Raw genomic sequence first — 238984 nt, 5'->3', positions numbered from 1 at the left:
AGAGTTTTCACTTCTTATTTCACACATTTTACAAAAAAAATTGAGAATTAACTCAGCAGATTAATCAATAATAAAAAAAAGAATTTGTTCAAATGGTTAAAAAATAAGCTCCACCTCAACAAACAAAAATACTGCTTTCATATTAATGCACAATAAAGAATAATTAAATTATATAATATATAACACTGTGTGTGTTATTATTATGGTGTTATTAACACAATAACAGGAGTCATGTTAGCAAATGTTCTTGATTAAACTTCAAACTGTTCTATGTAATACACATCACAGCCATACGGGGTCGCTAGTGCAGCTGCAATCATATAGGTGTGTTATGTCACATTATGGTCTATGCTTTGTTAGAGTGACCTACATATTTTGGAACTAAACTGAATTGTAACGGCAGAGATTTGTTGTTGCAGGAAGCAGAATGCGTTGTAATGGACTTACTAAGAGGAAATGATTTGTTATGTCAGGTGACATTGAAGACAATGTTTATGCTTTATTGCTTATTATATATTGATAAAGGGGTCCTGTGCTTTTTTCAAAATAATGTCCTCAATTATCGATTCATTCTTCCTGTCTACTGATTTCAAACCAAGACTACAGCAAAGCTGCTCTATAAAGCTGTACTTTGGCACATCGGTACTTAAGCTAAATGCTACATGCACACAATGAGCACATTATACAACATTTTTGGAGTTAAACAGGTTGAATGGCTTTAATGTTTACCATGTGCACCATGTTAGCCAGTTAGCATGCTGACAGTTGATCATTAGCAATATTTGCATGTAGTCTACAGCCGAGGCTGATGGGAATGTAATTCGTTTTGCAGGAATATACTCATATTAAATAAAAAGCTTGACCTGATGATGGCGCTAGATGCAAATCCAAGGGACCATAAAGTGATTACAATCCATGCTAAGGAGGACTTGAATGTGATCCACACACAGTTAAAATGTTTTACTAAAATGTGACACTCTTAAGGGCATTACAGTTAAAGACACATAGTCAACAAAGTAAGTTATTGTCTGGGGAGAATACAAGAGCCCGATAATTAATGCATTCATTTTTTGTTGTGATATTCAATTCTGGACAAAAGACTAAATTATATTGACTTAACACTTGTTATGTGTTTAAGGAAGGGAAGGCTTTTTGTGAGACAGTTAATTTGCAGCCAGAACATAACGTTCTTTGTTTGTAATTGTGCTCACCACTGCAACAGTCATTTCCACTGTCTTATAAGTCCATAGTTGGGTTGGGTACTTGTGTGTGTATGACACAATAACTAACTTCTGTGACTGTTATTTTAGTGAGTGCCCCTGTGCTGCTGCTTGTTGTTGCTGTACAGTGTTGCTGTTGTCAGAGGGGCGGGCAGTAACAGCAGCAGCTGTGGATCAGATTTCAGCTGCTAAAACTGAAGCGGAGTGAACCATCCTGCTGCAGGGAGCAGCTTAAAGCTCATCACAACGACACAACCCAACCGTACACACATGCAGACAAACATACATGTTCGAATATGTTGCATATATAACTATAAGTAATATTGTGTTAACAATCTATCATATTATCATGTTATTATTTGGAAGTGGAACAATCTTCTAACCTTGCACCCCTCCCTCTGTTAAACCTCTGAATGGACTCTCCCAGCTCTTTATCCAGGCTCTGAGGAGGAGGCAGAGCCACAGTCAGTGCTTGTTGTCTGAACTGAGTACACTGCACTTGCTGGCCTTAAACAGAGAAAAAATAGCTTAAAATCAGCTAGACAGCGCCTAAAACCCCTTTATCAGCTCATTATAGATCAATAATCAGAGCTGTAAGAAGCAAATTTGACTTTCAGATCATTGAAAAAAGAGAAATCAGATAAATAGAGGAGGGCGTGACAAGCAGACAGCCGAGCAGGCAAGCTGCTGCTGCAAGGAGAGGAAGAGCCGGCGATGCATCAGCCAAAGCCAGAGGTCAAGAAAAAAAGTGAAAGGATAGTGAAAAGGTAGACACTGAGAGAGGAGGGTCCTTTGTGATCTGAGCCAGAAAAACAGAAACCAGCCTCTCTTTGTTGTTGTGTGGGCCACCGAGCAGGGATGTGAAGGAGGGCAGCAGGGAGGAAGGGAGGCAACGGCAAGAAAGACTGCAAGAAAATGCTCTCAGAGATGATGTGCAGGAGGAGCTGCCAGCAGCAGCAGGATGGCAAAGAGGCTCCGCAGAGGGACCCTTCCAGCCGCAGGAAGCACGGCTGGTCCAAGGGCTGCAGGGGGCGCATGCAGGGGCGGAGAACTGGAGTGGGAGGGTGGCCAAGAGGGCGCAATCACCAGCAGCCCCCTCAACGACACCATCCTCATCCCAGACACTTCCAGAGGCCAGCAATGTCACTCCGGCCCGTTAACATTAAAGGGAACAGAGCGAGGGGGATGCGAGCCCCCAAGAACACAAACCAGTTTTTGATGCACGAGAAGTACCAGATGCTACACATGCGCTCCGACTCAGTGGGGAGTGACAGTGGGAGCAGCTCGGATAGCGAGGTGGAGCTCACAGACATGGACTCATACCTGTGCGTCCTGGAAAATGCAAGAGGAGCCCTGTTGGACAGTCCCAACCCACACAGCTCAACAGCGCCCCCTGGACAGATCGTGGTTCTGCATGAGGACAGTCTGCGTCTGCAGGAGGACAGCATGCAGTATTTCCCCTCTGAAGACGACCTGATGCAGAGCCAGAACTTCATGCAGAGAGACTTTGTTGAGTTCTGTGACATCCTGACACCCTGAAAAGAAACTCTCATGAGACTATTTTGTTCTCGACAGTGTGAAACTCTAACCTCGGGGACAGGTTTGTTCTGCTTCATGTTCACTGAAAAAAAATCTCATCATCTTGTCAACTCATTAAGCCTTAAAATGTTAGGAATATGCTTGCAAGGTGAGATGATTCCATCAGTTTACAGCAGATACTTTTTTTGAAGTGTCATTGTTTTAATACTCATGCAGTGGTCTGCCTTAGTTCATGTGAAGATGCTTAAAATAATTGAAATTATCTCACCATGTTGGTATTTGTATATGTTTAAGAAAAAAAGCTTAAATGAATGCAAGATTAAAGGAAAACATTTTGACGGATGATTTTTTTTTACGGTTTACATTTTGTTCATGTTTGGTAATGTACAATGTGCTGTAATGTGCTGCCTTTCTGTTGTTATTGTTGCACACAAAGGGAGATGGGATCGGTGGTGGGAGTGAGCCTGAACAGCCAATCGGCATCGAGTTGGCTGGATTAGGCTGCAGATGATTGGCCGATGCAGACTGTCATTGAAAAAAAAATATATTAACTGTGAAGAAGAACAGAAGAAAAAAATCAGAAATAAATATCGGATTGATGCAACTTGTGCTTCTTTATTGTGTTTGTTGATATGAATTAGTGTGATGGTGAGTTTTTTGTCAAATTTATCCGGGTCAGTGTGTCACTTTTCTGAGCAAATAATGCATATTTAACCATGTAAAAGTAAATATGGAGTGCTGAACACATGAATTCAATTAACAAGTCGGTCACATGACATCATGTTAGTGGAACAGCAACAATGGGGATTCAAGAAATCATGAAATATAACATTAAATGCATGTGTCTGCATTAAACATGCAGACACTTTTATGGGTTGCAATACTGTAAAATGAATAGATACAGATGACTTAATTTAGTTTTTTCCACACACCCATAACTGACGTCTGTTGACGTGCAGATTTATCATACTTTTAGATCTTATAATCATACATAGGCTTTTCTAATGCATCCTATGATCTCACAAGTAAAATCATTTTAACTAACATGAGACGTATAATGTTCCTATTCAGACATTGTAGACAGGCTTTAAAGCAGGAAGTAGGGACCTGCATGGAGAGCAGCTGAAGAGGATTACATAAAGTGCAGTGAGCAGGGAGGTTTAAGCCTCTTTGTGTCATTAACTAATAATGTTAACGGGTCAAAGACTGAGAAACAGCAGGTAATCGATGTTTCCTACTTTAATATAGTATCTGTTTTATCCTTCAAAGTGACAGAGCAGCAACTGCAAACACTAAACATGAGAACAAGTTTTTCAGGCTGAAATGCATACCGATTAACACATCTTTTTTTGTGTGTTTGGCTTTTTTGCCCTCTCTGAACTAGTACAAATAAATTGGTTTGATGATTTAAAACAAACATCTGTTCTCTATTTTGACTAGATTTAGCAACAGGATGACATGCTATCACATAAAAACGTTTAAAGAAGGTGAAGTCCCATATTCCATTTAACAAATTGTTAACAAAAAACGGTATATAATCAATACTAGACAACTTAATCACTAATTCCTTCTCTGCTTTCATTGCTAACTGTAAGTCTGCTCTTTGGGCATCATACGTCACATTACATAACAATATTTTTATTCCAAAAACATAATATGTAAAAGAAGCGGGGGGGGGGTTAATGGCCAGGTACTTCCAGCACTCATGTATTTCTTGTTCAGCACGTCCTGTCCAGGCAGAGATGAGATCAGAGGCCTGTACTATGAAGCCGGATTTTCGCTTAGCCGGCTAACTTCAGGGAAAACTCGGGCTTTCCGGTCCTAAGACGCTGGTTCTCTTTTTAGCAGGCTAGATCTCCATGGTAACTTATGCTGAGCGGCTAGCCTGCTCCGGAGCAGGATAGGTTCCAGGATAAGAGATCAACTCAGTGAAAGCACCGCCTGCTGACCAATCAGAGCTCAGTGTGCGGAGGAAATACAGTTTAAACTGCTGTTGCAGGAAAGACAAAATCATCGACTGTGTGAACGTGAAAATGAATAGAATATCACCTCCCATCTTCAGAGCAATCTGACTATTAGCCTATAACTATTATACTATTATGTTAAGAAAGCTTAATTAAATATCTGCCACAACATAAGTAACCGGATCAAAGTAACATTACGTAGCCTACAGTCCGCGGCACTGTGAGTGCAGACGTCGATGTGTCCCATTATCATTCATATCACATCATATCACATCATAATGTATCATATATTTCCTTATTTGAGTCAGCTTCTTGAGTCGTATCTGGCCGTGCAACACTTACAGTGTCACATACTGTATGCAGAAGTATTATTTTAAGCAACACATTAAGTTGACGAAACACTCGAGTCAAATGTAATTAAAGTCAGATCCACTCGTGTCTTGGACGGGGCAGTGATATCATAAACCTGTTAATGGACGCATTCAAACGCTTTTTCTTTTACCAGCTGTATTCACCTTGCAGGTGCAGCTATGTGGCTTTTATCCTGGATAAAGTGTTTAAGTCATGGATGTTTAAAGTTTAACTTCTTCATATTTGATTAATATTAAAGTTCACTTTTCATTCAGGAAGTATGACGCTGCGCTGTCAGTGTGCTTGTCCATGTTTGTGATTGGTCGAATGCTCCAAATACCACCCCTTTCATGTGAACGCGCACCTAACTAGATAGGGCACGGCTGGCTTGAGCGATCCACTTGATAACCAGCGTCGTAGGACCGCTTAGCGAGAGCGCGTATGTGTTGGATTAGGCCAACCGGCTAACTCAAACATATCCAGGTTAGGTTGAACCAGCTTCGTAGTACAGGCCTCAGGTCTGGAAATACAAGCCGAGTGTTCCTGGGGCAGATATGGAGCATCGGCCCCCTCTACACCCATGTTTGTCCGAATACCTGTGGAATGTGTATGTATTACCGTAGTTAGAAATACACGTCCTGTAAGCACAATAATATGTAAAAATAAAGGCGTTACAAGTATTTTTTGACCTGGGAACAGCAGGCTAGTTTGCACAGTGGCCGACAGGAGCCAACTCATTACAATGGCCCAAAACGTTTCCATTAGGAGAAACGCACTGCCAGAGTAAGCCTGTTTCATAATTGTGTTAAAAGGGTTTTGTCAGTATATTTGAAATGACTAGGTTATCTACGTTAGCTTGCTAGCTTACAGCAGATCTGGAATAATATTAGTAAACCATGCGAATGTTTCGTCAAGTGGGTGAAATGTATGTTTTTATATTTGCATGTTTTTGAGAGTGCAGCGCATTTCTCCCAATGACAGTGTTTTGGGTCTTTGTAGCTCATTTGCACCTGTCGGCCACCATACACCACATCCCTAAATTCTCTCCCACACATGTGCTGTATCAGTAAAGCATGTAAATAAATAAAAATAAAGCATAGTAGATATAGTAATATAAATACTGAGATAAAGTTGAAACGTTTTTTCCTAAAAGAAATGAGGGAGAAAAAATACATCAATGTGTTTTTATCTTATTTTCCCTGCTCATTTATAAAAACAAATATCTAAATATAGCCAACAAGCATAGCAACCTCTTACATACTTACGTCATCCTGTACTAAAAAGAAGAGGCTCTTTGCATGCCCTTTTGTTGTCCGATTATTATTGGCGACTAGGCTCAGTCCTTCAATACAGATAATACCTAATAAATCTTCTAAAATATAGAGTTTTGGAATTAATACAAAACGATTCACATGGGCCTTCATTTACCGTGAACGTCCATTGTATATCAGATCCTACATTTAATTCAGAATGTTTTAAACAAATTATCTGTTTAAAGATTAGAAAACATTAAACACTATTGCCATTGCACATAGCACAACGAAATGCAGTTTGCATCAAACCAGAAGTGCTAAGAGTAGTCAACGTTAAAGCATTCACGGATAAGGGGCAGGGTTTAAGGCATACATAAGTTTAAAGAAGTATGAAAGGGAGGTGTGGTGGTGCTAGTTCTGTAGTTTGAAGGTCATGTATTGGGAGTGGAGTATAGTGCTGAGTTTGTGAGAGTTCAGCAAGGTTATGGTGTGGTGGAAGAAACTGTTCCTGAGCCTGCTGGTGCGGGATCAAAGGCTCCTGTACTGACTTCCTAATGAGAGGCAAACAGTCCATGGTTGGGGTGTGAGGGTTCCTTGATGATGCTGTGAGCCCGTTGAGACACGCAGAGGTCAGCAATGGCAGGGTGCGGGGCTCTGATGATGTGCTGGCCATTTTTCACTACCCGTTGCAGGGCTTTCCTGTCAGCTAAAATGGTTTTCGGACAATATTCAAAAGTTCCTACAGATTTGATAATGTTCACATTATCAAAACCACAGTCAGTGAGAGGTTCAGTAACCCTCTTTGTTTGGTGAGTTAATGCACCCTTGGATGATTTAATCCACTCACATAACAGTAGCTCATACAATCTTATGCTAATAAAATCTTGTGGAACAAAATGAAGACAGAGTGAACATTTGTGTTAAGAAGGGACGTGATGCCAAATAGACAGCCTCCTCAGACTGCCCTTTGACCTGCAGATCAGACGAGTTCTGTTATTATCTAATAAAACAGAGCGTTCAGTGCCTTGCTCAAGGACACTTCTGTTTGGGCTGTCCTGTCTCTATTGTATCTACTGCAGCTCCTGTTTTTAGTTTCACAGCTGTTGACATCAGCTACTACTTTTAAGTCTGAGTTGTTGTTTTGCAATGCTGCTGCCGTTGGGGGAGTGAGCTGGCATACACAGGCACACACACACACACAAACACACACACACAGCAAAGGGGTGTGGTGTGCTCCTTCGCTAATGCTAACCTAGTCTAGTTAGACTCAAATAAACATGTATCTTTACTTGTGAGATCCCTCTCTGACATTTCAACCCAAACCTTTATAACTCTGTAAAGCACTTTGGGCTGCGTCAAGCATGAAAGGTGCTATATAAATAAAGTTTATTATTATTATTATTATTACATAAACCTAATTCTTACCTTAAATTGAGTTTTAACAAGTTTTAAGTAATATAAACAAGATTTCAAAACCAATCTTAAACATTAGTTCATTTGATTAACTTTACTTATACTTTGTAAAAAATGTCCTCAAAAAGACATAAAAGAGCACACACACGAGAAGTGTGAATTGTTGGTTGAAGGGGCAGACGCCAAACAACAAGTACAGACAGTTACAGAATGAATGACGGTTAGAAATATCGCAGACACACCTACACAAACACACACACAAACACACACAGTTGAGGTGGATGGAGCTTAACTCTAATCTGACATGGTGAAGGTCAGAAAAACAGATATGTATTAAACATAATAAAACTGAATATATGTACAGTACATATGCAGTGTACTGTACACTACATGGGGAAAAGCATGTTGACAGCTTGATAAATGAATAGTTGTTTTACTTTGTAAAGATCAGTGTAACTCAAGTAGAGTCTTTTATCAATGTAAGTAATGCATATCATAAATTCTCATTATTGTCTCGAGTCTGACGTGATAGTAAAGTAATGAGACTTTCATCCGCAACAATAAAGTATAAATTATAAAAGATATGAACATCAAACATACTATTTATCCTATATAAAAAAAGATTGCTAGTTTATTATTGCTTTCTCTAGGGCAGCGGTTCCCAACCTGTGGGCCGCGGCCCTCTAGTGGTCCGTGAAGGCATTGCAAGTGGGCCGCCAAATATATTTATATATATATATTATTTTTTTTTAATTATAACATATAGGAGATGACATTCCCATCTCAGACAAAAACAAAACAAAAACAGAAGAAATAAAGATACAGTCAGTAGGATCACTTCAACATTTCAGAAACAAAAATAGGTTGACAACCAAATACCACCAAAAACACAACATGGCAAGCATATTTATTGTTTCTTTAATCCCACTCTTCGTTAGAGCTCATTATTTCCCATTTCATGGCGTGGTTATTCTCCATGTCCACTTGTTGCTGATGGTTGTGGTAGAGGAGCTGTAGATTTTGCACTAAAATCTGTATCATGGTCAGTAGCGTCTGGAGCACGAACGCAACCCTGTGATCCGCCTGTTGTTGGCGAAACGCATCAGCAATGATGCGGGGTGAGCAGGAGAAGTGGGGAGAGGCGGGGCTATGGCGTCATCGATTCAGGAAATTATTGTATAGGGCGTACACATGGAGCCGCAAGCGTTTCGTCTCCAGACTTACCCACTTTGGGAGCCGTTTTCAAAGTGTATCGGTTTCGGGTTCCGAAGCCGCTGCTCCGTTTCGGCTTCGTGTGGACGAACTGTCTATACCAGGGTTTGTACTTGTTTAACTTTTGTCTAGTTTCTGAACATATATGAGGAGCTGTGAGCTCTGAGTGCTAACAGCTAACGGCTGTGTTGTTTTTCTGGGGTTCTCATTGAAGATGACGTCACGGCTCCGCCTACACTGCGTTACTATAGATACTACCCCAGTTCCTAAACTGTAATGGAAATGCGCCATAAAGTGAGCCAGTCCTAACAAGGCCTAGCCATACCGAGCGAGGCCGTGCGAGGCCGTGTAGTGGAAATGCGCCATAAGTGCCGGCACTAAGTACGGCAAAGTACTTGGTGTGAAAGCGGCTAATGCGGAAAACCCGCTCTCACACAGGTAGGCGGAGGTGAAGGGAATAAGCAGTTATACAGCCTTTTTGGCGAGGTGGGGGAACTCGGTCTCCACAGACAGCCAAAAGTGTGCAAGTGACGTTTTCTGCCAGACGCTGTCTCCTCTCTCACTTTAGGTAACTTCACTAAAAATCGATCCATGTTGCCGCTCGCATAAAGTTAGCTGAAGTTAAGTAGCTAGATTTCACTGTTTCTCGTTATTTTTTTCTCACGCTGCGCCTCCCCTGAAGCTCTCTGGCGCCCCCCCCCCCCCCCCCCCCCCCCCCCCCGGGGAGGCGCGCCTCACACTTTGAAAACCGCTGGTCTATACGATAAAGAACCTTAGCAGATACAACTGAAATCGTCTCCGTGTGGACGGGGCCTTAGAGTCGCTCTCGCCCCTTAGCCCAGTGGTTCTCAAATGGGGGTACGCGGACCCCTAGGGGTACGTTGGAGTACTGCAGGGGGTACGTGAGATGTATTTTATGTTAATGAAAAAACAACATAAGTAATGCATTTAAACAAACTACTAATAGTAGATTAACTACTTTATTCAAAAGTTTACAGTAATTCTGGATAATAAAATGGGAAAAATAAACGGGGTGCTCTCTTTTCCTCTCCCTCTCTCTCTCTCTCTTTCCCTCTCCTGACAGCCCGTCAGTCTCGTGCAGCTCGCTGAACCTGTACTAAGTGACCCGACAGTAAAGAATACATATATTTATAACTAGTTTAGCTAGTTCCAGAGTAGATAAACTAGCTAAGTGTGTTAGGTCTAACTCTTATGGCGCATTTCCACTACACGGTCGGCCTCGGCCACACTCGGTACGGCTCGGTACGGCTTGGCCGCGTTGGGCCTTAACAGGGCCGACTCACTTCATGCTGCGCTTCCATTACAGTTTAGGAACTGGGGTAGTTACTATAGTAACGCAGTGTAGGCGGAGCCGTGACGTCATCTTCAATGAGAAGTCCAGAAACACAACACAGCCGTTAGCTGTTAGCACTCAGAGCTCACAGCTCCTTATATATGTTCAGAAACTCGACAAAAGTTAAACAAGTACACACCACAGACTGCCTGTGTCATGGTGAATACAGTCGCTGCTTTATTTATGTCTGTATAGGCCGTTGTTGTGAGTGTGGACGGTCAGAGCATATACTGCGTTAGCTTAGCCAATCTCCATCTAGAAAAACACGCATTTTAAAAGGTTTTTCGCCTGCCGTCTGACTGCAGACTTGACAAAGCATTAATTCATGGTTTTTACTAACCGGTATCAGTATGTTGTTACTTCGGCATCATTTTGAAACGTGTATTACAATTAAATCACGGTCAAATATGTCCATCTTGTTTGTAGTTCTAGCCCTCTTGCCAGCGCTCCTCTCTCTAGTTTAGCATACTCAGCCCGACTCAGCCCTGTTTGTTGGCCCCGATAGAACCACAATTTTCTAGGGCCAGAAAAGAGGTGAAAAAGTGGCCCCGCGCCGTGCTGCGCCGGAACTAGGCCTAGTGGAAGCACAACCAAAAAAGGGGACGGCACGACACGGCACGCTTAAAGCGAGCTCCGCGCTGCAGTGGAACTGCGCCATTAGTGTATTTTGCTCTGCTCACCGGTCCGTCACAGCGGGGGAGCTGTGATCCGGAAGAGCTGCGTGTTCTCCGTCAGCAGCAGCTGATCTGATCTCTGATCTCTCTCTCGTGTCCGGTTATACTTCACTCGGGTTTATGTCCAAATCTATCAGATCTAGCTACTTCTAGTTAATTATATGACTGCCTGCTTATCAAAGGACCTAAACAATAAGCGATGCTTGGCAACGGCGTGTGACCGCAAAGTATAGTGCAGCATTATGCATATGTTTATATGAGGGGTCAAAATCCCATGCTCATAAAATGCTCATATATTTTTTTCTCTTCATTCCCCACGCTCCAAATAAATAAATATACCAATTTTAGGAAAAATAACGAAGTTTGAGCAGTGTGGGTTTTATATTAACAGAGTTACACATATTTCAAAACGCGAAGTGTAATAATAACTGCAGTTTGCCTCCCTGTCAGAATGACAAAGATCCTCAGCGAAGCACAAGCCCATGTTTCTCACTAAATTGTAAGTACAACTTATTAAAAAGATCAGTTCAATGCAACTAATGTCGTCTTAGCGTTATTGCATGATGTTAAAATTGGTTTGCCATGAATTTAGTGATGGATTGTAAACATTTGAAATGTAGCATTTAAGTGTTACAAGGTTGTTGTTTTAATAAATCAGACACTGATGGTGCAGCGCCCTACTGTACCTCTTTATATAGGCTTTTTTCCCTAAAAAATTGTTTTTGCGCTGACCAGGGGGTACTTGGCTGAATTTTCTTTTCAGAGGGGGTACATTATTGAAAAAAGTTTGAGAACCACTGCCTTAGCCTATCACGTACAATGTGTTGGAGCACTAGTCAATAGAAGCCCAAGTGTTACAGTGATGTCATTATGTTACAGAAGTAAACAAAGGAGTCCAAAGGATGTGTTTCAGGCAGAGGGGGGGGGGGGGGGGGGGGGGGGGCAGTGTGTGGGAGAGAAACACCCTTTGGAGGGAACTTTGGGATTTTGGCCTTTGCAGACCATTTACATGCACAAAAACCTATATAACACAAAAAAGGAAATGGGAAACACAACAGGCATAATAGGGCCCCGTTAATTGCAAACAAAAAATAATATAAATGATGACTGTAATGCGTTGAATAGATGTGTTATGGGGCAGCAGTAGAAATAAAGTTTAGATTCATTTAAATGTCCTAACTCAAAGGAGCCAATACTGTGAAGTACCTTCAAAAAGTCGGTTGCATGTCACTTTTTCCCTCAAAGGTCACATGACATGATAGATTTCCAGAAAACCAATTAATATTGATGCTAAAGTCAAATGACATAATTATTTTTTTAACACAATATTAAAACAGTGAGTGCTGCATCAAGTTTTCCTACCAGAAGGTTACTCAGAGTGTAACCTCTGTAGTTGTTGTGGTTTTAAATTCAACCAAAAAACTCAGGAATAAACCTCTGTTACCTCAGTGTGTGTGTGTGTGTGTGTGTGTGTGTGGTGTGTGTGTGTGTGTGTGTGTGTGTGTGTGTGTGTGTGTGTGTGTGTGTGAGATTGGGTAGGGGGAGGTGTATGTTATGAATAGATGAGGTGAAGGAGGAGGAGTGGATAGAGTTGGATGCTGAAACTCAGTTTGGAGTGGAAAAGTACAGCCGTGTGCTCCGGAGGCGGAGACCCCTCTGTTGAGTACACAAGCCAGCCAATCAGAGCTCAGAAAAACACTTTGATTGACAACATGGCTCAGCAGTAAGACAGAACTGCAGTGAGGCTCCATTTCTGAACTCTGCATCTTCATATAAAGTTTCTGCGAGGCTTCATCCTTTAAAATTCAACTGAGTACAGTATTCAATGTAAACAACAAAAAAGGTTTCTATTTCTGCAAAGATGTTGAAGCAACTCAACCTAAACAGTTAAACAGTGCTGGGAAGTTACTCAGTACATTTACTAAAGTAGTTACATTTTGAGGAGGGCTATCTGCTTTTTACTTGAGTATTTCCCTTTTTTGCTACTTTATACTTTTACTTAACTAATAGGGAAATATTTCCACTTACTCCTATTGCTTTAGTCACTTTACATATTGTATTTAGATAGATGGATAGATACTTTTTTCATCCCAAATTGGGAAATTATTTTTGTTACGGCAGCAATGTGTTCAGGCATTAAAATAATTCAAATTAAAATGTGTAAAAGTATAACCATAATTCATTAAATAAAAAATAAAACAATAAACACCAAGTACAGTATATACAGTATACATATATATATATATATATATATATATATATATATATATATATATATATATATATATATATCTACAGTACAATGGACATTAACAACAAAGAAAACTCAATATTAAATGTTCAAGATGAGTTAGACTGCTCTATAAAAGATTATACTACAGCAACTGAATTAAGTAAACTTAAGCTACCCAGCATATGGAGTAATCAAAATTACTTTTCCAGGAGCAATATTAAGTGATTAATATAAATATAATAACATATTGTTTTGAAATGAGACACTGCATAATTCGTTTTGTTACTTTTTAACCTGTTTAGCCCGAGAGACCCCGGTACCGGGGCCCTCCCGCAACATCTTGCAGGAAACAGTGTCTGAGGGCATGTTCATTTAATAAACTATGAATGTTTTATATCCATGTAACGGGAAGAAACTCATCTAACTGATCATTTTTATTTTTTTCTTCAAAATAAAACCCACAATGCTAACGCTGAGCCTCTGAATTAGCAACGAGCGAAAAATGCTAACAGATTACTGCACAGAGAATCACTCATAAAACCTTATTATTTATCTTTTCTGCACATCCAACACATCGATTCACATCGTGAGATGACACAGAATCGATGGGTACATACATTATCACTCTATGATACGAACTCGCGACTTTATAAACAAAAACAGACATCAAAACATGTGGCGCTAGGTAGCTAAAAACGTTAACATGGCTTACCTGTGTCGTAGTCTGGTCAAAAGTGGTCTTCAATGGCATTAAAACGATAAAAACGCTGCTGAAGTTAATCCATAGGTTAATCCAATGTGTCTGGGTCCCTTTGAAATGATTTCTGATAATCCATAAGCAATAAAACTGCTTTTCCGTTTCCAGATGTCAGAGCTAGAGTATAGGTTCGCTCTGATGCAAAACTGCATGCGCGAAGCCCCCACCTTTTTTTTGGACCATGTGTGTGTGTGGGGGACTCCCCCTTCGATTCTATTGGCTCTAACGGTCAGAAAGAGGTGTCAACCATCAAAATCGAGCAAGGGGGGCCAGAGATATGGAAAATCCACCCAAATGACCCCAGAAGTGGTTTCTTTTTGATTAAACCTCTCTAAAAAGGTCAAATGTCACTTGTTTTGCATCAATCTTGATACAGGGTACTTATTATATGTTGTACTTTGGATTCCTAAAGCTTTTAGTCTACTAAGCCATCATCCAAGGGTAGTTTTCACTATAAGTAAAAAAGAATATTTGGACGGACACTATAATTTACAGTTTTTTACTATGTTCAATCTGAATTTTCTTTAAAATAAAAAACATCTATATTGATTCTGACTTTTCTACATCCAACTCACAGGTTTATCATTACTTTGAGAAAAAAGATTATTAATTTAACCCTTTTAGAAGGGAAGATATGGTAATTTGTTCTGGGAATGTCATTTTCGAGCCTGAGACCTGAAAAACAGGCTCAGGGCTTAACAGGTTTAACATATATTTAGATTATAATGCTTTTTTACTTGAACTTAAGTAAAGTGTTGAACTTTTACTTATAACCGCATAGTACAAATACTTTTACAGAAGTAAAATATCTGAGTTCTTTCACCACTGTCACTGTTAAAAATGTGAAAACAATATTCACAAGTAATTGTTAAATTGTGTTATTGAAGGAATTATTATGTTAGTCAATGACTTGTAGATAAAAGTTTTTGAGGTTCACTCCCCCACAGCCAACCGATTGTAGCTAAGCAACTGTAACCACGGTAACTAAGTACAGTTACGTATTTTTTGAAGTACATTTATTTTACTGCATAAGACAAGTTAAAGTGAAGTTACCCTGCAGTTTCACTGCAGGGTAACTTCACTTAAACATTGCTTAAACATTAATGCATAAATATTGATGTTCCAGTTATATAATATGTTTTAGCTCAAAATAGCTAAATAAGCCCTTTTACTTTTGGCACTTTAAGTTTTTTTTTTTTTTAATTAGCTTATGCCTAAACTTGTAATACTTTGAATGTATGTCCGTTGTGTTTACACTTTCATGTTTGGCTACATTTACAAAAGGTTTTGAATCCAACTTGTAAAAGAGGCACCAATATCTATTTTGTAATCAAGCAGCGTGAAATCTACTTCTGATGCTCCACTGACACACACATGCACGCACACACACACAAAGAGGAGCTCAATTCAAAGTGAAAGAGGAGTGATATCCTTTCAGCAGTGTGGTGAATGTTTCACTGGTCTGACAATCCCCTCAAAGTACAAACACAAACACACACACACACACACACACACACACACACACACACACACACACACACACACACACACACACACACACACACACACACACACCACACACACACACACACACACACACACACACACACCACACACACACACAGATTCCACTGGCTGTGTGTGATCAGACGGAGTTGAGAGAACAGCAGGCGAGAGACGTTGGACTCAGAAGAAATGTGTAAGATGTCTTATCAGAATGATAAGAAGACAGAAGATTTGCTGTTCTCTTTTTAGACAAGTGGCATGTCATTGGTGTCTAAGTCAAAGTCTAGTTGAATGTATACTTTTTTATGTTGTTCAGCCTCAAAATGTCACAAATGACAAGTCATTTTCTCCCTACAACTCTGGCATCTATTATATTTTAAGATAAGACACTTTAATAATCCAGAGGAGAGAGACGTGGTGTTATCAGTTCTGCATAATTAGCAATATTTTAATTGATGCAAATACTTTTTTGTTTTTAATTAAATAAGATTTAAAATGCAGGGCTTTTACTTGTAAAAGTCCTTTCTACACATGATATGACTGTATATTCAAGTAAAAGATCAGAGTACTTCTCCCATCACTGCTTGAGTTTATTCTTAAGTACTATATAGCCTACTAAATATATACATGTACAAATAAGCACACAATAAGAATAGAGCCACTCAATACAAAAAAACACAATGCACACATTATATCCTTCAAAACACTGGGACACAAATCATTACATCTTTGGTAACTTCTATAAATAAAGACAACATGTCACCTGAGGAATTTAAAGTGAGGTAGTTTGAACATGAAGTCATTGCTCTTGTATTCGTGTGTGAAGTCACGGCAGTGGTGCTGTCAGTAGTGAAGGAAGCAGTCAATGATAGTAGATAAAATAGAGTGACATTTGCATTATAACTCATGACCTTAACATGTTTTTGCATGGGAAGCTTATCTTTAGTTCAATGTTTTCAGATACATGTGTAGGAACGGTAAATGTTCAAGGCTGCAAAGAAAGTGTGTCAAGACAGAATAACAACAGCCGTTGGTGTGTAGGACATGTCTGGCACGTACTGTGGCCCTTTCTAATTTCTCTAATTCCCCTCCTCGACTCCTATCCTCGTGTCTTAGTCCCGCCCACAGGAGATGCGAACGGAGGAGTCGAGGAGGGGAAGCAACAGGCGGTTAGAGAAATGAGAAATCCTCTCCTCTGAGCAGTCATTTTAAAGAGACGTCCATTGATGACAGGAGGCACAGCCCTCTGTCTGATGGACAGAACTGTGTTCATGATGACTTATATATTTACTTTTAATTCATTCACAGTGCGGTATAATGAGACAATAACCGGCTATATATGCGGGGTCGGACATATATAGCCTACTGCCTACACACACACACACATCGGTATATATTTATACCCCCCCCTCTCTGGTCGCTACAATGAGGAAATGAAATTACGGGCCAAAAGTTGTATTTACAAGTAAGCATAGGACACCAAACCAACTGAGATCCGTCTGTCCGCTGCATCTACGCGCGCGCGCGCACACACACACACACACACACACACACACACACACACACACACACACACACACACACACACACACACACACACACACACACACACACACACACGCACACACACACACACACACACACACACACGGATACAGCCGTTGTGTATTTTATTATGTGAAGCACTAAATGGTTTTAGACAAATATCGACTCTTGTTTGTAGATATCTACTAAACTAAAGCATACAAATAGAGAGAGTAATGTAGGCCTGTTATACTGAGTGATATATATTATACACACTGCTCTGCTTTCTGCACGTTCTCACTGTAAACATCGCGTCGCGATTCAAACAGTTAATAAAATAATATCCAGGGGATGCATGCAGAGCTGTCATTGGCTGAGATAAGTCCGGCCGTGCGTCACGACTCTTTTAAACATCACTGTTGCCGGAAATACATCCGCGGAGGACCCATCAGTGTATCCTCGATTATAGCTCCTCCAGAGAGCCTCCTCGATGCTCGAGGAGGAAATTAGTGAAATGAGAAAGGCCCTGTGTGTGCGTGTGTGTGTTTTGGGGATACACATGAGGAAGTGAAAACAGGAAACCTGAGCATCTGATTGGCTGTCGGGACACACAGTTCCATAGCTGCTTCAGTGACGTCGTGTGCAACAGAAGTCTTCTTTCTTTTCCTTCCTGTCTTCACCCTCCAATGAACACAAAAATGCAGCAGTGTGTTACGTCCCAACATGTACTATGATTCAAGAGCAGCCCAACTGCATTCTCATTACTAACACTAAATAACCTGTTGCTTTTGCATAGACTTTGTTGGAGTTATTGATAAGGAATGACCCAAAGCAGCTAATCCTGAGGCTGAATGTAGAGTGAATTACTCCTCAAAGACAACATTTAACATGGATAAAGCACTAATACATACTTATAAGCTTTGAGAAAGCTACGCAGTTCTGTTTGGAGGTGTTTCTCTTTTCTTTTTCACAGATAAAAGGAAGAATAACATTCTACTCAGGGTTATTAATAACCACGAACTCTAGAAGGAACAAAAATGTTTCAAATACCAAAGCTAAACGTCTCTTGTTCCTTCTCCATGTATGATCTAAGTAATATGTTTCAGAGTGAAGGAGTCCATTTCCTGTAGTAGTCTGGATCTGACCTTGTGTTGATGTGGAAAAACCCACCGAGACGCTGATAAAGAAACACCTGATCAGCATGCAAACACACACTTTTCCATATACTGAAAGAAAGAAGATAAGCAACGGCAAAATGTTCCTCTATACCTGCACTAAAGATAATATGCTTAAAGGAACAAAAATCATTATAATTCCGTACATGTGAGGATCTTTATTTTTAATACAGTAACCCTATTCTCTTGCCCCTAAAGTGAACCTAAACCTATATGCAGGAAGTGAGGACTGGACAAAATGTCCTCCATTTCAAAAAAAGGTCTTAAAAAATGTTGTCACTTTTCCACAGTGTGTCCACTTTTAATAACTTTCTTAAAAGTCTCCTCACTTTCCCCACTTTACTTTTCAGAAAATGTTTTCTGTCTGAAATGGTTTAAACTCAAACTGGTCCTCACAAGTACAGAGAAAAAAGGACATGCAGAGTTGAGTTCTAGTTCCTGGTTTTATCTAGTCTCACTCGTGTAAAGGTTAACGTGTACTGCTCTCTTCTCCCTGCTCACACTTTTTATGTGTTGTTCAAATCATGTGAATGAGGATTCTGACACATAAAACTACAAAACAAAACATGACTTCCACTTACTAGGTGAACATCTTCTGACTGTATGACTTGCTATTGAGTCACATCGTGAGGAGCTTTAATAATTCTTACATTTCACTCTGTTTATTTTCAAGTTAAAGATAAACCTCCGCAGAGGAGAGCAGTGGAGCAGTTAACGGGTTTATCATCAATGTTAGTGTAGAAAAAAGGACTCCGACACCCCCTGCTGGTCATCCCTGTACTTTAAAATATCCTTCAGAGGAGTAACAACTGTCCTGACGTTTGGTGAAAATCTGACCACAAATCAGTGTGAGGCTTTTCGTGTCAGAGCTTCCAAAGATGTGCTTAAAGATGTGTAAAACATTTCTATTTGAGGAAATGTGTCATATCATTTATGTGTAAATGTCATTTAGATTCAAGGTAAAGCTTGAAGATCATGGCAGTTTGATACTGTCACAAAGAGGTGGTATAAAAATGACTTTTCCTAAACGTATAACCTACTTAAAATGCAAATGAAAGAAGTTAGGGATCAAACAGCCATCCCAAGAGTGGAGATCTCCATACTGAGCAAGCCGACACCCCCCCCCCCCCCCCCCCCCCATTACGTAGTGTTAACAATTCACATGGGTCTTTGAAACCATTGTAATACAGTCATCATTCCTGCTAATAATAATAATAATAATAATAATAATAATAATAATAATAATAATAATAAAAACAGATTATTAAACACAACAAAATGGAAGATTAGTGATTTTTATGTTTAAAGACTTTCCTAATGTCACATCCAACTGTAGAAAATGTTTCCGCCCTTGTTATGTGGGACAGTGAAGAAAAAACTTTAAAATAATTGTAATAGTGATTAAAATCACTAATATATGATGAAACCGATTCACTGTGAGAAGCAGAGCGCGTGTCCCTCGTGGAGCTACAACTAAAAACACCTTTTATTAGTATTTATTCTGACCAGTATTTACTACATGAAGTTTTTTACTATAAATGTCAGAAAGCATGGAAAACATCCATCCTAGGTTCTAAAAGCCCAAGCTGTTGTCAGTCTACAACACAACAGAAACACAGGAAATCTCCACATTTGAGATGGCAATTTTTGCTTGAAAAATGATTGAAAAACCATGATTACGTTTTTTTTGTTAAACGTCTAATAGATAAGTCGGGTAAGTTGCAGCTCTAACCGCTCATGCTCACAATATTATTTAAAGGCTTTCAAGAGAAAAATAAATGTTAAAATCCAACACTCTTCTTTTTTATATCATTACGGTACTTACTTTACATTTTCAACTCTAGTTGAGCCCTGCAGCAGTGATAAGTCCTCTGTGGAGCTGAGGATGAACCACAGTGGCTCTCTCAGAGTCCTGTAATGTCTGAATAAAGCTGTAATAAACATTTAACTGTCTGAATGTCAAAAAGCCGTTGCTTAAATAGATGCAGTGGATGAAACCACGTCTGAAAGCTTCATCGTATCAGTCCAGCCTCCTGTTCTTTTTCCGCCCCCTCTGTGTCACTCCTCTTTTTCTTCTCCTCTTCCTCCTCCTGTTTCATCCTCTCCTGCTCCTTCTCCAGCTCCTCCTGTTCTCTGGCGTCTGCCTTCGTCAGTTTCTCCTCCACCTCTTCAGGAATGTCCACCTCCAACAGGTTCTCCATCCCCGGCTCCGGCTCGTCTCCTATCAGCACCTGCAGGGAGGGAGACAGAGGGGAGACAGAGGGGAGATCATGAGACACGGGCATACAGAACCAGAACACTTTAATATCCCGGGGGGAAAGAGGGGTTAGTTACAGTTGCTCCTCTATGATACAAATATGCACATAAACAAAATAAGTTAAAGTAATAACGTGCAATAAAAGATCAAATTAAATAGAATAACAAAATGTATAAAAAAAAAATAGGAAATACAATTATATATGTGCAATCAAAGGATAACATAAAATGGAATAACAATATATTATATAAACATAACAAATTAAGATATTAATGTGCAATAAAAGGATAAAATAAAATAAGATAAACTTATTGTATAACACAAAAAGGGAAAGTAAAAAAAGTGTATTATATTTAGGGATTTTTTTTAAGTGGAACAGAACAAGTTTTAATTATTTTATTGAACAATTATTTGTTTCATTGAAGAACGAAAACAGGAATGTTGAGTTAAATATTACTCGTCTGTGCATGTGATGGAGGAATGCACAGTGCCTGTAGGGGGTGTGGTCTCAATAGCCATGCAGTAAGCAGTGTGCTATGGCATGGATATTCAAGTGTACTGTTTGTTTTAGTCAAGATTATGCTAAAATATACTTTCCCCAACTATATTTAAGTTCCCTATGAAGAGCCAACCTTCAATTTTGAAAATTCCCAGTTTATTCCCATAAATTCCCGTTAATTCCCATGGAAAGTTTCCATCTTTGAAAATTCCCGGAATTTTGCAACCCTAATTATATTATATGTAGTGGTGTGTTAGTATAAAATATACTTAGTTAAAAAAGTATAAAAAAAAAAAGTTCAACTGTCACAAACGTAACGGGAGGGCTATCTCTGTATAAGTTATGCTTTCTGCCCTCCAGCTTCTATTAATTTTGTTTGTTTTTCGGATGTATAAACTGTCTAATTGTTGAAATAGTAGAATAAATAATAAAAAAATTTAAAAAACGTAATTTACACCAGGATACATTTGTATTTTGACTCTTATTCAAAAGAGATTACAAAAAACACACAATAGTCAATTTAGAATGAGGTACACCCATAGACTGTATATATAAAGGTACACCCATAGACTGTATATATAAAAGGTACACCCATAGACTGTATATATAAAGGTACTAGGGATGGGAATTTGAAAGCAAATGTATATTCGAATATTCGACCCCCCCAAAAAACGGTTAACCGAAATGTACATATCCTATAAAAAAAAAAGTTGGGTAAAAAAAAAATGCTAACATTCTTTTTCGAAAAAAAAAAGTTCAATAACTTTTGGAAATAAATACATGTTCAAATAAGTATAGAAACCAAGTCGAATTTGTCAAATGTATTGAACTGCTGATCACAGTTTGACAGCTATAGGCCTACAGCTTTCATGTGCGGAGGCGATTCACAATCAGGCCAGCTGTAGAGAAGACCCTCTCAGCTGGAACGGAGGTTGCGGGTATAGCAAGGTATAGTATGTATATATATAAGTTTAATTTGGCATAGTTTGCACTCTACACCGCACTCACTAACCTGGTCGGAATATTTCCACACATTACTCCTTTTTGACGCCATGTCTGTTGTGTAGGACTCTTCTTAGAGTGTAAATAATTACCGGACTATGACTGGTAAATATGTTGAATACCGGCAAAACTAAATCTCTCCTATCAAAATGTCTATGTACTTTGCCGCCACACACGGTTGCCAAGCAGCGCTTATTGATGTTTAGGCTGGCCACTCATGTGACGCGAGTGTTGACAGGGGGCGGGGGAGCACGCTCATGAACTGTTAGCGCCAGAACCTCGCAACGGCTGCGGAGCGCATTTGCGGCGCATTTGGGCATAAGATGAGGTTTGAGTCTGCGTGATCTGCGTGTAGGGAGGGGCAGCAGCCATATCATTAGCTAGAACTAGCTAGATCTGATGGATTTGGACATAAACGCGAGTGAAGTACCGGACGCGAGAGAGAGAGAGATCAGCACCTGCAGCTCTGCCCGCTGTGAGGGACCGGTGAGCGGAGCAAAACACACCTTTAGACGTCACCTAACACATTTAGCTATGGCACTGTCGTATACATTGAATTATTCAATTTGATAATATGTAATCAACTTAAGCATCCCTCCCAAAAAAAAAAAAAAAAAAAAAAAAAAAATATTCATAACTCATATTCGAATACCTGAATAATTATTCGAATACCTGAATAATTTCGAATATTCGATTAATCGTTCCCATCCCTAAAAGGTACACCCATAGACTGTATATATAAAGGTACACCTATAGACTGTATATATAAAGGTACACCTATAGACTGTATATATAAAGGTATACCTATAGACTGTATATATAAAGGTATACCTATAGACTGTATATATAAAGGTACACCTAGGTAACGCAGCGTAATCCACCACTTTCAAGAATACCTCTTTAACTCATGAGAGTTTGAGGGGAAACTGATTTAGAGAGATGTTGATTTAATTTTACGGTCATTAAAAAAATTAAGTTCTCGCTGCTGTTGAATACAGCTTTTAATAGCAGGCATTTAAACTTGTCATAGAAGGGAAAGCAGGGGAGGATCGAGGGATACAACAAATCTAATTTGGGTGCCAACTTTTTCTAAATAAAGGACATAGAGAAACATTTCAAGAGATTATTCGTTACATGGCATTTTGTATTCTCGTTAATGTATTTGATAGTAAAAACAAGATGATTAACTCTTTCCTACCTCCACAAGTTTCTCACAGGCCGCTGTAACGTGGACATCCGTCTCCCATTTGTGGAACTCCCTCATGATAGGATAAACGCTCTTCTTCTCAAATATGTCCCGACCCGCTTTGGTCGCTGTCAGCTGTAAAAGAGAAGAACAGTGAAACACCAAACATAAAAACATGAGTCTATATGTGCTGTTGTCTTTGTCGTGTTGTACCAGTAGAAGAGTCTCCAGCAGCATCTTCCTGATGTCAGGGTCTTCTTCTCTCTTCTTGTCCTCGGGGAGGTACTGCAGGTCCACAGGCAGACCTGAACAACACCTCTGTTAGAGTCAGTGAGTCTCAAACTGTCTCGCCTGCCTGCCCACTCAGCCCCAAGCCCATTGGTGCAAACTGAACACACAACATGGTAATAGACATTCACAAAAAAAGGGCTCGGTGGTTTAAGAAATGAAAACAACTTTGCACACTTGTCTAATGTAGATATCATTGTTATCCTACGTTAACATTGTAGCTGTAGTAGCATATTAAAGTGTATTCAAATTTTTTATTTTATGTATTCTATAGACTTTATAGAAATACGTTTTTGTAATGTTGATATGTACAGTATATATTTCTTGTGTATTTTGTTTCACTTACTTTCTATGCCTTGATAACTTGCTGTTGTAAAACAAGAGTTTTCAACTTTAGGGTCCATCCATAAACCCTTTGTAAACTTTAGTAAGCGTAACTCTAACAGCTTGAAATACTGCGTTTGTCTGGGACTATTTTCAGCGGCGGATTAATCCCCATTTGGTGTAATAGTATGTAATTGGGACAGCACAAAACAGTGTTAAACATGAGTTTTTTTTTGTATTTGGACAACATTGAGCTCTATGGCACAGAGGAAGAAGATATATCAGGATTTAGATCAGGGGTCTCCAACACGTCGATCGCGAGCTACCGGTTGCTCGCAAGCACTCAATAAGTAGCTCGCCAAGCAAATCCAAAATGTAAAAGATACACACAAAAAAAAAAGGAAATGTAATTTAAAGAATCTACCCTATGCATAAACGAAACCTCAATCATAGCGAACTCTATCTACTTACTACAACTCTATCTATCTAACACCCCTCCTCCCCCCACCCCACAATGAATATCGACCAATCACGTTCTTGCTTGATTTGCGGGACCAACGTTGCAGTCGGGAAGAAAAGCAATGTGGAGCGGCAGCTCACCGCTTCATAAGGAGTTTGACCTTTCCTTCTGGCAGAATCTACACAACACATCAGCCCCATTGAACAGCCTATACAGCACATGAGGGGCAGAGCTTTACTGTGTGTGTGTTGCAACTTGCATATATATGTATTGCACTTGACGCACACACGCATGGCGTCATTTCCACTGGGGACAGGGGGGACATGTCCCCCGCTCTTTTCAAAATCCCGTTTGTGTCCCCCCACTTTACAAATATGTTTATTATTATTTTTTAACGCAAGCCGTCATCGCCACGGAGGAGCACACAGCCTCTGTGAGCGAGACAGACAGACAGACAGACAGATATATAGATAGATAGATAGACAGACAGACAGACAGACAGACAGATAGATAGATAGATAGATAGATAGACAGACAGACAGACAGACAGACAGACAGACAGACAGACAGATAGATAGACAGATAGATAGATAGATAGACAGATAGATAGATAGATAGATAGATAGACAGACAGACAGACAGACAGACAGATAGATAGATAGACAGATAGATAGATAGATAGACAGACAGACAGACAGACAGATAGATAGATAGATAGATAGACAGACAGATAGATAGATAGGAGAGAGAGAGAGAGCTAGGGAGAGCACACCTTTATCTATTTAATATAGATAAAGTAAGAAATCATTCCAATGTGTTGAAAGGGGAGTGATTAGTAAAATATGCATAAATAAAAAGAAAGAATGCTAACTAGGTAACATAAGATAAGAATAAACAAGTTTAAATGATTTGTTATTGGTTGTGATCATATTCTAAAGATGTTTGGATTATTGAAAAGTATACAGCTCCCTTTCATATGAGTGTTGAGAGCTGTATCCATAAATTCATTTTGTGCTCAAAGTGCTCCAGATTGATGCATTTCACTTCAACATTTAAAAAAATATCTTCCCGGGGGTGCATGCCCCCCCGACCCCCCTAGAGGATGTGAGGTCCACCCCCAAATAAAGCAGGTTAAAATAATTAGATTGCATACATTTTCTTTTAGTAAACACTGCAAACGGGTCCCACAGACCCAAACAGCACACAAAGGTTAAAGGTCAGCATATCATAATGTTAAAATGTGCTAAATATATACACTGCAAAAAAAAAAAAAAAGGAGTAAAAGTAGCTTCCGACTTGTTTTATTTTTTGAAAGTAGCCCTCATCCTAAAAAAGGTTGGAGACCCCTGATTTAGATACATACACAATCATTTTTTGTTGTTGGGATTTGTAGAAATAAATATCACCAGACTTGTTCTACGCATAAATGGTAACCTAAATGGACCAGAACAGTTTTCTAATGAGAGCCTCACCGTCGTTTTCTTTCTCCGTCAGCTCCTCTGGTCCGGCCAGCGGCAGCATCAGGAAGGGCAGGATGTCCACATCGTCGCTTAGCAACCACTCATGATGGGCTGCCAGATGACAGAAAGCAATGTTTAATACAGAGCTGTTTAAACGAATGTAAAGAACATTCCCTACATGTGTTCCTGATATATTTTCTTAGAAGCATTTCACTTTTTATATTAGGTAGCTATCAGATCTGCCAGTAATTCTTAATGACGTCTCTCTGTGTCTCACCGTGGTCAAAGCAGCAGTTGCGCAGGGTCCCAACGACCCCCCCCCTCCTCACCACTGATGCCTGGTACTGAGTGTAGGAAAACAACCTCTGGATCACACACCTGCAAAGCAAACACACACAGCTAATTATGACATGCTGCAGCAGCTGTGAGGACAAATGATGTCATTATGGGTACATTTCATTAAATGTACTGTGAATATTAGCGGATTAACGACTCGACTGTCATGAAGCTCTTTGGTTCAGTATGACCCATCAACCAAATGAAAATGATATTTCAGAACTGTGTCTATTTACACATGATGCATTCAAGCACATGTTTAGATGTGGTTCACCTCATGTGTTTGGGTCTTGCAGAGCACAGACCCAAACACACATTTCACTCCAGAAGAAAATAGACTACTGCCTTGTAGCCCATTAACACATCCCTCAACTGTCTACTAGTAGCAGAAAAACATATGAAGTGCATTTATTGGTTAAGCATTTATGAACAAATATATTAGTTTTTGATGAGGACTACATTAAATCCTTTGAAAGGTTTTCACAGAAAGTCATTCCTATTGGATGTTTACTGAGGATTTAAAGAGATTTAATCTCAAATGCTTTCTGGATCTATTGACCTTATGTGGCCCAACCACTTGGACCCATTTCTGTTTCTTTTTCTCAGGTTTTATTTTACATAGTAAACACATAGTAAGCAAATAAAAAGTCGTAACATCCTCATTGATAAAATAAATATCAATCGCATAGCAAGCTTTGTTGGTGGTATATGACAATTTAAATGAGAAACCAAAGCTCACACCAGCTGAAGCTTCAAAACATTTTGGTCTCATCCGTTTCTTCTACACATTTTTTTCGAACCCTAAATTCCCGGCCACAGGTCCTCCTCTGTCAGACCCTCAGTGCTCGTCCTGAGATCACTCACCGGTCCTTGTCCATCATGAAGCTCCGGGCCTCGGGCAGCTGCGTCAGGTTGGACAGCAGAGGACCCAGGTGGTGGAACTTCGCCTTCTTGTTGAAACTTTCAGCGCAGAAGATCTCCACCAGCTTCGCTACACCCACATCCTCCTGCAGGACCTGAGACAGAGAGGAAACACCCGTCAGCACCCTGCAGGGCTCAACCAGGAGCGCTTCATTTGATGACCTGAGAGACTCTGTGGACCTGTACGGGAACAGCTCACTAGGGATGGGTATCGTTAAGGTTTTAACGGTACTACTACTTTTATCGATACAGCTTATTGATCCGGTCCTTTAACGGAACTCTTATCGGTTCTTTTGGAGAGAAAAAACGAGGTAAACTAATTAAACAAATTGTCCCGATTGTGTAGCAATAATACATATGACGTATTTTTTAGATGTCTCTAGTACCGATAAAAAGACCGATAACGTCGGAGCTTAACGGTACCACGGTCTTTAATAATTCAGCCCCAGGGGCCGTTTAATACCGGGGCTCGGTACCCATCCCTACAGTTCACTGCAATATGATAAGTGCATTTACAATGTCCACACTAACAGACAAAGAGGCCTTAAAGCTGTGAAATGTGAGGGTGTTGTTTGGACATTTTAAACCCCTTTGCGCACACTTTCCATACATCCCCATTTACGCAGACTTTGCCTGATTTAACTACCCATAGTTCATAGCGCTGTGATGTTTTAAAACCAGCCATAAAAACAAAAACAATAGACACATTAACTGATGTTTTGATACATATTGTGCATTTAAAAAATATTGCTCCCCTGATTTGAACATTTTAAACGTTTAATCAACAAACCTTGAACATGATCTTGCAGGTCTTGAGATGGCGGGTCAGGTTGGACAGGATGCTGCAGATCTGATCTGAAAACACAAACTCAGGATCCAGAACCTTCTTCAACATCACCTGAAGAACTTTGATATCTGTCAACAAAACCTGCGAGAAACACAAACAGAAACACACACCTGTAAGACCGCACATATCACAGCTCAGTTAATACATGTGCATTGTTATATCCTGCACACATTGTTTCTTTTATCAAACAGTTGAGCTACTTATGAATAATTCATCACTAATAGGTGAATTTAGACCGGGCTCTGCTGATCACCTGGTGCAGAGTCTCGTCAGCAGACAGGTTGATGAGGGTGAAGTAACAGTCTTTCGCAATAGCAATAGAGGGGTCAGAGGTCAGAGCAAACAGGGCAGTAATGATGTCCGGTTTGGTGCGGAGGAAGCGGCAGCCATCCCTGAAAACAAACATCAAAAAAGAAAAGATGGAGAAATCAGCAATATAAAGTATAAAGTATATATATATATATATATATATATATATATATATATATATATATAAAGTTTTATATAAAGTATTTTATGTCATATTTAGTCAGGGTGATCCTACTTTCTTTATATTTCCTTTCCTTTATATTACATACTGTGATGACATACCACACATCTGTAATGTGCGTCATGCTCATAGTTAAGTAATGAAATGGTAACACACCGTGAAGCATCTCTCCTGTGACAGTGGAATGCAGTAGACAAGCTGTGCTGAGTCTTGTCTGGAATCATTTAGTGTTACAACGAAGTGGCCAAAATAAGAATCACCCACCATTGATGAATGGATAGAAATATATATATTGAATAAATATTATGGAAAGTTTTTCCTTTTCCTGCAAGTCCAAGAAGATTTTTGTTTTCTGAATTTAAATAAATTAGATTAAGTGCAATAAAGACTTTTTCTGAGTTTGTCAAACATAAACAAGTGAGAATTTAATGCGAGTCATATTTGTTTTTTTATATTTTTGGATATATAATCGATAAAAAGAAAGTAATTTAAATAATACAAATCTAATATTATAAAAACATTTGAGCTAGACTGTAAAATGGAATTAAATGCATTTAAAAAAAAAGATGTAATATGTGAAATGACTGTGTAATAGATTATATTCAAAATATAAAAGAACATTTAAAAAAGAAAACATGAATCATTGATATCATCATCATCATCATTATCATCATCATCATCAGCCTCCTACCGGTTTCCAGAGAGTCCCAGGATGTAGCTGGTGGTGTGACCTTTGACATCGGGACGTGCTTCAGGGGTGAGGAAGGAGAGCAGCTCTGCAGCCTCAAAATCACTCAGCATCTTCAAACGGTTTCTGATTTAAGACACAAAACCAACACCAGCCATCAGCTTGGACAACACTGCAGCATAGAGTTACACAACTAATGACAGCACTTATTAAAACCAAACTCCTCAGTTTAGAAATCTATAACATTAGATCTTCAGATCCTTGACACAACAATGTCAAAGTACTGCTGGGTCGGGCTGATATGCCCAACATGTATAGATATGTCATTTCATATCTCAAAAACAATACAAACGGGCTCTCGGGATAGAGGTTCGTTAGTCCTGTTGGATACATACAATGTTACCTACAGCAGCTTGTGTTTAATCATTTAATAACGTTTTGATAAAGTCGTGTGCTCTCTTCTACGCTGAAAATAATAAAGACGTTTTTAAAATAAATAAAACTATCTTACCTTTAACCAGCTATAGTACTTATCGACTGTTGATATGGCAGTTTAAACTCATTTATATCACTTAACTAACATTACAAATGTTTACAGTGGTGATACATGTGGACACCACAGACATTCTCTTCCGGGTTATCTTGCTCGGTTTCCCTTTCCAGCAGTTTAAATAGCACTGAGGACGCTGCTGCCCCCTCGTGTTGAATACAGGTAACTACAGGTAACTACAGGTGGTGCTCTTCCACGTGTTCATAATGTACAAAGAAACCCATAAATAAAAAAAAACAATAAGAAAGACACAAAAGAAGGAACAATTACACTTTACATGGATTACATTGTACAGTTATTATATATAATAACTTACATGTTTTGCTGAATTCCCTTCTTTCTTGTCTTGAATGTTTTTCCTTGTTGATGTTGCAAATGGAGTAGCAAAAAAAAACAAATTCACACTTCATCCAACAAAGAAGTATTGTATCGTATCATATTCATATGTCATAATAGTTTTTCTTGTTTTCAACATAAGTTAAGATGCTGCTTTGTTGATTTAATTGATAATTAAGTGCAGGAAAGTTGGTTTGGTTTCAGACCGTTTTTTGTAGGAATATTGAATTATCCAAAAAGAATCAAATGTGCTCTTTGGTTAAACATCCACAGCTGGAGTTCTATGATTCTGGATAACATTCCAAATGTTCCTCTAAAGCAGGATGAGCTAAAAGAGAAGGGGAAGGGACTCTTTACAGTGTGTATAAACAAGTTGAGCTGAATATTAAGTCAAAGTCAAAGTCAACTTTATTGTCAATCTCAAAATATGTTTGTACACACAGAAAGATCGAAATACTGTTTCCCACAGTCCCGAGGTATAAAATAAAATAAAGGATATACAATATAAATAAAATATGTATATACATACCTATACCCCAACCTATTTACACAAATAGCATAGGGGTGTTAAAGTCTCGGTCCAGTGGGGGCAGGGTGGCGAGGTGATATGAACAAATTAACAAATTAACAAAGATAATACGATGTAGCAAAATGGATCATTACAACAAATTATTGGAAGATAACAAAAATAATATTAAAAACACATGGAATGTATTAAATACCATTATTAAAAAAGGAAATGGAAAAGCACAGCACCCAAACAGTTTTCTGTCAAAAGACAATACAGTCATTTATGACATGACCTTAGTTGCTGAACAGTTTAATGAGTATTTTGTTAATGTTGGTCCTTGTCTAGCTGGGGAAATTCCAAATACTGGTAGTAGTGAAGGTGTAGAAAGTAAAGATATAAATGTGAAGGAAACTATATTCTTAAGAGGGACTGATGAAAATGAAATTATTGACACAGTTAAAAAACTAAAGAGTAAAAGGTCTACAGACTGTCATGATATTGACATGTATACAGTTAAAAACATTATTGAATGTATAGCCAAACCACTAACTCACATCTGTAATCAGTCAATACAAACCGGTGTATTTCCAAATAAAATGAAAACTGCTAAAGTCATACCGATACATAAATCTGGAGATAAACATGTACTGTCAAACTATAGACCAATTTCATTGCTCCCACAGTTTTCTAAAATACTGGAAAAAATCTACTATGTAAGACTAAATGACTTCTTCACCAAACATAACATACTCTATGAACAACAATATGGTTTCAGAGCAAACAGAACCACATCATTTGCAGTTATAGAATTTATGGAACACATTACTAAGGCAATAGAAAAGAAAGAATATGCAATAGGGATATTTCTGGACCTTAAAAAAGCATTTGACACGGTTGACCATGAACTATTATTAAAAAAACTACAGAGATATGGAATTAGAGGTGTTGCACTATCATGGCTATCCAGCTACCTACATAACAGGAATCAGTACGTTGAAATACAAAGTCATACATCACAACTACTACAGGTTACATGGGGGTGCCTCAAGGCTCTGTCTTGGGGCCATTATTATTTATTCTGTATATTAACAACATATGTGAAGTATCAAAAACTGTTAAAACCATTCTTTTTGCAGATGACACAAGTCTACTCTGCTGTGGGGACAATCTAGAACAGCTATTGGTCACAATGGAAAAGGAACTGAGCAGGATGAAGATCTGGTTTGACCAAAATAAATTAACATTGAACGCAAGCAAAACCAAACTCATAATATTTGGGAATCGGTCGACCAATACAGAGAAGAAACTCACTATAAATGGCGTCCAACTAGAAAGAGTAACGGAAATAAAATTCCTTGGAGTAATCATAGACAATAAATTAAGTTGGAAACCACATATAAGCTATATCAAAGCCAAAATATCCAAATCAATAGCAATTCTGAATAAAGCCAAATACCTAATTAATCAAGCTTCCTTGTTTATGCTGTACTGCTCCTTCATACTTCCATACATGATGTATTGTGTGGAGGTTTGGGGGAACACATACAAAACAAATACACATCCTATCTTCATCCTGCAAAAAAGAGCAATACGAGTTATACACAAAACTTCGTACAGAGAACCAACAAATAAATTATTTATCAAACTAAAAACACTAAAACTACAAGACCTGGTTGACTATAAAACCATTCAAATTATGTACAAGGCCGCAAATCATCATTTGCCTCATGGTGTCCAGGGACTTTTTACACGGAGAGAAGGCATGCACATGTTGAGAGGAAACTGCATTTTCAAAAAACCACCCGTACGTACAAATGCCAAACTTCATTGCATCTCATCAAAAGGTGTTAGTCTGTGGAATAAATGTAGTGATGCACTGAAAAATTGTACAACTTTATATAAAATGAAAGTATTATTCAAGAGCCAAACCATTAGTGGTTATGAACAGTACCTGTAAAAATTCTTTTTGTTATTTCCTGTAATTGTAAAAGTAATTACTTCCTGATTGTTTTTGTAAAAAAGTATCAAGACAAACATGTCGCTGATGACGATGACCTAATTACTTCATTTATACTGCAAGGAAAATGTACGCTAGAAGGGGTAGGACCAGAAAAGTTTTTTAAGCTTCTTCTTGCCCCTGTTGAACACGACAGAGACTAATTTAAGATTTATTGTTGTTGTTTCTTTTTATTTCTTTTTTTTTTTGCATTATCATTATTATTTATTTTATTGTACTTTGGTATAATTATTATTATGAGTGAGAAGGAAGAAAAGGAAGAAGCAATATATATTATTATTAGTATTGATGTATGTTTTGTTTCTGACATGTTCAATAAATTGACATAAAAAAAATATAGAGGGGAGAGAAGGGAGAGGTGGGAGAGAGGGGAGAGAGAGTTCAGCCTCCCGACAGCCTGGTGGACGAAGCTGTTTTTCAGTCTGGTTCTGCTCGACCTCAGGCTGCGGAACCTCATCCCTGAAGGCAGGAGGGTGAAGAGGCAGTTGGAGGGATGGAAGAGGTCACCCACAATGCTGAGTGCTGAGTGCTTTGTGGGTGAGGCGGGTGTTATAAATGTCCAGGAGTGATGGGAGTGAGGCACCAATCATCCTCTCAGCAGTGTTCACAATGCGCTGCAGGGTCTTGCAGTTCGATGCGGTGCAGCTTCCGAACCACACCGTGATGCAGCTGCTGAGGATGCTCTCGATGGCGCCTCGGTAGAAGGAGAGCATGATGGGTGGGGAAGCTCCTGCTTTCTTCAGTTTTCGGACGAAGTAAAGGCGCTGCTGGGCTTTCCTGGTGATTGACGTGGTGTTGTTGCAATGATTCAATTATATAAATATTTGTTGATATAATTTAAGTGTAGACAACTAATCTATTAATCAATCAAATATTGAAGAAAAAATAATATAGAATACTATTCACATTTCAGAAGCTAACATTTGAGAATTTTAATGTGTTTTTCTTTAAGTGCATATCAAAATAGTCAAATATTCAATTTAACTTTGCAACTCTAGTTGTATGAGAAAGAAAATAAATAACAAACTATTCACATTTAAGAAGCTGGAATTAGAGATTTTTCTCTACAAATAACTCAAATACATTTCAATTAAAGTTACCAATAAATAAAATAGTGGACCTCTAATCAACTTAACTATGCAGCTCAAAATGTATGAGAAAGAAATACACCCCACACAAACTTCACAGAGCAGCTTTAAACTTTGAAACTACTTTATTGATATATTGGGAAAACAAAACACATACAAGACATTCACATTGTTCACTCCCATCAGCAACAGCTCCCATTCACTCCACATGTTGCATTGAAATGCTGATATTGCATATACACGTTCACGCATGTTGCCTGCACCACAGTTCCTGATTAAAGGCACAGTTCACGGAATGAGAAGTTCAGACAACACTGGGAAATGTTTCCTCTCAAATAAACATTTAGTGATCAAATGCTGCTGAATGTTTCCTTAAAGTCAACTTTTCATGGTCCAACACATAACAAACATGTCAACAATGTATATATCTGTGGAAACGACCTGAGCCACACGCTGGTGTGCTTGATTGTATCTACAGTCAAATGTTTCGGCAGAGAGAAACTCCGCCCAGGGCTCCTGCGGAGGATTAAAGGACACAGTGAAGCCTGCAGCCTGAACATCTGCTGATCCCTCGCTGCAAAAACACTGAAACATTTTCATTGTTATCAACACACAAATTTCAAAAGTACTTCAAAAGCTTAGAATCAGCATCTTAATTCAGAAGAATATCACTAAATATATGTAAAGAGAAGAAAAGAGGACAGCATCAGTCGATTGGATTGCAAACAGATACAAATATTCATGAAGGCATCCACCACGTGTTGAAGTCCATGTGATCTGCCTGGAGCAAAATAATCACTTCCAGGCATACAGAGCCCGCTCGATGTGGAGTTCTGTATTAAGTGTTTTCAGTGAGTTTTATGGGTTGCCATGTTATCGTTGAACTGCTGAATGTCTCGGTGCTGAGTAGTGTGTTGGCATGAAAGTCTGGATCATGTTCAAGCCAGAGAAAGGCGTCAGAAGGCACAGAGAAGTTTGATTGGCAGACAGAGATCAGCTGACAGTATCTCTCTGTTGGCTCAGGGCGGGGCAAGTCTATCATCATCATCATCTTCATCATCATCATCATCTTCATCACTCCGCCTTGTCTTTCCTCTTGGCTGTGAAGGGGACTTTGCTGGCGACCGTCGAGCCCATCGAGGACACGCCCCCGGCCACGGCAGACACCCCGCCCTTCACCAGCCCCACCCCCATGGAGGGCACGGTGGTCACGGCTGTCTTGGTGAGCTCCAGGCTCTTTCCGCCCACCCAGACCACCCCGCCCACCGCTGCACCCACCACCCCCTTAGTGACATTGAAGAGGCCGCCGGTCACCCGCCACATCATCCCAGGAGCAGCAACCACGTGGTCCTTACCGGGATCTGAAGACAAGAAAACATACATGAAGCATCAATACCAAAGTCTCTGCTAACACACATTGGATACTTAGTTTGTTGGAGTATTATGTTGCTTTATTCGACCAATGCTCAAACTATAACTTTAAAACTCTTAATGCAGAATCTTTTGGAAACAGGATTTTTGGTATTGGTTTTTATTTGAGTGAGATCGACTAATCATGTTTGTCTGAGTTTTGGTTCCAAGCGGTTAAAAGTCAGTGTTGTGATTGAATTGGGCTAAAAACCAGACTTTAAAAAAAAGAAGATTGGTTGCGTCTCTGTGATGTCACCCATTAGTTTGTTGTGAAGCTGGAGTGTAACTCCTGAATAATCTAAAAACAGGCCCCATCAACATGAGACAGCATCCAGAGGCCCCAACCCTACCAATGCATGAGTTTAGGCTTTAATGTATTTAAAAAAAAAAGAATCACACCATTGAACAGTTGTCATAAACAGGGATATTAGCTATAGTTAGCTATATATATAAGATAAAGAGACCAAACCTGTTTTTGGAGCAGTCTGTAAATGTGTAAACTTCTGCTGTAAAGTTGGCCATGAAACATCTATGAAGACTCTTTTGGAGCCGGCCTGAAGTGACCATTGGAGGAAATGCAGGTTTCAATCATTGAATGTTCAAGACTCCTGCAATACTCCTGGTTAAATCAAATGTTAAGAAAGTATAAAATATCTCTTAGAAGTATTACAGTACCAATAAGAAAGCATGGTCTCAGAATACTCATTCTAAAAGATTGCTAAGACCTGTCTTTGCGGTTTGAATAGCAAAAAAACCTCAGGGAGCAACGTTTCAAATGCAGTCTGAAAGATACAAATCTGTTCAGCAACTGTCAAGATATTGCTGTCAAAGTCAAGAAAACTATCTTGGCCCCAAATCTGACAGAGAAGGTTCTCTCACCATCAGTTGGCTATATGCTGGGAAGATAAACTTAAATATATGGTTAATATGTCTCATTACGGGGACATTAAACATGGGATATATTATCATTTAATATAAATAAAAGCGGTTACATTTTATCAGGTAAAATATTTGATGTGCCAAATAACAAAACAAAACTAACAACATTTCCTTCAGCCGCACCAAACTTTGTGTTTAGAGTTAGTTAGCATATTTGAGCATGCTTACATGCTAAACTAATATGGTGAACAGAGTAAACGTTAAACCTCCTGAGCATCAACATGTAGCTAATGTCTCACAGAGCTGCTATGATGGCTGTAGTATGAACAAACAGTACATGACATAGAACCATAACAATAGCAGCATTCATTAAGAGGACATGTGCAATTAGTGGTCACAGTTTGTCTGGGATTTTTCAACAACTCCCCAGATGATTTGATCTCTAAACTCACCAGGTGAGTAAGCTGTCCTCAGACACTGAAAACACAACACTCCATGAACAGCAGAGGTGTTTACTGAGAGAGGCATCAGGGAATAAAGAGGAGCAGAGGGTCTCTCGTTGGGACACTAATAGCAGGTTTGGAGCTGCAGCCGCTCACACGCAAACAGAAATACTCCCCTGTGATAAACCCTCAGTTTCTGAAATAGCAGCGTGAAAACAGATTGGAGCATGTTCCCAGCGGTGGGGGGGTGATCTGCTTACCCTCTGCAGGCTGACTGTCAGCGGGTTCAGCCTCGTCGGGGGCCGCTGTGGTCCCTGGTTGAGGCTCCACGTTAACGGTGTTCACATTCTGCAAAACAAAGAAAAACCCAGGATTCAGGTTTTTTTTGGCCATTTCATTTTTTTTACAGAGCATGGTTCAAACTTAAAATACAAAATCTGAGTAAAAAAAAAAAAAGGGTAAAAATAAACAATAAAATAAATGTTCCCAGGATCATCAGTATCGTAAAGAGAAAAGAAACACCAGGCTTATATATTTTTTTGCATTTGAGGAGATTATGTTGTTACAGGGCTTACCAAACAACATAACATATGGCTTAAACTCCCATGCAATTAAATCATCACAGAATCAGGAGAAAAGAGTTTTAGGGTTCATTTTATTTAACACATACTTTATTGAGAATCAAAAACAGTCATATACTGACATTTCAAATAAATGTATTTTTTGGGAAGATACAGTAAGACTAATGGGCAAGAAATAGAGATCAATGTTCCTAGAAAGGAATGAGTTATACGAGTTATGCTTTTAGATAGTTCTGAAAATTAATAAGTTCACATTCATTTTGGTATTTGGTATTATTTATCTTGAAAAATGTATACTTTTTTAAATAAAGAAATACTGTTATAATCTCAAACTAAAATCCCATATCTCCTTTTATATTTATATATAAGATAATGAAATATGTTTTTAAAATAATTTAAAATAAATGGAAATGAGCATTGACACTTCCAAAAGTGGTATGTATAATCGTCTTTTTCAAAAAATTATTATTAAAGGTAGGGTAGGTAAGTTTGAGAAACCGGCTCGAGTGCGCTAGAATTTGAAAATACACAGCCGGAAGAAATCTGCCACTTCCTTAGAGAGCCCCTCCTCCAACACACACGAACGCGCACATGACCAATGAGGGCACGAGATAAGTTTGTGCACAGATGGAAGGCTGACGGGCAGGTAGGCCATCCAGTTATTTTAGCCGGGCCGGCTAAAATGATTGGTCGTGCTTTTTACAGTACTACGGCTTCCACAGATGACATTTTTTTTATGGATTTTTTGTCAAAGCACTTAAGATATTCATTGCTATCGGGATGTTAAGAGCATTCCATGGAATATAACAAAAAGTGTATCTCGAGCCGGTTTCTCAAACTTACCTACCCCACCTTTAAATAAAAGTTGAGTCATATTCATTACCATGATTATTCCTTGATCAGATAGTTCTTGACTTCAATATTTTATTAATTTAGACAACATTTAAAAAAGGAGCACTCCAACAGCTTCACATGTAACGCATTTAGTCCTGTGGACACGGTTTTATAAAGTTCTCCAGTGGTAATTCTTTCAGTGATGTCGTGCAACACCAAATGTTTAACTGTCAATTTAACGTTAAAAGATTATGTTCCTTTTGTTTAAGTAAAGTAAATGTTTCGATTTATTTTAAGTATGGTATCGAATAGAGGCAACATGCTGGCATTGGTGTCAGCACTACACCAAACTCAGCTCTACTTACATTTATTTGAAGTCTCTTAAGTAAATGAATACAGTGTGTGAATATTCCCGAGTCAGTGCTGTGTGTTCATGGTAAACCCCTTTAATTAAGTCCTTAACCAAAACTACACACTGGTCACCTCACACATTGTTTTTCATGTTAAGTCTTGTCTGTCATGCTGTTAAAGAAAGCTGTACATTTCACTGAATCAGTCATATTTGGATAGATAGAAATGTAGGGCCCGTTTTTTAAAATTTTATTCTGCCTTATTTGTTTGACAAGATTTAGTTGTATTGTTATGGGTACATATTTAGTTTATTAAATAATTGTCTTTGTATCTTGTTGAATCACTGATAGTTAGAGCTGCAATGATTAGTAGAGTAATCGGTACAAAATAATGAACTTGTTTTTCAACTACAGAAATGCCTTTCATATATGGAGCTTTCTCTTTTTACATCCTATTCTACTGAATATTTCTGGGTTTTTGACAGACAAAACAATTTAAATTTAGAGATATTTAACGACATAACCTTGGACTTTGAGAAACTGAAAATTAGTTTTTCTATTTTTGACATCTAGAAAGTAATCAGCAGGTGAACAGATGGTGAACATAACCGTTAGTTGCAGCCTAACTGATCATACATTTTGATGTAAAAGAAATGGCTGCCACACATAACATAAGCAGGAGATACGAACATAAGCAGGAGATTGACCTAACTGGTGCCATGTCACTATGGGTCAGTGGTCTTAACCTTTTTGACTTGTGGCCCTTTAAATGAACCCTCTTTTTACAGGCGAGAAGCTGAATTGAAACCATGACTCCTTGATGAGAAAATGACACGTAGAGGCTTCAAATCAATGCATAATTTCATGTGCTTAAAAACAGAAGTGCTATATCCTATAATATGAATAATTTCTCAAACCATCACCCCACCCCCTTAATTGTCTTCTTCTTGGAAGCCACAAAAAATGGTCCAGATCCAAAAAGGTTAGGAAACAGGGCTGCAAGTCTTCTGAAAAATGTTGTTGAGTCTGGAAGAATCTAACTAATGTAAAAAAAGGGGAGTTTTAAAATAGGATTTGTCACTGCTGGTTAAGAGTTTGATGAGTAAAATGAGCAGCAAGCTGTGAGGCCTCACTTTAATAATGCTAGACATAAATAAATACACTTTTCGGAAGGGAAGAGGCCACATTTCCTGAAGGGGAGAAAACTAATAAAAAGAGCTCTTGTCATTTTGTATTTCCACATCATTACGCATGTAGCTTGCTGCTAAAAAAAACTACAGTCACATAGCTCGCATGCTGTTACACGTAGCCTCGTATTTTTGACACGTTTCCAGATATTTAACCGTTAATAAAGATGCTGGTTAGTCCTTACCTTCACCATTGTTCCCAGTGCTTCTCCCACTAACACACCTGGCAGAGAAACTTGAGAGAGGAGCAGCTTCTGTTTCAGCCTCCGAGACAAACTCTGAGGAAATAAATGTGTTTTCGGTGTGTGAGTGTGTGCTGCTCTGGCTGTTTAACGATCTCTTCTTCTTTGGTTTTTCTTCTTCACGCCTTTATCGCATTAAAATATGCTGCTCTCTAACTTCTCCTCTCACACACACAGTTACAGGCTGTGCTACGCAGCTCTCTTTTCACCCTGCTGGTTCTGCCGACGTGGCGTCTTCACCGCGCGTGCACACAAACACACACACGCACACACACACACACACACACACACACACACACACACACACACACACACACACACACACCGCACTGTACTTCCGTTCAAACCCTTCAAATTAAAACCTGTAGCAGTGATGAGGTGGACTATCTTATGCAATGTACAAATACTTACATTTTACTTCTCTGTTTGAACGTGATTTTGTTTCCATTAGTTTATTGACTTATGATTTTAAATGTTTTACTATTTATTTTGGATTAATCTGTTGATTGTTTTGTCGAAAAAAAGCCATTAATTGTTTGTTTTGTTAATTTTCATAATCGTAGTTGAAGTACCCTTAAATATGTACTACTTATGAGTATGTATTAATCGTGCTGAACAAACTAGAGTCGTTCCTAACGTGGCCTTCAATGCAGCAGCAGGTGTGTTCAGACAGGGATCAGGATCTCGTTTGTTATCCCCCCCTCACACACACACACACACACACACACACACACACACACACACACACACACACACACACACACACACACACACACACACACACACACACACACATTTCATTAGCTTTGAAATGACAGTTAGACAGCAAATACTAAAATACTGGTTGGATGCTGATAGTTTGTAGCGGCCATAATTGATCCTAGTTGAACAGCAGACCTTGTGAAATACACAGAAACACTAAAGTCATACAGAAATAAAATAAATCTCTATTTGACTGATTTGAATAGTCAGTTTTCTTTTTTTCTTTTTCTCTTTGTAAGAATTGTTTTCATCCAGAATTGTTCAGGTAGCCACAGAAAAACCTTAAGTACAGCAGATATCTGCAGATGTCAGATAGCAGATGGTTGCCCTTTTTGGATTTTTTTTTCAAACAAAACGTTTACTTTCATCTTGATATAGTTGTAAAAAGGTTGTGGCTGAATATGATGATATATTTGCGCCTGATTTGTACAATACAGGACGAATAGAAATGTGTTTGTGTGTTAGAGAATAAAAGAAAGTAACATTAATATAGACACATACATTATTATATATATCTTTCCAACTAACATTCATTTATAAATGCAGCTTTATTTTCATTAAAATAAATACATAATCAGAAATAGGAATTTTTAGGACTTTACTTATGCAATCACATTTTGCCCTGCTCACTGCACATTGACTCAATGTGTCCATGTTCCTAGATGAACTCAACTTAACTGTTATTTGACTAATATTGCTGAATAAATTAAAAACCCTATATCATTTAGGTATAGATAAATATAATTACATTATAATAGTAATGCATATTTTCAGAAAACTATGCTGATTGAGATAAGAGTCAAAAGTGAATTAAATCTAAAGTGTGTTTTAACTTCACACTGATTGTTTTGAAACTGTCTGTGCTGGGATAAGTTGGAACATCTGACTTCTTCCATTCAAATACATATTGTAAACGATGTTTCACATATAACTGTCTAGTTGTATAATTAGCAACCGATCCCAGTCCCCCCATAAGAAAATTAACTGCAACAGTCATGTTCTTTAACCAAAGAACCTATATTCTCCTATTTATCCAGTAATATCGTAATATGCATCAAGTTGTATCAAGTGTCTTTTGGGGGGTTTTCAATTGTATAATACAGTGTGTTTTCATCACCGAGGAGGGCACATTTATTTCGAGCTTTCATTGTGAAAACAGGAAGTCCATTGTGGGCGGTTGTTGATGAAGCCCCGGATCCTGAATCAGCAGCAGTTACAACTGGTTCTTTCAGTGTGAGAGACTTACATATGCTAGACAAACACACACACACACACACACACACACACACACACACACACACACACACACACACACACACACACACACACACACACACACACACACACACACACACACACACACACACACACACACACACACACACAATTACATGCAGGCCTGTATAGAGTCACATATAGAAGGTAGTGTACAGATAAGAGTCAAGGGCAAGTGCTGCATGTTGATGTTGGCAGCAACTTTTATTCACTCATAAGAACAGATTAGAATGAACAGGTCACCTCTACCCATAGATACAGAAAACATACATTGATGCCTGTATCACTTTAATGTTGTAGCAAGTAAAAGTTGAGGTCATTTAAGTTACTTTAGATTTTAATGTGCAGCTTAAACAATAACAATATATCCCAAATTCATTCGCTGTTTTATATTTTGTAATAATATTTGTAATATGCAAAGTAACTAGCAATCAGTAATTTAAGTTGTCAAATGTAGTGAGTAGAAGTAGCCTATGAAGTAGTATACATTGGAAACATGTAAAAACAGTAAAAAGCACATCAAAATTGTATTTGATTCGTCTTTTTTATTCGATGTGTGGTCGATAATGCAACTTACATTGGTTTTACCAGAACATTTTTGTTTTTTATTGTATCTATTTTAAACCAGTTAACAACCCAATGGTACAACAAAAATATATACATATATACGTCTACGAATTCAACAGATATACAGTTACATATATATCAATGGAAATGATTGGATGAACAAAAATAAAATACAACATGCCAGGGCTTGACATAAATAAAAGGTAAAGTAGTCATCACATTTGGAGTTGAGATTAACCATTTAACAGCTCTTTTTCACTTGCTGATCTTATATTATTTATGTTTTAGTTATTATCTCAATGCAAAGCTCCTTCTCTTTCTTGAAAACGTGTAAGTGAGGTATTTACTTTAACAAATGTACAGTGATGGATGTTACGCTTGTAATAATGACATTTTGTTCAGGCATGTTTTACGACGCATTGTTTGGGGTCCTCACTGGAGGCTCGGCGCCAGTCTCTCCGTTACTAGCATCAGAAATAAATACGAGTGAACTTTATTAAAATATTCTGTGAAGTAAAGTATTGAAAGACATTGGGATCCTCTGTCGTCCAACAATGAATCTAGAGCTGCTTGGTAAATACCACTTTTTGTTTTTGTTTTAAATAGATCTCACATTTCTTTGATCGGTGTCGCTGTAATGCTACTTGTTATGGTTAGCATTGTACGTTAGCCTAGCATGCTAACATCAACCCAAAAGAGGCAAATAGAAATACATTTGTTAATATAATAAACCCGCTTAGGTGTGTTAAATATGTGTATAACGTATATCTTTTTAAACTATATGCATTGTAATACGTTTACATCAATGTAAACGCTGCTTTAAAAGATAGTAGCAGCTACATGTTGTTGCAAGCTAACATTAGCCTAGGTACATTGTCTCTTATTGTGTTTGAATTAAATGTTTCTTCATGTGATAGTAACAGACCGTTCCCTTACCTTGTAATCATAATAATTATATCTAATATTATTTTTTCCTCCACGGCTTCCAAGCTCTTACAGTTATTAGAATGATGAGGAAACAAACAATGCACAGCTGCTCCATCTGACAGGACGTTACCATTCAGAAAGAGTATACGCAGGGAGGGGAAACAATGTAAACAATCCATATTGAGATACAAACAGGAGAAATAAGTGCAAATTGCATAAATACATTTTGTTATTGAATCAAAGACCACATTTTACATACATGAATAACTACACTAAACAGAAAACGTCTTCAGCTTTAGTGTCTTTTGAGGAGAGGGTCAGTTTTGTATTCATTACTTTAACAAAGATTGATTAGCCAATATGAGCACAGTAACTGATTGCAGTGCTCTTGTTTTAAATGGCAAATAAGTGCACTTAAATATCTATTCAAAAAAATCCAACTCTTCCTCTTGTTCACACTCCTGTATGATCATTCTAAAGTTATGTTGTAAATTGGTTGTTTCACCGTTTAAAAAAAACTTTAATGCTAATATTGGGTACATTTTTTTTCTCTTGTAAATGTCCATCCATACAGTTCTTTCTTATTAATAACTGGCTCAGACTTTGGATAAAACTTGAAGAATTCTCTCTTTACTCATGGATAACTTCCTGCTTCTTTCTGGTGAATATGACATACTCATTACTTGATGCATATGTAATGAATATCTGTCTTTAATCCCATGCGTATGAAAGTGATCTCTGTTCTAATAAATACATCCTATTCCAAGGCTCTGCTGTAGCACACAGAATATGTGTGTTGTGTTTCTGAGCCAGCTGGCACTTCCTGGAGGACTGTTGCTCTGTTTTTTGAAATCCTTTTCTTTTTCCTTTCGTAGAATCCTTCGGGCAGAACTACCCGGAGGTAAGCCACCAGCAGCTCCTAATGTACACACTGCATGAGCTCAAAATAAATCCTGGTTATATTTGTGCAATAAAATCAATCAAAACAATAATACACATGGAACCCCTAGACTAATGCAAACACTATGGTTGTGTTTCATTGTGTGTGTTGTTAGGAGGCAGATGGCACCCTGGACTGCATCAGTATGGCCCTCACCTGCACCTTCAACCGCTGGGGAACCCTGCTGGCTGTGGGCTGCAACGACGGCCGCATCGTCATCTGGGACTTCCTCACACGGGGCATCGCCAAAATCATCAGCGCACACATCCACCCGGTCTGCTCTTTATGGTGAGACACATACACTCACACACACATCCACTCTCTACCTGCTTTGCCAGCTCCATCATGTACCCAAATGTTATGGGCCGTAATATTTGAATGAGGAACTAATTATGGTATTTGTCTGTGTGTGAGCAGCTGGAGTCGAGACGGCCACAAGCTGGTGAGTGCCTCCACAGACAACATCGTCTCGCAGTGGGACGTCCTGACTGGAGACTGTGACCAGAGGTTCCGCTTCCCCTCACCCATCCTCAAGCTGCAGTGCCACCCCAGAGACATGTGAGTGAGCCGACAGCATCTGAGTGACAGTGATGTAAATACATCGACATACCCCAGACTGTGAAGCAAAGTTATTTCGTTTTGTTAATTAAAAACTGATAAAGTAATATTAGTATAAATATCATTTTTGCATTTTAGAAGTTTAAGAAAGTCTTCTAAACTAAAAAGTTGGAATTTTATTTATTTATAATTTACAATCTTAAAGGTGGGGAAGGTAAGTTTGAGAAACCGGCTTGAGATCGCTAGAATTTGAAAATACACAGCCGGAAGAAATCTGCCACTTCCTTAGAGAGCCCCTCCTCCAACACACACGAATGCGCACATGACCAATGAGGGCACGAGATAAGTTTGTGCACAGATGGAAAGCTGACAGGCAGGCAGTCCATCCAGTTATTTTAGACGGGCCGGCTAAAATGATTGGTCGTACTTTTTACAGTACTACGGCTTCCACAGATGACATTTTTGTATGGATTTTTTGTCAAAGCACTTAAGATATTCATTGCTATCGGGATGTTAAGAGCATTCCATGGAATATAACAAAAAGTGTATCTCGAGCCGGTTTCTCAAACTTACCTACCCCACCTTTAACCTGCACAAAAATAAACTGTCATAATCTTTTACATATCCCAGACTGTGAAAACATCGAATTCCCTTAGTATTTAATTTACAGAATGTGAATTAAACTCAATTTATATTGTTATATTTGTCCTTTAAGGACATTTGAGCAACTTTTGCACAAGGGTTAATACACCTTGCTATAACAAGAATCTGTGTGTGTGTTTTAGGGACAAAGTGCTGGTGTGTCCCATGAAGTCAGCGCCGGTCCTGCTGACGCTCTCAGACTCCAAACACGTCGTCCTGCCAGTGGACGACGACTCAGACCTCAATGTAGTGGCTGCCTTCGACAGGCGGGGGCAGTACATCTACACAGGCAACGCCAAAGGAAAGGTCAGACAAACGTTATTTTGAATATTGAGAGAAAAAAGCTCAGTGCTTGAATAAGTACATGTAGAATCAAGCAGATATCAATGCAGGCCAGAGATTTCTCCTGAATTGTTATTCCGTTCTTCAGAATAAATAAATTAATCCCAACTTTATATATTTTTCTCCAATTAAATGTTTAACCATAAGCTGTTCCTTTGTTTTGTGAGTGCTGTCCAGTGGTTTTTGCTGGTTTCCTTCACCATCATGTCCCTGTTGTTGCAGATCCTGGTTTTGAAAACAACCAATCAGGAGCTGGTGGCTTCCTTCAGAGTTACGACAGGCACCAGCAACACCACCGCCATCAAATCCATTGAATTTGCACGCAAGGGCAGGTGAGAGGCAGCAGAAGGTCTTTCAGTGTGTCGAGCTGGCTGGATACACAAAATGTGGATTACACAGATTTGGTTCATAGTTACTGTTCTAAAATACATCTAAAACTAAAACAAAAAGGTTCAGGTTATATTATTATAAACTGAAAATAGAGGAATATGATATCCTTTCAGAACATTTAAGACTAAACTGAAACAATTAAAGATTCATAAAAATGATCGTATATTCTTTCAGTTTTTGTTTGTTTGCAATGAAATGTCCCGACCACAAAATCATAAACGATGGCCAATTGAACCTAGAAATAGTTTAGACTTGATATTCCAGGAGATGGGGCTGTGCTGTTGTTTCCCACATGCAGTCTAGTCTTATACAGTTACATAATATTGAAATAATGTACTTATTGTAGTAGATTAAATGCCATTTAACCAACTAGTTCAGGTGTTATGTTAATTGTAAAGACGAAGTTTAATCCCGAAATGTAAAGATTTAAACATGGCCACAGTTCTCCACAAATATTTGTTGTAAGAATATGTGGCTAAATACTCCTGAGACATTATACATGACCATAACAAAACCAAACTAAAATAAATACATAAAAAACATAACCTTCCTGTAAAAACACAACATAATAAAACTAGCAAACAGACTCTGAAAACACATAAAGCTAATACAAAATAAAAGACTCGGTGTATCTAATTCCACATTGATTTATGTACAGATTCATATAGCAGTATGTTCACGGGATACATAGGTAATAGCTAAGAATCTCTATAGAGTGGCGAAGTCCCTCCCACTTACTTCCGTGGTATGGGACCTTATTTCGAAAAAATTATGCATTGAAATCAATGGGGAGAGAAAACTTATCTTTCGATCCCGTTTGAATTGTGCCATGAGTTACACATATGATGTTTGTCAATCTTAAAAAATCATTTCCATGTCAAAAAAGTCACAGTTTGTCTTAAAACTGTTGAAATATAAGACTTTGAAAAATACGAAACTAGAAAGACTACAAATCCCAGAGTAAGTGATGTCACAATTGAGACACTACGATACACGTATAATACCGTATATATACGATCAGCGCCATATAGATAGAATCTATCTATATGGCGCTGGCTAAGATAAGATAACTTTGTGCCTGTGTGCTTAGTACCAGGTTGTTATTATACCAGCAATGGGTCTTGCTCGTTCTTTCGCTTCCCGTCTGATGAAAGAGGAGTGTGTGGATCAAGTTAGCTACCTAGCTAGTAGCTAGCACGTTAGTTAGCATTACAGCCTTGTCATTTTTATTAGCCTTAACATGAAGTAACATTAAGTAACCCAAAATGTTAAACAGTAAGAGTAGTAGTCATATTTCGTGAACCCTTTGAAGAGTACTGTCACCGGTGTGATCATTCTATAATACACCATTTAAGCCCGGGGGAGAAATGCTAACGCTAACGTTAGCATCGGCGATCTTCTCTACTTCATGCTATCTGCACAAATGGTTGACATTAAACATTAAAACGACCAGACAGTTCAGAGAGAATCAAAGGAAGGCAGGCAGGCAGCTTTGCATGACATTCTTCAGGACGTGTTTCATTGTGGTGATAGTGAGGGTCGTTGTGTTGACAAGACAGTAGTGACGGCCATCTTGGTGACGTGTGTTGTAATGTTGACCAGAGATGTAGTTCATTGAGCATTTCACACAAACAAATGTGTTACTTCACAGTTTTACGACACATTTCTTTTTTTTTTACTTGCAAAATTATCTTTTAAATTGACAAACATCATATGTGTAATTCGTGGCACAATTCAAACGGGATCGAAAGATAATCTTTCTCTCTCCATTGACTTCAATGCATAACTTTTCCGAAATAAGGTCCCATGGGGCTCAACCGGAAGGGGAGGGACTTCGCCACTCTATTAAAAAAATGCGCTGTTTCTTCCTGTCTTCTTCGCTGCTTTTGTGGCAGGAGTACAGCGCCACTTACAGGCCCGGCATATGTACTACAGCGTCTCCAGCGCTTTCGAGCGGTCTTGTGTGAACAGACACGTTTCTGGTGCCTATTGCGTGTGGACGGAAGACTTTTTTGATATCGATTTCGGTCCATTTGCGTTATCGTCCTTGTGTGGCTCCAGCCTTATTCTACATCTTATTTCGTTGTCCTGTTTTCTGCAGTTGCTTCCTCATAAACACAGCAGACCGGATCATCAGGGTGTATGACGGCAGGGAGATTCTGACCTGTGGCCGTGACGGAGAGCCTGAACCCATGCAGAAGCTGCAGGACCTGGTCAACAGGTAGGTCAACTTTTTATCCAGTTTCACAGGTATGTGTATAAAAATGCATGAACAAAAACATTTTTAAGCTCTTGCAAATATTCTGAATTTCACTGCATATAACAGGGTTCGTACAAAGTCTTCAACATGTAGAAAAGGCCTATTTTTTTATTTTGAAGGCTGTTATTTATTTTTAAAGTTAGGAATATACTTGAATCTCAATATATATCTTGAAACAAACGCTTAATTTCGACATCAATTGGTGTTACAATAACTGGTGTAAAAAACAAAAGTTTATTTATATAGCACATATCAACATAAGGCAATTCAAAGTGCTTTACAAAAAACGAAAATAGTTATTTTCTTGTAACAATATGCATCGATAGCTGTGGGTAGAAATTAATTCTGTAAACTTTAATTTTCCTAATTGCATTTATAGTAACAATTAAGATGTAATGATTTGTATTATTTTACCTTGAAATTGATTTAATTTAACTCGATAATCTTAGCGTGTTTTCCTCCGATCTATTTGCTTATGTACTCTATCTGTTTATTCTGCATTCAGGACTCCGTGGAAGCGTTGCTGTTTCTCCGGCGATGGCGAGTACATCGTGGCCGGTTCTGCCCGGCAGCACGCGCTCTACATCTGGGAGAAGAGCATCGGCAACCTGGTGAAGATCCTTCATGGAACCAGAGGAGAGCTGCTGCTGGATGTGGCGGTAAGGATCTCAAAAACTGGCTCACTGTTCGGAGATATAAACCTTGACAAACTATGTTTCCATGGAATTTTAATAACATTGTGACACAATGTTGTTTAAAATCTGACAATTTACCCATCTCACCTTTGACCTCTGTCCAGTGGCATCCTGTCCGTCCAATTATCGCTTCCATCTCCAGTGGAGTGGTGTCCATCTGGGCTCAGAACCAAGTGGTAAGTAGACAGTGACAGTAAAGGAAAATGAACATGGTCACAGATGGATTATTAAACAAGGACCATTCATAAAAAATCTGCAGTCGCATAACAATCAACAGACACTAAAACATGGCAATATTTCAGTGTCAATCTGTCATGTTTCTGATTTGGTTCCTATTCCATACTATGGTAAACATTTAAGCACCACTATTACAGTATTATGGTGTGATGGATGTGACTGATTGTTTTGTGTGCAGGAAAACTGGAGCGCTTTTGCTCCAGACTTTAAAGAGCTGGATGAGAATGTGGAGTACGAGGAGCGAGAGTCTGAATTCGACATTGAAGACGAAGATAAGAGTGAACCTGAGCAGACAGGTAAATCACACAAACACTAAACACTGGGTTGTAAGTATGCAGTGGACTTGCATCAAAAAATGAATGACTAAATGTTTAGTACAATTAAGTTTTGTATGGTGCCTTCCTGAAAACAGCAGTCACTTGATTATTCCCAATGTCACACACAATCTCAATATTTATATATTTAATTTTCCCCATTAAAAATGTGACCTGCCCCGGTTTGGCTGTCAGCTGCACTGGTCTTACTGATTTTACAGATTTTACTGGTCTTATTGGTTTTATTGGTCTTATTGGTTTTATTGGTCTTATTGGTTGGCCTCGGACATTAACTCCTTTGTGTTACAGGTGCAGATGCTGCGGAGGATGAAGAGGTGGATGTCACCACTGTCGACCCCATCGTTGCCTTTTGCAGCAGGTGAGAAACAGAAATACAGGTTCCTACGTCAGGGAGAACAATGTTTCCTCCCCTCATCTCATCCTCATTCTTACCTATCATGCAAAATCCACTTTTTCGTGTCTTTTATACATAAACATGTGTCCCCTCTGTGTAACGAGATTCTGAAAGTTTCAGGAAAAAAACCCATTGTGTTATTTTTAACCAAATATCTCTCAGAGGGGCGTGGTTCCTTATTTTCATCTAAAGTAACAGACAGAGAATCAGCACTTTTGAAACAGGGCTGAAACAGAGGGGATTATTGGATGTTACAATGCATGATCTGTTTGGTATTTGGAGCCAAACACTTCAGAGACATGTTTTGTATATATCTGAGACCTATAATATATTGATGAAAAACAGTATAATAGGGGACCTTTAAGTTTAAGTTGTATTACCACACAGTGAACATTTTCTGTTAGTAAAAAGTAGTTGTCAGACAAAGAAAGTGGAGTAAATATTACTTTCTCCCTTTCCCCTGTATTTTACTTGGAGAGAAATAATTTGGATACACTGAGATGTAGTGAAGTAGAAAGAGGCATTAGAATAAAATCTTGTGTTCAGATCTTCATGAGTTTGTGTGTTTGTGTGCTGCAGTGATGAGGAGCTGGAGGACTATAAGGCCCTGCTGTACCTGCCCATTGCTCCTGAGGTGGAGGACCCTGAGGAAAACCCCTTCGGCCCCCCGCCGGAGTCCGCGGCTCAGACCGGGGCCCCGGAGGAGGCGCTGGCTGCCGGCGACAAGAAGCAGCGACAGCCGTCATCTGAAGGCCCGGCCAAGAAGAAGGCGCGCACCACCACCATCGAACTGCAGGGGGTGCCCAGTGACGGTGAGAGAGTAAACACAACATGAGTAACAAGATACAACAACGGGGTCAGGTCTATATCAAGGAAATGAGCCGGGCGTTAAAGTTACATTTATTTGTGGAAAAACAGTGGAATGATTGTTCTATAAATCAGCGTATGATTTTCTTTTAGCTGACTCTTTTATCCAAAGCAACTTACCCCTAGTTTCCACCGGGTCCGTCTGTGTCGCGTTACGGCTGCGCCGCGGTTTTGGTCCGGCCTCCTCTAGCGTCATAACCCACCGGGCGCGTTCCAGAAGCATTTCAGAAGCGGAGCATCTTGCCTGCCGGCTCACAGTTTTTGTTGATTTGGGCATATTTCCTGGACAGGCTACTTTGTACAGACAAAGTTAATAATAACTGTAATATTCCAGTTATAAACGACATGAATCAAAGATGTGTTGCTGTATTTTAGTGGTAAAAAAATGCATTCATCATCATAATTATTCTATATATATATATAATTTACACAGTGCCTGTAAACCGGAGGAGAACGCTGGCAATTCTCCTCCTACTTGAAAGACTACGGAGGGATAGGGTCTGCAAAATTAGTTTGTGTGTGTGTGTGTGTGTATGTATATATATATATATATACATATGCTAGGCCAGTGGTTCTCAAACTTTTTTCAATAATGTACCCCCTTTGAAAAGAAAATTCAGCCAAGTACCCCCTGATCAGCTCAAAAACAATTTGTTAGGGAAGAAATGACTATATAAAGAGGTACAGTATAGCGCTGCACCATCGGTGTTTGATTTATTAAAACAACAACCTTGTAACTGAGAAACACTTAAATGCTACATTTCAAATGTTTACAATCCATCACTAAATTCATGGCAAGCCAATTTCAACATCATGCAATAACACTAAGACGACATTAGTTGCATTGAACTGATCTTTTTAACAAGTTGTACTTACAATATAGTGAGAAACATGGGCTTGTGCTTCACTGAGGATCTTTGTCATTCTGACAGGGAGGCAAACTGCAGTTATTATTACACTTCGCGTTTTGAAATATGTGTAACTGTTAATATAAAACCCACACTGCTCAAACTTCGTTATTTTCCTAAAATTGGTATATTTATTTATTTTGGAGCGTGGGGAATGAAGAGAGAAAAATATATGAGCAGTTTATGAGCACGGGATTTTGACCCCTCATATAAACATATGCATAATGCTGCGCTATACTTTGCGGCCACACGCCGTTGCCAAGCAACGCTTATTGTTTAGGTCCTTTGATAAGCAGGCAGTCATATAATTAACTAGAAGTAGCTAGATCTGATAGATTTGGACATAAACGCGAGTGAAGTATAACCGGACACGAGAGAGAGATCAGAGATCAGATCAGCTGCTGCTGACGGAGAACACGCAGCTCTTCCGGATCACAGCTCCCCCGCTGTGACGGACCGGTGAGCAGAGCAAAATACACTAAGAGTTATACCTAACACACTTACTGTAGCTAGTTTATCTACTCTGGAACTAGCTAAACTAGTTATAAATATATGTATTCTTTACTGTCACTTATGACAGGTTCAGCGAGCTGCACGAGACTGACCGGCTGTCAGGAGAGGGAGAGGAAAAGAGAGCACCCCGTTTATTTTTCCCATTTTATTATCCAGAATTACTGTAAACTTTTGAATAAAGTAGTTAATCTACTATTAGTAGTTTGTTTAAATGCATTACTTATGTTTTTTTTTCTTCATTAACATAAAATAAATCTCACGTACCCCCTGCAGTACTCCAACGTACCCCTAGGGGTCCGCGTACCCCCATTTGAGAACCACTGTGCTAGGCTATATATGCTCTGAACGTTCCACTTCCTGCCTGCCCGACATGAGCTTACGGCTGCGTCGCGTCAAAAATAGGATTCATCCTAATTTTAGAGGAGCCCTGCGCCGAGACGCTTCTGGGACGCTTCTGGGACGCTTCTGGGACGCTTCTGAGCCGTAACGCGCCGCGTGTGGTGGAATAGCACCCATTGACTAGAGTGGCCGCGATCTTTGCGAACGCTGCGGCGCAACCGTAACGCGGCCGTAACGCGGCCGTAACGCGGCCGTCACGCGGCCGTAACGCGGCCGTAACGCGACGCAGATGGACCTGGTGGAAATTAGGGGTTACACTTCAATAAGGCAGACATGTCTACAGGGGCATTTTGGAGTAATTATCTCCCCAAGAAAACTTCAACATGTTGACTCCAGAGGCTAGAAATCAATCCAGTGACTCTCTGATTGGTGGACGCCTATTTTTTCCTGAGCAACAGCCATGCCAAAGCTGCCCTAAATCAAGCTTCCCTAAATCAAACATTTGAGCTGTTAAATAAATAATTTGGTCATTAAGTTTTCAAACATGCTATCGCTGAATCCAGAGCTAATTTCGCTCTTCATTAATTTGACTGAGTCCAGACCGGTCTTGTATTTGTATTGGCATGGATGCGTGGTTTAAGGGAAACGCAAGTCTGATACTCTATTGGCCCATAGATCCTGGTATTTTTTTACTTTCTGATCTGTCAGTTCACTGCTTTGATACATAACGTAATATCTCAGCAGTTATTGGCCGAATCTGTCTGTTTTTGACAAGGTTAGGTTATTACTATGATAAGCTCATAGGTATACATCTATGGAACAAAAAAGTTCAAACGTAATGATTTTTAGATTTTTCAGTATATGCTGTCTGCCATCTTGGATTTTTCCACTGGCCACAAATGAAAAAATTGGAAACAGGTTGTTTTGTGTTCAGTGTGATCCTAGAAAGTAAAAAAACACAAGTTTCCAGATTCTATATGACTGACCTATACTATAAACAGGCATGCCCTCAGGCAGTGGTTAAATGCATGTTACACAGATACAGGAAATTGCTTCTCGGGGCGCCGTCTGAACTCTACAAAACGTATCCTCATTTTAAAATGTCTGTCTCTTGTCTTATTGTGAAAATCGGAACTTTGACCCCGAGTCTGTCCTCTCTCTCCTCAGAGGTGCACCCCCTGCTGGGAGTGAAGGGCGACGGCAAGTCCAAGAAGAAGACAGCAGGCCGGCCCAAAGGCTCCAAAGGTAAAGACAAAGACTTCCCCTTCAGGCCCAAGCCCCACAGGGGGGAGCGGCCCTCCTTCGCTGGGGAGGCCCTGGGCAGCTCAGGCCCAGGAGGAGGAGGAGGAGGAGGAGGGATGAAGGGCAGAGCAGAGGGGGGCCTGGCCTCAGGTAAGCACGCCACCGCCCCTACGGCTGCTCACCTGGCCTGACTGAAGCCTCACCAGCCCCGACTGTCTCCAAGGCAACCCTCCACCCCCCTTCCCTGTACTGCTTAAGGCCCTGACACACAAACCAGCGTCAAAGAACAGAGCAGGCTGTCGTGTCGCCCTCTGTGGCCCAAAAGTTCAACTTGAACACAAAGACTACAGCAAACAGCCAACCATCATGTCCGCTCTGTGCCGGTAGAGAGGAGATGACTCTCATTAACAGCAGGCGGCCGTAATCTGTATTAGTCTAGCCGTAGTTAACATACACATGTTAAAATAAAGAAGCGTTTGCTGAATTACTTTTTTACACCACTCTCACTGCCGTCTGTTTCTCTTCCCCTTCACTGATTCAACGGCCAATCAAAGTGATTTATTTTGCCTACGGCTAAATAAATATGTCCCGCTCAGAGTTTCCGTTAGAATTTTTTTTTGCCGGTGTTCGGGGTCCGTTACGCTTACCAATGACGTCACGCATTGGCTGTACGGCAACCCAAGAGGACATTTTACACGGCCAAATTCAGCAAAGAATATTAAAAAATAACAATCGACAGTGAATGTATGTTAGTGGAAAGTGAAGTGTTAATTAAGGAATGTTAATGAAGAACTGAAATGCATAAAATAGAAAGTTAATATGTAGCATATCCCTCCGAAATATGGTTGTAGACTTTACTGACGATTTAGAATTTATTGAAACTCCAGACTGAACGTAAGAGCTTGTGTCATTTTATTTATGAATATGGAATTATAACACTGGAGTTTGTTATTATTTACTATAACTTGATCATTCTATTTCAGTTTGTGGGCTACAGCCAGTTTATGGTAGAAGCACGTTAACAGCTTCATCCTCTGAACGTGTGTACTGTCTGTTCAAAAAACTGCAGGAACCCAGAACACAGACAAAACACATGACCCCCTTCACATCTATTGTAAATGTTAGGGGTCCCCGATATGACCACAGTAGCAGTGATGATACCTGTATTAAGCAGGTGAAACAGGAGCATGAGGACACGGTGTGCTATGTTTCCTTGCAGATCGCTTCTCTGGTTGTTTTATTGCACAACAAAATCATGTAAATAACCCAATTTGTGGCGGCAAAAGAATAGCGCAGCATTAAGCATTTGTTTACATGAGGGATCAAAATTTCCTCTTCAGGAGGATAAATCTCTTTCTCCACATTAAGGCCACATTTACACGGATACGATAACGAAAACGAACCTTAGTCGATATCAAAAAAGTCTTCCGTCCACACGGTATCGGCTAAAGAAACGTGTCCGTCCACACGAGACCGCTCGACCCGCTGGAGATGCTGTAGTACATATGCCGGGCCTGTAAGTGGCGCTGTACATCCGCCACAAAATACACCAAAAGCAGCGAAGAAGACCCCCCGAGCATGGTTGCCATGGTTGCCTGGTTGCCCTTCTGTTTATGCCCCGCGGTGTATTTAGCAACATGTAGTTCATGTAGTTCTCCATGTCCACTTGTTGCTGATGGTTGTGGTAGAGGAGCAGTAGATTTTGCACTAACATCTGTAGCATGGTCAGTAGCAGTAGCATTAGCAGTAGCTACTGACAGTAGCTACTGACCATGCTACAGCAGTGAGCAGCAGAGGTTTTGGCGAAAACACATCAGCAATGACGTGGGGGTGAGCGGGAGAGGCGGGGCTATGGCGTTGTCGTTATCAGGAAATTATCGTATAGGACGCACACACGGAGCCGTTAGGCCCCCCAGAGCGTTTCGTCCGCAGATCGACCCACCTTGGGACCCGTTACCATTTGAGGGCTCCGTTTCCGCGGTTCCGTTACAGCCTCGTGTGAACGAACCGTCCATACGATAGAGAACTGTAGCGGATACAACCCGTTTCGTCTCCTTGTAAACGTGGCCTAAATGTCAGACATTAGAAAGGAAGTGACTGTGCATGTAGCGTATTGACTCTTCTTGTCTGTCACATAAGTGGCGCAACTGATGCGGTATTGCGCTAAGGGGAAATTATTTTGACCGGACATTTTGACCGGAGAGATTTAGATTTGCCGGTCTTCAGCATATTTTACTGGTCATAGTCCGGTAATTACCGGGTAACGGAAACTCTGATCCCGCTCCTGACATCCTTGGATTGATCCTACTCAACAGATTCGACATGCTTAAAAGTGGCGGCGGAGGATTAAGCGAAGGATGTCAGGAGATGGAGGCTGCACAAAAACATGGCCAACCTAAAAGTTGTAAAACATGCTATAAGAACAACGAGTAAGACCACATTGACATCTTGAGCAACGGCCAATAATCAGCTTGGTGTGTCAGGGCCTTTACACCCAACACCTCCCCCTCCCCCCCACCACCAGAGCTCGTTGACAGAGTGCCACATATTGTAAAGCCACATTCTGGAGTTAAACACAGAATCAGATTAAATCTGGTGCAGTCTAAATAGATGAATGGATCACAAATGTTTTTAGGTGACATAGTTAACCAAGAAATTATGAGAATATGAGTTACTTGTCTTTAACTGGAGTTAAAGACAAGAAACTCAATAAAATAGATTTTTGATACTTGCAGTCCACTATCATTTATTTATAGAGTCTGATTCATTGTGGTAAAGTAATAATTAATACGAATATTCTTTATCTTTATTTGAGATAGACATCCTGCAGTAGCTGGTTTAAGATATAGAAAATATGCTCTGTTGAAAGCACATTCCCAGCCTTCAAGTTGTATAATTACAGTGATAAAAACCGGGCCAGCCTTTCCACTGCAGATGTTTCATGCTCAAATTATAGCTTAGAGTTCTATAAGTTTTATGGCTAAATACTCTTTTGCAATGGATGAGCATTAGAGTGCAAACTGTACACAGACACTCCACAGGCTTCTTAAGAAGTGCTAATCAGGATTTACTAAAATTATACTAAAATGAAGATATAATGTAATCAGACAAGTAGAAAAATATTTAGCAGAAACACATTATGCTTCTCTTAGCTGAATATTTCATCCAATCTTCAACTAATAGTATATATAACATTTATAGATGACCCATAACGAAATGAATGAGTTAGTTTTCTTAAGCCACGTTTACACGGAGACGAAAAACGAACCGATGTCGATATCACACAGAATCGGCTCAAGAAACGTGTCCGTCCACACGAGACCGCTCGACCCGCTGGAGACGCTGTAGTGCATATGCCGGGCCTGTAAGTGGCGCTGTACTTCCGCCGCAAAATACACCGAAAGCAGCAAAGAAGACCCCCCGAGCATGGTTGCCATGGTTGCCTGGTTGCCCTTCTGTTTATTCTCCGCGGTGGATTTAGCAACATGTAGTTCATGTAGTTCTCCATGTCCACTTGTTGCTGATGGTTGTGGTAGAGGAGCTGTAGATTTTTTTGTAGAGCGTTTCGTCCGCAGATCTACCCACCTTGGGAGCCGTTATCGTTTGAGGGCTCCGTTTCCGCGGTTCCGTTACGGCCTTGTGTGGACGAACCGTCCATACGATAGAGAACTGTAGCGGATACAAACCCGTTTCGTCTCTGTGTAAACGTGCCTTAGCATGGATGTATAATAAGAACTGGATACAGCGTGGGAGGCGGGGCCTCGTTCATTCCTATGAGAGTTGCTCATTGGCGCATGAAGACAAAATGGCCCAACTTTTGAGAGAGCGAAACGTCACGAAAGTATTCATATAATCATATAATCCGTTCTTATTGTGCATCCATGGGTAAAGGTAAAACTCATGTAGTACTGAACACGTCACATAAACGTGCCGGGCTGCGCAGTCCCGTGAGTTAGATCCGCGTTCATAATGCCAAGGAAAATAACTCTCAGAATAACGTTATTAGCACATTTTACAACTTGAGGACCGAATGTTTTTAATAAGGGCTATACAAATGTTCATACTGGGTAGTTTATTTAGTTTAAAAAAAATTATCCAACGATTTACAGACGTCTCTTTCCCAATGTAAGTCAATGGGAAAAAGTGTTTCCGGGCCCAGCGACTGATACGGAAGTGTAGTACCGCCGTTTGGCCACAACGACTATTTTCCTCAGAGTCCGGCGCACTTCCTGGGGGCTTGGGCCTTAGTCAGTTACTTTTGAAGGCGCGGCCTGATGTCCTTATGGGCCGTAGCCAAGCCCCCAGGAAGTGCGCCGGACTCAGATGAAAATATTCGTGCTGGCCAAACGGCGGTACTACACTTCCTTTTGGTTGCCAGGCCCGGAAACACTTTTTCCCATTGACTTACATGGGGAAAGAGTGGTCTGTAAATCGTTGGATAATTTTTTTTAAACTAAATAAACTACCCAGTATGAACACTTGTATAGCCCTTATTAAAAACATTCGTTCCTCAAGTTGTAAAAATGTGCTAATAACGTTATTCTGAGAGTTATTTCCCTCTGCATTATGAACGCGCATCTAACCCATGGGACCGCGCTGCCCGGCACGTTCATGTTACGTGTTCAGCACTACATGCGTTTATCTTTACCCATGGATGCACAATAAGAACGGACCCATATCGCCTTACTGCCAGCCCACGGAGCTGTAATAATGGATATATTGCACATGTTTTCTGTAATTCATCATTTGTAAAATATTATACTACATGGGCTGTATGATTAAATCTTGTACCGTAAATGTTGTATTAAATAAAGTTAATATTACCGACGTAGATTAACGTCCCTGTAGCTTCTTATTGCACTAAGAAGCTTATTGCACTGTATATATATATATACACATATATATATATATATATATATATATATACACATATATATATATATATATATATATATAATATATATATATATAATATATATATATATAGTAATATATATCTAATATAGAGAGATATATATATATATATATCTATATAGATATATATATATATATATATATATATATAATATATTATATATATATATATATATATATATATATATATATAATATATATATATCTATATATATATACACACAGTGCAATAATTCTTTCATGCTAAATGAAGCTCTGTTGCTTGGATATCACTAGATACTGTTACAGCGTAATATAAAAGTACATAACGATTGATGTGTAAATTAGCATAATTACTAGCTAACTGCTAGCTGCTAACTGCCGCCTCGTTAATATCAAATCTATCATAACAAACCATTACCATGCTGTCATGAACGTGCGGTGCTGTTACGTGTACGCAAATTGACGTGCTTGATGTGAACGAGCATTTTGGGGGGCATGGTTAAAGTTGCGCATGCGCTATGAGCGCACATACGGGTACTTCTCAGGCATGCCGGGTAATCTGTGACGTTTCGCTCTCTCAAAGTTGGGCCATTTTATCATCATGCGCGAATGAGCAACTCTCATAGGAATGAATGAGGCCCCGCCTCCCACGCTGTATCCAGTTCTTATTATACATCCATGGCCGTAGCTCTTTAATGTTAAATTCGACTTCAGACAATGAGCCTCATTGCAAAGGTGTGTAACATCTCATTTCTATCCACATGGGGCGCTACAGTTACATTAAAACCTAATATTTCTACAATTCTTTTGACTTTAAAGAGGCCCTATTATGTTGTTTGGGGTTTCCCCTTTACTGTATTGTTTTATAGTTTTTTGTTCATCTAAATCAGTGCTTCTCAAAGTGTGGTCCGAGAGCGCCCCCTAGTGGTCCATGAGTATATTGGTAACATTTCACATTTGAAATAAATAAATACATTTAAGTTTTCCGCACTCTCGCAGGAATATCTCCGCAATGGAGCGAGCTTAAGTTTCTTTTGATTGCATGATATAGCCCAGCGCAACACCTTCGTCACACATGTTGCCACCTGTTTGTACCATTTTCAGGCGATTTGTAATCTGTTCTAGAAAAGCGATGTGTTTTTGGATATTTGTGGAGTTAGGTGGTCCGCGAGTGTTTTTTTATTGGTTAAGTGGTCCTTGGTATGAAAAAGTCTGAGAAACACTGATCTAAATGGTCTGCAAAGGCTAAAATCCATGTGTTGCACCTCTATTGGATAGAATGCCAACACATTTAACATGATAGGCTAAGGGGTGGGACATCTCTAAGCTGTAGACCAATCACAACAGAGCCGGCCAGCTAACCAATCAGAGCAGACTGGGCTCTGGTTTCAGACAGAGAGTGAAAAGAGGTGCTGCAGCACAGGCCGTATGAGAAAAATAAGAAATGTTTCAACATTAAAGTAAACATGTCACAGCAGAGGCACCAAATACAAATATGAACCTGAAAATTAGAACAATAGGGCCCTTTAATACAATTACATCTTAAAAACAAGTTCTCCACGAACAGAACTCTAAATTAGGATTGCTAAATTTTAGAATAACATAAGATCAAATCAATATTTAAATCAAACTGAGGAAGGTCCAACTAAATGATTAGTTGAAAACCCCTTGTCATGATATCAGCACTGTTCAACTCAGGTAATTCATAAGAGAACTAACAACTCTAATTTTTGAAGACTTTCTCTGCCAGTTTTCCACTTATAGGCTGAACAGCTGTATGATTAGAACATGCTGTTTCTCCTGCTAGATTAATCTACAGTGACTCCTCTTGTACCTTCAGAGATCCTTCCAGACTGTGGCTTTATGACCGTATAACCTCTGCTAACCTCAGCCGCATTCTGACTAATAATTCATCATTAAACTTTGGTGAAGTTGGACTGTAGTGGCAGGTGGGTGTTGACGTGGCTAAAGCTGCGGCTTGTTGGGGTACATCTACTTCCTGCTTGGCCTTTGACCCTCCTGCTCCCACCTCGCTCCCCGGGCTTGTCATGTGACATCGACGTGTGTCTATAGCAGCGCTGCTCAGGTCTTTCCTGTTTCTGTGTGTGTGTCAGAGATGTGAGGCAACAGTTTTACTTGAAACTTTCATCAAAAAATCTGGTTTCCAACCGCTATATAAAATAATACCATATCACATCCATATTGAGCACACTTGTGTTTCTCAGTATCCAATGAAGAAATACATATAAATCAATTATATTATTATATTTAATAATCACAAATTAGATTTTATTTCCTCTAAAATTAGTCTTTCATTTTTTATGTAACCCCTTACTGAGAAATTTAAACAAGCAAAAAAACTATGAAACCTAATCTTATGATTAGATTATATAAGAAATAGTTCAATTTTCTTTTAAATCAGATTATTTTTTTAAATGTAAAAAAGGAAAGATCTAGGGTGAGTTTAGTGTTGGATCTCTTCACTGTGTTTCTTCACTGTGTCTCAGGTTGCCAGATCAGTGAGCACAGGTTTTGTGCTGCGTGCAAATCGTCAAAATAACGTCCTATGTATTTTCCTAAGCACTTTTTCTTGACCTCAATAAAAAACATAAGGTCAAGAAGAATTCAAAAGGACTTAGTTATAACACTATGGCAGATGTTTTTTATTTTCCTTCACTCAAATGATCCTTTTACTCTTCTCTAACTTATCTGCCTTTCTTTCTTTCACTGTTATTCTGTTATCGATAAAACAACTCTTCCTTCACAGATATTTCACATTGAAAGCATTCAACTGCAGGAATTGTTAAGTTATATTTATATATATATACGATACGATAATACTTTATTGGTCAGATCAAGTCTGAAATTTGACTTGCATCACAGCAGCTCCATGTGTAACATCAACATAGACAAATGTCAAGACACAATACATGAAAAACAAACAACAAACATTTAACTGATGCAAACAGAATTAGTTTAAAAAGATGTTTCAGCCGAGTGTTAAGTATGACATTCATCTGTTATTGTACTAATGGAATGAAACATTTTGGTTAATTTATTTATTAGGCTACAACAAATTCCTCCCTTCTTCCGACATTTCTAACTGGCCTTTATTTTCGGTATATGGCTAATAATTTGAATATATTTGATCATTATTTGTATTTTCTTTTAGAGTTCACAGTTGGACAGCTAAGTAGAATATTGTGTAAACAGTGTCTTATTGTCATGTTTGTCTGTCTGACGGTATTTTTTCCTTCTGCAGGGAGTCTGCTCTCACAGTCGTACAAACAACACGATATTGGAGGGATGGACTGATCACTGTTAGTGAAGCAGCCACCAACAGACTCAAACAAAGAGACAAAGCCTGATGTCATAAAACAGACTGTGAGCGAGCAGTTTGACATGCAGACTGTTTTCGCTCCAAACCAGGGCTCACTTCACAGAAAAACTCCTGAGCCCAGATCTCTTGACAGGAGCCGACAAAGAGAGCGTGAAGCAGTGGAGTCACAGTGAAATGTCCTCTGTCTATGTAGGGTTCATCATGTATAGATCACGTGCGTCCTGATAGTGTGTGTGTCATCTTTCTTGTTGTTTTTATACGTATTAAAACATTTTGATTTGTAAATAATTTGCTGCGGTGTGGTTCTCTGTGCAAGCCTTAACCCAGCTGTAGAGCCTGACAGATTTCAGAGAGCTGGACAAATATTTGCAAAACATATTCAAAGGGATCTTAAACCAAAAAAACACAAACACTTGTGTTACAGGTAAGATATGCATTTTTGATTTTGGGGTGAACTGTCCCTAGTAAATGTTTGCAATTTAGACAAGTGGAGCTTGTTTTTACTATTCTTTATGCTGTTAGGAAGTTCTGTGTTCAACAATGCATCATATGTTATAAGCTCATCATATGTTTAGTATGAAAGTCTTAACAATAGCTTTCAAAGCTGACAAATAAATGTAGATACTACATTAAAAACTGCTGAACTTTAAAGTAAAGTGGAGTACATGTAAAAGTAGCATATAATAATGGAGTAAAGTACATGTAGGAGACCTTGAACTTTTACTTAGGAAGGTTAAAGTATTTGGGAAATACATCTAGCTTAGTCTACTTATTTTACGCCAATACTTACAGGTGGTTTGAGAAATTAAGCTTTTTCTCAAAATATAGTTTCTATACAATAACAGATATACACTAAATTGTCATTTTCGTGGTTGCTGGGTGAGAAATTCTTCTGTGATTAAAATACCATCATCATTACTCATATGATCTACTGTACGTTTCCACTTCTGGATCCTCTTACGGCATGCCTGTCATATTTTCCAACTGTCAACACTGACCAATCACAGTGGAGTAGGCGGGGCTTCAGTGAACTACTATAACAGGGAGTGAGAAACCAGCTTGAGTAAGATTGTGGGTGTTTCTCAATCTCGAGTACGCTTGCTTGGTAGCACATGTCTTCCGAGCGTCTTGCTTCAGAAGCGAGGCAAGAATACTTCCTGGCATTCGGAAAACTTTGGGTGTTTCTCAATCGCGAGTAAAGCTGCTTCAGAGCCACTATTTCAAGCATACTACGTCATCGAGTGCCGCCGAAGTACTGTTCCAATCTCCAGCATACTTGGAAATCTACCGAGCCCGGCGTACTCCGTTTGGAGAAATATCGAGTCTGCACATGAGTAGACTTCGCGGTCTTAAAATCCCCACAATGCTTTGCGCACGGACCAATTTCCCCAAATCTGTGGCGGAAGATGTAAGGCGGGGCCTCTCATATGACGCACACCTGCACACTTGCTAGCGTGTTCCACACTTCGTTTTCCGAATGGCAGGAAGTATTCTTGACTCGCTTCTGAAGCAAGATGCTCGGCAGACATGTGCTACCAAGCAAGCGTACTCGCGATTGAGAAACACCCAAAGAGTGGAACAGGCTAGCAAGTGTGCAGGTGTGCATCACATGAGAAGCCCCGCCTTATGGTGCGTTCACACCGGACGCAATGCGATGTTTGGGGGCGGCGCGATTACATGTAAAGTCAATGCAGAGACGCGGACAGACGCGAATTCGCTCCGACGGCGCGCATGAAGCGGTGGACGCGGCGCGAATCACGCAATTGAGGCAATTGAACGGTGCCGCGTCAAATTCACGTGACGCGTTCTCGCGGAAGCCAATCAGCGGTGAGGATCTCAGCCTGCCGTCACTGACGTTCAACCAGAAAACATCAGCCGTTAGCTGTTAGCAGTTAGCACACAGAGCTCACAGCTCCTCATATCTGTTCAGAAACTGGACAAAAGTTAAAGGGGACCTATTATGCAAAATGCACTTTTGTACGTCTTTTATACATGAATATGTGTCCCCGGTGTTCCAGGGAACTCACCAAGTGTCAGAAAACACAACCCTCTCTATTTTCCTCCATACCCAAATCTCTAAAAAAGGGGCTGCAACGGATCTGATAAAAACTGATCCAGATTTGAACACTGTCCTGACATCAGGACGGTGGTGCTACGGCTATTGGGCCAACTCTCCACCTATCAGGGGAATGTGGGGTTGGGCCACGGCCGGCCATTGCCGCTCGAAAGCGCTGGAGACGCTGTAGTACATATGCCAGGCCTGTAAGTGGCGCTGTAGTCTGCCACAAAAGCAGCGAAGAAGACTTCCCGCGCATGGTTACCATGGTTACCATGGTTACCCTTCTGTTTATTCTCCGCTGTGGCTTTTTTTCTCCCTCCACGAGGCAAGCGTTTGCTCCTGCTGCTTTAATTCAATGCAATCCCTCCCCGTCGAGGCAAGCACTGTAATTCTCTCCGGTTAGTCCACCAGCAGATGACAAACACCCACCTCTCCGCCTCTTCCAAGGAACGAGGGGACCGTGCGGCAGAGTTTCAGTTAGGTTTTCTTTCGCCGGTCAAGATGTCCGTTAAAGTTTAAATTTTCCGGACAAAATTTGAAAAGTGCTGGTCAAAGGTCTTCTTTGTTATTTATTGAGCTTTAAAACAAATGAATAACGACTCTATATAATAATAGGCTATAATAAAACACGGAGGACGGAGATCTATTTTTCTCCCCCTCTTCTGACTTGATCAGAGCGGCTCCCCTCTCCTCAGTGGCGGCGCCAGAGCATTTTTGTTGGGTAATCTATGGTAGGGCTAACCCATACAGTGGTGGTGCTCAAGTCAGTATTTGCAATGTAATTACATACACGCTATATCGCCCCCCTTGACAGTGAAACGCCACGCGTGAGGTTTAGATTATTTCCCTGTCTCAATCAAAATGGAACTGTATGAAATAAAACGGCACATTTGTCTTGTTGTAAATAAAAAGGGATCACTGTGAACGTGATGTATGATAGTACACGTTGAAGATCCAATGGGGATACTGAATGGCGGTTTCGATTGATCTCAATCAGTAAGGCATGACGCAGACCCAACGTTTCGTTGCTCTGATTGGCTGTAGGTCTATTCAAATTGCATTCGGAGGCATTTTGATCTGACCGCGGCCGCGCTGATATTATAACGCCAGAGAATTTCCACACCTTTAGTGTATAAAACTCCCCCACTACTTAGACTATTCCTTGCACCCCTCTTATAGCATAAGCCCGAATGGTCTCAACCATATTGCATCAGTAACGTGCACTTGTTGTTACAGCAGGATCAGTTTGTGTGCTGTGGACACGACCCGTATATTTTCGCAATCCGTGTTCTCAACATTTAGCATTTCGCTTATTATTTAATTGAATTTGCATCACTTTTCATGGTGGGGCTAAGGTGGGGCTAAGCCATTTCTTGGTATGGCTGTAGCCTACCCCAGCCATACCCTGGCGCCGCCACTGCCTCTCCTGCAGGGGGGCGTGGTCAGCTGCAGCTCACAGAATCAGCCCCCTGCAAAAACAGGGCTGGAGAACAGCAAATAGAGCGAAATGAGGCATGGCTAAAATGCATGATCTGTTTGGTATTTTGAAAACAGAAACGTATAAATATACCTTATATAGGTATGGCCCTACAATATATATCATTTAAATATAGTATGATAGGTCCACTTTAAGGCATGATAAAATAAATTAGTACAATAAACTAGTGCAAGAGAAATAACGGTGCGAATAAATAGCAGGACATACATAACATGTAATAACATGGAACAGATTGTAAAACCAAACACTGTACAGTAGAATAAATACTGTATACAGTAATAATATATAGATAGGCCTATGTGGATATGTGTAATGAACATATTTGTGTATTATAAACACACATTAGATATCACATATTATGTATTTACCCACTGTTGATATGTATATATTTACTGTTTTTCTATTAATTATTATTCATGTGCAACGCCTTGTTACAATATGTAGTGGTACTTTATCAGCTCGGGATGTGTTCTGATTATTATTATATAGTATTATTTTCATAATACAATATTTCCCCTACCTAATTAGGAAGACATGCAATGTTTCTCAAAATATTTAAACTTTACTTTCCGAAATCTGAATTGTTCTTCTTAAGATTCTTAACTTTCCACTCAATAGAGCTTTTATTTCGAAGTCTTAACAGGAAGTGTTATTTTGGTAGGTAACTGCCGGGGCCGGGCAGTATAAGTAAGTCTGTGGTACTTCAGAGTTATTGCTAGCAGACTAGTGCCAGTTGGACAACTTGTATGTGTCCGTGCAGTCGTGTGTAACTTTCTGGCCGTTAACGGGAGCTCTAGTTGTCGTGGTTGGTGTGATGGAATTGGACAAGATGGACGAGAACGAGTGGAGGTATCACGGCGAGGGGAACAAGAGCCTGGTGGTCTCACACGTACAGGTGAGCAGCTAGCACCAAGCTAACCGAAGTTCAGATAAAAGCAGCAGGAGTGTTTGCATTTAGCTTCAACAGCACACACTTTTCTAACGTTACATGTGCTTAATCTCAGTGTCGTTGGCGATGGAAACTTTAAGCAACTATCTGGAAAAATCTGTTTATAAGTGAAGGGTGAAAGGTCAGCTGCCAGTTTTTTTTTATTTAGCCATCCTCATTACCATTAGCTTGTTTGCTAGCTTAGCCGGCTAGCTAGTCAAGAGTTCAAATGACTCTAACTAATAAAACAATATTAAACAGTGACAACAACGCTTAAAACAAACACTAAATATTATAAATGACCTATAAAGTAATGTGCAGTTAGAGTGACTGACTGTCTAGTTTGGGAAGGGTCTTAACTGTTAGGATACTAACGAGCTACTTTAGCCGCTAGCAACTTCCCAGTTTCTGTTGGGAGTCCGTTCTGTCTAACGGGACTTGCTGTTAGTCTGAGGCGGACCGCTGAGACTTTAAAGTTCAGTTCCATGCGGGTGAATCCTGCGCTGACAGACAGACGCTGCTGTGACCCGGGCAGGGTCGGGGGGACCCAGGGACAGGACGGTGGGAGAGCCTCATTCACGGGACTGGTCTGGTCATGTTGTTATTGAGCAACCGGTGACATGTTAATATAGGAGTGTGACATTACGGCAGCAGTGTTGTAATCCGCTCAGTTAACTTGTATATTGATTTATATCTCAAGAATATAATCTTTCTCTACTGCTTGGCAAAAAATAAATGATGCTGTTAACTGACTTTACATGTACGGCTGCTTGTGTTCAGAAAATAATTAACAATCAAATTCTTCAGTGAGTTTTTTTTAATGTATTTTATTACCAGCTAAATCAATATCTTATAACTAATATATATATTTCATTTCAGCTATAACAGAACCAAATGACTCTAGGAGTATTTGATGTTGTAAACTTAGGCAACACCCAGCAGTGTTTACTATGCTATCTTTTTCTGTCTTATCATTGAAAAGAATAAAGATTTTCTGATTCCTCTAACCGCAGGTTGTGATTACTTGGAAATAAAGTTTTAGTCATAATACCTAAACGGTACAGTTCTACACCTTACTTTGAAACCTATTAACATATTGTCACAAAATTATTTTTGTGTTAGTGATTTGTATTTATTTGAGCCCCACCCTTTTGTCAGTTCTCTACTTTGTTGGTGCTAATACAATACGCTGGTTTGAGGTTGAAAGTGTGAGAGGAAGCCAATTCAAATTGTGGGAGTTTGGCCATATGAGTGTTTTCTTTTTTCTTCTAAATTAAGTGTGTTTCTAAGGTCCCTAAACCACATCTCTGTGACGGGCTATTTCAATAGCATAAGGAGAAGCTGTTTCTTTGCAATGATGAGAGTATAGCACCAGAAACATTGCTGGGTATTGCTTGATTTTATAACATTATCAGATACTTATAGCATCATTTAGTTCTGTTTCTAGCTGGATCTAAAGTCATTTAGATAATAATTGTAGATATTGACTCATTGAATCTTTACAAATCTTTGCACTGAACAACCAAAGTCTTGTACAATAACAAAAAAACCAACCTGCATGCATAGTGGTATTGTTCGCTTATTATAAACATTCCCATTCTGAATTTATCTCATTGATAGTTATTACAAGTTGTTGCATAACAAAAACTGAAACCGTTTTAAGCGTTCTGCAATTCACAGTCGTCGGTTTAGTGCTTGCATGTTGTCTTTACTTTGAGCTCTACCTATTTACATATTATTACTTTTACATATTAAAATTCCTCTTTCTTGTTAAATATGTTGCCTTGTTTGGTTTAACAAATGTTTTTGATGCATTTGTTTGACTCTTAAGTCTTGTTTTAAGCAGGTTAGGGACACACTGCTTAGACAGGGAGGGTAGGGATGGGTATCGTTTGAAATGTATCGATTCCGGTTCTTATCAACCCCCCGTTTCGATTCCAAAATTGTAAAAGAAAGAGGTCAAACGTTTAGATAACAAAAATATCTTTATTCTTTTAAGCTTTAACTGACATTTTTACAAGTAAAAAATATACATGCATTACAAATGTATTGCACAATAGCTGTGCTTTATTTTAACTGAGCTATGCCTGTGGCAAGCTATTGACAGGCATTACACTGTGCCTTGTCTTTTTCTTTTTTAGTGTAGTGGAGCCTCACTTTAGAGCGTTTACCACGATCAATCTTTGGTGTTATGAAGTGACTGAGCTCGTGAACTGTCTACGGGAGGGCGGGGGGAGCCTCGCTGCGGGGCAACTGTGGACCTCTGTCGCCTGTCAGCGCAACTTACATGATGCCGTTTAAAAAAATGAAGGGCGGTGCCGGCCGTCAGCAAACCGAGCCAGCCTTCAACGGCCCGCTGACAACCGGCCGTTCTGTGATTCTCCAGAACACACAGATGGCCAGTCCGCCCTTACCCTGTATTCCACCGGGTCACCGCGGCTCAGACGGACCCGGTGGAATACAGGGTCTACCGCGTTTAGGAACCGTTAAGCAGAACCGAAATTGTATTTTGTATGGGTACCCGGTACCCGGCATTTTCTTATCGGTTCTCATCTGGAACAGAGTTTCGGTTCCCAACCCTAAGGGAGAGTGTCACTGACAGCAGGAGCGAAGGACAGGAAATAGATAAATACGTGTAAAGAAACATCCTCTAATTTAAAATAATTCAATTCAAAGTCTGAATTAGAGTGAAACTAAGTTGCCCATAGAAGTCTTAGTTTAGTCGCTCCCACTGAACATTTGACTGTTTGTAAAGTTTAGACACAATTGAGCTGTGAGGACACACCCTTCTTCCCACAAAGTGTCACCAATACACTCATAATTGAGACTTTTAGAAATGTGGTTACCAACCTGAGGCATGTGAATACTATGGTGTAAACAGGTTCCTCGCACTACCCGATTTCTATGAGCAATTTGGTTTTTTTGGGTGCACACTCACTGCTGAAATATTAGAGCTGCACCGAGTACCGTAGTTTAAAGATTCATTCATAATGTTGGAATTTAAAATGTGAGTCACCATTTGAACATTGTGCAGCTTTGTTTTTGTGAATGTCTTTCTTCTTAAACCCAGTTTTTTTGCACAGTTACTTATCAAAATAAGACTACATTTTGAATACTGTTATTATATATCTGTACATTTCATTTCCAGAAGCTGCCTAAGATCTTATACATAACACAATATTCTGCTTCAATCCATTATTGTTTTGTGTAATGAGCAACACGATTATTACGTCATTTCATATGACATCAGCCTTTTACAGGTTTTTTGAAAAGTTTCAATAGAACATTTTAATGTCATTTTCCTCAAATAGGTACGGCCCTTTTTAAGATGATCTGTCATCATATTCCTAGGTTTATGGATTTTCTTCACTTAAAAACACCCATGTGCTGACAGACAGTCATTGTTGTGTACTGTTACCGTAAATATACAGTCAGTGTTGTGTTTGTACAGTAAGTACATAGAAAGAAACACTTGTCCAGACTTATGCTGGACTTACTGTTTGTGCTGCACTGTGGGAACGCTGCATCAGTATTTTAACCCACCTCAGGAATCTCTGGGAGATGTTCCTGGATTTTCCTCAGATCTTAACCAAGCTCCTCTTCTGTTCTTGCAGCTTTCCATAGTTCTCCGCCTGCTCAAGTATCCAGCCGAGGACTCAGAAAACCCACCACAGGTAAATAAAAGTCAGAATGTGTCTCAGGTCTTTTCAGAACATAAAGCATCGTCCATATTACTGCCCGGAAAAAAACATCTTGATGCATATCCAAAGAAAGTTGTGGGTATCACTAAGTTGAATGTGTGCTTGTTGATTCCAATGTATTTATTGCATTGTGAACCTCTGGTATTTCAACATTTTACAATAAACACCCAATTTGTGTAGTGTACTGTACTGATACTGTCAGATCGAGTCTGACTTTTTATTGCATCACAGCAGCTCCATTTGCAACAAGGACAAATATAAGATCGCCGGACCTTGTATCTCTGATTTGATGGGAACAATTCATATTATCTATTAAGGACATGGTTGGGGTCAGAGATGCTGTTGCTGGCCAGCCTCACTATGTTGTTATGTTAGGCTGATTCATAGAGTCTCTAAAGGTTGTCCAATCGTTGTGAGCTCCCATTTCCCGTCAAATTATAAAAATGTGTCCAAGATTGATCAGATCATACAGCAACTGCTCTGTTAAGTTGATGAAAACGGGGCCGGTGGTGTTTCTGTAATCCTGCTGAAAACATAGGGCTGGGCAATATTGACAAATGTTACATCCCAAAATGTTTTAATCAAATAAAGAACTCGGTTAAAAATGTTCCATGGCTGCACAGGGCGATCCCACACTGCACCTGAAAGCACACACCAAACTGGTTTTATGGTAAATATTGCAGCTGTCAGCTGGACTCTGTGGTGTGAGAGCTCATGTTTTTCTGAGAAAATAATGCCTGTTGGGCTGATGGATACATGGCTGAGAGGAGAAACATGTGTTGGATGTCCTGAGGCCTGGGTGACAGTAAATACCCGTCAGCACGAAACTGAAGTTTAGTTTAGTGTAGTGATTTAGCCTTTCAGTACATTTTAGAGCCAGTTGTATTTACTGTCGGCAGAGGATCTTACATCCTGGTCAGGTTAAAGGCACAGTCCCTGATCCAAATGTAAACTACTGTGGAGCCCTGCCCAACCCTGACATTCAAATGAGCTGAGCTGCTCCGAAGCTCATAGACTTTCCTCACAGGGACTCGCAGTAGCTAAAGTTATCAACATTTTCTAATGCAGTTTAAGATTGTTTTACATATCTTTTTTTTGTGTCGACACAGCAGGACAACTGTATTTGTTTATTTAATTAATCTATGACTCCTTATACAAGGCAACTATAATAATACTACTAACTTAAATGTATGTAGAGCCTTTCAGGGGACCCAAGGTCAGTCACCTTAAATAACGTTTGGAGGGTTGCTCTACTTCTGAGAAAAAAAAAAAAAAAAAAAAGGCCTGGTCAGTTTTACAAACCAGTGAACTACCTAACCTCTTTATTTATTCATGATTTCAGTATGGACGAAATATGTGTATATATAAAATGTATACTTGAGTGCTATTTGGACATTTTGTACTTTTGTTTACATTTTATGCTACTTTATAACCCTACAACTTTCAGAGGCAAATATCCAACTTTTAATCTAATTTATTTATTTCACATTTATAAAAACACTTTGATAATCTTATATGATGCAGTACTTGACTTCGTGAAACACTGGGTTGATTTGAAGTACCCAACATTGTCAAAACAACACAATTGAAATGCTCTTGCATGTATTTGTTAGTGATGAAACAGGATAATATAATAACATATAACTGAAAAGTTCCGCTCTACATAATACTTCTGCACCTTTTTACTTTATAAACATTTTGTTTCAGGACTTTTACTTGTATTGGAGTATTTTAAGACCATAGTATTGCTACTTTAACTTAAGTAAAGGATCCGAGTACTTTTTTAATCCTCTGCATCTGCCAATACAGTTTAAATAAGTACAACATGATGTATCAAGCCTGTGATCAGGATCCAGTCTAGAAAGGAAATGAGTTCTTCATGGGACCATGCTACACCCTTCCACCAGTTTCCCCCCAATCCTGCTAAAAAACAACCCAAACAAACAAACAAACATGACCTATTTCATTGAGGCGATGAGCTGAACAATTTGAATAAATGAAAGAATTGCAGCATTGTCCCAGAGCTCAGACGACTTCCACAATGTAAGAGAGAACAGAGTCCAATAGTGATCAGCTCTGTGCGGCTGGTCATCCACAATCACATGTTTGTGAAAACGGATGATAAGTGAGGTGACCTCCTGATCCTCATAGTGCCCCAGAGATGTCAAATAACTGCCCTGACAACAAGTCTCAGAACCGGTTCTAACTTGTAATTTACCCGCCGGTGTGTTTTCCTGCAGACGGTGGAGCAGGCCTTCAGGCAGGTGCAGAACATTGTTGACTTCAGCTCCAACGTGATGAGCTGCCTGCTGGGAGAGAAGTTCGTCCACAGCGGGGTATGACACTGTTCAGAATCCAATACTAACCTACTGCAGACTGAAGAATGACATCTTTCAGCAAATGTCCAAACTTTTGCTAAGACAGACTCCATACAAATGTAATAAATGTGCAATACTGGAGATTTTAAACCAGGTTTAAATCTGTGAATATCTCGCTGTCTGAAAAGACGCAATGCATTGTGGGGCAGTTGAACATTTCCAGTAAAATTGATTAGATTTATTGATGTGAAATGGTTTTATTACAGCAGCATTATAACAAGGCATTCTGAACAGTATTATTCCCTTTTGGAATAAATGCTCCCATGAGAGTTGGGCGATAAACCAGACTGACTTCTAGCAGCAGACATTTTACAACAATAAGTTACAGTGTGGATGTCCGGAGGCTTTAAGCACATGAACAACATTCCCTGGGTCAGCTGGTGCTTGATTTTAGATTGAATTACACGATGAATGTTCAACAGCTCCATTTATTTGTCTGTTAAAATTGCACTGTCAACACGATTTCTATTAATTTGTGGGAAATATTGTACAGAGCCACTGCCAACAAATCACTGGTTTTTCTACAGAAGAAAACGGAACCGAGATCATAAACTTTAACATTATAATAACTTTTAGTAATAAAAGGGATTGTGCTCATTTCTTTACAGGAAGTGGTCAAACTGCCACTAGAGTTTGTTCGACAGCTGTCAATCAAAGTTCAACATCAAAGACCAGGTACAAACATTTGTATTCATATTTCTATGGCAACTGGTATTGAAATATGTTAAAGGAATATACCACTCTCATATTTACACAGTGCATCTCTGGTGAATACAAAGACATTCAGGTTTACTTACACAACATGCCTCTCTTTGTGTGTCAGCGTGGCGCTGTGATAAGGTGATGGACATCTACAGCGGCTGTGCCCTCTGTCTGCCCAACCTGACCTCTCCAACCCTCCACCAGCCAACACACACTCCTACACTCTGCATCGAGATCAAGGTACACACACACACACACACACACACACACACACACACCCACACCTACCTATTTCTTGTTTGAAGGCATGCCATTTTTTTTCTCCCTTTCTTTAATATTGGCACTGTAGTGTTTCATAAAAGAAGAAAACAAAATTCAAACAAATCATGAAAAAAAGAAGTATACACAAAAACAAAGTTTATTCAATTAAATGTTAAATAATATTGTTTTTTTTAGCCTGATTTCAGTTGTATCACTCAATCAAGCTGAGGCTCTTGTTAAACATAATGTTCCCCCTGCTTAAAAGCAACCACCTCTTCAGATATTTACCCTATACATAATTCTCACTCAGACAAACTCATTAAAAACAGAACATATTCCATGAGTGTGACTAGTGTGTATGTGCTACTCAGCTGCTGTTTTTGTGTTTGTTTTTAGCCTAAATGTGGTTTCCTGCCGTACTCCAAACATGTCAGCCAAGATATCAAGACCAAAGTGTGCCGCTTCTGCATGCACCAACACTACAAGGTAACTACAGCTGTGTTACAGTACAACGACACACACTACAGCGCAGCACCTCCTCATTTTTAATGGTTGCTGAAAGTCACTTTCACAAACATCGTCGGAGGCATTTCATTTCAGCTGCCAACATAAAATCTGTCAGTTAGTTGGCGACCGACTGAAGTACACTTGTCTGTGTTCTTCCTGCGGCAGTTGTAATTGGTCAAAGATTGTTAAGGAGGAAAGACCCTTCACCTCAGTGTTTTACTCCTACCATTACCATTGGTCCTTACTGAAAGGAATAACATATATTATTTAACCAATTTTGGTCTTTACTGCGTTTGATGTCATTAACCGTCACACGGTTTTCTCTCTGCGTTTCCCTTATGGTGCGGTAGAGGGCAGAGAGAGAAGCCATTCAAAGCCTACCAGTTGTAGCTCTCTCTACTTGGATAGATATATATATACTTTATTTATCCAATGCTGGGAAATTGTTTTGTCACAGCAGCATTATGACAGTAGATGTAGAAGAATTACAATTTAAAAAAAACAAACAAAAAAAACAAACAACAAACAATATCCATACATGTTCTCAGTAGAAAATACATATATTCAGAGGAGTATATACACATTATAAAATATACAGAATAAATTAGAATACTCTCTAATATATCAATCTACTCAATATGTAGTAGTGTAAATTGTGTTTATCTTCTCTCTTACTATCATCCTGGGCGCAAGTGTGAAATTCAACGGTGGTGTTCCTTCTAGGCTAATTTAAGCAGTGTCAAATGACAATGGCATATAGCACTATTAGCTAATAGTGGTGACTAGCCCAGCTCGACCAACAGGTCTCTCCGCCCCCTCAAAACAGCCAACCCTGGGGAACAATGCCGTCTGTAACTCAGAGTGGACTGAGTGTTTCTGTTACAACTCAAACAGTCATACATTGTTGTCTTTAGTCGCAAACTTCAGCCTAACTTTCCTTAAATCATATCAACAATTTAAACGTATAGACCGAATAGTTTTGAATCTGGAATTTCAATTTTGGGATCGATTAGCTTATGAAAATAAGCTGTGCCATATGTTATGTTCGACAGCTGCTTCAGTTCAATGTCCCCTATTTAATCAATAATTAGATATAAAACTGTTGATTGGATGCCCAAGATTGAGGATGTGGATGTCGATCTGGGCCAAAAGAGTACAGGGCCACACACTTTGTTGCTGTTTCTAATACTTCTATCACTCCTAATATTTCTCCCTTTGTCACTTTGTATCCTCTCTCTCTCCAGGTGGCCATGGGGACGTGGAAGAGACGCAGTCGGTACTGTCCTCTTGATCTGTTCTCAGGGTGAGATGGCCAACACTACTGCACTTACAATATGATCAGTAATACTGTCATAAACTGTATTTAACAATAACCCATCATCAGTGTTTTGCAGCTAAACTTGATGTTCTCTGGTTTCTCTCGTGTTGTTCAGGAACAGACAGAGAATGCACTTTGCCATCAGACAACTGATAGACGAACCTCAGAACAACTTGAAAATCTTCAAGGTGAGACACAACAACAACCAGGGTTGGACTGGTTTAAGAAATAAATAATAGTGATTGTAATAAGTCCCACCATTCGGTATCACACTTCATTAAGCAGGGGCTCCTGAGTGGAACATCATTAGGGCTGCATTAGTCGCAGCTCTTTTTCCAGCACTATTTCTAGTATACAAATATTTACAGAAATGTAACTCCTTCCTGTGGCCAGCCTCAGGAGTAAACTGGTGTGACCTTTTTCAAGATGCTGAAAATGTAACTACTAAGATAATCTGTTTTGTCTTTGAAGCAAAGCTGTGACAAATATTCTGAGAAGTGTGTGTGTGTGTGTGTTTGTCAGGGGGGTCGGTGTATATTCAGCAGTATGGATGGCATTGAAGACTCGATGGACCTGAACTCTCTGCTGCATCATCTCAGACCGTACTTCCAGTACGGAAACAACCGAATCAACAGTCACATGACCAGCAAAGCTCTCCTGACCGACTTCATCCAGGTATCACCAACACACACACACATATATTCTGCTCATTTTCAGGTTCATATTTGTATTCTGTGACATGTCTCCATTCTTTAATGTTCAAAAAGCTCTTTATTTTTCTCATACTGCCTGTGCTGCAGCACCTCTTTTCACCCTCTGTCTGAAACCAGAGCCCAGTCTGCTCTGATTGGTTAGCTGGCCGGCTCTGTTGTGATTGGTCAACCGCTTAGAGATGTCCTGCCACTTAGCTTATCACGCAGGCCTTCCGCTTAAAATAAGAACCTTTCACCAAAGTATAGATGTTAGAAGTGGACTTCCTTTGTCCAGTCTTATTCATTTTTTAAATAATTTTTCGGGCAACCTCTGCCTTTATCAAGTGAAAGTGTTGGAAGGATGCGACGGAGGGAATGACGATTCAGAAATGGTCCAAGGGTGGAATCGATCCCAGGTCCTTTGCGTGGGGGCCGAGCCCCAGTACATGGGCCCCCAGCTCTAGAGACTGATCTGTACGACTGCCCTAACAGTCTTTGACTGAGTGAAGTCTCTACCGTCAGACACTCACAGGGCTCTCTCTCTTCCTTCAGGTCGTGGTGAACGCCCTGCTGAGTGCTGGAGGAGGAGATGGAGGCGTGGGGACGGACAGACGAGGAGAAGGACGGAGCATCTGTGAAGCGAGTCTGTTCAACAAGGAGAGGACTCGCCACGGTGAGAACCTGCTGCTGGTTTCTGTCTTTAAACAGTTTAGACCGGCTACAGCTCAAAGGGTCTGTAGGCTGAATACATGTCTTCTACTAGCACACAATGTGCACTGTTGGATCAAACATTATCGGCACTAATTTATTTATTATCCTTATTAGAGCTACAGAAAATTATCGGACTGTTTTGAAATATTATTAAACGCTTTCAAGTAATTTATTATACATTATTATATTTTCTGGTTCCAACTTTTACTTCTTTGCCTCGTAAACTGACTATTTCTTATGTTTTTCTTTTCTTGTGGTTAAAAATGATTTGACTGAAAATACGTGACCTTGCACCCATTCACTATTTTCTTTATTGACAAATCAATTCATTTAGAAAATAATCTGCCTTTTTTTTTTTTTTACATTGTTATAAAATGTTCCTGCTTCTCTTTTTTTCTCTTCACTAGAAACATTTAAACAGATTGAAACACTCCCTGACATAAATCAATAAGTGAACATTTTTAACACAATTGAAAAATAAAAAGAGTTTGTATGAGCAAGTTTTGCACGATATCTCTGTTTCTGGTATAAATTGTACCTCTGGTCCAGTCTAACAGATTTGTGCCTCTCCTCTCTTACAAAGGTTTTTCTTGTGCAGCAGCCTCCCTCCGAAGTGTTTGAGCTATGAAAGAAGCACTTGTTCCTTTTTAAACACAAACATTTTGCCCATAACATCTGAATCTAATAAATCTGACCTGAAGAAGTGGATGAGAGCTAAAAGATGACCTCTCTCTGTCCGTGTTGTTCTCAGGCTCTCAGGGTTCACCCAGCGACAGTGTTTTGTACAGAGTTCGTCAGACGCAGATGTTGGACACTTTGGACATCGAAGGTCTTTACCCTCTGTACCGCCGCGTGGAGCAGCACCTGCAGGACTTCCCCAAGGAGAGGTAATGCACTAAGAAAGCCATAGTTACAGTGTCTATTCAGATACCCGTCTGGTGTCTTGCCTCACCTTCTTTCTGTCTCTGCTCAGAACTCGTCTTCAGATGGACGGGCCGTACAACGAGGCCTTCCTGGAGAAGCTGCATAAATGTCCCAGTGAGGACGACGGCTCTCTGGAGTACGCCGTCTCCAAGGTGAGGCGGAGAGCTGAACCTTGATCAGGTTCTCAGTGAAAGTCCAGCTTTCCATGTGGAGCATTTCTCCCAAAGTCAGCTGGAGCATTAGTCACTGGTTTAATCAACAGTACATAACACTTTTTTGAAATAGAAAAACAATTCAAACTTAAACGTTTCGTGCAACAAATGTAAGTGTTTTTATGCTTCACGCTTATTTTTCAAAAAGGTGCACGCATAAGTATGAGGGTGGTGACAATTACAAACTACTTCTTCACTACGTTAAACCAATGTACTACATGTGTAAGGGTTTTATCTTTGTTGTCTTACCTTTGACCAGACGCTTCAGTGTTGCAAGAATGTTGTCATCATGCAAGCCTGATTCTGATTTGACCTTTGTGTTTTCAGCAGAGGGAGAATGTCACTGAAAAGAAACCCTTTCGCTCAGTAATGATATTGCAGTTCCAAGTCAGAAAATACTGTTTATTAAAGAGTGAGACCTTTCTCACTAATAGCGTCACCAATTAAGGATGACATGCAGAGACAGCTGAAGCATTTTGCTGACTCATTAACGGCAACTTTGTGAATCTGTTTCTGAATGGGGCAGTTTTCCTGCTGAACACCCACTGGTCTAACAAGAGTGTGTGTTTACCTGTCCTGTGTTTTCACTTCAGGTTCATCAGTACCGAGTTGCCATGACAGCCAAGGACAGCCAAATCATGGTTGCCCTGGTGCCCAGCTGTGAGGAAGAAGAGGAAGATGAAGGGTAAGGGTTGAGCTCTGTTGATCACTTGGAGAGTGTCATTAACTGTCAGGGGACTCGTGAGAACTAGACAGATTTTCACAGATAACCTCAGCTGACTTGGACCCCGTTTACACGAGGACGAAACGGGTTGTATCCGCATAGTTTCTCTTGCATATAGCCCTTTCATTCACACGAGGCCGTAACAAAACGATAGAAACGGACCCCGCAAACGATAACGGGTCCCAAGGTGGATAGATCTGCAAACGGAACGCTCTGGGGGGGGGTCAAACGGCTCCGTGTAATCGCCTCTATACGATCATTTTCTGATAACGAGGAAATAGCCCCGCCTCCCTCTCCCCCAGTCTCCCTCTCCCCACGTCTCCCTCTCCCTCTCCCCACGTCTCCCTCTCCCCACGTCTCCCTCTCCCCACGTCTCCCTCTCCCCACGTCTCCCTCTCCCCACGTCTCCCTCTCCCCACGTCTCCCTCTCCCCACGTCTCCCTCTCCCCACGTCTCCTGCTCAGAGATCAGCTGCTGGGCTGTAAGAAGAGGGGGAGGAAAAGAGAGGCTCCGTTTATTATTCTTATATTATTATATCGTTATCAATTTGTTTTAAAGCTCAATAAATAACAAAGAAGACCTCTGACTGGCACTTTTCTAATTTTGTACGGAAGATTTAAACTTTAACGGACATGTTGACCGGCGGAAACGAATGTTAACTGAAACTCTGCCGCACGGTTCCCTCGTCCCTTGGAAGAGGCAGAGAGGTGGGTGTTTTTCATCTGCTGGTGGGCTACCGGAGAGATATACAGCAGGAGAACACGCCGTCCACCGCGGAGAATAAACAGAAGGGCAACCATGGCAACCATGCTCCGGGGTCTTCTTCGCTGCTTTTGGTGTATTTTGTGGTGGCAGCAGCGCCACTTACAGGCCCGGCATATGTACTACAGCGTTTCCAGCGGTGTCGTGTGAACGGACACGTTAAATGAATCGAATGTGTGTGAATGGAAGACTTTTTTTGCAAACGTTCCCGTGCTAATGGGGTCTTAAAGTTGCCCTCTGAAGTTGTAAACGGATAGTTTCTGTTTACATTCAGAGTTTCTCACCAAAGTATGATTTACATCATGTTGGCTGCTGTCCTCTTCTGCCACAGGGATTGAAGAAGTATTCAGATATATTACTAAAGTTAAATTAAAAAGTAGGATTGTACTGTTTTTCTGAATCGGTGTGTAGTACCTGATGGAGTCCAGCAGGGTGCGCCAGACCTCAGCATATTTCAACTGAAACATAACTTCCTGTGTTTTCCTCCAGTCTCCCCGGTCAGAGGCAGCACAGGGACTTCCTCTCCTCCAGACCTCCCGCCTTCTCTTACGCCGTCTCCATCTTGGATCTGGACCCCAAGCCGTTCGACAACATCCCCCGCCAGCTGCGCCTGGACCAGAATATCGTCTCCTGCTACCTGAGGAGTAGCTGTGCCTTGCCAAAGGGCGCTCTGCCCTCGCACTCTGGCATCTTCACTGCTGCAGAGAGGGAGGACTGCACGCTGCTCTTCCACCCCGTGTGAACGCCCGATAAAAGACAGACGACCCTGAAGACTAACTGACGCTGCTGCTTCACACGGAGACGCCATGTTGATGCAGAGGTCTGAAATCACTTTAGACCACAGCTGTTTATCTGGAAAACTTTACTGCAACACTTTCTCTTTACTCAGCTCATGTTAAGCAACATTGTAATCTCCAGGAAGTCACCACTAACTCGCCAAACAGTTTAAGCGACTTCCGGATATTTCTGTTACTGATTCTGGAGTTTTTTTCTCCAGAAACTTCTGGATCCTGTCAGGAGGGGAATCTGAAATGTCTCTGTTCTGTCATGATTCATATTTATTAGAAAACTTACAGGGGGCTTCGTTTTTTCCGCTTTGGTGACAAAGGGTTCGGATCAGCCTCCTGACAGCGCTTTTACAGTTGTCATGAGAACAACATGATAGTTTACGTTCCCCATGGCAACACTCTGAGAGAGAAAGAAGAGGAGAGTTAAAGCGATGGAGAGCAAATCAGGTAGTTGACGTACGTATGATGTCATTTCCTGAATGTAGGCGGGGCCTCTGGTAGAGGCAGAGCCAATATGAATGTCCAGGTTGAACTGTAGCATCACAAAGTGCTGCAGGGATGACGTATTTTTTTAGGCCAACCCAGAAGTTAACAATTGCATGGTTCCCTCGTCAAAAGGCCAATAGGATGTTTCCATTGGCTTTTTTTATATTATTGCACAAAATAAGCTATGTGGTTAAAAATGTTAAGTTCAGCAGGATAACCTTCACAAATGTGCACCAATTTATGAATTCTTAAAGAAAAATGCAATCGGCAGACGTTTACCGTTTTAACACAAGCCTTAACCCTTGGTGTGATAAATCAAGTACAAACACCATCTCTAGTCCCATTGAGCCACTTTTTAGCAACCGCTTTTTTTTTTTTATAGGACGGGTAAAATCGCAGATACTCACCAGTGAAGTATTCATTTACACATCCAATGTTGATGAACAAAAAGTGTAAATCTCTTAAACTCTTAACCACAGACCTTATTTTGGGCATCAGACCTAAACCTATTCATCAAATCCATTGACTTTAAGATGAGGGAACCAGCAACTCACTTCCTGGTTTTCAGATTCATTACTGTTGCTCCATGGTAACAGAAGCACTGGTTACCATGGCTACAGCCACAGAGGAAGCGGCTAAGAGGTTTCAGTCCTGAGCTGGACTCCATAAAAGTTTTCAGTCAAACTCCTCTCTCCGACCCCCCTTTTTATTGGAGAGGTGATGCATTAACTGGCTGTATTGAAACCTTCATGAAGCCGGTGGGAGGAGGAGCGTCACCTCCATGTTTGTTGTTTTCCTTTGACTCCTTTTGTTGGCGGCTAGCTAATATGTTCTTTAATCACGCATTTGTGCCGCAATGTTTTGGGAGTTGAGTGTCATTAAAGGGTCAGTTCACCCAAATGTAATCACAACTTGGGTGAAATCAGTTTTAGTTGTATTTGTCCAGGAGATTTCCCCCTTTACTGCAAAAGAATGAAGATTATGATTCTCACAGCTTTTTATGAATCACTTAATCAGTGTCATTGATAATCTTAGGGATGATACTGGAGACAGTTTTGACACACTAACATGATTAATCCGAAGGAAAATAGTTTGAATAAAACTAGAACACAGTTTCGTTTTGTGGTGAAGGCCGAAATCTTAATCTCATATTTGAACCTGGACAAATAAAAAAACACTCTGCATGGAGAGAAGAGAGAAAACACTCTTTATAAGGTACACCTGTACGATATACAGCTATATCAGCCCTGTTATACATTATACTTTTATGAAACCTAATGGTTATTCTTTGAGGTTAAACGGCTGTATTTTTCATGAGAGCTGCAATGATAAGTTTGATTGATACATTCGTTGGTAAATTCGTTTTTTACATCCAAAATGCAGTAAGAGCCGATCACGTGGTGATTTTCTGGTTTATATTTAAGTGAATATATTTCAAACTTTTCCCTGAAAAACATGGCATTTAAAGAGATCACCTTCACATTTTAAGAAAGTTGGATATTTCTCACCATTTTCTCACCTTTTATAGAGACCAAATTTGGCAGATTAATAGATAATGGTAACAATCATTAGCTGTAGTCTTTTATTTGAGTGTACATATTGAATTCATTTGGGTAAACTGACCTCTGACCTCCCAGCTCTTGTACTGTTCTTCAAACGAAGATGTTTGTGTCCAGCTGCCGTTTTGATCCGCTTTGACTTTAAACCTCTTTTTGTGTTTGAGAAAAAGCACATTATTTTTTAACTCTTTGTTGGAAAAAAACCCAGCAAATAAGTAATTTGTCTAACACTCCTGTGTTTAGTTACCTGGTGATGTAGCTTTGCGAAGGTACGGTTGCATTACACTTCTGTGCTGCGGATATTTCCATCATCTCTTATTCACAATTTGAGCAGAAATGATAACCACAAATGTGCTATTTGGGTGCAGACTGACCGGTCAGAATTCACCGTTTGCCCTGTGCGCTGACAGCGGGCCAATCAGAAACACGAATGCAATGTGACCGTACGCTTGCAGAGCAGGAAGTGGAGCAGAGGACGGTAACGCTGCTGGCTAACACAGTTTCCTTCACGCTGCTGCTCTGCTGGTTTTTGTGCCATAAGTGGCTTGTTGTGCGTTCGTCCATGTGCCTAAATGTTCTGGTAGGACTGGAGTGGGGGGGGGATGGTGCTGGTGGTGTGTGTGTGTGTGTGTGTGTGTCTTTGTTACAGGCTGCGTCCACACATAGCGAAACAAATCTGTGTTAGTTTGTTCACACTGACATAAGATCAGTTCTGCTGTGGACGCAGCCGTGGACTCTCAGTACCTCAAACTCCTGACGACCCGAAACCAAGCTCAACAGGGTCGTCTGATGTTTGCAAAATGATGCGTTCAGGGGCGCTGGGAGGTTTCTGAGGGCGTGTTGATGACTTCACGGGGAGATGAGACTTAAGCGGCTGAGTGCTGATGTTTGTGTTCAGATTATCTCAGGTCTTTTGTCTCCTGGTGATGTCACCGCCCTCTCCAACCAGCAGCGCTCAGGGAGGCTTGAAAATAAACTGGTAACACTTGACTTCAGTTCCTAGTTACAGGGTCCACTCTCCAACGCCTCCATCAGCCAATCACACATCTGAAACAAATCGCACTACAAGACTGAAACTTCAGACGGAAGAAAAACACTCCACCCTTTTAACATCACTCTGACATGGAGCAGAAATTCAGTTTAATCCAGACACTAAAAGGGTTTAAAATGGATGTCATTCAGAGTTGCCTTCAACACTTCTTTTTCTAGACGCTTTGATTTTTAACCAATCACATAACCCCTTATTGTTTGACACCTCCGATGGTTGTCGGAGGAGTTTACGTTGGAGAGTGGACCGCAGTGAACTGAACCAACCACTGATCGTTCCAACTGTTGAACTGAAGACGCAACAGGCAGCATGACGGGAACGCAGAGGCTCATGGGAGTTAAGAGTGAGGAGGGCGGGATGTTTCTCGAAATGAAACTTGATGCTATTTTGATTGGATTCATTTTGAAACTTCAAAACTGTATAACAAATATACAAACTTTATGCCAAAGCATCTGATCACAACAGATAATTGTTATGATCTCGTCAGTGTGATTGTGAGGAAAAAGGAGCCACAGTTTGTGTCTCTTACCAGCCAACGACTATAGAGTGTCCCCGACTATAGATTGCCAACCATTTTCATAATCGATTAATGCAAAAAAATCTAACTCAAATATAGAGTTCCTATTTTATATCATATTAAACTGATATATTATTGCTTTGTTAAAACAAGAAAAACATCTTAGGTTTTGAGAAACAGGGACAGAATAGTTGTTTACATCTTCTGACATTGACCAAACAATCTAGAAAATAATTAGCAAATATGACTGACAGGTTGGGTAGGTCAGAATTATTTAGTTTGATGTTTCAGAACTTTGAGATAAAAGGTTTTTAATTTGTGAACTGTAATTATAATTTCAGTTTCCGTAGCATAAATATAGACTTATCAATTTCAGCAACCATATTAAGTGTGCTTCAGAACCCTCAACTATGCTTCAAATCTCTTCTGTCAGGAACAACAATGCCAAGATACCAAACAGACACAAACTGGGGCTCGAGAGCGTAGAGCTGCTATATTGCAGAATATTTTCCTTCTTAGATTACTGAAGAGTTTTTGATGCAGGTGAGCTGCCGTGTGATTGGCCGGCTGCCTCCGCCTGCTGCCTGAGCGTCGCCTGAGCGTCGCCTGCAGACTCATCACCGCACTGTGATACTTACAGACTTCTAATAACTGCGTGTGTGTGTGTGTGTGTGTGTGTGTAAATAGCTGAGAGAAGAAAAACTATTTGAAAATACAAAGGCACCACGGCTGTCTTGCATTTTGTATTTAAATTATTTATTTTTGTAGATTTTGACCAATGAGCTTGGCTGTTACAACTGTCGAGCTCTTTCTATTGAATAAAGATTTCTAAGGGACTAAAACATTGCTGAGTGTGCGTTTACTTATTTGTATTTACATATAAAAGGTTCTTGTAGGTATAACAGAAGAAAGATGTCATTGTGGTGAAGGTGTGAGTTATGTGTCCGGTGAAAGGCTGACCGCCATGATGACGGCCTCTATGGCGGCTTCGAATCCCAGAACCCTCAGCAGGCTCTGGAAGGCCTCCGCAGCGCCCCCTACCGCCTGAGAGGGAAACAGCTTCAGGGCTGAAGAGAGACGCAGGGGGAGAAAAATAGTTAGTTTGACGTGATGTCATAAAAAGTTTGCATTTAATGTTTTGCCAACACTTTTAAAAGTAGTTTTGCAATTTTGAAGTCACAATTCTTGAAAAAATTATAATAAAGACGAGAAATAGAGAATGGTCATTTTGAAAACAAAGCAATTACATTCAAATAATTGCTAGAGGAGCTTTACTGATTCATCTGATTTAGAAAAAAAAAAAAAAAAATTGTATTTTTATAGTAATTATTCGATTTTTTTTAAGCAAATAAGGTCTAATAGATCAGCTGCTTCCGAGCTGTAAAATATGTTGCTAACTGATATTTAATTAAACAGTGTTTTTTTTAATAATTTCGAGTTGAATAGTGTTACAGCTGTTTCAAGTTGACTACATGCCCATCTAACCTACTGATTTTTTTTTTTTTATTTGTTATTTATCTGTTACACTCAGAGAAAATGCTGGTAGTTTCAAAGGTTTATTTACAGACTTTAAAAAAAGCACCACTAAAAAACCACATTCTCTACATGTTTTTTGTTCTACTTACAGAACTCAAATTAACTATATTTTGACCAACAAGTTTCATTAAATACACAACTGAGCATCAGTAATAAATAAAGCATTAACGGACGGTTCTGTTTTATACAATTCATAAATTGTCTAATAGATTATCTGGTCTTTTGCTACATTGATGATGTATATATGACTTCACTGTTTGTCTCAATTTTAAGAGAAAACCTAAATCATGGTTTCGGTTGAGCTTTGTGTCTGTACTGTAGTCGAGTGACAGGTCTCACCTTTCTCAGGGATCTTTGTCAGCAGCTCCATCTTTGGAGTAACTCCTCCCTCTCTACAGACCTCCACTGACCAATGCAGGATCAAGACACAGCTGCAACAGAAACACACAGGGAGAGGTCAGAGGTCACATGCCTGTGTTACTCTGCTCCATCAGTACGAGTGTGTGTTCACTACAGACTGGCCGTGTCTCAATGTCGAGTATACCTGCTGCAGAGCCACTATTTCAAGTATTCTACGTCATCAAGTGGCGCCGAATGCTAGGCATTTAACATGCATTTAAACAGTCCTTCGGTGCCACTCGATGATGTAGTATACTTGAAATAGGGACTCTGCAGCAGGTTTACTCGACATTGAGAAACGGCCCCTGTATAAATATATAAAGGTATTTACCCAGGAAGCTCGGGGTGATTCAGGGTCATGACCTCTGAGCCGCTGCCTGCAGGAAGAGAGACGACGGAGGGATACTTCTCCTGCAGAGACAAACAGACAGCTCGTGAACTGTCAACGGGGGGGGGGGGAGCCTCGCTGAACGGACCTCTGTCGCCTGTCAGCGCAACTTAAATGATGCAGTTTGAAAACATAAAAAATTAAGGGCGCTGCCGGCTGTCAGCGAACCGAGCCGGCCTGCTGACGACCCGCTGACGACCGGCCGTTCTGTGATTCTCCAGAACACACAGATGGCCAGTCCGCCCCTGGGTGGAGGTGAAGGGAATGAGCACTTTTACAGCCTTTTTGGCGAGGTGAGGAACTCGGTCTCCACAGACCGCCAAAAGTGTGCAAGTGACACTTTACTCATCTTTTTCTCGTTATTTTTTTCTCACGCTGCGCCTCCCCTGAAGCTCTCTGGCGCCCCCCCAGGGAGGCGCGCCTCACATTTTGAAAACCGCTGGTCTAGGACATGGAGACACCTGTCCTGTCTGTGGTACTCATCAACAGCATTATGATGAGTTTATTGTGTGTTATAGAGGTTTGGGTGCATGTAAATGGTCTGCAAAGGCTAAAATCCCTGTGTTTCCTCCAGAGCGAGTTTCTCTCCCACACACTCCCCCCTACACTAAAGCACGGAAACGTCATGAAAACCTGAAATTGAGCAGAATACAGGGTTCCTTTAAACCAGGGGTCTCCAACCTTTCTTCATCTGAGAGCTACTTTGAAAAAATGAAAGTGGCCAAGAGCTACTTGCATCACATCGCTTACATTTATTCACATAGCCCTCATCAGTTGAATTAAGCTATACTTTTGTACACGTATGACATTTCAATACCTAAAGCTTATCAAAAATCTTAACTTCAAGTTCCAAGAAAACGAACATTTCTCACATATTATTATGGCCCACGTAAGTACATCACTGAACATTCACATAAGTGTCCTTAATCACCACCTTACAAGCATTTTATGGCACATGTGTAAAATAAGTGCATTCACTCTTTTTCACAGTTGGTGAGATGAATGGCACTGCATGGAGTCCACCATAGAGGTGTATGCTGGAGTGTACCCACTTAGGTTCACTCTAATAGAGTCATTTATATGTTCTTCAGTCATTCTTGTTCTGTATTTAGATTTCATGACATTCATGTCAGAAAAAGCTGCTTCACAAAGTAGAGCCAAATAAAGCAGACATTTTCAGTGCTGCTTGGTGAATGTTCTTATAGTTTTCTGGGTCTACAAGGCTCCAGAAATGTTGTGAGTTTTGCTGAGACTTAAGCTGAACATTATTTTGGAGATTTATAACCTCCATCTTCGTCTCCACAGGATTGACACTGAACAGTTCAGCCATCTTTTTCTTCTTCTTCTTCGTCTTGACATGAAATTATAAACCATAATAAATCAATTGTATAGGTCTAGCCTCCCTATATCTGTGTGAGTGTGTGTGAAATTGTTCCATCCTTAAAAACAAAAAACTAATACTTCTGCAGTCTAGCTGCAGCTTCTAGCAACGGTCTTCTGTTAAAAAAAAGACACTGAATGTCCTGAATGTGGCATCACACACACGACTTGAGTCTGAACACAGCAGACAACAGGAGTATTTACAACAGCATTATAAAAACAAAAATAGTGCATGTGGGTGCACACTTACATTCTCTGTCTTACGGTTACATAAATCCCATGAATGTATGAGATTAAGTTAGCTTCATTATATCTCAATCAGTGATTAAGTGATTAATAAAGTTTCTATCGGGTCACTATCAGCCTGTCACTCATTATTTTCAGGGAGGGGGCCTGACATGACGATAACGAGTGTTTTTCAAAAAACACAAATCCCTCGTGTGTCTCTGAGCCGCAGCGACATGGGCCTGATTCAGAGCCGAGCGGGTCATTCTGCTGTTAGTTCTGGACTGGTGTTGGTGGAGAAAGCAGACTGCTCCGTGTGTGGTGTCGCTGTGCCGCTGTCACGTCTGTTCCTTGATCTCTGCGTCACCGACCAATTTGATATTCGTGTGACGGAACAAATTCTAAAATAAAAAAACGTTATTGTCCAGCCGCGGCCGAAAAATGCTATAATCGATAATCGAGCGGCGAGCAACTGAAAAGCTGCCCGCGAGCTACTCGACGTGTTGGAGAGCCCTGCTTTAAACAGTCAGAGAATTGTTGATTCACTGACTTTTTCAGCATACATGAAAAGTCATTTATCTTTTTATTTAAAAAGATATTTAACTTCTGTTAGACTATTTCATGTGACACTTTTTACGCTGCTATGGACAATCTCGCACAAATGCACATTCTATGGACAGTCTTGCACTAATGTACATTTCTCAAAATATTGAAGTAACTGTTATTTTGTATATATTGATTGTTGTGTTTTTATTTAGGTCTTAATGTGTGCACATGTAAAAATGTGTCTTTGACTGTGTATATATATATACATATTTGCGCACATATTTGTATATACTTTTGTTTTTATATTAGGGATTGTGGGAAACGGTATTTCAATCTCTCTGTCTGTACGTCTGTACACACAAACTAGAAGATTGACAATAAAATTGACTTTGACTTTGATTAATATGGGCTCAGAACAGTCTCATATTACACACATGCACACTGAAGGATTCACACTTGTATTTCATGATCCGCAAAAGGATCCACACTTGTGTTTGTCAATGCACACACAAATGTGTTCCGTTTCATATACATGTAAATAAAATCCAAATACAGAAAAAAGTTTTACATATGTATTTTTGATCCTCACATATTTGTTTTCCGTTTAAAACCTCTGCACCTACAAACACAAACCGCTTTCTGTGCATGGATCGCGGTGCATTCGTGTGTGGGTTTTTTGAGACTCCCCTGACGGTCACCCGATTCGTACTTGTAATTTTGTCTATCTATAGCCAATCAGATTTCTCCTCAATTCTAAGCCAATCACATGAGCGCGCCCCCACGAGGGTAGATTTATTGCGTTCATGACGTAGCGCTTCATGTACGCGTTTTGCGCTGTCCGGAGCTGACAGGTCCATGGAGCCTGCCTGCAGGCGCTAATCTCAGGACACTTCCACTCTCAGTACATTGCCACTTTCCGAGCAGGAAATGCACGCAAATACAAGCCTTTATATTATTAAGGTACACAGTGCCACTTTCCGAACCATTAATGAATGCTTGTGTACATAAAAACGGCAGGCAAAACCGTTTTAAATGTGTGTTTCCTGTATGGCGAATACAGCTGCTTTATTTATGTCTGTATGAAGTTGTTGTGAGTGTGGAGGGAGCAGCTACAGGTTAGCTTAGCCTAATCGATCAGTGTACTACGAAGCCAGTGCTAGACAGTGAACTGTCAAAGGGGGGAGCCCCGCCGGTCATTATCGGCCGATATTCACTCTTAGGCGCCGTTTACACGAGGAGAAAACTGCTTGTATCTGCATAGTTTCGCGTGCGTATAGCCCTATTATTTACACGAGGCCGATAGAAACTGACCCCACAAACGATAACGGGTCCCAAGGTGGATAGATTTGCAAACGAAACGCTCTGGGGGGTCAACCGAGTCCGTGTAATCACCTCTATACGAATATTTCCTGAAAAAATAACGATAGCCCCACCTCTCCTGCTCACTGCTGTAGCAACTATCAAAAATAGCTGTGTTCATTAAACGCACAAGGGGTTCTTGAATGAAATAATATTATAAAAGGCAAACCAGAATTGTTAACGCCCAATATACTATATTGTAGAGAATATCTCTCTTTCTGAGCGCGTCCTCTCCACAGAGACGTGCTTCTTGGTCGGTCGATGCAATATCCACAGATTCGGTTTCTTTCAGTTAACTTCCCCGTTGCATTTATCCATATGCTGAGGAAATTACTATATCCCGCTGAATACCAGCAATCGCCACACACACTTCCTCCTGTCAGTAGCTACTGCTAGTGCTACTGCTACTGACCATGCTACAGATATTAGTGCAAAATCTACAGCTCCTCTACCACAACCATCAGCAACAAGTGGACATGGAGAATTACATGAACTACATGTTGCTAAATACACCGCGGGGCATAACAGGAGGGTTGCCATGGCAACATTGCTCCGGGCTGCTCTTCTTCGCTGCTTTTGGTGTATTTTGGCGGAAGTTACAGCGCAACTTACAGTCCCGGCATATGTACTACAGCGTTTCCAGCGGTCTCGTTTGAACAGACACGTTAAATGAAACGAATGCATGTGAACAGAAGACTTTTTTGAATACGCATACTGTGCATAAACGCAAACGTTAATAGTTTGATCGGGGGTCTCTATAAAGGCCGATCAGGAGAGCTGGATCTGAGAGCTGGATCTGATCGATATGGATATAAACGCGAGTGAAGTTTTAGCGAGCTGCATGAGAAACTGACGGGCTGTCAGGAGAGAGGGAGGGAGAAAGGAAAAAAGAGATGATCCTTACTCCCGTGTTATTAGCCATATTCGGTCATAGTCCGGTAATTACCTGCTAACGGAAACGCTGCTACACAATTCTTCTTCTTCTTATTATGATTGAAACATGACCGGTAAGTTTCAAATTTGTCCGGTAAAATAAATTCTGTCTGTGGAAACCCTGCTCCGGACAGGCTACGCAAAATGCGTATATGAAGTGTCATGAACGCAATAAATCATACCCTCGTGGGGACGCGCTCATGTGATTGGCTTAGAATGAAGGAGACATCTGATTGGCTATAGATAGACAAAATTACAAGTACGAAACGGGTGACCGTCGGGGGAGTCTCAAAAAACCCACACACGAATGCACCGCGATCCATGCACAGAAAGCGGGTTGTGTTTGCAGGTTCAGGAGATTTAAACGGAAAACAAATATGTGAGGATCAAAAATACATATGTAAAACTTTTTTCTGTATTTGGATTTTATTTACATGTATATGAAACGGAACACATTTGTGTGTGCATTGAAAAACACAAGTGTGGATCCGGAAATACAAGTGTGAATCCTTTTGTGGATCATGAAATACAAGTGTGAATCCTTCTGTGTGCATGTGTGTATTATGAGACTGTTCTGAGTCCATAGATTACAGCTCTTTTCAAACATTTTCAAAGTTGTCTCAGTTGGCCTGCAGGGGGCGCAACAACACCTGTATAGTAACCTGAACACTGGGCCTCATTTGACAGGCGAGAGGAAACAGGACTACATACTTTGAGTGTGAGGTCGACTTTGCAGCTGAAATGTTGATAAATCGAAGTTGTCTCAGTTCCAGTGAAAACTTCTTAAAGTTTTGATGGAACCGAGATATCAAATATATAGACTTTAGAAACATCCTGGTGTTTCTTTAGTGACATCTTATAATGAACTCTTTTCTTTAACAGCCGCTCCCCTCTCTCGAACACACACACATTAACAAGGCTGTTGGGTTTGGTTAGGGGTGTGTCCAGGTGTCTCTACCCAGAGGTATGTGTACCCGTGTGTGCATTGTCCATCATATTTGTGTCTTTATTTAAAACCTTTAATCTGTCCTTAACGCACAACCCCCTTACCTCTTTTTCAGCACAATATGTATGATTTTCTCATTTTGGCGAATGAGCAAAAAGCATATCAAGCTGCTGGGACAGCAAGTCTCTCGCGGCAGCTCTCCAGCTGCAGACAAGCCGAGACAGAATCACCTCACCTCACATCTGCCGCTTTGACTGACTTGCAGGGTCTTGCTCTCCTAAAGTGTTTTTCTGACTTATCGTACAGGTTGGATGAATGTTGGTGTTAAAGCTGGTGTAAAGTGAACTAAATGATGAAGTGTCTGGATACAAATCACAGGAATGTCCTATGTGGCAGTAAAGTAGAGAACTTCCTGTCGTCTCTACCTGTCTCACTCATCTCACTCATTCTGGTTGCAGCTTCTCCAATGTGAGGGTTAACTGCTTTTCTTTTTGGAAAGTTCCTTCAGTTCCATCTGAACAGACGTTTGCAATAGAACATTGTGGTTAAACAATTACTGAACTATTTGTTCTTGTTATTTCTTTTTGTGACAGCCATTGTTATGTCGCAGTGATGTTATGGTTTAGTAAAGTAAACTACCAGCTGTGAGTCTGGATAATAACATGGTTAGTTTCCTCTTTAACTATTTCATGCAAAGTCTTTCTCATCATATTCCCTCATTTTTAAATAACATTTTTTACAATCCTTTAGTTGTTTTTTGTGTGTCTTTAGGACTTTTCCTCGATGTGTGTTGTGTGGTTTTATTTATACACTGCTGCCGAACAGAGAAAAGTCTTTCACATGAAGTCTTTCTCTCGGCATTGAAGTGGCTTCTTTTATTCACTCCACAGAAGAGAACCAGCATTCGTGTTTAATAAACCTGTCTATCTCATTTTCTCTGATCAACTTGATAATATTGAACTTCTTTCAGCCTGTTTTACTGTCCTTCTTCACTATCCTGCGGCATGTTGGCAGTGTCTTCCCTTAGACAGTGAGACAGGTCTGTCTCACTCTCTTTTTATTTATTTATTACTCTCTCCCACTCCCTCTCTCTTTTTTGTCCCAGCTGCAGAACAAATCCTGGCTTTCCCTCACAGCTCTGTTAGCCTGTTCTGCTCAACACAACTGCCCTACGATCTGAGAGACACAGAGAAATAAAACAGACACACACACACTTTGAGTTTCATCACACAGCACACACACACACACACACACACACACACACACACACACACACACAACTCTCCTGGAGCTCCTGCAGAACCGGAGGAGAAAAAAGGGAGGAAGAATTTGGCCTCAAATCCTGCCGCCGCCTGCAAACTGCTGGTAAAGTAGAGCTAATGTCCGTCTGTCTGTCGCTTTAGCTCCTCCCCTCTCTGTCTGTCTGTCTGCCTGTCTGTCTGCCATGCAGCGGTTTGTAAACAGTTGTTACAGTTCCTGTAGATGATCTTCTTAAAATAAGCTAACTTGAAGGATAACGTAAGAGCGTCTGTGCTCTTCCTGGTTTTGATACAGCACTCTCTGACTTTCCTTTCAGCTCACTGATGATGTTCTGTGTTCAAAAATAACTCTTTGGGAAGTTTTTAAACTAAACATGGTAGCCCACTTCTGCTCAGGTTTTTTAATTTATTTTTGTAAACCTTGCTTTCAATTTAAAGAATTTAAATAGGAAGATACACAAAAACATAATCACTTACGAGATTGTTGAATGTGATTCACAACAGCAGAGTTATGCACGAGCCAACAACCGAGTTAGAACATGGTCTGTAGCTGTTTCTACGAGACACGATGAGACACAAACCCAGGGCCTTAAGCCTAATGTTAAAGAGGACATATGATACATGTCAGGTTCATATCAGTATGTAGTGTCTCTCCTGTGACATGTCTCCATGCTTTAATGTTCAAAAAGCTCTTTATTTTCTCACACTGCACCTCTTTTCACCCTCTGTCTGAAACCAGAGCCCAGTCTGCTCTGATTGGTTAGCTGGCCGGCTCTGTTGGGATTAGCTAACTGCTTAGAGATGTCCCACCCCTTAGACAATCATGTACAATGTTTTGGAGCGTTAGCTTACGTAGTGATGTCATTATGTTACGGAAGTAAACAAAGGAGTCCAATGGAGGCGTGTCAGGCAGGGGGGAGAGTGTGGGAGAGAAACTCCCTCTGGAGGGAACACAGGAATTGTAGCCTTTGAAGACCATTTACATGCACACAGATCTATACAGGAAAGAAAAACCCCATAAGCATAATGTTAGCAGAACTCCCTCAGAAGCACAGAACACAAACTTCATGAAGCTGAACTTATAAGCTCTTTTCCACTCAATAAGTGTATCCATTGTATCTGGCCCTTCTTTTGTTTTTGGACTCTGCTCAGGAGGTGAAACTAAATGCAGGTTGCAGGTATTTAAGAAATTGGCGACACGGTTGTTGATCATGAATTTTTCTGCAGATTTGACTCCACATCACAGCAAGAAAGAAAACAGTTGTACTACTCCTGTATTCATACTGTAGAGAGCAGAATGAACAATACTTTAAACAACATGAAGCGTTCGTCCAACAAATACCACTTGTTTATCAAACAGCGGAGGATTTCTAAGAGAAACAACGCAGTTGTTTATCAGAGCACGATTTAAACAAAGAAAAGAAAAGTAAATCAATATGCTGCAACCACGACCATCTATGTAGTAGTTTGATGCTCTGGATCTCTGAAGATACTAAATGGCTCAGTATTCTGTAGTAAGAACTCATTATACAGAAAAAGAGGGCCGATTAATTTATAGATACAAAAACCAAACAGCTGAAGTGATTTAGTGAAGATAATTGTTAGTAGACACGTGTTTGCTGTGCACCAGCCCACAGTGAAGGTGAGGCTGTGGACGGTTAGGCATCATTAGTAATATCTTCACATTTGTGTGGAATCAAACTTTATCTTTAGTGTAAAGGAAATGTAATTTATTGGAAAACGTTTGGGAGGTTTTGTGACTGAAAAAACAAAGTGTAAGGCGGTCATAAAACCTTCTTAAATGTGTCTTTTTCCCATCTTCATTTCCTGAAACTCTGCTCAGATATTGTGTTTAAATGTGAGAGGTTGACAGACTTTTGTCTTTTAAAGGTCTTCTATTGTATGGTAGACATAAAGGAAGTCCATTGTCTTTGAAAGTAACTTTAAGAGTTTCAGAAAAGCCCAGTTATTAAGTGAAATACTTAATAATCAAGGGGATCAATCAGAACACAACTTAGGCTTAAACTTCACACAAACAGCTTCAGGTTGTTTTGATCCTCTGCTGTTTCTGCTGGACGTCTCTCCGTCTGAGCCTGCTCATCCAGAAACTGAACGGCTGAATATTTTCCATTTCTCCCCCCCTCCCTCCTGCTTTCTCTATGTAGATCTCTCTCTCTCTCTTCTTACTCTCTTTGTGACCCAGTCTGCACTGAACTCTGGTTTCTTATTGGCCTATTAGAGTTGAGGTAGGAGGGTCTCAAAGCGTCCATGCTCAGATCTCCAGTCTGTGGAGCTGCAGACCTAAGTTTTGCTTTACTCTAAAGGAAAATGTGAATGATTAAAAGAGAGCATGAGAGTATGCTAGTCTAGTGGATAAGAAAGACCCACTTATTATAATGGTTCATTTGTGTGCTGCAGACTTGGAAATACATATTTTGAACTATAATATATATATATTCTTTTTAGAATCACAAAGGTTCATGTTCTGTTATTTAAGTCATTCATATTAGGCCCCATTTAAACTTTTCATCTTATCAAACACTCTTGTCTCCCTACTAACAATGTAGAACCTTATTTACCCTCATCACCACAAGTGTTTACATTTTTAAAACATAATGCCCCCCAAAAATTCAGCAATAATATTTGAGACATTTTCTTAGTGTAAAACATTAGATTTGTACTGCTTGTGCTCATTAAACTGCCTCTTTAGAGAATGAATGAGAACAAAGGGAAGAAGTGACTCTTCTTTCTGGTAGAAAGGTTGCGCAGACACAGAGAAAGTGCCACAAAAGGTTAGCAAACAACTGTCTATGGTTTTTAACTGATGTAGTGATTGTGTCCATCTGATGAATATAGGTCCAAATATTCATGCTATTTTTTATCTCTGGTTTGGTCTTCACCAACTGTTTGGGCTCCATCCAAACAAATCAAAAGCTCCTACGGTTTAACAGCACTAACAACTCCCATCATGCATTGGGGCACAGCTACCACACATTTATTATTGTTATTCAGGCTTATACACAGAACTAGTTAAATCTGCTGCAACTATCAGGTGTGTGAAGGTGTGTGTTTGAATCAGATAACTGCTTTAATAATGACAGGACTGCTGTGTATAGACTAGTCATTACACACACACTCACACACACACACACACGTACAAAGGGAACCGGCCATTAGGACCCCAGCAGAGGGCTATATGAGGGCAAGCATCCGCACTGACAGGTCTTTTCGTCCAAGAAGCTGCTGCAGGTAAAAACCTCTGTCTCGCGTTTGTCTTTTTTCTGCGAGTGGAAAAACAACATTGACTGTTTTCAACCTTAGCCATTGAGCGAATCAAATGTTTTTTTTTTGTACCTTTGTCTGGTTACCTTTTGTCTTTTGTAAATCTTAACCTGCAAAGGAATTATTGAAGTCAGCGGCTGGGTATAAATCCCATTTCTTTTTTGAAACAGGTATGGAAAACTGTATGGCTGCTTCTGTTAAGACTACAACTTAATATTTAAGAATTTTGCCTTTTTTAATACACAAAAAAGGGCTTTGTAGCTTTGTCAAAGTAAGGCTTTGACACGTTAGGTATGAACACAAGAATATAAAATGTCCTTCTTTATCCAGACATAGTGAAGAAAAAAGCGAGTTAAGGTTCTTGTGAGGAAACCTGAATGTGGTCTGTGCTGCTCTGCAGGGATGAGGTGGTGGCTGGTGGCGGCCTTCTTGTGGCTGCTTGTGATCCTTACCCTCTCAGAAGGACAAGCCACGAAAAAACCTCGTAATGTGGACCGCCGGGCAAAGAAGAAGAGGGACGGACACGGTAAGACTCTGCCTCATAAAGAAAAGCAATGATATCGGTTGCAAGATCAAAAGATTGGTAACAGTTATGTGCGTCCAGTCCAGTGCTACCCTAGGTAACTTAGGTTAAAGACTGGAAGGAGGAGAATATGCAAACCTAAAATAACCTTCCAAAAACGTTGAAACTGTCTTATTAAATGTTGCATCTTGTCCTTTTATCAATGGCAGAAGTAGAACTGTAAAAAGGAGGGATTGCGGTTAAACTAGCAGTAAACATTAGACCAACAGCTGTACTTTGTGACTGTATGCATGCAGCATCTTAAAAGTCCAGCTCAATGTGGGGTCACAAGGTTTGAGCTCATCTTGTTTCTCTTCCATCACAAGTCAAATGTCAGTCTTGTTTTCTGATGTAAAATGCCTCTAATGACACAAGAACAAACAGCTGTTCAAGTTATAACACATGGAGTCCCACAGGGAAGCATCTTGGGCCCCCTACAGTAATACAAATAAAGCCGGTATTTGAAAGATCAATAGCTTGCTCATTGACAACAAGTTGTCTATTGATATGTCTTAAACATCATTTTTTTTCCATTTTTTTTTTATATCTGCTTTCTAAATTGACATGACCATGTGTTGCAGGTCCTGGGCGGGCCAGATCGGGCCCCTCTAAACCACAGAAGATCAGACTGCTTCCTGGTCCTACTGTCCCAGAGGAGCCTGGAGTACAACAAGGAAACACAGTATTCCTGGACTCCTACAAGAACCTACAGGAACAGCACTCCAGCTACAACGTTATCCCAGGTCAGTTAGTAACACCACCTTAACCGTTAGTAACACCACCTTAACCGAACAAACTACTACAATGCACTAATTACACCTTTATGGTAAATATTATTTATGATTAATAGTAATTGTACTTCTGCAAATATACATACTAATGGTTTAAAAGATCTAGGATGATATGGGTAACACACCTATCAAATAGATATGAAACATTAATTTATTATTTTCATGATACATTTTATTTTAGTTTACACTTAAATCAGCGAAAACATTTTCCCTGACCAAGGTCAAATGGCTCAACTCTTTTGTTGTGTCATTAAAAGTCTGAAAACCCAAGTATTCATTCATCAATCATATGTAAAAACTAAGAAAGAAAATAATAACATGCAAGTTTCAACCTTACGAAGATTTTCAGTAGACTAGCAGGTTTCAATTTGAAACAGCTATGTCACTGTTTATTTGTCTCAGTGTTTAAGATTAGGTGTAAACCATCATGGAAACAGGTATCTTTAGTAGATAACAAAAGTGTTTTAGTCAATAAAAAGGGATGAAAGACTGTGCAGTGAGTCTTCATCCTGTTCTCATAATGAAGCTGCCGGTATTACAGCTCAGTAATTAAATGACAAATCATCACATTCCAACATGAACAGAAGGGAACACCATGTGTGGGAAAAGAGCTTGACAGAAAATAAGTCTCACACAGAGATGAGGAAAGAGTCTTTAAAGAAGAACCTCAAAGCCACGTAGAAGCCCCTCAGTTTAAAACAATGAAGTCAGCATTATGTAATTAGAAGGGACGCTGGTGTGGTATGTTGCTGTTGTTTGTGATCTGACTACATCTGAGGTGTCTCAGTAACAAGCGGACACAACTCAATGAGATGGAACAACAACAAAATAGATCAGACTGCAGGGAATAACAGACGAGTTAATTAAACATTTAAAGATGAGTTATTGATCTTGGGAACAGAAGCTTAGTGAAATAAGCAGATCTCAAGATTAACCTCCAAGATTGTATAGTGGAGGTGATCATAACCCAAGTAACAGAGGAAAACATTTGAACATTGTCAAGTTACTAGGTACATTTATATCTGTTCTTGAAAAGCAAATCAATCCAATTACGTTATTTATACTTTTCCGATATTCTGAAGAGGACTGTACGAATGAACCCTGGTGGTACATTGTGCCAATGCATCTTTTTTGCACCAGCCTTTCCTGATTTGTTCCCCAGTTTAGTTTAAAAAGAGTGTTTCTCAACAAAAATTGTAACATTTACTTTTATGTTACATATTCTAATGCACGGACAAGAAATAACATGTTGGGACTTTGGGGCTCCTTAGTTTCACAAGTGTCTTGTTTTGTCCCACCAATACTCTTAAATCCAAATATATTCAATTTGCAATGATATAAAACAGAGGAACGCAGAAGATCATCCAACTAGAGAATCAGAAAAACATAAAGTTATTTATATTTTTGTTTAAACTGTATTTCGGCAATCTGTGAATCAACTATTTGTTTCACTCCTAGTAAAAACCTAAAAACATGCACTGGACACCAGAGCATGATCGAGCTCAGGGTCTGATGGTTGCTATATTATTTACTCAAAACCCTGCAATTTACTAGGATGATAAAGATATTCAATGACAGCAAGACAATATTTGACAGGTAAAAGAAAAGCTCTAAAGTATGAGTACTCCAGCAGAGATGACAGGGTGACAGTCGCACTGCTCTCAGTAGAAAGGACAGAGATATGAGAGACAGTATTTAGGAGAAATAACCTGAGCCTCTTAACTACCTGTGTTTCTATGGACGTAACAAAGAGCATACCATTAGAAAGGATAGATGACAGACAGGACAGACACAAAGAGCCTCTTCCTGCTGTATCATAGTGGTTTACAGTCTCTTCTACTGACTCACTGCCTCAGCCTGTCCCAGGTCTGCTGCTGAAAGGTGGAGTTAAATCAGAGGGAGGAGTGGAAATGCTACAAATCACTGCTTTGTCTGGTTCTGATGGTAAAGTACAGGCTTTACATTTGACTAGACGTATAGCAATTACTGCAGGGTCGGTTAGGATAAAGATGTGACCACCAAGATTTAGATCGGCCTTGTTCTAGACCACTGAATCACGCATTTACATTTTGTTCATTGATATAATGATGTCTGCTGATGGGCTCATTAACAGCTATTCCCTCATTGACAAAGAATAAGAATGTCATCCTTCTTCAAAACGGCCACAAGAAACACAATTGGCATTAGATGTTTGAAGCTTTGCATGTTTTTGCAAATCATATTTACTTTTTATAAACACAAAAAAAGATTCTATTCGTTTACCTTCCAACCCGATCAGACAATCTATCAAAATCAGATCATTCTTGTTTAGAAGACATTTGAAGTGTTGTTCTGTTCGTGTGTACTGTCAAACATGTTTTCAATAAATGGTGCTGTGTGTAAAGTGTTACATCAAAAAGTTGAGTCAGGACGCACAATTGTGTGGGAATATAAAGTGGACGTTTTTTTTTGTGCGCTGGACTCCACTGCACCATTAGTGATGTTATTTGTTTTGCATTTTGTGCTTATAGACTGAAAGAGAAGATTTATCTTGCAAACTGAAAACTGTCATAATTGAACAATAATCAGATTACATTTGCTTCTTTGATATTTCACCCACTGTATGAACTGCTGATAAAGATTGTAACTAAAATAGTAACTACTGAACTGACCGAGATGATGTGTGTGTTGTTACAGGTAAGCAGGGCCACAGGTGTGTGTTTCAGGGTCTGACCATGTTCGACCAGGCCGCCTGGTCTCCAAAGCCCTGTGTCACATGTCTGTGTACCGGAGGCCGGGTGCTTTGTGACGAGATCACCTGTCCCATAGTGCACTGCCACTTCCCCTTCACCCCCGCCGGGGAGTGCTGCCCCGTCTGCATGGAGTCAGGTAGAAACATAACATGTGGCAACGCCATGGTGCACCATCAAGAGGCAACAGAGATGAGAAATGTTATAATAATAATAATAACAATAACACAAGGGATTTTTATAGCGCTTTTCCTAATGCTTAAAGACGCTTAATGTTATCAGAACTTTACATCTTAGAAACTCAAGTTTTACTGAAAAATGTTTGTACAACATAATCATAAGCAGTTATACCCTCAGATTTCAACCATTTTTTAAATTTGTCTACCAATTGTTTACCAGTTTTCATCTCTGAGGCCTCAGCATGCTGCTTCCTGTTTCCATCATGGCTTTAAAAATGTGTTTTTCACATTTTGAGTTAGTCCAACACACATGTCTGTATTGTATGAAGATATCACATTTTGTAAACATACTCATTGCTCACAGTCATACATTGCATAGTCATTGTGTGCATGTATGAAGGTGAAGCAAGAGAAAACCTCTCAAAGTCATTTTCTCGACAGTATGACTTATCACTGTGTGTAGATGTAGGTAGAATACAGCATTAACATGATGTCAATAGCAATATAGACATGTACCTATCTGTATAAGTACATTTTATATAATTGATGTTTGCTGTGTTTGGGGTTACCTATCAAGGACAACAACACTAAAAGCTGTTTCAAAATAGCTGATTCATTCACACTGAGGTATTCTCGGGCAAAGTGCCAGACATCTTACATTCATCCCACTCAATCAGCTTATCTTAGTCAGAATTATTTTGGCCTATATACAGTAGGGTTGTTTAAATAAAAAATGAAAAATCCCTACCACATTCAGTCAAGATACAGAAACCGATACCTGGGCTTTGAGTATCTGCAGTCACTATGGTTTAATTATCAAGCTGTATGCCTCACTGTGTGGAAGTGATTGGGATCATTGTTGTTACGTGAAAGACGACACCAGGTCCTTTAAACATTGCTTTCCTATCTTTGTACAACAAAATGTAAAACCCTCAAAAATGTAAATTATAGTATACCTCATCCACCTATCCGAATCAGTATCAACCCATTAAATGTTATTTAGCTGACGTTGTATTTAGATCGACTTACAGTAAGTGCAATCACCCATGAGGATATAAATTCAGAACAGCAAGAATCCTACAAGTACATTAGCTTCGAATAAGCCAGACCTTCTTAAGTCCTACACAGATTTATTTTTGTTTTTTGGGACCACTATCAGTATTGGTTTGGTACACCCTACACTACCACTACGTTACTTGCTTGTTATAAAAACATATTTCATAGATTTAATTTATATTCTGCACCAGTTCACACCAACACTGACCAACACAAAAAGACCAACTTTACCTCACTGTGGTCATACCAGAATAGTGTAATAGTTCAGACTGGTCTACAGCAGCCGTCTGCTCTGTAGCGACAACAAGCTGGTCTGTCTGTCTGTGTTATGACACTAACACACAGCCGTCTGTCTGTCCACCTCCTGTCTGTCTGTCCTCTCCATCATGTAGCATTCTCTTTTAGTTTTCTTTATTTTTTCCTCCCCTTTTCTTTTCCTCTACTTTCACCTTTTTATTTCCTCCGCGCCACTTCCTGTCCTATGATTGGCTGCCCCGCACCTCCCTACACCCACCGAAGACTATGTGCTCAGCCTTGACCTATCTGGTGACTCCCCAGTTCCCAACGACCCAGAGGACCCTGTGACCCCGCTGACCCAGGAGGAGATTCAGAAAATCATCTGGCGGGAAGAAAAGGAGCACCGAGAGGAAGAGCAGCGCCTGAAGAAGAAGGATGAGGCGAGGAAGATGAGGAGAAAGCAGAGGAAGGGGCAGGCGGAGAAGCAAAGGAAGATAGTGGAGGAGAAGAGGAGGGAAGAGGAGGAGGCGCTGAGGCTGCAGGTGGAGAGAGAAGAGGCGGAGTGGAGGAGGCTGTTGGAGGAGGAGGATAGGAGGAGGCAGGAGAAGAGGAGACAGGATGAGGAGGACAGGAAGCAGAAGGAGGCAGCAGAGAGAGAAGCTAGGGAGGCAGAAAGGAAGCTAGAGGAGGAAAGGAGGTGGCAGGAGGAGAGGCTGAGGGAGGAACTACTGGCTTTCGTTCGGGGGGAGGAAGAGGAGCTGCATGAGGAGGTAGAGGAGGAGGTGTGGCTGAGAGGAGATGTGTTTGTGATGCCCGATAAAGAAGCTGAAGAAGAACCAGACCTCCTCCCTGCTCCGATCCCAAGACCTCCTGCTGCGACAGAGGATGAGCTGGAGGAGGCTGAGGAGGCAGAAGAGGAAGGGGAGGAGAAGGAGGTGTTGGTGAACAGAGCAGACCTCCCCCCAGGCTGCGACATCTCTGACGTCACGCTGACATGTGACAACGCCAAACTCACCTACTTCCCCCCTCTGTCTATCCCTGAGCTCAAGTCTCTCAGTCTGGAGGGTAAGTCTGCACCACGACAAGACGAGGAATGTAGAGCCAGATAGCTTCATGGAGAAAGATCTAAAACTCGTTCACAGACACACTGGTAATGGGGGTCAGAATTTAATTTGAAAACTTAAAATGTGTAACAGGATTTAAAAATAACAAAACTGTTGATCAGGTTTAGCCTAATCAGTGCATAAAGGCTAATGTTGGCATGGTTTATTTTCTTAACTATCATCAAATCCTATAAATGACCAAAACCTACATTATGTTGGTTCAATCGTCAACACTTGTTAACCTCCTGCCTAACCCCCTGACACAAATGTGTACTTTGTGATATTGGGCTACATAGATCAAATCTGATTGAATGATGCATTACTCTGTCTGTGGCAATGTCCCAATGTCATTAGGTCCTACTACTTTTTTTTTTAAAGACTGCCTTGGCACTGTATACATGTTTTTTGCATTTGTATTTGAATGACTGCAGCTTAGATGGCAGCCCTGTGGCCTGTACGACGAAGCCAGTTCAACTAACCCTGGATATGTTTGAGTTATCTGGCTTAACTAACCCTAACAAACAAGATCTCGCTAAGCGGTCCTACGACGCTGGTTATCAACTCGGTAACTCTACCCCAGGTTTCTCTGTCCGGCTGAGAGCGCGCTCACGTGAAAGGAGCGGGGTTATCAACATTTGACCAATCACAAACATGGACAAGCGTACTGACAGCGCAGCGTCATACTTCCTGATTGAATAGTAAACTATCATGTTAGACAAATATGAAGAAGTTTAACTTTAAACATCCATGACTTAAACACTTAATCCAGGATAAAAGCAAGGTGAATACAGAACAGCTGGTAAAAAAAATTAAAAGTGTTTGAATTCGTACATTTTGATGATATCACTGCCCCATCTAAGACACGAGTGGATCTGACTTTAATTACATTTGACTCGAGTGTTTCATCAACTTAATGTGTTGTTTTAAATAATACTTCTGCCTACAGTAGCTATGTGACATTAAGTGTTGCACATACAGGTAGCCTATGGCTCGAGAAGCTGACTCAGATAAGGAAATATATGATACATTATGATGTGATATGATGTGATTGATGATTTGATATGAATGATAATGAGACACATCGACGCCTGCACTCACAGTGTCGCGGACTGTAGGCCGACGTAATGTTACTTTGCTCCGGTTACATATGTTAACTTGTGGCAGATATTTAAGTAAGCTTTCTTAATGCTAATGTTATAAAAGTCATGTTGCTCTGAAGATGGGAGGGGATATTCTATTAATGTTCATGTTCACACAGTCAGTGATTTTTGCCGGACCTCTTTCCTGCAACGGCAGTTTAAACTGTATTTCCAATATGACTTGATAGCTTTAAACTCCGCACACTGAGCTCTGATTGGTCAGCAGGCAGTGCTTTCACTGAGTTGATCTCTTATCCTGGAACCAAACCTGCTCCGGAGCAGGTTTGCCATTCAGCATAAGTTACCATGGAGATCTGCCCCGGTAAGAAGTGAACCAGCGTCGTAGGACCGGAAACCCAGAGTTAACCCTGAAGTTACTTCGCTAAGCGGAAATCCTGCTTCGTAGTACAGGCCAAGGGTCTGCACATGGGGTTTGTCGTTAAATTACAAAAAGAAAACAATTATTTCAAAAGACTTTATATTATACATCTAAAATAATGGAAGATTAAGATGTCTGATTATTTAATCAGAAAACACCATTCAACCAAAAATACATAGTCCACTAACAGAGGTGTATCTTTTACCTCTGTTAGTGGTAAGTTAAATGTTAAATGAAACTTGACTGAGATTAGTTTCACTGTGAGCCTATAACACAGCGTATGAGAAAATGAGCGAGGAGAGACACAATAATCAGTAAATATTTGTAAGACTTACAACTTAGTCTGGAATCAGAATTAAATAGTATCGGAACCCAATGTTATATATTGCATTTAGGAACAATATCAATACCTCACGCATCAATTTGAGAAATACAAAGACAACCTGCTTATTTCCCTGCTCTCAGTAGGCAGTGACTCTCGTTAACACTCTTCTGACCTGCAGGCAACAACATCCCCAGCATCCCAGCAGAAGCCTTCAACGGCATCCCCAACCTGGAATGGATCAACCTGAAGACAAACAAACTCACCTCTGACAGCATTGATCCCAAAGCCTTTAAAGTAAGACGCTAAACCATTGCAGCCCTTCAGAATAAAACCACACTTGTTTTCATTCCAACCATCTACCTAAGTTTCAAATGCAGCTTTTTTAATCAGAGAAAAGTATAATTTAAAGTAATGATCAACAATCAACCAGAAACCAAATAAATATGGTAACATTTCTGCTATGAAAGCGCGACAATATTCACAAAGACCTTTAGGCTTCACATAAATAAACAAGAAAAGTAACTTAAACACAAAACAGTTGATGCATTTAAACACTTCGGAGCTTGAAAATGATTTTCATGAAAAATGTAAATAAGGCAAACAAAAGCTTATTTTTAAATGTGCATCAACAGTATGTGTGTGTGTGTGTGTGTGTTTCAGGGTCTAAAGATGCTAAGGCGTCTGTACTTGGACGGTAACCTCCTAGAAGCCGTGCCCGCTAACCTCCCCCCCACCCTGCAGGAGCTGAAGATCAGTGAGAACAAACTGAGAGGAATCCAAGAAAACAGCTTGGAGGGTAAGTGCCACTGTATCCCATAAGCTTCAAATGTCACTACCCATCAAGCAGCTATCTAATGCCTGTTAAAATGAACTTTGATCTAATGCCTGTTAAAATGAACTTTGATCTAATGCCTGTTAAAATGAACTTTGATCTAATGCCTGTTAAAATGAACTTTGATCTAATGCCTGTTAAAATGAACTTTTAAGCTGAAAATGTTGCACTTGTGTGTGGGGGACCTTTTGAATGCAAAACCTTTGAGACGGCTCTGTGACGTAACATGCAGGAGACCCTTGATGGATTGAGCCCTCCCGAGTGCCATGCTTTCAACATAATTCAGAAATGGTTGGTTAATCTTGGCTAGACTTTGCATCTGCTTTCTGCAGTGTAACACAGCTCCCACCAATGATCATTTTAGGGGGTCTTAATTGTTTAGCCCTTTGACATTTTGATAAGCTGTAATGGCAAAGTAATGCAAGAAATGTTTGTTATATTAAATGAAATAACTATTTGCTTTTCTGTTGTGCAAAGTAACTGTGTGACTATTATCGTCTGACAGATGTTTCCTTACTGCACTGATTCCAAGACACATTTCCAGTATCATTTATTTCCATCTGCAGATCTGAGCAGCCTGGTGATTCTGGAGTTGGAGGGAAATCTGCTGAGTGAGGGGAATGTAAATCCTCTTGCCTTCGCTCCTCTCACCCAGCTCTCCTACCTCCGGCTGGGCAGAAATCACTTCCGCACCGTACCACAAGGCCTCCCCAAATCACTGCTGGTATGAAGTAATATCTGTTGACATAACGTCTGTATCTCTGCACTTACATATTCATTCCCAACACTGGAATTCCAAAAGGGGCAGCATATTTAAAAGCTTTTTTGCCTAGTTCTGTTCCAACCTTGAGGACCAACAGCAGTTGAATATTGTGTGAGTGCAATAACCATTTATTATGGTTCAATATTTTCCGAAAAACGTTATTTAAAAAAATATTCACAAAGGACACTCAAAGTAGAGCTCAATAAATGTATAAATAAACCCACCAGCAGCATATGGTTTTAAGTCTATCTGGTCCCATTTCCTGAGGCCTCCTTAAAAGCTGCTGCAGTCAGTTCATCCTTTGGGAGTTGAGATTTGCTGATGCATCAGTATTTTCTTTTTGGCTCTAAAGTGTAGGACTCCTTTACTGAGTAAACTCAGCTTCTACCTGTGGGAAACCAGTCCACCCAACGTGTAATTATGGGCTCTGGTTAACCACAACCTGCAAAATACCAGCCACATGCTGCTGATGTAAATCCACCCTAAAACTAGCCTCATGTGGAGTTTCTACAAAATCCCAAAACCTAGTACTTTGGAGGTGTTAGTCCTAGAGATCATGGGTTTCCTGTAGTTATCACACTAATAGCTCTTTATAGTAAAGTGTGATTTTGATAACGATTTAAGAATGATGTAGAATTACTAAGCAGCAGTCATCCAGAGTGTCTGGTATTCATTTCTTAGCTTGGTAGATTATGTATTTATAACCCAACAAACCACAGACCAAACCGAAAGCACAATTAACATAATAGTTTAAAGACTAAGTGGTAACTCATTAAAAACTAGAAAACCTTTAACATTTTGGGATCCTAACTTGACTCAGAAACTAAATTCCATGAATTTGAAAGCAAATTTCCACTAATCTATCAATTTTACTTTCCAACCTTGATGTGAAACCTTTTTACCGTCTTTCAGGAGCTTTACTTGGAGAACAACCTGATCGAGGAAATCTCAGAGACAGTTTTCAATCAGACTCAAAATCTGAACGTGGTTTCTCTGAGACACAACAGGCTGGATGAGACCAAGATTGCCCCGCTGGCCTGGTTCAGCCACAGGTCGGACAAAAAGAGACCCATTATTGTAAATTGCTAATGTTTGTCCATCATTTGCTGACACACCATTTCTCCCTTCATATTTATCTTTCTCTGCAGAAATCTGGAGTCCATTGACCTTTCTCATAATGACTTCTACCTGGTTCCATCATACCTGCCCAGATGTCTGGTCCACTTAGTGCTGTTGGGAAATAAGATCGAGAGGATACCTGGTAAGTGGACAGTGTTGATAAAACACCTGGCTGACAAACCTGACACACAGCAGATATGAGAGGTTTAACTGTCGGACTGAGGACTAGGGTTGCAAAGGGGCGGAACATTTCCCGTAAATTTCCATGGGGAATTTTGGAAATATTCCATATTGGAAACTTTCCATGGGAATAATGGGAATTTATGGGAATTGATGGGAACTAATTGGGAATTGAGGGTAATGTAATCGAATTGTATCATATCCAAGTATAAATATAAACATTTTGTTTTGTCATAAGAAAACATCCATGCAAAATGGATGAAAAACATGACATTTCAACAGATTATTTGTAAGTAGAACAGAACAAGTTTTAATTATTTTATTGAACAATAATTTGTTTCATTGAAGAACAAAAACATGAATATTGAGTTAAATATTACTTGTAGAAATCATCTGTACATGTGATGGAGGAATGCACAGTGCCTGTAGGGGGTGTGGTCTCAATAGCCATGCAGTAAGCAGTGTGCTATGTGCATGTGATTGAGGAATGGCATGGATATTCAAGTGTACTCGAATGGCATCTGTTTGTTTTAGTCAGATAGATTATGCTAAAATATACTTTCCCCAACTATATTTAAGTTCCCTATGAAGAGCCAACCTTCAATTTAGAAAATTCCCAGTTTATTCCCAGTTTATTCCCATAAATTCCTGTTTATTCCCATAAATTCCCGTTTATTTCTCATGTCGCCAATAGATTTAAGGAAAACAATTGAAACAAAGGCAAATGGCCTGACATTACCCGGCCAATACATCAAGTGATAGTATCTCGAAACGATTTTCTACTGCAGGAACTCACTGAAACATTACCCTTCATTAAATCTGAATTTTTCCAGGTAGTGCTTTCCTTTCCACTGCACTCTGCCATTGTTACTGGATGAGCTGAAGAAGGACAGACTACACTGTTTAAAAAAATAAGATCAATATTCATGGAGCTGAGCAAACAGCTACCATACATGAATATATAAAATCAACAGCGATCCTCTGATAATGATGATACACTATCTCCTCCCAACACCTCCACAGGTTACGTGTTCGCCCACATGGACCCGGGTTTAGAGTACCTCTACCTCTCGTACAACAGACTAGACGGGGAAGCGATCGAGCCAGAGTCATTCTTCGGCTCGTACCACTCCATGGTGGAACTGTGTCTGGATCACAACCAGCTGATGTCTGTCCCGTCTGGCATCAACGAAATGACCAACTTACATTTCCTCAGTCTCAACAACAACAACATCAGGTATGAAGCCATCGTCCACCAATATCCATCGATTAGGGTTAAAGATTTGTATCTTTAAAAGGATAACTTCCTTGGAAGATATTGCCCTTTTTACCAGGATTTGTGTGATTTCTCTCTTTCTTTTTTTTTTATGGAAGAAACAACCGAATTTCACTAACTTATTTTCCCATCAGATCCCATTAGAGGTTGTAATTATTAAGTGTGAGAGGTGTGTGATAGGCTGATTTGTGCTTTGCTGTAACAATCTGATTTGTGATTTTGGGTAATGACTTGACAAAGTTAACATAATGTCTTCCTAAATGTCAGCTATTTACTATACATCAGGACTGGTAGAAATGATGGATACAACTATAGAAATGACTATTAGAAGAAGAAGAAGACAGAAAACCAAAACCGGGTGAGTGAAGATAGAGTAAGGAAAAAAAATGTCAATATAGTCCTAAAAGATCAACAACACAGAGTCCTACAACAGGCCTGAGCGTGACCAGACGACTGACTCACTTCTCTCAGCCTGCCAGACAATATTAAAGCTAAGACGTTCACTGAACGGAGAGTCGTCTTGACGACAAGAAACAAAACAAGTTGAAGTTTCCACCTGAGGGTCACCCTGAATAACCTCATTATACTCACACATTGGTCCACGCAAGATACACACAGCTAGTCCAGGCTGTCCATGGCTTTATATACAAGTAACCATTTCAACACTACACAATTCAGCAAATGTACTGCCAAGATGGTACTTCAGGTGTGAAAGTATATTAGGCCTCCAAGCAAATATTGCTAATTATTTTTAACATGTTGTACAATAAAAAACCCACATCAATAACTTAAAGTAGAAAACTTTTTTAGTAAGTTCAAATCTTGGCTGCAGCATTCTAAATAAATTATTTTTTCTATAGATGTTTTAGATAACTTGGTAAAAGAAGGCAATTTATAATAAAACATCAGCATCATACAAACTTAAATGTGGTCTCCTTTTTGGCTATACTCTGAAGATGAAAAACGTATATATATTACCTTTATAGATTTGGAACTGTCGGTCCGACAAAACAGGTCTAAGATAGTAGTGATGGTCATTTTTCTAAATGTTTTCTCATATTTAAAAAATATTTGATTGGCGATTATTCTAAAAAAGAATTTATCATCATATGAATCGCTAATTGCTACATTAGTTGCAGCTTCAGCCCTAGACGTACCAAAAAGTGCATTTAACTAACTGTTCTAACTGCATCCTGACACTGTCTTCCAGGAGTATCCCTGACGAAGGCATCTGCGACCCAAACCACAGCGGAGACTCCACTATGGTGGCCCTGAGACTGGAATACAACTTCATCGACCCCCAGAGGATGTCGCCGACAGCCTTCTCCTGTGTACGCTCCTCTTCCAGTGTGGTCTTAAAACCCCAGAAAACCAAATGACCACACAAAGGCAAAAAGACAATTGTGTAAAACCCCAGAAACACTGGGGAAAAGATTTTGTTTTTTATTTGTCCCATAAGAAGTCAAACCTAAAATAAGATACATTTCCCCTCCCTAGCTTCCTCTGATGCTGTGTTATTGAAATGACACCCAAAATCATAAGAAATCACATGATGTACAGGTAGAAAATGGAAACATATACAGTATAATTCAACTCGGTTACTGCTGATGTAGTTTTCATGTCCTGTCCTGTCATATCCTTGGACTGAATCCTTACAAGCTGCAAACAAACCCAACTGATTTGACCTCTCCTTTGGCCCTAATCCACTAATATGTTTTATGGTAAGTTGTTTTTCACATGGCTCACCTAAACCTGCTATCGAAATGCCAGAACACCTTCAAACTTTCTAAATCTAACACATCTGTCTGCTTTACTAAAATGTCAAACTCTCTAAAATGGAAAGACCTTCTGCACCATACACCGTAAAATGAAAATGCTAATAAAGAGAAATGGAAAGAATTCAATGGAAGGAGACCACAAGCCAAACACATTATTTTTTAACGACCTCACCACCTTCATGTTCCATTTCTCAGCTCTATTTCTTCCAATGCCTTCTTTCATAAAAACTCTGACATGGAAAGGAGGAGTGGGATCACATGTGTGCCACATACTTTGAGCTCTTTGTGTAAAAGATGAAGAGCAGCCATAAAGGATTAATTTAAAGTAAGTGCTGATGGGGAGATAATCCTGCAGACGGATAAAAAAAGACAGAAGATGTTCAGTCACTCTTTATGTGCACTTAAGTGGATAGAGGCAGAAGGACAGTAACTTCCTCTTCCTCTTGATTAATACTACATCATCAGACACATCACACATGTACTATCAGAATCTGTTGTGCTTTAATTATATTCACCGCATTTTTTATTAACCATGTGATATAAGAGACATTCGATGGTGCACACTACATCTTGTATTTCACCGTGTCTCATCATTGAAAAGGAGACTATTAAATGCAGTTGTGGTGTTTATCAAGCACCCAGGAAGTGTGTTTGACATTGAAGCAAATGTTCCTAGTGGCCAAACGGTTGAACTACAACTTCAGTGTCAGTCCGTGATGTCATTGGGCCCAAAAATACTTTTTCCCATCGACTAACAATGGGAAGGAGACGACTGTAAAAAATTAAAAATAATATATATTTAAAAAAACCTAAATCAACTACCCAGTACAAACACTTTTTGAGCCCTTATTTAAATGATTACAGTCTAAAATATGTAAAATGCGCTAAAAGGCGAATCCAGACTTATTTCTCTCTCCATTCATTTGACTGGGCTCAGATCAGTGGTGCCAGTGCGGATTGGAGGCGGGGTTTAAAGAAGAAACAAGTGCCATGCTCTATCTCTCAAATGCTGTATGGGGTTCTCTTTACACATCCATGGTGTTTATGCCATCTCAGCAGGTTTTCTATTCACTTTAATGGAGATAAGTCTAGCTATATGGTCTGAGGAAACAACCTTCTAATGCATGTGTTTAAGATGTAGGAGGATCTAGTGGCTCCAGAAGTTTTACTGTAAATTACAATTCTAAAGTTTTCTTTGAATGACGTCCTCAGTGTTCTATGTGTATGCTTCAACCTTCAACCTGTGTAACTGCAGTATACTGTATTCATTACTCAGCACTGATCATGAATAAAAAAGGCTTCTGCTGGTTTAAAGAGATGTCATTGTGTATAAAAGAATATATAATAGCACAACTATGACAGAAAGAGCAGCTGGTAGCGATGTTCTTTTAATGTGCAATATCTTATAAATAACGAGAATATAAAGCAACACATATTTTTCGTAGCCTTGAGGATCTGCAAGGGTCGCTGTGATAGCAATATCAAATACTGACTCTTTGAGGCTGGATCATATTTCTAAAAAACCCTAATAATGACCCGTCAGCTAATATGACAAATTGTAGTGGCAACAGATTACTATGACAAATATGTGCAGTATATCTGTATAAAATGTAAAATAGGTAAAACTAAGAAATGTTATAAAAACTGTTGTAAAAAACTATAACAAAATTTAAACACTGACAAAAAATATAAAAATATAAAATATATAGGACAAATTACTGTGAAAAAATAGGAAGAGTATATCTGTATATAATAAAAACATTTAGCGAATATAGAAATGTTTTAAAACATTGTTTTAAAAAAACTATAATAAAACCAAAACAATTATAGAAATAATATAGATATACAAAAGAGGAATTATAATACGTAAATGACAAATGAACTGTGAACAAAATAAATACAGTACAACTGAATTAAAAGTGGAAAAGTACTGTGCAAAATAGTCATAGACTATACAGCCTCTTGATCTGAAAGCAGACTTTTTAGATGAAAACAATCTGAGCAGTGATTCAGAGGTCTGGAACGAGGCTGAGCCTCATGTTTCCATCTGGAAGTCTGTAGAGGTTTTCTTTTCAGAATGAGAAGCATGTTGACACTGAATGCAAATACTCAACCTGCCTGAAGTCACAACAAGATTATATTCCATTGAATATCCTGAGCCCATTTACAGTCTGACTCTGCACATCCAGTACCTTGAGGATAGTATTCATTTATTTTCTTGTTACCAAATTTACACCTCAGTCCTTTGGGAGGAGATGGAGCCATGCTGACTATTGAGAATGATTCATGATAAAATGTGGTTATCTGGACATCATTTTCCCTCTGCCCTCCTGCAATAAGTATTCAATGGAAGCTGCAATTATCAGAACTGAAAGCCAACTTTATCATAATATTTTCCTCTGGAAGCCTGAGGTTGAGGATCAGTTACTTCAGTAGCAGACAGATCTGAAGGACGATTGGAACAGAAAAGTTAAACTGTTAAACTGTGTTAAACCTCAGCTCCTTCTTTGTTAATGTATATCTAGACAATAATACTTTATAAACTAAAAGAAGAAAAGCAATAAAACAAAAACTATCAGTAATGTCTGGTCACTTTCTAGATATTGGCAGCAGACATCTCATCCTTCTTCAGCTGGAAAATGTTCTTGCAATGAGCCAGAGCTCAAAGATCAAACGTTTTCCTGGTCGAAAAGAGAAAGTTCTTCTTGTTTGCCAATGTGAACAGCTGCTGCATCCATCAGCATCACATATCAAACACATGAAGAATCCATCTAATGCTCATTAGTCACATAACCTCTCCAATGCTTCTCAGGGTGAAGGCTTAAGGCTCAAGGTAATAACGAGGTTATGTACTCAGCAGACATTTCATCAGGTCAAAATAATTAAAAAAAGGTTTGGACCCTCATTCACCTCTATAGCAGGATGAATTCCTTAAAGGATGAATTTGGTTTATTGTAACGTGGGACTTATTTAGACTTGTTTGTTTACTTCTGTTACATAGTGACATGTAACAGTGTGACATCACTATTTTACACTTGCATTTCCTTTGGCTAGTGCTCCAAGGCATTGTAAGTGATAGGCTAAGCGACGGCACCTCTTTAAGCGGTTGACCAATCACAACAGAGCCGGCCAGCTAACCAATCAGAGCAGACTGGGCTCTGGTTTCAGACAGAGGGTGAAAAGAGGTGCTGCAGCACAGGCAGTATGAGAACAATAAAAAGCTTTTTGAACATTAAAGCATGGAGACATGTCACAGGAGAGACAAGAAATACAAATGTGAATCTAATATTTAGCATAATTGAGCCCATTTAAAGAAGTTAAAGCCTCCAAGCAGAAAGATATGAAATATTTAAAATGCCTTCAGTAAAATAAATCAAGTTAAAGTGTTTTATCCATTCCAATACTTTCACTCGTTTATTTGATAATTTAGATAATCCTACCTTTGCCGCCCTTTTAAAGTTAGTCAAATACAACTGAAAATAATACTCTTTAATGGACACGGTCATCATCTATAAATGCAAATATCCACTGACAATGGGCTACGACTACTACTCATTTTAAGAGGTAGCATGCCACACACTTTGGAAACCATTGATCTCAACTAATTATGTCAAACAAAGTGGGGGCTACATACAATGAATTGTTAAAAATGTCTCATCTAAAAATCTAACTATTTTTAAACTGTTGCATAGCAAATCATTAAATACAGTGTGTGAAAGTATTTGTTGTTAACACTTAAACCTATATGTAGGTTTATTGTCCATGGGCTGAATAAAGGCCCTGGTGGCCCAAAACATACTGTACCTAAAATCTAAAAAACATATAGGTCTGTAAGTTTAAAATCGTATTTTAATACGTTTACTGAATAAGCACATCATGTGCTTCTGGAATCTAAGCTTGTGCACAATATTTTTTATCACGATCATGATCTTTACGTGGACTCATGTTGAGTTAACGTCATGGTAAAGTCGACCTGAAGGCTGTGTAACACTCTCAGCAGTAGGTAACACGCCCTGAGTTATGACCGTGTCACTGCTCTAACAAAATGTTTCCTGGCAAAAAGAGGCTACAAAAAAGCACTAACGCACACCAGTGCTGAGGCAACTCCTTGGCACGGTTGCTCTGCAAGTTGCTCTGTGACTAACAGCATTTAAAGGGTTCAGATGGAGGAACATCTTTTTCTCAACATAAGAAGCTCCATGACAGATGTCTGAAGGGTTGGAAAGTATGATATCCTGACCGCCTCCCATCAAGAGCGCAGACCATCTCCCATCAGGAAATAATCTCTAAATTGTAATATGCCGTTTGAATACTGTGACTCCAACAATTACGCCATATATTATTTCAGTACCACAAACCAGTTTCCGTCTTTAGACTATTGAAGCTACAGTTTGAGGTTTCCATTCACAAGATTCTTGAGAACAGAGAATGAGAGCACAACAAAAATCATGAGCAAAAACAAAAGTTCAACCATTCAAAGTTTACTTTTGTACCTTTTTGTTTGGACAGACTATAAAGATGTCCAGGCAAATCAAATCACAGGAAATACTTATGGGCTATTGGTCCTTGAAGTGTAGAACAAAGCCTGTGTCCTGTCACGCTGCATAGAAAGCAGAAAACTGTACGGTGGCTTACATCATGCTACAATTATATTCCTGCAACATTTGGGAAAATGGTTCCTTTTATCTTGAAATCTGGCTCATAGCAGGCTATTGTTTAAGCACGACTACAACTAAAGCTCTGAAAATGAGGGATTGACCCTGAGGTTTTAACAGGGAATAAAAGTAAACTTTGTAATATCAGATAACAGTACTTTGCAGTGGACTTTTGAAACGTGACGTAGACGGACTGTCCATTACTGGTGCCTTCAATTATTCATTATTGATGCTTTTCATTTGAATCAGAAATGTATATATTTTAAGCTTTTTAACAGATACCAGTAAAGACTAATTTAGAGTTAAGTCAATCAATACTTCCCTAATAATCAAATAATAATAATTTTCTAGTTGCAACAAAGCCTGGACTCAAATCTCAGAATCAAACCAAAAACCTTTGATTACAAAATACATTTATACTGAAGACAAATGGCAATCTCTATGAGGTTAATTAAGAGTGACAGCAAAATAGTTTGTTGTGTTGTATGATTTATTCAGTCTTCTAAAACTAGAAAACTAGAACACTAAAGAAAAAAAAATCTAAAGATACTTTTGCTTAAGATCCTCTATGTTTATGAATTTTTCTTCAAAGAGTATGTTAAACACGAGATGATCATTTAACCAGATCTCTCCGATGGATTGGAAAATATGGTTTCTCCAAGAAGATGCACTGAAACCAGAACACAATCCATTTGGGTTTGTCTGACTGCCAGACCAGGGCATATTTAGATCAGCTCAGCAGAAAATAGCAGCACCAAATGGAAAAAGGAATAGTATACGGATAAACCCCTGAGGAAACAAGCTCCTGTTAGCTTTTCCATTCCTGGGAGGTCTTTTTTGCCTCAAATGTAAAGATTTAGGCTCTCATGTTGTGCCTTGTTAAGACTCATCATGCAGAACATATGATGTGGACTGCATGTTGCAAGCATCATCTCAGTTTGTCTTCTGCTATTCCTTTCCAGTTAAGAAAGATATGTATACAAAGACAAAAAAAGCCACTCACTGTTAGGGTAACTTGAAGAACCTTATGTCGGAAGACTTATTAGCTTTATGTATTGGTTAAAGTAAAGTCACAGCTTTATGGAGACGTGAGGAGAGCATTACAGATTGATTAGCAGTGCGTGGTGATATTAGTTGGTGTTGATGTGAATGCTTTGCTTGAACTACAAAAGGTTGAATCTGACTTAATTGTCTCTATTGGCTCCCTTACAGGGAAAAACAGTTGTTTATTCATCTCCAATCTTGCCTTACTTCAGTGGATCATAACATATGGGGTACTGAATCACTCTGGAAATAGTTTCAATGACAAACAGACAAACCTTTCTATGGATATCAGTTTCTGAGCCACAACAAAGGCCAAAATGTGGTCTGCAACAGGCTAGGGTGGTTGTTTTTGTGGATTGCAGATTATGCTCTGAAATGTCTATATTTGTTTCCTCACTTTGATTGGATCATTGTTTTTACAGAGTGTTGCAGTTTCTTTGTATGTTGACATTTTAGAATATATTTTCGCAGTAATTTTTTTGGATAAATAAAAAAAAAGGGTTAATTATTCCATCCTCTTAACCGTAAATATATTCTGCTACCTGATGACAAGCATCACTACATCTCAAACATTCCCCTCCTGCTAGTTGCTTCACAATGCTAATTTAGATGAATTAAATATGAATTCCCACTCTCCCTGTTTGCCCCAGTGCCAACAGGCCTTAGTGTAGGAACCGTTCATGTTGAGGTAAAATATTTTATGTGGCACCAAGCTGTGAGGGTGGCGACAGACCTACCAGTTTGTCCTATATAAAGACTTCAAAAGTCTGAAGCTAATGATCCTGGCATCACTTCAAAGCTCCTGAAGAAAAGCACATGAGTGAAATCCTAACATTGGCATTTCAGCTGTAGACCCAGAGATGTACAGACGGTGTGATCACTGAGTCACAAGCTCTTCACGGAAACGCAACCTCTCACCCCAACAGCGTGGGTTTTCCATCAGTGGGGGTGTTCAGTTTAAAAAAAAAATCCTAGTGAGAGAGGGTGATGCTGTTCTCCGTTCACTGGGAATGTATTGACTGAGGATCCAAAGCTCAGCCTTCCAGCTGGACCCTGCTGCTGCTGCTCTGCTCACTGCGCGGGGTTTAAACCAGGACACGAACAACTGAGGTAGGACACTCCTGGATTTAATAACAACATAAGTGACCTAATCTTTTTGATAAATACGTTTTAGTGAAGTTTTATTTACTAAGAATGTATAATCTCCAATGTGTATACACGTTTTACTTCTGCTGTGTGCCTTAAAGGTGATGGAGTCGTTACAGAGGAGCCACTAGGATGCAACATTTATACAATTGTTTTTATTTAACCAACTGATCTGTGTCTGTATTGTAGGAAAAATGTATCTATATTAAGATAATATTTTAGGTTTATTTATTTTACAGGAATGTTTTGTGGATCACCTTTTAAGTAAACCATCATTGATATCTGAAGGGAAGATGAGAATTGATTAAGTGCTGTGGTCTTTCATGTGTTACTTGCCCGGAGTCTCAGTTCAAGTAGATTTAATTTTCCAAGGGAAAACAAGTTCATTCCAAATGGTAAATACAAACACATGATGGAAATCTGCCAGAAACAGCTCAGATTTCTAAAAGTGGTACAAAGCAGATAGCTCTTATACTAGTATGAAGAGTGCTGAAACTATGAATCAATTAGTCAATCAACAGAATCCTATCTAGTAATAGTTTTGAATCAATTGAACATAAGCATATTTTAAAGCAACTATTTTTGCCATGGCACATATTCGCTAATTCCAGCTTTCTTAATGTGAGATATAACTATTTTTCTCTGCTTTATATCATTGTAAACATTAATATTCTGGGATTTTGGACTGTTGGTTAAACATATACAATGGGTGACTAGAGCTTCCTTTTCTTTTTACATTTAATTGACTTAAATATACTACTATCCCAATAATCATAACAATTGACTTTTTGATCATTGGGACAAATACTGTATCCGAGTCCTGATGGAGACAGCAGGGATCAGAGGAGGATAGAGGGTGACTACACTCTGTTTGGATGTTTTTATTAACTTCAAACCTCTAGAAAAATAATTCAGACTGTGAACAAAAGCTCTTTACTTTCACCAGTCCGACTGGAGAGAAGACAGGTTTAATGTATTGGTTGGGGCTTGTTTGATTAGGAGACAGGAAAACACAATAAACAGCATAATTATCTCCAACTCCGTGCCAAGTTGTAAAATAAATAACCATGTTGCACACATCAAGAAATTAAATGTGCACATGTGGAAGAAAAGGGAGTCTGAGTGCAGAGGAAGGGTCTACGCTGAGCGGTATGTGCTGATGCAGCAGGACGCTCGACCACCAACACATAGTTGTGGGAGGACTGACTCCTCAACTGAAGAATCTTAGAATCCATTGAGATTACTAAAAGCACGCAACCAGACAACCTCTCTCTGCTGACTGTATGAATGTGTAACAGAGGAACATATATAAATCATTTTGTGAATCACCAAAGATGCTGAATAGGTGAGAGCTGCAGAAACATTTATGTTGGCTGCAAGAACTTGTTTCCAGTGGAAGTTCTCAGAAATTCATGGAAACACTAATAGAAAAAGCAGCATTTACTGAAACTGATCACTTAGGGAAAACAGAGCCATTTCCCACCACACACTGTTTTAGTAATACATTCCTAAATCAGGATTATTGGAGGGCTGTAACTCAACTAGAGCACTAAAACAGTTTTAGTGGATATGAGGTGACATTTGCACTGGGGAGAAAACGGTTCATATACAATATGGCTCCGATACCCAAGAGTGTTGCTACCTGCTACCTACTTTAGTACAGTTCTAAGATACTTGTACTTTATATACATTTATTGATACTTTTTCTCGTTCTCCAAAAGAAAAAAGTTTTACTTTTAACTGTATTTGGAAAGTAAAGTTTCTTGTTTACTATTTAGTAGGGCTAAACAATAATTCAATATGATAACTATAAAGCTTTCAAAGAAATCATATCGTAATGAAATCGTGTATCAAGATATTATGATGAATTATTATGCCGTTTAAATTGATAACATGTACAAACTAACATATATACTTTCATAATAGAAACTGGATTTAAGGATGCAAAATATAGTGACAGCAATTAAGTAATGTACTCAAGGGAGTTGCTTTCTTTCTTTGGGTGTGTCAATGTGATATTATTATCACAAACATCTGTGTTATTCTGCCAAAATGTCAGCACTTTCACAAGGGAATAACTGTTTAATATAACAGTAACATTTTAATATATTTTCTGGCCTTATAAAACCGTGATTTTTGGCAGGTACGGTACAGTTCGTAATACAGTTACTTTCTGTTTAAATAGTTGATTTTTAACTAAATACCTTAGGAAGGACTAAACACACAAACTTAGGGATGTGCCGGTCCAAATACAACCCTTCCCTCAAAACAGCATGCAGTGATTATCAAATTGTTTTAAATTTAAATGTAAATATTTTTCAAAGACCAGTAGATTTTAATTTATCTAGTACTTAAAACAGCATCAATTAGACTTAAAGCCCCTGACACACCAACCCGATTTTGGGAGTCAGAGGCCGTCAGAGGCAGTCGGGCATTCGCGGCGCCCTACTCAGGTTGGTGTGTCGCGCACCGTCGTCTCTTTACGGCACATTTTCACACCTCCCGCGGCCGATTCAACATGTCGGCCAAAGAAAGTCGGCCAAAGAAATCACTCTGATTGGCTGTTCAGCTTAGCGAATCAGTGCATGAGAAGCGAAGCGGAAGTGAGGGACCAAAACAAACGATTAAGAAGGCACACACAGACACACAGAGCTACTGTCTACCACTGTTCATTGTTCATTTACCTATTGTGAGCATCACATGGAAATGTACATTTTGCAAGAAGTGGCCATTATTCAGATGGGTGTTTCTGTCTGCCCCTCTATTCTTTCTCCCATTATCCTCCACAATCTGCCTGGAAGTATTTTAACGTTGTAGCTGTTCAAGATGGTCATTTTAAAATGTGTTAAAAATATACTGTTAGTAGTTAAACCAATAATAATGTACGGCTGCAACTGACAGTTATGTAGGCACATTTTCTTTTTTTTATTAACGCTGTGTGATTATAAGAATAAACACAAATAGCAGGATAGGCAATACAAAACTTTATTTCGTACCTTGATACTACAGCCATTGATAACACAGCATTAGACATATTTGGCAAACCTTTTATTGTATTACACACTATTTTTATCGTATTGTATTTTTGTCGATTGTTTACATTGTACAGTTCTTTAGACATATTTGCTATATCTTATCCCACTGAAAAGGCACTGCACCGACACCGTTAAAATATTGGCATAGTTCATCCCTGTGCTGCTTGGCTCGAGCTGGAATATTGGTGCCGTGTGGCAGGGTGGCCAGCCGTAGTTCAGGGTCTTGTCTCCATCTTCCTGGGACAGCTCTCGACACAGGTTCGGGAAAGCCCCCTGAGCTTCTCGCTGTAGTATCCATGTTTTCACCTATTTAGTGCGGTTTCTCCTGATTGTTCGCTTCCGCTTCTTAATCTCTGCAGCCGCAAGCAACACTCCAATTGCTGATAACGCCAGTACCGTACGATACATGTTTTCGATCGACGAGAGAGAGAGTGAAAATGGAACCCAGACGCTATTTGTTGTTTGTTTATATCACGCAGTCTGTTCTTCTTCTCTCGGTTATCACGCAGTCTGTCTTCCGGTTGTTGCCTCTTTTGAATGACGAATACACACTACCGCTGCCTGCTGGCAAGGACAGTTATTGCCACTCGTCGACTGAAGTCTTTGCGGTGTGTTCGTAGGCAGGTGGCGTAGGCGGGCGGCGTAGCCGACGCAGGCGATGTAGCGGACGTAAAAGTCGGGACGCCTTCGGTACGCGTTCTTTGGTCTCAGGTTGGTGTGTAGCGGCCTTAAGTCCAAAAAAGTCAGGAACAAACCCTTTTGTGTGTAGCACGATTAAATGTTGCTCTTTCCAATCTTTTTTAAATCTTAAAAATAAGAGTATCAGATTTCCAAATAATCTGCATCTAAATGGAACTGTGTGTTCGAGTTTTGGACATGGAGCCATCTGGAGTGGAGTGCACCAGCTGGGCATAACTCTAACGTCGGGCTTAGCTACGTCCGACTTAGTGATTTTAATTTACACCGAGTGCACCAAACCTGACTAGTCACGGTCGTAGCTGCGCCTAGTCTTAAGATGCGCCTAGTCTTAAGATGCGCGTCCACGTCAATACACGCGAAACAGTCATTGTTGCCAAGCAACACGCGTCTACATAATTTAACACTCAAACTTCTCCATTCAAAGCAAGCTGTACACTTTTAAAATCTGAGCACAATCAGCACCTGCAAGGTTGGGGAGAGCGCAGCGTTTCTGTCTGATACATGCTGGAGTTGAGGAGATCTCCTCGATTAATTCTAAAAGGGCTTGTGTGCCGAAACGAAACCTCTCTATCAGCTAGATGTCCAGTGGGTTTGTTCGATCACGGACGACTCTTTCTCGTCTTAATGCCCTTCCGTTGTTAAACCTGTAAACAAGACGCACTGCCATTGTTATTTTCCTTCTTACCTGTTTTACGTTACTATGGATACTAGTCTGTCTTTCAGATTTACGCCTGCTCCATACTAGGCGTAAAAGTTACACCCAGGCGCAATGCATACAGGGCTTAAGTCTTAGTGGTGCACTAGTCATAACTTTAGTTTGGTCTTAACCTTCGGTTCTACGTCGGACGTAGAGTTACGCCCAGGTTACGCCCAGCTGGTGCACTCCACTCCGTATACAACAACGGTTTGCTCCAAGTAACTACGATTGACCCAAGACTCGAGTTTGGCTGTGTCCAAATGACTTTCAATCTAGTTGGGTTGGGTCCACTTGTATTGCTGCTAAATTCTGCACTTATAGAGACCTCTTAAGACAATATGGGTTTAGATCCTGTGAAACTCTTCCTTGTTCTTTTTACAAACATTGTATATAGTTGGTTGATTGCTGTATGCATTTCATAACTATCCTGAGAAAGATGGAGAGGTAGCAGACAAGTTCCCTGATAACGCTTATTATAAAATGCCATTTACACATGCCTGCTAGTGAAACAGTCATTCAATAATTGATCAAGGTTTTCTGTAACTGTTTTAACTTTAAACAAGGCCAAAGCCTGTACTGTGGTCCAGTTAGTGTTTACTTCCTGTCTGTCATCTTCTGTTGATTCCTCTGATGTCCAGCGCTCTATCTTTTTCTTTTCTTTACTGTGGACAGTTTAGCCATCTTCAACCCAACGTTTGGTGCTCATTATATCCACAATGCAGAAGATTATTTTTCAAATAAAATGTTGTACCAATATTCAATGATAGGACCACATTTCTACAATAAGGTATACAATATCAAAATATCGTGATATATGATTTTCTGTTTGTTGGAATAAAACTGATGGAAAAAAGAAACAAAAACATTTCCCTTCCTAGCGAGGTTATTTCCTCAGTGTCTCGTCCTGCCTCTCACTTTAGAGCTAACCTGACCTCCTTCTTATCCCCAGCTCTCCCTGGTTGCTGTATCTCGGACCCGCCCTCCAAAATAAAGCCATGAGGGTCTTTCTCCTGTTTTGCCTGCTGGCGATAGGCAACGCCAAACCCTACGAGCCAATCAATGTCATGGAATTTATGAAAAACTATGACATCATGATGGCTGATTCAGCAGATGAAGAGAGCGATGAAGACGATGATGATGATAACGACGATGATTATGAAGATGGGAACTGTCCCTCTGACTGCCGTTGCTCACCAAGAGTGGTGCAGTGCTCCGACAAAAGTGAGAGAACACCGCTATTGATATAAATGGCTTGTGTTTTTGTTTGGTATCACTGTTGTATTGCCTTGTATCCTGCTTTAGCGTTCAAAGCACTTTATACAACTGGTGTCATTGGTGCTTCATAGATAGTTTATATTATTTTAACTTTACTATTTTATGTCAGAAAGTGACAAGATGAGTAATAAATACTGCTGATCGTTTTATCCATCTTGCATCAATGAAAATGTTAACTTTAACTGAGATGGTAGCGTTTGAGTCAAAAACACAACAATGACTTCTTCACCTGTACATCTCAGTATTGTATTGCACACATTGTTGTAGAATGAGCTCTCTCATCACTTTTAGTCCAACTCTGGTCTTCAATAAGGCATTTCTTTCTGCCAACAGGACATATCTCTATTCCTGAGAAGATTGCTGAGGACACTGTGATACTTGACCTCCAGAACAATGACATCACCGAGATCAAGGAGCACGACTTTAAGGGCCTCAACAAACTTCATGTAAGAGGAACCTTGAGCACAGGTTTAACCCGCACACAGTGATGAACACCACAACCACTCTCTGTTAATATTAGACAGATGTAAACAAAAGACATGTCCGGAGTTCAAGACGTAATGAATGAAAAAATCCATCCGATCAATTCAAGCCAAATCTCCTGCACGCATCTAAAGCAGAAATATGCTGCAGGAAATGTTGTTAAATTACCATATACATCTGTAAATAGGAACGCCAATGTCTTTCCTACTGAAAATAAAAGAAATATACAATAAATTGAAGAGTGTGTTTGGAGCAAGTGCAATGCAAGCCATTACGCTTTCTGTATAGACTTGCTTGCTTTTTTTCAGGCGAACATACAATTTAACAATGTTTTAAAATAATTTTTAGAATTGGTCAATTGATCCAGAGTAGTAGAAGTATAGCATTTATTATTTGAAAATATTTCCCCCCGACTCCTACAACCAACATTTTTTCATTTAATTGTTTATTTGAACCGGGACAATGCACATTAATGAACATTTTAAACAAAATAATGTTTTTAAATGTAAATGAGCCGGATTTTAGCTTTGAGCTAGTTTCCATCCGTAGTCCCGTCACATACAACATTTATGAACATAACATTTATATACATGGCAAAAATAAATACATGATATGCAGAAAGAGCATGAGCAGCATACAAGCATTTACCACAAGGCAGTGCAATGTAGCAGCTACGACATATAAAGTGCAGGAGGAGATAAAAGTGCTACATAAAGTGCAAAAAAAGAGCTACATAAAGTGCAAGAGGAGTTACCCGTGTATTAAAGTGCATCTAGCGGTGATTGCACGTCTGTTTGTTTCTCAACCATTCTTTGAGTTGACCTTTAAAACTATTGAGAGTGAAACAATCCCGTATCTCAGTTGGGAGGCTGTTCCACAATGAGCTGCCTTTAATGGAGAGGACATTTTGTCCAAAAGTGGTCCGTCTATGGTGGACTTCACAGTCTCCTCTGGTTTCTGACCTAGTGCAGCGTCCAGTGGGTTTTCTGTGGATGAATTCCCCTAAGGGAGGGAGGGGGGGCAGTCCATGTAAACATTTATGAAAAAAACACATACTTTTAAAAGATTTAAAATTGTCAAAACTCAAGAAATTGTGTTTTTCTAGGATGGTACAGTGGTGGTATGAATAAGGCTTTCTGTCAAACACCTTGATAGCTCTCTTGTACAGCTGTTCTATGGGTTTCAGGTTTGTGGCACAAGCAAACGACCAGTTTGTAAAACAGTATTCAAAATGTGCATCTCTTGAGCCAAAATCAACTAAATAAGCCCGAGACATATTAGAAACAGAACCAATGACTTCCTATTACTTCCCTCTACAAAATGCCAAGATTTGGTTCAGATCTTCAATCACTCCCAATCAGACTCACGAAATGACAGCTTTCAAAGTTACCAGATAAAAAGAAACGGCTCTCTAATATCAGTCAGAATGTAGCCTGCAGCCTGACATATTACAGTTCCTTTGCATGAAACTCATTAGAAAATATGAGGTCTACCAACAGGTCTGTCTTTGATTTAACAAATGTTTTTTCAGCTGAGAATAAACCACATTAAGGCCTAAAGTTGAATAATACTCTGCTGTATCAAAGCAAACTAAGTAAGGACAGTATGACGTTCTGTGGTCATGCATTGGCTTGTCATCAAGAGTTGAGTGGCGCAGCTGACCTGAACCTGAATAGGGTTGAGTTCCCTTTAAATGTGATTAATTTAGATTTTGTACAAAACAAAGAAACTAGAGTATTTTCGAAGCTAACAAACAGCTTTGAAGTAAGCCGAGTTTGACTGTCAAACATTTGTCAAAAATGAGAAGACATCTTCTTTTCATATAACATGACAGACAAACATTTCTTTTTAGGAATAAGAGATTACTTGGGGCTCCGTATACTCAATATATACTGTATACTGTAAAAAGTAATATTGAATGTACTACATTTTATTTTTCCTTTCTCCTACATCAGGGCCTGTTTCTGATCCACAATAAGATTTCCAAGATTCACCCCAAGGCCTTCATAAACATGGAACACCTCAGACTGCTGTACCTCTCCTACAACCATCTAACTGAGATCCCCGCAAACCTGCCTCCCAACGTCATCGAGCTCCGCTTCCACGAAAACAAGATTAATAAAATCCAGAAGGAGGCGTTCAAAGGCCTGAGGAAACTGCATGTGCTGGGTAAGACCTGACTTTAGCTTCCTGTATTAATCAACTCAATTTTTTATTTTGATTTTTTTATTTAACCTTTATTTAACCAGATAAAAGCATTGAGATAAAATCTCATTTTCAATGCTGACCTGGCCAAGAAGGCAGCAACGTTACACATAACACATAACACAAACATATAAAATACAGAGAACATAACTAAGAAAACAAAAGACGAAAAAGCAGTCACTACATTGTGCACATTAGGACAGTAAGAAAAGTACACTACTTGTTACTGCAAGAGCAGCTGGTGGTGAGGACTTCAGACAACTTCAATTTAAAGCATGCTATAGAGACAAATAACCTCAGTTTTAGGCGTGATTGAAGGTCATTCCAAGACCAAGGACCATAATAAAAAAGACTCCTTTTTCCAGCCTCAGTCCGCACAGCAGGTACCTGGAACCGTATCCAGGCACTGGATCTGAGGTTGTACGAGTCGCAAACTGGGGCAAATCTGGCACATATGTACAGTGGAAGCTTACCTAAAATGGCTTTATAGATTAATAAAAACCAGTGCTGCATCCTACGCATAGTAAGTGAGGACCATCAAGTTAGGCTATACAGTGTGCAATGATGAGTCCTATAGGGTGCATTTGATATATATTGCAGTGCAGCATGGTAGAGTGGGTCAAGTTTGGCCAAAACAGTGGGACAGGCAAATCTATAAATGGTATCACCGTAGTCCAGCTGGGACAGGAATAAGCCAGAGACCAACCTTTTACGGGATGAAATTGAAAAACAACATTTAAGTCTGAAAAGGAAGCCAAGAGTGAATTTCAATTTCTTTGTTAAAACTTCAATATGGTGTTTGAAGTTCAGATTACTGTCCCAGATATTTGTAGGTATCAACAAACTCAACAGAAACGCCATCAAGGGTGTCAATGGAGAGGCAAGAGGACGCTGACTTGGGAGCAAAAAGCATTGCTTTGGTTTTCTTACTGTTCAATAGCAGTTTGGAATCAAGAAGTGCATGCTGCAGCGTGATAAAATCTGATTTTAAATTGGAAACGGCCATATCCAGAGAAGGAGCACATGAGTATACAATACTGTCATCAGCATACATATGATAGGTAGAAAATTGCATCTGATTACAAATATTGTTTACATATAATAAAAAGAGCAAGGGCCCCAAAATAGAGCCCTGTGGAACTCCCTTCTCCAAGGTGACAGGGTCAGAGACAGTACTACCCAACCTGACGCATTGAGTACGGTCGGTTAGATAACTCTGAAACCAGCAAATGGCATTGTGACCGAAACGAGACACCAACATAACATTAGACATAATGTGGTGATCTACAGTGTCAAATGCTTTGGCTAGGTCAATAAACAATGCAACACAAACTGATTTCTTATCCAAAGCAGCCTTAATATCGTCTAAGACTTTCAGACTGGCAGTCACAGTACTGTGCTTTGAACTGAATCCAGATTGCATAGGATGTCAATGTATCTGATATAATCGATATTGCAATTTGGACTTTGCAATATTAAAATCGCAGCAAGCAGAATACTTGTTAAAGGATAATGTTTTGAATAAAGTATTGTAGAGCTGTAGAAGTAATGAGTCCTTCAAAAAGTACTCTAAAGACTAAACAAAACATATGCTATATCCTCTTAACACAATTTTCTTTACAGCCTAATCATTTTGATTTAATTTTCAATGTTTATTTGAAGAACGAATCCAAAATGATCAATCCCTCCTATATCGTATTCGCAATGTCAGTCAAAATAATGCTAACTAGGTTTTTATCATATAATGCAGACCTAGATCAGGTCATTGCCAAGGAGAAGTTGGCAGCTTTCTATTCAACCCAAAGACTGCAGCAAATCATTTCATGATTCATATCTGTTGTGCAATCAACCATGTGTGTGCACTTTTTTTTTAACACATGTTCTTGTCTCTTAATTGAATATGTTAGAAACACTTATTTATCCTTTTTAAAATTAGGTCTGGGACAGTTGCTCCATTTCAGAATGAAATAAAAGACGCTATAGTAAAAAGGTGCAATAAGAAGATAACATAAAATAGAATAAAAATATATATACAACAATAATAAATTACAATTTAAAATGTGCACATTGTACTACAATATTTAACAATAACAAATATGTAAAAACATGTATATTACGATATAACAGTGGTGTATAAATGTTAATAAATATATTATTTTGCTCTGAATATACAATGTAATTAAGTATTGCACAGTTAAAACACATTTTTACAGGTTATGCAGGTTATTATGCCCAATTAATTTGTTTTTACCTTTCATCTGCATGGTCCCATCTGTTGTTACAGATTGTACCATTTATCTCATTTAATGAAGCGTTAACTAGGAAAAGAAAAACCTTCTTCAGTAGTATTTGATTTTGATTGGTAAACTGGAGACATATTGAGGACTAACAAGCCCTCAAAATATATTTTCTTGAATGGAATCAGGAGAAATATGGGATCATTGAAAAATGTAGCAGATCTTCTCTTTGTTTTTTCCAACAGAGCTGGGCGCCAACCCTCTGGCTAACGCTGGGATTGAGTTTGGAGCTTTTGACGGCTTGTCCACCCTGTACATCGGTATTGCAGAGGCCAAACTAACCGCCGTACCAAAAGGTAGAATATCACTGATCTCACATACAGTACTATACACAGAGTACACCTCAATTAGGCTTAAACACTGCTTAAGACTGTTGATATGATGCTTTATTTTAATAAGTTTAAAAAATAAGTAATTCATTGAGTATACAGTATGCTTGTCTTGTTCTGCTCTTTATATTGGTTATGTTTGATTTTCTCCCAGACCTCCCTTCTTCCATCACAGAGCTGAGCTTAGACTACAACAAGATCACTAAGGTGGAAATAGAAGACTTCAAACGATACAAAAACCTGCAGAGGTAAAAAAAAAAAACAAGCCTCATATTATGCCGGAAACTCACTTTTTTTCATCACTTCATTTCTGGAGAGTCGAGGATTTCTATTAACAAGGGGTGATAATGAATTGTACCTTTCAACTATCTTTTGACATTTCTGCAGGCTAGGACTGGGCTTTAACCAGATCAAGTTTGTAGAAAACGGAAGCTTTGCCAGCATCCCGAGCATCCGTCAGATCCACCTGGACCACAACCGTCTGAAAAAGGTTCCACCGAACCTTGGCTCCATGCGCTACCTCCAGGTGAGATACAGACACTTTGGTCAGTATCAGTAGACTAAAGTGCGAGCCACAAACTGAAGTCATCTAGGTTTAGCTGACTGTGGAGTTAGGACAGGGCTATAAGCTGGCAAACCCGCTATCAGGGCAGGATTTCTGAGATGCTGTATGTAGTCACGATGGTTGGTCAACAAATAGCTCCAAAACTAACTCCGTTTTACATTTCTTTAGAAGATAAACATGATCTTGACATATCTTTGTATTGGATGCTTAGAGATGGAAAATATGTAATCCAAATGTAGCAGCATCTGAAGGCAAAGCAGGCATGTTGCCAAGACTTCGTACTCAAAGGCCATGTCCTCCAGCTCATTCAAAAGAATCCTACGTTTCCAATGTATGAGATCAAAAAAATCCACAGGGTGACATGCAGGTCAAGTAACTTCTCCTAATAAATCCTTCTCTCACTGTGAAGGAGCATATTACCGAGCCCAGACATCCCACATAGTAAACTTATTTTGGAACATAAATCCATAGTTAGATCAGGTCAGTTTCCTTTGTACTACAATAGCAGTTTCCTTCAACTCAGCAACCTGGAGCGATGAAAATAAGAACTTTCTGACTCAGACTTTCTTTCCTGGTCAATACATTGTGATCTTGAGTTCAGGGAACATAACTCATGGTGGTTTACTGCACAAAAACAACTGTTTAAAAAAACAAATCTCTGTCTGTTTAGATGATTTACCTCCACGGCAACAAAATCAACAGTGTGGGAGTCAACGACTTCTGTCCGATGGAGCCCAGTTTCAAGAAGAACCTGTACACAGGCATCAGTCTGTTTGCCAACCCTGTGAAATACTGGGACATCCAGCCAGCCACCTTCCGCTGTGTGAGCGGACGGAGAGGCGTTCAGCTCGGAAACTTCAGAAAATAGTTTGGAATGAAAGCAATGCGCTCAAGAGAGAACTAGCAATATCCTAGTGTCCAAATCAAGAAGTAGTTGAAAACTAATCTGATAGATAAAACAAGATAAAAACTGGATTCTTAAAGTATTCTGAAAATGAATTTTGCGTATAAATCAAGAAATGTATTAAAAAGTGTTGCACATGTTGGTTAAGCTGCATTCTTCTGAACAAGTAAAACATGTTTTTGTAGCTGAAGATCAAATACAGGGGGAGGACGTTATAACTTGCAGTACATTATAATCACATTCAACACAAGTGCCCGGTGAGGTTTCTGTGAGGGGATCCTTAGTTTTTGTCACTTGACTTTTCTGTGTAAACCTTTCCAGGAATAAAGCGCCTCCCTCTGGTCACTTTTAGAGCACAACGACAGAATCTACTGGCTTTTAATGGGTTTAAGCTATTTTCTTTCAAGTTTTAAATTAGACAACATTTAGAATTCAAAAGCTTGAGTTGTTTTCTAAACCACAACAAACATACTAATTGTCTGTCTTATGCCATATCTTTGCATATTATATTCATGTATTTTTTAAGTTAAAGGTGGGGTAGGTAAGTTTGAGAAACCGGCTCGAGATACACTTTTTGTTACAGTATATTCCATGGAATGCTCTTAACATCCCGATAGCAATGAATATCTTAAGTGCTTTGACAAAAAATTCATAAAAAAATGTCATCTGTGGAAGCCGTAGTACTGTAAAAAGCACGACCAATCATTTTAGCCGGGCCGGCTAAAATGATTGGATGGCCTACCTGCCTGTCAGCCTTCCATCTGTGCACAAACTTATCTCGTGCCTTCATTGGTCACGTGTGCGTTCGTGTGTGTTGGAGGAGGGGCTCTGTAAGGAACTGGCAGATTTTTTCCGGTTGTGTATTTTCAAATTCCAGCGCACTCGAGCTGGTTTCTCCAAAATCACCTACCCCACCTTTAAGATATATTAATCATCATAGAAGAGTCACTATAAGGCCAGAGCATTACATGACCCTAAAAACCACTTTCACTTTTTCCTTCCAGCAGAAGTCTGTACTGGCATTTTTATTTAGTGCAATATGTCAATTTGAAGCTGTCTGTATGTGGATGTTTTATATTATCTCGCTGCATGTCTGTATTGTCTTTATTTAGAAGCGGAATTCTTCATGTCAGGCTGGATCATACAAGTCTTAGAAACCTAAAAGGTCATTTTGTTTTATTGAACTATAGCAACCAAGTGAACTAGAGTTATTAAAAAAATGATAAGCAGGTAATGTAATTCCCAAGCTGAGAGCATCTTCCTTTTAAACTGTTTGTTTCTTTAAATGCTTCTACTCTTAAATGGTGCTATATTTATTGAGTTTGCGATCTAATAAACCAGGATACCCCCCCCTTGTATTTTGTAATTTCTTTTTTAAAGGGAAGTGGGTTTGAGTTGTAATGTAAACATTTCATTTTGTTCTTTAGGCAAGTTATGTCATATCCTTTAAACTTTTGATTTCAGGCTATTTAAATGACAGAGCTGAATATAAAATAACGTTTCTGCCTAAATCAGTGGGCAAGATACTGGTTAAGATAATAGTGAAGAAAAAGGTTGATTATGATGAGGAATGATCAACACTTTTCAAATAACTTGATCCTTAACTGAATAAAGAGAGTCCTATGTGGATTGTATTCTTAGAGGGGCTGAAACTCATAATTGTATTTATTTGATTAATGCTTATAAATAATTTGATTTAATCAAATCATCAATAGTCTACTATAAAATGTCAGAAAACAGCTAATTATGTCCACATAGAGAGGGATAATTCCCTAAATGGTGTGTCCAAAAATATTCCAAAACCACAATATATTCATTTTATAGCGATACAGACAAAGAGCAAATCCTCACATTGTAGTAGCTTGAAACTCAAATAGAAAAGACTGAATCCAATACATTTTAATTATTGGGAATTGTGTGGTTTTGATTGAATAATAAATGAATGAGTTTCAGCACAAAAATGAAGTTTCCTGACTTCTACCTGCTGGAGGGGTACAGCTGTATTATTTGCCGTAAGGAATACCTTTGTTAGTTTGTTACGAAATAGTATAGGTTGAGCCAATGTCATTCCTGGCCGTGGATTCTGCAACAGCAGGCTCAGGAACAGCCTTTTCCACAACACCATAACCCTGCTGAACTATCAAACTCAGACCTAGCCCACTCTCCCTCCCCCGCCATGATCCTCGAACTACAGTACAAACACACCACCACATTCCCCTTTGAATGTCATGGGGCTCCAACCCACAGCGCCTCACACTCGGGGACATTTCACTCCTTGTGATACAAATTTACAATTTACAACATCTATATTTGATGTTCATTACAACTGTATTTAACTTTGATATGCCTAAACCCCGCACCTTATATGTAAATGCTTCTAAATATGCAAAGATATTTATTAATATTTATAGATTTATGTACATTACTACAACATCGTTGTTGTATAATTTATTGTAACCACAAGCACTTAAATCTTTGCACCTTCTAGTTGGATGCAAATGCATGTCGTTGTACTCAATTCATTTTCATTTTATTTAATCGTTTATTTGAATAGGGACAATGCACATTGATGAACACTTTAAACAAATAATGCTTCAAATGTAAATATGCCGGATTTCAGCTCTGAGCTAATTTCCATCCGTAGTCCCGTCACATACAACATTTAAGAACATGACATTTATAAACATAGCAAAAATAAATACATGATATGCAGAAAGAGCATGAGCAGCATACACAAGCATTTACCACAAGGCAGTGCAATGTAGCAGCAACGACATATAAAGTGCGGTGATTGCACGTATGTTTGTTTCTCAACCATTCTTTGAGTTGACCTTTGAAGCTATCGAGAGTGGGACAATCCCGTATCTCAGTAGGGAGGCTATTCCACAATGAGCTGCCTTTAATGGAGAGGACATTTTGTCCAAAAGTGGTCCGTCTACGGTGGACTTCACAGTCTCCTCTGGTTTCTGACCTAGTGCAGCGTCCAGTGGGTTTTCTGTGGATGAATTCCCCTAAGGGAGGGGGGGGCAGTCCATGTAAACATTTATAAAAAAGCACATACTTTTAAAAGACTTAAAATTGTCAAAACTCAAGAAATTGTGTTTTTCAAGGATGGTACAGTGGTGGTATGAATAAGGCTTTCTGTCAAACACCTTGATAGCTCTCTTGTACAGCTGTTCTATGGGTTTCAGGTTTGTGGCACAAGCAAACGACCAGTTTGTAAAACAGTATTCAATGTGGGATAGAATCATACAGTGGAGGTATGCCTTTGCAGCACTGACAGTTAAGAAAGGTCTAATTTTGCGAGTTGAATTTAATAGTATTTGATACTTTCTTAATGTGTTTCTTAAAAGTCAAGTTCGAGTCCAGTATGACTCCAAGATACTTGAAGTGGGAGACTAGTTCTAATTCTGCTCCGTTTAAAAACACATTGGATCCTTCAATTTTGACTGGTCGTTGACTGAACATCATGCATACTGTTTTGTTTACATTTAACTGTAAGCAAATGTTGTTCAGCCAGTGTTGAACCTTGTCCAAAGCAATTGAGAGACAGGATGTGATTATTTCAGTATTTTTCCCGTGTACAAAGATGACCGCATCATCGGCATACATTTGTACATTCAACTCAGGACATACATTAGGCAAGTCATTAATGTACAGTGAAAAAAGTAACGGTCCAAGAATGGAACCTTGTGGAACCCCAACAGGGTTCACAAGGTAGGGGGATTTGGCACCGTTGACCAAAACACACTGTTTTCTGTTCGATAAGTAAGACTTAAACCAATGTATCGAAACTGCCGAAAAATTGGTGGTCAACAGTGTCAAAAGCCTTCCTGAGATCAAGGAAGACAGCACCTACATATGGGCTTGTGTCTAACATACATTTAACCTTTTCCACAAACACACAGTTAGCTGTCTCAGTGGAGTGGTGAGCACGAAAACCAAACTGCATTGGGTGGAGTGGAGCGAAACCTTTGTCTAAATGTTTGCAATTACAATAAAGTTGAATCTAATCTTATCTAAAAAGTGAGTTCTCTCAGTCTCCCTCCAGCTAAATACTGAAGACGGTACCAGTAGTGGTTTTCCTGGTAGGAGGCTTATGAAGACCAGGGTGTTCCTTTATACACCAGCAGAGGTCACAACACACTCAATAGTTTAATCTAGTTCCCCTGGTGTGAGTGGAGGTCTGGAGATTGGTCCAGAAGAATAAGGGAAACAAGGAGGGGATTTGTCTACATTTCAATTCTAAATTGTTGCGAAACTGTTGCATCCTGGGAGACCCTTTGGACTTAAATGTTGCTTAAGTTTTTCTATCTTAAATACCACTATTTCTAAGACAATGAACTCTGAAGCCAGACATTCAGAAAATAAAGAAAACATGAAGCACTATAAATGCCACAACAATTCATCAATACAGTACTTATAGAGACTATTCATGCCAAAGAGTTTTGAAAATGTCTTGTACAAAGCCTTGGGATCAGATTTGGGATCTGAGGAAATGTTGGGATCTCCACTAGAACTTAAAAAAATGTACATGTACATTTTTTTAAGGTTAACAGAAGCCCTGAGCTTACTGTAGTCTTTTATATTAGAGACCTGCATTGCCACGGAATGAGGATTAATCTTTGAAAAACCTGTTGACCCCACAAGACACTGCGTAGAAGTTTTTCCATTAGATTGGAAAGACACAGGAAAAGGTGTTGCTATCTCAATGATGTGTTAGAAGTGGATGTTTCCCAAACTGCAGAAAGTGGGGTCACGTATTTTCAAACGTTTCCCTTAATAAAGTTGTTGGCACACAGGACTTACCTCAACCACATGAGAGATTTTGATAAAAATGTATTTATTTTCTTTAGAATGCACTGAACATTATATTTATCTACTTCATGAAAAGGTATAGGCTGCTGCAAATATACAGATGCAAAAGTACTGTAGGTTTCGTTTTGATAAATTCTAAGGATAATGTTAGTTCATCTTTATTTCTTTGTGGCTTTTTGTTTAATAATTAATAATATAAAGCCAATCTTAGGCAAGGCAAGGCAAGGCAAGTTTATTTATATAGCACCTTTCAACACAAGGTAATTCAAAGTGCTTTACAAAAATGGAAGACATTTTAAAAATGGCATTTAAAATCAGTCATTAAAAAGGAAAGATAATAAAATAAACATTAAAAGAAAAAATACATGGATAAAAGTTAAAAGTTACAGTGCAGTTTAAGATGTGAATAGTTCAATTAAAAGCAGCGGCAAAAAGAAAAGTCTTCAGCCTGGATTTAAAAGTAGTAAGAGTTGCAGCGGACCTGCAGGTTTCTGGGAGTTTGTTCCAGATATTCGGAGCATAATAACTGAATGCTGCTTTACCATGTTTAGTTCTGACTCTGGGGACAGAAAGTTGACCAGTCCCTGAAGACCTGAGGGTTCTGGATGGTTCATAATTTAGCAGTAGGTCAGACATGTATTTTGGGCCTAAACCATTCAAAGCTTTATAAACCAGCAACAATATTTTGAAATCTATTCTTTGACACACAGGAAGCCAGTGTAAAGACTTCAGAACAGGAGTGATGTGATCCACTTTCTTAGTGTTAGTGAGGACTCGAGCAGCGGCATTCTGAATTAGCTGCAGCTTTCTAATAGATTTTTTAGTGAGGCCTGTAAAGACACCATTGCAGTAGTCGAGTCTACTGAAGATAAAAGCATGGACAAGTTTTTCCAAATCCTGCTGTGACATTAGTCCTTTAATCCTAGATATGTTCTTTAGGTGATAGTAGGCTGATTTAGTAACTGTTTTAATGTGACTGTTGAAACTCAGGTCAGAGTCCATGACTACACCTAGATTTCTGGCTTTATCTGTTGTTTTGAACATTGCAGACTGAAGCTCAGCGCTAACTTTTATACGTTCTGCCTTGGCTCCAAAAACCATTACCTCAGTTTTATCTTTGTTTAATTGGAGAAAGTTCTGACACATCCAGTCATTGATTTGTTCAATGCACTTACTCAGTGTTTGAATTGGAGCATAATCTCCTGGTGAAATTGTTACGTAAATTTGTGTGTCATCCGCATAGCTATGGTAACTTATTTTGTTGTTTTTCATTATCTGAGCCAGTGGTAGCATGTAGATGTTAAAGAGAAGAGGCCCCAAGATGGAGCCTTGAGGTACCCCACATGTCATATTTGTCAACTCAGATGTGTATTTACCTATAGAAATAAAGTTTTTTCTGTCCTTTAAGTAGGACTCAAACCAATTTAGAACTGTTGCCGAAAGTCCCACCCAGTTTTCTAGTCGGTCTAGTAATATGTTGTGGTCAACAGTGTCAAATGCAGCACTGAGATCTAATAATACTAACACTGAAGTTCTGCCACTGTCTGTGTTTAAGTGGATGTCATTGAAGACCTTTACAAGAGCAGTCTCAGTGCTGTGGTTTGGACGAAATCCTGACTGGAACACATCCAAACAGTTATTTAAATGCAAGAAGTTACTCAACTGTTGAAATACTACTTTTTCAATGATTTTACCTAGAAATGGCAGGTTTGATATTGGTCTGTAATTGTTCATTACTGAGGCATCTAGATTATTCTTTTTTAAGAGCGGTTTAATGACTGCAGTTTTCAGGGCCTCTGGAAAAATACCTGAGTGAAGAGATGTGTTTACTATATGAAGTAGATCTGAGGCCATGCAAGGAAAAACATCTTTGAAAAATCCTGTTGGAATAATATCAAGGCAGCAGGAGGAGGATTTCAGAAGTTGAATAATGTCCTCTAAGTTTTTACCATTAATCTGATGGAATTGTGTCATGGTGTTTGAATTGATATTAGGTGGACATAGGGACAAAACATTTGCTGTACCTGATGTACTGTAGAGGCACTGACTGCTTGTCTAATTTTCTGAATTTTGTCAGTGAAGAAGGAGGCAAAATCATTGCACTTAGCTGAGATTTTGCTTGATTTGTATTGATGTATGTTGATGTTAACTGAAAAGTAATGTTATAGGTGATAATACAAAACAATAAGCAGAAACAGACTGAAACCACTTTTTGGAACTGACTGGAAAACAGAGTTGGTGATAAGGCTCTGTCGGGACAAGCAGCATGAGGCGTCAGTACTAATATGATGTTGCTTTTGAAAAAGGCTGTTTGTGTTTTATACACTGTGAGAGATCTTGTGTAGGCCAATCAGCTGTCAGTTATTGATGTAAGGTGTCTTTTAGTAAATGTATTATATACCATTTACAATATATTTTAAGAAAGAATAACAATTCTTCTTCTCTGTACTCGCAGACCAAAACTACTGAAACTGTCTCATTTGCATACCTCTGTACTTAAATTTGCCATTTTGTGTGTTCTAAAGCCAAGTATGTCAAATTGTAGTGTTCATGAGTATTCACTCGTAACGGTCAAAAAGTTGAGTGTGGAATGCTGTACACTTTTCACACCCAACAACCGACATCTTTGCTAGGTAACGGAAGTTACACGACCAGCCATCATTGCTGTTGCTCTGGTAATCACAGCACAAAAGAGATAAAAGTTATACATGTGGTTTGTTTTCACTAATTACTATGGTGGTTTTGAAAACAAGGCAGTCTGTAATGATTTGATACTGTGAACAACACCATTGCTAGTTTACTAGCTAGCTAACAGCAGCGATTGTCACTTATAGCGAGGGCACAGCAGCCATGTGTGAACACTTACCAGTCGTAATTTACACACACACACACCAATGTGAAAACGTGATGGGGAGTGTTTTCTTTACCCTCTGCGTCTCACTGGGAGGCCCCTGTCAAACAGCGGCCAGCTCCCTGCTGATTCCCAGAAACACAACACCTGCCAAATGCCTTTCTCAGATACACCTCTACCTGGAACTGATATCTACAGTCCACAGGAATCCGGGCCGAGCTGCAGCACAGTACAAACGGTGTAGAACTGTTGATAGTTTGCTTCTCGACTGTTTTGTCTTTCTAAATGAAGATTTGTGCAGTGGGTGGGGTAGAGGGGAGCTGCCTCTCGCTCTTTCTCCAGGAAACATATGGAAAAGATCTGCCGGTTGGCCAGGCCTCATTCTGCCACGACACACACACACACACACACACACACACACACACACACACACACACACACACACACACACACACACACACACACACACACACACACACACACACACCACACACACACACACACACACACACACACACACACACACACACACACACACACACACACGTCCTAACTTCAGAGCTTTTACCTCTACTCACCAACTGTTTTGACTCCTCTCTACCTTCTTTACTCTAGTCATCTATTCATTTTTTAAACAACATTTTTAACCGAGCCATGTTGAGCTGAAAATGAAAACGGATAGATTTTGAGTGTATCATTGCGCAGAACAAAGCTCATCGTGTACTGCAGGTCAGACTTGAGGCTTTAAGGTATACTCATTATCACCAGCTGTTTTAGAGCCTTCAAATGTGCTAGTGACATACTATAAATGGATTATGATCAATTTATTATGTGAACCTAATTAAAGAATCATTTTACCACTCAAACTTCCAATGTATCAAATGTTTGAAAACACAGGATATTAATCATATTTGTGATACTTGTTTAGTCTTCATCTTTCAGCCATGTGCCATATTTCTCTACCCAATGATGTGTTGTCATTATGCAATATTCCCACAAAGGCGACAAAAGTATTTTTGGCGGTTTCCTGTTTTAGTTGACTCCTTATCGAAAATAGTGTCAGTTGAAAAGCTAAATCTAAAAACCACAAAGTTGGTTGAATGTTTCCAGCTTCTATCCTTGCCTCCCATTTCCTTCTTTTCAACCTCCCTTACCTATCAAACGCTAATCAAACTTTTTCCTAATCTAGGACCGCTTCATGTGAAAGAATATGAATAATTAGGACCAACTTTGAAACTTCATAACTTTTACAGTCACATTGCATCAAAGAAACAAACGTATGTTAAATATTACCTTTTTAACATTTAAAGCGTTAAACCTTGATTAGTGTCAGATCTGACAGTCGTAAAGTTCATAATCCAATCTTAATTGTCATAATGAATTATCTTTACACTGACAGTTGACATGGTTTCATTTTCAAACTTTGGCTTGGAGGAAAATAGACTCAAACTAGCTGAACTGCAGTTTGATGATTAGGCATTTGATGCCCAGAGTGTCAGAGATATTTTCCATCAAACACATTTGCAGAAACTTTTGGATTTTATGGTTTGTCATTTTAAACATCATCTTTGACATGTTTGTCTTTGGACTAGGATTAGTCTTTCGGTTAGAGGGCAAGGAAAGGGGAGAGGAGGCACTGAGAGGGATCAGGTTTCCAGAGCATGAACTGAGGACAAAGTGGCCGATGGTAAGGTCATTAAGCGGGAGAGGGCCACTGCTGTGGTTTAGGTCCCAAAAAGCCTCATCAATCCTTTCCCCACTTCCTGATGAATCAAAAGGCGCTTTCACACCGGAGTACTTTTCCCCGTACTTTTCCCTTTTAGTTCCGATAATTCCTGGGATTTTGCGTTCACACCAAAAAGAGAACTTAGTTCATGAGAACTTTCCCCCCCTTTTCAGTCCCTGCTAGAGAGCAGGTACTTTCCTAGGGAGAAAAAAGTTCCAATTTCTGATTGGCTGGGCGAATTGCAAACCACGCCCCGTAAAACTCGGAAAGGTTTTGTGAAGCCGCCATTTTATTTGGTGGCATTAGCATTATTAGAATTAGCATTAGCCCACCGCACCAACGGAGAGAGACTAATTTATGGCAACACAAAAAAAAACATGGGAGCGGTGGAGTGATGAGGAGGTGTCGGCGTTCTGGCGATTTACTCGGAAGGCTTCAGTAGAAGCTGCTGGGAGACCCAGCAGCTTCTACTGAAGCCAGTCCCCAACTCCGGGGACTTCCGGCCGGGGACTTCGGGTGGCAGTATACGCCGTGAAGTTGTTTGCTGCCTGCCAGTAAACCCAAAGCAGAAGAAGAAGAAGTGATGTCAGCGGCTTCATTTCATGGATGTATAATAACAGGGTATATGCAGGAATCCTGAAGTCAAATGTAATACCTTTTAAGACCTTTTTTAAGACCCTTTCCATATATTTTAAGACCTCATCGCCACTTCGAGTTTTAACCGGTCACATTGGCGACACACTTTACCTCACATTTACTATATACAGTATTGATTGTCCTTCCTCCTTATCTTCCAACCATTTGGACGCAAACTTGCATTTCCCCATAACGATGTTGTTTAACAACCGGCGTAAACGGACCTTTGCGCGCTATCAAGCAGTGAGCGTGCGATGTCCTGTTCAGATGACGTCAAATCCAACGGGATGCCATAAATAAACTACACAGAATCACACTACACACCTACGCAATGATTACATTCAGGCAAACTGTAGAATACAACCTCTTTGGACAATTTATATACTTATTGAAAACAAGCTACAACATTTAATACCTTGGAAAATGCCGTTCAATACTTTTTAATACTTTTGAATAGCCTTAATTTTCGCTAAATTGATTTATCAACTTTTAATACTTTTTAAGACCCCGCGGACACCTTGAATAAGAACTGGATACAGTGTGGGAGGCGGGGTCTCGTTCTTTCCTATGAGAGCTGCTCATTGGCGCAGGAAGACAAAATGGCCCAACTTTTGAGAGAGCGAAACGTCACAGATTACCCGTCATGCCTGGCTGTCGGAGCAGAAGAACCCGTATGTGCACTCACAGAGCATGCGCCCCTTAAGCCCCGCCCCCCGAGCTCCCACTCTCGGCTCAGTAGAATGAATGGAGAGAAAATAAATCTAGATTCGGCTTTTAGTATATTTTACAACTTTAAGGACCGAATGATTCTAATAAGGGCTATAAAATAGTTCATACTGGGTAGTTTATTTAGTTAAAAAAAATTATCCACCGATTTACAGACGTCTCTTTCCCCATGTTAGTCAATGGCAGTGGCGAGCCGTGACTTTTATACCTAGGCCCTCTGAAAAAAAAAAAAAGAGTGATTACGTCACAGCGTATACTTCAGCGGAATATCAAAACAACGGCCTGGGGTGCAAAACGCATCAATGACAGCGACCCTCTACCACACAAAACAACACCTGTAAATAACCCAATTTGTGTTCTTTGAAATTGAAAAGAATATTGTGTTTGTTAATTCCGTTGCAGTTGTATATGTCTTAAGTGTAATTTGGCTTGGCTCCCTATTTTGTATGGACATGCTTTTATTTTGAAGGCGAGTTTACACTGTTGACAGGAAGTTGTTGTTGACAGGAAGTTGTTTGCCCACTTACAAAGAAATTAACAGTCTATAATTGTAATGGTAGGTTTATTTTAACAGTGAGAGTGAGAATATCAAAAAGAAAATTGACATTATATGAAAGATACAAATTTATTTGAATTTAACTGTGGGAAATAAGTATTTGATCCCCTTACAAAACATGTCTTGTACTTGGTGGAGAAACCCTTGTTGGACACACAGAGGTCAGGCGCTTCTTGTAGTTGGTCACCAGGTCTGTGCACATTTCAGGAGGGATTGTGGTCCACTCCTCTCTGAAGATCCTCTCCAAATCCTGAAGGTTTTGAGTCTGATGCTTGGCATCTCGAAGCTTCAGCTCGCTCCACAGATTTTCCATGGGATTATGGTCTGGAGACTGGCTAGGCCCCTCCATCACCTAAATGTGCTTCTTTAGCCACTCCTGTGTTGCCTTGGCCGTATCTTCAGGGTCATTGTCCTGCTGGAAGACCCATCCATGACCCATTTTCAGTGTCCTGGCTGAGGGAAGGGGGTTATCGGCCAAGATTTTCACAGTACATGGCCCCGTACATCCTCTCCTCGATGCAGTAAGTCGTCCTGTCCCCTTAGCAGAGAAACACCCCCAAAGCATAATGTTTCCACCTCTATGTTTGACGGTGGGGATGGTGTTCTGGAGGTTATAGTCAGCATCTCTCTTCCTCCAAACACGGTGTGTCAAGATGATGCCAAAGGTCGCAATTTTGGTCTCATCTGACCACATCACCTTCTCCCAAGCCTTCTCTGAATCATTCAGATGTTCATTGGCAAACTTCAGACGGGTCGTTCATGTTCCTTCTTGAGCAGGGGGCCTTGCAGAGCTGCAGGATTTGATCCATCATGGTGTAGTATGTTCCCAATAGTTTTCTTGGTGACTGTGGTCCCAGCTGCCTTCAGATCATTAATAAGTTCCTCCCGTGTTGTTCTTGGCTGACACCTCAACTTTCTCATGATCATCAATACCCCACGGGGCAAGATCTTGTGTGGAGCCCCAGACCGAGGGCGACTGATGCTCATTTTGTGTTTCTTCCATTTAGAAACACACACATTATTCTTCTGAATAATGGCACCAACAGTTGTCTCCTTCTCACCAAGCTCTTTCTGGTGGTCTTGTAGCCAATCCCAGCCTTGTGCAGGTCTACAATCTTGTCCCTGAGGTCCTTAGACAGCTCTTTAGTCTTGCCCATGGTGAAGAGGTTGGAATCTGATTCATTGATTCTTTGGACAGGTGTCTTTTATACAGGTAACAAGTTGATATTACGAGTACTTTTTGAAAGGAAGAGGACTTATGTAACCGGTCTTAGGGAGCCAGAATTCTTGTTGGTTGCAATCAATCTAATACTTATTTCCCACAGTTAAATGCAAATTAATTTATATCTCTTATATGATGTACATTTCTGGATATTCTTTTTGATAGTCTGTCTCTCGTTAGTAAAATAAACCTACCATTAAGATGATAGACTGTTAATTTCTTTGTAAGTGGGTAAACTTACAAAATCGGCACGGGATACGTCCTGTAAGTTTTGATTTATTGTCATTATAGTATCAATATTGTATGAAGACCCAAATAATAAGTGGGGGAAGGGTGATGTTTATGTGTGAAGGTAGGGAGGGAGGAAGGGAAAGGAGAGCTGGGGATTTTCTTTTTAATGTAACAATATAAAAATGGTACAGTAATAACAAAAGTAATGCCAATAAGTTCAGCTACTACTGTAGCTGATTACTGACGGATATAATATAGACACAACTACGAAAAAGATACCCCTATTCTATGCGTTTTGGGGTTTCCCCTTTCCTGTAGGTTCTATAGGTTTTGGTGTATGCAAAAGCTAAAATCCCAAAGTTCCTTCCAGAGGGAGTTCAGTCCACTTTTGCCTGAAACACCTCCTTTGGACTCCTTTGTTTAATTTCTTAACATACTGTAATGACATCACAACCGCACTTCAATTGGCCAGGGCTACAACACATTGTACATGAAATGCTAAGACTTTGGGAAACTTCTGACATGATGTCCCAAACCCTTTTTCTCTAAGCGGTAGACCAATCACAACAGATCCGGCCAGCTAACCAATCAGAACAGACTGGGCTCTGGTTTCAGACAGAGGGTGAAAAGAGGTGCTGCAGCACAGGCAGTATGAGAACAATTAAGAGCTTTTTAACATCAAGCATAGAAACATGTAACTGTAGAGGCACAAAATACAAATATGAACCTGAAAAAAAAGCATAAAAGGGCCCCTTTAAAAACAAATACGACCCTTTCCTTTAAGTATTTATAACAATTAATAATTTAAAGGTCTCCTATTCTACTATTTTGAGGCATAGATTATTGGACTCAGATATATAAAAAACCTGTCTATGAAGTGTTTTGCTCAAAATACCAAACATATCACCCATTCTAGCCATGACTCATACCCCTCTATTTCAGCCCAGTTACTAAAGTGCTGATTCCGGGTCCGTTGCTTGAAAAGAAAAAGAAAAGAAAAAAAGAAAACGAGAGCCGAGTCGAGAGCTCATGCAGGAGAATTCTACCCAGACACTCAGCTAAAGGCTGCCGTGATTAAACGCCATATTATGTTCCACATCAAGGATTATTTCTGAAACAGTATGGAGCTCAAACACTTTCTCTCTTGCGGGTTTACCACAAGGTGAGTTCCTTTTTTTTTAATTTCCTGCTTTTTTACACATACTCTCTCCAGTACAGGTTAGCTTTGAGTGTTAGCGATGCTTGCTAATGTAAACACAGAACATTTTACTTCAAAAACGTTGCACATTGTTTCTGATACAGGAACGTTTCTGATAGGGCCGTGGGCATAAAGCCAGCCCATATTTTCCGATATTACGTAATATCGGCAGCAAATCAGGATCAGCTCCGTTTTTAGAGATGTGGGTAAGAAGGAAAAGAGAGAGGGTTGTATTTTCGGACATTGCAAGTACATTTTGCATGATAATAATAATATAATAATAACCCAAGGTCGCTTTACAGAAAAAACAAACAAAAACAAAGAAAACAAAAACAGTCAGACAAACAGTCAGACAGACAAAACAACAAAATAAATTAGGGGCCGAAGGCCTTGGCAAACAGATGGGACTTGAGGGCCCTTTTAAAGGCGTCAAGCGTGGGGATGTTGCGGATCACCGCAGGGAGAGTGTTCCAGAGGGTGGGGGCTGCCACCGCCACTAAAAGCTCTGTCCCAGAGGGTTCGCAGGTTGGTGCGGGCGGTGGTGAGCAGGCCGGAGTCTGAAGACCGCAGGTTCCGGGGTGGGGCATGTGGGCGGAGGAGGTCCGATAAGTAGTGGGGGGCATGGGCATGGAGGGACTTGTAGGTAAGGAGGAGGACTTTACATGATATGCAGGATTTGACCGGCAGCTAGTGGAGGTGGATGAGGGTGGGAGTGATGTGCTGCCACGGCTTTGTGTGCTTGAGTACCCTGGCAGCACAGTTGTGGATGTACTGGAGCCTGTCCAGGGTTTTGTTGGGTACCCCGAAAAGGACACCATTGCAGTAGTCCAAGCGGGAGGTGACAAAAGCATGAACTAAGGTTTCTGCTACAGACTCCGTGAGTGACGGTCGGAGTCTGGCAATGTTCTTTAAATGGTAAAAAGCAGATTTGGTGACAGACTTAATGTGGGAGTGGAAGGAAAGGGTGGAGTCAAAGATGATAGGAGACCTTATATTAATAATTGGATCAGAATTTGATGCAATGCCTACAAATAACCATTGTTTATTCAAATGTCTCTGCTGTATGCATTCCAATCATGAGGGGTGAAAACTCTGCATCTGTAAAGACGTTTACGAGGTAAAACGTTCACATTACAAGTGTGAAGCTCACTCTGAAAAGTCTGAATAATTATGGTTTTAATTATCGATTTTGGTTTTAGCTCTTCTTGGCTTCGGTTCTTTGAGAGGGTAAAAATAAGTCACATGCCTACTTCTCAAAAACATTTAATGATAAATGAATGTATTGATAAAAAACCTTTAGTTCAATTAATATTCACAAATCTCTTTTAATTTAGTTTGTTTCACTGTGAATGGGATAAAAATGATCTCGATTTTTATGGACATAGTCCTAATGCATTGATGCTTTCAGTAACCAGTGTACTGCTACTTTTAGAAATAATGTACAAAAAGGGTTATTTTTGGTTATGGAACATCCCTTCAATGTTTTAAGCCCTGCACATTTTCTGCAATGTTAACAGTTACAGATCCAAGCATTGAAACACAATTATTATCGTGCATTAGTTTTTTACAGAAGCTCATCCAATCAGAGCCTTTCTTAACCAGCACATCAACATGTTTTTAGTGCTCGGCAAATCCTTCATGGGCATTGCCAACAAACCCAAACAACTAATAAGGTACAAAGTCTGCCCAGACTACTGCGGACGCTTTAAGAGAGAAATGAAGCACTCCAGGATGTCGAAATCACAGCAAAGCAGTAAGAAAGTTGGATATTTAGTCTGTCAGCGCTCCCTCAACACACCTTCACTGTCCAAAAACACACATACACAAAACCGCAAACATATACCAGTAGCTCATCCACAGCAGAGCCAAGGCTAAATGAGGCCAATGAAATTAAAATGTTTAGAGGCAAAGAATGAAAGGACTGTTTGTTCATTTGAGAGAATCCCAGCAGTGATGCTTTCTGCGGGGGAAAGACTGACATGAAAAATGAGCAAACGAGCAACGACGAGCCAATAGCTGTCTGGCTCTGGAGTGGAAAAAACTGGCCTAAGATGAATGTGTGTGTGCATGCCTGTGCGCGAGGGTTTGTGAGAGTGTAGATGAAACAGAGCATCACAAAAAAGTAGAGTAATAAAACTATATATGTAAACTAATTAAAAAATAAATTGCTTCACAATTTACTTTCAAAGGTAAGTCTCTGTGTAGTGAAGCCAGCTAAATCTAGCATGACATTCTTGACTAATCCTCGACGAAAATGTGTCTGTTACCACCATAGACTGTATATATAAAGGTTACCAGGTTTAACACGGCACAGATATGTGTATTTTTGCTTTAAAAGACATTATAGCAAAATATAGAAGCCATAATTCCACCATGTTTCTGTGTTTCATGTTGTGTTTGGTAATGGGGTCAAGCAAGGTGGGATTTTATCTCCTTTGTTGTTTAATCTGTACATGGATGATCTGTCTAGGAAACTGAACTTGTGTAAAACTGGTTGTGTCATCGGTGCTACTGTTGTCAACCACCTTATGTATGCAGATGATTTAATCATCTTTTCCCCGTGCAGTGCTGGCTTACAACAGCTTCTGAGGATTTGTTCCCAGTATGGCATTGATTTTAATATTAAGTATAACACCAAGAAGAGTAGCATCATGATTGTGAGAAGTAAAGAGGATAAAAAGGCTGTATTTCCTAATTTTATTCTCAGTAGCAACATTCTTCTTGTGTGCAGTGAGATTAAGTACCTTGGTCATTATATTTCTGATGATCTTACAGACGACAAAGACATCCATAGACAACGCTGCAAACTGTATGCCCAGGCAAACATATTCATGCGGAAATTTCACAAGTGCTCTGTAGATGTCAAGGTATCACTTTTTAAAGCTTTCTGTACACCATTGTACACGGCTCAATTGTGGAGTAACTACAAGGCTAGAAGCATGCAAAAACTAAAAGTTGCATACAATGATGCTTTACGGTTGCTGGTGAGGGTACCAAGATGGCACAGTGCTAGCCAGCTGTTTGTTAACTTGGGGGTACCTACCTGTCAAGCCCTTTTAAGAAAGTTAATGTACAAATTCATGTGTCGCCTAGAAGACTCTGACAATCATGTTATCTCGACTTTAATTAACCCTGTGAAGAGTTCTACTCGGTTCTCTTCCATGATTTGGAGACATTGGCGCAATAGCCTATACAGACAGTGAGCATGTGTGGCGAGCTGTAATTGGACTGATTTTATGTTTTTTATCTGTTTGTTTTTATTTATTTTGTGTTTAGCTGTTTAATCTTATTTATTGATGTGTATCTTGTCATTTTGTATGTGATATGGACCTTGAGTCTGAAATAAAGATTGATTGATTACCACTCAGTTACATTTTTCGATGTGCTTGATTTGGTGCAAAACAGGTGGGTGAGATAATGCCTGAGCGATGGAAAAGTGTTAATAAATGTAAAGAGATTAACCAATATTTATTTATATAAAGGTAGTCAATAAACGTTTGCTAAATCCTGTTGGAAGTATGGCAAACACATGTTTCTTCTTAAGATAAGCACTGAAAGAGGCCCTATTATGCTTTATTTGGTTTTCCCCTCCTATAGTGTGTTCTATAGGTTTTTGTGCATGTAAATGGTCTGCAATGACTAAAATCCCTGTGTTCCCTCCAGAGGGAGTATCTCTCCCACACACTCCCCCCCCCTGCCTGAAATGCCTACATGGACTTCTTGGTTTACTTCTGTAATATAGTGACATCACTATGTCACACTGGTTAGCGGTCCAAAATATTGTAGGTGATAGGCTAAGGGGCAGGAACTCTCTAAGCGTTTGACCAATCACAACAGAGCCGGCCAGCTAACCAATCAGAGCAGACTGGGCTCTGGTTTCAGACAGAGGGTGAAAAGAGGTGCTGCAGCACAGGCAGTATGAGAAAAATAAAGAGCTTTTTGAACATTAAAGCATGGAAACATGTCACAGGAGAGGCACAGAATACAAATATGAACATTTGCAAATTATGTCCTATTTATAGGCTCTTCTTCTGACCAAAATAAAAACATTCAGTTGTTCAAAATTGATGCTAATGCGGCCTCAACAGAAAACTCCAAATTCCTCTCTGTGGTGTTCATCTCAAACGGGCCCCTTACATGTTAAAAAGTTGTTATTGGCCCTGACATGTCTCAGACCATTGGAAATATTTCCAAAGCAGGTGGGACCAGACTCATCTGCCAGAGCAAAAGGTGCACCATATGGCGCGTTTCCACTACACGGCCTCGCTCGGCCCCGCTCGGTATGGCTGGGCCTCGTTAGGACTGGCTCACTTTATGGCGCATTTCCATTACAGTTTAGGAACTGGGGTAGTATCTATAGTAACGCAGTGTAGGCGGAGCCGTGACGTGATCTTCAATGAGAACCCCAGAAAAACAACACAGCCGTTAGCTGTTAACACTCAGAGCTCACAGCTCCTCATATATGTTCAGAAACTAGACAAAAGTTAAACAAGTACAAACCACAGACTGCCTGTGTCATGGTGAATACAGTCACTGCTTTATTTATGTCTGTATAGGCCGTTGTTGTGAGTGTGGACGGTCGGAGCATATACTGCGTTAGCTTAGCCAATCTCCATTTAGAACACACGCATTTTAAAAGGTTTTTCGCCTGCCGTCTGTCTGCAGACTTGACAAAGCATTAATTCATGGTTTTTACTAACCGGTATCAGTTTGTTGTTACTTCGGCATAATTTTGAAACGTGTATTACAATTAAATCACGGTCAAATATGTCCATCTTGTTGTAGTTGTAGCCCCCTTGCCAGCGATGCTCTCTCTAGTTTAGCATACTCAGCCCGACTCAGCCTCGTTGTCTCTGGCCCTAGACCCGCGATTTTATGAGGCCAGAAAAACTGTGAATTAGGACCCGCCGGCCGGTACTAGGCCAAGTGGAAACGCAACCAAAGACGGGCCGCTGACGTCACAGCCCTCTTAAACCGTGCTCCGCGCTGTAGTGGAAACGCGCCAATAGAGAGCATCCTGACTGGCTGCATCACGGCCTGGTACGGCAGTTGCACCGCCCTCAATCGTAACACTTTACAGAGGGTGGTGAAAACTGCACAGCACATCACCAGGACGGAGCTGCCATCCATGGAGGATCTTTACTCCCAGCGGCTCAGGAAGAAAGCCCTCAGGATTACAAAAGACCCCCATCACCCCAGCCACAAACTGAAAATCTCTCCGTCCGGGACGAGAGGGCGAATCCCGCCTCCTCCCTGTACAATGCACAGATCACTACGTTTTCTAAATAAAAATGAAGTTGATCTGTATCCAAATCTAGATGTCTTTTGTTTCCACAAATGCTACACTTACACACAATGTTAACCGTACAAATTCCCCATTCGCTGCCCCAGCTGTAGCTCCTGTAAAGGAGGTGACTAGTGGGCATGCGCAGATGAGAGGGATGAACCACAGGGAGTGCTATCTAAAGGAAAGAGCTATGCGGTTACAGGGGCATTATGGCCGGCGTATTACTGTCAGAGATCACACTACGCCTATAAAGACTCCGATTAATGCTGTTTACCGTAGTGGTGAAAACAGCATTATGGTGGAGCGCGCGCTCGCACAAGAGCGTGTGTTCAGGGACCTCAGTAAATAATCGGCCCTTTCTGTGTCAACCCTCTATGGGCAAATCTTCCCTTCACGGGGAGTTTTGTGGCGGAACGGGTCACCAGAGAGTATCACAGCTTCATAGCTGCGGGCCCACAGCTGAGGGTTTGTCCATTAACACAATGTTATGGGGAATGGAAACTCAGCTGTGTGCTAACAAAGTGGATGGACAGGACGCTGAAACGGGGCTATTTACTCCGGTTTTGCAGCATCTAACCTCCATTCAAAGGCATGCGAGAGGTACATCTGTCATCCCAGGAGGAGATGGGTTTCCTCTCAGCAGAGATTCAGGCTCTGGTGCAAAAACAGGCGGTGTCTGTTTGTGCACCCTCAGCACAGAGAGTAGGGTCTTTATTCCATGTACTTCCTGGTTTCAAGAAGACAGGGGAATTCAGATCTATTCTAGATCTCCGCAGCCTGAATCGCTACATTGCCTGCAGAAAATTCCGCATGTTAACTATAAAACAGTTAATGGGGCTAGTGCAAACCGGGCGATTGGTTGACCACCATCAACCTGAAAGATGCATACTTTCATGTAGAAATTGCTCCAGAGCACAGAAAGTATCTGCGTTTTGCCTTCCAGGGGATAGCCTACGAGTACAACAGGCTGCCGTTCGGCTACTCCCTATCCCCACGCACGTTCAGAATGTGTGGCCACTGCGCTTCAACCGCTGCGTGCCCACGGCATGAGTTTTCTTTTACCTAGACGACCTCATAGTCATGGCCGGGTCCAGAGAGCAGGCAATGCTTTGCACAGCACAATTGATCACACACCTAACCAAATTAGGCTTTGCGATCAATTGAAAAAAAGAGCACCCCCATACCTCACCAACAGGCGTTGTAGTTGGGAGTGGTGCTCAATGCAGGCGCGCTACGCGCCACCCTGTCAGAGAGCAGAAGTGCGTCCCTTCTCCGGGCGGTTCACAGGCTGCGACAGGGGGCGACAGTGACAGCTTAACTGTCATGCAGACTTTGGGTCTCATGGCGGCTGCTCACGTTGTGGTCCCGCTGGGGTTACTGCATATGCGCCGCCTGCAGAGGTGGTTCTCCAGCCTGCGTTTGGATCCCAAGAGGCATAAACGGCGGCTGGTGACCATCCCCCCCTCAGTGGAGGGCAACCTCCGGTTCTGGGTGTCTCCCGGGTGCCTCCGGAGGGGGTCTCCACTGGGACGGGTAACCTCCTACATCACAGTGTTCACGGACGCATCCAGAACAGGATGGGGAGGGACCTGCCTGAAGAGGGCTATAGGTGGGTGCTGGTCTCTAACAGAGACACGACACAGCAACCTCCTAGAGCTACGGGCGGTAGTGTTAGTCCTTCAGCATTTCATGCCCCTAATTCAAGGGAGACATGTAATGGTCAGGAGCAACAACAACACCACAGTGGCTTATATCAACAGGCAGGGCGGAGTCCGCTCCGCCGCCTTGTTGGCTGTGGTTATGGGCTTCAGAGGTGGTGTTATCTCTGAGAGCCCTCCATATCCCGGGACTGGAGAACAGGGGGGCCGACCTCATGTTGAGGGGCGGCCCCCTGCCAGGCGAATGAACGCTTCACCAGGAGGTGGTGAAGCAGATCTGGGCCCAGTTCGGGAGAGCGGAAGTGGATCTGTTCGCCAGCCGGCTCAACAGCCACTGTGCCCTGTGATTTTTCCATGGCCCTGAGCGGCGACCCGCCCTTGGGGGTGGACGTGTTTGCACACGAGCCATGGCCAAGGAAGCTGCTATACGCCTTTCCACCGCTGCGTCTCATTCTCCCTCTCCTGGGGAGAGTGAGGTGAGAACGTCTGGCAGTCATCCTAGTAGCACCGGATCGCGTCGGGGCTCCGTGGTACTCAGAGATGACACAGATGAAGGTGGGCCAGCTCTGGGGGGCGATGTCTCAGGAGGCAGGTGCAATCGGGGCGTTACCCACTCTGGGCCGTCCTCTTCAGGCTTGGCTCCTGAGAGGGACAGGCTGAGACAGGGTGGATTGTCTGACAGCGTTAGTCAGTCTATCCAAGCAGCTAGAGCAGGATCCACCACCGAAGTGGCTGGGATTCCAGCGATGGTGTGAGGAGCGGAGAATAGAGCCCCTATCTCGTGAGTTGGGCTCTATTTTATCCTTCTTACAGTTACTGGTGGACAGTGGGCTTGCTCATTCCACAGTAAAAGTGTATGCAGCAGCCATCTCGTCCTGCCATGAGGGATTTGACGGCAGGTCAGCCTTTTTCTCATCCACTGATGTTGCGGTTTTTACAGGGGGTCAGGAAGCTGCGCCCAGTAGTGCGCGCCTCCGCCCCGCAGTGGGACCTGCCGCTGGTGCTCGAGGCTCTGGTCACAGAACCGTTTGAGCCTCTGGAGCTCTCTTCCCTGATAGCACTGTCGTGGAAGACAGCATTGCTACTTGCCTTAACGTCAGCCAAAAGAGTGTCCGAGTTAACCGCTCTGTCGGTGCACCCGAGCTGTTTACTGATTCAGGGTGACCGGAGCGGGGCGACACTCAGACCGAACCCCTCCTTTGTGCCCAAGAGCCTAAGGAGTGCGTTCAGGTCGAGGGCTATTCAGTAGGGGGGTTTTAGTCTTCCACCCCATGGTGGGGCCAGGGAAGCTAAATTACACCTCCTCTGCCCGGTGCGCGCGTTAGCATGTTATGTAGAGCACACAGCTGCCCTTAGACTCACTGAACAGCTGTTTGTGTGCTTCGGGGGCGGGGTGACTGGAAAAGCTCTGTCCAAGAAACGCCTGGCAGGCTGGTTTTGTGGAGGCATTGCACACGCCTGCGAGCAGGCAGGGAGAGCCTGTCCCATGGGGGTCCGTGCGCACCCCACACGAGCTGTGGCTGCATCAACAGCTGTATTCAACGGTGTGAGTGTGGAGGATATATGCACGGCGGCGTCTTGGTCAACGCCAGGTCCCTTCATAAAGTTTTATCTCTTGGATATGTCTGGCTCTTTCTCAACGTCTGTGCTTGCTGGGGCAACACAGGACTGGTGAGGAGGGGGCGGGCTGTGGGGCAGTGGGCATCCGACCCCCTCTCCGGGCGTAAATGTGCTTACATTTCTCCGGACCCCTGGAGGGTCGCGGGGTGATGCGCTCTGGGCCCTTACAGGGCTGAAGGGCTCCCCTTGCCTGCCTGGGGGCAGGAGGGGGAGAGCCCTCCATACTATAGTCCCTACACACTCTGCACAGGGTCAGTGTCTGAGTGTGGGGACATAGGGGGCACTTGCGTTCTCCCCGTGCTCTTTAGGGACTCAGGAGAGACAGTGCATAGTGAACCCATACAGGGCTGCGGACTTTCCCTGTCTGCCTATTGGTGGACGCAGGGGAGCCCTCAGCACTATTTTTGAGCACACTTTTTTGCGTGGCAAGCGCGTCAGGGTGTGCTCTATCGGCCGCAGCCCGGACTTCTCCACGGTCACAACCGAGGGAGATGTGAGTGAGGCACAGCGGCTGCTAAAGCCGGTCAGGGACGGTGAGGTGAAACGGTGTGTTGGACGACAGTGCGTGCATACATCGGGGCTCCGCCCACTGTACCCATAGAGTCCAGTAGAGGGCGGAGCCTGTGAGTGATATAACGCCGGGTTACGTATTGTAACCCTTGTTATATTAACACAGGCGGAGCCCTCTACCCTGGGGCACTGTCTGTCCTATACCGCTCGCTGAAAAGTGGTGTAGGATGATGGTCAGGAGGCGGGGCCTCCTTTTATACGGAAGTGAGATGCGCACGCATTCAGGTAGGCCCGCCCCGGGGCCGGCTACGTCTATAGAAATCTCAGTAGGTGAATGCTTGCATGATAAGGTAGTACCCATAGAGTCCAGTAGAGGGCTCCTCCTGTGTTAATATAACAAGGGTTACAATACGTAACCCGGCGTTTCATCCCACAGGCCATAAGGCTAACACTTTTGAAACAACATCCATAACATTCATCTGGCTGCAATTTACAAATTATGTATCTAATAAATCATATTCCAATCACTTGTATATAGACTCTTATTGCCCTATTTCACTATTTTTCTTTTTGTATTTACTTGCACATTTTTTTCATTTTTTTCAGTTTTATTATGTTGGAGGAGCCTGTGACCTCAGATTTTCATCGTCATAACTACACTGTAGCTATGTACGTATGACTAAAAAAAGCCTTGAACCTTGAAATAAAACATGACATGAGGTTGCAGATTCCTCTTGTTCCCAGGCAAAGATTATCCATGAATATCAACCAATGAAGAGTCATAACTGATAACAATATGTCAAGGATAAATAGTTTGAAGTTTTTCATGGACAAATACTAGCCACCTGCACAAAGCAACATAGATTAACCTTTAGTTTGAGTGTAAAGTAACACAAACTGCTACAATGAAACTGGTTAGCTTACTAAAAGCACAATTTTGTTCAATTGCACCATTTGTACTTTTACCAGAAATAAAAATAAAGTAAGTCAACTGTAATACACTGGCATAAGAGTAAGGGTGGGTGTTTTTGTCCAAAACTTATATTACAGTACAGGGTTTTTCTATAGTATGAGTGCGCTATTTCTGGCATCACTTTAGAATTGTACGTGGAAAAATCGGCATTTTGGCGCATGCCGGAATTAAGTGGGCGCAGGGCCCCTGTTACCTGGTTTAGACAAAACCCTGCAGTACGTTATATTTGACGAAAAAGTTAACAATACTGTAATTTTTCTGTAAATGAATTTGTCAACGGTTTAAAAAAACCGTACCATAATTCTTCATATTTGATTTTTCTTCTTTTTTTTGCAGCACACGACAATAGTTAAATTGAAAGACTTTGGCAACTACTTTGTGTATTGCACACAGAAATACCTTTACCCACATTGGGAAAGACACGTCTGTTCATCAGCGGATATCTTTTTTTAGCTAAACTACTCTTTTTTTAATCAACTACCCAGATCGATCACTCGAAGGACTTTTTTTAAATCATCAGGGCCGAAACTTGTAAAATGCACTCAAAGCTGAATCCAGCTTATGTTTTTCCAGGACTAAAAAGTCTCAGTGGGCCCAGATACAGGTTATTTTGCTTTCGAGAGTCAGGCCATTTGGGCTTCATGCGCCACTGAGCAACATTCTTGAGAATGAATGGGGCCTTGCCTGTGACACTGTATCCAGTTATCTTTATAGATCCATTCTCTAAACCCTTTTGCACGATATATACCATCATATCGCCCAATCGCAGGGTTAAAATCTGTCTAACACTTTTTTGTCCTATAATCATGTCATTGTTGTATAAAGCAAAAATCGTTGCGTTAGTAAAGGCACAAAGACAGACAGGAGAGCAGAAGAGAGACAGACAGACGGTCATAGCCAGAATCACAGACACTGTTATTTTAGCCAGTAGCTATCCTAGAGCAGGAGCTTTTGAAGAGCAGTCCAATAAAAATAGATTTTATCCAGAGGGAGTCTACTGCAGAGGAGACAGCCATGCTCTCCTCGTCACAATTAGCATAGGGGGAAGCATCCAAGACCACAATGTCCTATTAAACAGACATAATTACATTAACATGGGAACTTCCCAGAATCCCCCTGCTTAAATAAACACATGAAAAACACATTGACTCAACCACAAACAATATATAGATGAACTGTAACTGGAGAGTAGGCTACTGTTTATGATTCACCGACTGCTAATACTGCACCTCAAAACGTGAGAAAGGCTCAATTAAAAGTTGAAACATACTGGTGTTTCCAACAAATTAAGAATTTCAAGCTACTTTTTTTGCAAGACCTATGAAAAGCAGTGCTGAATCATTTTTGTTGTAATGGGCATAAAATGAATCGACAACTATATTAATCAATTAACCTGTGATCTTAAATTGTAGTTTTAGTGCCAAGGGGAAAAAATATTGATTCTTATTTTTACCATATTTGTGCCAAACTACTCGATTCAACACGTTTGCAGAATTGTGATAGTAAAATGGTGAGAAACCATGTTATTACCAGAACCTTTGTCTCAGGTGTACTGGGAATTTTGACGCCTATGTCAAACATATATTTAGGGATATTGGAACGATATTTGAACGTCGATTGAATTTCTAAAGAATTGTCAATGAGTTTATTGCCTCATTGGTTGCCAGTGAAGTTCAGGATTGGTTTCAAGACTATTTTAATTATTTGTAAAAGGCACACCATGGCCTGGCTCCTGCCTAAAGATCCGAGCTACAAACCCTTTCACCACAGAGTGGCCAACCAAAATAATGTTAGCCTTAATGCGTTCTAAATGTATAACAAAAGGTTAGCTCTTTGGCTATGCTAGCGTAGTCTATTGACCCTTTAAAAAAAAAAACTAAAAACACACTTATTTTATTAGCTTTTCTTTTTAAATAAAGGGCTGATCTGTGGTTTGACTAGTATGTACTATTTATTCTCTGTATGTTTGCTCTTTGCGATAGGTAACATTTATTTTCGTTTTTCTAAACTTTGCACTTTGTTAAAAAGGTGCTATATAAACAACATTTTAGTTACTTTCGTAGAATCAGTATGACCCAGTTTTCTTTCAAAACAGAAGGAATGTCTGGATAACAAATTCAGTAGTCACTGGAGAAAAGAGAACACCTATCCAAAATAACCCAACACTGGAAGGCATTCAACACATAACACTCTCCATATGCCCCATTATGGTTTGGTCGACACACTTGTGCAGATCACAGCAGGCCTTCAATTAGTCCCATCATACTGCACCTGTCACTGATGACTGTCAGCTAGCCAACAGTGAGACTCATTAGTTTTAATGAGGAGCAAAGGTAATGTTTACCAGCAGAAAAGACAGTATTTCAAGTGATGTAAAACTCACTGATATTTACAGACTGAACACAGGATAGACGCTGAGATTTCAAGCGCTGGCCCTGCACAAAACCAACCCCCTACATTTGGGGGACAAAGTAACTTTTTGGTGTTCCAAATGTAAGCTTATGTAACAAAAAAGAGAGCAAGGCAACTTAACAGTCATTCTTATTCATGACACCTAAAATAAATAACGAAAAAATTACAGAATGAGAAATTGTATAATTTGGTTAAATTAAAACTCTGGTATCGTGGGCAATGCTTAATGATGCATGGAGTGTGAACTGTGGTGTAAATATTTAATATCAAATCAATCACTAATTGATCATTTAAAGGGGACCTATCATGCAAAATGCACTTTTTTATGTCTTTTATACATACAGTAAAGATGTGTCCCGGTGTGTCAGGGAACTCACGCAGCATCAGAAAATAAAACCCTCTCTCTTTTCCTCCGTACCCAAATCTCTAAAATCGGGGCTACAACGGAGCTGATCCAGATTTGCGTCCGATATGACGTAATATCGGAAATGTAGGCTGGCTTTACACCCACGGCCCTATCAGAAACGTTGCTATCAGAAACAATGCCCGACTGTTTTGGACGTAATATGGTCGGTGCATGTTTACATTAGCATCGCTAACACAGAGCTAACCTGTACTGGAGAGCATGTGTGTGAAGAAGCAGGAAATCAAAAGGAACTCACCTTGTGGTATAACCGGCAAGAGAGAAAGCCTTTGAGCTCCATACTGTTTCAGAAATAATCCTTGATAATCCATGATATGGCGTTTCATCACGGCAGTATTTAGTTTAGACAGCTGCCGGGTCCCGCATGAGCTCAGCCCCCTCCTTTTGTTTGTAATCAATTTATAAAGCTTTATACCCCAAATCAGCACTTTTGAAACAGGAAGTGGAATAGAGGGATATGAGGCATGGCTAGAATGGGTGATCTGTTTGGTATTTTGAGCAAAACACTTCATAGACATGTTTTTTATATATTTGTATATATCTGAGACCTATGCTATTGCCTAAAAATAGCATGATAGGTCCACTAAAAAAAAAAAAAAGAAGGGTTAAAAAAGCCTGCTTTTTACTTTTCAGGGGATCATTTTAAGTTAAGGTGTCTACAAAAATGCAAAGTCATTCACCTTTACCGAGAACATTAATTCTTTAACTCTCAATCATTCCAATAAACTAACTTCCTTTTTAGGAGCCTCAGGTCCAACAATGAATTGTTGCAACTTGGAAACACATGTTGACTTTGAGTTACCTCTAAAGATCCAAGTCATAAGTTCCCTCGAGCGATTAGAAAGCTTTCATCTTCTTATGGCACATTTCCACTACACGGTCGGCCTCGGCCACGCTCGGTACGGCTCGGTACGGCTTGGCCGCGTTGGGCCTTAACAGGGCCGACTCACTTCATGCTGCGCTTCCATTACAGTTTAGGAACTGGGGTAGTTACTATAGTAACGCAGTGTAGGCGGAGCCGTGACGTCATCTTCAATGAGAACTCCAGAAACACAACACAGCCGTTAGCTGTTAGCACTCAGAGCTCACAGCTCCTTATATATGTTCAGAAACTCGACAAAAGTTAAACAAGTACAAACCACAGACTGCCTGTGTCATGGTGAATACAGTCGCTGCTTTATTTATGTCTGTATAGGCCGTTGTTGTGAGTGTGGACGGTCGGAGCATATACTGCGTTAGCTTAGCCAATCTCCATCTAGAAAAAGACGCATTTTAAAAGGTTTTTCGCCTGCCGTCTGTCTGCAGACTTGACAAAGCATTAATTCATGGTTTTTACTAACCGGTATCAGTTTGTTGTTACTTCGGCATAATTTTGAAACGTGTATTACAATTAAATCACGGTCAAATATGTCCATCTTGTTGTAGTTGTAGCCCCCTTGCCAGCGCTCCTCTCTCTAGTTTAGCATACTCAGCCCGACTCAGCCCCGTTTGTTGGCCTCGATAGAACCACAATTTTCTCGGGCCAGAAAAGACGTGAAAAAGTGGCCCCGGGCCGGGCCGTAACTAGGCCTAGTGGAAGCGCAACCAAAAACGGGCACGGCACGACACGGCACGCTTAAAGCGAGCTCCGCGCTGTAGTGGAACTGCGCCATAACTGAACAGGATGACAAATGCAGGGCAGCCGGGACAGATGACCTGAAGTCAAATGAATAACTCAAACGTTGATACTTTTGAATATATTCAATAAAATAACCAGAACTCCTGATCTTTCATTCTTCAACAGCAGTATGGTCATAGTAATGGTATAGTATGATACAGTAATTGCTCTGTAAATTAATTTAGAAATTCTTTGAAATAAACATTACATTCTTTAGATGAAAAACCCTTGGGTTGAAAACCAAAACACTCAAAATGGTAAAACAAAAATGATTTCTGAATGGAAACATTAAGGTCTATGAAAACAATGACTTCAAGTTTTACAGGTTTTTTGTGTAACAGGTGCAAATAAATACAAGGCCAAATGTAATACATGCAATAGTAAGCACACACAACAACAAAATCACTCAAATTTGTATTTTAGATTATACCAAAAGAAAAAAAAGTCTAGTTTCCTTTCAAAAATAAATTACAGTGTTTACATTGGGAGGAAATCTGCCTAGCTACTGCAGTAGAAAATGACTGGCAAATCTCAACCATTGTACACATTTCAGTAGATTAAAATTTAAATGATGAATTACTTTGGAACCAACATTATACTGTCGCACAGTTCCTTCTTAGAGAAGGAAAATGCCAGGAATGCTGGCATAACAAATCCAGTAGTCATCAGAGAACAACTGTACAATACCACTGCACACTGAAACCCAGTCAGCGGGTAATACTCGACATATGTCTCGTTCTGGTGTAGTCCAAATTGTAATGTCTCAGTCTAATCCGAGCCGTGTCCAGTACTAACCGACAGAGATCATCATCAAGACACAGTGCCAATGAAAAAATAAAATATTTCATCAGAAAGACGAAAGTATTTGTTGTGTTTGCCAAAATCTCAGCATGGAGGCTGTTGGGGTCAATATGGATGACTTTACTGTAAAACTAAATCTACTATGTCCATGTGTTTCTCAGATGCTTTTCAGATGGTTGATCAATCTTATCTCATACCTTTGTATGAAAATGAGTCTTGGTTTTCCAATTAAAACAGGCATCTGAGGTGGGTAGATACTGTGTTTTACTCTTTTGATGTATTACAAGGCTAAAGTTAGCCAACAGCAACATTTAGCTTCTTCTATCTTTAAAAGCAACATGTTCCTATCTTAATCAGACTAATATTTATTGAGCTCATACTTTATCAGGAAACATGTCCATGTGTTTCTACGCTACCTCTTAGATGGTTTATCAATCTAATGAGCCTTGGTTTATCGAATTATTACAAACATCTAAAGTTGGAGGCTGTTACTCCACAACGCCGATTAGAAGGTAATTTGACCAAATATTGGTAGATCTGTGAGGTGTGAAGGGAAGTCTCTTTTGCTCTGTCTGCTCAATGTTATCACTTGTTAGTACTGGGTCTCAGATCAAATCTTTATTTAAGTATTTTGTTGATCATTTGTTGGATTTAAACTCCAAGTTAATACGAACATGGCTGCAGGTACTGGCATTCATTTCAAAATGGATTACCAGCAGATATCAGTAAACTCACTGTAAATGGCCTAGTTGAATGAATATTGAAAAATAAACTAGAAAATATTGTGTTTGAGTGTGAGAGCCTATTCACCTTTCATAATTCTAAAGTAAAATAAAAGGTGCTATATGAAGTTCAAAATATGCTGATGACCAATGTTTATTCTGACCCTGCAGGTAGTCTGGCCTCATGTACATCTTTCAAAGTTAATTGACAGTTTGAATTTGGATGTAGGTATATAAACATTGTGAGAGTTAGGGTAATCATTTGCCTCTGCTTCTAAAAAGAGCAAACAACAACACTGACCACCCATCTCTTTCACCACTGGTGGAAGCTACTGAAAGACCCTTCTCCCGAGGTGTTTTTTTAGAGTAAAGACAGTAAACCTCATGCTGGGATAAGAGCTTCCAGGCATAGTTAACCAGCTCTTTACAGTAAGCATTTAGCAGCTGCACAAAAACAGAAGACCCTGAGATGTCCACAATAAGACATCAACCATAGATATTTTGTGATTCACCATACCACAACATATGAAATCAATGACTGTACGTCTGAGGAGAGTTAACCATGAAAAAACTAAAAGGGCAGTCTAAAACGCAAAGACCAAGGCTGTTTCCATTTGTGAGATATAGTGTGCATTCCCCTCGTGATTCGGACCCAAGCAAAAAAGTACAATTGGTTTTACTTGGTTTGTGCTACACCGCTCCACAAAGTTTCCGAAAAATCGGTAGTTTTCTGTAATCCTGATGACAAACAGACAAACAAACAAACTAACAAAACAGAGAACCTCCTTGGCGGAGGTAACCAGAGAGGAGCAGAGCTACTGTAGATGTTTACCCTGAGACCGCACGGTCTTCCTTTGGGCTGGATAAAATGAAAAAGAAAAAAAAAGGCTAATCTTCCTAAAGGCAAACACATTTCTTCAACTGGAGTTGTAATAAATACACAAAGCAGGAAAGAGTACACAGTCTGCTCAGCATGCTGATTTATTTCTTTGAAATTTCAACAAGAACAATATTCTGGCAAGGGATCACTGTCATATCAAACTCAATAGGAGGTAATGGGAAGCATGCTCCGGTCCAGGCGTAAAATCGATCAATCCTGTACCTACACAACCCAACAGCAATATATCATCATGATACCATTTATAGATTTGCCTGTCCCACTGTTTTGGCCAAACTTGACCCACTGTACCATGCTGCACTGCGTTATATATCAAATGCTCCCTATAGGACTCATCATTGCAAACTGTATAGCCTAACTTGATGGTCTTCACTTACTATGCGTAGGATGCAGCACTGGCTTTTATTAATGTATAAAGCCATTTTAGGTAAGCTTCCACTCTACATATGTGTCAGATTTGCCCCAGTTTGTGACTCTTACAACCTCAGATCCAGTGCCTGGATACGGTTCCAGGTACCTGCCGTGCGGACTGAGGCTGGAAAAAGGAGTCTTTTTTTATTATGGTCTTGGAATGACCTTCAATCAAGCCTAAGACTGAGGGCATTTGTCTCAATAGCATGTTTTAAATTGAAGTTGTCTGAGGTTCTTACCACCAGCTGCTCTTGCAGTAATAAGTAGTGTACCTTTCTTACTGTCCTAATGTGCACAATGTAGTGACTGCTTTTTCGTCTTTTGTTTTCTTAGTTATGTTCTCTGTATTTTACATGTTTGTGTTATGTGTTATGTGTAACGTTGCTGCCTTCTTGGCCAGGTCAGCATTGAAAATGAGATTTTATCTCAATGCTTTTATCTGGTTAAATAAAGGTTAAATAAAAAAAATAAAATAAAATCAGCTGTCTTAGAGAGAATAACTTGTATAGCCTGACAGAGTCATGCTACAGTACATTTTAAGTCCCAGCCTTCCTCACTATGCCGTTCCAACATCTGCTCTGCAGCTGGCTCCATGCTGCAGGCATACTGCAGTTCGAAGCAGCAGCACAACAACAATCTTTAATGCAGCTTCTTCGTGACACAATAAACATCAAGCAAACAACCTGACAAAGCAATTAGTAGATTTAATTTGATCTGAGCACAAAACTGCATTTACAATTAGAATTCTATTACTTTTTAAAGTGCTTTGTTGATATCTTAGTTAGGAATTTTCCTTAACACATTCTAAACAAGAGTACATCCAAATGGTCAGAAAAAAACCATTCAGCCTCGTCCTAAAACTCTGAGTTCAAGAAAAATAAATGAAATGTAAGATGTTGTATCAAATAAAAACGAACCTGTCGTTTCTAAAAAGAAGTGGTGGTGGTCTACTTGTGGAGGCTACAGTTGTTCTGTTTTAATCATCAGGTTGTCTTCGGATCCTCTGGGACTGAATTCCAAGGCTTAATGCCAGAATTTGAACCAAAGCTCGGCATAAGGAAAAAGACTCACGTCTACAGTAAATAGTAAGACAGAATACTCTCCTGCAAGGAGGTTTACTTCCAAAAGATTAGAGGGGAAACTTTAAAAACAGACCTAAGAACTTAACTAACATCGTAAAACAGACAGCTCAACTGTAGGAATAACCTTTTCTGACATTTCAGGGAATGACATTTAGATGAGTCATAAATACACTGAGCGAGTGAGTTTGATTAGCCTAGTTTTAGTTTCACATGGAGGCTAATAAGGGAATTTAATTAGAAATATATGCAAAACGTATTACATAACAAGTCTCTGAGCTAAAATAAAAAACTTCATTGCTCCAAAACACACAGCTCCCGGGGGTGGGTCAATACATCATGGCAGTTGTCAGCCAGACCCATGCAGACCTGTTTAATGCCTCTCCAGGTGGTCCACCATGTTGAAGGCAGTCAAAAGGGCTGTATGTGGATTATATTTACTGACGTATGTTGTTTTGTCTGGGATGGCTGTAGTCTGCTGTTACGTATTGCTCGTTTTCACCCGTCACCATAAAACCCCGCTCAGTTGTCAGAAGAAATAAGCCAGAAAAAAAGTTTACAGTTATGATGATTATGTTTACATAAGGGAAAAGTGGTGTGGACCATAAAGGATTACAACAGCACTCTGGAACCAACTAATTATAGCATTTTTACAACAAAGGAAGTATTTTAATGGAACCATTCTTTTGAGTTTAGTTTTTTGTTGTCCGGACCAAAAGTCTAAGAATGGAAGGTGCTGTGGAGTTATTCACCACAAGTGGCACTACAGCAATGTTTGGTGTGGTTCCCCAATTCTTTGTATTTTGCACATTCACGTTCAGGACACACGTGCCTTTGGGCAACAGGACTCCTACCTCCGGTTTTCCCTCATTTGGCTGATCAAAAGTGGCCGAAACAAACATAGTAATGCACCAGCAAAGGCAGTGAAAAGCTTTTTTTTTTTTTACTGTGCAGTAGAATTCTGTGAAACCACCCTGATAGTCCAAACTCTGGTATAGAAAATTAGTGACAGTAAAAACATTCTCCAGTTGCTGGCCGTCTTCCCAGAGTCGTAAAAGTTTAAAGGTGTTCATAATTGCTAACACACCTGTAAGAGTCCGGGCTCATGTTCCTTGGATGTTTATATCTGGGCCCCATTCTTTTTCCTCTCCTCTTGAAGGCTGAAATAGTCACATGTTTTCTATTTAAATGTTTTGCTGTTAAACTTCAGTCTTTGCTCTTTCGTTCTGCTTGTTCATAAAGAAATACTGCTTCTCGTCATTTCAACATGTCTAGGGACGGCACCAAAAAAAAAGAACAAATTCTTGAGAACGGCTCTGGGTAAGCCCAAATCTCTCTGATTTGACAACCAAGGTTGAAATCAACCCAAGAACAGCGGAAATTACAGCTGTTAAGTAGACTGACGGATCAGAGTTTCTTAATTTTTTATTACAGAGAAAATCTTGGCCTTATTGGAAACATCTCCCATTCTACTTTTTCTTGCCACTTGCCAGTAATTCTGCTGATTTCATTTATGGTGTTATTTTGTGTGTGTTTAATCACATTAGCTGTAATTGTTGCATTATTGCTTGTACAGCACTTCATAACTCACTTAAAATGTGAGTCTGCAGAGGTCTGATAGATATTAAAACCATAGAGATGTGTTGATTAAAGAGATACACAGCTGAGATATGACTAGGCATCATTGTTCTAATTAGAGTTCACTCAGGCCACTAGGAACCTGTTCACCTGTTTTTGCACTCTTAATGATAATTTACATTCAAGTAAATTACGTTTTATATGCTTGCAAAGGATATTTATCTTCTTATTTTTAAGAAGAAGCTAATATATTGGTTCTCAAGATACACATATACTCTCTAATAAAAAGACAATGCCTATACAAATAATTTATAGGCATTGTAAAGGGTTGTTTGCTAAAGACATTTAGACTTGAATATGGCTACAATCAAAGATGAGAAATCTCAACACAGATGATGTTTTTTAAGATGCATTGTGGTAACTGAAGTTTGCATGCACTAACTAATAATGTCCATCCATCCATCCATCTTCTCCCGCTTATCCGTGGTCGGGTCGCGGGGGTAGCAGTTCCAGCAGAGAGCCCCAAACGTTCCTTTCCCTGGCCACATCAACCAGCTCTGACTGGGGGATCCCAAGGCGCTCCCAGGCCAGCGAAGAGATATAATCCCTCCACCTGGTCCTAGGTCTACCCCTCAGTCTCTTCCCAGCTGGACGTGCCTGGAACACCTCCCTAGGGAGGCGCCCAGGTGGCATCCTTACTAGGTGCCCGAACCACCTCAACTGGCTCCTTTCGACGCGAAGGAGGAGCGGTTCAACTCCGAGTCCCTCCCGGATGACTGAACTTCTCACCTTATCCCTAAGGGAGATGCCAGCCACCCTGTGGAGGAAACCCATCTCGGCCGCTTGTATCCGCAATCTCGTTCTTTCGGTCATGACCCATCCTTCATGACCATAGATGAGGGTAGGAACGAAAATGGCCCGGTAGACAGAGAGCTTTGCCTTCTAGCTCAGCTCTCTTTTCATCACAACGGTACGGTAAAGCGACTGCAGTACCGCTCCCGCTGCTCCGATTCTCCAGCCCATCTCACGCTCCATTGTTCCCTCACTCGAGAACAAGACCCCGAGATACTTGAACTCCTTCACTTGGGGTAAGGACTCATTCCCTACTTGGAGTGGACAGTCCATCGGTTTCCTGCTGAGAACCATGGCCTCAGATTTGGAGGTGCTGATCCTCATCCCAGCCGCTTCACACTCGGTTGCGAACCGATCCAGTGAGTGCTGAAGGTCGCAGACCGTTGAAGCCATTAGAACCACATCATCTGCAAAAAGCAGTGGTGCAATCCTTAGCCCACCGAACTGCAGACCCTCTCCCCCACGACTACGCCTCGAAATCCTATCCATGTATATTACAAACAGGATCGGTGACAAAGCGCAGCCCTGGCGGAGGCCAACCCTCACCGGAAATGGGTCCGACTTACTGCCGAGGACCCGGACACAGCTCTCGCTTTGGGAGTAAAGAGATTGGATGGCCCTGAGAAGAGACCCCCTCACCCCATACTCCTGCAGCACCTCCCACAGTAACTCACTGGGAACTCGGTCATACGCCTTCTCCAAGTCTACAAAACACATGTAGACCGGATAAGCATACTCCCAGGCCCCCTCCAGGATCGTTGCGAGAGTAAAAAGCTGATCCGGCGTTCCACGACCAGGACGGAATCCGCATTGTTCCTCCTCAATCTGAGGTTCGACAATCGGCAATAACTAATAATGTATTAGGGATAATTAAATAAGAAAACTCACACATTTAATAAGATTGTCCTTTATCCTGAATCCTGAAAAGGTAAATACATATTACTGAGGCAATGTTGACAATAATAAATACTATGTCAGTATTTCAAAAGCTAATCACCCATTCCACATATTCAAAACAAAGACCTGACCATCAAAGACACGGTTTGCTTTACCTGTGAAGTTAAGCAATACAACCAAATAGTTTTTCCCTTTTAGACAGCAGAACATAAAGTCAGAAATGGTAAAAGATGAGAATCATCTGAACTTTGGACCGAATTCTCATTGAAGATGCCGCAACATCAGGAAGGAAGCAATAATTGTTTCATGTGGAACCTATATGCTGCAGGTCTCCCTTGAAAAAGAGATCTATGATCTCAATGGGACCAATCTGGTTAAATAAAGGTTTAAAATGAAATTAAATGAAATAAGGACACCAAAGCTGCTGCTGGTCTGTTCTGGTTCCAGTCTCTAGTTGGCTTAGCTAGAGCAGCTTATGTCAGAACCAGGTTTGTGCCGATTGGCAAATAGATTGTATTCCAAAAGATGAAAGGCATGATTGAAGAGTTTCCTTTTTCTTACGCCAATAATTTCAACTAACTTGCTATAAGAACACAATGTTATTCAAATGAATCTCTAGAATCTGCGCTATACTATGAGTTGCATGTCCTTCTGCTGAGTCCTGTTAACCAGCAAAAGTATGAGTGCATTTTAAAAACTTGCAATGAATTGTCTCTTTTCCAATGGATCTTACAACTAGCATCTCCATTCTCTACATTCATGGTAACCAAAAGTTGTTGTTCGCTCCATAGAAACAGTTAACATTATGGATATGATTTTGATTGTGATATTCAAGCTAATTTATTGTCGCAAAAGTGTTTAAACTCTTAAAAATGTTTATTCACCTGACAGATTCATACTATTCATAGTTCTAGTGAAGGGATTAACACTATTGTTTCAAAAATATACACCCCCTTTCATGATGGTCTTGCTGAGAGAGTTATCTAACACATCACATGAAAACCTGTTAAACCAGATCCACTAACATTTCCCAAAGGCTTATTTGAAGTTCCTAAGGTACCACAGGAACCTCTTTAAGGGCCCCTAAAACCCATGAACATCCTCAGTTACCACAATAACCAACAGAACGTCCCAACAAACACTAAAACATCTGTTAGGGACCCTAGAATCTCCTTTAGATTATCTAAATAAATAGAAAACCTAACACTAACAAGTAGTCTTACTGGTCCAGAAAGCTTAGCAGATAATTCTATTGGTCAGTCCAAAGTAATCACATAAAAGCGAGCCTACTGTATAATCAATGTCTGTCTTACGGCTGCTAAATGTGTTTTCTGATCAACGGCGGAGAGAAAAACAGAGCCAGTGAAAAAGAAAAAAAACCTCATCCAGCCTAATGAAAGATTGGTTGGTTATTACGAGTCATTACGGCGTGGCTGGGCACAGACCACAGACATTCCTCCTGACAAAACACACTCGCACTGAGGTTGTCAACTTTAAAAAAAATTGCCATCTCTGCAGTTCTTGCTTTTTTTCCTGTACACATTTAAGGGACACTTCAGTCTCTATTTGACTCTTTGTTTCTTTTCCATGTGTGATTCTATTTGGTGTGTCTGCCTCTTTCTGTACATCCTGTCTGTGTCTCTCTCTGCCTCACTGCAGATGGATGGTGGGTGGTCAGGAAAGGGTTAAGTGCTCTGCTTTATAAACTCTGCTTTAAGAGTCTGCTGGAAGCTACTGGTTCAGCCTTTAAATACAGTCATTTGACACATCCCAACACAGGCTTGAAGCATAGAGCAGCTGCTGACCCAAACTCAGGCTTTAAAGGTGAGCTGGTGTGTTGGCTTCACACTGCGTTGGACAGCATGAACGCTCTCTTATTCACCTGTTTGCTGGTGCCCTGGCTGGTGGCAGCCTCGGCCAGGAGGTTTGACCAGGAATCACAGCTGATAATGGGATCTGTACCTGGCAAAGATCTGAGCGGATACTTCATTGATCATTTAAAATCAAGGAGAGCTAGGGTAAGAAATGTATTTATTATGCCCTAATTATATGCCAAACTGTTTTCTCTTCAATTAATGTGACATACACAAAATGTGCATGTATTTTAAATATGCTTTTAAATAAAGAAATTCAAATTAGCTAGTTTATTAATGCTTTAGAATTTTTGGAATGTAGTTCAATGTCAGCAAATACGTTTTTGCTTCACTGTTCACTTGTTTAGATAGAATGCAAAAATGTTGGTCAGACCAGTCAAGTGTTCTCTTATAAGATACAATTCTGTTAATAATGAATAATTAAAGTGAGAAAAATAAATAACTCAGACAGATGAAAAAGATAAGTGGTACGAATATAAAATGTGACTTTACTTAGTCCTATAGGGACCACTATGTAATGCATAATAATAATAAAAGGTAAAGAAGGATTACAGGACCTAGTATTACAGAATATGTTATGGTTTAGTTGGTTATTTTGTCTTCTACTTATGACACACACACACACACACACACACACACACACACACACACACACACACACACACACACACACACACACACACACACACACACACACACACACACACACACACACACACACACACACACACACACACACACACACACACAGTTCTACCATCATACAGGACCAAACCCTGAAGCAACCACACTCTCCATCTAACCACTATTACATCTTCAAAAAATTAAACTCAAAACCAAACTGGTCTGGTTTATCTTTCAGCATACATTTGTAGAAAGTGAAAAACCCACAAACAATCCAGAGACTGAGATGGATAGAATAAGGGTGCTTCATTGAAGTCAACTTTTTAGTTATTCCCTTTGATTGGTTTGAATGCCAGTCACTCAGTTTAAAAACAAAAGCAGTAGGATTGGGGATTGTATTATGTTCAGGGATACTTTGATTTGTTACAGCACCTGAAGGGGACCAATTCAGGCGATGATAATGGAAGGTAAACCACCCAAACGTAAGGTGATGTAGAATTCCAACACTTGTTGGATTAAATTAGTTCCCTTCTCTCTGGTTATATGCTTGCAAAGATTCTTTTTGGTTGCAAGCCCGCGGATAACCCTTTAGATTGGTTAGGTTGAGTATTGAATGCTTTATTGGTGAAAAGTTATCCAGCCACCGAAGTTAAGAAAATGTACAGCTGTCCAAAACTCCTGAGGCTGAAGGACGCAAAAGATCGCAACCTCCAGAGGGCCAAAGGCTCCTGGGGTCAGGGGCTTGGAATGCACTATACCTTGAACCCAACCCGATTCTCGTTGGCTCTCAGCAGCACTTAAGACACTTCTGAAATGATGTATTGACCAGGTATGGTAACTTATCCACAACATCTCTATCAGAAAGAACACTGCCTGGAATTAAAAGGCATTAACACAAATTAAAAAATAAATAATTCCTTAAGCACTGCAGCCAGCTCATGAATAACTAGAGTCTTTCAGCAGGAAAGGCTTTGGTCTGTCTTAAGCCAGTAGGCAGCTGTGAAATATAATGTGGACTGCGACAAAAAAGCTCTGCCAACCAATAAAGCTTTGGAATCAAAGAGTTGATAATGAGCCAAATGAATGGAGACTGTTTTAGACCAACAGCAGAATTATGTCACAAATTAAAGCCTCCTCATTCATTACAATCAGACCACTGTGTTGGCAAAGTGGGGAGGCCAGATGCAGAGGCTTTGGCCAAAGCATTAGACTTCCTGGATTGCTTTTCATCTTCTGACTTGTACTTGTAGCAATACGCTGACACCAACACAGACTTAGGTTTAATTCACCTTTAAAAGATTTAAATTCTTGTTATGCCATGATTAACATTGAATTATCCCCTTAAATGTTTACAACTCATTAATGACAAAGCTTTATATTGTTACATTCAGTGTGTACATTGTATTTTCTAATTAAACAATGCCTAAATCTCAGCCTTCATGCCTTCAGGGATGAGAGGGTCTCAAATTGTATTCAGTTTAACCATTAAATCAAACCTAAACAAATCCTGACAACCTTGTTTAAATGAAAAACTTAATTAACAAAATGGCATTTGTATATTACTTAACGCTTTGAAACCTCGAATTCTTGTTTTTCTTGCGTGCCTCCATGATTAACTGGGGCCGCGTTTAATAATAGCAGAACTATTCAAAGTTATCAAACAGCACTTTATCAACTCTCAGACAACTCACGCAAAAATAGTGCAAGTCTCATGTATCCAGTCGTGTGCTCACTACTTCCAAACGCATTCGTTTTTTAGTAAAAGCTTGATAATACACCTGGAATCATCCAGGCTTGTGCGGACTCGCAGCGCATCTATGCAAGTATGAGACTTTTTTTTCCAGGAGTGTTCAAAATAGTTATACATTAGCATGCTAGACTTAGCAATAGACACTAGTTGCTCAAGAAAAGGACAATGCAGTACAGATCTTCATTTGGTATTTAGCCAAAATGTTTTCCAAAAGTAACCAGTCCTAACCCCATCAAATGTCAATGTTTTGTTGTAGCAAAATGATTTGGCTGTAGTATTAAGATGCCATGTTTTCTCCTGCAGAGGGCGTTGCCTCTGGCTGATGAACCTGATGACAGCCCAGTGGAAGCAGGAGGAGATACCTCTGGTAAGAGAAAGACTTACGATTGTGTAGGCGCAACATCTAATTTAAACAATAGGATCAACTGCTAGCCCATTGTTAAGATGCGTTCACTCAAATCTGATCATGGTTTGAAGGTCTGGTAAAAACGTCAGATTTCTCAGAACAAATTAATCAGTGTTATGTTTGGCTGTGTTGATTGTGGTTAATAATATCCATCCCAAATAGTTTTGTAGTGTTTTGGGAATCTATGCCAAACCAGGGTACCTGTTCCTTTAGGTACTGCACTCAGAACTCAAACAACCTAAAAACAGGGTCTAATTGTATCGTAGAAAAAAACTATGAACTGTAGGATAATCATTGTAATTACAATTACCTCAAGTTAAGTGTTTAAAGCACATTAAAAAACACAAGTTAACCGTATTGCTTTACAGAGATTTAACATACAATGAAATAATTAAAACAAAAAACCTTGACAGGGAACATGGAACAGTGAGGAATAATTGGTCAAAGGCTAAACTTTTATTGAGTAACAACTATTGATAATTATCACTGTAACCCTAGTCTGATTCGAATTGAGCCGGATTAAAGATTAAAGAAGTGCTATAGATTCTTCTTCTGAAGACTTTATGTTTGTGTGGTGCCTTTGTGTTGCAGATCTGCCCACCTGCCTGCTGTGTGTGTGTCTAACTGGTTCAGTGTACTGTGAGGAGGTCAGTCCAGACATGACCAGCGTTCCTGCCTTGCCTAAAGAGACGGCCTACCTGTACGCCCGCTTCAATAAGATCAAAAAGATCCGCGCCAAAGACTTTTCCGACATTGGTAAGTCTGTAAACTGTCTCCATCACCACCTGTTGATTGCCTTATTTGCAAAGACTTACAGGCAAAGAATAAAAGTTTGCGATGCATGCTTCGTCTATCTTTGTCTTTTCGATTCGATTTAAATGGTTAGCATTATAGCATGTGTTATCAGGATCATGCTGGCCGAGGAAATAATTACAAAAGGCCTGGATACGTTTTTAGAACTCGACCCAAACACGCAACTAAAAGTCAGGCTTTATTAATATCTGCTGCTCATATTTACACTATTAATCTTTCCCTTTAGAGTTTCCCAACTTTATGGAAGTGTAAAAGAAAATATTTCCTTAAAAGGAATAGCTAAGTATCATCAGCGTAGCAACAGTAAGGGATTTTGTAGTGAACAGGGTAAACAGCATTTGCTTTTTTTAAAACCGGATAAATAGACTCTGACTTTCTGTTGGCTCACTGCTCATGAACGACATGAAATGTTATGATAAGTGAATAGGTGTCACTCAAATACCAACCAAACAAGGTCAAGTAATGGCTGCTGGTCATTCTCCAGTCTACAGTAAGTGGGTAAACATCAGAGTTCACTTTTTATATTTGGTGTTGAAAGCACTGAATGTGATGCATCTGGGGTAGAAAATACACAAAGACACTGGTCTATGTAGCTGCACTTTATTAATTAGCTGGTCATCCGGTCTATGTTTTGGTCTCTAAGAAAAACTAGAAAATTCCGAGAAATGTTGACTGTGTGACTGAAACTTGGGTGCGCGTCCCGATGCTAACATTACCCCCGCTTTGTAAGTATTAATAGCATTAGTTGTATTGTTAAGGTACAACAAAGAATATCCATTAATTTTAGCTCACATTTAGATGACTATTTTAAGTGTTTATATATATTATATTACATTTTTGGATTCTTGTACCACATTCCTGCATCGTTTCTGAACATCTTTAGATTACCACTGGATTTAGTTAACGACAGACAGGTGTGTTCAAAGATCAAAGCGTTTTTTGTACAGCTCCTCTCCCCTCTAGCCGTGATGTCACCCACTCTAAGTCTTAACGAGCTCTCCCATTCATTCCTATGGGGCAAATGATCGCAGTTTTCTGCGATTTGCATGAAAACGGTTTGGCGAATCTCTTATAAAAGACATAGCAACCCGATCCCGGTCATTCCGCACATTTGTGCTGCTGTGATGTGTTTTTTGTGTGTTTTGTGTCAACGCTGCCGGACGAGTAGCGTGACAACATTTGTGGCGGAAGAAGGAGAATAAGATGAGATAAGTATGTTGAATACTATACTGTGTGTGGCTTCGCCAGTCACAAAGAACTACACAACTGTTGTAAGTCCTTACTGCATTTCTTAAATAGAATGCTTAACACAAAGGAAGGGGGATACAATACGAAACAACATTAATATGATGGATCTCTCAACAGTTACTCTGAAGAGGATTGACCTGACAGGGAACATGATCTCAGAGATTGAAGAGGGGGCGTTCTCCAAGCTAACCATGCTGGAGGAATTGTCTCTGGCGGAGAACAGACTGGTCAAACTTCCCATGCTCCCCGCCAAACTCATATCCTTCAACGCCAACCACAACCATCTCAAAACCAAGGGAATCAAAGCTAACGCTTTCAAGGTACAAATAATCATCTCTCAAAGTTTTTTTGATTAATAACATAACATACTTGGCCAACAACAAGATTGCAGAAAGCTGTACACACTCATTAAACCTGGCTGTGTTAAAACAACAATCAGATGCAACTCTTAACCTAAGTTATTTGAGTAATTGTTAACAAGTGAATCTTTATGCTGATAATATTTTTCATCTCATCATATATATTTAATGAATGTTTACTAAAATGTTAAAGCATCTATAAAAGTCACGACTTTGCTAGACTTTACAGCCAGGTATGCTGTTGATTTTTCAAGTAGACGTTCACTTTCCACACAGCGAAAGGAAAACTAATAAACAACTCAACTGAATATTTTTATTTCTTTGCTTCCCCATCAGAAAATGACAAAACTGGTCAACTTGTACTTGGCAGACAACGAAATGGAAGCTGTTCCACACATCCCAGACAGTGTTCGGACCCTACATCTACAGGTTTGTATATTTTGCTGCTAAAATAAAAATAAATAAATTGACTGCAGAGTCTTTGAAGGCTCTCCAATAGTGGTTCAAGTTGCTGTCTTCTAAATTGATTATGAAAAAGAATACAATCATGAATGTACTGCTTTAACATAATGAGCTAGACATAACAAGCTGTTACTTGACATTGTTTCTATTTCCTCCAGAACAACAACATCACTGAGGTCAACGTAGACACCTTCTGCAGGTCCAATGACACCTACTACCTACGGCCGAGCCTCAATGAGGTCCGTATGGACGGCAACCCTGTGGTTTTGTCCAAGAACCCGGACAGCTTCACCTGCATGAAGGTTCTGCCTGTCGGACGGTACCGCTGAGGCGACAGAAACTTTACTGTACCCCCTTTGTTGTTGATGGAGCAGTTTTCCCACAACAGAGCATTGGGGGATACCGTGTTGTTCTGGATTTTGGGGTGCTGGTCCCATAATGGGAATAAACGTGACAATGTTTTTACTTCAGCAAACCTACAAACAGTTTGTGAGATTGTCAGGTCAAAATGAAACCATTCACTGGACTGAAGGTTTAAAATGTAAGGACTTTCTCTACTCATGCATATTTCAGTTGTCGAGTCAGTCGAGTAATTGGATCAAAATCCCCTGAGAAGGGGTGTGAAAGCCTAAATATGCTCCAAACAAGCATTGCCGGACCATTTAAAACATTTGCATTTCAACTAGTCATGAAAGAAGTTTAAACCCTTCCAATTCACACTTCCGCACACCTGGCCAATCACTCTGTATGTGTTTGTCAGATTGTCTGTTTTGCCAACATAGCCTTTGATTCTGCCATCAGAAAAGGGGCTTAAGAAGATGTTAATACATTGTGCAAACAGTTAGTTTGACTATATCTGACAGATTAAGGCCAACTTTTCAGAAGACGTAAGACCAGTAGAACAACTGTATCCCCTAAAATGAGTGGAGAGGTGTAAACACCTCTACCTACTAACAGTCCGACTCATGGTTTCATTTTGACCTGGCGCTGTACTGCCTACATGAATGAAAGTACACAAACTCCTTGTGAGTTTGGACCAACACACACACATGCAGCAACAAGCAAACAGGCGTGCTTGTAACTACCAGAACTTATAGGTTCAAAACACAGGCCAATGTCTTCATATTCTTTGTGAAAATAATTCTAAAATGATTTTTGGATTTGTTTCCAAAAGTTACTTTAAGTCGTAAACAAACAAGATATAACTAAAACCTTTTGATATCTTTGCTGCTTTTGCTAACCTAATGAAGTCTCTTGTACAAGTGTTAACCCTTTCATTTAGAGGTTTTACAATACAATTAAACAACTCAATGTTGTATAATATTACAACAATTAAAATGTTTTCAAGCCTTATAAAGCCAGCTCTGTTTTCACCTTGCTCATTGTCGGTCATCAGGAATTTCATTTGGACAGACGTCAATGAAATATCAAAAATAATACATGACCGAATTGCAGTCTTTGATTATGTGTAATATTGGTGCTGAATGGCATTTCAAAATGTCCAGACTAAAAATATAGGCTGGCTTTGAGGCAAACACATAATGTTAAAAAATTGTAAACGTTTTCAAAACAGAATTTTAAGATGAATTAAGATGTTAAAATGTTTTTTCTTATTCCAATTCAAGTATGTTTTGCATTTAATATATTTTCTTATGACAGTAGTAGAAAAAGCTACAGTATCTTCAAAACTAGATTACAATCATATAAGTCATAAAAAAGGTAGATTCTGAAATGGCACTTAAAGGTGCAAAGAGCCTTTGAGCATTATTAACAGTCCTCTTTATTTGTTGTTACATTTTTGTCATACTATTAATCCTAGCTGATTCAGACAACCGTTACACTTAAATTGTCTTGGCATGCCAGCAGGATGAGTCTGTAAATACTTTCTCAGTGTTTCTTAGAAAAATACTTAAGTGAATTAATTGAACTTTCAACTATAGCATTTTTTTAAAAAAGGCCTCTTTATAAGGGCAACGGCCATGCAGATTTGTGCAGGCTTTCTTAAGTAATTTGTGACTTAGCTTCACCTTTTTTATTTATAGACTGCAGTGAACTGGGGCACAATGTATCTATGAACTATAGTAATGTGAAAATTACTCTTTTTTATTTTGTCTGCTTTTAAAATGTCTTGCTTGTGTCCCTAACTCTTCCCTTCCAGTAATAAAGATGACTTAAGCAATTATTACTGATGTGAATAAGACAGTGATGTTCAAGAAGATGTATGTGACATGGCTATGTTTTAAGATATTTTAATAAAGTCACACTTTTTAAATTAAAATATTTATTGAGTTATTGTTGCCAAATACAAAACTTTCAAAATCTTATTTCAGATTAAGCTATCATTTGTAAGTTGTATTTGAAACTACTTGCTGATATCACAATTTTAAAGCCCCACCAGGAGCACAGCAAAAACAGAAGTGCATTACACCATTGCCCATGACTAACTGTAGAGTGTGCTTGTGTTGTGCGTCTGTGTGCAGATGCCCACAATGGCAAAATGTCATTCAGTGATTGGCCACATGCTTTTAAATGTCTGTGGTCTGTGTACATGGCCAAGTTGCCAGACATCATCTGCAGTCCTTAAGTGACTGGCTGGTTAATGTTGCGGTTTAGCAACAGGAATGCAATGTATGAGAATTCTATGTGAATTTGTTATTCTTCTCAATACATGTTTATGTCTTTATGTCATTAATCATGGAAATGCCCACACTACAGCAGAATAGTTACAATGGGAATTATTATTTTTTCCATAATAACACTGAAGAAAACGCAACTAAAGCAAAAACTAGAGTTTAGAGCAAGCAGGCCACTTTGGAAAATGTGGGTTAATCTTCTTTCAGCACAGCAAACTTGGCAGAACTTGACATTCTTCAAGTAAACAGGAGAATGAGATCCATATTGCATCTGCGGCTTGACTTACCATTTGACATCTTGCTGCTACCCCTTCAATAAAGTCCCACTCAATATTACTCGATATTTACCATGTCGACATTGATTCACACAAACAGCACTTACCTTCATTTTCATACTCTTTTATCAGCCAGAATCCAAGCACTTTACAAAAAATACTGACTTTGGAGGTGTCCTGACTGATGGACTCAAATATTACAGGATGGACTGATCTCGTCCCCAACAAATAATGCAGAGATGTAATTTAGCAACAAGTAAAAAATGTTCCCTCATGTTTGTTATGCTTTTTGGGGTTTCCCCCTTTCCTTTAGTGTGTTATATAGGTTTTTGTGCATGTTAAATGGTCTGCAAAGGCTAAAATGCCAAAGTTCCCTCCAGAGGGAGTTTCTCCCCAACACCCTCCTCCCCTGCCTTAACGCCTCCGTTGGACTCCTTTGTTTACTTCCATAAAACATTAAGACATCACTGTGCAACACTCTATTGGCTAGCACTCCAACACATTGTACGTGATCGGCTAAGGGGCGGGACATCTCTAAGCGGATGACCAATACAAATATCAACCTGAGAATAAGCAAATGATGTCCTCTTTAAAAAAAACAACTAAAGAAAAGCTGTGGCCATATCATAAGGCAAAAATTCTGCCATGTTTCCCAAAAATGTGATCAGTGGTGTTAAGGGACAAGCACCAACCTGGTCCAATCCTCTATATTTGTTGTGAGGACCAAAATGGTTTATCATGCCAATACACACAAATGGTGGAAAGCAGGTGTGTGTGGGTAAGGTTGCCAGATTAAGGTCCATTTAGGTGCAGGTGTCTCTTTAATTACCTGGAAGTGTTGGAAGGTTCTGCGCCGGTCCTCACATCTGTCTGAGAAGGTCCTGAGAGTCCTGAAGAACAGCAGAAGGTCCCTGCTCTCCTCCACCCTGAAATGACATTGAATGCATCATTGACATTTTTTTTAATGGAATGTATTAGTTCTTCCCTCTCAAAGTTGATTATTTCAAATGTTGATCGATAAAATATATGCGAAATACTTGCGATAATGACAGCTTTTTCATTAAGTCATATTGAGTACTTTGACATTCTTAGAATTCAAAACTGCGGCTTATACATTTGTTTAGTCTTGGATCACGTTAGCAGAGTAGCAGTGTGTTCTCGAGAATGGGAAGGACGCACGGAAACCCCCAAAAGGATGCTCAAGGATTAGCTTTTCACTCAACAAACATTTTCATTCAGTTATGCTTTCTCGGCCAATGCGCCTTTTTTAATACAAACTACAATTTACCAAGGCAGTCAGTCTTTATTGAAAAGGGTTACATTTTAAGACTTTTGCCTAATTATAAGAACATTATGGACGAACAAGGTTTAAATCCTATGTAAATCACTATGCTTTGATACAAATGCATTATAATTATTACGATATTTCCATTAAGCATAACTGTGTTGTAGAGCAAACCAATCATTTACAAGCAGACCCATCCAAACTACCTATACAAAAACAAAAAAGGTTACGAAAAGGTTCTTCCTTATATGCAATATGCTGTATTTCACAATGCTATAGCAAAAAGAACATTGCTCTGTCTGATGAGTGAGCCTGGGATATTCTGTTACAGGTTTTCCAGAGTTTTCCATGGGGGCCCGGGGCTAGACGGCAGCTGGGTGAAGTTTCCAGACGACTGTTATTCCGCGCAGAGCTGATGGAAACATGGCTCACATAAAATGGAGCATTACCAAAAATGCAAAGAGAGTGAGGGACTGATCGTTGGTTTGATATTGTTGTTTTTAAGTGATTTGGTCCAACTCCTTGTGTATGATTCAGTTTGATTAAAGCTTCAGTGAACCAACTATAGTGGTTGCTAAAACCTTTTCATGTAGCGAGTTTGATGATGATTTGTGGGCTTTGAAACGTGGAAAATATAGGCGTATATTAGTTTATCATCCAAAATGAGCAGCTAAATGTTCTGGCAGCAAACCGTGGAAAAAAACATCAAATTAAAACAAACAACATTTTGACTAGAAGCTATTTTGGTTTTGATTGGAACAAAAACAAATACTGAGGTCAATACCCAGTCCTGCAGACATTAGGGCTGCAACCTAAAATAAAAGTTTTTGAGTAAATTAAAACAAATTTATGTTGTTGAATGCACATTCAGCTCATTTGAAGTGTCTTCACTGCTTCAACTGAATGAAAATTAATAACTTACTCCGATTTGGTGTTGTGATCATCTTTTTAGTATGGCTTTGTCTTGAACTATTATGCTCATTTTCAGGTTCATATTTGTAGTTTGTGCTTCTTCTGTGACATGTCTCCATGCTTTAATGTTCAATTAGGTCTTTATTTTCTGATACTGCCTGTGCTGCAGCACCTCTGTTCACCCTCTGTCTGAAACCAGAGCCCTGTCTGCTCTGATTAGAGTGCTAGCCTGACAGAAAAAACGAGGGGTTACGTATGGTAACCCTTGTTATATCTCTCACAGGCGGAGCCCTCTACTGGACTCTATGGGTACTACCCCTTGATCATATCATGCAAGCATTCATCCACTGAGACTTCTATAAACGTAGCCGGCCCCGGGGCGGGCCTACCTGAATGCGTGCGTATCTCACCGTATAAAAGGAGGCCTCGCCTCCTGACTGTCATCCTACACCTCTCTTCAGCGAGCGGCATAGGACCGACAGGGCCCCGAGTAGAGGGCTCCGCCTGTGCTTATATAACAAGGGTTACCATACGTAACCCCTAGTTATATCTCTCACAGGCTCCGCCCTCTATTGGACTCTATGGGTACAGTGGGCAGAGCCCCGATATATACACTCGCTGTCGTCCAACAACACCGTTCCACCCCACTGCCCCTGACCGGCTTTCTGGTTAGCAGCCGTTGCACCGCACCCTCCTTTACCTCGGTTGTGACCGTGGAGAAGTCTGGGCCGCGGCTGACAGAGCACACTCCGCCGCGCTTAACTTGCGAAAAGTGTGCTCGGAAAACAGTGCTGAGGGCTCCCCCCCCCCCCGCCCATAGGCAGACGGAGAGAGTCCCCAGCCCTGTATGGGCTCACTGTGCACCACCTCTCCCGAGTCCCTAAGGAGCACGGGGAGAGCGCAAGTGCCCCATGTCCCCCACACTCAGACACTGACCCCGTGCAGAGTGTATGTGGACTATAGTGTGGAGGGCTCTCCCCTCCTGCCCCTAGGCAGGGGAGGAGAGCCCTCCAGTGCGCACTACGTCCCCCGGGACCCCCCAGGGGGCCCGGAAAAACGTAAGCGCATTACGTCCGGGGAGGGGGTCAGATGCCCACTGACCCACAGCCCCCCCCCCACCTCACCAGTCCTGTGTTGTCCCAGCAAGTACAGACGATGAGAAAGAGCCAGACATGTCCAAGAGATAAAACGTTATGAAGGGGCCTGACGTTGACCAAGACGCCGCCGTGCATATGTCCTCTACACTCACGCCGTTGAATAAGGCTGTTGACACAGCCACAGCCCGTGTAGAGTGTGCACGGACCCCCGCGGGGCAGGCTCTCCCCGCCTGTCCGTAGGCATGTACAATGCACTCGCAGAGCCATCCTGCCAGGCGTTTCTTGGACAGAGCTTTCCTGGTCACCCCGCCCCCAAAGCACATAAACAGCTGTTCAGTGCGTCTAAAGGCAGCCGTGCGCTCTACATACCATGCTAGCGCACGCACCGGGCAGAGGAGGTGCAGTGTAGCTTCCCTGGCCCCACTATGGGGTGGAAGACTAAAGCCCCCTAACTGAATAGCCCTCGACCTGAACACACTCCTTAGGCTCTTGGGCACAAAGGAGGGGTTCGGCCTGAGTGTCGCCCCGCTCTGGTCACCCCGGGTCAACAAGCAACTTGGGTGCACCAATAGAGTGGTTAACTCGGACACTCTCTTGGCTGACGTTAAGGCAAGTAGCAATGCTGTCTTCCACGACAGTGCTTTCAGGGAGGAGAGCTCCAGAGGCTCAAATGGTTCTGTGACCAAAGCCTCGAGCACCAACCGCAGGTCCCACTGCGGGGCGGAGGCATGCACTACTGGGCGCAGCCTCCTGACCCCCTGTAAAAACCGCGACATCGGTGGCTGACTAAAGGCTGACCTGCCACCAAATCCCTTATGGCAGGACGAGATGGCTGCTGCATACACTTTCACTGTGGAATGAGCCAGCCCTCTGTCCACCAGTAACTGTAAGTAGGACAAAATAGAGCCCAACTCACAAGATAGGGGCTCTATTCTCCGCTCCTCACACCATCGCTGGAATCCCAGCCACTTTGGCCTGTAACAGGCTGTGGTGAATCCCGCTCTAGCTGCCTGGATAGACTGAATAACTCTGTCAGACAATCCACCCTGTCTCAGCCTGTCCCTCTCAGGAGCCAAGCCTGGAGAGGTTGGCCCAGAGTGGATAACGCACCTGCCTCTTGCGACATCGCCCCCCAGAACTGGGGAATCGCCCAGGGCTGGCCCACCTTCATCTGTGTCATCTCTGAGAACCGAGCCACTAGGATGACTGACAGATGTTCTCGCCTCACTCTCCCCAGGAGAGGGAGAATGAAACGCAGCGGTGGAAAGGCGTAGAGCAGCTTTCTTGGCCATGGCTCGTGTGCGAATGCGTCCACCCCCAAGGGCCGATCGTCGCTCTGAGCCATGGAGAACCTCTGCAGGCGGCGCATATGCAGTAACCCGAGCGGGACCACAACGTGAGCAGCCGCCATGAGACCCAGAGTCTGCATGATAGTCAAAGCTGTCACTGTTGCCCCCTGTCGCAGTCTGCGAACCGCCCGAAGCTGGGACGCGCGTCTGCTCTCTGGCAGGGTGGTGCGTAGCCCGCCTGCATCGAGCACCACTCCCAAATCCAACGCCTGTTGGTGAGGTATGGGGGTGCTCTTTTTCCAATTGATCGCAAACCCCAACTTGGTTAGGTGTAGGATCAATTGGGCTGTGCAAAACATTGCCCATTCCCTGGACCTGGCAATGACTGGCAATGTCCAGATAAAAGAAAACTCTCATGCCATGGGCGCGCAGCGGCTGGAGCGCTGTGGCCACACATTTGCTGAATGTTCGTGGGGATAGGGAATAGCCGAACGGCAGCCTGTTGTACTCGTAGGCTACCCCCTGGAAGGCAAAACGCAGATACTTTCTGTGCTCTGGAGCAATTTCTACATGAAAGTACGCGTCTTTCAGGTCGATGGTGGTGAACCAATCGCCCGGCTGCACTAGCCCCAGTAACTGTTTTATAGTTAACATGCGGAATTTTCTGCAGGCAATGCGCCGATTCAGGCTGCGGAGATCTAGAATAGGTCTGCATTTTCCTGTCTTCTTGGGAACCAGGAAGTACATGGAATAAAGACCCTTTTCTCTGTGCTGAGGGTGCACGACAGACACCGCCTGTTTTTGCACCAGAGCCTGAATCTCTGCCGAGAGGAAACCCATCTCCTCCTGGGATGCTAGATTTACCTCTCGTATGCCTTTGAATGGAGGCGGGATGCTGCAAAACTGGAGTGAATACCCCTGTTTCAGCGTCCTGTCCATCAACTTTGTTAACACACAACTGAGTTTCCATTCCCCATAACACTGTGTTAGGGGACAAGCCCTCAGCTGTGGGGCCCCAGCTATAAAGCTGTGGTACTCCCTGGTGACCCGTTCAGCCGCAAAACTCCACGTGAAGGGAAGTTTTGCCCATGGAGGGTCGACACAGAAAGGGCAGATTTTTTACTGAGGTCCCTGAACGCACCGCCGTGCGCTCACACAAGAGCATGCGGCGGTGCGTTCAGGGAGCTCAGTAAAATATCCGCCATAATGTCCCCTTTACCCCTACGGTAAACTGCATTAATCGGAGTCTTTACTCTAGGCGTAGTGTGTTCCCTGACAGTAATACGCCGGCCATAATGCCCCTGTACCCGCATAGTGCCTTGATAGCACTTCCTGCGGTTTATCACTCATCTGCGCATGCCCACTAGCTACCTCCTTTATTGGAGTTACAACTGGGGCAGCGAGTGGGGAATTTGTACGGTAAACATTATGTGAAAGTGTAGAATTGTGGAAACAAATGACACTTACTGTAGACTTGGATACATATCAACATCATCTTTATTACAAAATGTTTAGATTTTTGCATCATACAGGGAGGAGGCGGGATTCGCCCTCGCGTCCCGGGTGGAGAGATTCTCTCCTTCCGCCGAGACGCTTTCGCCCCCCGCCAGTCAGCTCCGCTCTCTGCTGCTGCGGAGCCTGCCGGGGTCGGGCAGCCCGTCCCCGTGAGTGCCGGAGCCGGTTCCACGGGGTGGGCCGAAGAGGTGGAGGGCGCCGCGGGCACGGGAGCTCCGTGCCGGCGCCTCTCCCTTGTCTCACCTGTCGCGCTGCGCTCCCTCGCCTGCAGGGAAGCCCGTGGAGGAGCGCGCTGCGGCGCCTGAGGAAGAGCCAGCGGTAGCATGCGGCTATGCTGCACCCTCTCCTCCTCTAGGCGGCTGAAACGCTGAGTGACCGAGGTTATCAACCCGAAGAGCCCCTCCGTGGACACGGGGGCTCCAAGGAGATCCTCTCGGTCCTTCTTGGATAGGGCGGTGAGTCCTAGCCACACGTGACGCGACGCCACTGTGGCCAAGGACATCACCTGCCCCGCTGCGGCGGCCACCCCATGGTTCAGATTATTCATCTGACCAATGCAGCGGTCCGGATAATCGCTCCCGTCCTGAGGCGGGAGGGTCGGGGGTGTCCGTCTGAGGGGTAATCAGGGAGACACCCAACACGCCGAGAATATTCGCCGCAGCCGCCATCTGTGCCCCGAGCCTGAACATTTTATCCAAATATTCTAAGGTGTCTCGGTCCCGCGACAGCGGGGGCAGAGGTTTCTTTTCTTCTCGTCGAGGGGGGGCACACCGGGACACGCCGTGTCCAAGCGGCCCTGCACCCTGATGATACCTGCCGTGGCTGCTATTGGGGCCTTCATCCTCAATGGCTGCTGCCACGTCGCCTCCACACACTGCCAGATATCTGGCAACGGGGGCGAGACGAAGGCCGGCTGCGCCGGATGCACCAGGCCGTAAAACCCCTGTCGAAGGCGGCTTACTGGCCTAGGTCCACACGCTCCACTGCCAGGGTCATCACCGTCGGGAAGTCCAGACGCGCAGACCTGTGTGCTGGACCCTCCTGGCCGCTGGACCCGAAGGTACCAGACAACGAGGCGTCCTCCTCGGGATGACGAACACGAATGGCACCTCGTCATCCTGTTCACCCATCTCCACCACCTCGAGGTCCTGATCCTCCGCCTCCTCCGGCGGGCCGAACTTCACCCGGAAATTATCCCCACGATGTCGGAGGCTTAGTCGAGGGATCATCCGGCAGGTGTTGCAGGCCGGCGACTGGCTTAGGCCGTCGGAGGCGTGGTCCGGCCCCAGGCACTGGAAGCACAGGCGGTGCGGATCAGCCCCCGCGATTAGGCCAGGGCATGTCGGACAGGTCCGGTGTTCGAGGAGTGGTGAGTCCATGCTTTTCTTCTTTCTTACTTTTCTCATCTTACTGCTCAGGTTGTTCAATCCTGCTCGCTGAAGAGAAAAGGATGAGTCAGGAGGCGAGGCCTCCTTTTGTACGGTGAGATGTGCGCGCATTCAGGTAGGCCCGCCCCGGGGCCGGCTACGTTTATAGAAGTCTCAGTGGATGAATGCTTGCATGATATGATCAAGGGGTAGTACCCATAGAGTCCTGTAGAGGGCGGAGCCTGTGAGAGATATAACTCTGCCCCTACTTATTTACAAGGCAGTTCTTTTTTACAATTTTTCAGACAGACGAGTTAAAAGACCATCAGAAATAGATGTATGTATGCTGTAATTGTGACCACAGCTTGAAACCAAAACGTCTTTGCAGCAATGACGAAGAAGTTTCAGTTTTTCATCATTTCTGTAGCCTGGTTTTCAGGTTCTGGTGGTAAAATTGGATAATTTATCAATATGTTTTGTTGTTGGTTGTTTGCTGTACATGCAGAACCTATGTCACATTTACACTGCAACAAAGCAAGGCCAGTACAATAGACCATACAAAATTACGTGCATATCAATTGTTGCCACTGTATTGAAAATAAACCAGTTAGCTTCAGAGCGGACTGATAACTCATCATGCTGTCCTGACCTCAGCACAGTTTAAATCATCAGCCTGGATCAGTGTTTCTTCATCTGCAGGCTGGGGGGCAAAATGGTTCATCGAGCACTGGCTTGGATTCTCTCATGACAGGAGCAGCACTGTGTTTTAATGGCAGATGTTCATAAGGAAGTTTGATATAATCAAGTCTGCTTTCAGTCCATAAACCCATCACACAAAGCACTGCACTGTCAGTGTTTCGATATCACAATCGCTGCTAGGCTACGAGAGTTTTCAAACATTTCTGAATTAAGTTATTTCAAATAATGTATTTGTATTGATTCCAGAGAACATTAATATGACATTTTTTATTGTAGCTCAAAAATACGCATAAAAAGCATTCCAACACTGCAGTGCTTAGATTATTATTTTATATCACATCATCTGACAAAATCAAATCATAGCCTTACACATGTACACTCATTCTACAATAAGTCTGACTTTTAAGAAAAGCCAAAATGCAGATACCTACACAGAAGAACTAGACACATCTTATGTGACACCGATAGATGAGGCTTCTGCTTTTAATATGCAGTCTGTGTAGCCACAGTTAGTTTAAACACTAACAAACGTAATAAACCATTTCAGGGAGAGTAATGGACAGATGTGGAAATGTGTATACTGAATAAAAATAACCAATAAAAATCAGAGTGTCAGTGTTTGTCTTTAACAGTTCAGAGCAGCTTCTTTCAGCAAAGATTATCAGTCTGATTTAGACTGTAAAACTATGACTGTCTCTCTCTCTCTTAGACTTGGAGAAGGCAGTAGTGTGTCAGAATCATTATCTCCAGTATTTTTCCATCTCTTTTTTGCCAGATTCTGCAGACTGGACGATAAAATCCAGATGTGGTTTGGTTTCAGATATAGAGCAAATCAGACTGCTGCTCTGGTGTGATGATCCACTGACAAAACGGACGCCTTTGAGCAGACTGTGGTTATCAGGACAGACAATGCACCTGAGCATATAAACACAACAGCTACAGCAAAGAAAACAGGACTAGGACATCTTAACTTGGATCCATCATGAGTTATTAGATGCTCAGATGAATACTGATGAATTAAAGGACAAATGATTTGTTGCATGTTGAATTAAAAAATATATTTGTCAACTGCTCTGGTTATTAAAACAATATAGGGCACTTGTAAACGACAGCATTTGTGGTAAAATTACTGATTCTATGATGCACGTTGCTTCATCAGATTCTGAAATTTGCTTGAATATTTAAGCTGCAATGTCAGAAATAAAAAGTCACATGATGAATAGTTTTAAAAAACAACTATCCAACTGTATATGTTGGAAGTGCATGGTATTGTTTGGCAGTGTGAAAAGCAGTCAGGGTATGGCATAGTATCATTAACAGATTTATAATTTACAATCACAGATTTTCAGATGTTTTCAGACTGCCAACCAATTCCATGGTCTTTCATTAAAAGTAAACTGTTCATTCCCTCTTTGCCTATCTTTTAGGAATATCTTGTTTTTTACTTTAACATCACTAAACCTGGCTAAAAAACAACCTATGCGTTCATGCAGGACCCCCTTATCATTGTAAAAAGCTAAGTGATCATTAGTTCTCTGGCTTTTAAACTAAGTGGAGTCTATGAAACAAATAAAACATGACAACAACAAGTGTGCAGGTGAAATCCTCGAGGGCAGTGAGCACATGAACAGACCTCCACATGCGCTCAGCTCACCAGTTGGCACACTTATTTTCTGTTAATAAATGATAATGGAAGTAGGGCAGATTTATTCTTCAGTTTTTCCATCCTATCACAGATATATTAGATAGGTTGGCACCATTTTATATACAGTAAAAAAACTGAAACGTTGACTTTAAAGGTGGGGTAGGTCATTTTGGAGAAACCAGCTCAAGTGCGCTAGAATTTGAAAATACACAGCCGGAAAAAATCTGCCACTTCCTTACAGAGCCCCTCCTCCAACACACACGAACGTGCACATGACCAATGAGGGCACGAGATAAGTTTGTGCACAGATGGAAGGCTGACAGGCAGGTAGGCCATCCAGTTATTTTAACCAGGCCGGCGAAAATGATTGGTCGTGCTTTTTACAGTACTACGGCTTCCACAGATGACATTTTTTTATGGATTTTTTGTCAAAGCACTTAAGATATTCATTGCTATCGGGATGTTAAGAGCATTCCATGGAATATAACAAAAAGTGTATCTCGAGCCGGTTTCTCAAACGTACCTACCCCACCTTTAATTAAATGGCATATGTTAATAGATTTCCCATGTATAGACCAGGGGTCGGCAACCCTAGGCACGCATGCCACCATTGGCTCGCGGTACCGTAACCAGTGGAACACTAGGAATAAGTGTGCAAAATACAAAAATAATGATAAAAAAAAGGCAAATTACCAATTGCCAGAGCGCGTCACCCGTTACCTGCAGAAGGAAGCCATACACGCATCGCAGCGCAGAAGGATAATCTAGGGCAGTGGTTCTCAACTGGTGGGTCGCGACCCAAAAGAGGGTCGCGGACCCATTTGGAGATGTGTGAGTAAAAAAAAAAAATGTGTAAAAAATAAATAAATAATAATTAAAAAAGATTATTAAATATGTCGGGTAGTAATAGATTTATTTATTTTATTCTCAGAGTGTACCAGAATGCGTAGTTTATATGTTGTTGTTTTATGTTATACAGCTCAACTTTGATTCTAGAAACTTGATGACCATAATGAGATTAAACTTTTTTTATATAAGCAGTTAAGTTCTGTGAAGGGATATAAGGGATATATGCACTGTACTTAACTCTTTTTAAAATCGATTTCAGAGATTCAAAATGTTGGGTCGCGATTTATTGACGAAGGAAAAAAGTGGGTTCCGAGGCTGGACCAGTTGAGAACCACTGATCTAGGGCCCGCTCTCTTTAACTCCAGTCGACTTTCTGCTGCTTTCCTACATGGTGAAACGAGGACCAGCCGCTGTGTTTATTTCTCGGACGCAAGACAACGGCTCTGTCAGTGCCCGAGCCGAGTGAAAGAAATCTCCGCCGCACAGTGAACGGACTTTGCGCGCGCCTATAATCATTACCAAGAACGGTTCCATGTACGAGGTTTCGTGTCTTGGCAGATATAGGTTATTAGTGTGTGTTATCAACTTCATGTTGATCTTTTGTTTCCATTACTTTTATTTAATTTATTTAATTCAATCGTTTATTTGAAGAGGGACAGTGCACATTGATGAACATTTAAAACAAATAATGCTTTAAAAACGTAAACATGCCGGATTTTAGCTTTGAGCTAGTTTCCATCCGTAGTCCCTCACATACAACATTTAAACAACATTACATGTTGTGACGGACCGCTGAATCCGCCGTGTTTTAACTGTGCCAATCAGTGTTACCGCTTGTGGTTTTATTTATATATTTACCCGCATTGATTGTATTGTTTTGTTAGAATCTCTACCGCACGTTAAGTCAGTAAAGTTAAACTGTCACTTATCTGTTAACATTTTAGAACACGCCAGGTGAGCTCAAACTTCACCTGTCGGGTTCCTGAGTGATAATTGCACAGTTACTGCGCCTTTACGCGGTAGCGAGATTCTCTCTTTTCTTCCAGTTTTACAGTGCTTGTGTTAACTAAGTCTTAGGCCACATTTACACGAGAACAAAACGGCTTGTATCTGCATAGTTTCTCTTACGTATAGCCCTATTATTTACACGAGGCTGTAACAAACGGACCCCACAAACGATAACGGGTCACAAGGTGGATAGATTTGCAAACGAAACTCTCTGGGGGGTCAAACGAATCCGTGTAATGGCCTCTTTACGAATATTTCCTGAAAAAATAACGATAGCCCCACCTCTCCCCGCCTCTGCTGCTCACTGCTGTAGCATGGCCAGTAGCTACTGCTACTGACCATGCTACAGATGTTAGTACAACATCTACAGCTCGACCATGCTACAGATGTTAGTGCAAAATCTACAGCTCCTCTACCACAACCATCAGCAACAAGTGGACATGGAGAATTACATGAACTACTACATGTTGCTAAATCCACCGCGGGGCATAAACAGAAGGGTAGCCATGGCAACATTGCTCCGGGCTGCTCCGGGGTCTTCTTCGCTGCTTTTGGTGTATTTTGTGGCGGAAGTTACAGCGCCACTTACAGTCCCGGCATATGTACTACAGCGTGTCCAGCGGTCTCGTGTGGAAGTACAGCGCCACTTACAGTCCCGGCATATGTACTACAGCGTTTCCAGCGGTCTCGTTTGAACAGACACGTTAAATGAAACGAATGCATGTGAACGGAAGACTTTTTTGAAAACGCATACTGTGCATAAACGCAAACGTTCCCGTGTAAAAGCAGCCTTAGGCTGGTGCCCCACGGGAACGCATACGGCAAAACGCATAGGATTAACACAAACGCAATCGCCAAAAAGCTTCCGTCCACACGCAATATACACCGGATAGTGTCTGCCCACACGAGACAGCTCCGTTTAGATCCAACCGCTGGAAAAGCTGCAGTACATATGCCGAGCCTGTACGTGGCGCTGTAACTTCCTCCACAAAAGCAGCAAAGAAGCATGGTTGTCATGGCTGCACTTCTGTTTATTCTCCGCGGTGGGGGCCGAGAGAACCGGGCAGAATTTTTCGCCGGTCAACGTGTGTTAAAGTTTAAATCTTCCGGACAAAATTATAAAAGTGCCGGTCAAAGGTCTTCTTTGTTATTTATTGAGCTTTAAAACAAATGAATAACGACTCTATATAATGATATATAATAATAAAATATACGGAGCCTCTCTTTTTCCTCCCTCTCTTCTGACAGCGTCAGTGTCTGTCTTATGCAGCAGCTGATCCAGTAATGAGTGACCCGACAGTAAAAATAAACATATTTATAACTAGTTTAGGTAGTTTGAGAGGTAATTAAAATAGCTAAGGGTGATGATCTGACTTGAAGTGTGTGTTTTGCTCCCGCTGCATCACAGCGGGAGGAGCTGCGTGTCTCCGTCCTGTCAGATTAGACTTCACTCGCGTTTATGTCCATATCGAGATAAAGATAAATAATCTGAATTCAGTGTGCAGTGTACTTTTGCGGGGGTGAGCAGCAGAGGTGGGGGGAGGCAGGGCTATTGCGTCATCATTATCACAAAATGATCGTATAGAGGCGATCACACGGAGCCGTTGGACCCCCCAGAGCGCTCCGTTCCCAGATCTATCCACCTTTGGACCCGTTGTCGTTTGCGGGGTCCGTTTCTATCGTTTCGTTTCGGCCTTGTGTGGCAAAAAGGGCTATACGCAAGAGAAATATGCGGATACAACCCGTTTTCGTTCCCGTGGGGCTTGGGCCTTAGTCCCTGTGAAGCTGTACGCTGCTCTTTTCTTTATCAGTTAAAGGTCCAGAGCACATCAGAGAACTCAACTTGCCTGCCTGTTGTGTGATAAATTGGATGTGGATGTTTTCATATGGATGGGAGCATACTTGGTGCTCATGTTTCCGTTTGTTACATTTAATTCACCCATTTTGACATTTGCTGTTAACACATTGCACGTTTATTGCTGAAGATTGGGGCTTAATCATTATTAGTGATTAGTGATTTCAACTCAGATGTGAATGTTTTCATAAGGATGGCTGCTTTCTTTGAAATGTTGCCATGCACTTTGATGTAATAAAATTACAGGCCTGTTGGAAATGTTGATGTGATGTCATAATTGCACTTCTTGCAATCTTAATGTGGATTTGGCACACTGATTAACTTTTCTTTTTTTTTTTTTTTTTTTTTTTTTTTAAAATGGCACTTTAAAAAAGGTTGAAATCGAAAGGTGGAGGAATATGTTTTTATACTAACAGTGGCTGGTGTAACGACGTAATTGTGATTCTGTCACAACAACAACAAGCCCTGGTTCACAGCCAAACTGAGACAGCTCAGGTTGCAAAAGGAGGAGGCGTTCAGGAGTGGTGATAAGGCTAGATTTAGAGAGTCCAAGTACAGGTTTAGCAAGGCGGTGAGAGATGCTAAACGACTGTATTCTGAGAAACTACAACAAAGGTTCCCAGCTAATGACTCTGCATCTGTCTGGCGAGGCCTCACACAGGTCACAAACTACAAGCCTAAGGCCTCACACTCCATGAATGACCGACGCCTTGTTATGAAAACCTTTTAGCGTCTTGTCCTGTCCAACCTCAAAACCATCACGGACCCCCTCCTGGACCCCTGCAGATTGCCTCCAGAGCCAACAGGTCAGTAAACGATCCTGTCAACATGGCTCTTCACTGCCTCCTCCTCCACCTGGACACAGAAGGAACCTACGCCAGGTTCCTGTTTGTGGACTTCAGCTCTGCGTTCAACACCATCATCCCGGCTCTGCTGCAGGATCTCCCAGCTGCATGTGCTTGACTCCACCTGCTGGTGGATCACAGACTTCCTGTCCGACAGGAAGCAGCACGTGAGGCTGGGGAAACACGTCTCTGACCCCCAGACCATCAGCACTGGTTCCCCTCAAGGCTGCATTCTTTCCCCTCTGCTCTTCTCCCTGTACACCAACAGCTCCACCTCCACCTCCTGAACTTCCTGACGGGCAGACCCCAGGCAGTGCGGGTGGGAAATATCACATCCTCCACCCTGATTCTCAACACCGGTGCCCCTCAAGGCTGCGTGCTCAGCCCTCTCCTCTACTCCCTGTTCACCCACGACTGCGTGGCCACACACAGCTCCAACACCATCGTGAAGTTTGCTGATGACACGACCGTCATCGGCCAGATCACAGACGATGACGAGACGGCGTACAGAGAGGAGGTCGAAAACCTGACATCTTGGTGCCAGGAGAACAACCTCCATCTCAACATCAGTAAAACAAAGGAGCTGATTGTGGACTACAGGAAGCAGCAGGGAGAGGGACACGCCCCCATCGCCATCAATGGGACTACGGTGGAGAGAGTCAAAAGCTTCAGGTTCCTTGGGGTCCACATCACTGAGGACCTGACATGGTCTCTTCACACCACCACCATCACCAAGAAAGCTCGACAGCGGCTCTTCTTCCTCCGCAGGCTGAGGAGGTTCAAAATGGATCCCAGGATACTCTGCAACTTCTACAGGTGCACGATAGAGAGTATCCTCACTGGCAGCATGACGGCCTGGTACGGCAGCTGCACCGACCTCGATCGTAAGGCTTTACAGAGGGTGGTGAAAACTGCATAGCACATCACCAGGACGGAGCTGCCATCCATGGAGGACCTTTACTCCCAGCGGCTCAGGAAGAAATCACTACGGATTATCAAAGACCCCCATCACCCCAGCCACAAACTGTTCTTTCTGTTGCCGTCTGGCAGACGTTACCGCAGCATCCTGGCAAGGACAAGAAGATTCGGAGACAGTTTCTTCCCGCGGGCAGTGAGACTGTTAAAAAATTGAACTGTTGAAACAACATCAAACATTCATCTGCTACTCAGTAGTATGTATCTAATATCTAATATATATATATCATTCCAATAACTTGTATATAGACTCATACTGCACTATTCCACATCATAACTTTATTTCATTTTTATAACTATTATTATTTTTGTATTGCTCATGCTCTTATTGTTATTATGTTATGTTATTATGTTGCATTGTTGGAGAAGCCTGTGACATAAGATTTTCAACTGCATAATTACTCTGTAGCTATGTCAGATTGACAATAAAGAACCTTGAACCTTGAACCTTCCAGTCACCAGTCTGTCAAGCTACTGAAGTTCGCAGACGACACCACCCTCATCGGACTCATCTCTGGCGGGGACAAGTCTGCCTTCAGGTGGACCGAACATCTTGTGACCTGGTGCTCAACGCTCTCAAGACAGTGGAGATGGTTGTGGACTTTAGGAAGAACGCAGCCCCACCCGCCCCCATCACTCTGTGTGACTCCCCAGTAACTGCTGTGGAGTCTTTCTGCTTCCTGGGCACCATCATCGCCCAGGACCTCAAATGGGAGCAGAACATCAGCTGGTTACCAAAGATGATGATGGTGAACTTCTACACCTCCATCATCGAGTCCATCCTCACCTCCTCCATCACCATCTGGTATGCTGTAGCCACAGCCAAGGACAAAGGCTGCAGCGTGTCATCCGCTCTGCAGAGAGGGTGATCGGCTGCAATCTGCCATCCCTCCACGACCTGCACGCCTCCAGAACCCTGAGGCAGGCAGGGAAGATAGTGGCCGACCCCTCCCACCCTGGACACAAACTGTTCACCCCCCTCCCCTCTGGCTGCGCTCCATCAGGACCAAAACCTCTCGCAACCTGAACAGTCTCTTCCCCTCTGCTACCGGCCTCATTAACAAGGCCCGGCCCCCCCACTGACACTGACTTTTATCCACCCGATTTAATGCACACTTGTCATTCATAAAATGTGTAAATCGTGCACATGTTGCACATTTCTTCTCCACACTAACTATTTTAAATCAGCACAGCTATCGGCTTTAAATACGGTATATAGTATTTGTCGTATGTAAATATTGTTAATTTGCTATAATAGTCTTAAAAAGTTTTTTTAAATAGCTGTCAGTCTATTTTAATTTAATTTTGCTACGTATTCTTCTTTCCGTGTCTTGTATGCACCATGTATACCAAAGCAAATTTCTCGTATGTTTAAACCTACTTTCGGATTCTGATCAATGAAAGCACCAATTATTTTTACATTGATAAATGTCCTGCTCACTACATATCTTGATCCTTTTTTAAGAACTATAGCTGCATGATATATTGTTTTGGCATCAATATTGGGATGTGGGCATGGGTATAGTAACATTGCAGGACAAACAAAGTCAGAAATTAAATTACACAAATGCTACAACTTTTCTTTCTGGTTGATACTAAAAGAAAAACTTGCACAGTTCTCATTTTCCATGACTAATCTTAAAGAGGAGTCTGTCTGATGTAACATAATTTACTCTAATTTAACGGTTTGTGGATACACAGAGTTTCTGCCATTGAGCGACATGCAGGCTCTGCATGTTAACCAAAGCCACCAATCACAATCATTTTGATCAACAAACATAAAAGCAGCAGGCGCCGCTAGTCGTCCACCACAACCTAAAAATTAACCAGAGAAAACAGAGAAGAAGAAGAAGAAAAAGAAGAAGTATTAATCCCCCGAGGGGAAAATTCAGTTTTGAAGAAAGATTGGGATGCAAAAAGAAACACAACGCAAGTAGTATAGAAATATAACGGCTACAAAAAGGATAATGTTAAGTGTTCATTTAAAACATTTGTCAACCAATTATAGCAATTGTTTGTTTTTTAACTGAAATACTGTATCTTTCAAAATATATTACACTATATTCCACACAATACTTCTCACAGGGTTATCTGTTTGGCAGTTTGGTATCAACAAAATAAAAAACAACAGTTGAGAGAGATTGAGGACAAACAGGATATGAAATAGATCAGAGTGACAGATTATTTTACGAATGGCTTCCAGTTCAGTACAGGATACGACCTGTCCTTTATATACATTGTGAATTCTGTCTTCAAACTGAACATTTTAGAGATAAAATAAAAACAAGCCAGTTAAAAACGGATTTGATGATTAAAAGGGTGAAACAGAGATTATTTGCTGATTTATAATTTGTAATCCACTTGCTTTAACACAATGAATCATTTCCCCCTCTAGCGTAAAAAGCACCTGGTAGAAAATTAATGATTAATATTATTGCTGAGTAAACCTCCACAGACCAGACTGAGCCCAGATATTTTCATCAGTCACAGCTGGATGAGAACAGGTGTGACTAATGTTAATCATGGCTGTGCTCCAAATACAGGTGGGCGGGCCAGTGAGCCCAGTAAATGTGTGCCGTGAGAGAGGCTTATTGTTTGTGAGTAAAGAGCAGACTGAGAACAAGTACAAGTGTAACTGAGGGAGTTCAGCTGGACCACAGCCGTTTGCAGTTTCACATTTTCTACTTTAATAAACACTTCAACTAAAACAGGCAGCTTCATCCGGACAGGAATGATATCCAAAATTAAATATGGAGAGCTGGACTGAGCCAAACTGACAGCGTAAATAATTAACAACTCACTGGCCGCCAGGTTTCAGTCCAGAAACACCGGTCATAACGAACCAATTACGTTATCTATTTAAGTCAACTCGAAACAGATACCTAAATCACATTTGATTAACTTCAGTTTAGCAGACTTTATGCTCCACATGGCAAGGGATTTGCTCCCATTCAGCCACAAGAGCATTAGTGATGTCTAACACTGATACTGGCTAGGGCTGCACAATTTTGAAAAGAATAAACTGATTGCGATTATTTTGACTGTAATTGCACTTTTGACATGATTTGCGTTTTTAGAAGAATAATGATTAGTCACATTATTATTGAAATATATTATAAAATGATCATGTTGGGATTTCGTAAGAGCATATGTACCAAACATGGATTTTGGTTGTATATAATGTTTGACTTCTCTGCAGCACCACAATACTTTATTGATATATTGTCACTTTTTTTGCCTTAACCGAATATTGGGCATACTGCGATTTGGATATTGCATTAGTCTTTATAAAAACGCATTTATTCATGAGCCTGGGCATGTCATGATGTCTAAAATACAACTGAAAGCTTTAGAATCAAAGCTGGTGTGACAAACCTTTGTATCCCCTCCTCTGGCAGTGACAAACGCTGTTGAGGTGAGCATGTCTGTAGGTGGGATTCACGTTCACCCGCACGCAAAAATGTTTGTCCTTCTTGTTGCTTTCTTTTCTCCACTTGAGTGCTTTCTTTGAATGCCAAGTTTTTTTTTTTTTTTTTATCTGTGGAATCCACTTTTGTAACTTTTCTTGGTCAATTCTTAGGATTTCTTGTCTCCTAGCTGCTGCTCCATTACTAGTTGTCCCCTCTCTTCCAGGCCCCTTTGGCTTTATTGACTTAAAAAGCATCACCAGGGCATCAGCACAGGAAAGTTACACAATTCCCCTGGCGGCTCTTATCTTAAAAAGCATTTGGTGATCTTCATTGGAAAGGGCTTTCATGTGAAAGACATTTATTATTACACATGATGTTTTATCACATGCAAAGTCAGAAATTGTACATAAATGTGAGCATACCTTTAGTGATGCTTTTCACACAATTCCTTTGATTAATTCATACTGATTATTAGAAGTATTAACTAATTAATCACCAAGAGGTTGATCCCTCTGGTTATTCCAGATCATTGGAGATGATGAGGCAGAACTTGTACAGTGTTGTTAGTTCTTACCCAGAGAGGAAACTGCTAAATGTCTGCAGTTCGCTGGCATCGATCACCACATTCAGATCACTGATGGTCTTCTTCAATTGCTCACCCTTCTGCAGGAGAAAACACACCGTCAACTACTTCGTCGTTTTCTGTAAACCAGTCTGTTTGAGTGAGCTGGTACAGACAAAACAATTCCATAATCCATAGCGGATGATAGTTAAACTTCAATAAAAGCTGTACATCATAAGATTCATTATTTTAATACATTAAATACAAGCCACACTAGAAGATATATAAGAAATGTACAATATTGTATGCATTTTCTCTGTATGCTTAATTTTACAGTGGTTTTGGTTGTGAACTGTTGAAGTGGAATGCAGCTTTGTGTAGCACTTCTGCCCAAGAAAAATAACCCTGGGGCAAAATAAAGTAGATCTCATCTCATCTTCTTCTTACAAAGGCAGGCTTTACTCTAGGACTGTAGTATTTGTCTGCACTATTTTAAGCGTGGTGTACCTTATAAACTGCCCTAAACCAGAATGTGTGTTTTTTACATTTTCTCTTGTTTGTACCAATTAAACAAACAAGATACAATATTTGTATTAGTGATCTTTAGTGTCAGTTAGTACTGTATGTTTCTGAACTTTGGACAAAGAGCCAGCTTTTATTCTTAGTCTAATGCTAAGCTATGCTTAGCTAGGCTAACCGCATCCAGCTCTTTACTGAGACAGAGGGTGTTTCTCAATCGCGAGTACGCTTGCTTGGTAGCACATGTCTGCCGAGCATCTTGCTTCAGAAGCGAGTCAAGAATACTTCCTGCCATTCGGAAAACAAAGAGTGGAACAGGCTAGCAAGTGTGCAGGTGTGCGTCATATGAGAGGCCCCGCCTTACATCTTCCGCCACAGATTTGGGGAAATTGGTCCGTGCGCAAAGCATTGTGGGGATTTTAAGGCCGCGAAGTCTACTCATGTGCACACTCGATATTTCTCCAAACGGAGTACGCCGGGCTCGGTAGATTTCCAAGTATACTGGAGATTGGAACAGTACTTCGGCGGCACTCGATGACGTAGTATGCTTGAAATAGTGGCTCGGAAGCAGCTTTACTCGCGATTGAGAAACACCCAGAGACAGAAAAGGTTGAAATTTTCCTTTAAACATCCTTCTCCATTTTTTTGGAGCCATAAACGATATCAGTACAACATCTGTACAACACTAACATAACATTTTAATGTTACTGGAAGTTGAACTTGCTCACATCATGTTCAATAAAACAAAATGTATTAATGAAACTATAAAGAGGAAGAAAAAAAAAGAAAGTGTATGTTTATAAAATGACTGTTTCAAAAATGACAAAGCCAAATAAGGAATGTCTTTATCAAAACAAGATAAGACATAAGTAGATATACTATAATGTTTAATGATAGCCAGGGAGGAGGAGAGATTCAGAGAAACCAGCTGTTCTGGTGGCCCATCCAGGCAGAATAACAACCAGAAGACTGCTGGACCAACATAAAGCAGGTTTACAGATTTCCCTACAATAAAACAAAATTACTCCTGACTTTACATAACAGGATATTGGCTGCTTTTGAAGGTCACCCATCTTTTTTTAAATATGTGATGATCCAAAATGTGCTTCTGACTGGCCCAATGGGGAAATCTATCCTTTTTTTGGTTAAAGGTCCCATGTCATGGCCATTTCTACTGATCATAATTCCATTGTTGAGGTCTACTAGAATAGATTTATATTGTGCAATGTTCCAAACTCACATTGGTTTCTCATACAGCATCTCTGTATAGTATGTGGATTCACTCTCTGTCCTAAACGGCTTGTTGGAGCTCCTGCCCCCCCCCTCCCTATGAGCCCACTGTGCTCCGATTGGTCAGCCCACTATGTTCTGATGAGTCCACCACCGTTACAGCGGAACATCAGTGATTATGTGTTACAATGGCGTTTGTTAGCAACCAGAAAATGACACCAGTAATGACAAACAGATGAGAATGCTGCGTGGGGTCTGGGTGCCGTGTTGGCGGGACGTTGCGCGGCTCGCTGCTGCGAGGAGTGGACTGTGTGAGCTGGGTTCATTTCCTGCTTGCTGCGTGGGGTCTGCGAGACAGCGAGACATCGCGAATGGACGCGGGAAAGAGGGGGTGCTGAGGGGGTGCTGAGGGGGCTGCAGCATAGACAGGTCTTTTCTGTGTTAGAGTTGTACTCGCTACAGGGTGTACTTTGAGGGTTTTTGACTCTGCACACCGTTTGCATGCATAAAAACCTTCATAACACACAAGGGGACGGGTAACAACCGGAAAAGCATGACATGGGACCTTTAAAAATGTTAAGTACTTTGAGTTCACATTAAATGTCTTTTGAGATTTATAATCTTACAAAAAATGCGTACTTTGGTGAGACACTGATTTAGAAATCACAATTTCGCTAGTTGTTGTGACTGTAAAATATTATGTATAGCTGCTTGTGTTTAGACAACATTTAACGAAAGAAGGGTTCTGCAGAAAAACATGTTTATATTTCTCAAAGTAAGGTATAAATAAAAGGATTGTTTTTGCATTGTTACTGTAACTCGGGCATCATATTTCAAAGGATACCCAGCTCTAACTGGAGGAAATGGTACAACATATTTCTGGTGCACGAAACAATAAAAAAAAAAATGGCAGTTCTCTAATATTAACTTAGTCGGAGTGACAATAAAATGACAAACACCAGCTCCCAAATCGGAGGGTCGATTGTCAGTCCCTGGTCCCTACAGTCTAAATGTCTGAGTGTCTTTCGGCAAGATACTGAACCCCACATTTTCCCTGTAGTCATTGTGTGTGATTTCTTTAGAAGTCTTTTTGAGTTTGGATACAATTGCAGCTAAATGTAATCAGTGTTTGGAAGAGATGACCAGTTGTTATAGAGTGGCGAAGTCCCTCCCCTTCCGGTGGACCTCCATGGGACCTTATTTCGGAAAAATTATGTATTGAAGTCAATGGAGAGAGAAAGATTATCTTTCGATCCCGTTTGAATTGTGCCACGAATTACACATATGATGTTTGTCAATTTAAAAGATAATTTTGCAAGTCAAAAAAAAAAAAATGTGTCGTAAAACTGTGAAGTAACACATTTGTTTGTGTGAAACGCTCAATGAACTACATCTCTGGTCAACCACACACGTCACCAAGATGGCCGTCACTACTGTCTTGTCAACAAAACGATTGACTACCCTCACTATCACCACAATGAAACACGTCCTGAAGAATGTCATGCAAAGCTGCCTGCCTGCCTTCCTTTGATTCTCTCTGAACTGCCTGGTCGTTTTAATGTTTAATGTCAACCATTTGTGCAGATAGCATGAAGTAGAGAAGATCGCTAGCGTTAGCGTTAGCATTTCTCCCCCGGGCTTAAATTGTGTATTATAGAATGACCACACCGGTGACAGTACTCTTCAAAGGGTTCACGAAATATGACTACTACTCTTACTGTTTAACATGTTGGGTTACTTCATGTTACTTCATGTTAAGGCTAATAAAAATGACATGGCTGTAATGCTAACTAACGTGCTAGCTACTAGATAGGTAGCTAACTTGATCAAGCCACTCCTGGTCCTTTCATCAGACGGGAAGCAAAAGAACGAGCAAGACCCATTGCTGGTATGATAACAACCTGGTACTAAGCACACAGGCATCTTGTTAAAGTTATCTTATCTTAGCCAGCGCCATATAGATAGATTATATCTATATGGCGTTATCTTATCTTAGCTATCTCTATTTTAGTGGAGGAAAACAATTGTGACATCACTTACGCGACTCTGGGATTTGTAGTCTTTCTAGTTGCGTATTTTTCATAGTCTTATATTTCAACAGTTTTACGACAAACTGTGACTTTTTTGACATGGAAATGATTTTTTAAGATTGACAAACATCATATGTGTAATTCATGGCACAATTCAAACGGGATCGAAAGATAAGTTTTCTCTCTCCATTGACTTCAATACATTATTTTTCCGAAATAAGGTCCCATGGGGCGGAAGTAGATGGGCGTGACTTCGCCACTCTATTGTTGCCAGCAGCAGGATAAACCCAAATACTACTTGCCACAATTTCTTCTTCCAAGACAGATTGAATGACATTAAAGATGCAATTTCTTGTGCATTTTATCCCTGATCATTGTAAGTAGCTCTCTGTCGCCCTCTGATGGGTGGTTAATGACAGTGTGTTACTTGAACCCTTCACAAAACAGCTGGTCTTTTAGTATTTGTTGTGTGCAAATCTACAGATTTCTAGACCTACCACTCAGAAACAAATTATGCTTGATTCAAAATGAAGTGTCAATGAAAATAAAAGGCACCATCAATTAAAAGATCAATAGGCACTAAAGTGTATGTGCAAATAATACAAGTGTGTGAATGCATTAATGTCTTATTATTCACACAGGTCTAAACAAAAGTCTCTGAAATACTGATATCCGTGATAACCGGATAATATTTGGCACTAATAATAAGTATACTAGCCTAGTTACTGGAACAAAGATAAAGTTAGGATACACATAAATAAAAGAAATGGCTGAGGGAATTCTTTATCAGTCTTTTAACACTGAAAACAAAAGACAAGAATAGAGAGATATGGATTAAAACCACAAATACTAAGATGCAGTTTTTGTCTCCTTAACAGAAACTTTATGATTGAAAACATTCAGAAAAAATTAAAGATCCAATCAAATCAACTCCATTTGTCCGATGCCTTGGTGAGGGGGTAATGATGGCCACATCGTACCAGAGATTCTCTGTTTCTGCAAAAGATGACATGTCTCACCTTGACTGCAGAGAGCAGGAACTCCACCTGGAACACCAGATCAGAGCAGACACCCGATACACAGAGCTGCTGGATCAGCTTCTGCTCACCTATTAGATACAAACACACCAGTGTGAGTACATTATTACATAAGAGACCCATTTAAAAAAATTGCTCCGGGAGTTTTCTTGTAAATAAAACAAAACTTAAGTATACATCCTGTGTTTCTCATCAAAACATATTGTGCATGTCCTTAAGCTGTAACAAAAGTGGTGAATGCATTTTATTCTTCGAAATATTTCCCAAAGCATATGTTTTAAATATTTAAAATCTTGTATTGGTTAAACTCATGTTGACATTATAACATTCTACAGCTTTCCTCCCTTTATTTGTTTGCTATTTCTCTTGCCGTGTTATAGCTGCCATATGGGGATCAGTGTAATAGTGTAAACCAACAGGATGTGATTCACCATTGGTCAATAGAAAATTATTTTCAAAACATTGCTCGATAGCACTACTGGGGGTCAAATACTACACGGGGTACCTTTACATTTTCAAAATGTGTGGCCAGGATAATTATAATTATAAGACTTGGAACAAGGTACTAACCTCTAATAACACTTACTGTAAGGTAAAAAAAAAGTTGAAATAATTTACTGCACATATAGAACGTAATGTTCACATCATTTTTCTGATTCACTGATTAAAAGTGGGGTATGTAATTTATTTCAGAAACACTTTTTGTTATATTCCATGGAATGCTCTTAACATCCCGATAGCAATGAATATCTTAAATGCTTTGACAATAAATACATAAAAAAAATGTCATCTGTGGAAGCCGTAGCGCTGTAAAAAGCACAACCAATCATTTTAGCCGGCCCGGCTAAAATAACTGGATGGCCTACCTGCCTGTCAGCCTTCCATCTCGTGCACAAACTTATCTCGTGCCCTCATTGGTCATGTGCGCGTTCGTGTGTGTTGGAGGAGGGGCTCTGTAAGGAAGTGGCAGATTTTTTCCGGTTGTGTATTTTCAAATTCTAGCGCACTCGAGCTGGTTTCTCCAAAATTACATACCCCACCTTTAATCACTAAATCTATAAAAGGCTATTGTGTGGACAGCGTGGTGCTCATACTTTTTTTCAGAGTCTTTGTGGTGCAGCTTTTTAGACTGATGCCATTCATCCGTGTCTGCAGCTTCAGATCCTCCTCCATCTCCTCCACCTCCTCCTTCAGCCTGGACAGCACCTTCTCTTTCTCTGCTCCATGTTTCTGTCCACAGATATACGACCTGTTGGGACAGGTGACAGGCCATTCATTTACTGTCATGATGGTTGAGCACTTATTGAACATGTTCTACTTAATTTGATACTTCTGCAGCACCTAGGTATACTTGTATGTGGACAAATATTACAGTTTGAAAAGACTGTGAGAGAGATTTCAACTTTTAAAATAAAATGAAACTCACATTGCATCCTGCATATGTCCTCTGAAGTTGAACAATATGTCCTTGTGGTTGTCCTGCTGTTGCTGCTGCAAGTCTTCAACTTCAGCCTGGAGCTGCTCGATCTGGGTTTCCAGCACCTCCTCAATGTTCTCCTCGCTCATCTTCTCCATCATCCTGAAGGACAAACACAGACTGAATAAATACAAATCGTTTAGAACTTTCACTGGCTGAAGTTAGACCAATACATACAATACAATCGAAATGGCAAATAAGACCACTGTCACTAAATGACATTAGTATTGTAAAAAAATTCTGTGCTGACAAAATACAGAAAAAAGATTACATGAAGATAAAACACTTAAGAGTGAAAAGGATATCGTAAAAAATAGATCAATCTGCATTAAAATGTAAATCGTACAAGGTTATTTTACTTGCTTAAAAAAAGGGATATATCAAAGGGTTAAATACTCTAACAAATACAATACCTGTGTTTTTACTTCAGTTAAAGTTAAAAAGTATTAGCATAATGTATCTTGACTAACCATTATGCAAAATGGCTAATTTCAGAATAAACATAGCAGTACCTGGAAATACTTAAAGGGGACCTATCATGCAAAATGCACTTTTGTACGTCTTTTATACATGAATATGTGTCCCCGGTGTTCCAGGGAACTCACCAAGTGTCAGAAAACACAACCCTCTCTATTTTCCTCCATACCCAAATCTCTAAAAAAGGGGCTGCAACGGATCTGATAAAAACTGATCCAGATTTGAACACTTTACTGACGTCAGGAAAGTGGCGCTACGACTATTGGGCCAACTCCACCAATCAGGATGAGACAGCCACGGCCATTGCCGTTCGAAAGTGCTGGAGACGCTGTAGTACATATGCCAGGCCTATAAGTGGCGCTGTAGTCTGCCACAAAAGCAGCGAAGAAGACTTGGTTACCATGGTTACCCTTCTGTTTATTCTCCGCTGTGGCTTTCTTTCTCCCTCCCCGAGGCAAGCGTTTGCTCCCGCTGCTTTAATTCAATGCAATCCCTCCCCGTCGAGGCAAGCAATGTAATTCTCTCCGGTTAGTCCACCAGCAGATGACAAACACCCACCTCTCCGCCTCTTCCAAGGAACGAGGGGACCGTGCGGCAGAGTTTCAGTTTCAGTTACTTTCGCCGGTCAAGATGTCCGTTAAAGTTTAAATCTTCCGGACAAAATTAGAAAAGTGCCGGTCAAAGGTCTTCTTTGTTATTTATTGAGCTTTAAAACAAATGAATAACGACTCTATATAATAAAACACGGAGGACGGAGATCTCTTTTTCTCCCCCTCTTCTAACAGCCCAGCAGCTGATCAGAGCACGTCTCCCCTCTCCTGCAGGGGGGCGTGGTCAGCAGAATCAGACCCGTAGACAGCAAACAACACATAGCGAAATGAGGCATGGCTAAAATGCATGATCTGTTTGGTATTTCGAAAACAGAAACGTATAAATATACCTTATATAGGTATGGCCCTACAATATATCATTTAAATATAGCATGATAGGTTTCCTTTAAGTTAGGTACAAGTGACGTTACAGCAAAGTAAAACTTGTTTTAATGTAATGTCATTAACGTTACATTACACCACTTGTCTATACCTAGTTGAACTTAGAATTAAACAGGCGGTTTTTCCCACATTAGTTATAAATGCATTTCTCCTCCTCTCAAAAGTTTGCTGAACATATTTAATTTATAAACTAAATTCGCTGTGAAGGGGTTAACGTTTATTTTGTATATTCACTACAGTAGCAGAGCATTCTAGCTAGCTAAAGTTACGAAGGCTTCAAAAAGACACTAGATAAAGTCAAACTGTCAAGTCTAAAGTTAACTTACCGTATTGGTCTTCTTTATAATGTAAATTGAATTAAATAAGTGTATTTAATCCTCTTCTCCTCATATCACTCTTCTTTCTGACAACCAAAGCAATTTGGAGCCTCGCGCCCTCGGACCTTACCACTTTTCGCCTAGAGCAGGGGGGAGAAACTATTTCTGTGAGAAAGCGTCACACAGTTTGCCTATCTAGAGATTCAAGAACTGATGATTTTAATGTAAAGATCTGTATTTTAAAAGTACATTAGCTATGTATTATTGTTAATATGCACTAAATAAAAAGTTGTCCAAGCTGGAAAATATGAGGTTCCCCTACATCGAAGGCGTATCTGTCAGCTGTTGGTAATCCTGAATGATTACAACGTTTTTTAAGCTAATTAATCAAGATGAAAAAATATTTGTACATGATTAACACTGATAAATAAAGCATTTTATTTATTAACTTACCGGTATCCCTTTCTGCGTTTATTTTCGTTTTTTCTAGAGCGGTTGTTGAATCTCACACAGCGGAACGTTTCGCGTCTGCGGAAGGGAACAAGCGCGGAAAGGAAAGACTGCAGGAGTGCAACCCCGGACAGATTTACCGGTAACACCAGCTGGATACATGTGAGGTAAACATTTGTTGGTTTTTCTGTCGATATAATTTAAACCAGTGGTTTGATCTAGAATCTTCGGCTCAGTTATTGGTGAATTTATTTAGATAAGGTGGTTTATTTAGACTGTGTGCTGCTGTCTTAGTTCCTCCTAAGATTTAAGAGTTTTTTTTACACAGGGCTGTCTCTGTCTTACTAGCTACTGGCTCACACTCACCTGCAAATTGCACTATATTTGCTTAAACACATTGTTTAAAAAACTTCTATCGAAACTGTATATACTGACCTAAAGCGTATTCATGGTATACCACTGTTTATACTGTACATGTCACATCTTTAGTCTATGCACGTTTAATATCATACATTCATCAGTTTGTTTCTGTATGTAATGTCTACTTTTAACATGTTTATGCTTAAAACCTCTATGTGTGTATGTTATACTTTTACTTGCACTGCCTACTGTAACTGTTACTGTTTAATCAATCCATTGTTTTATTTAAAGGGCAGAGTCACCATGCAGCATGGTCCCAATACAGTTGACTTAAAAACCGAATGAATACATAGAATAAAGTCTACAAATAAAACATAATCAGCGTTAAAAGGATAAAAATACTAAGTTCTAGGGTAGGCTGCAATGAAGTGAATACAAAGGGTCACTCTATTTCAGGTTTTCAACTTAAAGGGGACCTATCATGCAAAATGCACTTTTGTACGTCTTTTATACATGAATATGTGTCCCCGGTGTTCCAGGGAACTCACCAAGTGTCAGAAAACACAACCCTCTCTATTTTCCTCCATACCCAAATCTCTAAAAAAGGGGCTGCAACGGATCTGATAAAAACTGATCCAGATTTGAACACTGTCCTGACGTCAGGACGGTGGCGCTACGGCTATTGGGCCAACTCTCCACCTATCAGGGGAATGTGGGGTTGGGCCACGGCCGGCCATTGCCGCTCGAAAGCGCTGGAGACGCTGTAGTACATATGCCAGGCCTGTAGGTGGCGCTGTAGTCTGCCACAAAAGCAGCGAAGAAGACTTCCCGCCCATAGTTACCATGGTTACCCTTCTGTTTATTCTCCGCTGTGGCTTTTTTTCTCCCTCCCCGAGGCAAGCGTTTGCTCCCGCTGCTTTAATTCAATGTAATCCCTCCCCGTCGAGGCAAGCACTGTAATTCTCTCCGGTTAGTCCACCAGCAGATGACAAACACCCACCTCTCCGCCTCTTCCAAGGAACGAGGGGACCGTGCGGCAGAGTTTCAGTTAGGTTTTCTTTCGCCGGTCAAGATGTCCGTTAAAGTTTAAATCTTCCGGACAAAATTAGAAAAGTGCCGGTCAAAGGTCTTCTTTGTTATTTATTGAGCTTTAAAACAAATGAATAACGGCTCTATATAATAAAACACGGAGGACGGAGATCTCTTTTTCTCCCCCTCTTCTGACAGCCCAGCAGCTGATCAGAGCACGGCTCACCTCTCCTGCAGGGGGGCGTGGTCAGCAGAATCAGACCCGTAGACAGCAAACAGCACATAGAGCGAAATGAGGCATGGCTAAAATGCATGATCTGTTTGGTATTTTGAAAACAGAAACGTATAAATATACCTTATATAGGTATGGCCCTACAATATATCATTTAAATATAGCATGATAGGTCCACTTTAACTTACTTCTTAAACATGTAGCTCCCCAAAAAAGGATTGAATGTTCAAAATATTGACCCAGAAATGTATAATGTACAGCTTTCACTATTGTAAAACCAAAAAGGTGCATATTTCCAGAGTTGAGCGCATAAAGTAAAGGGAAATTAAAAAGTTAGAAATGCCAATTAATCTATACTCAAAAGTGTCATTGAGTATATTTCTGGTTGATTCACCTGTTATTGACTTTTTTAAATATTTTTGGCATTTTATGTTACATTAAATTGCACCCATGCATGTTGTATTGATGAGTTACTGAACAGAGGACTGACTGCTGGTGTTTGTTGTGTGTGCAGTGACAGTGTTGTCGTGGATACAGAGAGATGCAGCGGCTTTACGTTGGTGGGTTGAGCCACACAATCACTCAGAAGGATCTCAAGGATCGGTTTGGAAAGTTTGGACAAGTGGAGGATGTGGAGCTCCGGACCAGGAAGGACGACGAAGGTGAGGAGTCAAATTCATGGTTGGACGCTCAGACATTATAATTACAGTTAGATATTTAAATTACATTTAATTCTGCTCACTATTATGCTGTATTTTATGTTGCACACAATCTAGTATCCACCCTTGTCAGTCATTTTTTTTTTTTGTTGATATTTACAAAAAGATCTGTTGGTTGCATTTAGGGAAGCTCTTATAGGTATTTTCGCATTTTGTAGTAAATTATATTGTAAAAATTACGCATATTATCGTTTGAAAGACACTTTTCTAGTACTGGTTATTGCTATCAATTATTTTAATTTGTATTATTTTTAACCTGAATGTGTTCTGACTCTTGTTGCAGGTGTTCCTTACAAAACCTTCAGCTATATTAACATCAACATTACAGACGCCGACCTAAAGAAATGTAAGTGAACTGAGCCATCTGCACATTTGGTGTCATTCATCCTTATTTGAATGAAAACAGGAAAAAATACTTTCAGTGTGGGTAGATAGAATACTCTTCATAGATAATGTTTCAGTATCTACAAACTAAAAAATAATCAGATAAATGGCTGCACAATACTGGTTCTGGAAAATTATTTTAAAATGTTGATTTATTGTAGTGTGTTTAACCCTGTGTTTACCATACCTGACGTCAGAGCTTGTGTTGTATCATCAGTATGAGATCAGTCTGTTTGCTCTGCAGGTATGACGGTGCTGAACAAATCCAAATGGAAAGGAGGAACTCTGCAGATAGAAACCGCTAAGGAGAGTTTCCTGCACAGGTACATTCACGTTCACCTCATCATAAAAGTCTTCTCAGTCTAACATTAACTCAATCACTATGGGGCAGGATGAAGTTGACATATTCAACCATCAAGTTGAACATTCATTTGTAATATTTGTATCTTTAGACTGGCTGAGGAGCGGCAGACGGCAGAGCAGCAGCGCCTCCTGCCGCCTGCACCGGAGGACCAGAAGCAGAAGATGCTGGACTCCCTGAGCAAAGCCGGCGTGGAAAACTTTACCATGAAGGCAGCGGTGCCGGGGACAGAAGTACCAGGACACGAGGTACACTCATTTACAGCTTTATTTTTGGTGGTTTGACTGCCAAAAAATAACTAATAACAGCTGGTCGTGTAAAAAAAGTTCTGTCTTGCCCACAACTCTACCCAATTTAATATGTTCCTTAACTGGTTTAGCTGTTTTAATTAAGTCATTGACATCTAAGGCAAGAAAATCCAGGCAAAAACATTGTTTTTCAGGCAGTAGTTCCATGATATGTGTCTTTTATACACTCTTGTCTTGTAAAAAACTCCAAAATACATATATATAATATGTAGGTGTTTAATTTCGTAAACTTTGTCTACTTGAACCTGTATAGTTTTCCAAAATTACTAAAAGTTAGAATAAGATAATGCCTCATTTGTATATTGTTACATACCATTTTTGAAAACTTGTAACATATAAGTAATTACCAAAAATCAACTGTTAAATTACAACTCTATTCACCTGTAGTGTCTCCCATGAAAGCCCAAAAGCAACAGGAAGGATGAGAAATTGGAAATATCTGCTGTTACTGTTTGGTTGTATTCATGGTAGCTTAAGATTCCTTAGTAATCAAATAAGAAGAGATGCTGTTAATGTCTGCTATTTAATTATTGCTGTGAAAATGGGTTGCATGGAGAAAGTGATATAAGAATAAAGGTGTTGACTGTCTTCATGTGCTCTCTGGTTTCAGGACTGGGTGGTGAGTAAATTTGGACGCGTGCTGCCTGTGCTGCAGCTCAAGTGTCAGAAAGGCAGCCGAGCTCGAACCCTGAAGTACGACCCGTCCAAATACAGCCACAACATCCGCAAGCTGGACCGCCCCTCCACAGACCAGTCCGCCTCAGACCTGCCCACCCCGGTGAGTCAGCTGACCTGGGAGCTGCAGGGGGGCGATGACGACATCAGCAAGAAGAGGCGCGGAGAGTTTCCCGCATACGAGCCGCCGAAACGCAAGAAGATCCCGAAAGACGCGGTCAACTCACTGAAAGCTGAGGGCAAACCCAGGTAACCATGGGAGGTTTTCCACTCATCCAAGAGGTCCACATGTTATTCTTAGAATTCCTGAACTTTTCAGTTTGTTTCTGTGATTCCCAGATGTTTTCAGTCTTATCTTAATTTCTCTGGAATTTCGCCCGCTTCCTGGAATCTCTTTTAAGGTCCTGCTGGATTCTCAAATTCCCCAAATCGTTCAATGGTTTCTGGGCTTCTCAGCTAATTCCTGACATTACATATTCTCCAAGTTATTTTCACGATTCTCAAAGTCGCAAACATGTTTATTGGACTCCCAAATGTTTCTTACGGTTTCTTCTCATTTCTGACACCTGCTGATATTGGGTAATGCCAATTGCAAAGTCCTCTTCAGGATTCTCAAAGATTTCCAACAGTTTCTTGGATTTCCAAATCTTTCTTTCTTTTCTTAAATTCGAATAAGTTCGTACTCGATTCCCCAAACTTTATAGCTGGCTTTTGATTTTCTGGAATTCCCAGTTCCTGCTGGTTTGTTGAATTAACAATTGCTCACACTGATTTATTTTATATTTTGTTTTAGGTGGCTCCTATGATTCTCATTATCCAAAATGTTTTATACAATTATAGAACCCCATAAATAATAAAGCCCTATTTTTAAGCTATCGGCAAACATCAAACATGTTTTTACGCCAAAATAGATTCTGTATTAGGTAATCAGTGCCAGATGGGAACAAAACAGAATCATGTGGGAAATAGAGTCTAGAACTATTTTAGGTCAACTTAAGTCAAGATTACTCTGTTGGTATTAACAATATAAAGTTCCTGGAAGTGTAGAACTATGAATATATTTAGTCTATTGAGTATTTGAGTATTAAGATTGACTTCATCCAAGTGTTATTTTACCCCTATCGTCATCCTGTCTCCTCTCTTGTTTTCCTGTCAGATTGAAGCGGAGCGTTGACTCTGTCGCTCTCACAGAGGCTCCTCAGGTCACCAACGGGCATAAACCCCCCAGCACAGTCAGACCAGCTCAGATGAAGGGGCCGCCTCTTACTCTCAGTGACATCGATTCAGACGACGAGATCCACAGAATAGTGGCAGTCCAGAGCTCCTCCCATGATGCACTGCAGCAGGACGAGGATAAACTGGAAGTGGTTGGACTGGATTATTTGGTGACGCCGGGCCGTGCTCGTCAGCAGCAGAAAGGTGACAGACGTGTTTCAAACAAGTCCATTTTTTGAGAATTATAAATCTTTTTTTGCATTTGTCTTTTTAAAGGAGCTTCTAAAAAATCTTATACCAATATTTATAGTTTTTTATTTATCAAAGAAATTGTGACCATAATATATACTGAGCGGGACAACAAGAAGAACAACAACTTGTTGTGCTCTAACTATGTAATGAAAACACTGCTGACATTTGTTGTAACTTATTTGCCAACAAATAAAACACAAGTATATCTTTGATAAAAAGTTAAAATATTATCTGATTCATAGAAATGATATATAAAGGAATGAAAATGGGAGAATGTATTAAATTGATAAATAAATAAGAAATCTTTTTTTTTTAATTATTATTATTATTGAAGATGAACCAATTTTTTTTGTATATACATATAGCAGTTATTTAAAAAATAAATAAACGTTAATTGAATCAATCAATCAAAAACAGTTTTTTGTAAATGTTGTTAAAATGGGACAAACTGCCAGAACATGCTTCTCTTTTGATTTCAGGAGGTCATGGTGATGAAGAGGAGAATGACTACGACTCTGCAGACACAGATGAACTGTTGGCCTCCAGGAAACCCCCTCCTCCTCCTCCTCGTTCTTCTTCTCCTCCTCCCCAGGAGAGACCGACCCTCACTGCAGGAAACATCTCCGGGAACAACACGGACAGGAAGACAAAGACAAAGAAGAAAAGTAAAGCTGGAGAGGAAACGGATGCTGAAGAACCCTCCACACAGAAGAGGAGGGATGCTGGGAAATTAAGTTCTCAGAAACAAAGTAAGAAGACGAAAGCCCTCCCTGTTGTAAAACCATCTTCCTCAGAATCAGAAAGTGATGATGATGATGATGATGATGAGGAGGAGGAGGAATCCGCTGATTCCAGTTCAGATTCTGATTATGAAGCCATGTTCTCTAACGTCACTCGTCTGGAGATCTCCCTGGCCGATCTGCAGAAGCTCGCTGAAGAATTCCAGGATACTTCTGAGACTACAGCTCCCAGCAGCCTCAGCGTCTCTGAACGAGAAACTAAGCCCCCAAAGAAGGGCACCACGCCGGAGGAGATCCTCGCCGCCCTCATGGAGGACGACAGCAGCGAGGAGGAGCAGCAGTCAAAGAAGAAGAAGAAAAAGAAAAGGAAAGCAGACGCTACAACCCAGCTGCTGCCGGCCTTCAAGGGGACGAAGGCGCTGAACGAGGGGTCGGAAACAGAAGAGGGACAAAAGGAGGAAGAGGAGGGAGAAGGAACTGAGGTTAAAAAACTAAAGATGGACCACAAAGCAACTAGCAGCAAAATGAATGGACAGAAACACACAGAAACCGAGAGCAGTGAGGATGAGGAAGAGGAGGAAGAAGAACCGAAGAAAAAGGAGGCAGTGGTGAAGAACATGGCTGAGAAAGCTGAATCAGTTTCCTCCTCCAGCAGTGATGAGGAGGAGGAGGAGGAAGAACTGGAGAAAAAGGGGAAGGTGTTCAAGAACATGGCTGAAAAAGCTCAGAAAGAGTCCTCCTCTAGCAGCGATGAGGATGAAGAGGAAGAGGAGGTGCCAAAGGCAAATCAGACTGTTCTTACATCTAAAGCTGCAGCAGCTTCATCCTCCAGCTCCTCCTCTGAAGAAGACGAGGACGAGATCCTTCCTGCTAAAGATGCAGTGAAAGCAGCACCTCCCCCTGCTCCTCACAGTGAGTCCTCCTCCAGCGAGGAAGAGGAGGAGGAGGAGGAGGAAAAGCAGGCTCCTCTCCGGGTCCCGTTAGGAGCTAAGGAGGAAAAGGAGCGCCAGAGGAAGGCCAACATAAGGAGGCTGGCAGCTGTCCAGCAGAGGCAGAAAGAGACGGAGGAGAACAAGAAGCTGATCCAGGGAGCGCTGGCCAACCTGGTGAGGGAGAGCCCACCTGGGCCGTCCTCTCCTCTTCAGAGGGCTGCTTGAGGGTTGGGATTTGGCCAAACGGGTTAAGGTCTACAATAAGTTCAGGTCTAGACTTTAAGATGTTTAGATTTAGATGAATTGACCCAAACTGTGTTTTTGTTTTTACAGCAACTTACACATAAAGACAGTACACCAAATGTTGACATGAATTAGTATCCCAGCTCTGAACAGTGAGAGTGAGGAAGATTGTTTAGGGATGCTAATGCAGAAGGAACAACACAAACAAATGATCATATCAATTAATGAAGCGACTAATTGAAAACAATTATCAAACAGTAAATAATTTTACAGAGGGAAAGTCTAGACCTTGGAAACTTTTCAGATTAATTAAGTTTGCATTAATTGAATTGTATATTATAATCCTTAATAGAGTATTTCAGTGGTTAAGTTAGCAGACACAGAGGAACATTAGCATGCAGTCTGGTTTTTGGAAGGATGTACCTTTCCAGTATTTGTTTGTGGTGCAAAGCCTAAGTTATTAAAGCTCTAACATGTAATACTCAAAGGTACAAATATTGAAAACACACCGATGTACCAATTGAATGTGGCCGTGTCAAACAGACATACCTTCAGCCTGGTGGCCTTCATCAGAGCAGCATTAAACTGAGCATTGTCTGTAATATGGCAGCGTGTCTAACACACAGTATTTCCCTTCATTAGGATGCTCCAGCAGCAGGAGCTGGGAAACACATCGTCTTCGGCTCTGATGATGATGAGGAGGCTGACAGTGATGATGAGCAGCAGACAACTTCAGAGATCAAAACGCCAAAGAAGACGCTGTTCCAGGACAGCCAATCAGAGAATGAGGCACCAGGTCATAAGAACACCACAACAAAAGAAAAGGTGAGAGAAAAGTTACTGATGTTATTAATGTTCAGATTCTGCCCATGAATTTCTGTAAAATTCTGTATTTATTCATTATCAAAAACAACATTCAATCAGGAATACTCAGAATATATATTATGGGTCATAGTGTCGAGTGACAATCATTTAGATTTTCCAATAATATCAATTCTGAATGCCTGAAACAGTTTTAACCTTAATAATCAAAAATGTAAGAAATAAGAATTATTGTTGAAGTTTTCTACAGTCACCTTGCTATGATACTAGCCAATAATAGAGAAGTAATCGTTGTCATGTTATGGCCTTGTTAAATGTACCTTGTGACAATAACCTAAAATGTTATGTCCTTAAAGCTCTGAAATCAACTCCTTAATCATCTGTTTTTGAACTGTGTGTGTGTCTGTGTGTTTGTGTGTCGTGGTGTGTCAGAAGCTGTCTGGAACTCATCTGTTTGGCGGCAGTGAGGAAGAGGAGGATGCTGATGAAGAGGAGGATGGCAGCAGGTTTGACATCAGGCCTGAGTTTGAAGGTCGAGCAGGACACAAGGTGAAAAAAGGAGTTCACACATATATCTGTTTTCATTATATTCAAGTTCTATATATTATTACAAATGACATCAATGGCAAATGAATAATTGTTGTGTGTGTGTGTGTGTGTTGTCCAGCTGATGGAGCTGCAGTCTCGCTTCGGGAAAGACGAGCGTTTCAAGATGGACTCTCGCTTCCTGGAGCAGATTGAGGACAAAGAGGGGGAGTCAGGTGAGGGGGCTCTTTGGGTAGAGCTTAGAGCTAGATAGGTTTCCTTCACCTTTCTGCAGAGCTCTGGTATGTTCACGCTCAATGATTGAGGCTGATAATAAAACAGTCATTTCCTTATTGGTCCATTTGTCCTTCTCTCACACAAGATTTATTATTTTTGGACAAAATTCATTTGTATTAATTTCATTTTCATCTTGTTTCTTTCTCAAATAAGAATGTGTGGGTGTATTTTTGTAATTGATTTGAAAGGCTCATTCAGGAGCGTTTCCAGTAGTGAAGCTAAGAAAATAAACGTTGTCTTTAGGTTTGCGTCAAAATATGAGTTGTTGTCTAAAGAAATTGATACAGTAACTTCTCGTAAAGATTTAGAATTTTCTCTCTGTCAGTGCGAGAAGATATTTAGGCTTGAGTAGAACTAGGCTTAAAAATATGCATTTATGATGTATAAAGGTAGAGAGAGAGTCGTATTTGAATACTGCTGGATACATTTTGTTTGTGTGATATGCTTTGTTTTGTCCATCTGGACATTTGTAACTTATTGCACTGAAGTGAAAGCTGTGAACTCAACTTCTTGTTAAATAAAGTGTGTGTTTGTGATTCAGAGAAGAAAAAGAGCGGGACCGAGGAAGAGGAGGCGCTGGAGGAGGAGAGGAAGAAGAGCCTGTCCATCCTGCAGAGCGTCCTCGGCAGCAGCCAGCACACCTCCAGCAGCAGCAAGACCACCAGCAAGGCCAAAACCTTCAGGTAGCACACTGACTCACTCACATTCACACAATCTGGACACGTTTCATCTGAAATAGGAAATAAATCCAAATAATCAAATGTGTGTTTGCAGAGATGTGTCAGCGCTGCACTACGACCCCAGCAGAGAGGAACACGCTGCGTTTGAGACCAAGACAGAGGACACCAAGAAAGAGAGGTACGAATACAGAAAGTATAAACCCACCGATCCATGTCATCTGCTCGGATTCTGACCCAAATAACTAGACATATTTTATAGGTTTAAGTCTGCCAAAGACAAACCAATCAAAATGTACAAAAAGGTCATCTTTACCAAATACTTGTATGCAGGAATGAGTCCTAAAACCAAGAAATAAATTAGTATTTTACAACTTCTTGATCCCTAATCTGGATTTCAATGGATTCCTCAAAGGGGTACATGGTCAGATGCCTGAAATAAGTCTGTGGTTAACACAAGCTTAAGAGATTGTCTTGTTCCATTCTATGAAATAAAATGCGTCCCTGGTTGAAGCTTTTACAGTACGTGCCTTTTAAAAACGGCGGTTGCTCACAAGTGGCTAAAAGGTTGTTGGGAACATTTAATGTCAACACACTTTAAAAGGCTTGTTGAGTTTAAACTCATGGCATGTCAATCTTCCCAACTTATTATATCACCACACTAAGAGGAATGACTTTTGTAGAGGATGAAGTAGGGCTGCTCAATTAATCGTATTTTAATCACAATTACGATTATGATTTTTGCCATAATCGATCAGCCCTAGGATGAAGTCATGTGACTGCGGTGTTGTTCAATTTGATCCTAACATATCTCTTTCACTTCTGGTGATTTCATTGAATCTTAAAAAGCATAAAAGGTGTTGGAAGTATTTTGAAGATTATCTTGCTGAACAAAACCTGTATGCATTATAAATGTTTGTTTGCCCGAGAGCTTATTATCTGCAATAATCCAAAATCTAATAAAAAAATATCACGATGCCTTTTTGTCGAAGCAACCAGGGTTATGATAACTTCCAGGTTGTTCTCAAATACAGGTCTAAGGTCTAAAATACATCTGTCCTCCCCTCCGCCCTTTATTATCAGCTCTACCTGTACTTCTGTAAAACTGTCATGTGATCTGATGTCTTCACAGTAAGGCAGCCAGGAGGAAGAAGAGGGAGGAAGCTCAGAAACTCCCGGAGGTTTCTAAAGAGATTTACTACGACGTGTCCGGTGACCTGAAGGCTGTGTTCGGTCAGACAAAGGAGGAGGAGGAGGAGGAGGAGGCTGTTGCAGAAAAAGAGGAGACAAACTGGGACCAAGAGGAAGAGAAAAAAAAAGAGGAGGCAGGAGAACAGGTTGAACAGCCGACCCTGGAGTCTTCCCTCCTGTCAGCTGATCGTGGCGCAGAGAAAGAGGAGGCGTCAGGATTTAAGTTCTCTTTCTTTGGAGACGACGTAGAAACAGGAAGTGGAGAGACAGGTAGGTCTTATCTCAGATATTTACTTTGACTCTCATACCCCATTCACACCAACGGTGTTTCGGGGCCGGTTCGGTGCTGGTGCTTGAAAAGCACCGGGTTTTCCTGTTCACACCGCAGCGGAGCAGCCTCTAAGCTCCGGAATCCGGTTCGTTTCGAGCACCAAAAAGTTGTCCGTGTAGAAGCAAGAACCGCATACGTCACGCTTACGTCGGAGGGGGGCGAGATTAACCTGAGCTAACAGTTAAGGCGAGTACGGCAAATAAAAGTTGTAACAAGCAGTAGTGCTGAGCAAAGTGACTAGAACGCAACCACACACTTGTTAAAAAAAAACACACTTTATAAAGTCAGGCAACACTAACCAGGCTTCGTGTGATTCTGTTTATTTGTACCTTACTTTGACCATCCGTTCGCTGTTATTGATCATTGTGGAGAGCAGGCAGACGTTTTGTTTGTTATTATAGCAGCTATCGGATGGAATCAATACATGGGCTGCACAGGTTGTCATGTCCGACTATCACAAGTAGAATCATAATGAAAAATACGTCGGTAAAAAGTGCCTGTAGAAAACTGCTTAGCAAGTAGTCAGTTTAGCTTCGGTTGCTATGCTAACATCACCCATTTTATACCAGAGAAACTTTCATAACAGCGTTGTGATGCCAAACAGCGTCAATTCAGACTGACACACATTCACTTAAAGGGAACTGGGGATATGTATCAGCTGCTTGTGTGACAGTCAGACAGTGAATACTTTAGAGCCGTGTGAGCTAACCCGGAGCTAACGGGAGAATACACTCGTGGAAGAGCAGCAGCACTGCAGCGGTCGGTAAATGCCGCTGAAACACATTAATAAACAATGAACCACGGCACTCTGGAGAAAAGTATAAGGTTGGAGAAGTCGTTATTTAATTTAATCTGGCTTCGTATGATTAAAAGCAACGCAGTCCCCGGCCCGTTGTTGTTGTGAGGTGAGCTCCGTTGGGGAGAAAATCAGCGACGTAAACTGTGACGTCATGACGCAGCAGCGGCAGCACCAGTCGGGCTCTGAGCGGTGTGAAAAGAGCCGGAGCTAAACCGAAGTACCGGTTCTGAACCTGAAAAGCTCTAGCACGGAGCTTGAACCGGAGTTGCGTTGGTGTGAAAGGGGTAACAGAGAGATGATTTTCTTTTAATACTTTTTATATATCTGCCAGCTGAGTACAAGATAGAGAGCATCCAGGCGCCAAAGCTGTCATGGCAACAAGACCCACGTTTCCATGACAGCAGCTCAGATGAGGAGGAGGAGAAGAAGGGGCAGGAGGAAGAAGAGAAGACGCAAAGCAACGTCATCGCCAAAATGTGAGAACATTCCGATTGATTCCTGTAAACTGCTCGATGTATTCAAATTCCTCTTTTGTTTGAGCTATTATTCTAACAGCTTCAAGTTCACCATCTATCAGTCGGGTTCTAAACTGTTTCTGTTTCTGTGCACAGAGAGGAGACTCCAGCAAAGACCGGCCTTTTCTTCTTCTACCCTGAAGACAGCAGGCTGACCGGTAAGATGAAGACGAAGATGACAAAAGAAGATCTTGTATATCTTTGTCCCACAGACACTGTTAAATGTTTGCCTGGTGGAAAACCTACATAACAGACTGATAGCAAACTGATTTTAAAATGTTTCTCTCCGTGTGTTTCCTCCATCAGAGGGTCCCAAGTTGTTCTGCCGCTCCTCTCAGCTGGAGGAGCAGAAGGAGCAGTGGGAGGAGAGGAGGACCGAGCTCAGACAGGTGACCTTCAGTTTACATCAACTTCTCAGTCATTCTGTCATTTAGGCCAAAATAATTCAGAGGTTTTCTTCTACTCGATAAAACAGCTGGATTGTATTTATGTTATCAATATACTTAGCTGTTGTTTAGGGCTGCATCTAACGATTATTGGTCATTTTTTATTAGTCTTCCAATTTTTGTCCATAAAATTACACAAAATATGAAAAAGGCCATCTCAGTTTCTTTGAGTTGAAGAACTTTAAATGTTCATTTTGATTTGTACATGTTTACAGAAGTAATGCTTTATTAACATCAAACTCAGAGTTGAATTTGGGAACATTTGTTAAAGACATTTCTATTTTTTGTTTCTACAGGAGTATCGCAAGAAACACAAGGATGCCCGGAGGAAGCTGAAGACCTCTGTAAAAAGCTGAGGATTATGGGAGGTGAAGTCTCATTGTTAGGGTTTCCCCTCACTGGTATGGACTTTAGAAATATTCATCTCCTTTGTGCCGTTTTGAGCCCCAGACAGGTTTCCACAGTCAGCAGGAGAGACACCCAATGGGAAAGTTCAAGATCATCTATTACTTTTTAACCTGGGAAGTACTTCCTCTTGGTCCGTCTGGTTTTGTTTTCTTGTTGGTTTACTGCTGCAAATAACCTTGTGGACAATCAGCAGAATTAGCCAATCACAACTGCAGAGGACCAAACCTGTTAATACAAAGGGTTCAAATACATAAAGAAGAGTTTATTAAAACTTTAATAAAAAATAAATGTGCAAAAATGTATGGCATTTTCTTTTATTTTGTTGATTTCACTTTGTTTGTTGAATTGTATTGTATTGTTTATTTAAACGCAAAAGTCTCCCCAATTCCAGAAATCACTTAAAGTGGACTTATCATGCTATATTTGAATAATATAGTGTAGGACCATACCTATATAAGGCATATTTATACTTTTTTTTTTTTCAAAATACCAAACAGATCATGCATTTCAGCCATGCCTCATTTCGCTCAATTTGACATTTTTTAGCTCTGTTGTTGCAAGGGCAGATTCTGTGAGAACAGCACCACCTACAGGCCTGGCATATGTACTACAGCGTCTCCAGCGCTTTCGAACGGCAATGGCCGTGGCTGTCTCCTCCTGATTGGTGGAGTTGGCCCAATAGCCGTAGCGCCACTGTCCTGACGTCAGGACAGTGTTCAAATCTGGATCAGTTTTCATCAGATCCGTTGCAGCCCCTTTTTTAGAGATTTGGGTATGGAGGAAAATAGAGAGGGTTGTGTTTTCTGACACTTGGTGAGTTCCCTGGAACACCGGGGACACATATTCATGTATAAAAGACGTACACAAGTGCATTTTGCATGATAGGTCCCCTTTAATTTCACTGTATTTCATATTTTTTTGGTTCCATCCAGTCCATTTTAATGGAGAAAAACAACTTATAAAAGACCAAGAAGTGTATCATCAATGTTACATTTAAAACGCCCTCATGTCCATTTTCACTGTTCACTTCAGTTTGCCTTTATTTTGAAATGTATAACCGGAAGCTCCGTGTTGTATTCATGATGAGCAACAAGTGCTGAGGGCCTGAGGCAGCAGACTCAAAACTTCTGCATCAGGACCGGACGGTGGTCGGACTCAGAAAAACTGATTTATGGACTTTTTTTAATAACACAAGTTATATAAGTTGTTGCAGCACATGTCTGTGAAAGAGACGGATCACACGGAACTGTTGTTGTTACTTAAACTGTAACGAAAATGAGTCCGGTTTTGTTTCTTCTGCTGCTCTGTCTGCGAACCGCGGAGCTCCGTCACAGATCAGCCCGGGAGGTTCAGCCGGGGTCTGCGATGGAGACGGAGGATGCTGGACCTCCGGCACCGGGGACAAATGATGTTCTCTCCCCGGATAGGACTTCTCTAGCCCGAAATGAAAGTTTTAAAGTTCCCGGCCTGAAGCGGGTCCCCCGTGGAGCAAAGGATGGTAATTTCAGGAAAAGAGAGCCGCACTCACCGAGCAGTAACGGGCGACCGTACGACGACCCGAGCGGTTACTTCACCACCACCCCACGGGCAGCCTCCTCAGCCCGGCCCGGTACTAACTCATCGTCAGTCCGCGGGTCGGGGCTCCTCAACCCGCTGTTCCCGGTCACCGATGGCTCCTACGCGGCGTACGCGGTAATGCTGCTGGCCCTTGTGCTGTTCGCCACGGGCATCGTTGGTAACCTCGCGCTCATGTGCACAGTGTGGCACAACCTGTACCTGAAGAGCGCGTGGAACTGCATCCTCGCGGGGCTGGCTTTCTGGGATTTCCTCGTGCTGTTCTTCTGCCTCCCCGTGGTCATCTTCCATGAGCTCACCTTGAAGAGGTTGCTAGGAGACCTGTCCTGTCGGCTCGTGCCCTATTTGGAGGTGAGAAGGGGCAGATGAATGTGTGAAACGTTTTAATTTACTAAAGTTGTATTTACTTAAACATTACTCTGCCGAAACTTAAGTTAGACTGTTGAAGTTGTGAGAAAATAGAAACGAGCAACTTAAACTTTTCAGAATGTGTGCCAAAAGACTAAAATTGCCAATATATCCCAAAACTTTGAACAAGAGTCTAAAACCCAATTACATAATTTTCTCTCATTTTTAAAGAGAGAAAAGCAGCAAATCCTCACAATAATGTAATCTTTGCTATTTATGTAGTAGGCTAACCATGAGTTGCTTCTGAAAGTATTTAAATTCTCTCTATATATATATATATATATATATATATATATTATAGATATATATATATAGAGATATATATATAGATATAGATATATATATATATATAGAGATATATATATATATAGATATATATAGATAGATACACACACACACACAAAAACGTGGATGTCTTTGTCAAGAGATGTCAAACAACTTAAACAGTTCAAACAAACTACTCAATGTGATGATAATTAAGTCTGCCTTCACACTGTCAGTGCTGTTTTTATACCCCCATGTTAGACTCATTGTAAATGTTATCCAGTTTAATAAAGAGACACCAGGGCCGTGATGAATGGCCTGTCTGTGTCTTGTTGCTGCTCAGTTTCAGACTCAGAGCAGTAACAAACGTGCTGTTATGGGCTGTTTGGCATCTGAAGCCGTCTGTTATGAAGCAGCAGTAGAGGCCGGTGGGGCCCTGCATCAAGAGACTCTTCTTCCCCAGCTCACAATGAAACACAGAGCCATAGTTATCAAGGACCTAGGTTGAATTTGGGGACATGGAAGACAAGTTATGCTTTCCAGAGGGGGGAGTTAACATTTTAAAACGAAAACATTTCTTTGTTATTTTAAGACCCAGTGTTTCTGCACTATGGGTTGTACTTGTATATTATTCCCCTTGGCACTGATGAAAGATTAAAACAACATGAAAACTATTGCTGCAATCATGTTAATTGATAAATCACACAATACATTTTTAACGAGTCGTTTAGATGTCTCTAGAATCTCAGAAAATGAAAAAATAAATCCATAAAAATGTCCTAAAGCACAAGACAGCACATCTTCTAATTGCTTGGTTTGTCTAAGAAATGTACAAACCAAAAGATAAGACATATAAATATATATTTTACTTACCTGCTCTGTCTCAAAGCGGCTCTACATGTTGATAATGTTTATATTGTACACATCTTACTGTCCACATGTACACGTATGTATATATATTTCTATACTTTTTTTAAATGATAATGTTCTTAAAGCTAAATAATTATGTGAAAGTTCATGCAGTATCTCAGTTTTTTGGGTGAGTTTCCTTCACAGAGTATTAACTGAGATCCCTCCCAGCCTCTTGGCTACCATTGTTGGGTTTTCAGCAGCTTCATCTGTCTTCTGTTTCATCGTGTGGAGTCCTTGTTTTTGGCTCTTAACCACTTCCAAACGCCTACACAGCTCTAAATCACTGAAGTGGAGTTTCACTAATTTGTAATAACAGCTTGTACGAAGCAGTCTTTAACAAGGTCAGGGTGCTGGCCTCTTCCTTTCTTTGTTGCTTCACCTATTTTCATGCAAATTAATGACTGCATTTTTTTCTAATTAATTAAAGTTCTCAAAATGGTCTTTAGCAGTTTGTGGTCTCCTTATTGAGCAAAGTTGAAAGTGGGTCAGGCTGCCAGCTGCCCCTGTGCTCTGTTAGTTAAACTATTTTCATGCTAATTAGAGCTCTGCTTCTGTCTTAATTATCTTCCGTTGTGTCTTAACTGTTTGAGGCCATTAAGCACTCTCTGTAATGATAGTCTGTGTTTTTGGCTAAAACCACCAACGTTAATGGGCACGAGGCACCAATAACTGTCTCCAGTCTGTCGGCTAAAAGCTGCGACAACATAATGGCTCTTTATTCCCTCTGTGGCTCCTTTTATTTCCCTGTTTCTGTATTCTAAGGCAGTTTCTTAGAACCTTGTTATTACTGTAGTTGTGGCTAATTTCCCTGTAGGCTGGCACAATAAGGCAGAGGAAAGCCGTAAATCTGTTTTTTAAGCAACAAAACACCTTCCTGTGGTCTATTTAAACCATCTGTCTGCATGAAGGCGTGTTTTGTCTGAGTCGTGCTAACAGGTCACGTCTGACTGAACTAAGAGCAGCCGCATGAATGAATACAGTGAAAGTTAAGCTACTTAAAAGAAGCTCTGCAATGTTCAAAGATTTTTTTTTTTTAATATATTAGATTGTTTAAATAACTTTAGATTATTATTATTATTATTATTATTATTATTATTATTATTATTAGATGGTTTAAATAATGTTGTACTGTTTAAATCCAGAGCAGGCTATCACCTCTGACTGGTGTCTGGCGTCTTCTCTGTACTGTAGCAAAGACACAGAGGCTTCTTGTAAGAACCCTTTACTAACGGCTTATAACATCGAAAAGGTTTTTCTGATTTATTAATAACTAGGAAAGGCTCTGTTCTAGGAGGTTTGTAAAACTATTTTGTTCCCCAATGTGTGCCATCTATCATTTATTATTATCCCTTACTGTGGAGCTTACTGTCTGAGGATATAAGTCTTGCAAAGATGTATATCCCCATTGATATCTGGACATCAGAAAGACTACACATCTTCTGTCACAGACTGTTAACCCACCTTGTTTCACTTGTTAAACCTGAGACACACACACAAAAAGTATAGCTCATTTGAAATTAATGCACCAGCACTCACAATTATAAGCTTATTTGAAGCGAGAAAAGTGTCAGCCTAAAGGGGCCCTACTATGCTTTTTGGGGGTTTTAGGTGCAGCAGCACAGGCAGTATGAGAAAAATAAAGAGCTTTTTGAACATTAAAGCATGGAGACATGTCACAGTAGAGACAGAAAATACAAATATGAACCTGAAAATGAGCAGAATAGGGCCTCTTTAATTAAATGTAATGTAAGTATTAACTTTCATCTGACTGCCACTCCGTCTCTGTCAGGTGAGCTCTCTGGGTGTGGCCACATTCAGCCTCTGTGCTCTGAGTATTGATCGTTTCCATGCAGCCACCGGCCCCGGGCCCCTACAGACGCCGAGGGTGGAGCCCTGCCAGTCCATCCTGTCCAAGCTGTCCGTCATCTGGGTGGGCTCCATGGTGCTGGCGGCCCCTGAGCTGCTGCTGTGGCAGCTGGTGCAGGAGACCGTCAGCCTGCCGATGCTCCCCAGTGACCGGCAGGGAGGAGGCTCTCTGATGGCCGCCTTAAGGGCCCGATCAGAAGCCTTTAAGGTGGATATCTGCGTCCGAGAGCCGTCGGTGGAGCTCCCAGAGAACATCTACTCTCTGGTGCTGACCTACCATGAGGCCCGCATGTGGTGGGTCTTCGGGTGCTACATCTGTATGCCACTGCTCTTCACTCTGGCCTGCGACTTAGTGACGAGGCAGGTGGTCGCCCAACGTCTCCCGCAGAAACCCACCATTGAAAAAGTGATCGAAAGATGTTCGTCCTCGTCGAAGAAGAAGCAGCACACGAGAGAGCAGAGGCTGCGCACAACTGTGATGTCTCTCACCATCTTGTACGTCATATGCAACCTGCCGGAGAGCATCTGTAACATCACCCTGGCGTACGTCTCCGCCCACGTGTCCGCAGCTCTCCCGGCTCTGGCCCTGCCGGCTCTGGGTTTGCTGGGACAGTTCCTGCTGTTCGTGCGTTGCTCGGCGACCCCGGTGCTGCTGCTGTGCCTGTGCCGCTCGCTGGGCCAGGCCTTCATGGACTGCTGCTGCTGCTGCTGCGAGGAGTGCCTCCCCGATGGCAACTCTTCCTCATCTGCCTCGACTGCAGCCACCTCCAACCCCTCCTCGCCCACATCGCCAACTCCGTCCTCCCTGTCCCCTTCCTGCAAAGATGAGACCATGAAGAGCTTGTTGCCGATAGAACCATCAGTTTGCTACGACCGGGTGAAAGACTCTTCAACAGTTATCGGGACACCCTGCTGAGTTTTAGAACTGCAAATAGGTTTATCATTTAGGTGTATTTGTTTTGTCCATCATATAGTGAAGCAGGGAAGACATATTTTTGTAGGGTGACCCGGAAGTCAGCATCACCCTGGTTCCCTCAATTAAAGACAATGGGATTTTCCCAATGGATTGTTGCATATGAACTGACGTCTTTGATGCTGAGAAGAAATCGTTAAAGTATGTAAGCTTGTGTCAACCACAGATCTTCTTCAACCCATCGAGACGAGGGAACCGGAACTTCTAAATGCTTACACAATTCCGGGTTTTAGGACTCATTCCTGAATCACTCTTTCTCTATCATTTATAAGAATGTTGTACTCTCCAAGTTGATATCGGAGATCTGGGGGAAACAAGAAGTCTGATGTGTCCGATTTTGTTAAGTTCTTCCAGATCCGCAGAGCAGTAAACCGATCAGACAGGTTGGAGAGAAAAGTACACACACTCCTCTGCACCAGTCTGTTTTCCAAGAAGGGAAATCTTTATACTGTAGCATTCAATAAGATTTAGGGGAATAGTATACTTCCTACTTTTCCCTTTTTAACAAGACGATGCCCCCATTATACAAAACCAGCTCCATAAAGAACTGGGTTTCCCAAAAAACAACAACGTTACTGTACAGAGCCCTGATATCTGCTCTATCCAATGCAAACCCAGATTTGATCACCAAACATCACCATAACAATGCTTTTGTCTAAACTTGATTTGGCACCAAAATATTTATTTTCCAAGGTAAAGTTTTAACATAAGGTGGGTCTGTAAAATGTGATGGATGTTACCATTGTTGACTTTGTTTTTCTTTCCGAATTAAGTTTCTTCAACCAACAAATTCGTTTCTAACCTGTTTAAATGTCTGACTGCTCGTTTTTTTATTATCCATTATTCCCTTTGCAGTGAAATCCCGTTTTTTCAGCGGTAAACCTGCAAGTACAATAAAATATTATTAAAACTGATAGAAATGATGGACAAAACTACTGAAATAAAAGTTGTTATAGACTGGAATTATCCTAAGTCTGTATGAACCGGTAGTTTAGAGCCACTGTAGGAGCAGAAACGTGACTACGGTTAGATGATTACAAACAATATAGAATGTCTGATATTGTTTTTGTGCATTTTTTGTGGGGGGATTTTAGTGTTGTCCACCTGTGATGGATTTAATCCTGTTATTTTAGGAGTCATAAATATTTTACAGGTGTTTTTTATTATAAAGTTATTAATATGGATCTAATGCTCTTTCGAATATCTGTATTTTCTGCTCTAAGTACTGTATCAGATAGAAACACTGGACATTAGAGGGATTTTTTAGGGATAAACTGAAATAGAAATACTACTGAGACTTTTTATCGGCAAATTGACTGCTGTGAACTTATTGAAGTATTTCTGTTTGTTTTTTGTACATGATTTTGCTGTTGCTGTTTGTGTAGACAGTAGGTTAAACATGGGGATGAAAATAGGTCATATTAGATATAAATCAGAATTTTGAAGCTACGAGACTTGGGTATAGTCAATTTTTAGGATGTTAGTAGATTCCTTTTGTTTTTAGAATTTACATTTGATTGCCCTGAACAGTGGAGATGTTGATAAATGCTCTATCTGTGTTCACAAAGCCTTTTATACAACAAATGACTGGAATAAAAATGAACTTAATGGATTTAGAATTCCATTAATTCTTATTTCAAATCTGAATTTTATGTTTTTTGTTTTTTTTTCATTACATCTTTGAATATAAAATCTGATTATTACCCACATTTTAAACGAATCCCATCCAAAAACCAAAACAAGTCAACTGATTCATATGTCTTCCTCTGTGCTATAGAAGTGTCACGATCTGTCTGTGTTGTGTTTTGTCTTGTCTTTTTCTGTCTTTGGTTTCCTGTTTTATTTTGAAAAGTGTTCACCCCCTGTCTTTCCTGTTGCTTCCTGTCTCTGTGTTCCCTCCTGCCTGATTACCCGATTGTGTTCACCTGGTGCCCCTGTGTTTTCTCCTCCCTCCTCACCTGTGTCTTGTTTGTGTGATTAGTCTTGTGTGTATTTTAGTTCTGGTTTTTCTGTCTGTCATTGTTAGTTCCTTGTTTGTCTTTGACTGTGTCACGGGGTAGTGTTCTGTTTTCTACTTTGTTACCTTGGATTAAAGGAATTATCTTGGAAATCTGCATTTGGGTCCTGCCTGCTTCACTCAACCCTGACAAGAAGAAGACCTTAACAAATGCTCTATTTCCTCCTGTTTGAGTAATGTTTGCTAAAAACTGAAGTGACCAGCTGAAATTACTTTAGTTTTAATTGCATTTTAAAGATGAACATATTCAGTAGAAAAAATGATGAGCTCGGCAGAAAAGAGTCAGACAATGGGTCAGAAATGGACTAGCTGTTGGTTTTGTTCTGTATGTAGGATTTCTTTAAAAGAAAAGTATAAAATAATTCAAACCAAATCCTGGAAATCTGTGTGGTTTCATAAAAAGCAGGATTTCCCTCAAAGGAAGACCTTGTAAATTAAACTTTTGTGTAAAAAAGAAAAAACTGAAATGACTTTCTGCAGAGATGTCTTTATATGTTGTTGTAAAAGACCTAATTGTATTTTACTTATAAAGTATTGGATTTTCAAAACTGCAGACATCCTGGTCCAGTTAAAGAGTAAAGTCAAATGTTAAACAGCCAAAGAAATTCAGAGAGAAAAGTCACACTGAAAAGACATAAAGAAGAAAAAGAGGAAAAACAATAGAGAAACAAAACAATGGGGAGAGGAGAAATGTTCTGTTATTATCCGACAAAGGAAAAACTGAGCTTCCTGTTAGTGGGGGTGCCTTTGTTCCTTAGCCATCATGTTTTTCAGTAACAATCTGAACACTTGTGGATTAATTTTATTTGGAAAAAGACGACGGATGTTTACTGTGATCTCCATCGGAAGGAATGCTACGCAGCTCTGGACACCCACTGCAGGAGGAAGCTGTGCACGGCAGACTGTGACGCTCCTTTTTGTCATTATTCAATTATTGAAGGTCACAGCTTCACAATAACAGTTGGCCTTTGAGTTTCTGCAGACATAATTAACAAAGTCGCTCTGTGAGCAGTTGCTGTGGAGAGTAGACAGGAATTCCTCGTTTAACCAAGTACTTTCAGCTGTTTCTAGACGTTTGAATGTTTACTTAAAAGATTGTCATTATTTTCTTCTAGCAAACCATTTTCTGCAACATTTAAAACCACTTGGAATAACCAGAAAGACAAATTGTTAATTTAAGAATGAAAAACCTCAGAAGAAATTGAAATACATTTCAAACCATGCAGCTATTCTTCCCAGAATACCAAGAATCCTAAAAGACACATTTTTCAATTTATCAATCCTTTTTTGGAAGAGGGCTTTAAGCTTTCAAGATTTGTCACAGCTTTAAGCTGTGACAAGATATGGATCTTAAATGGACTTTAAATCAATACACATTTAAAAAGGGAAACAAGTACTTATATTGTTGCAATTCAGCATCAATTTAGGAACAAGAAACAAATAGATATTAACAAATAAAAAAGTATTTAACCTTTAAAAGACATAAGGCCACCTATTTGCAGCTTGGCATGGCTCATTCACAAAATTAGTCCATAGTTAATTTCACTTGGTCTAATTCTGGTTTTTGGCCCACAGCTGACCCGAGTGCTGCTCTCTGCCAGACTGCACCCCCCCAAACCTGAGCCAAACCTGAGCCAAACCTGGCAGCTGTGTTGGGCCAGAGCCGGATCGCATTTGGTCCTCTGGGACCAGAAAGAAATGCAAATGTCCCGACACTCAAATGGCCTCAGTTGTTAGAAAATCTTTGACAGATATTAGTACTTTAGGTGCATACCACTTGTTTTAAGAGCGTTTTTCTTTTTGGCTAAAGTGTGCCGTTTTTTTCCTTAGATTAATCCCACACTGTATTTTCCAACATGTTTTTATAAAAGAAACCCACTATCACTACAATGGACACACATACAGTAGAATAAACTGATATTCATGATCTCGCCATAACAATTGGGAAGACAAAAGAAAATGTTTTTTCATTTAGCCTTTTGTATTTCTCTTGAAAAAAGGCTTACAAGAGTAGGAGTTCTCATTGTGTGTAGATTTGTGTTTGGCATTGACTGTACAATGTACTGTGAAGGTTATGCTTTGGACACAATAAACAGTAGAAGTTCAATCTCTGCTTCTCGTTTCCATGATGAAGAAAAACAGCAACTCTGAGTTAAAAGCATCAGGTGTTGGGGGGTGGATGTTTACAGTTTCTTTCAATTGCTAAAAGGGCTTATTTTCTCAAAACACTTAACACAATTCCCAAAACCATACACCCAAAGTGCAAAACACCTCATATATCCTGCAGAATGAAGCACTGCACTCAAGACTACATAAACACTTACCAAAACCAAAGTTGCACCAAAGTTGCACACACTTCATTCATAGTAGGCCTATAAGGCACTTTGTCCAACCAACTACACACTGTGGTGCTTTATCTAAAGCACACTCATCTTTTATGGCGTTCTGTATGTAAAGAATTCTGCATTTAAAGATTGTTCAAGTCTACAAAAATATGTGCAGAAACACAAATATACTGTTGTTATACCTTTATGTTTCTCCAAAACAAATTAGTGCAACATTCATGCACAACACATAGTCACAGTTGTGTAAACAAAAAGGATTTTTTTGGGAGTTTTCGAGATCTGAGCTTAGGTTTTGCTCTTTGAGTTTCATTTTAAATAATTATGATTTGTGTGTCATTTTAGTGTGTTACCAACTGAAAAAAACTGTAAAATCACCGACCGGAAATGCTCTAAAAAGGTCCAAAGATATTATTTTATTAAATAAATTAAGAAGAAGCAGTACAGGGAGATTTTAAAGTTTATTTCAGTGGCTTTATTTTTTTCCGAGCGGTTTAAGAAGAAGTTTTAGACCATGTCTGCTGGAATACTATAAAAGCATAAAGCATTCATTTTCCAAGGGACACCTGCAGGCCCTTCACAGATGTGGCGGGCCCCTAGTTACACTCTGCTGTTGTAAGTTTGAGCTTCGATTTCTTTTGAGCTGAAAAATGTGTCCTCCCACGTCGCTGTGCCTGGGCACAGAGAAGGAGGAGGGGAAGCTTCAATAAGGCCGGCTTTGTTCAGGCGTCCCCCTCTCCGGCTCAGAGAGAGAGACACTTGAACAAAGCTGCATATCAATCGCCGTCCACCAAGGGAGTTGCTAAGCTACACAACACCCACCGCCTCCCACCAGCTGCCCCCGTTACTGAGGAGAGAGAAAGAAGAAAGCGGGAGGAGATGCAGGGGAGGAAAACTGCTGCCGTCCTCCCAGATAAGCCAAAACTCCTCTTTTCTTGGTTGCCTTGACAGCCAGCGGAGACGCATGCGGCATGGTGGCCTCAAGTTAGCATTATGGCCTAAAACCAACAAGGTCCTGGGTTTTAACCCCACTGTGTGTGGAATTCCTGCTGTGTACATGATGGCCCCTCAGGTACTCCCTCCCCAAAAAACAAACAAGTTTTATGGCTTTAAATAATCAATATTAACTGATAATTATAAAACCAACACAGTCAGACACTGTCTGGAATCACTGTCTTATATAGGGCAGTGGGCACTATGTTGTCTACAATTTTAATTAACTGTCCTTGGAGTTGCTTTTTACCAAACTTCATGTTACTGTTATTTGTTGACGTCAAACTTGGAGTTCACTTTTTTCTATCTTTATCTGAAAATCTACAGATACATTTTTACTAGACAGACAATAATCCTTATTAATCTGCAGTTTTTCAAGTGTTTTTTGTAATGTAAATGTAATTCTAAAGTAATGCTTAATCCCAAGTTGGGATAATTAAAAGCTAGTGAAGGGCTACTTTGGAGATACAAGCAATAAATGCACAGGGATATAAAAAGAATTTCAAACAAAAATATCAAAAAAAGCATTCAAAAATAAATTCCCACCTTAGCCATCATTTGTTTTTATGTATTTTGCTTTCAGCTAATTTAGCGGCATATAAATGAATGTATAAAGTAACTACATTACAAAAAGATCCATTAACTGAACATCTTTTTAGCACTGACTAACCTATGCATGTGTTTTGTTCCCTTGTTATAAAGTGTACCTCAAATAAAGCAAATGTGGCCTTCTGCTTTTAAGCCTACTGTTAGTTATGTTAGCATAGCATGCTAATCATCTGTTAAATAGTCTTGACTGCATTATCACGGGGAACTGTAACATATCACAAATAGTTATTGGGTTAGACCTGCAAAATGCTGACACTTTTCTATAAAAAAAGGGTTAACAAAATAAATACAGATTTTGAGTAATTAAACAGGCCTATGCAAATGTGATATGTCATGTAGGCAAAGATTTCAAAAATAAAAGTGCTGTCCTTCATGTGTTTGTGCCCCCAGCTCTCCTCTGTGTGGTCTGACAGCTGGTTTTTACACTTGTCTTGTTCTGTCTCGAGCCTCAGCGGGATGAGGAAACAGACTCAACAGCACAATATCTGTTAGCAGCAACCGCTACCAAGACGACAGCTCAATGCTAATCAGCTATGCTAACAGAGTCCTATCCACATGTGGAGCTCTCTGTCGGCCTGACGCAGAGCCAGAGCGAGGAGTCAGCTCACTGACTGGTTGCTTAGGATCCCAAGACCACAGGGGGCCTTCTGCTCATTACTTGTATTACATTTATACTTATTTATGTTATTATCATGCCATCTAACAAATGGCTTACCATCTTAGGACCTTTGAGGATTTGGGAACAAGAGCTATGTTCCTGTAGCTGGTTCGAAGTTGGTTAAATATCTGGATTTGTAAAATGAACGAATGTCTTATAGAATATAATGTTTTCTGATACAGATCCTAAAAGTTAATTGATGATCTTAAGAGGTGTTCGTGGTGAATGTTTTAACTTTGATTGAGCCAAGCTAGCTGCTTCCCGTCTTTTCCCGCCCTGCTTTGATTTATTAAGTTGTATTAAAGGTCTCCTATCATGCTATTTTTAGGCATATATTATGGGTCTCAGATATATAAAAATATATAAAAAACATGTCTATGATGTGTTTTGCTTAAAATACCAAACAGATCATGCATTTTAGACATCCCTCATATCCCTCTATTTCAGCCCTGTTAGAGAACAGCAGGTTCGGGGTCCTTAGCTTCTCAGCTAAATGCTGCCGTGATTAAATGCCATATCATGTTCCAAACCACATCAAGGATTATTTCTGAAACAGTATGGAGCTCAAATGCTTTCTCTCTTGCGGGTTTACCACAAGGTGAGTACCTTTTTTTATTTCCTGCTGTTTTACACATGTGCTATCTCCAGTACAGCGTTAGCTCTGAGTGTTAGCGATGCTTGCTAATGTAAACAAAGACCATATTACGCCAAAAACACGTCAGGCTTTGTTTCTGATAGCAACGTTTCTGATAGTGCCGCGGGTGTAAAGCCAGCCCACATTGTCGATATCACGTCATATCGGACGCAAATCTGGATCAGCTCCGTTGTTCCCCCATTTTTAGAGATGTGGGTAGGGAGGAAAAGAGAGAGTTTTCTGACACTTTGTGAGTTCCCTGACACACCGGGGACACATCATTATGTATAAAAGACATAAAAGAGTGCATTTTGCATAATAGGTCCCCTTTAAAGGTGGGGTAGGTAATTTTGGAGAAACCAGCTCGAGTGCGCTAGAATTTGAATTTGAAAGAGCCCCACACGAACGCGCACATGACCAATGAGGGTATGAGATAAGTTTGTGCACAGATGGAAAGCTGACAGGCAGGTAGGCCATCCAGTTATTTTAGCCGGGCCGGTCGTGCTTTTTACAGGCTTCCACAGATGAATTTTTTTTATGGATTTTTTGTCAAAGCACTTAAGATATTCATTGCTATCGGGATGTTAAGAGCATTCCATGGAATATAACAAAAAGTGTATCTCAAGCCGGTTTCTCAAACTTACCTACCCCACCTTTAACTAAAAAGTTAACTCTAGTAGTACACTTTGTATTTTACACAGGCCTCTCGAGTCCTGCTATTTCAAAACAGTCTCATCCGTATCATATCGTATCCTGAGGCTCTGATCCCCATTTCTTTTCCTCACAGACGACAAAAAAAGTCCGACATTATACGATTTAAAATAAAAACAATAATCGTGGCTTGATATTGAGTAAGAAGATGTTATTATGAACCACACAGCTTCCGGTCTTCCAAGACCCGATCGGACAAAAAGACGTGTTGCAGGCACGAAACACACTACCAATAGAAATACATTGCTTTTAAAATCGTTCTGTGTGACACGAAAAAAAGGGGAAAATCATGTTGGTGAACACGAATCAATAGATTAAATGTCGTGACTATAACACGAAATGCCGTGAGACTGGGTTGGCTATTTCGTATTGACTTTTAGCTGTGACTCAAACAGTTGGTTGAAATTACCTGTTGAGTGGACTATTGCACATTTATATCAATTTATTTATCAAAATGGCAGTATTGATTAATGGGTACCACTTTACAATAAGACTACCCTTATAAAGGATTCATAAAGGGTTTATAATTAGGTTATTAATTAGGTTGTAAACACTTTATTAATCATTAAGAACCATTTATAAACCAGTTCTAACATAGTTTTCATACATCAACACAGGCTCACTATTTGGCAAGATGACTAAGCCTTATATTGGCACTAGCTTACTTCGTATTCTTCATCAGCCAGCATCCTTGGTATCTGTTGTTCACTGAGTTGATTCTCCCCCCATCCATCTTGATGTTTCTTGGCATCTCTTTATGACCATTTATTTATGAGTTACTAACATTTATAACTGCCAAAAGGGAGCCTTGTAAAGTGTTACACAAATCACCATTTATTAATGAGTTACTACCATTTATAATTTGTTTAAGTTATATTAAAGGTCCCATGACATGCTTTTCCGGTTATTACCCGTCCCCTTGTGTGTTATGTAACTTTTTAAGCATGTAAAGTAAACGGTCTGCAAAGTCACAAACCCTCAAAGTACACCCTGTAGTGAGTAAAACTAACACAGAAAATACCTGTCTATGCTGCCCCAGAACGCCTCGTTGGAGATTTTTCTTTTTCCATTTTTTTCTTCCTGGTCATAGTGACGTAACGGTCATAGTGACTTACACACACACAATCACTCAGCCTTATCTTTTCTCAGCCGCGGTACTCTGCGGAGTTTCGCCGGAACACACACCCTGGCTGTGAATGTGTGTGTGTGCTCAGGCTGAGTTCCGCGGTGTCTTGCTGTCTCGCAGACCCCACGCAGCAACCAGGAAACGACACCAGTAATCCAGCTCACACTGTCCGCTCATCGAGCCTTAAAGGGCAGAGCAGCGAGCCCCGCAACGTCCCGCCAACACGGCACCCAGACCCCACGCAGCATTCTCATCTGTTTGTCATTACTGGTGTCATTTTCTGGTTGCTAACAAACGCCATTGTAACACATAAACACTGATGTTCCGCTGTAACGGTGGTGGACTCATCAGAACAGAGGGGGCGAGCTGACCAATCAGAGCAAAGTGGGCTCATAGGGAGGTGGGGGCAGGAGCTCCAACAAGGCGTGTAGGACAGAGAGTGAATACACATACCTTACAGAGATGCTGTATGAGAAACCAATGTGATTTTGGAACATTTAACAATGTACATCTATTCTAGTAGACCTCAACAATGGAATTATGATCAGTAGAAATGGCCATGTCATGGGACCTTTAAGCCTTAAAGTTATGCATAAATTAGGGCGTGGTCACATTGAGTGACAGGTCTGTCCAGTGACTGCTGTTGTTAGCTTCCTGTCTCTCTGCTAGCAGCTACGTGATGCTACAGGGACTCTGCCTGCTCAGCTCATCCATGGAACATAACTTGAACACGGCCGTGTTTGTTGTGCTGGTGCCTTGTGTACTATTCTCCAGGCTTATATCGGACTATTGTGACTCGCTCTGCGGTTAAAACAGACAGTGCATGAATGCGGTTTTGCGGTAAGTGAAATTCCAGTACTTTATTTATGTGTTGCTTATGTTTTGAGTCAGCTAACGTTAATTGTTAAGGCTTGGGTTAGCATGTAAGCAAGTGGTAGCTACATCTGTGCATCGTAGCCTCCAAGTTAAAACGTAATAGAGAAGTGTTAAGCATTAAAGGTAGGGTAGGTAATTCACTTCAGAGACACTTTGTGTTATATTCCATGGAATGCTCTTAACATCCCGATAGCAATGAATAAATTAAATGCTTTGACAATAAATACATAAAAAGAATTTCATCTGTGGAAGCCGTGGCGCTGTAAAAAGCACGACCAATCATTTTAGCCGGCCCGGCTAAAATAACTGGATGGCCTACCTGCCTGTCAGCCTGCCATCTGTGCACAAACTTATCTCGTGCCCTCATTGGTCATGTGCGCGTTCGTGTGTGTTGGAGGAGGGGCTCTGTAAGGAAGTCTGAAGGAAGGGGCAGATTTTTTTCGGCTGCGTACTTTCAAATTCTAGCGCACTCGAGCTGGTTTCTCCATTCTTACCTACCCTACCTTTAAGTGGGATAATACTGTAGAATAAACGGCTTCTGTTTGAGGTTGGTAAAATAAGGTCATCCTTGTAAGTTAGAGAGATATTTTATTAGGTAGGTAACTTTATGCATTTATAAGGTTAATTTAAATTTGCTATGATCGATTATGTAGACAAGCTAACGTCAAAGTAGTGTTGAAGTAGTGTATGTGAAATCAACCAATCACAATAAGACGTGTGTATATTACAAATATTAATGTCATATTTCAAGATGATGACTTAGATATTACAATATGGTTGGTTGAGCTGGAGTTCATTATTGAGCTTACACGTTAACGTCACAGTCATATCTGAAGAACGAACCCAAACCTTGTTCTTTTTATTAATTGTATTACCAAATTGGTATCAAATAAATAGTAAGCATTGGTTATACCAATGCTGATAAAGTAAACTCTTTTTATTTGAGTATTTGTGTCTGGGAGAAGGTACTGTACCCAGTTCCTATGTTCGGCAGTTATAGACTGGGCTTTCTTGTACAAGAGAATACAAAAGAATAAATCAATATGGACCATTACTGTATAATTATCCTTAAATGATGTTATACAATGCACCTAATAAACAAGTATGGCATTTTGAAACATGATGTGCAACAATTGTTACTGTAATTTGTGTGCATGTTGTTAACTAAGATGATGTTATAATTTATTGTTTGTTAGTATGCACGTGGACGCTTTGGACATACCTGGAGAAGGAAGAAATGGGTCTTCGGAATGATGGGAGTTAAAGACAAAAGCGGAGTCTAGTGTTGAAACTAGTGGAGAAACGATCAAGATGCCACCTTGTCCCTCTGATTAGACGGCATGTTTAGTCAGGAAGTAGCATTATTAGTGATGAGTGGAGGGCATACAGGAGAGTGCTGAGTAACATGGGGTACAACCACTACACCATAAACCACAGCAGGTGGTGTGTGAACCCCCAGACTGGCAGTCATACCCAACATAATGAAAGTTAGGTCGACCGTCAAAGGACATGTCCGTAGACTGAGAGGAAACCGTACAGAGAGTTTGTTGGAGGAACACCTCAAGGTTCTTGAATGGCCATCCTGGCTTGGCTCTGCTCACCCTGATGGACTGCTTGGACGCTTGTTCAAGGATATACACAAAGCCTTTCCAGTCTGAGTAACATTATGTCTTACCAAGTCTTTCATTTATGTCTGAGAAAAGCTTTTATGTTTAAATATGTGTATCAGTCATACTAAAATAAATAGTCATTATTTTGAGTCCTGATTTTTTTCATGTGTGAATAAAATGTTTTGCTTGGTTCTGTTGCATCTTACTTTGCATTTCATGTGAAAAATGTGTATTAGGTAAGCGTGAATGTTATAACTCATTCATAAATGGACATGTGTATTAAACTTAAAAACAACGCACCCTTTCAGTAGTTATAAATGTTAGTGACTCATCAATAGATGGTGATGTGTTTCACACTTTACAATAAGGCTCCCTTTTACCAATTATAAATGTTAGTAACTCATTCATAAATGGTCATAAGAGATGCCAAGAAACATCAAGATGGAAGGGGGGAGAATCAACTCAGTGAGCAACAGATACCAAGGATGCTGGCTGATGAAGAAGACGAAGTAAGCTAAGTAGCCAATATAAGGCCTAGCAGCACAGATAAATGTGGGCTCACTATTTGGCAAGCAACCGGTCACAGTTTCCCTGTTTATCTCATGTCTTATAAAAGCTTATTAATGATTTGAAAAGTGTTCACAACCTAATTAATAAATGAATTACAAACTATTCATAAACCCTTTATAAGGGTAGTCTTATTGTAAAGTGGTACCGATTAAGGTGTACTTGTTCATTAAAGAGGTACCTATAACACATATATTTATTAAAATACTGTTCTTCAATACAAATTGGAGGTTATTGTTATACATTTGAGTATTTTCATTTTATACTAAAAGTGTACCTCGCTACTTTTCAGAGAAAAAAACATTGTACCTTTTTCTTCGCTACATCTGTTTGACTTAGCTTAGTTAGTTACGATGCAGGTTCACATTTTAAAAACAAAACATAGGATCAACAAATAAAATAGTAGGCATTTTAATAGATTTAACCACCCAACAAGAAATAAGAATAAGCCATACATTGAACTGTAACAACCTTAAGGCTGCACATTAATCTATCAATGATCTATTGAATGACAACATAAATAACATTCTGAAAGGGATTTTTTTAGAAAAAGTAAGTACTTTTGTGTCATATTTTTAAAAGTAAATTTACCTGAAAATACTTACTTACATGCTCTAACTTAAAAGAGTAATAGAGGACTGTAAGGAGGCAATTTGTATAAACTGTCTATGTTTTTGGACCTTGGACCTCTTTTCTTTTTGGACTTTTATCTTTCCCACTGAAGAGCACCTTCAGTACTTCTAAATCTTCGGGGCCTTCTCTTCTTTAAAGCCTATTTGTACACTTTGGCATTACTAGCTCTTCTTGAATACTTCTTCCATCAGTGGACCATAAGTCTGACAAAAGGCCGTCCCTGCTGGATGCCGGATGGGCTCTGTGCTTCCCACCAGGACCAGAGATCCGGATGCTTCCATGTCTCCGTCACCAGTACACTGAGCAGGATCCGGTTTGTTCTGGGGTCACGTCAGCGTTAGAGAAAGCAGGCAGCAAAAGCTAACCAAGCGCCCGAGCCACTTCCTCTTTGAGATCTGTAAGAGCCATGGGAAACATCAGTGAACTCTGGGGTCCCTTTCAATCCTGAGCAAACACTGCTTTCATTAAATTGGCAGCACTCGAACTGGAAGAAGCCATAATCTGAGGATCGTCTTTCAAGGAGAACATCAAACAGTTTAACCCAAATTAAAATGTCCTTTTGTGTTAAAAAAAATAATATGGCAAAATCACAAGATATAGTCTAGATCTGATAACAACTAAGAACCAGAATCACCAACATTCACTGATACTTTGGATTTTTACAAGCAGCTAATACAAATATCATGTTAGGCAGAGCAAGTCATGGTTTCCGTTGTGAATACATCCTTATATTTAAACTTATCACACTAGTGTTAATAATTTAGGCATCGATATGCCCACTTCAGTTATAAAATCATTAACTCAATTGACTGTATTGGTTTGAAAATGTGTGTATTATGTATTTAATGAAGCTGACTACACTGGGTTGGCCGAAGCCTTAAAGAGGCATATTCATAGTTACAATTACTTTGGTGACGAATATGTTTACTTTGAGGGAAAACAAATTGAAAAAATGAACAGAATTGAAACATCAGGTCTCCCTTGAAAAAGAGATCTACTGTATGATCTCAATGGGACCAATCTGGTTAAATAAAGGAAATGAAATGAAATGAAATCAGTAAAATGATGATGACTCCTAGCATATTTGGTTGTGATAGAAATTCATACTCACCATCAGTAGGTATTTAAAGTGATGAATGTTTCAGTTTGGCCACATGGGGGCAGTGTTGCTTCATCCTGGAAGACCCTCAGAAACACTCTGGGACTTGATAGTCAGATACAACATTATCAATTCAAAGTTTAACATAAAATAAGTTATTTTTTTAAATGTGCAGTAACATACTTTATATATATAAATATGTTTTTTTCAAGATGCAGTTAATAATAATTGATGGGGTGTTGCGACCTTTCCTATTCCAGTAGAAACCATTAATTCAGTACCCAGAAAAAAGAAAAAAGAAATCATGCGTACAAAATCCTTAAAAAAAATCACAAATTGACACTGATTTATTTCAAATTCCAATGGCTTTATTTTATGTATATATATTTGTATATTTTTATATATATTTATATATTATATATATATACTTATGTAACAACTTTTACTCAGTTGCTTGATTATCATCTTTTGTTCAGCTTAAGTTCAAACGACATGACACTAAGACCAAGGCATTCCACATGATCATATCTTACAAAAGAGTAAAGAAAACAGCATGTGTGTGTGTGCACCTGTCGCACACACACACACATGCACACACACACATACATACATACATCAATGTACAGGTATTGTGGTTCTGTTTGTAGCAAGAACTGAGAAATAAAAATCGGATAAAGAGACGAAAGACAGAGTGAGAGTGTGAGGGAGAGAAAGTGAGAAACTGGAGGATTCTGTTGCATAGATTGAAGCAAACAGGAGGAAGATGTGTGATTGAAACAGACAGGATGAGAGTGACAAGCACACACACACACACTGAGGAAACACACCTTCACCGAGCCAACAGCCCACCTCACACACACACACACACACACACACACACACACACACACACACACACACACACACACACACACACACACACACACACACACACACACACATAAAGGGAAGCACAGGATCACTGCTAAGGCTCAGAGTCTGACAGACAGGAAGAAGTCAAGTCCTCTCTTCACCTAAAGATGGAGAGACTACAGTCATGTGACAAAGATTTGCACTCAATGCTAATATGAGACACGTTGTTGTTTAGCAGGCGTCATTTTGCGGTGTGTGATTACATTGAAAGTCAATGCAACAAAGCACATTTTCGCCGGGCAACACCGATAATGCTAAAAGGCCCTATGCTTAATGTGTGCCATGTGGAAAAAAGCAAACAAATCGTCTTTCTCGTACGTTATTCAGCTGAGGCTGATAGGAATTAATGAGTTTTGCAAGTATTTCTTCATAAAATAAGTCAGAGGATCACTAAAGTCATAAAAATACATCCACAGCGATTAAATAAAACTGTGTGGTTGCCACATTTAGCCTGCACGAAGGAAATAATATGACAACTTTTAGACCAAAAACGAATGAACTTTACTAAAACAACATTTAGACCTCCATGTTGATACATATTAGAAGCTAAGTGATTGAACTAAATCTTCTGTTGCATTAGGAACTCCTAGATCCTTGAGTCCTGTCTGTCAGATTTGCCAAACTACAGTCTCCTCACATTCATTTCATCGTGATCACCAACATTCAGTCCTACATAGATGCAAAACTTGAAATGCTGTCAACATGATCGCCATGATTGACAACGTCATGTTTAGCCTAGCTTAGCGCAATGACTGGATGCAGAGGGAAACTGCTAGCCTCTTCAAAAGAGATATTCATGTCTGATTTAAGGTTCAAGTTGTTCATTGTTCCGGTGTGAAAATTCAAACCCAAATATATTTTCTTGTGGTTTGGATCAATACTTAGATAATTTAACTCCCATTTGGTTATTAATAAAGTCAAAAAAGCTAAGCGATACAAATGTTATAATAGCAGTTATTGTCAAACATTCTTTGAATTTAACTTGTAAAATGTGAGGACTTCTCCTTTTCTTACCAAATAGGATAGAGAACTGAATATCTTTGGGTTTTGGACACATTTTATAAAAACAAAGATATTGATAAATAAATAAAAAAGGAATAATAATCAGT

The 238984-nt window shown here is 40.5% G+C and overlaps 11 protein-coding genes across 18 annotated transcripts; 8 read left to right on the top strand and 3 right to left on the bottom strand.

Annotated features, from left to right (window-relative positions):
* The first annotated feature begins 1696 nt into the window (after positions 1 to 1696).
* On the top strand, positions 1697 to 3363 carry wu:fb55g09. The gene is made up of 2 exons (XM_034138707.1): positions 1697 to 2820; positions 3196 to 3363. The coding sequence occupies exon 1, from the start codon at positions 2136 to 2138 to the stop codon at positions 2757 to 2759; it is 624 nt and encodes a 207-aa protein (XP_033994598.1). The 5' UTR covers positions 1697 to 2135; the 3' UTR covers positions 2760 to 2820; positions 3196 to 3363.
* Positions 3364 to 19456: 16093 nt separating this feature from the next.
* Positions 19457 to 29615, bottom strand: hgh1 (HGH1 homolog (S. cerevisiae)). Its single transcript, XM_034138548.1, has 10 exons — positions 29445 to 29615; positions 28937 to 29059; positions 28009 to 28147; positions 27699 to 27836; positions 26852 to 27003; positions 25929 to 26029; positions 25664 to 25762; positions 23333 to 23424; positions 23132 to 23254; positions 19457 to 20406 (listed from the first exon to the last, which is right to left on the bottom strand). Exons 2-10 carry the CDS (start codon positions 29044 to 29046, stop codon positions 20188 to 20190), a joined length of 1173 nt encoding a protein of 390 aa, XP_033994439.1. The 5' UTR covers positions 29047 to 29059; positions 29445 to 29615; the 3' UTR covers positions 19457 to 20187.
* Positions 29616 to 33541: 3926 nt separating this feature from the next.
* zgc:153675 (uncharacterized protein LOC768179 homolog) lies at positions 33542 to 39619 on the bottom strand. Its single transcript, XM_034139241.1, has 3 exons — positions 39305 to 39619; positions 36428 to 36515; positions 33542 to 34796 (listed from the first exon to the last, which is right to left on the bottom strand). The coding sequence occupies exons 1-3, from the start codon at positions 39311 to 39313 to the stop codon at positions 34510 to 34512; spliced, it is 384 nt and encodes a 127-aa protein (XP_033995132.1). The 5' UTR covers positions 39314 to 39619; the 3' UTR covers positions 33542 to 34509.
* A 2783-nt stretch (positions 39620 to 42402) lies between these two features.
* Positions 42403 to 62078, top strand: rbbp5 (retinoblastoma binding protein 5). Of its 4 annotated transcripts, none has more exons than XM_034138981.1 (15): positions 42403 to 42538; positions 43467 to 43553; positions 43768 to 43793; positions 43948 to 44120; positions 44250 to 44390; positions 45176 to 45338; positions 45597 to 45706; positions 47866 to 47985; positions 48530 to 48683; positions 48824 to 48895; positions 49135 to 49252; positions 49580 to 49649; positions 50265 to 50497; positions 53480 to 53557; positions 61713 to 62078. In XM_034138981.1, the coding sequence occupies exons 2-15, from the start codon at positions 43529 to 43531 to the stop codon at positions 61763 to 61765; spliced, it is 1536 nt and encodes a 511-aa protein (XP_033994872.1). In that variant the 5' UTR covers positions 42403 to 42538; positions 43467 to 43528; the 3' UTR covers positions 61766 to 62078. The 4 variants fall into 4 exon arrangements, with proteins under 4 accessions (XP_033994872.1, XP_033994870.1, XP_033994873.1 ...); XM_034138979.1 differs by having other exon boundaries at positions 53480 to 53704; XM_034138982.1 differs by lacking the exon at positions 43467 to 43553 and having other exon boundaries at positions 42409 to 42538.
* A 3956-nt stretch (positions 62079 to 66034) lies between these two features.
* On the top strand, positions 66035 to 84345 carry ippk (inositol 1,3,4,5,6-pentakisphosphate 2-kinase). Its single transcript, XM_034138677.1, has 14 exons — positions 66035 to 66242; positions 69890 to 69949; positions 72217 to 72312; positions 72963 to 73029; positions 73178 to 73296; positions 73714 to 73803; positions 75069 to 75127; positions 75258 to 75330; positions 75665 to 75817; positions 76387 to 76507; positions 77297 to 77432; positions 77519 to 77621; positions 78275 to 78366; positions 79657 to 84345. The coding sequence occupies exons 1-14, from the start codon at positions 66162 to 66164 to the stop codon at positions 79907 to 79909; spliced, it is 1503 nt and encodes a 500-aa protein (XP_033994568.1). The 5' UTR covers positions 66035 to 66161; the 3' UTR covers positions 79910 to 84345.
* Positions 84346 to 84480: 135 nt separating this feature from the next.
* On the bottom strand, positions 84481 to 203720 carry cenpp (centromere protein P). Of its 3 annotated transcripts, none has more exons than XM_034138681.1 (9): positions 203633 to 203720; positions 201343 to 201495; positions 201011 to 201165; positions 199899 to 199987; positions 195113 to 195201; positions 176617 to 176713; positions 85832 to 85911; positions 85441 to 85532; positions 84481 to 84632 (listed from the first exon to the last, which is right to left on the bottom strand). In XM_034138681.1, exons 2-9 carry the CDS (start codon positions 201492 to 201494, stop codon positions 84502 to 84504), a joined length of 885 nt encoding a protein of 294 aa, XP_033994572.1. In that variant the 5' UTR covers position 201495; positions 203633 to 203720; the 3' UTR covers positions 84481 to 84501. The 3 variants fall into 3 exon arrangements, with proteins under 3 accessions (XP_033994572.1, XP_033994571.1, XP_033994570.1); XM_034138680.1 differs by lacking the exon at positions 203633 to 203720 and adding an exon at positions 203189 to 203287 and having other exon boundaries at positions 201343 to 201513; XM_034138679.1 differs by lacking the exon at positions 203633 to 203720 and adding an exon at positions 203189 to 203287.
* Positions 92077 to 111580, top strand: ecm2 (extracellular matrix protein 2, female organ and adipocyte specific). 2 transcript variants are annotated; one of them, XM_034138676.1, is made up of 12 exons: positions 92077 to 92642; positions 96219 to 96344; positions 96962 to 97123; positions 99848 to 100039; positions 101694 to 102437; positions 104497 to 104612; positions 104979 to 105114; positions 105717 to 105874; positions 106826 to 106965; positions 107062 to 107174; positions 108236 to 108449; positions 109699 to 111580. In XM_034138676.1, the coding sequence occupies exons 2-12, from the start codon at positions 96221 to 96223 to the stop codon at positions 109865 to 109867; spliced, it is 2268 nt and encodes a 755-aa protein (XP_033994567.1). In that variant the 5' UTR covers positions 92077 to 92642; positions 96219 to 96220; the 3' UTR covers positions 109868 to 111580. The 2 variants fall into 2 exon arrangements, with proteins under 2 accessions (XP_033994567.1, XP_033994566.1); XM_034138675.1 differs by having other exon boundaries at positions 101655 to 102437.
* On the top strand, positions 116975 to 130835 carry aspn (asporin (LRR class 1)). Its single transcript, XM_034138678.1, has 8 exons — positions 116975 to 117075; positions 122492 to 122763; positions 123151 to 123263; positions 125256 to 125469; positions 127988 to 128098; positions 128286 to 128379; positions 128519 to 128657; positions 129367 to 130835. Exons 2-8 carry the CDS (start codon positions 122538 to 122540, stop codon positions 129562 to 129564), a joined length of 1095 nt encoding a protein of 364 aa, XP_033994569.1. The 5' UTR covers positions 116975 to 117075; positions 122492 to 122537; the 3' UTR covers positions 129565 to 130835.
* ogna (osteoglycin, paralog a) lies at positions 167125 to 175157 on the top strand. The gene is made up of 6 exons (XM_034138682.1): positions 167125 to 167361; positions 169895 to 169958; positions 170589 to 170753; positions 172176 to 172378; positions 172754 to 172846; positions 173038 to 175157. The coding sequence occupies exons 1-6, from the start codon at positions 167206 to 167208 to the stop codon at positions 173206 to 173208; spliced, it is 852 nt and encodes a 283-aa protein (XP_033994573.1). The 5' UTR covers positions 167125 to 167205; the 3' UTR covers positions 173209 to 175157.
* Positions 203622 to 217390, top strand: nol8 (nucleolar protein 8). Of its 2 annotated transcripts, none has more exons than XM_034138674.1 (18): positions 203622 to 203796; positions 205765 to 205912; positions 206253 to 206315; positions 206598 to 206676; positions 206806 to 206962; positions 207633 to 207946; positions 208854 to 209116; positions 209644 to 211010; positions 211722 to 211904; positions 212337 to 212450; positions 212569 to 212662; positions 213265 to 213406; positions 213498 to 213581; positions 214533 to 214861; positions 216053 to 216197; positions 216333 to 216394; positions 216543 to 216625; positions 216979 to 217390. In XM_034138674.1, the coding sequence occupies exons 2-18, from the start codon at positions 205792 to 205794 to the stop codon at positions 217036 to 217038; spliced, it is 3660 nt and encodes a 1219-aa protein (XP_033994565.1). In that variant the 5' UTR covers positions 203622 to 203796; positions 205765 to 205791; the 3' UTR covers positions 217039 to 217390. The 2 variants fall into 2 exon arrangements, with proteins under 2 accessions (XP_033994565.1, XP_033994564.1); XM_034138673.1 differs by having other exon boundaries at positions 212334 to 212450.
* A 597-nt stretch (positions 217391 to 217987) lies between these two features.
* On the top strand, positions 217988 to 225026 carry gpr37l1a (G protein-coupled receptor 37 like 1a). The gene is made up of 2 exons (XM_034138672.1): positions 217988 to 219016; positions 222039 to 225026. Exons 1-2 carry the CDS (start codon positions 218366 to 218368, stop codon positions 223029 to 223031), a joined length of 1644 nt encoding a protein of 547 aa, XP_033994563.1. The 5' UTR covers positions 217988 to 218365; the 3' UTR covers positions 223032 to 225026.
* Positions 225027 to 238984: the final 13958 nt, after the last annotated feature.

Source organism: Trematomus bernacchii, unplaced genomic scaffold, assembly GCF_902827165.1.
Source record: "Trematomus bernacchii unplaced genomic scaffold, fTreBer1.1, whole genome shotgun sequence".
Classification (NCBI taxonomy): Eukaryota; Metazoa; Chordata; class Actinopteri; order Perciformes; family Nototheniidae; genus Trematomus; species Trematomus bernacchii.
Note: the sequence above shows the minus strand (reverse complement) of the source record. Positions and strands in the feature narration are given on the sequence as shown.

Bases quoted from the DNA above. Each gene is read 5' to 3' on its own strand.
- nol8 (XM_034138673.1), top strand. From the start codon at position 205,792: ATGCAGCGGCTTTACGTTGGTGGGTTGAGCCACACAATCACTCAGAAG. The intron at 209,117-209,643 runs GTGACAGACGTG...TTTTGATTTCAG, and splicing joins TGCTCGTCAGCAGCAGAAAG to GAGGTCATGGTGATGAAGAG. The intron at 211,905-212,333 runs GTGAGAGAAAAG...GTGGTGTGTCAG, and splicing joins ACACCACAACAAAAGAAAAG to AAGCTGTCTGGAACTCATCT.
- cenpp (XM_034138681.1), bottom strand. From the start codon at position 201,494: ATGATGGAGAAGATGAGCGAGGAGAACATTGAGGAGGTGCTGGAAACC. The intron at 199,988-201,010 runs GTATGAGCACCA...TGTATCTAATAG, and splicing joins CACAAAGACTCTGAAAAAAA to GTGAGCAGAAGCTGATCCAG. The intron at 85,533-85,831 runs GTAAATACCTTT...TTTCTGTTGCAG, and splicing joins AATCACCCCGAGCTTCCTGG to CTGTGTCTTGATCCTGCATT.
- rbbp5 (XM_034138979.1), top strand. From the start codon at position 43,529: ATGGATAACTTCCTGCTTCTTTCTG. The intron at 43,794-43,947 runs GTAAGCCACCAG...GTGTGTTGTTAG, and splicing joins TCGGGCAGAACTACCCGGAG to GAGGCAGATGGCACCCTGGA. The intron at 50,498-53,479 runs GTGAGAGAGTAA...CTCTCTCCTCAG, and splicing joins GCAGGGGGTGCCCAGTGACG to AGGTGCACCCCCTGCTGGGA.
- wu:fb55g09 (XM_034138707.1), top strand. From the start codon at position 2,136: ATGCTCTCAGAGATGATGTGCAGGAGGAGCTGCCAGCAGCAGCAGGAT.
- zgc:153675 (XM_034139241.1), bottom strand. The intron at 34,797-36,427 runs GTAAGCAGATCA...TCTTGTCTTCAG, and splicing joins TGACAGTCAGCCTGCAGAGG to ATCCCGGTAAGGACCACGTG.
- aspn (XM_034138678.1), top strand. From the start codon at position 122,538: ATGAGGGTCTTTCTCCTGTTTTGCCTGCTGGCGATAGGCAACGCCAAA. The intron at 128,099-128,285 runs GTAGAATATCAC...ATTTTCTCCCAG, and splicing joins ACTAACCGCCGTACCAAAAG to ACCTCCCTTCTTCCATCACA. The intron at 128,380-128,518 runs GTAAAAAAAAAA...ACATTTCTGCAG, and splicing joins CGATACAAAAACCTGCAGAG to GCTAGGACTGGGCTTTAACC.
- gpr37l1a (XM_034138672.1), top strand. From the start codon at position 218,366: ATGAGTCCGGTTTTGTTTCTTCTGCTGCTCTGTCTGCGAACCGCGGAG. The intron at 219,017-222,038 runs GTGAGAAGGGGC...CGTCTCTGTCAG, and splicing joins GGCTCGTGCCCTATTTGGAG to GTGAGCTCTCTGGGTGTGGC.
- hgh1 (XM_034138548.1), bottom strand. From the start codon at position 29,046: ATGCTGAGTGATTTTGAGGCTGCAGAGCTGCTCTCCTTCCTCACCCCT. The intron at 27,004-27,698 runs GTTTGTTGATTA...TCTCTGTCTCAG, and splicing joins CCTGCAAGATCATGTTCAAG to GTCCTGCAGGAGGATGTGGG. The intron at 23,425-25,663 runs GTGAGGCTCTCA...GGTGTTGTTCAG, and splicing joins GACGGAGAAAGAAAACGACG to GTCTGCCTGTGGACCTGCAG.
- ecm2 (XM_034138675.1), top strand. From the start codon at position 96,221: ATGAGGTGGTGGCTGGTGGCGGCCTTCTTGTGGCTGCTTGTGATCCTT. The intron at 100,040-101,654 runs GTAGAAACATAA...CACCCACCGAAG, and splicing joins CCCCGTCTGCATGGAGTCAG to ACTATGTGCTCAGCCTTGAC. The intron at 105,115-105,716 runs GTAAGTGCCACT...TTCCATCTGCAG, and splicing joins CCAAGAAAACAGCTTGGAGG to ATCTGAGCAGCCTGGTGATT.
- ogna (XM_034138682.1), top strand. From the start codon at position 167,206: ATGAACGCTCTCTTATTCACCTGTTTGCTGGTGCCCTGGCTGGTGGCA. The intron at 172,379-172,753 runs GTACAAATAATC...CTTCCCCATCAG, and splicing joins TCAAAGCTAACGCTTTCAAG to AAAATGACAAAACTGGTCAA. The intron at 172,847-173,037 runs GTTTGTATATTT...TATTTCCTCCAG, and splicing joins TTCGGACCCTACATCTACAG to AACAACAACATCACTGAGGT.
- ippk (XM_034138677.1), top strand. From the start codon at position 66,162: ATGGAATTGGACAAGATGGACGAGAACGAGTGGAGGTATCACGGCGAG. The intron at 75,818-76,386 runs GTATCACCAACA...CTCTTCCTTCAG, and splicing joins TCCTGACCGACTTCATCCAG to GTCGTGGTGAACGCCCTGCT. The intron at 77,622-78,274 runs GTGAGGCGGAGA...TTTTCACTTCAG, and splicing joins TGGAGTACGCCGTCTCCAAG to GTTCATCAGTACCGAGTTGC.